The 288358-nt window shown below is 39.0% G+C and overlaps 1 protein-coding gene, 1 long non-coding RNA gene, 1 other non-coding gene and 3 pseudogenes across 6 annotated transcripts; 1 reads left to right on the forward strand and 5 right to left on the reverse strand.

Moving 5' to 3' along the window:
- Nucleotides 1-1670: 1670 nt before the first annotated feature.
- Nucleotides 1671-211337, reverse strand: ME1 (malic enzyme 1). Of its 3 annotated transcripts, none has more exons than XR_014065573.1 (14): nucleotides 211187-211337; nucleotides 179009-179142; nucleotides 171197-171346; nucleotides 119078-119153; nucleotides 115934-116095; nucleotides 97360-97463; nucleotides 43297-43406; nucleotides 32555-32652; nucleotides 30690-30803; nucleotides 19141-19246; nucleotides 17334-17476; nucleotides 13894-14072; nucleotides 7530-7621; nucleotides 1671-3310 (listed from the first exon to the last, which is right to left on the reverse strand). XR_014065573.1 is itself a non-coding variant. In XM_081530465.1 (14 exons), exons 1-14 carry the CDS (start codon nucleotides 211262-211264, stop codon nucleotides 3143-3145), a joined length of 1716 nt encoding a protein of 571 aa, XP_081386591.1. In that variant the 5' UTR covers nucleotides 211265-211337; the 3' UTR covers nucleotides 1671-3142. The 3 variants fall into 3 exon arrangements, 2 of the variants coding, with proteins under 2 accessions (XP_081386591.1, XP_081386592.1); XM_081530465.1 differs by having other exon boundaries at nucleotides 7530-7628; nucleotides 13899-14072; XM_081530466.1 differs by lacking the exon at nucleotides 211187-211337 and adding an exon at nucleotides 180375-180443 and having other exon boundaries at nucleotides 7530-7628; nucleotides 13899-14072.
- LOC145521672 (uncharacterized) lies at nucleotides 76662-82800 on the reverse strand. Its single transcript, XR_014065575.1, has 2 exons — nucleotides 81902-82800; nucleotides 76662-79252 (listed from the first exon to the last, which is right to left on the reverse strand). It is a non-coding gene; the product is annotated as an uncharacterized LOC145521672 (long non-coding RNA).
- Nucleotides 154286-161450, forward strand: LOC145521671 (ubiquitin-conjugating enzyme E2 E1 pseudogene; annotated as a pseudogene). The gene has a single exon (XR_014065574.1). The product of XR_014065574.1 is annotated as a ubiquitin-conjugating enzyme E2 E1 pseudogene (transcript).
- A 4485-nt stretch (nucleotides 211338-215822) lies between the features above and the next one.
- On the reverse strand, nucleotides 215823-216488 carry LOC145521892 (acyl-protein thioesterase 1-like; annotated as a pseudogene).
- Nucleotides 216489-238677: 22189 nt separating this feature from the next.
- LOC145521893 (nucleolar protein 56 pseudogene) lies at nucleotides 238678-239268 on the reverse strand (annotated as a pseudogene).
- Nucleotides 239269-250022: 10754 nt separating this feature from the next.
- Nucleotides 250023-250129, reverse strand: LOC145522079 (U6 spliceosomal RNA). The gene has a single exon (XR_014065898.1). It is a non-coding gene; the product is annotated as a U6 spliceosomal RNA (small nuclear RNA).
- Between the last annotated feature and the right edge of the window lie 38229 nt (nucleotides 250130-288358).

The following is a 288358-nucleotide window of genomic DNA, read 5'->3' on the forward strand; positions in this document are numbered from 1 at the left end:
AGTAACAGGGGCTCTGTATCAACCTAGAGGGGTGGGATGGGCAAGGAGATGGGACGGAGTTTCAAAAGGGAGGGGATATATGTATACCTACGGCTGATTCATGTTGAAGTTTGACAGACAACAGCAAAATACCCTTCAATAAAACTAAATTTAAAAAAAAAAAAGAGGCATTTTTTCTAGTGTTTATACAGTGACTAGAACTGAGAATTTAAGCCCCTGAGCCTAAATTATCTGTTTATGAGTCCATCTCTGTAAAAGCAACCAACCTATTCCACAGTCCTAGATTTGTTCACTTTATACTGTTAAATGGCAGCACCCAGTTATCAGCCAAAACCTTCCTATCCTTAGATAATGCAATCCATCCATTTTTCACTTCATGTTTGTGTTTGGCCGGCGGGAGGTGGGTGGGAATGGGGGAAGGGTCCCAAAAGATACATTGCTGCATCAATTTATATTAACTTACATTTTTTACCATTCGTATTTAGGTCTTTCATCCGTCTGAAGCCTTCATTTTGATATAGTGTGAGGCAGGGTTCCGGTTTCCATGTTCTCCTTGTAGTAGGTCAGCTGCCCCAATCCGGTTACTGAACACCATTCTTTATGTACTGATTTTTGTGCTACCTTTGTAACTAATATATTCAGGGGGTCTGTCTGTGAGCTGCTCTGTTACACTGTTCTATATGTTTCTCTTGACTTTAATGCATATACCTGGATGTTGGAGGCTTAGTGTGAACAAAATAATGCAAAAATACAGGGACTTCCTGGTGGCCCAGTGGCTAAGACAGCTTCCAATGGAGGTGGTCTAGGTTCCATCCCTGGTCAGAGAGCTAGATCCCACAGGCTGCAACTGGCAACACCCCACCCACAACTAAAAGATCTTGCATCCCTCGATGAAGATTCGAAGATTCTGAGTCCTGCAATCAACTCGGCACAGTAAATAAATAATAGAAATAAAAAAGAAATGTAAAAAAGTGTAACTGTATCTCAATTCTTTTTATAATATTCTGAATATGTTGGTTTCAATAAAATACATGAACATGAATTCCACCTGTTTCTTCTTTTTATTGGAGAAGGAAATGGCAACCCATTCTGGTACTCTTGCCTGGACAATCCCATGAACGGAGAAGCCTGGTAGGCTAAAGTCCAGGGGTCACAAAGAGTCGGACACGACTGAGCGACTTCACTTCACTTCTTTTTATAGGACCACAGAAATTATTCATGTGTCCCACTTTCTTTTTTTCTTTTTGACAGTACTGTTCTGACTGTACTCTGGCAAATACAGAACAGATGATGGAGAAAGGTAAACATGGATTCAGAGTTCCCCTCCTTCACTTATGAGCTCTGCGATGTGGCACATTCAAGTATCTACTTCCCATGGGAATGGTGAGGACTTCATTAAATAAGTTATACACACTACACAGTACCTGGCAAGCAATCGTCCAATGTTTGTTTCATTATCTTTCTCTGCAGATAAGGAAGTAGCTCACTCATAACAGTATACGGCAAACATGTATTCAATGACCACACACGAATTAAATGAATGAAGTTCAAAGTGAAATTAGCTTAGAATATTTTTAAAATTCAAAATTCTCTATTGTATGGCTGACAAGACCCAGCATTGTCATTTTTAAGTGTAACAATATTTTGAGAAAAAGACAATTACTTTCTCATTTTATTCATTTGCTTTTTCTAATGCTTTAATAAATCATTTGCATAGGTAAATACATTTAGATAGAGCTACAAGACAACATGAAAACTAGACAAGAAACGATGAAAACTAGAAAAGGCATTCCAGATGTTTTCAAAACAACTATGTTGAGGAAATTCTTGACTAAACATTACTTTCAGAAAAACCTCTACCTCTTCTACTATAACAACTTGTGTAACTTTCAATGAAATCGTTTATTACTACAGTTTATCCTGAACATTTTCTTATACTCCTTGAAATCCTTACTTCAAAAACAAAAAGTCTCCATATAATTCTGTAAATAAATAGTAAATGTTATTGTACCTGAGCTTAAGAATTTTAACTTGTCTCCATTGGCTTATTAATTTCTAAAGTAAAACCTGAAATTAACATTCATTTCTGGACTGTAACTACTGATAGTCATTAGAATATTTTAATATCTGATGTAAAGAGGGTTTCTGATATTGGGGAAGAGGTGACAAAATTTTCTCCAAACTCAGAGGAAAGTGAGTTTGCTGTAACACAATGAGCTCTTAATTACCTGAGCCACTCAAGGGGACACTTGGGCAGGTCACTCAGTTGGGAACCCCACTTGCCTTGACTCTGGAGATGTATGTCTGAAGATGTTGACCCCACAGGCAGCCCTTTCTCAAGATGCTCCCCACTCTCTCTGCTCTGCCCACTTCTCAGGCTGTGTTCAGCAGAAGGCAACAACCTCAGGGCAGGGCCATGGTCTGCAAGGGCCCAGCAGCAACGTGCAGGGCTGAAGGACAGGGCATTTGGTCAGGGAGAAAGAAAGGTGCTTTTATGAAGGGATTTCTGATGGAGGACCAAGATGATAAGGAGATGGAATAATGTCGAAAGAAGATTAAAATCTAAGGCTGCACAAGGCATTGTAAACAGCAGTGATCTTTCTTAGAAACATCAGAATTCAGTTGCATCAAAAGAGCACATATAATCTAGGACTGGAATAAAAACACCTGGAGTTATTTTTCTCTAGGCAACAAAGTAAGTGTTGTTTCTGTTTTTAGCAAAAGTTTGTCCATGCCTAAATTCATTTTAATCTTTAAGTCGATTTTTAATAAAGTGAGCAACAAAATAATTATGGATTTTAATACTGATCATATCAATTTATTACCAATTTTGGACTTCCCCTTAGTTACCTATATAAAAATGATGGGTTTCTCAGTGGTAGTTACAACAGCTTTTAAAGAGAACTTGGGCAAAATAATTAAAATGGAAACCATAAATAACCGGAAAGTAAATGAAGCAAATTGTTCAATGAGATAATCACACTAAAGTATGTTAATATTCTTCTGTAAATTTTTAGACTGTTAAAGTAAAATTATCTTAATCTAGCATATTACGAATCATTATAAAAGATTTCAATCTTTGAAAATTATGAAAGACTTCAAGACCTCATTAATGGAGTTAGAAATGTCAGCTATTATGCTACTAGTCAAGTTGGGTCTGTATTTTCTGGGCCTCTTCAGGCCAAGGATAACAATCAGGTAGGATCTGGTCATAGTCAGTGCTATACATCTGAGAGCGGACAAATGCTTCCTTGTTTGGGGGTTCAGGATAAACTGTGGCTGTCTTTTCTTGGTATGCATCTTTCACAATCTAGAAATAAAAAAAGAATATTAATTATTGTAATGAATAGAGGTGTTGATGGGCACATCAGAAATTTTTCATCTGATTTCATTGACAGATGAATGGATAAAGACATGGTAAATATACACAATGGAATACTACCCAGTTATTAAAAAGGACAAAATAATGCCATTTGCAGCAACATGGATGCAACTAGAGATTATCATACTATGTGAAATGTCAGAAAAAGACAAATACCATATGATATCAATTATATGTAGAATCTAAAACATGACACAAATGAACCTATCTATGAAAGAGAAACAGACTCATGTACACAGAGAACAGACTTGTGGTTGCCAAGGGGGAGGACTGCAGTAGGGCATTGAGGTTAGCAGATGTCAGGTATTATCAGTATATATAGGATAGATAAACAGCAAGGTCCTACGGTAAAGCACAGGGGATTATATTGAATATGATAAACCATAATAGAAAATAATATAAAAAAGAGTGTGTATATATATATATATATAAAACTGAATTGCTTTGCTGTACAGCAAAAATTAATACAACGTTGTAAATCAACTATACCTCCATAAAAAAAGAAATTTTATATCTGTTTCAAAAGATTAAAATAATTTACATCTTGCCTGTTTCCAAAAACTTCAGTGTATTATAATAAGAACACACGATCACAAAGATATAAAGTGAAAATGCAATCATGTAACAAGAGGAGACTATGATGTCAGCAACAAAGGAAAGTGTGGCTGCCAGAGATTTACTCATGGGCAATCTACCAGAGTTTCTCAGATGAGTCAGCCTTCAAAGCCTTGAAATTACCTGACTGATAATTAACTTGAACTCAATACCTTAAACACCCCACTGAGTTTGAACTCAGATATCCTGCATTTTCAGCAATCTTGATTCTGACCACAGCCTCCAACAGAATCTCTTTTTTCATCCCACAGTTAAGGCAACTCTTACCCAAATCTGTGGGGCTCCAGGGGCAGTCTCCGTGCTCCCTGCCTCACTGGCATCACAGAACCTTGTTTCCATGTCTTTCTGTCACAGTCCCCATTCTAGTCCCTGACCAGGGTGATCCTCAGTGCTGTCTCCTTTCATAGTTGTCGCTTGACATGTCACACTTTTCCTAACCTTACTTGGGCCCACGTGATTACACGTGATGCTTTTATTCTTTAAAACTCAAAAACAAACACACAAAAAACTTCCTCTCAAGTCGATTTCCCACAAGTCAATTTTAAACCTTCCCTTACCATCAAGTATCAATTTGATTCTCGTCACTTTGCTGAGAAAATTCCAACTAATCAGAGAAAACTATCTCAATTTCTCTTTTCATCATCTCAAACTATCTCCTCCATGTCTTGACATTCTCTCTTCCCCTGTGTTGAGAAAAACGGATTCCACTGTCAAAACTAATCACTTCTCATGTGCTCTTTAATTCACTCCAGTTTTTTAAGAACACAAGAGCTATTTGTATGAAAAACTTATTTGAATAAGTGCAATTTTGAAGAATATTAGAATGATTAACTACTCTTCACAATGTGAAATTATGCATTTCTGAAAAATTAAAGTTATAAAGACTGCTATATTATGAATAAATGCTTATAAAAAATAGAGATCAAAAGTATGTGGATACATGCGTATACCTTATTATAATGATGTTAGAAAAGAAAGCAACCCAATGAAAAAAGACTGCAAGCAAACACACCAAAATGATGACAATACTAGTTATAAAAGTAGAATATCAGGTATTTTCTGCTTTCCAGAGTGCCTATGAGATGGTGTTACTATGTTTTAACAGATATTCTTGAGTTACAATTCACTGACCACAAAATTCAACCATTTCAAGCATACAATCCAATTACCTCTGTAAATTCAGAATGTTAGGCAACTGTTAATACATCCAGTTTCAGAACATTTCCATCACCCCAAAAAGTCCCCCTGTGCCTGTTTTGCAATGGCTGTATCACTTTTATAATAAAATGTTCTGTTTCATTTCTGACACAGACTCTGTGCAAATCCATTCCTCTTTCTGCTCCCAGGACACACTGTATTGACAATGCTCTCCATCAGTGAAATATTCACTCTCTCCTCCTTGTCAATGCCAGACTCTCAGTAGAGTGGCTTATACATTGTTGCTTTCCTAATTCTCCCCAACTTCTCAACTTCTTGTGGGACTGTGATTGTGTTTGTAAAAGTTTCTGAAAGCTTCCTAAGTACTAAATAAATGTCCTCCTCTGTTCTTATCACTGGGATTTGGTTCCGTCACTCATAACTTCCACCCCTCATCCTGAAACGGTGTCTTCTCTAACTTCTGACGGGCGGCTCAGTTCTAAGTCTCTTCTTTTTAACTGGTTCCCTTTTTAAATGGTTTCTTTCGTCTCGCTCTGGTCAGAATAATGAAGTGTGTTCTAGCCTCAGTTTTCTTTCGTTTCCACTTGCTCTCTTGGTGACCTCAGCTACCTTGAGAGCTTCCCCTCTTACCACATATAAATGATCCCCCGTCTTTACATCCAGCCTCTCTTTAAGTTTCAGTCATCACCATCTACTTGTTAGAATGGTACATCTGAATGTACCATGGATACCGCAACCTTCAGTCCACTCTACCACCCTCCTCTCTGACGAAGATTCTTTGTCCTGGTTTCCCAACTTCTGTTCATGCACTCCGCTTTTTTTTTTCTCTTTGTAGGTATAATATCTGAGTACTACACTCTCTTGCTGTCCTTCATCATCTTACTTTCTCCTCTGATCATATGCTACTCCTTTTCATCAAAATCTTCAGAAGGAACTTAACATGACAATGTGATGTTCCATGTATTAATAATCCGAACTATTAAGAGTTTAAAAGTAGTAGAGACAAACCGGGAGAAACTATGAGCATACTGTTCCATAAATAGATAACCAAGCAGAATTATTTAAAGGTTTTTTTTTTTTTTTTGAAGGATTACTTGGTTTTTGAAGCACCTATTTTCAATCGACAAGATAAATAATGACATATGAATCCAAAGTGGGATTGTTTTGATAAATTTGCTAATAAATTTTTACTTTCAGCCAGGAGCAATTCTGCCTCCAAGTGGACATTTGGCAATGTCTGGAGACATTTTCAGTTGTCACACCTGTTGCAGAGGCTACTGGCATCTGGTGAATAAGGACCAGGGATGCTGCTAAACCATCCATAATTCCCGAGACAGCCCCCACAACAGAGTTACCGAGAGTCATGTGCACAGGGCTGAGGTTGAGAAATTCTAGTTTCAACATATGACTACCATTGTGGGCTGAAGTATGCTACCCCAAAATGTTGATGCCTTAACCTCCAGTACCTCAGAGTGGGACGTATTTGGAAACGGGGCCTTTAGAGAGATAATTAAGTTAAAATGAGACGGTTTGGGTGAGCCCTAACCCAAGCTGACTGGTGTTCTTATAAAAACGGGAAATATGGACACACAGAGAGACCCCATGGATGGGCACACACAGAAAAAGGCCACAAGAGGGCCCAGTGAGAAGGTGGCCATCAGCAAGCCAAGCAGAGGCCTCCAGAGAAACTGCACCTGCCAACCCCTTTCATCTTAGATTTCCGGCCTCCAGAACTGTGAGAAAGTAACTTTATGTTATTTAAGTCACCCAGCTGGTGGCAGTTTATTATGGCAGCCCTAGCAGATGAATACAACCACCCTACACAGAAGTCCATTTCTCTCTCATCTTAGTTATAGAAAATTAAGGTTCTTCTTGACTAGCTCCTTGAAGACTTCATCTGCCGCCTCAACAGCTTTGAGTTCTCTGTTCTCATTTTTTTACCTCCTGCCCAATTTAATCAACTGTGATTTTTAAGATGTCACATATCACAGAGACTTGGGTGGTTAAAGGCCTAACCGTCACTCTATCATATCTGCAATATTGTGGGGACTATCACCGTGTTATATGGAAAATACCAACCAAAAAAGGGTGAAGTTGGGGAAGCTTAGCTGAAATGAAACCCTGATGAATTACTTCAATTCTGGGAGAGAAAAAGAAGGGTAGGTGAATTAAAGATTCAACCCATACCGAAGGATCAAACACACTTCCTATGCTCTGTCAGGGCACCGAGCCTCATTTCTCTGACTTCTGACATAAGAAGTGGACACAAATATTTCAAGGAAGCGCATTTTTACTACCGTTTTACTGTCTAAGTATGCACACTTAGCCACAGAAGGAAGGAAAAACAATGAGACTTGAACCACAGTGGTTTTACCTTTTCTGCGATTTTCAGAGAAACATCTCTAATGGTGTCCAAAGGAGGATAAAGCCGGCCCTCTTCCAGGTGTTCATCTGATACTTGCTGAGCTATGACCTTAAAAACGAGAAAGACAAAAAAATACTTCATATCATACAACGTGGTAGTTGTGAGGAAAATGGTGAATATCATCACAGATAAAAGCAGATCACATGAATGCCATCACCCACTTGCATCTCTCCGTTTCTCAATGGAAAACTGAGCTCAGAGAGGCTTAGAGACTAGTGTGTGTATGCGAGTGTGTTTGGAGACTGGTGGGAGGAGATAATTAGTGAAAAAGATGGCAATGAGCATCTGGGTTTCCTCTTAACCCAGTTCCTCTTCTACTGTACCGTGAAATGCTGGCAGCTTTCTGACCCGATGCACTAGAGACCGGGGGAAGAGGAGTAAGGAATTCAGAGAAAGATGAGAGAAGTGATCCTGAAAGCAGAGGGGGAGAGGTTGGTCACGCCTTACTCCCAGCTCATATATTCTTACACAGGAGGTAGAACAGGAGGCTGAGAAAGCTATTTCTGAGTCACACTGCAAGTAGGATATTAATTTTACACAGATTTTGGATCATGTGAGCCATCTAACCAGCCTCAGCGTGGCTGTCCCCACACCACTCCCTATCTTTAAAGGAAACAGTGTAGACATAAAAATGTGCTACAAGGGTACACATTTTACGATAAATGCTCTTATCACACAGACACACACACACACATAATAAAGAAGGTGGGAAAAAACTTCTGGAGGTAATATATTTGTTTATGGTATGGATTGTGGTGATGGCTTCAAAGGTGTATACTTATCTCTAAACTCATCAAGTTGTAAGATATGTGGCTTTTTGTCAATCATACTTCAATAAAACTGTTTAAAAATGAGACCAATTGACATCATGAGCTTCTTGATGTGATGCACTGAGAAGGATATGATTATTGGGCCTACTAAACCAAACCCTATAACCACATAACTTGAATTAAATAATGAGGAACACTGCAAAAAACAACTGGCCTGTATTCTTCAAAATGCCATTGCCAGAAAAGACACAGAAAGGCTGAAATGTTCTTGCATATGACACGAGTACTCTCCAAGTTATAAAGGTCTTTTACAAATAACTGACAAAATTTGAATTTGGATTATACATTATATAGTATTACATGAAGATTAAAATTAGCTGGGTTTTCAGTTATCCAGTGACTTACATGAATCAAAGTCTCCTCCAGGTGCTTGTTGTCAGGGGGGTCCCCTCCCCATTCATCTGGCAGACATCAGAGAGGGTGGGGAAGGTGATTTAGGAGGAGGGGTGTGAGGGCAGGAGGGCCAGGTCTGCCTCCCAGATGTGAACCAGAGAGAGGAGACTGTTCCAGGCTGCTGTACAGGCTACCTGGGAGTCTGCATCGCTGACCCTGAACACTGTAAGTCCAGGAGACTATCTAGAGGACCAAGAAACCCAAAAATTTCTTTGTGATATAAAAATGGGCAGGAATAGTCTTTGGGATTGGTGCCAATCCATGGGGTTTCTAGTTCCACAGGAGAGCCAACTAGCATTTAGACAATAATCCTAACAGTTACTAGATTTGTGGTGGCTAAACAAAGCATTCACCTAGATCTCTTACCTGCTACTTTTGTCAACTACAAAATAGAGACAAGAGCGTTCTTCTTTTTGTGCACTCTAGAGGCTGTGGAACATTCTTAAAGAGATGGGACTACCAGACCATCTGACCTGCCTCCTGAGAAACCTGTATGCAGGTCAAGAAGCAACAGTTAGAACCGGACATGGAACAACAGACTGGTTCAAAACTGGGAAAGGAGTACGTCAAAGCTACATATTGTAACTGTGCTTATTTAACTTATGTGCAGAGTGCATCACGAGAAATGCTAGGCTGGATGAATCACAAGCTGGAATCAAGATTGCTGGAGAAATATCAACAACTTCACATATGCAGATGATACAACTTTAATGGCAGAAAGCAAAGAAGAACTGAAGAGTCTCTTGATGAGGGTGAAAGAGGACAGTGAAAAAGCTGGCTTAAAACTCAACATTCAGAAAGCCAAGATCATGGCATCTGGTCCCATCACTTCATGGCGAAAAAATGGAAACAGTGACAGACTATTTTCCTGGGCTCTGAAATCACTGCAGAGGGACTACAGCCATGCAATGAAAAGACGCTTGCTCCTTGGAAGAAAATCTATGACAAACCTAGATAGTGCATTCAAAAGCAGAGACATTACTTTACCAACAAGGGCCGTTTAGTCAAAGCGATGGTTTTTCCAGTAGTCATGTATGGATGTGAGAGTTGGACCACAAAGAAGGCTGAACACCAAAGAATTGATGTTTTTGAACCATGGTGCTAGAGAAGACTCTTGAAAATCCCTTGGACAGCAAGGAAATCAAAACAGTCAATCCTAAAGGAAATCAACCCTGAATATTCACTGGAAGGACTAAAGCTGAAGCTCCAATTCTTTGGCCACCTGATACGAAGAACCAACTCATTGGAAAAGACCCTGATGCTGGGAAAGATTGAAGGCAGGAGGAGAAAGGGACAACAGAGGATGAGATGGTTGGATGGCATCACCCACTCAATGGACATGAGTTTGAGTAAGCTTCGGGAGATGGTGAAGGACAGGAAAGCCTGGAGTGTTGCAGTCCATGGGGTTGCAAAGAGTCAGACAAGACTTAGCCACTGAACAAGAAGAGATGTGTCTGTGATATTGTATCCTCATTGATAAATACTATTGACTAGTTCTATTTAACTGAGTAAGTATTTACTAAGTTTCTGCTACGTGTTTTAGCATGGTGTTAGGTGCTACTGGTCTTCTGAAAGAGGTATATGGGAGACCTTCTGTTTGTATAGAAAATCACATACGATTTAATTATAAGGCTTGACTATTTGATATGTGAAACTCTTGAAAGCATAATACAACTAGGAATCAAATGAAATATAAACGTGTTTGCTAAAACAGTCATGGCTAAGAAGAAAGATAAAAATAATTCAGAGAAGTCACAGAAAGAGCCAAGGATGAGGTGGGACTTAAACCATGACCTGAAGATAGGCTTAGACCACTGGAGAAGGAATCATTTCAGGGCAAGATGATACACAGGGCAGTCCCATGGCTGTTCCTAGGGGTGGTGTATTTCAAGGCTTTAGGATTAGGGAGGATAAAAAGAAGGTCAGTCTTCCAAGCTTCAGAGCCTGCTTACAAAGTGGGTGTCACAAACAGAAATGTGGATATTGAGGGTGAGGGGAGACGAAAGATGGTTTTTCACATCTGTATTTAAGGAAACAGCAGGGCATTTTGGTGGAAATACCCATTGGGTCACAGGAGATGCGGTAAAAGATAAGAACAGAGATACACATATTTGGCCCCTTTCAGGATGACGACGGTGGAAACGAGAGAGTGAGATCTGGGAAACGAGAGAGTGAGATCTCTGAAAGCAGAAATTAAAAGAGAAAAATGAGGACAAAAGATAATGAATTTTGGGAAGAAGCTTAGTCAATATGTAACTACTGGATTGTACCGGGAATGCTCTGTGGTGACCTGAAAGGGAAGGAAATCCAAAAAAGAGAGGATATATGTATACATGTAGCTGATTCACTTTGCTGTACAGCAGAAACTAATACAACACTGTAAAGCAATAAAAGTTTTTTTAAAGGGACTTGAAAGGGACACAAAGAAAACACTGATGTGGCATAAAAAACAGAAGAAATATTGTGTGATGTCTAAGAAGAAACTGATGAAAAGGCCAAAAGATTCAGCCCGAGAGATCGTTGGCTAGAAATTTGTCACTAGAGGGTGCTGGAGTTATTCAGGAAAGAAATCACCGGCAACCATAAAAGATTCTCTTTCTTCTTCTGATGTGTCTGCTATAAGAGACAATGACTACATTTTCCTTAATGTAAGAACAACTTTGAGAGCTCTCAGTAAGCAGACATCTAACTTATGTTTAACAAGTCTTTTTGAGTCAGAGAAGCTCTGAAACCCTCGGCATCATGCAGTGAAGAAAAAGAAGCTGAGCAAGAGGGCTCCCGGACGTCTGCTCTCACGGAGGGACATCAAGCGCGGAACCCTGGGATCAGGCTCCTTGAGATCACGCCAAGGATGGAAACATCATTCACGGTGGATGGAAAAGCCTGTATGTGTGATGAAATCATGTGAACACTAATCAATTTGGATGTGGCTCGGTTCAGTTAGCATGCTGTGCAGTGGGTTAATTTTAAGAGAAGAAACTCGCTCGGATTTCTCCTTCATGAATTGTATCCTCCTCTAAAGTATGAATTGTATCCTCCTCTAAAGTATCACGGAGAAGGCAATGGCACCCCACTCCAGTACTCTTGCCTGGAAAATCCCATGGACGGAGGAGCCTGGTAGGCTATATATAGTCCATGGGGTCGCTAAGAGTCGGACACGACTGAGCGACTTCACTTTAACTTTTCCCTTTCATGCACTGGAGAAGGAAATGGCAACCCAATCCAGTATTCTTGCCTGGAGAATCCTAGGGACGGCGGAGCCTGGTGGGCTGCCGTCTATAGGGTCGCACAGAGTCGGACACGACTGAAGCGACTTAGCAGCAGCTAAAGTATCAAACAGAGGAACGCTCTGATTTCACAAATGAGGGCCCAACCACTGTGCCATCCTCCCAAACTTGGGAGGCAAGGGAAACTGAGGGGAGCCTGAGGTTCCCGTCATCTCTTGTGCCATGAGTAATAAATTCCTCTATCTCTGACCTAGGAGTTCTGTGTCCTTTGCCGGCAGCTGTGAATCTGCAACAGGCTGACTTGCTCGCCTGCAAGTAAGGTTAAATTTTTGGCTTCCCTGGTAGCTCAGTGGTAAAGAATCAACCTGCCAATGCAGGAGACGCAGGTTCGATCCCTGGGTCAGGAAGATCCCTTGGAGAAGGAAATGGCAACCCACTCCAAAATTCTTGCCTGGGAAATCCCATGCACAGAGGAGCCTGGCAGGCTACAGTCCATGGGGTTGCAAAAGAGTCAGACATGACTTAGCAACTACATAACAAAAGTGAAATTTCGGATCCTTCAGAGTGCCAAACAGCAGTGTAACACAGCATCCTTACTGGGTCTGCTGTGTGGTGTTCTGTGAATCTTTCCTGCAGGCCCACAGAAGAGCCCGCTTCTGTCCTTTTAATGACTTTACAAACATCGAACTTTCTGTTTTAATTTCTTTTAAGCTGAAATACTAGAGTGGTTGCTATATTCTGCACTGAACGCTGAATGATAAACATTTCTTCACTATACCAAATCAGACTTTCATTTCAAATCATCAAAATGTCATCATTTAGGAAGGTTCTCCACAGAGAAAATATTTACCACTTATTCCATGATTTGGAAACAAAAATTTTAATTGTCTCATTATTGTCACAGAACTTGATCAAAATTTGAAGATTTTTTTTTTTTTAAGTTCCTTCTCTTGAACTCTGTTAATGGGAATGCAAACTGGTACAGCCACTGTGGAAAACAGTACGGCAGTTTCTCAAACTAAAATTAGAACTACCATATGACCCAGAAATTCCACTCCAGAGTGTGTGTGTATATATATCCAGACAAAACTTTAATTTGAAAAAATACATGTGCCCCTATGTTCAGAGCAGCAGTATTTACAACTGCCAAGATACGGATGCAATATAATTGTCCATCAAGATGAATGGATAAAGACGATGTGGTATATACATATAATGGAATACTACTCAGCCATAAAAAATAGAGTGAAAATTTGCCATCTGCAGCAATGTAGATGGACTTGAAGGACATTATGCTATGTGAAATAAGTCAGGCAGAGAAAGATAAATGTTGTATGATGTCACTTATATATGGAACCTAAAAAATGCAACAAAATAGTGAATATGACAAAGAAGTAGCAGGCTCACAGATATAGACAACAAACCAGTGGTTACCAGTGGGGAGAGGGAAGGGGGAGTGGCAAGATGGAGGTAGAGGATTAAGAGGCACAAACTACTGTGTATAAAACAAGCTACAAGGAATACAGCCAATATTTTATAATAGGCACAGATGAAGTATAACCTTTGAACTGTGGATCACTACGTTGTACACCTGTAATTTATATAATATTGTACATTAATTTTAAAAAGGTCCCTTTTAAGGGATCAGAACACAGTCTTTCTGCTGGCTACAGAAGAACAATGCTTGCTAGAGACTCAGTGTGAACTTACTACCCACCCTTTACTGCCCTGGGGGAAAGATTTGACCTTCGGACTTTACACCTCCTAGGGAGCGAGCTGAGATACTAAATAAATAAAACAGCAGACGGCCTACAATGAGCTGATTTGAGATTTCACAGCCTTGACAGACAGACAGTAGTTCACAATACCTCAGCAGTGGTGAGAAAAGTCTTATCCGCGATATGCCTCAGTCCACACGCCACGACACCAAGAGCAACCCCAGGGAACACGTAGGAATTGTTGCCTTGGCCAGGGTAAAGAGTCTTTCCACTGGGAAGGGTAACGGGATCAAAAGGACTGCCGCTGGCAAAAATGGCCCGGCCCTGCAACACAGACACACAACGGTGAAAAGAGGCAGGGTGTCTTCAAACAGACGGAGCCTAAGAGAATAGCTCAAGTATTTCGTGTTTAGAAAGAGGTCTGATTTTTCGACTCCCTAGTAAGTGTGAATGAGCAAGCTCTCATGATGCCGGCGGTAAGTTCTGCAGTGGGTGCTTATTTCTTTTCTCTACCTTCCTCTCGACTCCTAGGAGAAGCGCACAAAGTTCAGGAGACCCCAAGACCACCGCCTGCTGTTGGCGGTGGCCCAACACACAGGGCCATCAGCCATCTCTAGCCTAGAGGCTTCCTCTTACAGGCTTCTGAAGACACAAGTGATGGGCTGGGGTTTCAGTCTTAGAAAGGCTGACATTGTAAGTTAGAGTTTAGGGGTCAGCACGCTTCCATGTAATCACTGGGACAAATTTTATATATTGTAAAGAATTATCTGGAAAGTCACATAGGAAAAAAAATCACTAGCACAAGTGGGATTAGCAAATAAGAATAAATTATCAATAACTGTAAAAAACTGTCTTTATATTTTTCCCCCTAGTCTTAATATTGGGTTGGCCAAAAAGTTCATATGGAAAAACTCAAACGAACTTTTTGACCAACCTAATATTTTCTCATGTTTTTGAGGAACCTCGTATTTACAAGTTTTAAGACAGCATGAACTCAGGGCCTGTCAGGGGCTAGATTCCAGACTGCCAGTCAAAGTGAGGGGGCATCTGTGTGATTTGGGAGGTGATATAGATGAAACTACTCAGTCCTCAAAAACAGGGATAGGAAACCCTCAACAAATAAAGCATCATTGGAAAAAAAAAAAAAATAAAGCATCATAGTCTAAGAAATGCCCTTGAAAAGCATAAACGGTACTAAATCCCCAAAGTACAGTTTAAATGGAAATAGACTGAATTATAAATTTAATCCCTCTTACACCTAGAGTCTAAATCCATTATGATATTGTATTAACTTGCTCAGATGGTAAAGCGTCTGCCTACAATGTGCGAGACCCGGGTTCAATCCCTGGGTCAGGAAGACCCCCTGGAGAAGGAAATGGCACCCCACTCCAGTATGCTTGCCTGGAAAATCCCATGGATGGAGGAGCCTGGGAGGCTACAGTCCATGGGGTCGCAAAGAGTCAGACATGACTGAGCGATTTCACTTCACTTCACTTTACCTTTTCTGTAAATTATAATACAAATCAACCTTATTCGGGATATAAAAAGAGGAAAATAGATGAGGAAAAAAATAGAAATTCTCATTCAGGTGTTTATCAGACACTTGTTATATTTTTCACAAAAGCAGGTTTTGTTTTCAGACAAGTCTGATACCTTCAGCTCTGATTAGCAGATAAAAGTTCTATTATAAGCAAATTTCTAATGTAACTAAATTATCATTTACATACATATTTGATATATATCCTTGAAAATTATATTTGAGAAACAGACCTGAAACATTATATACACACTTGTTTACCCTCCTGCAACATTATAGGCACACTTGTTTATTGCTCTCCTGTCCTTCACTCTTTCTCCTGCCTATCACTCTACAATCGTTGTAGTTTATGGATATTATGTATTTAATACAATACAATCATTGTGTTGTTTTAAATGTATGAGTGTACTCAGTCATGTCCAATTCTTTGTGATGCTATGGACTGTAGCCCACCGGCTCCTCTGTCCATGGGTTTCTCCAGGCAAGAACACTGGAGTGGGTTCCCATTTCCTTTTCCAGGGGATTTTCCCAACCCAGGGATCGAACCCGCCTCTCCTGCATTGTACGCGGTTCTTTACCACTGAGCCACCTAGGAAGCTCATGGTATTAAATAAATAATGGCTAAATATTTTCATCGATACAGACTGTCAATATGGAGAAAGAAACCTCTCCATACCATTTTGGTTTAATTATCATTTTTCGGCATTCAAGAATCTTTTTGTATTTTATATTTTTAACCTTTCCTAATAACTTTTCACCTGTGCCTGCAGGAGTAGAGACACACATCCAGCAACAGGTAGCCCCTTTCTTGTTCTGTAATCCTTTGGCTGAAACTGTTTTCAGCTTCAAAATGACTTCTAATTTTATGTATAGCAACAAAGAGCATTAGGCAAAATCATAAGAGTTTAGGTCATTTATACCAGACACATTCAAACTTAAAAACACAACTATATAAATTTGGCTAATTTTGTTTACATCTACTATCGTTGAATCTATCAACTTTTGAGGCCTACTGAAATATGCCAAAACAAAATAATTACTTAAGCACTTATTTATTACATGCCTATTATGTGTAATGCACCATGCTAAGATTTTGCTATTGGTTTTTTTTATTTCTTTAAGGATTTGAGGACTGAGTTATGTGAGGCAAATTCCCTAATCTAGAGATGGAATAAAAATTTAAATTATTTAGGGCACTGATGCCATCCCAAAGAAGAGAAATAAACAATGGAGTACCTCCTCTGAAAAATTTCATTAATTCTAGTAATAAACATTTAAGGATACAATATTAAAGAAGTAAGGCCATCCAGGTTTATTTATGCATCGAGTTTGACTTATGCAGAGTGCTACTGCTCTGTCTTGTTTATCTTTTCCAGTTCATTTTATATTTATTTCCAAATAAAAGTGTTAGATATGTGTGACTCAACCTCTATTTTGTCGCAATGACATTTTCAAGTCTTTGAAGGGGAAAAGGGGCTCTTGGCAATATACTTACTGGTCACGTACATATTAATAAACACAGAGGATGAAAGTCACATTTTTTGGAAACAGTTATGCATTGAAGCTTTAAGGATGTCTATACCAACCTGGCTGGATGTCAAAATAACTGCCCAAATGCTCCACCCACAGCATCAAAATCCAAACCCAGGAGCAGTCAGCAAAGTAAAAATAAGGCTGTGGTTTTATACTGTATGCTTCAGTGTTTAGGAATAGCTAGTTAAAAGTTATTTTAATAAACATCTAGGATCAAGCTTTTTCCTCTTTAACTTTTATGTTTAGATTTTAGATACTTTCAAAGCACTTAAGGAAAATTATCAATAAAACATTACAAAGTTTATTTTATTCTGTTTTATTGAAGAACAGGATTTATATGACATTCTAAAAAAGGATATGGTTCTTATCTTTCCCGACCTGTTCACTTCTCCTTCACTCTTGGTTGTAAAATGTTTAAAGGTTAACTGGCAGGCACCTTAGATACCCTGGGCTTCCCTATAAAGAATTACAATTTGGCTATTAAAATGTCAGTTACTTTTTTTTTTTTGCTTTACCTCGGTCAGTTTATAGCACTGCTCTGCAGTACATTCTGCTTTGCTAGTTGGATTACTCAAGGCAAAAATAATAGGCCGTTCATTGAAGGCTGCCATGTCTTTGATAATTTGTTCTGAGAACGCACCACCAATCGCAGCAACTCCTAACACAGAAACAAGAAACCAGTGAACAGGACCATCATTGATTATTTAATCCAATGCCCCCCCGCCCCCCAAACAATAAGACACGTCAGGTCACTTTGTAATATGCCCTAAGCAAAATATAGAATATTTGTATGAAAATGACAAAAAGAGATGCCTGTTAATGCCAATAGCCTTTAAGGTTATACATCTACAGGTATCTATGAAAAAAAAACAGTTTTAATATTCAGCTCATGAGTAGATTTAATGACCAATCAGTAGGAATTCTGACAACAGGCATTTTTATCAGAAAATAAATATATCCAATATATATTATCTCTCTGTAAACAATTCTAGAAGTGTATTTCAGTGTCTGAGGCTACCAAGTAATCATGTTTTATAATCCAGTGCTAACACTTAAGTCAATCATCCCATTCAATGACAGAACTGAAGGATGACTCATTGAAAGAATTTGAACAGATGAATAAAGCAATTAGCATCATGCAAATTTTAAACAGTAAGATTTCTGATAGAACACAATTTATAAAAAAACAACAATGAAGGTTTACTACAGTTCCTGTCATGGAGTAAATACTTGTTTTTATTAGGGTTCTCATCCTTATTCTCAATATCGTCATCTGTTGCACAGGAACTTCTAGAAATGGAATGTAAGATCAAGCAAGGCTTGACATTATATACACACAAAATAAAGGATATAAAGCTTCAAAACTTTGAGATTTTTTTCCAGCCACAACAAATTTTTCCACATTAAATATCTTTCTGTGCACATGCAGTATGTAAGCTACCATGTTGTCTGCTATTGGGAATATATAAAGACATGTAAAAGTATAGTCCCTGTTTTCAGTCTTTCTTAACCTTGGCCCCGTGAGCATTCTGGGCTGGACAGTTCCTTGTTGGGGGCGGGGGTGCTTTCCTGGGCACTGGAGGAGGTGGAACAGCGTCCCTTCGTCTCCACCCAGTGATGGCGGCAGCCCTGACCTTCTCCCTCCAGCTGTGACAATAAAAAAGTCTCTAGACATTGCCAAATGTTTCTTAACGGGGCAAAATCACCCCCATTAGAGAGTCACTGTCTATTTGGAATAACTGGCCTGGCAAAGAGCTGGATGTGCCAGGTATTGACAAGTTGACAGAGTTAGCAGAGGGAACCACCCCCCTCAGCTGGCATCATCAGTAACATTTGGTGGCACTGAATTTACAAATCTAGGTGTCTAGGGGGCACTGCTGCTTCAAGGGAAATAGGTAATTTTGTTTGTGGAATTCCAAAGGTCAGAATTTCAAAAAGCTAAAGAATATCTCAAAAACTAGCAGCAAGAGGACTTTCCTGGTGGTACAGTGGACAGGAATCCCGCCTGCCAGCGCAGGGATCACGGGTTTGATCCCTGGTCCGGGAGGATCCCCCACGCCGTGTGGCAAGTAAGCCTGTGGACCACAGCTACTGAAGGACCACATGGCCTACAGCCCGTGCTCCACAAGTAAAGCTACCTCCGTGAGAAGCCCACGCACTGCAGCTGGAGTAGCAACTGCTCACTGCGACTAGAGACAGCCCTCATGCAGCAACTAAGACCCAGTGCAGGCAAAAATAAGATAAACCAACTGTAAGGAAACAAATCAGGCCCACGTGGGGTGGGGGTTGGGTTTACAGGAGAGGGAAGAAGCCAAAGCTCACCAATGAGGGCAGTTGGTTTTATATCTTGAACGATGGCTTCGAGGTTCTTCATTTCTTCATGTTCATGGGCAAATTCCTCTTTCTCTTGTGTTAAGGCAGCACGTCCCTAAGTAGAGCAAATAAGAAGAAATGATAAATCTGCCAAGTGTATGAGAGTCAAGGAAGTTTCAGAGTATTACACATATTAGCAGAATTTATACTTAATAGGTTTATGTAGTATGTCTTCCAGCTGTTCTTAAAGTCTCCTCTCCAACTATCAGAGAATTATTTCATAGACTCTTGCCACAAAGATTTACATTTCAGACAATGCTCCAGGCAATGAGGGTATAACAGTGAACAAAATAAAGTCTTTCCCTTATTTACTATTACTTAATATTTAAAATCCTAACTCTACAGACACTTGCAAGAAACAAGCGTTAACAAATGGCAATGCAAAATATCATTTAAATAAAGATATTGTTTATTAGACATGATTTGTGTTAACAAAGCTGTGTTTTAGAGTGCAGAGAGGCCTTTAGTGGTTGCATGAATATTTTATGGGCCACTCACTAAGAATGGAACTTGATGCCATATTTATGTAATACTTTGATGTTCTGAACAAGCACTAGCTTCATGTGCTTTTATTTTGTAATGTTTTGATCATAGTTGTACCATGTATTATCTAAGAAACATCTAATTATAATATCCCAGCTATAAAAAGGAACTTAGGATGGGGGTAGGGAATGTTATCTAAAAATCCGCTTCCTTCATTTTTTCCCTGCTCTTTCAGTATTGTATCTTTCCACATAATTAGTAGATCTGAAGATGGAATTCTTATCTACACTTCTATGACCAGGAATAATATCTGCTCAAATTAGAATTCTCTTCATTTACCTATTATTCATTTTCCTTACTTCAGTGAAGGAGTTAGTCACTTATCATGTCAGACGCTTTGTGACTCTTGGACTGTAGCCCACCAGGCTTCTCTGTCGTTGAAATTCTCTAGGCAAGAATACTGGAGTGGGTAGCTGTTCCCTTCTCCAGGGGATCTTCCAACTCAGGGGTTGAATCCTGTTCTCCTGCATTGCAAGCAGATTCTTTACTGTCTGAGCCACCAGGGAAGCTTTCATCAAAGAATGAGTGATGGAATAGTTTTTTGTTCACAGGAAGAAATAGTTAAATTAAGCATGCTACTTACTAAAACTTGACTTTTAAATTGTAAAAACAAAAGGTGGCACTAGTGGTAAAGAACCCATCTGCCAATGTAGGAGACCTAAGAGACGTGGGTTCAACCCCTGGGTTGGGAATATCCCTCGGAAGAGGGCATGGCAATCCACTCTAGTATTCTTGCCTGGAGAATCCCATGGACATTGGAGCCTGGCGGGCTACAGTCCACAGGGTTGCACAGAGTCTGACAATACTGAAGTGACCAGGCACACACACACTTATTAAACTTGACTTTTAAATTATAATAATACTTAACCTATAAATTTTGAAGATTTTGACTACAGAATAAATCAGTACCTAACTTTATATGGTACTTTATAGCTTGTAAGTTATCTTCACATATTTCATTTAATCCCCTCAACAATTTGAAAAGTAGGGCAAATATAATTTAGGTTTTTGCATGAAGAAACAGAGGCTCCAAGACAGTATGCAGCTTGCCTGAGGCAGGTGCTAAAACTCAGTCTTTCCAATAATACAACACAGTCCAGTCCTGGAGAAAGCACTTTACAAATGGTATATGTCAGATTGTATGCAAATTGTTACTCTTGGTTCAATATTCTTGCTTTAAAAGGCTATTATCAACCTACATAGGAAAAGAATCTGAGAAAGAATAGATATATGTATAACTGAATCACTTTGCTATACACCAGAACTAACACAACATTGTACTGTGTTAGTTTAGCAAGTTAATATAAATCAAACTTCAGTCTGGTGCTTACTTCTTCAAAGGCTTAGAGATTTGCTTCTCAGGATACCTACTGTCAGAACCTCCGTTAGGTTCTCTAACAGAGAAAAAAAAATCTCAGGATAACTATTCACCTACTCCAAAACAACCGTAGTCATCTCAACCCAGTGTTATGTAATCTTGAGGGCTGTTGATAATAAGCATATCTCTTAGAGAAGATTGAATGAATCTCAGGGTTTTGCCTCTTGGCCTTTTGGTTTCCACCTGACAAAGTTTAAGCATTAAGAAAATATATTCCAACAAAGGAATAACCAATGCGGAATATGGTCAAAGGAATTACCATACATCCTAGATCTTTCCTTCCATGTTATATTAGTGCATTCTAGTATCACCTTTTCTTCTTTAATAACAGTAAAATATGATAATTAATCTTTTTCTGTGATTTACTTTGGAATAGAAAGCAGAACCCCCACCAAAAGGATTGTGAGGAAAAGGACATGTATAAGATGTTCAGGATTATTAACAGAATGCTATGCTAAGTCGCTTCAGTCGTGTCCGACTCTGTGCAACCCCATAGACGGCAGCCCACCAGGCTCCCCTGTCCCTGGGATTCTCCAGGCAAGAACACTGGAGTGGGTTGCCATTTCCTTCTCCAGTGCATAAAAGGGAAAAGCGAAAGTGAAGTCGCTAAGTTGTCCGACTCTTAGCGACCCTGTGGACTGTAACCTACCAGGCTCCTCCATCCATGGGATTTTCCAGGCAAGAGTACTGGAGTGGGGTGCCATTGCCTTCTCCGTATTAACAGAATAGGAAGTACTAAAAATAGTTTTTAGAGGAGAATGTGTCCCTGATTTGTTTATTCTAAAAAATGCTCACGCTTACAAAACAATAAGATTCCACACAATCCACGGTAAAACACCATGGCCCGCAGAGAGAAACATAAGAGTGAGGAGGCCACAGAGAGGGCTGACTGAAGCTTCTGAGTCAGGAAACAACCCATTCTTGACCATGTAGCTGCTGATAAACAACATGCCAGTGAGGACATATCCAAACTGCTTCTGGTATACAGCTTTAAATAAATTTGCATACGATCACATAAAAATGAAAACCTATTCATTTTCATAAAGAAACCTGAGTGTCGAAGAATTGATACTTGTGAACTGTGGTGTTGGAGAAGACTCTTGAGAGTCCCTTGGACTGTAACGAGATCAAACTAATCAATCTTCAAGAAAACCAATCCTAAATATTCATTGCAAGGATTGAGGCTGAAGCTGAAGCTCCAGTACTTTTGGCTACCTGATGTGAAGAGCCGACTCATTGGAAAAGATCCTGAAGCTGGGAAAGATTGGAGGCAGGAGGAGAAGGGGACAAAAGAGGATGAGATGGTGGATGGCCTCACCAACTCAATGGACATGAGTTTGAGCAAGCTCTGGGAAATGGTGAAGGACAGGGAAGCCTGGCGTGCTGCAGACCATAGAGCTGAAAAGAGTCAGACATGACTCAGCGACTGAACAATAATTCATTTTCACTGTGTTACCAAGCCAAGAAGTAGCCTTCTACATGAGAAAATAAAAGCAGCATGAGAGTAACAGTCTTAGAAATGATATTATGGGCAGCTGCAATACCTAAATTCAACCTTGTATAATATGAATGGTACCACTGCTACAAGTAAGCTATAAATAAAAGGAGAGGGTCTAGTCTGTTTATATTGAATGTGGACCTACAAATCCATAATATGAAATGAATTTAAAAGATGTTGAATAATCTGAGTGAGAGACATAATCCCCATTTTTTAGTTCAGTAATTCAAAATATTTTCCTCAGCATACTGTCCCAGATTATCCCAAACAGCAAATTAAAAATGCTTTAAATGTATTTTACAACATTGTTCTCACAGCTGTTAATTGTGGTCAAAATAAAGTGATATAAATTGTGATAAATTTTTGGCTTAGGGACATGAATAAATAACTAGCAGCAGAGTCCACTCTAACAGCTAAGAGCAAATACATTTATGTTACTTCTGAAAGCTTTAATAATACACAAAAAAATAAAGAAAGGCTCCCCAAAAAATGCCATCTACAAATGCTGGCGACAGAACATGGGACTCAGGCTCAGGGTAGTGGTGTCCTCCTTAGCCTCTTCCATTCACTGATGACCTTGGGCAAGGCCTTTGGTACGTCCATGGATGCTGGTTTCTCCTTCTAGAAAATGGTTTGTTTTGGTGATGATGACAGAGTAATGAAAATGAACCTGATCTGGGCTTTACAAAGCCAACTGAGTGCCAGACACACCTGAGGAAACTTAAGATTCCTGAGCCCTGATGCCAAATATTTTAATTCAAGTCCAGGATGAGGCCCTGGCATCTGTGTGTATTTTTTTTTTTTTCAAACTTCTCAGATGATTTGAGTGATTAGCCAGTTTTGAGCATCACTGCACTAAAGGGTTTATCAGATGTCTACCAGAAGCATTTTTAAAAAGATATTAATATGTGATCTGTTTTCAAAAAAGTAGAAAATGATGAGTTCTAATGAAGGAACGCTACAAAATAATGTAAAAGCACAGATTTCTAGTACTGCTCTTTTGGATATTTCATGAGATATCGTGAAAAGTATTTAATAAGGCTTAAACCCCCTAAGTTTCCTGGAACGAGAAACAAATCATGAAGAAGACTGATAAACATTATAGGAAAAGATGTATGCTTATGCTTTTATCGTGAACATCTTACTTTATTAATCATAGTAACAGCACTGGCAGCTCCGGGCCACTAAAACCAGAACTTGGCCAGGAGACATCTGTCTAGCAAGAAACATAAATTACCTACAGCCTCACCCCCAAAGACGTAATTCTTAGTGGGGACTTAGGAATGCAGAGAGAACACTGAAAGAAAGCCAGGAATCATGCATACTAGCATCACCAAAGGGCTCAACTTGCCAAGAACAGAAAAATCAAAAGACAAAAATAAAGGTCTCCCAAGTATTTTCTATACAGTTTTCAAAGTTGGTGTGCTGATCTGGTTTAGATTAAAAAACTATTGGAATGTGACCTTCTCTGGATCTGTAATATTCAGGCAAATGTCTTTACCTTTGGACTTCTGTTTTCTGTACCAATGGCTCACTTTTCTCCTCTTTTCAAAATGCAATTTGGAATATAACTTCTTTATGCCAACAGTTCAGCTGGAGGTAGATAAAGATTTTTTTTCTGTTCAGTCTCCCTTTTCAGGAACCCCTGCTGAAATGCTTTTTGCCTGCATTTGCCACTTTTTATCTCAAGTGCCCCAAATTCTATGGCGTTTCTTTTCTTCAGGAGTCTCTACTTACACCAAATGTACTATGAATATCTGGGAATTTCCTTCAAATATTATTATTTCTTTGGTCTCCGCCCACCCTCCTTGTTTTGTGCTGATTCTTAGTATATACAACCAGACTGAACAACTATCTTTTTCAAAAGCACCTATGTGCTGGTGGGGCTTGGGGGAGGAAGGTAGCAAACAGTGTCAAGATTTTGAGTTAGCATTTCATTTCCCAGGAGGTATAAAAAGTTAATTGTACACTGCCACTGATAAATATGTATTCCTTCCTATGCACAGGTACTAGAACTCTTGAATCCATGCCTGCTTAGACAACGTGCCCCATTTTACTGGCCTGATACTGTTGTCATTAGTTTTTCAGAGTTGAATCTGGCCCCTCTTTATCTGAAGACAGAACCTTCCCAGCACACTATCAGTAATATTTCAGCTGCAGTGTAAGTGTGTGCATTTGCTAAAGAGCTCAGAGCTGGGTTTCATCATCTCAGAACAGATTAAAACAAGATGAATGATGTGACAAAAGTATTTTCCATGTTAGAGCATAACAAAGGGGTGCAGAGTGATCATAACTGAAGATACTAAGTGGATAACTCCATCAATATTTAATTGAGTAATTTAAAAATATTTAATTGTGTATTGTTAAAAATCAATAATTGTTAAAAATCCATTTTCTTTCTGTCTGCAAGACTCATACATATAATCTTCTCCCTCTGCTCTGTTTAATACATACATATACATTGATCATACTCTACAAGACATGGAGAAGAGGGAGGGAGAAAAGCAAGCTGGATCCTTTTCACCAAGCTTCAACGTTTCTTAGGAGTTTAATTTTTTAAAACCACAATGTATGAAATATATTAACCATCATTCAAGGTGGTGACAGTATCACTGGCTAAAATTCTGATAAGATCACAAGGGAAAGGAAAGCTTTTCTAAACAACATGGAGTTTTAAATTCTAGACCTAAAAATTAAATTCTTAGGGAAGAATTAACTATATTGTCATAACTACCCTTGTAGCATATAAAATACTTTTATTCACTACCTCTTCCTTATAGGAACCAGACATTGAACTAAAAGAAATAACTATAAAGAAAAATTGTTTTAAAAATTGAAAATAGAATTATGTAAACTAGAGCAAAAGAAAATTGAAATAAAAACAAAATACTATAGTCCTATTCTGGGTTAGATGAAGTTTATCCTTCATGATATCTGTTAACACTCCACTTTTTATTTTTGAGATTTCTGCCTTAGCACTAATTTGGCTCATGAGTGAAAGTCAAATGTATTTATTTAAGGAAGAGGTTAAGTCTGGATTGGTTTGTTTTGTTTTGTGATTTCTTGTCCTCCCTAAAAAACGGTCCAAATTATCACTGTGAAACGCAACTCCTAGTCATGCTGGCAGTGCTCCCCTTTTATCCTTTCTTTACTGTATTTATTCTCCGTCTTATTTTGGAATGATTTATTTTAAACAAAATATTGGTTTGTTAATATTAAAATGTACTAAATGTACTAGTTGCCTAAATAGATATGTTAACTGTTTCTTGCTATAAGATACTAAAACTGAGTATTATCAGTGACTAAATAACTCATTTCAATCAACCTTACTGATACTGATGGATTATTTAAAATACTGATATTACTGAACATATGGATGTGAAACAGATGATAGAAAATACTATACATGTCATGCTGAAAATGAAAGCAGAAAACATGTTAGAATAATAATTATCTAGTCTGATGATGATAAACTCCATAAATGCACTAACTTCACAGTGATACTTTTAGTTTTTGGTTTTATGTCTTTAAAAACTGAAGGAGTTTGACTTATACAAATTTTTATTTAACACATTAAGATAATTTTTATATATTATAAACAATTGCATTATAAGTTACTGAAATTAATGAAATGATTATAGTTGGCTCTCAAGAGAGGTTGTAAAAATACTAAGGATAAAGGATAACAAGCACAGACAGATCATATAAAATTGAGAGCTAGATTATACTAATTTAGTAATTATTCTAAGATTTACTAGTTTCGCCACAAAAATCAACATAGTAATTTTGACTGTTTAAGAACATGAAAGAAAAAACAGTGGTGAATTGAAGCTTCATATGCTTCTCATATTAAATAGTGCAAAACTATTAAACATATAACAATCTTTTTAAACATAACTTTATTTATCTTGGCAAGGAGAATATATGCAGTTCTTTACTTTGGCAAGTAAAAAACATGAAGTAAGAGTGATGAATTAGGTCTAGGCAACAATTTCACAGTTATTCCAAATACTAGTCATGCTATAACCCCTGTTATTCTAAGTATTGTAATCCATGGAATCTGGAGTCTCAGTTCAGTAAGCCTATGTTAAAATTACTTGCGATGCTAAAATTTTACATATTTTTATGAAGATTTGTCATTAAAATGTCATTAGAAATCACAATCATGGGCTTTCACCTTTTTGATTCTTCAGTGAATGGCCCCCCGAAGTACAGCACAGTGTGTATAGCTTTCCCCACGGCTCCTACTATATATATGTGGATGATCCCCAAATCTCCATCTCTGGGAGTCCAAATCCTTTTTCTGAGCATCAGTCTTGTCTCTTCAATTGCCAAGGGGACATCTCTATCTGCGGTCTCCACAGACACCTTTAACTTGCTATGTCCAAAACTGATCTCATTATCCTTCCCTCAAACTGCCTATTCTTCATTCCTTTTTAAACAAACAAACAGCAAAGGCCACGTCACTTACACAGACACCCAAGGCGTCCTGCTCGAGTCCTTCCTCCACTCTAACCCTCCCTCCCTATTTACCTGGTTACTAAGTATGCCAATCCTATTTCCTACATACCTACCGAATAAAACATCTTTCACTCACCCCGTTAGTCAGCGCTTTATTTCAGGCCTCAATTACCTCTGATCTGTATTAACGCAACAGTTTTGTACCTAACTTCCTTTCCTCGGCCTTCACCTCATTTCAGTCCATCCTCCGTGATGCCATCAGCGGGACAAGAGCCTGAAAACTGCTCAAGTTCAGCATTTAGAAGAGCCTTCGCCACCTGTCACTCGATTCCGCTCAGTCTTGATCCTAAATGTCTCTTCTCTCAAAATAATTTCTTTTGCAAATGCTCTTATTCTGCCCGGAAGGCATTCAGTCATTAATTCATTTATTAATAATATACTTATTGCCAATAGCTCGACACTAGCAGGGCTCTGAAGATGTCAGAGAGGTGGAAGACACAGTTTGTAACTTCAATCAGGATCTCAGAGTGAATTTGCCATTCAACTTCCCTTGTTTCAGTTTTGCATGTAAGAATTCGAAGCTGTCCATGGAGACTCTAGATCAACTCCTAACTCTTCTTTCCAAACTTAGCTGGAGAGACACCTTGCTCAGAACCATCCTCAGCCTCCCTGTGATCCTCTTTGCTGTGCTGGGAGCACCATCTTCTGTGCACCCCTGGCACCAAGGACATGTTTCTGTAACACTGTCATGTGCAGTTGTAACCCTTGGCTTGTCTGAGTTTTTCCCATGAGGCAGGGAGCCTCCTGAGATGAACAGCCTTACAGTGTCCCCGCAAAAAGCACAAAGCGCGAGCCGCAGATGACTTCACTCAGCAAATGTTCTCATTTCATGACAGGATACGTCATATGCCCACAGTGTACAGTTTCTTACAGTTATGCTGATTTTTTTTAAAGCAATAGCAATTTTTAAGCCAATAAAAGTAAAACTTTGTTTCCTGTATACTATAAACAATTACACTGTCATTTATTGTTAATAAAATGATTATTATTTGGTCCTCAGGAGATGTTGTAAAGGTACTTTCTTATTTCACAGCTTTATAGATACTCATTTGCTACAAAAAGTTATGAACCAGATTTTTGTTTCATTTAAAACAAAATTTCTCTAAATCTTTTTAAAAATGAACATTTTTCTAGCTTTAAAGAAAAATAAGTACTCAGGAGAATTTGGAATATGTAGAAAAGCGCTAAAATAAATTTTAAAGTAGTATGTATTTGATCCATTTCTTTCTATGATTTTTATATGCAAATCAATTTTTAAAGCAAAATAGTTATACACAATGTAACATTTTCCTATTTTCACCTAATATTAAATAATGAATCCTTTAATGCTATTTATAGTTCTTTGAAAATAACTTTGGCAGTGGTGGTTTAGTCGCTAAGTTGTGTCCGACTCTTCCAACCCTACGGACTATGGCCCACCAGGCTCCTCTGTCCATGGATTTTCCAGGCAAGAATACTGGAGTGGGTTGCCTTTTCCTTCTCCAGGGGATCTTCTCGACCTTGGAATCAAACCCAGGTCTCCTGAATTGCAGGAAGATTCTTTACTGACTGCTGCTGCTGCTAAGTCGCTTCAGTCGTGTCCGACTCTGTGCGACCGCAGAGACGGCAGCCCACCAGGCTCCGCCGTCCTTGGGATTCTCCAGGCAAGAATACTGGAGTGGGTTGCCATTTCCTTCTCCAGGGGATCTTCTCAACCTTGGAATCGAACCCAGGTCTCCTGAATTGCAGGAAGATTCTTTATTGACTGCTGCTGCTGCTGCTAAGTCGCTTCAGTCGTGTCCGACTCTGTGCGACCCCATAAACGGCAGCCCACCAGGCTCCGCCATCCCTGGGATTCTCCAGGCAAGAATACTGGAGTGGGCTGCCATTTCCTTCTCCAATGCATGAAAGTGAAAAGTGAAAGTGAAGCCGCTTAGTCGTGTCCGACTCTTTGAGACCCCATGGACTGCAGCCCACCAGGCTCCTCCGTCCATGGGATTTTCCAGGCAAGAGTACGGAGTGGGGTGCCATTGCCTTCTCCTTATTGACTGAGCCATGAAAATAAACTTTAAGCCTGTATATTACACCTATGTGGCTACTATCCAATTCATGTCACAGTATCCTTTATTTAGGTAAGTATAACCTATCACTGTGGGCTTCCATGATGACTCAGGTGGTAAAGAATCCGCCTGCAATGCAGGAGACCTGGGTTCAATCCCTGGGTCGGGAAGATCCCCTGGAGATGGGAATGGCAACCAGTATTCTTTCTTGGAGAATCCCATGGACAGAGGAGCCTGGCAGTTGCAGTCCTTGGGGTAGCAAAGAGTTGGACATGACTGAGCAACTAAACACCAACCTATCACTATCTTAATTAATGTTTGATGAAACATCTCATAATTATAAATAATGCTAAGAAAACACCCTCACACATACACTGACACGTCTGTATCTCTATGGTAAAGAATCTTAGAAGGGAAGCTGTTGGATCAGAAGCATAAATTTTTAAAGATTCTGGATACACATAAAACAGCTTTCCAGAAAGGTTGCACATATTCACATGTTTCTGTATTTAGTGTCTGGAGACACTGCTTATCACTGTTTTTCTTTTTTTTAAATTCACCTTCATGAGGAAGGAGGATTTACAAGTATTTTCTCTAGCAGTTTAAGGAACAGTGAGTGATGTGCACAGATGACATGTGTAGTAATAACACCTTGTAACTGTGTCATTAGTTACTGTAACTGTAAGCTACGTAACTGTATTCTTACTTAGGTTCTCACAATAACCCTATGAAGTGGGTACTACTGTCTCTATTAAGGCTGGGAGACAACCTCAAGGAAGTTAACACTGAGCCACAGGCGTGCTCAGTCGTGTCCGACTCTCAGCGGTCCCACAGACTGCAGCCTGCCAGGCTCCTCTGACCATGGGATTTTCCAGGCAAGAATATGGAGCAGGTTGCCATCTCCTACTCCAGGGGATCTTCCTGGCCCAGAGACTGAACGCATGTGTCCTGCATTGGCACTGACCCACCTTGGAATCCAGGGCATTTATTAAAGCCCTTCTCAGGAACTACCATCCAAACCCTCCAAGACTCTGGGTGAGAGAAAGTAGCAGGTAGAACAGTAGCTATTTCATGTTTTTCCCTCCTTTTCCCCGCCTTTAGTGTGTAATCTGACAGACAGTCCTTAGTGAAAGGAGCTGGACCAGAGTGTTCCACCTGTTCAGCCTCAAACTGCCTCACCTGGAAACGAAGCTAATTCATGTGGACAGACCATGGAGCTGTCAGAAGTCTCCTCACATCACAGTCGGATACAAAAGCTGAGCCACAGTTGTCTCCTTTATTCAGCAGAATATCCACATTATTGTGTAACATGGTCATTTGTGTGTAGTTGTTGTTCAGTCACTCAGCCACGTCTGACTCTGCAACCCCATGGACTGCAGCAAGCCAGGCTTCCCTAGCCACTCTTTCAACACAGTGTTGGGGATGGGGTAGGTGGAAACAGTAGTTGTCTTAGAGATGGGCATCCAGAATGGCATACTGATTAAAATACTATACCTGGTTAAAAATGACAAACTCTTACCTTAACTATTAATCCTTTCGAGTCAACCAACCATATCTTCTTTATGGCTTGCTCCTTGGATAAACCTTCTTTCTCCATGGCCATGACAATCAGGTGTGCGATCCCTAAGGCTGCCTGAAAAACAAAAATGCTTCAAGTGGTTCTACAGAATCCCTTATCAAGAGTTATATTTTACCTCATTTCGTCAGCGTTAATAAGCAAGTACAAAATGGCTCTGTCTACCAATCCAAAGAGCTATATTCATTCAAAGCTCCTTTAAACTTCAATTTAAAGAAGTTTACTAGAGTACAGCATGTAACAATTCACAGAAACAAAACAGAACTCAGATCTTAATGAGCTGTCATTTGACCTTGGAGAGCAAAGTATTTTTGTCACATTTCAGTTCAGTTCAGTTCAGTCGCTCAGTCGTGTCCGATGCTTTGCGACCCCATGGCCTGCAGCACGCCAAGCCTCCCTGTCCACCACCAACTCCCAGAGTTTCCTATGCTTTTAAATGACAATTATTTACTCTTATTATAACAGAATCACTATTATGTGGCTTGATATTTAGCCACAGATAAACCAGTGATATCCTTGGTTTTCAGTATCTTTAATTCTGTTCATACAATTAAGATTTCCTCTGATAAGAAAATACTGAATTTAAAATAATGAACTGCTCACCCTGGCTTATCGGACTGTATTGCTTATTGTTCTGCTAATTGAATTTGAAGAATGAAGCCGGGTGATTTGGATGGGAACTTCACCAATTAGGCAACAAAACAGAACACATAAAATGTGTGTTCTCAAGCATTTATTTACTGTCTTAATTTGGACAAAGGAACTACTGTGAGACTTCTTATAAGATTAAAGGAATCAACTCCTTTGGTATATGATAAATTTGGTGATGATCTGTGAAATTTCCAAAACCTTTCAGGGACAAAGGCGGCCCAGTTTTGGATCATCCAACCATGAATACCTCTTTCCTGCTGAGTATCAAGACCTAGCCTGTGGCATTCAACAAAAACCCTTCGGAAATTTAAAGAAGTTTACCAAAATTAAGTACAGCATGTAACCATTCAAGAAAAACAAAAACCACCTCAAATCTTAATGAGCTGTAATTTAACCTTGGTTTTCATTCTGATGTGAAAATAAATTTGAGATTTACACTCTGAATACATTCACATGTTTATAACTTGGCATGCAAATTTTAGCTTCACATATTTTGCTTTAAGAACAAGTAAAATCAAACCCAACACAGTATACATAGTTTCTACCAGTGTAATACATTTATTCACAGTCATATTAAATTATAAAATCTAAGGCTTCTTAAATGGATATAGCATTATTTTATATTGCTGCCATCTCCTTCCAACAATTTAAAATGTTTTAGTTCTTTTGCATGTGAATTGTTATACTACTGCATGATGAATCTCCAATTCAAAATATTTTTTCTAAAAAATCCTGTATATAGTAATATATGTGCATACTGAATTGCGAGTCAAATTAGGAAATTTTTGGTATGTGACACTGGAGGATACTAAAAGTTAGCACTGGCTGTAATAGCTTAAAAGGTTTATATACATAATTAATCACACATTGGAAACATTTTTGGTTCATGCGTGGCACCTTAAATATGCCTAGCAAAAACCCATGGAAACATCTGACAATTTTACAAATTGATAGCTGCAAAAAATACCTCTATGCCTCTAAAGTCTCCTGTGAAAAATTAATCAGCCTCAAAACTTAAAGAATCTTTCAATAAAACCTGTAATTTCAATAAAATAAAAATTTCATGAACTACTTCAGACTTGAAATTCATGAGTTACTAGAATGAATGCTATATTCACTTAGTTTAGGAGAACATAAGCACTCCATAAGGCATGTACCTCTCCAGCTCCTTGGAATAGAACTGTTTGATCAGATAGCTTGTTCTTGGTTATTCGAAGGGCTGCAAGGATGCCGGCAACTGCAACAGATGCTGTTCCTGCAACAAGTAAGAGACACCCTGAGCAATCCTCACACGGGTGCTGCAGTACCCCGAATCCTAAGTCTCAAATCGATATTCACGTCTTGAAATCATCACACAACAGGTTAATTAATTCAGAAAGGGAACCTGCAGTTGTAGGATCCCATGCTTGCATCTGATGTGAAATTCTCAAGCTACTGACATCAGTCATTTAAGATAGCAGCTTACCACTGTTGAAAACTTTCCTAAAAAAGTTCTATGACTGAATTTGGTGATGTGATGACTAAGAACCTGGGCTTTGAAACGCGGGAGAGGATGTGGAAAAAAGGGAACCCCCCCCACATTGTTGGTAGGAATGTTAAGTTGGTGTTGCCACTGTAGAAAACAGAATGGAGGCTCCTAAGAAAACTAAAAACAGAATTACCATATGATCCAACAATCCCTCTCCCGGGCATATATCCAGACAAAACTATAATTCAAAGAGATACATGCACCTCTATGCTCCTAGCATCACTACTGACAACAGCCCAGACATGGAAACAACCTAAATGCTCATCAACAAATGAATGGATACAGAAGATATGGTGTGTGTGTATGTGCACGCATGCACACGCATGCACACACGTGCATGTGTAACAGAATACTACTCAGACATTAAAAAGAACAAGATAACGCCATCTGCAGCAACACGGATGCAACTAGAGATTATCATACTAAGTGAAGTAAGTCAGAAAGAGAAAGACAAATACCGTATGACATCATCATGGAATCTAAAATATGACACAAATGAACCTATCAATGAAACAGCAATGGACTCACAGACATAGAGAACAGACTGGTGGTTGTCAAGGGGGAGGAAGTTTGGGGAGGGCTGGAGTGGGAGGTTAGGGTTAGCAGATGTAATCTTTTATATACAGAATGGGCAAACAACAAGGTCCTACTGTATAGCACAGAGAACTACATTCAGTATCCTATGATAAGCTATAATGAAAAAGAATATTTAAAAAGAGAATATATATACATCAATATACAAATAACTGAATCACTTTGTTGTACAGCAGTAGTTAACACAATGCTGTAAATCAACTATACTTCAACTTAAAAATAAGTACATTAGTTAATTAAAAAGAACATGGGGTTTGGATTCTCTGGTAGATTTCCAGCTCAACCTGTTTACTAGCTGAATGAATTTACAAAAATCATTGTGTCCATCAGTTTCTTTAGCTATAAAATCATTCAATGTATGAGATAAAAAGAACTAGATGCCAATAGAAAATTTAAATGTTTTGATTTTCAACTGGAAAAATGAACACTTTATAGCAATGAAAATCTGAGGTTAGCGCAGTCTTTGATCAGCCTCCTAATTATGATAAATCATTGGTGAATCTCAAAGATACTAGACAAAATTAACGCAAAATTTATTTAGGATAAAAACTGAGCTTTCCTCATCATGCCTCATGATAGTAGAAACTTCACCCGCTCTAATTTTATTACTTTGCCTTTTAAACTTTCACAGATTACAGAGCAGTTCTTTTGCTTTGAACACAATTACATGGCTCAATTTCTTTATGCTTCACATCTTAAATAAAACTCTGCAGTTTCCTGCACTACTTCCCAGCTGTATCTACAATTTATTCCTCTAAAGTAACACTCTACCTATGATTCCTAGATCACTCAGATGGGTAGTAAAGCCCAGTGAAACTTTAAACCCCCTCATTTGGTTAAAAACAACAACAACAATGAAAATCAGATTAGAATAGATTTGATGGATGACACGATGAAGTGTTATGTATGCCAGCTACCAAAGATGCAGTAAACGTTTCACTGTCAGTAGACATGTTCTTTTCAATCTTTTGGTTGTTTCTTTCTTACAGAATTTGGTAGTTACAAATAAGATCACAATAAATGATAATTACTGAAGACCTGTGTGTCTCTTGCATGTTTTTTATTTAGGAACACAAAAATTAAAGGCTTGCAGTTTTGAGCTACTATGCAACAAATTATGAATTGTGAAAGTCACACATTACATAAAAGCCACTCTTCTAATGAAAGCCTGAGTAAAAGGAACATTGATCTACGTAGGAAAGATACCATGGCAGGATTAGAATGATATTTGTCTCACACATCAAGATAGATTTGGGACTTCCCTGGCGGTCCAGTGGCTCCAGTGGTTAGGACTGTGTGCTTCCACCGCAGGGGGCGCGGGTTCTATCCCTCATTAGGGAACTAACATCCCGCATGCCATGTGGCACAATTTTTTTTTATTTTTTAATTTTAAAAAGAGATTCACTAGAGTTGTTAAATAGGTGAAAATGGAATTTTAATGAGAGAGGTATAACTCTCCAGTCACTAGATGAACACTTACTCACAAATAGCAGCTCATGCTGTCTCTACACTGGCCAGAAGTTTGAATTTGAGGGACATTAAGCTCCCTTCCACCTCTCGGATTCTAAAAATTTAAGGGGCTCTACAGATTCTACCAGCACCCCAAGTTTTAACCAAGTGAACAGTCAAAGTTGATGTAACATCAGCAATCAATGTATTTGTATTCTTGTTTTGATTTTTAAATAGAACCGGGCATTTGAGGGTAGATAGAATGAAATATTTCAAAAGACACTAGCTAGAATGTGTGACTTATTTTTATATGGTCATGCTACACCATTCTTTACTAAAGATCAAAATGTTTTAAGTTCAACTATATTACCCCCAAATAAGGCAAAATAAGTCTCTATCTATACTGGATATCAGAGCCTTCCATTTACAAGTATATTCTATAATATTTCCTGAGGACATAATGAAACACCTAGGCTTCTCTTTACAAAATTAACAAAACTAGAAAGATATTTTTAGCACTCCAAAAGGTGAACTTGAACATGATTCTTACACATAATCTTGTCCTACCTCTTAGTGCTACTTTGATTAAATTTCACTGCGATCAAGGGAGTAAATGCGGCAACCCCATGTTATATAAAAATGTGAATCTCCACAATAAATTGTTTCAAAATAATTTTTGCTTAGAGCTTGAAAAATAAACTTTTAGTAAATCAAAGACAGGTTAAAGTTTATCTTTTGTACCATCACTTTTAAAGAGTATGTAATATTTGACACTGTTAGCAAGATACTAAAGACAGTCAACCTTAAAAGTGTAAAAACTTCTATTCATATCTGTATACAATGTTAACGTGAAAAGAAGTCACCAGTTATGCTGTCCTTCTGCTATGGTTATTAAACATCAGTCTTATCTTTTACGAAAGGAAGAATTACTTCTATTCATGCAATTCGCTTGTTAAATTGGATTAGAATTACTATATAAAACTAGCAGAGAAGACTTTGTTGTTGTTTTTGTTTAGTCGCTAAGTTATGTCTGACCTTTTTTGCGACCGCATGGACTGTAGCCTGCCAGGTTACTCTGTCCATAGGGTTTCCCAGGCAAGATCACTGGAGTGGATTGCCACTTCCTTCTCCAGGGGGGTCTTCCCAACCCAAGGATCAAACCTATGTCTCCTGCATTGGCAGGTGGATTCTATACCACTCAGCCACTAGGGAAGTCCAGGGAAGACTTCAGTTCAGTTCAGTCACTCAGTCGTGTCCGACTCTATGTGACCCCATGAACTGCAGCACGCCAGGCCTCTCTGTCCATCACCAACTCCCGGAGTCCACCCATACCCATGTCCATCGAGTCGGTGATGCTATCCAGCCATCTCATCCTCTGTCGTCCCCTTCTCCTCCTGCCCCCAATCCTTCCCAGTATTAGAGTCTTCACCAATGAGTCAACTCTTCGTATGAGGTGGCCAAAGTACTGGAGTTTCAGCTTCAACATCAGTCCTTCTAATGAACACCCAGGACTGATTTCCTTTAGAATGGACTGGTTGGATCCCCTTGCAGTCCAAGGGACTCTCAAGAGTCTTCTCCAACACCACAGTTCAAAAGCATCAATTCTTTGGTGCTCAGCTTTCTTCATAGTCCAATTCTCACATCCATACATGACCACTGGAAAAACCATAGCCTTGACTAGATGGACCTTTGTTGGCAAAGCCATATCTCTGCTTTTTAATATGCTATCTAGGTTGGTCATAACTTTCCTTCCAAGGAGTAAGCGTCTTTTAATTTCATGGCTGCAATCACCACCTGCAGTGATTTTGGAGCCCAAAAAACTAAAGTCTGACACTGTTTCCCCATCTATTTCCCATGAAGTGATGGGACCAGATGCCATGATCTTAGTTTTCTGAATGTTGAGCTTTAAGCCAACTTTTTCACTCTCCTCTTTTACTTTCATCAAGAGGCTTTTTAGTTCCTCTTCACTTTCTGCCATAAGTATGGTGTCATCTGCATATCTGAGGTTATTGATATTTCTCCCGCAGTCTTGATTCCGGCTTGTGCTTCACCCAGCCCAGCGTTTCTCATGATGTACTCTGCATATAAGTTAAATAAGCAGGGTGACAATATACAGCCTTGACGTACTCCTTTTCCTATTCGGAACCAGTCTGTTGTTCCATGTCCAGCTCTGACTGTTGCTTCCTGACCTGCATACAGGTTTCTCAAGAGGCAGGTCAGGTGGTCTGGTATGCCCGTCTCTTTCAGAATTTTCCACAGTTTATTGTGATCCACACAGTCAAAGGGTTTGGCATAGTCAATAAAGCAGAAATAGATGTTTTTCTGGACTCTCTTGCTTTTTGATGATCCAGCAGATGTTGGCAATTTGATCTCTGGTTCCTCTGCCTTTTCTAAAACCAGCTTTAACATCTGGAAGTTCATGGTTCACGTATTGCTGAGGCCTGGCTTGTAGAATTTTGAGCATTACTTTACTAGCGTGTGTGTAATCAAATAATTATAATGCTCATATGCTACTAAATACATAGATCAGGTGAAGTACAAGAACTAGAAGGCGGAGGAGGATGAGTCAATTACTCTAAGTGGGGATGTTTTGTGTACCTACCTCCTGAGCACAGAAGTGAAGGATGAATGTGAGAGGTACAGGACCCTGGGCAGAAGGATACACTATGCAGGAAAAGCAAGTGCAGAGACAGGGAGGCAGGGATAACAGTGCAAAATCAGGCACTGAACACACACTTTAGTTTTCCTTCCCATCTACAAGCTCTACTAAAATAATAGAAAGAAGACCTTTAAAAATCAGAGGCTAGCAGAAGAGAACACGAAGACAATTTTAGAAGCTAGAAGGCCGAAGGGCAAATGGTAACTGACTTAGTAGAGAAAGCTGAATTCTTGGCCAGCCATGAGGGCTGCTAAGAAGCAGTTGACACAGCAACACTCTCCAAAGGCCTGGGTGGAGGAGGCACCAAGTACCTCTGGAAGCGGGGAGAAAAAGAAAGACTACACACAGGAAGCAGCCCAAAAATTCGTTAAGAAGTAACTTGAACCCAGATCTATTTTCCTCTCCTAATGGCTCCCCCAACACACTGGAAGTTTAGAAAGCAACTAGAGGTTTAATCTCTAGAGAGTCCCCAGACTGTAAGACATCAGTCATTACTGCAAGGTACCAGGGAAACGAGTCCAGGGTACCATATGGGAAAGAAGAGTCAATGGATGTTTACTCTTCTGCTACTTAAAGAATACTGGCAGAAATAATAAATAATATTGGGTTACCAAAAAGTTTGCTCAGGTTTTTCCACAATATCTTACAGAAAAATCCAAGTGAACTTTTTGGCTAACCTAATATAATAATAAATAAGTCACCTATAATCCCATTGTCTAGGTATGATAATTTTCAACATTCTGATGTATAGTCTCACAAAATTTTTCTATACCTGATATATGGAAATGCAAGAAAAATTTAATTTATAAAAAATATTTCATGCCATGCTTATTATTTTAATATACTTTTTATCACAAAATATTGTGAATATCTTATCACATCAATAATATATTTTAAAATGTTATTTTGTATAGTTAAAATATTGCATAGTATGAACATGTGATAATTTATTTAACCAAATCTGTATTTTTTGATATTTAAAGGGTTTATGATTTTCACCATAAATATAACAGTGCAACAAACATCTTTACCTAAATAGACATTTTTCCAAAGCAGACATACAAATGGCCAATAGGTACATGAAATAGTGATCAACATCACTAACTATCAGGGAAATGCCATTCAAAACCAAAATGAGCTATTACCTCATACCTGATTGAATGGCTATTATCAAATAGACAAGGGACCTGCCTGTAGTTTGCTACAGCATGTGTTTCCCAAATTGCAATTCCTCTTCTATTCCTGAATAATCCTAATTTCTGGTATTTAAAAAAAGACAAAAAATAGCAAGTGTTGGCAGGGATGTGGGAAAAAGAGAATGCTGGTGTACCATTGGTGGGAATGAAAACTGTTGCAGTCACTATGGAAAATATGGTACTAATTCTAGTTTTAATTTTTTGAGGAACCTCCATACTATTTTCCATAGTGACTGCAACAGTTTTCATTCCCACCAACGGTACACCAGCAATTCCACTCCTGGGTATTTAGCTATAGGAAATGAAATCACTGTCGTGAAAAAATATATGCACTCCTATGATTGTGCTAAGTCACTTCAGTTGTGTCTGACTCTTTGTGATCCTATGGACTGTAGCCCACCAGGTTCCTCTGTCCATGAGATGCTCCAGGCAAAAAATACTGGAGTGGGTTGCCATGCCCTCCTCCAGGGCATCTTCCCAACCCAGGGATCGAGCCCAGGTCTCTTATGTCTCCTGCACTGGTAGATGAGTTCTTTACCCCTAGCGCCACCTGGGAGGCTCATATATGTTCATGGTAGCATTATTTACAATTGCCAAAACATGGAAACAACCCAAGTATCCACTGACAAATGAACTGATAGAGAAAATTTGAAGTAGATAGATATATAAATATTATTGAACCACTAAAAAAAGAGAAAGAAACTTATCATTTGTGTCAGTAAGGATAGACCTTGAGGGCATTATACTAAGTGAAATAAGTCAGACAGAGAAAGACTAATTCTGTATGATCTCATTTATGTGTGGAATCTAAAACAAAAACCAAAAACAAAAACCAAACTCATAGATACGAGAACAGATTGGTGGGGGCTGTGCAAAAAAAAAGTGTGAAGAAAGTCAAAAAGGCACAAACTTCCAGTTATAAGACAAATAAGTTCTAAGGATGTAACACTTCATAATGACCAAGTTAATAATATTCTATTGTACATTGAAAGTTGGCACAAGAATAGATCTTAAAAGTTCTGATCACAAGAAAGAAAGAATTTGTAACTATATGCTGTGATGGATGTTAAGTAAACTTATTGCAGTGATCATTTAGCAATATATACACGTGTCACATCATTATGTTGTATATATAAAACTAATACAATGTTATGTCAACTATATCTCAATTTTTAAAATAAACAAATATATAAACTAACTAAAAATCTTTGTACATTTGTTTCACACACCTTCATTTACTGAGGATAAATTTCTAAAAATAGAAATCTTGGATCAAAGATCTGCCTATGACTAAGGTTTTTGACACATATTGACTCAAGAATTGTACCAATTTATATTCTCACCATCGATGTACAAGGGTGTTCATTTTTTAAAGTATCATTAACAGTTGGGATTACAAGAAAAATCTTTGCCACCTTGACAGAGAAAATGAGTATCTCATTTGCCATTTATTATGCTTTTTAAAACCTAGTGTGGTTAAACTTTAAAACATGTTTTCAGGCCAATGGTATTCCTTCTTTTGCAAAATGTTCTACCATGTCTATCTTTGATCTTTACAATGATCGAAGTATTTGGTACAAGATTACCTTATTTTAAAAAAATCCTAACAATCAAACTAGTTTATCATGGCAAAAATTTCTATGCAAAATACTTAAAATGTCAAGTTAGAACATAGCCATTCCAGAGAGGGTATTATGGGAAGAAAAATCTCTTTTCTGTAGATGATTTTAAATGACCAGAGGATGAAACTTCATTCTTTTGATCTGAATTTGCTGATATCTGATGGTTTCCAGATTATATTATTAAATGTCCATTCCTTAATAGATTTAATTTGCACATTTTTTCTAGTTGGCAATAATTTACAACTGGAATGCATTAAGGTCTAAACATTTGAACCAAAATCTTTATCATTTAACATTATTTTAGATCACTAATATACTAGAATTTAAATATTTTTAAAAAATCAAATACTTTTCATAAAAAGCTAATACATTTCCATAACACATCTGTTAAGAAAAAAGTCCCCCCAAGGGTATAGTGTAAAAGCATTTATTTACATGGTAAGGCTGTAATAGTTACATAACTATTTTCATTGGCACTAGAATGCAATTTCTATGCCCACAGTGAGGAAAGTATTACATTTGTGGGCAAAATGGTAAAAACATAAGGTTAAAAAGGTAAAATAGAAACATATGGGGAAGATGTGTCACTAAGGACACTATTTTGGTATGAAGAAGAAAGCACAAAATAGTTTGGTCATGTCTAGTCAGAACCTCAATAACTTGCCAAAAGTTTTCTCGAGTCAGAGATTAGCCACGTAGTGCTCCCGGTCTTGGCCTGGCATCTGTCTCGTATTTCCTGTGCTCCTGACTTAAATTCTGAGGCAGCCCAAGGCTTGACTCCTAAATTCTTGACCACGGTTGACAGAAATGTTGAACCTAGTTCTTAATTGCTCATTTTGTTTGATGACTTGGATTTCACATTCTTTTCCTTAACCCAAACTCTGATATCTATTAATTCTGCAAAATGATTCAAGATTATGCAATCCTGGTTTTTAACTTCTACACAGACATTTCTGTGCGACCCACAAAATTGAAAGATAGAGAATATTAAAGAAAGGACAGGTTAGGTTTGTTCAACAGTTTAACTGGTGGCTACTTTAGAGGCAACTACGAAACGAATAGGTAAGTGACTTAGAGACACTGGTCTACAAAGCCTTTGACGATAAATTATGTAATTGGCATCACAAAGGATGTTAGGAAAAGAAAGATTAGACCAATCACGTTAGTGTCATTCAAAATGTAAAGAGACATTGTATTTACATAGCTATGTTATATTAAAGAACTTAAGCATAGCAAATTTTAAAAATTACATTTATACAGTGTATTTCAGTTGATAGGGTATTTTCACAAGTAACTATTTTGTCCACAATAAAAACTCTATATTACCCTCATTTTACATTTAAACTTTTCTTGGATCCCATCATTTCCAATGACATTCATCTTACTCCCCTTTGGCTGTCTTCCTCCCATCATAAGTTGTATCTTGGTTCTTACCATCACTCAGAACTAATTCTTCCTGGAAGAACTACATCAGAATAACTCACTCATCATGGTTTGTAACCTTCTCTTTTCAGTTCTTTATTCAATTATCTCCATTATACCTATTCTTTAACTTTATGGGAATCTAGATGCTTTCGCCCTATCTACTTGTCCTTACACCTTCACTTCCTTCTCTATCCAACTTAGTGCTAAAAATCAGGAGGATGAGTGATGGGCTATGTTTGGCAGAGAGGTGAAGAAAAGAGAGATATCAGGAACTCATGGAGACAGAGAACACTCAGAGAAGGTCAAGTTTGGTGGGGAAATAAGAGTTTGATGGTGGGGAGGCTGAGTATGAGATAACTTTGAGATATCCCTAGAGGAAGTTTAAAATAACCCAATGGGTATATGGACCTAGAATTCAAAGAAGTCTGGGCTAGAGATATAAATCTGCTAATGAAATGTGTGACCCTGGAGTATATACCCGACATATAACACAGAACAAAGAGGGAAGGGCCTGACACTGAGTGCTGAAGTGCTCTGTCATTTAATAGCCAGTCAGTAAAGGATGAGACTGGAGAGGGGCAGGGGGCGGGGGGAGGCAAAAATTCAAAAAGGTAGGAAGAAAGTCAGTGGGGGTCTTGACACAGAAGTTAACAGAAGAGAATATTTCAAGGAAGAGAGCGGGGTCCACAATGTTAAAAGCTGCTGAAAATCCAAGTAAGGTCAACACGGAAAAATGTTCATTATGATTAGTGAAATGGAAGTCTATGTGTGATCTTTTTAGTTGTCAGAACTCATCAGGTCTTTCTCCTTTGACTCTCTGCCTGTGCTTTTATTCTACCTGCCCTTCATGAAACAGGAAGAGTAAGATTCTCACTGGGAGGTTTTGGATTGGGGGAAGTAGTTTGGGAGAGGTGGATCTAGAGAAAGGAGCAAAACAAAGCTTAGAGAAAAAACAAGTAACTCAGACAAAAGCAGGTAGCCAAGTATCCACAATCAATCAAAGATAAACAGCAGAATCTGGTACACACTGTATACAAAGGCAGCTTCTGTTGTGGTGACGCTTAGAAACTGTGGCTGATTGAGATGAAGGTTGAAGAGAGAAGTGTATACACTCTTGGTTTTACACAATGAATAATATATTTTCATACATTTCATTCTTTGTTCAGCCATAATCACTGGGGATTTTATCGGATTCTAGGGCACTCCTTCTCCAGCTCATGCACAATCCAGTACATTCTAAAGTCAGAGTACTTTTCTCAAATATGTAGAATTCAATGAGAAATAATGTGTGAAACCATCAAACATAATTCCTGGCATTTCATAGGTGTCTAGTGCACATTTTTTATTGAATTTGAATGCTTAGAAAACTATGAACTAATATCAAGGCACATTGTTTTTGATCCATATGCAGTGAAAATCTGATTACCTTGGATATCATCATTGAATGTGCAATACTGGTTTTGATACTTTCTCAGGAGCCGAAATGCATTTATATTGGCAAAATCTTCAAATTGAATAAGGCAGTTCATGCCATACCTGTGGGACAAAACATTCATATTAGAAGAGGTTAATGAAATAACATTAAAAATAAACCTTTAAAACTAGCCTATCAGTTCAGTTCAGTTCACTAGCCTATAGAAAAGGCAAAACATTATTTTCTTTTAAAGGTCCCATCTTGCTACTTAGTACAAATGTGAAATACAATGTAAGTTCAGTAAATATTTACTACATGCTACTACAGAAAAAGCATTTCACTGGCACTGTGACAAACTACGAAGATGACAAAACTATGGCACTTGCAGTTAAGAAATTTAAAGGTTAGTAGAAACTAAGATATTTTGAAATATACGAAAGTATATGAAAAGTGATATAAAAGTGGTATACCAGATGGTGAGAAAACAGGCAACACTCTTCATTGGTCTTACAAACCAGGTAACAAATTGAGTTTTAATCACCTTATGATTTCAAAAGAGATGTAGGGTTCCACAAGCTGAGTAAATAGCAGAAGCAAAGTAACTGAAGTGAAATTTGGGAAACAAAAAAAATCTTTAAAAAAACAGCAAGAAGCCTTATTTGGCTAAAATGTCATATTTGGTACATGCAAGGGTGGAGGGAAAGACAGAGTCAGAATGTTAAGTTGGAAACCATAAAAATTCTAGCCTAGGATTCTGGGGTTTGTTCTATAGTTACAGTTAAAAACCTTTTGAGTTTCAAAGTATAGAAGTTTTTATTTCTGAAATTAACCTGTTCGAACCTTAATTTTTATGACCATCCATAGCCTAGCCATCCAAGGCAAGGGAAATTAACACCATTGATACCGCATGTATCTGAGAACTGCCAGGGAAAGCCTTATAGGCAGGAACCTCCTTGCTAGGTGATTTCGAGATGCTCGGTCTCCAGTCTCGGCTAGACTCCCACTGCCATTCCATTTGTGTGATTCCTTTTATTTGTCCTTGGTCAGCTTCCACTTCCACTGTACCCAAAGACTATTCCTAATCTTTGCCAATCCCTTAAAATCCTGACCTCTTTACTTTCTCCTACTTCCTGGCATAATGAGGGCATAATACATGATCTCCCTCAACTATTCTCCGCCCACATCCCTATCTTTAGCACTACCCTTCAGGCATCAGTCAACAAGGTGATCCTCTTCCTGCTCAAGGTAACTCACCACCAGTGCCCACATTTTCATCCCTTCTTTCTCAATTAGTTCCCTTTCTCCTATCTATTACAATGCATTCTTCTGGACCTCAGATAGGCAGGTGATACCACTCTAATGGCAAAAACTGAAGAGAAACCAAAGAACCTCTTGATGAAGGTGAAGGAGAAGAGTGAAAAAGCCGGCCTAAAACTCAATATTTAAAAAACTAACATCATGGCATCCAGTCCCATTATTTCATGGCAAATAGAAGGGGAAAAGGTGGACGCAGTGACAGACTTCCCCTTCTTGGGTTCTAACATCACTACGGATGGTGACTGCAGCCATGAAATCAGAAGACGATTGCTTCTTGGCACGAAGGCTATGACAAACCTAGACAGTGTGTTAAAAAGCAAAGACATCACTTTGCCCCCAAAGTCCACATAGTGAAGGCTTTGGTTTTTCCAACAGTCATGTACAGTCGTGAGAGCTGGACCATAAAGAAGGCAGGGTGTTGTAGAACTGAGGCTTTCGAACTATGGTGCTGGAGAAGGCTCTTGAGAGTCCCTTGGGCTGTAAGGAGATCAAATCAGTCAATCCTAAAGGAATATTCATTGGAGCGACTGATGCTGAAGCTGAAGTTCCAATACTCTGGCCACCTGATCGAATAGCTGACTTACTGGAAAAGAGCCTGATGCTGGAAAAGATTGATGGCAAAAGGAGAAGGGGGCAACAGAGGATGAGATGGTTGGATAGCATCACCAATTCAATGGACATGAACTTGGGCAAACTCTGGGAGATAGTAAGGGTCAGGGAAGCCTGGCATGTTGCAGTCCATGGGGTCACAAAGAGTCGGACACAACTTGGCAACTGAACAACAACAACAACATTCTTCTGGACAAGTTCCTTCCTCTTTATCAACAGCTGATTTTGAGTTTCTCATTAGAAGTAGAAATGAGATGTCTTGACCCCAAGTTTTTCCTATCCTTTCCTTTTAATGTACATGAAATAATAGTTTATAGTTTACATTGTTCTCCATCCTCTGTCATTTACCTTCTGCCCTCACAACTCTATTAAAATTGTGTGCTCTAAAATTAGAATACTTCTGAAATAAAAACCCAAGGAACATTGTTTTCAATCCTTAATTGACTAGAGCTCTTTGTTGCATTTCCACTAATTCTGTTTCTTTTTTCTTGAAACTCTATTCCCTAGGCTTCTGTGATATCATGCCTTTCTGTGTCTCCCCGCAAACTACTGATCATTTCTTCTTTCTCCCTGAGGGAATTCTTAGCATGCAAACATTGGTATCTCCCATGACTCTCTCCTTGGTCTACAGCATGGTGTGGGTGTGTGTGTGTGTCCTGACAGATACGATCCTACTCATAGTTTTAATCACTAACTATGTACAGTGACTCCCAAATGTATGTTTCTAGTCTAATCCTGTGAACTTCAAACTTATAAATCTCATGATCAGCTGGATAATTTCACTTGAACAAACCTCAAATTGAAAAATTCAAAATTAAACTCATTATATTCCTAAAGAACTTATTAAGTACTCAGCAAATATTTGTTGGATGAATGTAACTTACAAATACCTTTTCATTTAAGCTCAAGGTACAGTCTTATAGATAAGGAAAGCCTTGAGTTCCTGGCAAGCTGAGGAGGGGAGATTTGCATTCAGCTCTGCCTGACAATATGGAAGAGTCTGATGTTTAAAGTAAGCTTTAAGTTTATGATTGATTGTTTTCTGTTATACTGTAGGTCATTACATATACCTTTAAGTATGTATCTTTGAATAGTGCCAAGTTCTAAAACTAAGGAGACATACAACAGAAAAGTTTTATAAAATTTAATCCGAAAAATAAACTAGTGCAAAGACTGAATAGTGCAAAAGACTGAACAGGGGCTATGTTTCATTGCAAACCAACTGTTAATAGAAAGATGCTAAGAATAGGTCTGGCTTTTCAGTGTTCGTTATGGTCCTTCCTCTTCATGGTGAAATCTGTCTCCTCAAGACTGAAAGAAACACCTTCTTATAAATCATCTATTCTGTATTTCCAACCCAGATTGCTTACTGAAACTCAATCATCTTTATGGAACATTTCCAAAGCCAAGTAGACGCTTGACTCGCAACCTCAACATTTTTTTTTTTTTAATGAAAACACGTATTTCCCTGTCTCAGAGACCCAAAGATTAAAGCTATTGTCTTACTATCTTTTTTTTTTAACCCATTGTATTCATTTAATTACTATTTTCTATCATTTCCGGGGTTTCCCAGGTGGCACTAGTGGTAAAGAACCCACCTGCCAATGCAGGAGACTTAAGAGATAGATGCTGGTTCTATCACCTGAAGGTATGGCAACCCACTCCAGTATTCTTGCCTGGAGAATCCCATGGGCGGAGGAGCCTGGCGGGGTACAGTCCATAGAGTTGTACAGACTCAGACACGGCTAAAGCAACTTAGCATACATAATTTCTACTATTTAAATATTATTGTAGCCAAAGAAATTAGTCTTGCTCCTGCTAGGGCTGCAAAAAGTCTATTGGTCTCTCTGCTTCTCTCTGCTTCCCTCAAGCATGTGATACAGAGCTGCCAAACTGTTATAAACAGCAACTTCCTCCAGCTACTCCTGTGCTCAAAATTCAGAGTAGATTGCTTTGATGATGACACTCAAATTCCTTAAATTCAAGGGACTATAATCAAATATTATCTTTTCAATTGCTTAATCTCTCCCTGTATTCCAGGGTAAGTCCCTTCCCCACTGCACCACTTTTCTCCACTCTCAAACATGCCATGTCCTCCTTCCCACATCTTCATTTTTTTCCTTTAATTTTTATAGGGGTGTGGCTGCTTCACAATGTTGTCTTAGTTTCTGTTGTGTAGCAAAGTGAATCAGCTATATATATACATATTAACACATGCCCTCTTTTTTGGATTTCCTTCCCATTTACATCACCACAGAGTTCCCCCTATGTCTTCAGTAAGGCACTGCCATTGCTAATCACCATTACTCTTCAATTGGCAAATATTTTCTGTATTCACTACATTGGGTTTAAAATTGCTAGTGTGTAGACGTCTCATTAACTAGATTAAAAGTTCTTAAGAGACTTAAAACTCTATCCAGTAGTACTACTTCAATAGAGAAAAGGTCAAGCAAACACAAAATGTAAGCAAAAATTTACTTCATTCAATAAGAGTAACTGATTGCTTAGTAATCTGCACTGCTGAATACTATGACTATCAGTTGCTTTGAATGTTGCGTCAGAGTAGTGCTCAGTCATGCGATTGTGCTCAGTCCAGTCTGACTCCTTGTAACCTCAAGGACTGTAGCCCACCAGACTCCTCTGGACATGGACCTTTCCAGGCAAGAATACTGCATCAGAGTAGGTTTTTCCTTTATTTGCCCAAATTCCAGAAGTTTTAGCATTTAGCATTTTTCATACTAGTTCAAAAAAAGCATAATCTTTCTATTATTTAAATAGACATGACTCATTTCAGAATTTCTCTATTTAACAAGAAACTAAATCAAATTCACGTTACTTTTTTTTAAAGAATTGGCACTAAGTAGGCTATAGAAGTTTTCAATATCAATAGTTTCTGTTCATAGAAGTAAAAAGGTTAGTCTAGTCAAAACAAGATTTTTCAAAGAACTCATTTAGTATTATAAGATGTAAACACATTTTTCTCTTTTGGATAAATTCCCAAATACAAACAGGAATTTAAATCACATTAAATTATGTAAGTCACAATTACTCTTATAATTTTTCCTCATGTTTATTTGCCTCTCCTTTGAAACTACTTATTTTCTACAGTTACCTAAAAAAATAAATTCCTACAAAACTATTTTTTCCATCAGCATTTAAAAATTCTGTTCCTTATTCTTTTGTCTTTCTATCAAAGTCATTTTGGAAATATTAGTTATTTGATCAGAAGACTTTCTACAGTAGTCCTTTAGGTCATTAAAAGAAGTAATATTTCAGTCCAACTAAGCAGTATTAGAAAATTCCCATATGAGCAAAAAGACTAATGGGATATGAATTAACAAGAAGTTAATGGCCTAAAAGTTCTACTGCCAGATTCTTATTAATAAATTTTCCAATACTCTCCACTCTGCCCCTAGTCCTGTCTTCCCAGTCTTCCACCAACTCCTTCTCCAGTACACAATCTGTTCTTCATTTGGTCCTTTCTTTCCTTCAAGTTCATGCTTCCTAGTTTCACCTCTGTATGCTGAAGAAAGTTACTTGAGCTTTGCACTGACTGTCCCCCTAGTGAAACCAAGGAGGATCCCGTGGGATTCCTAGGCACAGAAGTCTTTCTGTCTCCTGTTTCTTGATTGTGAAGAATAGCCTTCAACCTCCATGAACTTCCCTGAGTTCCTAACGGCACATAAAAAACAGCTGCTAATCAGGGAAGGGAGGGGATGCAGAGACAAGAGAGAAGCCAATAAACAATAATGCAGCCTTGAGGCAGGGTCCCTCATTTTTCACTTCTTGTTAATATTAGGCCTAGAATTCTGAGACAGTCTCACGGCTTCCCTGGTGGCTCACTGGTAAAGAATCCATCTGCCAGTGCAGGAGACACAAGTTCGATCTCTGATCTGGGAGGATCCCACATGCCATGGAGCAGCTAAACCCATGCACCACAATGACTGAGCATGTCATCTAGATCCTGGGAGCTGCAACTACTGAAGCCCACGTGTGCTAGGGCCTGTGACCCACAACAAGAGACGCCACCACAACCAGAAGCCTGTGCACTGCAACTAGAGAGTCGCCCCCACTCACCACAGCTACAGAAAAGCCCGCGAAGCAAAGAAGACTCAGCACAATCAAAAATAAATAAATAAAATTATAAAAAAAAAAAAAAAAAAGAAGTTTCAAAGTACCAAATTCTGATACCATAATCCTATATAATGCCATTCTAGGAAACTGTTTAGCTATCCTGATTAAAAATTACTAAAATGTTAAGAATGGGTAAAAGCATCTCCATGGTTACAAATCATTACCCTTTTTTAAAAAAAAAACAACCTTAGCAGAGAAGCAATTTCTGTGGCAGCAACTGATCACCCCAAACATAAATATCAGTCAAGCATCATCTGGTGCTCATCATGGCTCCTTCCCCACTTCTCTGGTTCCTAGGCAGCCCTTCTTCATGTTTGCAGACAGTTTCCTCCTATGCTTTGCTCCTGCTGTGTCATGTACTGTGGTCCAGCAGCACCAGATGCTCCGTTATTATGTTCCAAAGCCCCAGAGCCTTGTGGTTACAGGACGTGAGGAGGAATCAGAGCCTTCTCAGTTCTATTCCCGGACCTACTACTTACTTGGTCCCATGGTTTGGGGCTGGTTCCAACTTCTCTGTGGTTAAAATGAAATCCCCACAATATGATTTGCCTTCAATGTTTAGGACACAATGTGGTCAGGCTATAAATTTATAATGTTTTCTAAGTGAAATTTGGGAATAGGCATAGGTAGTAAAGGCGTACACAAGAGACCTTATCATTTACAAAAGGGTATTTTAGAATCATTCCTTGGAGTTTTCATTTTCATGAATTTTCTCTACCTGGTAGTTAACTCTGATTTGAGTCCTAAAGATTTAGAGAGAGGCATCCTGAATTCATTTTGTGATACAAGCATCTTGCATCATATAATGAAAGAAAGCCATGGAAGGGATATTTTGTTCCAGATTGAACCAGCCTTGTCACTATGAAATTATAAGCAGTGGAACACAAGGATGTTAGCCAATTGAATTCTACATGCTATGAAAAGAACCTACTATTTCATGATCAAAATATCACATAAAACAGTGGGTATATAGTTTTAGAAGTTAACAGAAACACCACCCATAAAATTAATATGTAAAAACTGCAGAGAACTTTCTCTTGTGGCATTGTTAAATTAGACAAAACCCTTATTACAGTTGACGGTACTTACTAGTGCCAGACGTAGTGCTCCACAGTTTATGGGAATTATCTCATTTAACTCTCTCGGCAACTCAATGGGGAAGGCAGTTATTATCCATTTTACATATGAAGAAACTGAGCTCAGAGGGATTTAGGGCCATGGTTAGGTTCATGCTGCTAATAACTGGTAGAGTAGGGGCTGAACCACAGGGCCCATGGTTTTAACTACCTTATATACTGGCTTCCATAGAGCACCAATGCCAACATCAAAGAAGTGCTTTCTTTAGAAAGGGACTGTACTGAAAAAATAAAGGAGGTATAATTTTATCATAAAATTTTAACATAATGCATTTGTATGCCTTCAGTATACTAGGTTATTTTTGTGTTAGAAAGTATATGGGCAGATATTGATGAAAACACTAGTCTTTCTTTAATTAAAAACTATCAAGAAGTCACTGTAACTAGGTCGAACAAGCATATTTTGATTTAATAAATTTTTTTAGGATTTATTACCTGATGCAAAGAGCTGACTCATTCGAAAAGACCATGACACTGGGAAAGATCGAGAGCAGGTGGAGAAGGGGGCAACAGAGGATAAGATGATTGGATGGTATCACCAACTCAATGGACATGAGTTTGAGCAAATACCAGGAGATAGTGAAGGACTGGGGAGCCTGGCATGCTGAAGTTCACAGGGAAGCAAAGAATCAGACATGACTTGATGACTGAACAACAATGAACAATTATGTATGTTGTATTATTCAGCATTTAAGATCCAGAGCATTTTAGCTCTGATGGGTACCTTAATGACAAATTACTCATTTTCAATAATGTAACTGAGCAACTTGAGCAGCAAAAGATACAAGTATATAATTTAAAGAGGGTTCAAATTAAAAGCAAAATCAGTGGTATACAAAGAGATCACTATGGGATTTAGGGAAGACAACATGAATTAAGTTGAGGTTTAAACTAAGCCCTTAGGTAGGCTTCCAATGAGGAAGACTGAGGTGGGAAATAAAACCAGAGAGGTCTCAGAGTTTGTGCTTAAGGACAATAGTTTGAGGAACTTTAGAAGATCAATCGGAGAAGGCAATGGCACCCCACTCCAGTACTCTTGGCTGGAAAATCCCATGGACGGAGGAGCCTGGTAGGCTACAGTCCATGGGGTCGCTAAGAGTCAGACACGGCTGAGCGACTTCACTTTCACTTTTCCCTTTCGTGCACTGGAGAAGGAAATGGCAACCCACTCCAGTATTCTTGCCTGGAGAATCCCAGGGACGGCGGAGCCTGGTAGGCTGCCGTCTATGGGGTCGCACAGAGTCGGACACGACTGAAGCGACTGAGCAGCAGCAGCAGAAGATCAATACTGGCCACTGAGTTTCATGCTGGGATATGAGTTGAATGCTAGGATAAGTCATTTGAAGTTGACTGAAGTTCTCTTTGGTAAGAACCATTCAAGTTTAATTTTTCCTTGTCAGTAAAAATTAAGAACAGAAACACGCTTACTCCTTGCTATCCTACTGTGATATGGCTCCAATTCCTGCTACTTTGTTTCTATATTATTTCCTAACATTTGGACAATATCTTTCATTTTTCTTATTATTCTTTTTGTTATATTTCCTAACACTTAATTATTCTCTTTGACACTGGAAATTATAAACTCTTCTTTCCTCCTATAATCATTCCCTTATCAAATTCACCCATTCATGGGGATTCAGTAATCATCTTCATATGAATAACTTCTAAACTGATAATTTCTGTCACTAATCCTTCAAAGAAACTCCATGTTGCCAAAATGATAGTAAGAAAGGCATGGAGAAGTGTTATATTGTGAATCTTTTTTTAATGAGGAATAAATGCATATATGATAATACTTCAATATGTCGTCAACAATTCTTACTGTTATTTATAGTATCAGAAGTATATAGAGTATCAAAAAATTAACAACTTTTTAACATTAAGGACAAATAATGTATCATCAACAAAATGGAATTATTTTCTTTGGTTGTCATCTACTTCTCAAAAAAATAGCAGGATTTGTTAAAATTTAAGTTCCTTAAAAATCAACAAATTCTGAAGCTGCATTTAAACTAAAATTTATATTTAGTATATTTTACTCAAAAACATTGCAGAATTACATCTTGCCTCCCAAATCAATGAAATATTTTCTCTAACAATTCTAATTTAATATATATAAATATTAAACCTCTAGAAGTTCTGAACTTTTTTCCTTACAAAACGGATCCAAATTTTTCCTATTTCCACCAATATTAAAATACTAAAATTAATTTATATTTTACCTTCTACCTTATACTCTAGTGGTCAAGCTCTGTTATACTTTCTTCTGATACACTTTTCAAAGTAATTATTATGCTTTCTAGTCTAAGTGCCTCAATTCAAGTCTAGGTTGTTTGGACCACATCACTGCAATAGTACTACAATCTCCTGGTTAGTCTCCTTGCTTTTGTTTACTGCCCGATTGAAACCAGTTTACACCGTAAAAAAAAAAAAAAAAAAAAAACATATTTATCCTATTTTAAAGCAGGTCCTCTATAATGTGATCTCATCTAAACTTACATCCCCTTATTCTCAAAAAGAAACCTTATCCTTCCTTTCTTCCTTTATTTATTCATTTACCAAATAACATACTGAGCACCTACTAATGCTTGTGCTTAGTCATGTCCAACTCTTTGTGACCCCATGGACTGTAGCCCTCCAGGATCCTCTGTCCATAGGATTCTCCAGGCATGGGTACTGGAGTGGGTTGCCATTTCCTCCTTCAGGGGAGCACCTACTAGGGATGAGGACTTGTTCCAGATGCAGCTGACACATTTCTAACCTCACAGAGCTTGTACTGTTACGGTGGATACAGTAAGTAGGAGACTATAATGCAGTCTGGTAAGTACCGAAACAGAGGAAATTCAGGATTCCAAAACAGAGCAGGGTCACCAAGCAAGAATTAAGAGGATTAGCAAAGGCTTTCTAGAAGAAGCTAAAGCCTGAAGGACGAGTAGGAGTTTATCATGTTAAGAGGAAGAAGAATTTATGAGGAACAGGGAACATGCTCAAAGGCCCAAGGTAAAATAAATAAATGGCATATTTCAAGAACTGAAATAAATTATGATTAAGTCACAAGGCTTGATAGAAAAAAGATAAGAATTAAAGCTATAGAGGTAAGTAGGGCAAGATTATACAGGTCCTCTAAACCAGTGTTAAGGGGTTTGTATACCTGATCCTATAAATAGGACATTAAACAGGAGTATGACATGATCAATTTGCATTTTAGACTACCTAGCCTAGATCATACAAACATCCTATATGATCAGGATGAAGAAAAGTATAGAGAGGAGCAGGACCAGATGTAGGAAGCTTTCTTAAGAGGCTGCCACTAAATACCAAGCCTGCATCTGGAATGAGAGTGGGGATTGGGAGAAGTAGGTGGATTTGAGAAACATTCAGGAGACAGAAGGGACTATGTTAAGTGAAGAGGAGTAGATGATGAGTAGTAGGTGAGATTTTTTCTTTTTTAAAGAAAAAAGAAATCAAGGATGAATTCCAAGTTTCTAACCTGGGTCACTTGGCAGAGGATGGAGTATATTAAAAAAACAAGAAATTTCAGCAGAAGAAGCAGGTTTAGTAGGGAAGATCATAAGTTCTGCTTTGAAAACACTGCTTTAGAGCAACCTCAGAGATATGCAAGCAGAGGAAGTTGCGAAAAATTAAAGTGTGTGACTTCAGTATGTCAGAGTTTGAGCAGCTGCCCATGAAGATAAGGCCCATGATACAGCCATGAGTGAGTGTCTAAAGTGGTGTGGGATAAAGGACATCAGAAATGAGATCCTAAGAACAAGACAGCCTCCCAAACACATTATTCACATGAGAATGAAAGTCAGTGGAAAGAAAGGCTTTGAAAATGATTAAGAATTAGAGGTTAGTTAAGAAACTGGGAGAAGATAGAGATAAGATAAACCTAATTGACATAAACATCAGGGGAGGGCTTACATAAGGATGAAGAAAGAATAGTCTAAAAGGGACAGATGGGAGAAGGTGCTGATCTCACCTCCCAACCCTAAAACACTGTGTGGACCAACAAGCATGATTATTTGAAAGCACTGCAGGAATTTTCCTGGTGGTTGACTGGCTAAGACTCCACATGCCCAACCTAGGGGGCCTGGGTTTGATCCCTGTTCAGGGAACTAGATTCCACATGCCACAACTAGGAGCTGGCACAGCTAAATTAAATATATATATAAATATACATAATATAACTATATATTAGAGGAATTTATAATATATATATATATACATTTAAAAGAAAGAAAGCAGTTCAAGAAAAGTGGAGGTCTTAAATAAAAGTCATAATTCAGGAAAGCAGGAAGGCACAGGAACCATCCAGTGAGTAAGTTAGGGAGCCTTATTAAGGAACAGATTTCCAAAGGCAGAGTGGAAAGTTCTGAGACGGAAGGGAATGTTGGGAGTTTGGATTAGGGGAAAGGAAACCCCAAACCTGAAATATGAAAAAGCATGAAGAATGTGAAAGGGTACATGGGAATAGACAAATGACATGTTATTTTTACATTAAAATGATGTGAAGCAGAAAGTGAAGAGGAACTAAAGAGCTGCCTGATGAAGGTGAAAGAGGAGAGTGAAAGAGCTGGCTTAAAATTCAACACTCAAAAAGCTAAGATGACGATATCTGGTCCCATCACTTCATGGCAAATAGAAAAGGAAAAAATGGAAACAATGACAGAGTTTATCTTCTTGGGCTCCAAAATCACTGCAGACGATAACTGCAGCCATGAAATTAAAAGATGCTCGCTCCTTGGAAGGAAAGCTATGACAAACCTAGACGGTGAATTAAAAAGCCGAGACATCACTTGGCCCACAAATGTCTGTATAGTCAAAGCTATGGTTTTTCCAGTCATCACGTATGGATATGAGATTTGGACGATAAAGAAGGCTGAGTGCTGAAGAACTGATGCTTTCAAATTGTGGTGCTGGAGAAGACTCTTGAGAGTCCCTTGGACTGCAAGGAGATCAAAACAGTCAATCCTAAAGGAAATCAGTCCTAACTATTCATTGGAAGGACTGATGCTGAAGCTGAAGCTCCAATATTTTGGCCACCTGATGCAAAGAGCTGACTCATTGGAAAAGACCCTGATGCTGGGAAAGATTGAAGGCAAAAAGAGATGGAAGGGGCAGAGGATGAGATGGTTAGATAGCATCACTGACTCAATGAACATGAATTTGAGCAAACTTCGGGAGATAGTGAAGGACAGGGAAGCCTGGCACGCTGCAGTCCATGGGGTCACAAAGAGTTGGACATGACTTGGCAATTGAACAACAATGCTCAGAGGCCACATGATGGACTGCAAAGGTGGAGTGTGAAGAGGTGGGTTTATGGATGGGTGAAAGTTGCATCCTGGTGTCTATGAGTTGAGCAGCACCGGTACAGGCTCAAATCCTCAGGGCAGCTCTGAACCTAATGGACAGATCTCTGCTTCAATGTGCCACTGTGTTTTGATCTTTCATTTCTAGTATGCATGAATTCCCATACCCAGAATGCCTTCATATAAAATATGCAGAAATCTGGAAAACGCTTCTGTAAACTCCGTCTGCAAACCTACCATAGAGATTTAAAAGTCTCTATGCATGTTCCAGTAAATACCTTATCCCCAACCTCAATCATGTCATTTACTTCTGCAGTGTGAATCACTAAATCTGTCTGTGCTTCCTTCCCAATTTAGCCTAGATCAAACTGTTTATTTCTAAAAGCCAAGAACTTCCACAAAACACTAGGAATCAAGATTTGAACAGCAAAGAGAATTGTATGTGATTTTGCTGCAGATTATCAGAGCCATAAAATTTTCAAGCTAGAAAGGTCCTTGGAGGCCATTTAACAACAAGCAATGCCCAGGAAGGTTATTATTATTATTTATTTATTTTTAAAATAAATTTATTTATTTTAGTTGGGGGCTAATTACTTTACAATATTGTAGTAGTTTTTGCCATACATTGACATGAATCAGCCATGGGTTTATATGTGTTCCCCTTCCTGGACCCCCCTCCCACCTCCCTCCCCATCCCATCCCTCTGGGTCATCCCATTGCCCCAGCCCTGAGCATTTGTCTCATGCATCGAACATGGAACGGTGTTCTGCTTCACATATGATAATATACATGTTTCAATGCTATTCTCCCAGAACGTCCCACCCTCACCTTCTCCCTCAGAGTCCATAAGACTGTTCTATGCATCTGTGTCTCTTATTCTGTCTCACATATAGGGTTATCGTTACCATCTTTCAAATTCCATATATATGCATTAGTATACTGTATTGCTGTTTTTCTTTCTGGCTTACTTCACTCTGTATAATGGGCTCCAGTTTCATCCATCTCAATAGAACCGATTCAAATGTATTTTTTTTAATGGCTGAGTAATATTCCATTGTGTATATGTACCACAGCTTCCTTATCCATTCGTCTGATGATGGACATCTAGGTTGCTTCCATGTCCTGGCTATTGTAAACAGTGCTGCGAGGAACATTGGGGTACACGTGTCTCTTTCAATTCTGGTTTCCTCGGTGTGTATGCCCAGCAGTGGGATTGCTGGGTCATATGGCAGTTCTATTCCCAGTTTTTTAAGGAATCTACAGCCGCCACTTATGATACCAGACTTTTGTGATGTAGGAAAATATCGTATTTCAGACTATAAAAACACAGAATATTTATATTTTCACAGATACTTGTAAGAATTTATATATTCAAGTAAATATGAACACTACCCTCAGAGTGTCCACTTTCACACTATTTATTTATCCAATGATGCTGCAAATTATTCAACTATTTTCAAAGTGACTTTAAAATCAGTTCTATTACTCTTATCATTTGGAGAAGGAAATGGCAACCCATTCCAGTATTCTCGCCTGCAGAATCCCATGGTTAGAGAAGTCTGGCATGCTCCAGTCCATGGGGTCACAAGAATCGGACACAACTGAGTGACTACACCACCACCACTCTTATCATTCTATATTTTAGGTAATTTTATTCCTTCTTTGTTAACTAACAATAAAAAAAATCTGAAGAAATATTTGTGAACAAGAACTAGATCTAAATACTGACTTGGATCAATATTCTTGCTCTGACTGTTCTTAAGAATCACTATCAGTCTCAAAGGATTTTTCATTAAATCACATCATTCTGATATTTAAAAGAATTTCTAAAAGCTCTAAAGATAATATTCAAAGAAATGTTCCCAAAGTACTACAAATATTGGCAGTAATCATTATACAGACTTCTAGGGTATTACCTGAAAAGAGATGACACTCATTAGCATTTAACTTTGTTTTAAAAAGAATCAATCACACTATTTTATAGTGAAACCTTAAAATCAATTTAAAAATGAAAAAGGGCTTTGCATGTACCACTACTTACAAACTTGGAAAGATGATATCCATTCTTATGCCACTGTATAAGAGTAATCTATACATATTATTCAATAAAAATCTGAGAACTGTATGTTTGGAACTACATGAAGGCACAAATCCAACATAAATACAAATCCGGCCTCTCTGGCACAGTCGTCTGGACTAACGTCCAAGTTTGAACGCTAACCATTTTCCGTAACTAGAACCCATCTACCAATAATACCCCCTGAGGTTATATCTATTTATATTTCCATATTAATAGCATTTCTTATGGGAGTATTATTGTTTAATACTAATAAAAATGCCAAAAATATCATATTCCCCGCTTTCTTCATAAGGTCTTTTCTTCCCACATACTAGGGACTTCATGAACTAAGTCATCATGTGTTCCAGTGATCTTAAGTGAAGATCTTCCAGTGAAGGTCTTAAGCCCAAACTGCTTAAGATTGTTTCTACTGGCAACTGTGTGGGTACATTTACCTGCATGTCAATGACTTTTTTCCCCCTTAAAATAGCTCAATAATTAGTTTAAGTGATCTAAAATCTAACATACTACAATTAGAATCCTATTGCAGAGTCCTTACTTAATTATGAACAATCCTTGGGGACAAAATCTGACACAGTTCTAAGAATTGTTTTGACTTCCTTTTGCATTAAATCATTTTTAAATGACTGACCCTTTTTTGAAGTAACAGTGTGCTTAGTTGCTCAATAGTATCAGACTCTTTGCAACCCCATGGACTGTAGCCCACCAGGCTCCTCTGTCTATGGGATTCTCCAGGCAAGAATACTGGAATGAGTTGCCATTCCCTTCTCCAGGGGATCTTCCCAACCCAGGGATCAAACCCACATTTCTTATGTCTGCTGCATTGGCAGGCGGGTTCTTTACTGTCTGAGCCACCAGGGAAACCCTTTTGAATTAACAAGTACATGTATATTTCAGTCTAAGTCTTCAAGAATGCAACTCTTTCTCTGCCAAACTGACATATTTCCAAAACCTGATTTTGGACAGGGGTGTGCAGAAGTATGACAACTTGTCATATGTAAGCTAATAACTTTATTCTGGCATCACTGAGAAATATGAGCCAAGATAAAGTATTTCTATGCCTAAAACAGAACTTCCTGAAAAACAACACTTAAGAGGAAGCTAATATTCCAATAGGCTTAAAATTTAACTACCTATACTTGAGTTCTGCCTCTTTACTTACAAATTGAGTCTTTGGGGCCAAATTCTGTGTTTCCACTACCTTTCTAAGAACTCCTTTTACAATCCTAAATTAATAAAAAGAATTGAAAAAATATACTCAACAGAGGTCATTAACAACACAAACCACTATGCAAGGTATTCAAGTTTTGAAAAATCTGACTCTGTTACAAATCTGATTAGTGAAAGGTAAGGAAATAAAAATCTGATAATTTTGCTCTCCATGCAGTCCAAATGGAGAACAGAGGTAGCCTCTCTGATGAGAGATTTCTGAATAAAACTGTTACTACTGATGAGGTAGATATACATGGCAAGATGTCTAAATTTTGCATTGTCTAGGAGTATTTTGATACACCCATTTTTCATAGATGTGCAAGAAACATAAACAACTTCTGAAAAAAGGTGGTTAGAATTCACATCTGTAAGAATAATAGAATCCCATTCTTACTTCTGATCAACAGTAGACTGATGAAAGTCTAGAGAGGGCTTCCCAGGTGGCTCAGCGGTAAAGAATCCACCTGCCAACGCAGGAGATGCAGGTTCGATCCCTGAGTTGGGAAGAGCCCCTGGAGGAGGACACGGCAACCCACTCCATTATTCTTGCCTGGAGAATTCCATGGACAGAGGAGCCTGGTGGGCTACAGTCCATGGGGTCCTAAAGAGCCAGACATGACTGAGCAACTGAGCATGCACATGCAAAATCAAGAGAAATACTGACTCGATTTCTCATCTTTGTTTTATATATTTATGTATACACATAAATATTGTATATATGTGATCCACTTCATGATTGATAATTCACTGGAGACTATTTGGAGAATAGGAACACAGATCCATGATATCTGATAACCTGTTATAATAAACTAATAGGTTCAACATTCTCCTCATTCAGTCTTTTTTTTTTTTTTGGTAAAGATCATTTTTAATCTCTGGATCAATTAACTGATCAATTCAAATGATGATTTCTTTTTTGTTTTTCATACTCCGTTAGGTTTTCTCCTACACAATGAAACTGCCAAAAGGAGATTTTTCTTTAGACAGGAGAAAAGTACAGAAAGTGACTGGAAAACCTAAATACTGAAATAATAACAAAAATCCATAAAATCACCTTAATAAATGATACAGAACTGTAACCGTTTGTCAGATTAAGATTTTTCTGTGTCTTGCTGCCTTTAAAATCAACTCTAATGACACAGGATAATAAACAACCATTTTAGGTGTCCAATTTGATTACTTTTGACAAATGTACAGGTCAGTTGGTAAAGAATGCAGGAGATCCCAGTTCAATTCCTGGGATCCGGAAGATCCGCTGGAGAAAGGATAGGCTACCCACTCCAGTATTCTTGGGCTTCCCTTGTGGCTCAGCTGGTAAAGAATCTGCCTGCAATGTGGGAGACCTGGGTTCGATCCCTCAGTTGGGAAGATCCCCTGGAGAAGGGAAAGGCTACCCACTCCAGTATTCTGGCCTAGAGAATTCCAGGGACTATACAGTCCATGGGCTTACAAAGAGTCAGACACGACTGAGCAACTTTCACTCACTTCATTTCACTTCCTACCCATCGAACCACCTCTACAAGTAAGATACGGAATATTTGACAACATCCCAAAAAGCACTCATGTGTAGCCCATTCTAATCAACCCTCAGCCCAACAATGGTCCCAGACAACCACTGATCTACTTTCCATTGCTAAAGATTAGTTTTGCCTTTTCCAGATTTCATATAAATGGAAGGATAGTCATGAAATCTTTTGTATTTAGCTTCTATTGTTCAGCTTGGTTTTTGGAGATTCATCCATGTTATTGCATAAATTGGTAAGTTTCTTTTTATTGCTTAATACTTTCCCATTATATGGCTATACCACAATTTGAATATATTATGACATCTGGACATCTGGTTGATCACAGTTTGGGGATCTTACAAATAAAGCTGCCGTGGAAATTTTAAAGGTTTTCTTTTCTCTTTTGAAAATATTGGGTTGGCCAAAAAGTTAAATTTGGGTTTTTCCATATGATGTTACGGAAAAACACCAATGAACTTTTTGGCCAAACCAATACCAGGAAATGGAATTCCTTGGTAGTACTGTTTTTGTTGTTCAGTCACTAAGTTGCAAGTTTGTGACCCCACGAACTGCAGCACGCCAGGCTTCCCTGTCCTTTACTATATCCCTGCTGCTGCTGCTGCTGCTGCTGCTAAGTTGCTTCACTCATGTCCGACTCTGTGCGACCCCAGAGATGGCAGGCCACCAGGCTCCCCCGTCCCTGGGATTCTCTAGGAGAGAACACTGGAGTGGGTTGCCATTTCCTTCTCCAATGCATGAAAGTGAAAAGTGAAAGTGAAGTCACTCAGTCGTGTCCGACCCTTAGCGACCCAATGGACTGCAGCCTACCAGGATCTTCTGTCCATGGGATTTACCAGGCAAGAGTACTGGAGTGGGGTGCCATTGCCTTCTCCAACTATATCCCTGAGTTTGCTCAAATTCATGCCCATTGAGTCGGTGATGCCACCCAACCATCTCATGCTCTGCCACCCCATTCTCCTCTTGCCCTTAAATTTTCCCAGAAACAGGGTCTTTTCCAAGAAGTAGGCTCTTCACAATGAGTGGCCAAAGTACTGGAGCTTCAGCTTCAGCATCAGTCCTTCCAATGAATATTCAAGGTTGATTTCCTTTCAGTTCAGTTCAGCCACTCAGTCATGTCTGACTTTTTGCAACCCCATGGACTGCAGCACGCCAGGCTCCCCTGTCCATCACCAACACCCGGAGCTTGCTCAAACTCATGTCCATCGAGTCGGTGATGCCATCCAACCATCTCATCCTCCGTTGTCCACTTCTCCTGCCTTCAATCTTTCCCAGCATCAGGGTCTTTTCCAATGAGTCAGTTCTTTGCATCAAGTGGCCAAAGTATTGGAGTTTCAGATTCAGCATCAGTCCTTCCAGTGAATATTCAGGTCTGATTTCCTATAGGATTGACTGGTTGGATATCCTTGCTGCCCAAGGACTCTCAAGAGTCTTCTCCAACACCACAGCTCAAAAGCATCAATTCTTCAGTACTCAGTTTTCTTTATGGTCTAACTCACATCCATACCTGACTACTGGAAAAACCATAGCTTTGACTAGATGGACCTTTGTTGGCAAAGTAACGTCTTTGCTTTTTAATATGCTGTCTAGGTTGGTCATAGCTTTTCTTCCAAGGAGCAAGTGTCTTTTAATTTCATGGCTGCAGTCACCATCTGCAGTGATTTTGGAGCCCAAGAAAACAAAATCTGTTACTGTTTCCATTGTTTTCTCATCTATTTGCCATGAAGTTATCAGACCAGATGTCATGATCTTTGTTTTCTGAATGTTGAGTTTTAAGCCAAGTTTTTCACTCTCCTGTTTCACCTTCATCAAGAGGCTCTTTAGTTCTTCTTCACTTTCTGCCATAAGGATGGTGTCATCTGCATATCTGAGGTTATTGATATTTCTCCCGGCAATATTGATTGCAGCTTGTGCTTCATCCAAACTGGCATTTCACATGCTATACTCTGCATATAAGTTAAATAAGCAGGGTGACGATATACAGCCTTGACGTACTCCTTTCCCTATTTGGAACCAGTCTGTTGTTCCATGTCCAGTTCTAACTGTTGCTTCTTGACTTGCATACAGATTTTTCAGGAGGTAGGTCAGGTGGTCTAGTATTCCCATCTCTTGAAGAATTTTCCACAGTTTGATGTGATCCACATAGTGATTTCCTTTAGGATTGACTAGTTTGATCTCTTTGCTGTCCAAGGGACTCTCAAGAGTCTTGTCCAGCACCACTATTTGAAAGTATCAGTTTATTCAGAGCTCAGCCTTCTTTATGGTCCAATTCTCACTTCTGTACATGACTCCCGGAAAAAACCTTGGTAGTATGGTAGGTATATAAAAAACATAAATGCTAAACAGTTTTCCAGAGTGGTTCTGCCACTTTAGACTCCCACCAGCAATGTATAAGAGTGCCAGTTGTTGGAAAGCCTCACCAACACTTGCCGGCATCAGTCTTTTAAACCCTAGCCATCTTCTCATTTGACTTTAGTTTTCATTTCCCTGATAACTCATGAGCTTACAAGTGCTTAATTATCACTGTGAAGTCTTGCTTCAAATTGTCAGCCTATTTTAATAAATCAAATTCTTTATATTGAGCTGTAGGAGTTGTTGTTGTTGTCTTTTAAATACATTCTGGATGCTAGACATTCATCAGATGCATATATTATAAATCTTTTCCCCAGTCTGTGGCTACCTGGTCATTTCCCAAACAGTATCTTTTGAAGAGCTTTGCTTTTATTAATAATTTTAAGTTCAATGTAAAAACTTTTGCTTTTATGACTTGTGCTTTCTCTAAGAAATTTTGCCAAACCCAAAGGCACAAAGATTTTCTCCTATATTTTAAGTGTTTTATAGTTTTAGCCTCATGTTTAAGTCTACAATCCACTCAGTTCATTTTTGTGGGGTAAGAGATAAGAGTTGAGACTCTTGCTTTTCCTTATGAATATCTAATTGTTCCAAGACTATTTCTTGAAAGGACTATCCTAATCCCCCTGCATTACACTGATATGTCATCAAGAATCAATTAACCATCTTCACATGGGTCTCCCTGGATTTTTTTTTATTCTTTGATTTATTCTGTTCTCTTGCCTTATAATATCAGGCTATCTTGGTGTACTATACAGTCATAATGAAGGAATGTAAATTCTACAACTTTATTTTTTTTAATTCTTTTAGCTAGCCTAAGTCCTTTATATTTCCATAGACATTTTGAATGATTTTATTAACTTCTGTGAGGTTAACATCTTTTTTAAAAATAGATTTATGTTTTTACATCATAAAACTTTTTAACAAAGGATTTCAGTGAAGTGGCATTGATCTTCCTTGATTGGAGGATTTTATCTGGATCTGTAGACAGAACACCTTGCATGTGAAGGTAAATTTTAGACACACACCTATTGTTTCACTACTAAATATCCACAAATCTATTAACAAAATATTTTAACCATAGAGAAAAGCATTAGAGAAAATTCACTAACATCCACATGCTCCCCTGAACAATTTTGTGAAATATTAACACTATACCATACTTATTATATTTCAGACCACAAAAAAAGTCACACATGACTTGAAACTCCCTATGCCCCTCCTTGATCCTACTTCCCTCAGGCAACCACTCACCTAAACTTGATGTTGATCATCCTCATGCATGCTACACTTTTACTACAAGTGTATAATATTCAAAAGCAAATACGGCATTGCTTTTAAGCTTGGTATCCATTAATAACTGTATATGAACCTGATGGATACTGAACAGTATCTGATTCTTTTGAAATGACAGTAGGGTGCCATTATTAAGAACTCAAGGCTGAGTTAAAATTCTCCTTCTGGAATTTGTTCCTCAGTTCTCTGATATTCATGTGGACACATGAAGTACTATTTCATAATATTTCTATGTACTATATGATACTGCAGTTTCTGTGTGTGTGTGTGTATGTGTGTGTTAGTTGCTCAGTCGTGTCTGATTCTGACACCACATAGACTGTAGCCCGTCAGCCTCCTTTGTCCGTGGAATTCTCCAGGCAAGAATACTGGAGCGGGTTGCCATTCCCTTCTCCAGGGGATCTTTCCGACCCAGGGATGAAGCCCTGGTCTCCTGCATTGCAGGAGATTCTTTACCATCTGAGCTACCAAGGAAGCCCAAATACATACACACACACACACACACACACACACACACACACACAGCACAAATGATCAATTCTCTTGTTGATGGACATTTAGACTGCTTCTAATTTTTCACTACTACAAATAATGCTGCTGTGAAAATTTCTGTACATGTCTCCTTACCAAGGAGTTTCTCTGGGGTGCAAGAGCTGTGCAGTAGATCACGATAATCTTAACCACATTGCCAAAGTGTTTTATGAATTTACACTCCTGTAAGCAGCAGACATATTCATCCATGGCCTCCCAAACATTTGGCATTGTCAGATTCAATCACTGTTGCCCATCTGATGGATGTGAAATGGTATTTCTATCTATGAGATGGTAGGATGATGTTAGGCAGCCACAGAAACGTGCTGCTTGGACTACCCCTCCAGGAAAAAACTCGCCTAGGAGTGCATTTAGGTAACTGCCTCCAGCCACAACGCTGGAAGAGGGGTTGCAGCATTCCATCCAAGGCCATGCTCTTCCCGGGGAGCCCCCAGTGTCTGAGCAGAGCAGCGGTACTGGGGGCTGGCCGTTCCCACTCAATGTGGGAGTCATCTAACGAGCACTCTCTGCTCTATGCTCCTGATGAGTTGGCTGAGATGTTGGCAGATATATATTACAGTCTGGGGTGCTCTCTGCCCAGTTCTGCTTCCAGATGTGCTCCGGTCTGACGGCTTTCCCTGCCCAGTTCTTCTCCCTCCCAGTTTCACAGGCATTAACCCCAGGATACTCCTCCTACCTCAACTCCATCTCAGGAACTGCTTCATGAACAACTCAAGTTGATATCTTAATGGAGTAGATTAGAGCCCAGGCCTCTACTGAATTGAACTGCTTGAGTTAATATCCCAGTCTACTTCTTATTACTTCTTGACACTGGGTAGGTTATTTAATTTCCCTACACCTCAGTTTCCCCATGGCTAAAATGGGAATAATAATAGTACCCACTTCATAGGTGTGATTGAACTAATATAAGCCACTGGAACAACTGATGACACATAATAAGCATTCACTAAAGTATTCAGTTTTATTCACTCATTGTGATTTTCTTATCTATCACAAGAGCAGTGATTACGCCTGGGAATATAAGAAACCATGACTGAGTAAACAGTGATCCGGGAACATTTAGTCGTGTCCGACTCTTTGCGACCCCATGGACTGTAGCCCACCAGTGTCCTCTGCCCATGGGATTTCCCAGACAAGAATACTGGAGTGGATTGCCATTTTCTTCTTCAGGGGAGCTGCCCAACCCAGGGATCGAGCCCAGGTCTCCTGCCTTGCAGGTTGATTCATTACTGTCTGATCTACCAGGGAAGCCCAGGGTAAAGGTAGGGTCATCTCAAATAAAATATTCAGTGATGATAAATACCTCCAGTCTAATTCTCTGTCGATGACTAAGCTACATTCTAAAACTTGCTCCTCTACCATTTGTGTTTTGATTTTTTTTTTTTGCCTATAATAAAATACACAAACAAGTAACATTAAAGAAAACAAACTATAAAACTTGAGAAACATTCTTGGGAGGCTTTGAGTAAAATGTCTTCTCTCTCATAAAGACTATCATATATTTGGATTTCATAGTCCAAAAAGCTTGAGACTGTTGTATTAGTTTAGTATAGGGGAAATATTAAGATAAGTCAAACAATATAAATTATTTCCAAAATAATGCAGAAGTCAAAACATAGCTGATATTGTTTTTTAAAATTAGCTTTCCCCCTAAAATTATTTTTCCAGATATACACACCAGTTCCCCCTTTTTTCATCAATAATTTTCTGAAATTCACAATAATTAAAGGTCAGAATGAAACCTATCTATGAAGAAAGATCAGGAACGAAGTACAATAACTAAGGCATTCTTCCTGCATTTTTGTCCTCGGAGACCAGATGAATGAGACTTTGGAGGAACATTAAGTCTTTAAGAATGACCCAGTCAAATATTGATTGTAATGAGATCCTAATCCCTATCTTTGGTTTTAAAACTAGGAGTTTGGCCAAATGTAAACTTCTGGAATAAGTAGATGCTTGGAAAAGTAAAAGTCTCCATTAACTTTCTGAAATATGTTTTTCTGTCTCATTCCAAAACTCTGTATTTCTCCATAGCAAGAAAAATAACCTCTGTATTGTTCCAAAACCCTGGATAAAATATATACCCAGAAGTCCAAACCTACAGACCTCTGTAATGCATTTGTGCAAAAAGATCATATGTCCCATACTTTCTCCACCCAGTGGAACAAAAAAACAAGATAATGCATCAGAAAATAGTGCTGGGCTTCCCTGATGGCTCAGTGGTAAAGAATCCTCCTGTCAATGCAGGATACATGAGTTCAATCCCTGGTTTGGGAAGATCCCACATGCTGTGGAGTAACTAACCACGTGCAGCACACTACTGGCCTGTGCTCTAGAGCCCAGGAACTGCACCTCCGGGAATCTGCATGCCCTAGAAACCATGCTCTGAGCAAGAGCCACTGCAATGAGGAGCCCGCACGCCACAACTAGAGAGTAGCCCCTGCTTGCTGAGACTAGAGAAAAGCCAGTGCAGCAATGAAGACCCAGCACAGCCAAAAATACATAAATAAATCGTTAAAATAATAATATTTTAAAAAAATATTTAAAAACAGTGATGGAGCAAGTGGTAGAAAAAGATATGTACTATTTTGGCAGTAAAATGAGTGATATTACCATACTTTAATTGATCTGCATAATGAATTCTATTGAGTTTTCCAAGGCATGCTGCTGCTGCTGCTTAGTTGCTTCAGTCTTGTCTGAATCTGTGTGACCCTATGGACTGCCACCTGCCAGGCTCCTCTGCCCATGGGATTCTCTAGGCAAGAGTACTAGAGTGGGTTGCCATGCCCTCCTCCAGGGGATGTTCCCGACCCAGGGACTGATCCCAAGTCTCCTGCATTGCCAGCAGATTCTTTACCACTGAGTCACCAGGGAAGCCTGTTCTAAGGCACATATACTATTAAAATATACTCTTAACCAAGCTATATCCACTTTTACATACTATAACTTACCTTCTAAACTGTAATTCTTCATTTATTTTTGTACTTGTTAGCTAAATTCCAGCACAGACCAGGTTCCAGATTTATAGCTAAATGATCAAAATACCTCTTCTCCCTAAAATCCCCTCACATTTTAAAAAAGCTTGATCTTTATGCAGGACAAATCTCACTTAACTATTACATTTTCCTCTGCCAAAGTAATCACTACTGACAATTTTACAGACATAGTTTTATAAATGTACCAATTTCTCTCTTCCTAAGGCTGACTCTAGCAAATCATAAGAGAATTGCTATACAGTAGTTCAGTGGAAAAAGGAGACTATATACAAGAAAAATACTTCATATTCGTATCTCTAGGATAGTTACTCTGTCTGATGAGTTGGTTTAATGATGTCCATGTTTTTAAATGTTGTACTTACTGCCTATATTCTGCTTATGAAGTTGAATTTTTTACTTGAAGTTACAACCTCCTGTGGCTACAACTGAGTCACACGGAGGCTGAAACTGGTTTTCTGAAAGTTGGATGCTTAAATCATAAACATATGTGGAGTAAAGAAGCCCTTGCTCTTTTTGCTCATATGAGCTGGATTAGTCACTTTGTTTTCCCATGAACTGATAACAATAACATTTTGTGGATTCTGTGGTATCCGGTGAAAAGAGTAAGGTTTATATTTTTCAAATCCCAAATTAAGAGGAAAGAAATTTTTCAAGAAAAGAGAATACAGATTCAGAGTGGTGCTGTTTGTAAACAGAAAAAAAAAAAAAAATCTATAAAAGCAACCAATAGCCCCTCAAAATAAAGGCAAAAGATACAAAGCCCTAATATTTGTTTCTAAAATGAGTTTCAAATGATCTGGTTTAAGAAGATATAAAATAAGAAAGTTTTAATGTTTCTAATGAGCTAATCTTTTGAAAAACCACAGTTAAATATAAACAATGACTAAATATATACAAGTGTTTTTTTTTCTAGCTCGGATTCATGAGAACCTTGGTTTAAAGATTGCTCTTCAAGTTTTCCACCATTATCAATTTTTAACAAAATGTTTTAAAAGCCATAAAAAAAAAAAATCAACCATCTGCAGTCAAAACTCATGTTTTCAACAAAATCCCCAAAGTTGTGTTGTTCTACAATCAAAACCCTCATTCTATGATTGTAAAACAGTTTTCCTTCTACAATGAGGCATTTTTTTATCCTCAAAAAAGGTAGAGGTTAAAAAAAAAAAGCTTGATTTTGCCTTCTACTCAATTATCCTAAAATATTCAGATGATTGATTTTACAGTGCCAAATCAGGTAAAGTCACTACGATTTTTGGAAGAAGATTTTATGTCTGCTGACAAGAATCCATTTCATGTTCTGTGTCATGGAACGAAAGTGATATGATCCCATCTCTGCTGCTTCGGTTATGTCTTTTTCTGCCAAGGCTTTCTGAATGGACTCCCATGTGTGCCCCAGTGACCTTATTCGGTCAAGTGCCTCTTAACCCCTCATGTCAAGTATCTTATTTTTACAATGAAAAAAAGGGGGAATTTTCAATAGAAAAAAGTTAACCCTTGCCTTACTTGATTCACTTGTGTTTGGCCCTATCAACCCCTCTTTCCTGAAACTTTTATCCTGAGCCTCACTGCTACATTTCCAGCATCTGTCTCCTTACCTCAGCTGTGCTAATAATACTCCAATACTGGTTTCCCAATCCTGTACTAGCACTGGAACATGGAGAAGGAGAACATAAAGTTAGTTTACGCCTACTACCGACTTTTTAAAAAAAATTTTGGATGTAGACCACTTTTGCAGCCTTTATTAAATACGTTATAATATTGCTTCTGTTTTATTGTTTTTGGTCCCAAGGCATGTGGGAGCTCAGCTCCCTGACCAGGGATTGAATCTGCACCCCCTGCATTGAAAGGCGGAGTCTTTTTTTTACTTTAGTTGGGGGCTAATTACTTTACAATATTGTAGTGGTTTTTGCCATATATTGACATGAATCAGCCATGGGTTTACATGTGTTCCCCATCCTGAACCTCCCTCCCACCTCCCTCCCCATCCCATCCCTCTGGGTCATCCCATTGCCCCAGCCCTGAGCATTTGTCTCATGCATCGAACATGGAATGGTGTTCTGTTTCACATATGATAATATACATGTTTTAATGCTATTCTCTCAGAACGTCCCACCCTCACCTTCTCCCTCAGAGTCCATAAGACTGTTCTATGCATCTGTGTCTCTTATTCTGTCTCGCATATAGGGTTATCGTTACCATCTTTCAAATTCCATATATATGCATTAGTATACTGTATTGTTGTTTTTCTTTCTGGCTTACTTCACTCTGTATAATGGGCTCCAGTTTCATCCATCTCAATAGAACCGATTCAAATGTATTCTTTTTAATGGCTGAGTAATATTTCATTGTGTATATGTACCACAGCTTCCTTATCCATCCGTCTGATGATGGACATCTAGGTTGCTTCCATGTCCTGGCTATTGTAAACAGTGCTGCGAGGAACATTGGAGTACACGTGTCTCTTTCAATTCTGGTTTCCTTGGTGTGTATGCCCAGCAGTGGGATTGCTGGGTCATATGGCAGTTCTATTCCCAGTTTTTTAAGGAATCTCCACACTGTTCTCCATAGTGGCTGTACTAGTTTGCATTCCCACCAACAGTGTAAGAGGGTTCCCTTTTCTCCACACCCTCTGGAAGGTGGAGTCTTAACCACTGGACCACTTGGGAAGTTCCACTATCTGACTTTTTAAATTTCCATTTTGATTTCTCTTGCGATACTGTTAAGTGTTCATGTCCATGGTTAAATTAAAAGAAAGAAGGATGGAAAGTAGATTTTTACAAATCTATGAACTGCAAAAAGTTCTACGTTTTAATAGATATCTATTAACAAACTATCACAGCAAAGATATTAATTCTAAAAGCGACTAATTTATATGCTAACAATTCTTTAGCTTCACAACAAACAGTTAATAAAGATTTTTAGAATGAATTCTAGTGCATCAAGTCTCAGGACAGGGAATCATCTGTTTTTAAATGAACTGAATCCCACCTCAAAAAAATACTTGAGAAGATGAATTCCTTTAGAGGAAAACACAGCAATAAACATTCTCTCTAATATAACTTTTAATAGATTTTGTGAACTAAATAATTACAGTAAGTCTGTCCATTTACATTGTCTTTTGTAAACAGAATATTTATATTCTTAAATTCACTCACTGTAAGAGCCAAGATGTGTAACGCCTACCACTTAACTGCTACAGTTTTTTCAATAATGGGAGAAATCCAGTGTCTTTGGGGATCTGAGTATAAATCTTCCAACAGGCCAAACTCTCACACTTTAATCAGATCAACTAATAATTCTTCTTTAGCAGAAAACACATCTGAAAACCAATGCTCACGTGCCCACCACAGTATGTTAGCTCTGGGTCATGGAAGATCAAAGGCTTGGCTGGTCTGTGGCAGAACAGCTAGAAAACTATGAAATTTAAGGTAATACGAGGGGAAAAGATTCACATAGGACATGAAAAGGCAAGGTTGTTGTCTGGACTAACAAACTAAAATTGAAAACAAACATAAGATTTAGAATTTTAACTCAGCGTGCCTGAAAGCATCCTCTTCTTCTTGAACCTCCTGCCATCTGCATCCCAGACTTCTGAATCTAGGGGTCAAGGTTTCCAGTCTGACACGCAAACAGCCTGAAAGCTGGTGCTTCAGTCATTACAAGAAAAGAAGCTGAACAAACTCAAAGTTAATAATTCCTTTCTTAGACCAATGCTGCTGCCCTGAAAACTGGAGATGACCCAGCAAACACAGAGAATCCCAGTTTACCAGGAACAGAAGACCAGGAGCAACCCTCTGCCTGGAGCCCAAGTATCATATTCAGCTTTCAAGAAAAAATTACAAGGCATGATAAAAGTAAAAATGCAAAGTAAGCATCAGAATAAGATTCATATATGGTAGAGATTTTGGAATAATCAGACTAGAAACCTAAAATAACCACAGTTAATATGCTAAGGGGCCTACAGAAAATGTATACAACATGCAAGAACATATAGATAATGGAAGCAGAAAGATGGAAACTCTAAGAAACCGTCAAAAAGAGATGCTCAGAATCAAAATCATAGTAATAAAAATGAAGACTGCATTTGATAGGCTCATCAGTAAACGAGATACAGAGGAAAGAATTCACGGGCATGAAAAAGTGTCAATAGAAACTTCCAACACTGAAATGTAAACAGAGAAAAAGAAAAGAATAGTCAAGAAGTGTGGAACAATTTCAAAAGGTATAACATGCACCTACTGGATATATCAGAAGGAGAAAAAAGAATAAAGAGAGGAAATGTTTAAATTAATAACAGCTAAAAATTTTACAAAATTAATGACAGATACCAAACTACAGATCCAGGAAATTCAGTGAACCCCAAACAACACCCCCCAAAAAACACCTCAAACAAAAAACTATACTTAAGTATGCAAAATTCAAACTGAAGAAAATCAATAACAAAGAGAAAACTTTGAAAGAGGTTTTGAAGTATTGTAAAGTATTTAATATGTAGGTCAGGGGGAAGGGAATACCTTACCTACAGACAAAGAAGGATTACATCAGATTTCTCTCCAGAAACTACACAAGAATAAAGTAGGATGAAACATTTAAAATGTTGAAAGAAAAAAACATACCAACCCAGAAGCCTGTATCCAGAAAAATTATCTTTCAGAAGAGAAGGAGAAATAAAGACAAAACTTGAAGGAATTTATCACCAGTACACCTGCCTTCCCAGAGAAGGTGATGGCACCCCACTCCAGTACTCTTGCCTGGAAAATCCCATGGATAGAGGAGCCTGGTAGGCTTCAGTCCATGGGGTCACGAAGAGTCAGACACAACTGAGTAACTTCACTTTCACTTTTCACTTTCATGCATTGGAGAAGGAAATGGCAACCCACTCCAGGGTTGTTGCCTGGAGAATCCCAGGGACGGGGGAGCCTGGTGGGCTGCCATCTCTGGGATTACACAGAGTCGGACACGACTGAAGCGACTTAGCAGCAGCAGCAGCAGCAGCAGCAGCAGACCTGCTTTCAAAGAAATGTTAAATGAAGTTCTTCAGAGAGAAGGAAAATGATGTAGGTCAAGAACTTAGATCTACATAATGAAAGAAAGAGTGTCAGAGAAGAAATAAGTGGAAGTAAAAGAAAATCTTGTTTCTTTGTCTTAACTGATTTGGTAGATAACAGCTTTTTAAAAATAATGGGAGGAATGTATTAGATAATTATAGCTTATGGGTAAGTAAAATGAAAGACAGTAATGCAATAAGGGATGGCTGGAGAACTGGGAATACTCTGTTATAAGCTACCTACACTACCCATGATGTGATACAGGTATTTGAAAGGGGACTAGTATTAGTTTCAAATGTGTAACACAAATTCTGGGGGCAACCACTAAAATTTTTTAAAAGAAGTATAATTTATACACTAGTAGAGGAGAGAGAATGAATGTATGTCAGTACTCGCTTCTTTGTATACCAATTAACCTCGGTCTTCCTTTACTTGCGGTTTGTTGGGTGTGTCTATTAGAGCTCTCTGTAGTTCAGGTTTTGGTTCTTCCAACTCCTCTTTTAGATACTCATGTTGTGGCAAGATGATGAATAAGTTCAACAAACAGACAGAAAAGGCTGCCCACAACAGTGAAAGAATTGATCCAATAATCACACTGGCTAAAGACCTGAAAGTGTGACAGAAATTTTTGTAACTCTTGCCTTACCATGAACATATAAGTAGGCATTAGTTGATACAACAACTCTGGGCAGGTGAGTCTAATAATACTAGTAATCAAAATATATCTCCAGTACCTAGAACAATACCTGGCATATAGCAAATACACATTACTTACTGAATGAATAAACAAACTCATGCTAAAAGGAAGAATACTTGATACTTGTTGAAAAATAATATTTTTAAAATATTATTTGTCAACCTGCTTTAACAACCATCTCACAAATAAAATGAAGTCTCCTGTACTGGTGTGCGTTTCTGAAATCTAACTTTGCAGAAGTTTTTAAGAGTATGCCTGGGAAAGATCTTACATCTGGCACATTAAACGTGTCGAGGCCAGGTGTCTAAGGCTTTAAACACAAAACACTCACTTGTGAAAAAATACTTTGAAACCTTTCCAGATACATATGCAGATTTAGTCAGCCTTATTCCATGATTAAAGCCAATTTCATGGAAATTTAATATAACATTTCAAAATATCAAGGGATGATGGTGAATCAAAAGGAACATAGTAAGCAAATCTGCCCCTGATTTTAATTTCATATGGTTTGGCACTTGAAAAAAAAGAACAGTGAATACTAAACTGCCCTTTCTACAAAATCCAGAAGAGACAAGTGAGATAGGTCCTCTCTGACAACTCATCTTCCCCACATTACTTATTAGGTACACTATTTCCTATAGTCTCTTACAGTACTCAACTCATTTCTACTACAGGGCTTACTGAAAATGTCTGTTGATTTATTTCTCTATCCAAACTAGACTGAATTCTTTAATAGAAGTTAGCAAAATGAATGCCTGGAACATATAGGTGTTCACACATATGTGTTGTATCACACTGATGTGTTTACTGAATGAAAAGATAATTCAAGGTACTATAAATATTTTATTTGACTAAGTTTATAGAAATCATTAATATGATGAAGTATAGTTGCAGAAGACTGAGCTAATTTCTCTCACTGTATGAAAGTGAAAGTCACTCAGTCATGTCTGACTCTTTGCGACCCCACGGACTATGCAGTAGTCTATAGACTTCTCCAGGCCAGAATACTGGACTGGGTAGCCTTTCCCTTCTCCAGAGTATCTTCCCAACCTAGGGATCGAACCCAGGTCTACCCGCATTGCAGGTGGATTCTTTACCGGCTGAGCCACAAGGGAAGCCCCTCTCACTGTAGACCAGTCAACAATATTTGATTTTTGTTTTTGTTCTTTTATCCTCACTATCATTTATTCAGTTTTCAATATATCAGTATTGCTTACCTAGAAAAAAAGTTTAACTTACAAAACTATAAAAATATTGGTTTGACATTGAACCCACACTAAAGTTCACATAAAGTCCTATTTGGTATGGCATGCTTCTGCCTACATGCAGCATCACGTTGCTAAAACCAACCAAATTTAAATGGCTATCTTTCTATATGAAAGATGTCTGGGAACACTCTCTACCTTTCTAGGCTGGCATTCCACCATTTAGAATTCCAGACATCAATGATTTACTTGCTCACTGAATAATAGCACATAGCTGTAAATCAACATTTCATGGCAACCAATGCATAGTAGGGGTATGAAGTGATTTTAAAGAAAAATAAAATATGACTTCCATTCTTTTTCAGTTTTTACAAAAATAATTCAAGAATTTTATATTATAAAACTGACTAATACAACAACCTGAACCACCAAAGTAAAATATGTATTTAACTGTTACTGAAAACATCTTATGTTTTAGAGACTGTTCAGAACCCAAGTGGATAAATTTCCTCCATTTTATTCTTTCACCTGCAAAAAAAAGCATGAAAGATTTCATTCCTTTAAAGTGAAAGTGTTAGTCGCTCAGTTGTGTCTGACCCCGTGGACTATAGTCCGCCAGGCTTCTCTGTCCACGGGATTCTCCAGGCAAGAATACTGGAGTGGGTGGCCATGCCCTTCTCCAGGGAATCTTCTCGACCCAGGGATTGAACCTGGGTCTCCTGCATCACAGGCAGATTTTTTTTAGCATTTGAGCCACCAGGGAAGCCCTTCATTCTGTTAATTACCAGCTAAATCTTACTGTGAACTATTAAGAAACCACAGAGAGGTTGAATGCATTCAATAAACATTTACTGAGTGCTTCCTAGGAGTCAGGCTCTGGGGATACAACAGTGAACCAAATAGACAAAGTCCTTACCCTTTTATGGGAGACAGATAATAAATAAGTAAATTATATAACATGTTATAAGGTGACAAGCAGCTCTATAATAAAATATAGCAGAGGAAGGAGACAGAGAAAGCCAGCCAGTGTGAGGGGTGCAATTTATAACAGAATAATGCAGAGCACACTTCACTAAGAAGATGACAAGTGAGTAAAGACTAAAAGGAGGGGATGGAGAGGAAGAGACAAAGCCTATAGGAGCCAAGAACCCAGGTAGGAGTGTACGTGAAGTACACAAAACAGCAAGATTTGGAATTCCCATGGAAGAAAAATTCTATTGAATTCACACAGATTTCCCATCCATTTATCATTCAAATACCACAAAATATCATCGAACTATTTTGTTTGTTTAAGAAAGTTATAATGTTTAGGGGAAGAGGAAAATGCATAGTTTTCAAACAAAATCACCTAATCTTCTGTAACTGCTGAAATTTTCACAGTTGTTAGGGCACTGCTTATCTTTGTGGCTGTATGTTTAAAATTCAGTCTAGAGCTTAGAGTTACTATGATCCCTATTATTTTCATCATTATACCAAAAGTTGCATTTATAAGACATCTGAACTCAGAATGGACAATAGAGGCTATGTTATCTGCACTTGTCATATTTGGATGATATTCCTTTAAATCAGAGAGGAATGTAGCACATTGATTAAGAGCATGGGCTCTGGAGCCAGACGGCCTGGATTTGAATCTCCAGCCTGTTACTTTTCAGTTGGATAGCTACAGAAATTTACTTAATTTCTCTGTACCTCTGTTTTCTTATTTGAAAAATGGGGTCAAATAATTGTAAGGATGATACAGGCTTGTTTTGAGGATGAAAAGAAAGTAAAAGCAGTGAGAACAGAGGCTGGTACATACCCTAAAATTATATTAGCTGTCATTGTAGCTGTTACTATTATTATTAATAATGATGGAAGACATCTGATCTTTTTTTTATGTGTCATAACCAAAACAAGAAGGAATTACAATTTCTTCTTTTTTTTCCGCCACACTGTGTGGTATGTAGGATCTTAGTTCCCTGCCCAGGGATCAAACCCATGCATTGGGAGTATGGAGTCTTAACCACTGGACCGTCAGGGACATCCCAATGCTTCCTTAATTTTTAATCTGTTTTCTCTCTCAGTGGTAAAAGTCATCCCTGAACTTTTGAAGATTCAAATTCATGATACTATTTGAATGTATAAAATATTCATTCTTGTATTTAAATAGATAATTTTAAATATCAAGAAAACAAACAATGGATTCAAATCAAGTCACCTTCTGATAATTTCTAAGTTAGAAGAAAATATGCCTTTCAATAGTTAATATTTGTGAGTGTTCAGTAGTAAGCAAAAGGTATAGTTAAAAGCAAATTCTTTTGCATTTTATACCATTTAGGAAAAAATACAAACAAGTAATAAACATAAGGGCAACATAGCTACTCCATGGAAATTCACAAAGCATAAAATATACAGAAAAATGCATATTTATATTAAAATTTTCCTTTTAGCCTCAAGGTATTCTCTCTGTTTATAAAAGTAGCTCTTGTGAAATATATCAGATCACTTTGAGTTACAATGCCAGTATCCTGTCAGTAAAAGGAGTATAAAATGAATTAACATCAAATTGCATTGAAAGTGAAAGTTACTATATTCAGTAACAATATTATTAAGCTTTACTATTCCAAACACTTTACATGGACTGAATATTTCATGTAATCATAACAATAAGAAAGATTTTAGTCTCTAACACTAAATGATATTTTGCAAATCTTTAAAAGCTTTTTCAGTTAAGTTTTTCATCTATAAAAACTTTACTAACAATTTCTCCTTTTTATTGTGGCAAAAAAAGACACCTTGGACGGTGAAGAAAGGTGAGCGCCGAAGAATTGATGCTTTTGAACTGTGGTGTTGGAGAAGAACCTTGACAGTCCCTTGGACTGCAAGAAGATCCAACCAGTCCATCCTAAAGGAGAGCAGTCCTGGGTGTTCATTGGAAGGACTGATGTTGAAGCTGAAACTCCAATACTTTGGCCACCTCATGCGAAGAGTTGACTCATTGGAAAAGACCCTGATGCTGGGAAGGATTGAGGGCAGGAGGAGCAGGGGACGACAGAGGATGAGATGGTTGGATGGCATCACCAACTCAATGGACATGGGTTTGGGTAAACTCCGGGAGTTGGTGATGGACAGGGAGGCCTGGCGTGCTGCGATTCATGGGGTCGCAAAGAGTCGGACACGACTGAGCGACTGAACTGAACATTAAACTTACTATCTTAGCCATTTTTAAGTGCGTTTTCAGTAATTTAAGTATCTTTCCAGTGCTGGGCAACAGATCTCTGGAAACTTTTTAATCTTGCAAAGCTCAAACCCTTTAAACTCTAATTCCTCCTCTCCTCCCCCACCCTTTGGCAACCACGTTTCCACTTTCTGGTCCTATGACGTTGACTACTCCAGACACTTCATATGAAGAGACTCAAGCTCTAACAACTTCTTATGGGCAAAATTTTATTTAGGTATGTTTTACTGAAAGTGAAGATTTAGTGTCTAGCATTTTAACCTGAGCAAGAAACGTTCCCTAAAATAAACAGAACAGAAATGAATTTCACCTGGAAAATCAACCATGTATATAAATGTGAGGGGGGGCTAAGACAAGAGAGAGGACGGGACTATCGTACTGGGTCTGCTGCCGAGTCACTCCTTTCACTGCACTTGCCCTCATTCTAGGTATTTCCAAATACCATCTCTAGGGAATCCCCTGGAGGTCCAGTGGTTGGCACTCAGTGCTTTCACTGCCAGGGCCCAGGTTCAATACCTGGTCAGGGAATTATGATCCTGCAAGAGTACGGACAAAAAAATAAAGACCTGTCGTAGAAAATCTGGAGTCAGTGTGAAATCTTTCAAAGAAATTTTAAAAATAAATAAACAAAGGGCATAGCTACCATAGGGGCTTCCCTGCCGGCTCAGTTGGTAAAGAAGCTGCCTGCAATGAGAGAGACCCAGGTTTGATCCCTGGGTTGGGAAGATCCCCTGGAGAAGAAAGGGCAACCCACTCCAGTATTCTTTCCTGGAGTATTCTATGGACAGAGAAGCCTGGTGGGCTATAGTCCATGGGGTCACAAAGAGTTGGACACCATTGAGCGACTAACAATTTCACTTCACTTTCATAGCTACCATACAAATTCTCTGGTGTCAGTTTTTATTACAAATACCATTAAAATGAACTAAATATTCTAATTATTCTGTTGCATTAACTTATATCATCTCTTTACTTACTCCCTGTGTGCACATGTGATTTTCAACAGTTGAAACTCTACTGGGCAGAGACTATAGATGTGGAGTAACCTAAATGTTAGCATGATCCAGAGTCTAGTTAAACTAAAAAAGGTTCAAATTATTAGCTGTTTATATCCTTAACTATTTGTAACCAGCTTGTGTTTCTTCCAGCCCAGCGTTTCTCATGATGTACTCTGCATAGAAGTTAAATAAGCAGGGTGACAATATACAGCCTTGACGTACTCCTTTTCCTATTTGGAACCAGTCTGTTGTTCCATGTCCAGTTCTGACTGTTGCTTCCTGACCTGCATACAGGTTTCTCAAGAGACAGGTCAGATGGTCTGGTATTCCCATCTCTTTCAGAATTTTCCACAGTTTATTGTGATCCACACAGTCAAAGGCTTTGGCATAGTCAATAAAGCAGAAATAGATGTTTTTCTGGAACTCTCTTGCTTTTTTGATGATCCAGTGGATATTGGCAATTTGATCTCTGGTTCCTCTGCCTTTTCTAAAACCAGCTTGAACATCTGGAAGTTCACAGTTCACGTATTGCTGAAGCCTGGCTTGGAGAATTTTGAGCATTACTTTACTAGCGTGTGAGATGAGTGCAATTGTGCGGTAGTTTGAGCATTCTTTGGCATTGCCTTTCTTTGGGATTGGAACGAAGACTGACCTCTTTCAGTCCTGTGGCCACTGCTGAGTTTTCCAAATTTGCTGGCATATCGAGTGCAGCACTTTCACAGCATCACCTTTGAGGATTTGAAATAGCTCAACTGGAATTCCATCACCTCCACTAGCTTTGTTCGTAGTGATGCTTTCTAAGGCCCACTTGACTTCACATTCCAAGATGTCTGGCTCTAGGTGAGTGATCACACCATCGTGATTATCTGTGTCGTGAAGATCTTTTTTGTACAGTTCTTCTGTGTATTCTTGCCACTTCTTCTTAATATCTTCTGCTTCTGTTAGGTCCATACCATTTCTGTCCTTTATCGAGCCTATCTTTGCGTGAAATGTTCCCTTGGTATCTCTAATTTTCTTGAAGAGGTCTCTAGTCTTTCCCAATCTGTTGTTTTCCTCTATTTGTTTGCACTGATCGCTGAGGAAGGCTTTCTTATCTCTCCTTGCTATTCTTTGGAACTCTGCATTCAGATGAGAATATCTTTCCTTTTCTCCTTTGCTTTTCGCTTCTCTTCTCTTCCCAGCTATCTGTAAGGCCTCCTCAGACAGCCATTTTGCTTTTTTGCATTTCTTTTCCATGGGGATTTTCTTGATCCCTGTCTCCTGTACAATGTCACGAACCTCTGTCCATAGTTCATCAGGCATTCTGTCTATCAGGTCTAGTCCCTTAAATCTATTTTTCACTTCCACTGTATACTCATAAGGGATTTGATCTAGGTCATACCTGAATGGTCTAGTGGTTTTCCCTACTTTCTTCAATTTAAGTCTGAATTTTTGGGCTCCAGAATCACTGCTGATGGTGACTGCAGCCATGAAATTAAAAGACGCTTACTACTTGGAAGGAAGGTTATGGCCAACCTAGATAGCATGTTTAAAAGCAGAGACATTACTTTGCCAACAAAAGTCCGTCTAGTCAAGACTATGGTTTTTCCAGTGGTCATGTATGGATGTGAGAGTTGGACGGTGAAGAAAGCTGAGCGCCGCAGAATTGATGCTTTGAACTGTGGTGTTGGAGAAGACTCTTGAGAGTTTCTTGGACTTCAAGGAGATCCAATCAATCCATCCTAAAAGAGATCAATCCTGGGTGTTCATTGGAAGGTCTGATGTTGAAGCTAAAGCTCCAATACTTTGGCCACCTCATGCGAAGGGTTGACTCATTGGAAAAGACCCTAATGCTGGGTAGGATTGGGGGCGGGAGGAGAAGGGGACGAGATGGTTGAGATGAGATGGTTGGATGGCATCACCAACTCGATGAACATGGGTTTGGGTAGACTCCGGGAGTTGGTGATGGACAGAGAGGCCTGGCGTGCTGCAATTCATGGGGTCGCAGAGAGTCGGACATGACTGAGCGACTGAACTGAACTGATTTGTAACCAGAAAACAACATCAGTGCTTTTAGGTTGCTACCGGGTGCTTAGCTGCTCAGTCAGTCCGACTCTTTGTGACCCTTTGGACTGCAGCCTCCCAGGTTCCTCTGTCCATGGGATATTTCAGGTAAGAATACCGGAGTGGGTTGCCATTTCTTTCTCTGGGGGATCTTCTCGACCCAGGAAACAAATCCCGTGTGTGTCTCCTTTGTTTACTGCATTGCACGTGGATTCTTTACCTGTTGAGCCATCTGGGAAGCCTAATGCAGAGTTTAGTTAGTACACCCAGAGTTTAGTTAGTAAAACTAAAAAAGGTTAGAATTATTAGTTGTTTATATCCTTAACTATTTGCAACCAGAAAACAACATCAGTGCTTTTAGCTGAACAAACTCATAATAAATATGGGACATACATAAGGTTAAACTTCCACCACTCTGCTACCAAAGTGTTATACGCAATATGTCAGCAAATCTGGAAGACCCAGCAGTGGCCACAGGACTGGAAAAGGTCAGTCCTCATCTCAGTTCCCAAGAAGGGTAGTACTAAAGAGTGTTTAAACCATCAGATAAATGCACTCATCTCCCTTGCTAGTAAGGTTATATTTAAAATCTTGCATGCTAGGCTTCAGCATTTCACAAACCAAGAAATTCCAGGTGTCCAAGCTGGGTTTAGAAAAGGCAGATGGACCAGAGATCAAATTGCCAACATTTGCTGGATCATAGAGAAAGGAAGGGAATTCCAGAAAAACATCTACCTCTGTTTCCTTGATGACGCTAAAGGTTTGGACTGTGTGGACCATAACAAACTGTGGAAACTTCTTAAAAAGATGGGACTATCAGACCATTTTACCTGTCTCCTGAGAAACCTGTATGTGGGTCAAGAAGCAACAGTTAGAACCCTGTATGGAACAACTGATTGGTTTAGGATTGAGAAAGGAGTACGACAGGGCTGTCCGCTATTTATTTAACCTATATGCTGAGCACATCATGAGAAATGCTGGGCTGGATGAGTTACAAGCAGAAAACAAGATAAGCGGGAGAAATATCAACAACCTCAGATATGCGGATGATACCACTTTAATGGCAGAAAGCGAAGAGGAACTAAAGAGCCTCGTGATGAGAGTGAAGGAGGAGAGTGAGAGCCGGCTTAAAACTAAATATTTTAAAAACTAAGATCATGGCATCCGGCCCCATTATTTCATGGCAAATAGATGGGGAAAAGGTGGAAGTAGTGACAAACTTCCTCTTCTTGGGTTCTAAAATCACTGCGGATGGTGACTGCAGCCATGAAATCAGAAGATGATTGCTTCCTGGCAGGAAGGCTATGACAAACCTAGGCAGTGTGTTGAAAGGCAGAGACATCACTCTGATGACAAAGGTCTGTACAGCTAAGGCTATGGTCTTCCCAGTGGTCAAGTACAGTGGTGAGAGCAGGACCATAAAGAAGGCAGAGAGCCAAAGAATTGATGTTTTCAAACCGTGGTGCTGGAGAAGACTCCTGAGAGTCCCTTGGACAGCAAGATCAAACCAGTCAACCTTAAGGGAAAGCAACCCTGAATACTCATTGGTAAGACTGATGCTGAAGCTGAAGGTCCAGTAGTTTGGTCACTTGATGCAAACAGCTGACTCACTGGAAAAGTCCCTGATGCTGGGAAAGACTGAGGGCAGAAAGAGAAGAGGGCGTCAGAGGATGAGATGGCTGGATGGCATCACCGATGCAATGAACGTGAACTTGGGCAAACTTTGGGACATGGTGAGGGACAGGGAGGCATGGTGTGCTGCAGTCCAGAGGGTTGCAAAGAGTTGGACACAACTGGGCAACTGAATGACAATAAACTTTTACTTCCAATGCAAAAAATCCTTTTACCCTTGTAATGCACATAAAATACTAAAGTCTATCCAGAAACATGAATATAATGACTCTATGGATGTTTTGTTCATCTATAAAGAGTTGTTCATTTTATACTATAAAGCCACAGAGAGTGGAAACACTATTTCTTTATGCAATTCAGAACTAATTTCAAGTAATCATCCAATATACTTTCCCTTAAAGTCATACAGTCTTCAGATACTTATACTTCCAACACTCCAGAACTGTACAATTTCACCTCAGTCCTCATTCAACAACCATTTTTTGAGCACCTATTCTGTATTATGATAGGTATTATAAAGGAAAAGAAAAAAACAGACCCAGTCCTTGACCTCTAGTATTTCCAAGACTTAGTGCTAACTCAGATGAATAAACGTAGTTACAGTTCAGTGTGATGCATATTATTAGGGTGTATCCATGCTAAGGAACCATATGTGTGTGCTACGTGCTGAGTCGTTTCAGTTGTGTCCAACACTTTGTGACCCTATGGACTGTAGCGCTATGGTCCGTAGGCTCCTCTGTCCATGGGATTCTCCAGGCAACAAAGCTGGAATGGATTGCCAGGCCCTCCTCCAGGGGATCTTCCCGACCCAGGGTTCGAACCCACATCTCTTATGTCTCCTGCACTGGCAGAAAGGTTCTTTACCACTAGCATTACCAGAGAAGCCTCTATTACCTAGACAGGGATAGTCTACAAACTGCAACTGGTTTATAAAACACAAGCAATGATTAAAGAATCAAAAACAGTGAGGCAAGAAGGAGCAATATGTACGAAGGTGTGATAGACAAGTACATGTACAGGCAACTAAAACTAGATCTTCATGAATTGTACAAAGGATACATGTAGGGTGGAAGGTGGCAAGACAAGGAACAGATCAGAAAGGGGTTTATGTGTGGGAGGCAAAAAGGGTTTAAAAGGGATGAAGTTAAGTGTATGAAGGCTTATTACTATGATGCAAAACTTACTGAAGGGTTTTGTATGGTGATAAAGAATAGAAGTGGTCAAGGTCTAAGGAAGAAGGGTTATGATGACAGATATGGAGTCAGGGCATGGATCAAGGACATAACAGTAGAAATGTCAGATGGATTTAATAATGAACTTGTTCATGAGATATATGCACAAGAAAACTTTGAGGTGTCAAAGAAGATACTCAAGAAGAGGAAATTATTTGTCTCTGCTTTAGGATATAATCAGATAGGATATAACCAAATACTCAAGAAGAAATTATTTGTCTCTGCTTTAGGATATAATCAGATAGGATATAACCAAATACTCAAGAAGAAATTATTTGTCTCTGTTCCAGGATACAGATGTATTAAAAACACAGAGAGAGAGAAAGTCAAGAACTGGTCTAGGTGATTACCATAAATAGCTTCTGCAAGCCCAAGTCTCACTTTTCTTTGCACAGTTAATTCAACAACTTTTACTATCTTTGTATCATTTTTTAATTGTGGAAGTAATTTTTATCATGAACTTGTTTTGAAGCTGACTATACAATTAATATGTAGCACAGGGAAAGTAATGCAAGGCAAATAAAAAATCTTTTGTGAAATTTTTTTCTCTTGAATTGATCCCTTTGCCAACTGTCTCTTGAGCTCCTGCTAAAATAAACTTTGGGCAGCAAGGAAAAGTTAAAGTTTATGCAGAACAAAGTAGTTTAAAACATTGAGTGAGTTTATTCCTCTGGGTCAAGTATAATTAGATGATGTGACCAACATTTTCAACTGACTCATAATGATCAAAGATATTCTTGAATCACCATGTTTTATGAAACAGATCCAGCCCTGAATGTTGAGACAAAATACAGCTTCTTTAGTACTTTAATAATATCCTAAAATTGGAACACTTTTGAGAATCTTTAATTATAATCCACCCTCTCACTGAAGACAGAAATCTATATACTTAAGTGCATCTGGCCATGCACTTTTTAAAGCCCAGGTTTTACTTATCACATGCTCCTGAGATATGGGCTTTGCAGTCAGCTTTCTAAACTTTCTGAGCTGAGAGTCAGATCCCAAACTACTGTGAACTCACTGAAATCAGAAATGCCACTCTAGCAGGACTCCTAAGAAATGAACTTTGAACCTATCCCAGGCAACCCACTCCAACCTAGCCTCAAAATGACTGAGCCTTTTTTATATTAGAATTTCTATAATCCCAATCTCACCATACTAACAATACATTTAACAGCTACTTATTCTTCTTCCTATTTGCAAATGTGGCAGTCTTTACACGTACACTGTAGGATGTGGAATTGTTCTGACTAAAGATGTGAAAAAAAAAAAATGGGTCACCATCTGTGGACACCACAAAGAAAAACAGTCTAAAGAATTAACCACTACATCATGGGTAAATCAAAATCATGGCATGCTGTGTTAATTCTGGCTTGTTTTATAATTTGTGAAATAAAAATAACAGTCAAGTGATGGAAAACTGAATTAGCCAGAATGTAATCATCTTGGCAATATGAATAATTACTTTATTCTTGTGTCTTGATTATGACAAATTTTACACAAATTTTGTTACAGCTTTAAATAATAGAACTTGGAAATCTATCAGCTCAAAAAGATCTACTACCAGCTTGCATTAAATGTATAGTTTTTATTTTATGTAATACACCAACTTCAGTACTTATTTTTAGTCCCTCAAGAAACAGTCTACTCATGAGACCTGAGAAAATCAGGTATTCACCACTCACAACATCTTTATGATTCTCTTTCCAACGAAAATGATGCAAGTAACTCATCAAAAGGAAGGCATGTTTAAAATTTAATTTCCTAGTAATAGTTAAAGATTTGTACCAATTCACTCATATTCCCTTGTGTGGTCTTCCTCTGAGTATAGTTCAATTCAGTTCAACAAATGTTAATATATATCTCTTCTGTATCAGGCATTAACATAAGAACTTGCTCATAAAGTGAACAAACTAGATCTCTGTCCTTGGGGAACATATGTTCCAGTGGGTGAGACACACAGTAAGCAATAAATGTAATAAATAAATAAACTATATACAATGATGTACTATACAAATAATATAAAGTTATACCATAAGGGACTTCCCTAGGTGGTCCAGGGGTTAAGACTTCGTCTTCAGATACAGGGGGTACGGGTATGATCGCTAGTCAGGGAGCTGTGATCCTACATATCTTGTGGCCAAAAACCAAAACATAAAACAGAAGCAGTAATGCAACAAAATCAATAAAGACTTTAAAAATGGTCCACATCAACAAAATCTAAAAAAAAAAAAAAAGCTATCTTATAAGGAAAAAGTCACGTCAAGCAATAGTATCAGGAGAGCCAGCGGTGGCGAGAAGGTTGGGCTGATTTTAGTTATTATCTGGATGGGGGAATAAGGATAAGGCTCAGAAGAAGGTAAGATTTCAATAAAGACTGAAAAACCAAATTAACCAAGTAGATTTCAGGGAGGGAAGGTGGGAGGGGGGAGAGTGGAGGATATTTCAGAGAGCAGGACGAGAAAGTACAAATGTTCTGAGGCGGGAACACGCCCTGAGAGCCCAATGCCAGGGCAGGCAGGGCAGACAGTGACCTCTGCACAGAGTCACTTCTGCACAGGAGATCAGGATGGGCCAGCACAGGGGCTCTGACTTTTACTAGCTGAGACATGCTGACCAGCAGTAATAATGTTAAGTCAAGATACAACATTAATTGCAAATTAGATTTCAAACTTCCTAGAGAACAAGAGTCCCTTTCAATTTTGACCTTACCCCAACCACCTTTCTCACTTTGCTTAATTCTCCTTTTCCTTTCAACATCTTTAATTTCCAACAGTAAAATTCTATCTATCTCATTCAAGTATGGTAACACTATTTCCCCATCAAACCCAGCCATATAGATTAAGATTAGTCTTTGAAAATAAAAACTAAACTGCTTTCATATGTGCATAACTGCTCTATTTATAAAGACAGGTAAACTAAGGAGGGCAGGAAAGAAGATTACAAACCAAGGGAGGCAGGGAAAGATGATGATAACCTTATTGTGATGCACATGGCATTGTTACTTGTAGTGGGTTTTTTGGGTTTTGTTTTTAGGTTAATCGATGAATATGACTAAGGAAATCTACAGTGATTATTCTTTTTCAGTATCAGCAACTAGCAGATATATTCAAATTTTTCTAACTTATTACATATGGTCATATAGATGGGCAACAACAAGAAAGAAAAGTTTTAAGGAACCGGGCTGCACTTCCACAGTGGCTCAGTGGTAAAGGGTCCGCCTGCCAGTGCAGGAGACATGGGTTCGAGCCCTGGGTTGGGGTGTTGGGACCCCAGCATGTTGGGACCCTACATGCTGCAGAGCAACTGAGCCCATGCGTCACAACTACTGAGCCTGTGCTCTAGAGCCCAGGAGTTACAACTACTGAGCCCTTCTGCCCTAGAGCCTGCACTCCACGAGAGAGGCTACCACAGTGAGAAGCCGCTCACCATAACTAGAGAAGAGCCTGCGCAGCAAAGAAGACCCAGCACAGCCAAAAATAATAAATAAATAAAAGAAGTTAGGGTTCAGTTAACCAAATGAAAGTCAGAAGAAAGAAGAAAGAGAGAAGCATGGGATACAAACTGTCAAACCACAATGATTATCTTTAATAAATACAATACAGCTTTAATAAACTCAGATAAAAGATCAACGGATTCCTCTATATAGATCTCAATGCTTGTTGATTCAAAGAGAAAAAGACAAGTAATAATGGATACAACGGGCATTTATTAAGACACTTTTCTTCTTTAGAGAAAATTTCAACTCTACAACATAAATGTCTCTCTGTAATTAAAATTCAAACCTTTAGTTTACTACCGGCAGAGCCATTTTATTCATAAAACTGTACGATTCTCCAGTTTATGTTAGAAAATCACCTTTCCTTCAGATATATGTCACAGTAGTTTCATGACGGCTTCAACATTTAAGCAATGCTTTCAACAGGGTTATTTTATACTCACTAGTGGCACAGTAGGGCTTCCCTGGCAGCTCAGTTGGTAAAGAATCCACCGGCAATGCAGGAGACCCTGGTTTGGTTCCTGGGTTGGGAAGATTCACTGGAGAAGGCATACGCTACCCACCACAGTGTTCTTGGGCTTCCCTTGTGGCTCAGCCGGTAAAGAACCTGCCTGCAATGCTGGAGACCTGGGTTCAATCCCTGGGTTAGGAAGATCCCCTGGAGAAGGGAAAGGCTACCCACTCCAGTATTCTGGCCTGGAGAATTCCATGGACTGTATAGTCCATGGGATCGCAGAGTGGGACATGACTGACTGAGCGACTTTCACTTTCATATGGGACAGTGAGAAAAAAGCGATCCCTTGATAATAAAGTTTTTTTCTGACAGAATTCATATTCAAGTAAGGAAAACAGGGTACAATAAAGTAACATATGTAATACTCACACACATACAATAAAACCAGTGTAAAAAATTTACATCCATATTAAAGGAATGCTGGAATTAATGCAATTAGAATTAATGTTTAGAATAAAATACAATTAGAAAAGAAAAGCATCTGCAAGAAAAGAGTTGTAAACTATATTCAGAAAGAGATGATAAATTTGACTTGTTCCTCCAAGTCAAACTGGCTCCTCCAAGACTGGACTGGAATATGGGCAAAGATGCAAAACTTAACATTAAAATACTGAAGTATTGGACTGGCCAAAAAGTTTGTTCGGGCTTTTGTGAGATCTTATGGAAAAATCCAAACGAATTCTTTGGCCAACCCAATACACATCCATCTTAAATCTTTCAGGGAATAAAACTGTATATATATATATATATTTACACATATGTGTACATAAAGCACACCTATAGATTGCTAATACTTACATGGCCTATCTTTTTCATTTACTTGAAAAAAAAGTAGAGAGAAAGTTATAAATAGAAATACCTGGCATTTCAAGAAAAATATGGCTATAGTTAAAGTGTGAATCTGATTTTTCTTTGGATGGAAAAATGGAAAAAAAATCTGAGTCATAAATTTGATTTGAGTCATGTTCCTTAGTTACATGGTTGCTGATTTTCTTCATATTGACAGACATTCTTTCCACTTGATTTTTTTTTCAAATGGTTTACCTCACCTTTGGACCACAAGGAAGAATAGCAGGTGGTGTCCCATACAGTCATATGTTTTTATTAAATTTCTTATGAAAACCAAAGGAACTTATGCTGATCAAAGGGACAGGTGGAATCCAAAGGGCCTCAAAGATTTATAGATAAAATCATCTAAGCTATAAATATACCCATTCAGCTAAAAAAAGGATCAGAAATAAAAGGCAATGATTGGAACAGGTGGAAGAAGGCAGCACAGAAAGTCAGCCATGAAATTAACTGCAGCAGAAATGGGAGAAAGAAAGATAACAGGGAAGTTACAAGGCCCCTTCCCTAAGGAGCAACCAAAGATTCAGTGTAGAATGGTGTAGAAAGTGTTGAACTGCAGCCCTGAGTAATGATGAAGAGCACATTAACTTGGATATTTGATGACATCTTTAGGAAGAGAAAGTATTATAATAATTATAAAAATATATTTAGTAAATCTGGCCACGATAATCAGGGGCTATATGTCTTATTCCTTTGAAATCTAACATGTGACCTCTGAGAACTCTGACCAAATTAATAACTTCTCTGAATAGTCTGGTGTGTCTCAGGCAAACTGTCAAGGCTCTGGTTCGGTGTCAAATCAGTAGAGAAAGCATCGTTTTATGAAAACACCATTATCACACCCTGCAGAAGTGGCAGATGGTATCGCTTCAGTTTAAGATTACTTCCCTTAAGTGTTAAATGACAGAGCATAATAAAATCTGTGATGACAGCCAAGGATGAGGTCTAAATATAATAATCATCTCTGCTGCCATTCCTAGTGCTTCCAAGTGATTTTTTATTTTAATCATTTAAAAAGAAAAAGGGAAAAAGATTAAGTCACAGATGAATAGCTTCTATTACTTTCATTAAAAAATTCAATACTAGCTTTTTAAAGCTCTCTTGAGGTACTGTTTTTTTTTTTTTTCTCATTTAGTTAATAACTATCAATGAAATTCTGAAGGATTTTAGGCAATAGAGCTGAAGTTGTCACTAGGGTTCTTATTAACTTTCAGATGCAACTGATTTTGGAAAACAAAAGTTACTTCAAGAAGTACAACCACAAAATAGAAACAAACATTTAAGGAGTAACCTACAAGTAGTATTTTTAGTATGTATTTGGCAGTATGTAAGGAATATAAGAGGTTTAATATTTCCTGAAATTAAATTACCTGAAAATATTTACGTGACTTATTTAAAATACCAGAGTTCTTCCATTCATATCTATCATTTTAAGCTACATAAACAAAATAAATCAAATTCAATCATCCACCTGACAAATATTTACTGAGTACTTATCACATGCTAGATAATATCTTAAAGACCAGGGATATGGCAGTGAAAGAAAGAGAAAACTGCTCTCATGAAACTTACAGTGTAGGGATGTAGGCAGAACATAAATAATTAAATATAAATACATCAGATACTGATAAATGCAGGGAAGAAAAAAAATGAGAGGTAAAATAATAAAGAAGTTGGTCATGGAAGCCCTCACTGAGAAATAGTTGAGGAAATTATATTTTATTTTATATTATTACTTCTCTCTTTTTCTCCCCCATGCTACAGGAGCTTAGTACCCAATCAGGGATGGAACCTGAACTCTAGCAGTGAAAGCACCCAAGTTCTTACCACTGTACTGCCAAGGAAATCCCTTGGGCATTTCCCCCCCAAGGAGGGGAGGGGTGGGATTTTAAATATCTCTTTAAAGGAGGCAAGAGAGCTAGCCATGTGGAAAACTGGGTAAGGTGAGGGTGGGAAGGATTTCAAGAAGAAAAAATGACAAGCCTTGAGGCATCAGCATGCCTGGCTTTACTAAAAAAATAGCAAACAAGCAGTCAGTTGGTCTGGGGTCTTTTTCTGCTATTGCAAGGACTTACTTTTATTCTCTGCAGGGCTTCCCACTTGGCTCGGAAGGTAAAGAATCTGTCTTCACTGGGTTTGATCCTTTGGAGGAGGGACTGGCAACCCACTCCAGTATTCTTGCCCGGGAAATCCAGGGACAGAGGCGGGCTACAATCCATGGGGTCACAAAGAATCAGACATGACTGTTTGACTCGTGCTTTCACACTGTGACGTTTCATTTTAATTCTGCATGAGATGATAAGCCCTTGAGGATTTTGAGCAGAGAGATTACCTAACTTACAATCATTTTAGCCTCAGTGCTGAGAACAGACTAAGGAGGTACAAGGGAGGAAGCAGTCAAACTAGTTAGGAGACTATGCCAATAATCAGGGAGAAGATACAGGAAGTAATGACAGAGGCAATGAGGAGTGCCTAGATTCTGGATATACTCTCAAGTTAGAGCTAACAAGTTTTGTAGGTAGTATGGGTACGGAGTGATAACGCCAATGAGTTTCACCTCAGGAACAGGACAAATGGGGCTGTCATTTACTGAGATAGGAAATCCTACAGCGGGAGCAGGGGTCAGGAAGGCGGGAGGTCAGGAGTCCAATTCTGGACTTCTCCATATGCTCTGTCTATTACAGATCTATGTCAAGGAGGAGGCTGACTACGATTCTAGAGTTCCAAGAGATACAGACTCAAAACGTAGATTCAGGAGTCACAGATACGAAGAAGAAGACCCAGAGGAGGTCATCAAGGGAGTGAAGATAAATAGTACCTAGGAAAGCACCAAGCCCTGGAGTACCATAAGGTACAGAAGTCAAGGGGAGGGAAAGAAAGAAGCCACGAGAGGTGTGAAGGAGCAACCAGTGAGGTAGGAAGAAAGCAAGGAGGGTGCGCTACTCAGGAAACAGAGGGAAGAAAACCATGGGATAAAAGTGCTCAGTGAACATATGGGGGTGTAGAAACTATTTTCTACTCAGGATTATTTTCTTAATCGATATTCTCAAATATATAATTATAGGACCAACTGATAAAATCACTGAAAAGGCAAGTACTAGGGAAATGGACCTGTGGTATTACTCCACAGGAGATGCTACTTAGTATCTGTTCTAATCAATCAATACTTTCTAGATTCAGTTTTGCACTGTTCATGAATTTACCTAACTATAATCAAAGAGCTCATATCAACTTGCAACAAAAGTATCGTGCCTAAAAAAGTATCATGACTTTGACAACTGACTTCATAGAACATATCTAATAACTTACCTGACATATAAATTAAGTCATTTCCTATTATTCTCAGTACAATTTCCGTTTCTTTCATTGCAATTACCATAAATTGCATTGTTTCATTTCCTTATTTGCTTGTCTATTATCTGACTCTTCTAGCAAAGAAGCTATGTGAAAGGCAAAGATTATTTTTGTCTGATTCAGTCCTGTATTCCCAGCACCAAACACTGTGCCTGGCTTTCAATAAATGAACAAATGTGTCAAAACGGTGAGAAAGAAGAAATAGTTTGACGTGACACTTTTACTGGAGAGATCGAGCTTCTTTTAGCACACGGTTTCCTGAAGCAACTCAATGGTTTGCTCCAATGGCCAATGTTTCCAAAGCAAGAATACTATGCAGAGGCTCGCATTTGTCTGTCACGTGACTTAGAATATCAGAAATACGGTCCCTCCTAAGACTCTAGCACATGCCTTTATTACAAACCTCAATACTTTTTTCTGCTCAGTTTTTATCTTCATCTAAACATTACTGTGACATGGCTCTCAGATTCCCCATTGTTGTCCCAGGGACTGTCTCAGCTACAGGGGGCCCTAAACCATAGGTCATGCTCCTTCTCAGGGGGACCCACATCCAACGACTAACTGATGCAGGAACAGGAAGGCTTGCCCATCTCAGGCAATGGAAGACAACTCTGAAAAGCCGCTGTGGTTCCAGAGTTCTCCATGGGGCCAGAGGAAGGTGGCTTGTGCTGCATCCCAGCTCAATTCTGTCCCTGTGCCCATTTCTTCTCCCTCTGAACCCCTTCCATGGGAGCTGACATCTAGGGCACTTCTTACAAACCTCTTGAAGACCAAAGTTTGCTTCCGAATACGTCCCAGATAACCTAATCTGCGATCAATGGTACCAGGAGTGGTCCGAGAAAGCAGGTGATAGGATGGGGCTGTGGAGCTGGATCCCTGGTTGTGTGGCCGGCAATGAGGACCCCAACCCCAGCAGAACACAGAGAAGCCCCGGCACAGGGTGGCTGTCCAACAGTTAAAGCTCTCACCAGGGACAGCTTGGGCTGATGTATCAGCAGAAGGGAATGGTTTAGCTGGGATGATATTTGAGATACAGAAGAGAAGTAATAACTATAAGGACAATGGGCAAAGAAAATAAAAAGCTAAGGGAAACACGTGTATAACCGATTTACTTTGCTATATACCAGAAACTAATACAACACTGTAAATCAACTACACTCCAATAAAAATTTTAAAAAGAAAAAAAATGCATTTGGAAATTTGAAAGAAATAAAAAAGCTAAAGGCAAGTAAGCACGAACCTGAAAACCAAAGAGGAACTCTTTGGTAGATACGAAAATGTTCTCAGATTCTTTGTGCAGAGAAAGCTAATGACCAGGAACCGGGATTAATTGTCAGAGTCAAAAACTCCCAAACTTGCAGGCATGGGATATGTGCTAAATCAGCATCCTGACTGGAAAAGACCAGGATCCTGCCACATGGCATGAGATGTCTTGCTCGATACCTCCCGAAAATCTTGAATTCTCAAATTCCCCAGACCTTTCTGAAACAATATAAGTGGCCCCGCCCCTTCTTTCTTGGGGAGGATGTAGGCAGAGGCTTCTCCCCAGTAAGACAACCTGTCTCTTCCTAACCCCCCACCTGTCCATCCCCAGCTCCTCTCCAGACGCTCAGACCTATGTAACTGGGTTACATCACAACATAACCCACATAGGGTGATGAGGCCTGAAAAAGAAAGACACTATTTGAGGAAGGAACTGAAAGATCTAGCAAGTTTACATTAGCAAGGAGAGTACATGTAAGATTAAATTCTGAAGGTGTTTGATCAAAAGGTCTGGAATTTAAGATTAGGTAAGGGAGAGTTAATCCATGTGAGGGCGGGTTTCCCTCCTAGCTCAGTTGTGGTGAAGAATCTGCCTGCAATGCAGGAGACCCAGGTTTGATCCCTGGGTGGGGAAGATCCCCTGGAGAAGGAAATGGCAACCCACTCCAGTATTCTTGCCTGGAGAACTCCATGGACAGAGGAGCCCAGCAGGCTACAGTCCATGGAGTCACAAGAGTCAGACACGACTTAGTGACTAAACCATCACCACCACCACCATCCATGTGAGGGCACCGTCCTGAGAGGCAAGACTTACAACCAGTAAGAATCTCAGTAAATGTGCAAACTGGCTACTAGGATGGTACTGAAAAACAAGGACAAAGTAATAGCTCATGTTAAATATGGCTGAAATGCCAGAAACACTGTGGCAGGGGTCAGAAAAGGGGCACACGGGTTCAGAGAGTATATTCTGGGGTACACATGCTGCATAAGGCCTGAACCCCATCAGATGGAGATATTCCACAGAAAGGCCCAGAAAACACTCCACTAACCTAAGTTGTAAGGAAGATAATAGTGAGACGACATCTGCTTTACTAGGTTCTGAGTGGTGGTTCTCTTCTGAAGACCAGAAGTGACAGAGGGAAGGTACTTAGAGAATCAGGCTCATCAGTAGCAATGGGGATAATAGAACCAGGTGAAGATCAGAAGCCACCAGGAGCCAGGTGGGCACAATTATCCTGAGAGTGGCAAGGCTGGTGTGTGGGTGACCCACAGAGAGTTGTTGACATAATTAATAGAATATGGCATCCCAAAAAGGTGACTATTCAACATGTACATTCAAAATAAATCATAGATGAATGGCCACAAAGTGGAGAGTAGCTGCCCCAGTAATGTCCCAATCACTGACTCAGTTTCCAAATCTTAGCTAACTTTTGGACCCAGAAGTCACTGATTGAAGAAGTCTAGTCTCCAGAGGGAAGGACCATGTAACATTATAAGAAGAATACAAGGTAGTAATTCCCCCAACCTTCCCCCAAAGGGACCTACAGTTCTTTATTCCAGCAACTGTGCACTGGGGAGACAGACTATTCAGACATTCTGAAGGGCACAGAGCTGCCAGAGATACTAGGAGACCTGAAGCATCAATATGCTGTCACTCCCCGTTAGAAGGATATAGAGCCCAGTCATAAATGGAGCCCTGGCCAAGGTCTAGCTCGTAATGGGCCCTGGGACCACAGACCCACATGGTGGTGATTTCCTCAGTCCCCAATACAGAACCAGGACAGATACCTACTTGCTGACTGCCACAACACCCGTATCAAGTCTTTGGCCCATGAGCTAAGAAATACAATTGTGGAGAAAGCCAAAAGGAAGACATTACAACTGCCCCAACCCAATCCTGACAAGAAATACATTAGAAAACCAACATAATATTGGTTGGGGAGTGGGGAATGAAAATTAGTTTTCCCTAGGGGTCTAAATAGACAGCATGCAAGTGTGGTCCCAAGGGCTGCTGGCAGGTCGACACTGCAGTTCAATTTCGCCTTCACCCACTTCTTTTCCTGTCCTCTCCCCTAAAAGGGTGGATTCCAACTGCACTCCTTAATAACTCCATCTAGAATCTGATTCCTGGTTAAGCCAGCTCCTAACAGGCATTTTCCACCTTGAATGTAAGCTATAATTCCTTTTTAAATAATCTTGGGTTTATCTTCAGGATCACGTCCCAATTTAATTTGGTAGTGGTAGTAGGTCCCATTTCTAGAAAATTCTTCCCCAAGTAGATGTATGCTAGAAAGTATCTTTGAAAAGTCAGTGGGATTTTCCTCTGGGAAGAGCCCAGAAGTGTAATTCCTGATTTATAAGTGGTCTCTGCATTTGAAATTATTGTTGACTCTTGTCAATCCCCATTTTCTTATTACAGATCTTAGGTAACTTCTCAATTCACAATTAAAAACACACACACACACACACACACACACACACACACACACACAAAACACACACAGTTTTTCTGATTCTAGATCGACAAAGCTCATTCAAAATTAGCTTTTCATCCAGAAAGTTTTTCACTGGTTATGGAATTATTTCTCTTTTTATTTCTATGGAATTATTTCTCTTTTATTTCAACAGCACAAGTATATAGGCCATACATTTCTCTTTTTATTTCAATAGCATTTAAGTATATAGGCCATATATATGCTATATTCATGACTTAACAGTTTCTCGATAAGTATGTTGAAGTCACCCATATAAAGATAAATTTTATTTACACAAATGGACAAATAAAAACAAATATGTTGAGAATTTTTTTTTGTCACCTTGAAGTATTCTCTATACAATCTCTTGATTAATATTGCTACCTACAAAGTTACACATAATTGTAAAACTTTATATAAACTTGACAGGGTAAGAAATTTAAAATTAAATATGAAAAACTTCTAGCAATTAACTGTACCATGAAATCTTAGACTTTAGAGTTGCTCAACTATTTCTATGAGTAAGTAAAATTTAATTAAATAAAGTTAAATAATAATAATAAATAAATCAGGCAAGGGTTTTAAAAAAGTAGTCCATACTAACTGACAAATGTATTTTGCACTAAAACCTTGGGTAACAACAGATTCAAAATATTCTAAATATTTTGCAAGCTGATGAGAGCACTTTCTGCTATTGAATTCAACTTCTTCACATTAAACCTTATAATAAAAAGAAACCAGAAGTACGTCTATAGTTACAGTTGATGCCAGTGATGAGTTCATTTCTATGAAAAACCAAAGCAACATATATGTTTTTAAATAGTAGGTGGTTTCTGGGGCTATACGGAGACAAATGGGACCACTGTTAGTGTGACAAAATTCTCTCAGAATATGTTACTAAATTATGGCAGAAGTCTCTACTTTGAAGGAAAAAAAAAGAAAATTTTATAGTAGCCCTTAGTCCACAATTAAATGAAATATTCAGTGAAATACTGTATTGCATCTTAATCAAATACAGTAGACTTAATCAGAGATTCGTGGATGTTGCTTCATTCTGGACCCTGTGGATCGTACTATTTTATGCTCACTTCTCTGCCTCTCCTACCACAAAAGAGTCAGATTCACCCAGGAAGATGATGGAAGACCAGATTTTAGCAGCAGCCAGAAACAAAATACAGACCACCGATAATCATGAAAAGGCTTACTCAGGTAATTTAGTCACTGGCCACTGCCTCATTCACCATAATTATGAATCCCAAACCATAGAAGCTGAAGTTTCTTGTAAGAAAAAAGTATCTTTAGGGATAGCAACACAGACAACTTTTAGGGGGATATACACATGACATTATCATTTGATCAGCAATATTTATGAGGAGATATATATATATATATATATATTTTTTGCTCAAATCACTTACAATTATTAAACATATTATACAAAACTTGAACATTTTTATAGTTTATTATGTTAGATTATCTTTAAGTTTTTGAAATCCAACTTAAATATAGACAAAATAAAGATTATACGTACTTGAAAGAAACTGCCTCCATGAATTCATCCAAAAAATCGTCATATTCAGGACCTCTTACTCTTCTCTGCCGTAGTCCAATGTACAATGGATCTTTAAGTAACTCCTGTTTTAAAAAAAATTACCATAAATATAGAAACAACTAAAGGCAAATCATTACTTTTTCTGAGTGAGCCTCAGTTTTCTCATATGTATAAGCATAGGAATTTAAATAAAATCTAGCTATATTGATTCAGAATTAACCTACAGAGTTATTTAGTATTATATATATATCTACAGTTGTTAATAAGAACAGGAAATATAATTACTAAACATTAAAAGCATTCTTACATTTTCCTTGTTATTCTTAGGTCTTATTCTTGAGGAAAGAAAAGGGATTACAATCTCTCAGCTGTGCTAAATTTAGATTTTATAGGCAAAGTTTACCACCCAGAAAAATAACAAAGTTTTGAAGTATCATATTAGCTTAGTAAATGGAAATATAGCAATTCCTTTCTTAGATCTATTTTTTGTTTTTGAAAGAAAAATCTTAAATATTTTGATTATATCTTTAATATAATTGTTGACTAATGTTAAAAACTTTTTAGCCTTAAGTAAGATTTTTCTTAAACTTTTAAAAACACAGTGTAAGTTTTTCCAAAACTAATATATATCAGACAACACTACTCTGTTTATGCTTTAGAATGGGTAATTTTATTAAGTCAGTTATTGAGTTATAATTTATATACAGTAATAAGCACACATTTGTAACAAAGGCTCTCAGTAAACTAGGAATAGAAAAGAACTTCCTCAGCATGGGCTTGCCAGGTAACTCAGATGGCAAATATCTGCCTACAGTGTGGGAGACCTGAGTTCGATCCCTGGGTCAGGAAGATCCCCTAGAAAAGGGAACAGCAACCCACTCCAGTATTCTTGCCTGGAGAATCCCATGGACAGAAGAACCTGGAGGGCTACAGTCCGTGGGATTGAAAAGAATTGGACACAACGGAGCAACTGACATTTTCTTTCCCCAACCTAGTAAAGAGCATCTGTGCAAAACCCACAACTAACAACCCCTACGACTGGAAACAAGACAAAGATATTTACTCTCATTATTTCTATCAAACGCTATATATACTAGAGATCTTAGCCATTACAGTTAGGCAAGAAAAAGAAAAAATAGGAATAAAGATTGGAAAGGAAGAAGCAAATTGTTTTTATTTGTACACACATTATCATGTACATGGAAACAACTAAAGAATCTATGCAAGAAATCCACTAGAAAAAAAAATGTGAATTTAACATGAATGTAGGATATAAGGTCAATTTACATAAAGCAAATGTATATCTATATACTAGCAACAAATAGTTGAAAATGAAATAAAATACACGACTCCATTTACTATAGCACTCCAGAACACGAAATTCATAGGGACATATTTAACAAAATATGTGTAAGGCCTATATACTGGAAACCACAAAATATTGCTGAAAGAAATTACAAAGACAAACTTTTTACAGGTTGGGAAAAAATGGCAATCTGCGTGATAAAAAAAGAAACAATGTACAAAACTGCCACCTTCGGTAATCTAGAAAAGAGAAAAATGTACTTAATGAACTTACAAATCTGTCTAAAAAGATTTTCAGGAATCATGTTGAATGTGTAAATTGGCTGTATGCTAAGGCTAAAATGGATAAGAACTATAGAAGGAAATGTTCAATCTCTGAGAAAAATTTAAACAGAATATAGAGGACACAAAACTTGTTTGTAAAAGATTTCTAAAGTAAAATAAGGCCAGCAGTCAAAGATCAAATTAAGTGTGTGACTGTAACAACTCTTTTGAGAACCTCTGAATGATTTAAAGTGGAACCTAAGAGACTTAGGTTCCTAAGAGATTTCTGTCTAGTTCAGTGTGGCTGGTCCACAGCACTCTGATCTGTCAGCCAATATAGGGAGAAGGTCTGTTTTGAAAAGAACTGTGAGTAGGGCCTTCATCTAATGGAGGATACTATGATCTGATATGTAGGAAGCTTAAAAAAAAAAATGTAAGGGTACTACACTACTTGGATTAATTGACACAGAGACACTTCGAAATGAAAAGACTTCACTGGATCCTCAACTATCCACAGGTAAGAAGCATGCTGAGAAAGTTATTCAGGATGCGACACAGCTATTTCTTATGGAAAAGGAAGAATATCTCAGAGGATATAACCAAGAACCCAGACAGCAGAGCCAAAAGCCTAGGAGAACAATGAACTACAGAGCCACATTCTGAGGAAATGAAACTGGGCCCGATTCAAAGCACATTCCCTGTTCCTCAAGCAGATGGCCTGGCAACACGTCCAGTGCAAATTCAGAACTGCTATGAACCACTTAGTGCTATGTGATTCTTATTCCTACCATTCTGGGAGTGTTTATTGTGGTTGTTCTGCCTTGCCATCCACTGTATGTCTGGTATGTGGGAACAGATAAGACCAGTAACACACCACGGAGCAAAACACAAGAATATTTACTTGCATCTAGACCTGATTTAGATGATGGGATCCTGAACTTTGGGCCTGCTATTGTTACTGGGATGACATTTCTGGAAACCTAGGATGGAGACAAGCATATTTTACCTGCAGAGTGTGAGCAATGTGTGAAGAATGAGAATCTATAGGAGGGATGAGATTCATCAATATGTCCCAAGCATTCCAGCCTCCCTAGCCATCTCAGGGAATCATGATCATTAATAAAATAGTGATTATTTTAAGTCACTACCTTTAGATAGGTTTGTTATAGATAAACAATATGATTTTGCAGGTATACTTGTGTTGTTAACAAGGTTAAACCATGTGAATTACTTGAATTGGAATTTGCTTAAAGCCAACAGGAATTATAGTCCAGTTCACATCTGGTGTCTTAGTATAATTACTAATAGCATTTTCTCTCACTGTGAAACTGCCTTGGTTTGGCCAATACATTTTGTTGGTCATCCCATTATAATGAAGTGCACGACAATGAGTTAAGGCTTTCTGGCAAGCTGGAAGTTAACATATCAAATCATAAAAATGTATTTCACATGAAATGTAGAATCTGAAACTGAGTGCTGTTGTAAAGCTCAGCTGTTCCTTGAAGTCTAAAAACTTTAAACAATCTACTGGCAGGTCTTCTGAACAGCTGATGCTGAAGTGCCAATGAGCGATTAACGGCTGCCAGAATTAAAATACTTTCTCCATGTCTGGGATATATTTGGACCTCTAAAATGTGAATCAGAAAAAGAACACAATTGAGAAAAGATGTGACACGTTTCCCCTTCTTTGTTTTCTCATTCTTTCCCATGCTAATAATTAAAGTATATCATAAAGAAGTCTGGCTACAGTGAAGTGTCAATTATGAAGATCTATGAACAAGATAGCTTTTGAATTAAATCAGAAAGTTAAAAAATTCTTCTAGTCATAATGCATCTGTCAAAAATTACTATTTTTTTTTAAATTTTATGATAATTAAGGCTTCAATAGTGAGTGTATTCTTGGAAAGTTGGCTGTCAAAAAGTAACATCTACAAAAAGCAATGCCAAAGAATGCTCAAACTACCTCACAATTGCACTCATCTCACACGCTAGTAAAGTAATGCTCAAAATTCTCCAAGCCAGGCTTCAGCAATACGTGAACCGTGAACTTCCAGATGTTCAAGCTGGGTTTAGAAAAGGCAGAGGAACCAGAGATCAAATTGCCAACATCCGATGGATCATCGAAAAAGCAAGAGAGTTCCAGAAAAACTTCTACTTCTGCTTTATTGACCATGCCAAAGCCTTTGACTGTGTGGATCACAATAAACTGTGGAAAATTCTGAAAGAGATGGGAATACGAGACCACCTGACCTGTCTCTTGAGAAACCTGTATGCAGGTCAGGAAGCAACAGTTAGAACTGGACATGGAACAACAGACTGGTTCCAAATAGGAAAAGGAGTACGTCAAGGCTGTATATTGTCACCCTGCTTATTTAACTTCTATGCAGAGTACATCATGAGAAACGCTAGGCTGGAAGAAACACAAGCGGGAATCAAGATTGCCAGGAGAAATATCAATAACCTCAGATATGCAGATGACACCACCCTTATGGCAGAAAGTGAAGAAGAACTAAAGAGCCTCTTGATGAAGGTGAAAGAGGAGAGTGAAAAAGTTGGCTTAAAGCTCAACGTTCAGAAAACTAAGATCAAGGCATCTGGTCCCATCACTTCATGGCAAACAGATGGGGAAACAGTGGAAACAGTGGCTGACTTTATTTTTGGGGGCTCCAAAATCATGGCTGATGGTGATTGCAGCCATGAAATTAAAAGACGCTTACTCCTTGGAAGGAAAGTTATGACCAACCTAGATAGCATATTTAAAAGCAGAGACATGGCTTTGCCAACAAAGGTCCGTCTAGTCAAGGCTATGGTTTTTCCAGTGGTCATATATGGATGTGAGAGTTGGACAATGAAGAAAGCTGAGTGCCGAAGTATTGATGCTTTTGAACTATGGTGTTGGAGAAGGCTCTTGAGAGTCCCTTGGACTGCAAGGAGATCCAACCAGTCCATCCTAAAGGAGATCTGTCCTGGGTGTTCGTGGGAAGGACTGATGTTGAAGCTGAAACTCCAATACTTTGGCCACCTCATGCAAAGGGTTGACTCATTGGAAAAGACCCTAATGCTGGGAAGGATTGGGGGCAGCAGGAGAAGGGGACGACAGAGGATGAGATGGTTGGATGGCATCACCGACTCGATGGACATGGGTATGGGTAAACTCCAGGAGTTGGTGATGGACAGGGAGGCCTGGTGTGCTGTGATTCATGGGGTCGCAAAGAGTCAGACACAACTGAGCGACTGAACTGAATTGAACTGATCCCACTTTAATGATGGCTCCACAGACCACATAGCATGGCACAGAAGTGACATTAATTTGTTGGATTAAAAACTTCTCACAGCCAAGAGCAAACACTTAATAGATGTTTGCTGGAAAATAAATGAAAGACTTGGTATTAAGCAAACACTTTGAAAAAAAGATTAGACCGTCTTTAACAAGATGTGTCCACATGCAATGCATTTGTTGTCACTGAAGACTTACAAAGACTTAGAAGCATGTGGAAGGAAAAAAATTAGGAAGAGTAAAGAACAAAGCATATGGAAACACAAGAAGAGTACCAAAGAGGAGATATGGAGCATATATATTGGCAAAGTTAATTATTTTACTTCTTAGCACTGCCTTAATTCTGAAACCTTGGAAATTTTGATTTGAAGTTAATAGCAATCACTGTTAACCTTCACCTTGTTCATATCTCTCACATTTCTACCTTTCTCATCTGAAGTTTTTGAGAATTACAAAATATTTTCTTAATATTTTAAGGCTCTAAAAAAATCATTACAAAAAAGTAGTACTTCCTATCAGAAAATTTGAGAGCCTGAAATGTAAAATCAAAACCAAAGAAAACCAATAAGCTCTACCCATTCAGAACTACCCACCACTAGCACCTTGATGCATATTCTTCCAGCCCCTCTCTCTACATCTATGCACGTACAACATTATCTGTCCAAACTGGGGACAACATCATAGACTGTTTCATAATCCTTTTTCACATAAGAATATATTGTGAAAAGTCTTCATGTCACTCACTAGATGATTATTTTTAAAACTTGTGATCTGTATTGGAACTCTACCTTTCTAGAAAGGATGAACAAATTTACAATCCCCATACCTCACTGACATATATAGTAATAAATATATTAATTCTGTGGCAGCCAAAGGAAGATTTCTATCTTTCCACATATATATGTGTGTACATATATGAAATATAAATGTAAAATATATAACATATATTTTTGTAATGCTAAAGTAGTATGCACTTATATTTCTTTTCTAATATCATTAAACATTTTTCATAAGTTTATTGACGATTTTCATGTCTTCATTTTAAAATTACCTGTAACCATGTTTTCTTAGGCATTTGTATATTACACATTTAGCATTTTCTTATTAACTTAAGTTTTCTTTGAATACTAACAACATTTTAAATCTGTCTGCCATAAGTGTTATGAATATTTCCCTTTTCAGCATTTATTTTTAAATTATATTTATAATATATAGGTAATCATACTCTATGTTGGTATTTACTCATTCTTTTCAAATAAAATACCAAATTCTGCAAAGAAATTACGTAAAATTTTTGTTGTTTTGCTGGTTCATGCCATCAATATGATTAAGCAATCTAATTGCCAATGGTCATCAAGAGTCTAAAGCAATACTTAAAGTGTCAGCTGCATGCATATGAGCTGGCATGAAATGTTAAAAAGCTGTGGAAATAAAAATGACTAAAATTTGACTGTGATTCAGTAAGTCTGAATTAGAGCCCGGGACTTTGCATTCTTAACACATCCCCTCATTAATTCTGAACTGAATATTCAAGAGACGTACACTGAGAACCACTTAAATTATTAAGCTAAAATAAAAGGATTCTACTTCCCTAAAAGTGCCTGTCTCAGGTAAATTTTTTTCTATTTTAGTTTATATAACAGTCATTTTTTTTTTTTTTTTTTTTCATGCCATTTATTTCATTTATTTATAACTGAGTCTCTAATAAGCTATTTTTTTTTTTTTTTTTATTTTTTTTTATTTATAAATTTATTTATTTTACTTGGGGGCTAATTACTTTACAATATTGTAATAGTTTTTGCCATACATTGACAAGAATCATATAACAGTCATTTTTAAGATATATCCCAAACTTCAGGGAATTCCTGAGACTTATAGTGTATATAAAACCAAACTGAAATCCCCATTCTCTTTCCCAAGGCATTGGTGTTGTGCTTCAGAAAACAGATGAATAAATCTTTGATATAATCCATTGTCACCCTAATTTAGAGAGGGTGAGCTAAGAGGAGACTGTGAAAAAGTAACCATGTGACAATACAAACCAAGTTAGGCAGTGAGGGATTATCTTCTCTCCTCTGACTATAAGGATTAGGAGTCATTCAAATGCAGGATCACTGGTCTGAAGTGGCAAGCATAATAGGAAAGGACAAAGATAAAAAGTGAGGACGGTTGAGGGAGACATGCTGAGGACAATCTAGCTGGGACCATGTGGGAGACAGAGTGATGAAATGCTCCTCCCCACAAACCTGGAAACATGTTACCTTATGTGGCATAAGACATTGTAGATGTGATGAAGGGTGAGTCCTTAAAAGGGTAAAAACCTTTTCTGGCTGCAGTCAGAAGCAGAGTCAGGGCGAGACTACATTGCCCGTTTTGAAAACAGATAAAGGGGACCATGAACCAAGGAACAGATGCAGTCTCTAGGAGCTGGAGAAGACAAGGGTGTGGAACTCAGCCCTGCTGACCTCTTTAATGATTTTAGCCTTTTGAGATTTGTGCCTTCTAGCATTATAAGGTAATATATTTGTGCTGTTTTAGCCACTAAGTTTGTAATAATTTGTCATGGTAGCAATAGAAACCTAATACCGGCCACATTCTAATGTCAACACTGACTTCTGTGTATGAGCTGAAAAATACATGGCAGGTACATATAACAGAAAATCTATAAGGTTTTGATTTTGTTCAGTTTCTCTCCATCAAGCTGCTTCATGCCAAACATAGAGAGCTCTTTCCAGAACACAAGTAGGAACCTCCTCAGTGGAAAGAAACTTCAACTTTGTGACTTCAAGTTCCAGCAATGATTCTAGATCTTGATACATTGTACACATGATATGAAGGCCAGACTGAATATAAAGTCAGATCAGAAAAGCTGAGACCTGGAGCAAGGGTTTAATAAACAGAGACTGACTATGTAGAGACAACAATCTCCTATTCATACTGCCCAGGGCCTCTTGAGAACCTATCATGTGTTACAGGCTCAACTGGGTTTGCAACCTCCCCCAAATTCGTGGTTCAAGTCCAAATTCCAGTATCTCAGAATATGACTGCATTTGCAGACAAGGTCTTTAAAAAGATAATTAAGTTAAATGATGTCACTAGGATGGGCCCTAACCCAACATGACTGGTGCTCTTCTAAGAAAAAAAATTAAGACACAGTTACACAGAGGAAATAACCATGTATAGATACTGAAGGAAGACAAGCAAAGAGAGAGACCTTAGAGGAAACTGACCGCTGACACCCTGATCATGGATTTCTAGCCTTCAGAACTGTGAGAAATAAATGTTATTGGTTAAGCCACCCAGTTTATGGTGCTGCTACAGAAGCCCTAGCAAGCATACACCATGTGACACATGTAGCAGTGTTTAAGATCTAACAACCCATGGAAGGGCGTGGAGGGTCCACAGGATACATTTACTCACATTTTTAGTAAAATACCAAGCTTTAACATTGGTCACTTACTTAAAAGACAAATGATAAATACAACTTCCATGAAATGATTTGTCAACAACAGGGAAAAAAATAAAGTATGGATCCTCTTAAAAGATAAAAACAATTAACTTCAGGTAAAAGGTAAACTTATATATGTTTGTTTTTTTTTTTAAGTCGCTCAGTCGTGTACAACTTTTTGTGAACCCATGGATGGTAGCCTGCCAGGTGCCTCTGTCCATGGAATCCTCCAGGTCAGAATATGGAGTGGGGAGCCTTCCCTTCTCCAGGGGATCTCCCAACCCAGGGATCAAACCCAGGTCTCCCGCATTGCAGGCAGATTCTTTACCAGCTGAGCCACAAGGGAAGCCCATCTTCTTAAAAGACAAAAACAATTCACTTCAGGTAAAAGATAAACTTTATACAGCAACTGCTTTACAAGTAAATTAAAGAAAACGTGGACTATGAAATAACAGACAAAAGATAAGGTGGAAACACAATCATCCTACCTAAATAAATGCTTTGCATTATTTACTTAAAAAACAAGAGTATTTTTTAGTCAAGTGCTTCTGTAGCTCAGTTCCAGTGTCTTTGTTCTGTAATCTTCTTTGAGTTGTAAGCAGCAGAGATTTAAGAAATCAGCAAGTGAGAACTGTCTTATCAGTCAGCTGTTAATTCTTTTTCCACTTTCATTACTACTCAATATAGGTATTTATGATAAAAGAAGAAAACATTTGTAAAATAATTTATTAAAAAAGGGATCTAATCTTCAAGAAATTTTCTATATTATTCTGGAAAAGAAACTAAATGCTGTGATCAATTAATTTTGTCTTTTTATTATGAAGTATAAAACTGAACAGAGATCCATAAAAGGGATGAGATTAAAAATTGCTATTACAGATATTTTGACTACAAGTGGTTTTTCCACATGTGAAAGTGGAACACACAATGGCAACATAAAAACTACTTTACATTTTCCACAAACCCATAGACTCAGCCATATTTTAGTGAAGTAAATTTTTTGTCTTCTCAGCAAAGTAGTAGTATAAGAATAAAGAGAACAGTGTAAATATGTGTCCAAGATAGGGGAATAAGAAGATCCTAAGCTCACACCCACAGACACATCAAAATGACAACTCTTTACAGAACGAGTATCTAGAAGAAAGACCCGAAGACTAACAGAAAAGATTTTCTACAAGGAAAAAGACAGGAAGAAACGCACCAAGACGGGTGAGGGGCAGAGACAAGACAGTCAGGACCCATACCCCTGTGTCAGCTGCCAAAAATAGGAGGAATACCACATTCAGAGGTTCTTCCCAAGGAGCAAGGGGTCTGAGCCCCAGCCCAGGAGTTCTGCACTGCGAAGATGAGTCCCCAGAATGTCAGGCTTTGAAAACCAGTAGGTCTTCTATTTGGGAGAGCTGGAGGGCAGTAGGAAACAGACTTGGTTCTTAAAAAGTATAAGCAAAGTCTCACACACTCCAATTTCCAGTCCAGAGGCCGTAGTTTGAAAGGCGGGCTGGGTCCAACACACTGGCTAATCTTAGAGAGCGACCTAAATATGCAGGAAGCGACTGGAACTTCCCTCAGGGAAAGAAGTGCTGGCAACAGCCACTTGGCAGAGCTCCATTTTGGTCTCTTCCCACTAGCTTATTAACACCAAGGTCAAAGCCCCATACTCCAGCAGGCCAGCATTAGCCACAAGTTCCCCAGCTGCACAGCCAGCAATGTAGAGACCCAGCCTCACCCACCAGTAGGTGGGTAGCAGTCCAGTGCAACCCTGTGTCATGCAGCCAAATGCACAGGAAGCCTACTCTCCTGTCCAGTAGGCCCAGAGCCACCTCACGAGGCATAGCCTCACAGTCAACCAGCGCAGGAACCAGCCCTGACTACCAGCAGGCCCACGGGAGCTGACCCCGTCCAAAAAGCAAGATGGACCCAGTCCACACAGGGCATACCCCCCAACATACAGCTCTGGTCACCAGAGAGAAGCCTGCTGCTGGGTCCCCTAGGACATCGCTGACATAACTAGATATAAAAGTGCCAACATCTGCTGGATCATAGGGAAAGCAAAGGAATTCCAGAAAAACATCTCCTTCTGCTTCACTGACTACAATAAAGACTTTGACTGTGTGGATCACAACAAATTGTAGAAAACTCTTAAAGGGATGGGAATAACAGACGGCCTTATCTGCTTCCTAAGAAACCTGTATCAGGGTCAAGAGGCAACAGTTAGAACGAGACATGGAACAATAGACTGGTTCAAAATTGGGAAGGGAGTACAATAAGATTGTATATTGTCACCCGCTTATTTAACTTATATACAGAGTACATCAGGCAAAATGCTGGACTGGAGGAATCACAGGTTGGAATCAACACGGCCAGGAGAAATACCAACAACCACAGACATGTGGATGATATCACTCTAATGGCAGAAAGTGAAGAGGAACTAAAGAGGCTCTTGATGAGGGTGAAAGAGGGGCATGTAAAAGCTGACTTGAAACAACATTAAAAACCGAAGGTCATGGCATCCTGTCCCATTACTTCATGGCAAATAGAAGGGAGAAAAGTGGGAGTAGTGACAGATTTTCTTTTCTTGGGCCCCAAAATCACTGCAGACAGTGACTGCAGCCATGAAATTAAAAGATGCTTGTTCCTTGGAAGAAAAGCTATGACAAACCTAGACAGCATATTAAAAAGCAGAGACATCACTTTGCCAACAAACGTCCATATATAGTCAAAGCTATGATTTTTCCAGTAGTCATGTACGGATGTGAGAGTTGAACCATAAAGGAGACTGAGTACCAAAAAATTGATGCTTTTGAATTGTGGTGCTAAACAAGACTCTTGAGAGTCCCCTGGACTTACAAGGGGATGAAACCTGACAATCCTAAAGGAAATCAATCCTGAATATTCATTGGAAGAACTGATGCTAAAGCTGAAGCTCTAACAACAACTTCGGCCATCTGATGCAAAGAACCAACTCATTGGAAAAGATCCTGATGCTAGGAAAGATTAAAGGCAAAAGGAGAAGGGGATGGCAGTGGATGAGATGGTTAGATAGCATCACTGACTCAAGTACATGAATTTGAGCAAACTCTAGGAGATAGTGAAGAACAGGGAAGCCTGGTATGCTGCGGTCCATGGGGTTGCAAAGAGTTGGATATGACTTAGCAACTGAACAAGAACATGTGGTACTTAAATACATAAAACAAGTATTAACAACATAAAGGGAGAAAGCAACGGTAATAACAGTAAGGCACTTTAACATCCCACTTACACCAACAGACAGATCATCTACACAGAAAAGCAATAAGGAAATACTGCCCTTAAACAACACATTAGACCAGATGTACTTAATAGATTTATGAAACATTCCATCCAAAACCAGCATAATGCACATTTCTTTTCAAGTGCACATGGAACATTCTCAGGACAGATCACATGTTAGACCACAAAACAAGCCACAGTAAATTTAAGAAAACTGAAATCATATCAAGCATATTTTCTAACCACAATGCTATGAGACCAGAAATCAACTACAAGAAAAAATGCAAAAAAGAAAACACGTGGAGGCTAAAATATATGCTACCAAACAACTAATGGATCATTGAAGAAATGAAAGAAGACATCAAAAAATGCCTGGAGATAAATGAAAATAAAAACAAAATGATCCAAAATCTATGGGATGCAGCAAAAGCAGTTCTTAGATGGACATTTATACTGATACAAGCTTCCCTCAGGAGCTAAGACAACTCTCAAACAACCTATCCTTATGCCCAAATGAGCTAGAAAAAGGACAAAACATCCCAAAGTTAGTAGAAGGAAAAAATCATACAGGTCAGAGCAGAAATAAATAAAATAGAAACTTTAAAAAAAGATCTATGAAATTAAGAGCTGGGTCTCTGAAAAGGTAAACAAAATTGATAAACCTTTAGCCAGACTCATCAAGACAAAAAAATCCAGAAGGCCCAAGTCAATAAACTCAGAAATGAAAAAGAAGTTACGACAGACACCACAGAAATACAAAAGATCATAGAAGAATACAATAAACAAATAAAATGGACAACTAAGAAGTAATGAATAAATTTCTAGAAACGTACACTATCCCAAGACTGAATTTGGAAGAAATAGAAAATGTGAACAGATCTAATACCAGTAATGAAATTGAATGAGGAATTTTTAAAACTCTCAACAAACAATAGTCTAGGACCAGATGGCTTCAAAAGTAAATTCTACCAAACATTCAGAAAAGGTTTACACAATTTCTCTACAAACTATACCCAACAACTGCAGAGGAAGGAACACTTCGAACTCCTACAAAGGCCAGCTTCAGTTTAACACCAAAATCAGACAACGATATCACAAAATAAAGTAATTACAGGCCAATATCACTGATGAACACAGATGCAAAACTCCTCAACAAAATACTAGCAATCTGAATCCAACAATACATTAGAAGGATCATATACCATAATCAAGTGGGATTTATCCCAGGAATGCAAAAATTCTTCAATTTCTGCAAATCAATCAGTGTGATATACCACATTACCAAACTGCAGAATAAAAGCCATATAATAACGTCAATAGATGCAGAAAAAGCTTTTGACAGTATTGAATACTCATTTATGATAAAAATTCTCCAGAAATTGGCCATACAGGGGGCTTACCTGAATGTAATAAAGGCTATATGTGACAACTACTGCACAATTGCACTCATCTCATATGCTAGTAAAGTAATGCTCAAAATTCTCCAAGCCAGGCTTCAGCAATACGTGAACCGTGAACTTCCAGATGTTCAAGCTGGGTTTAGAAAAGGCAGAGGAACCAGAGATCAAATTGCCAACATCCGATGGATCATCGAAAAAGCAAGAGAGTTCCAGAAAAACATCTATTTCTGCTTTATTGACTATACCAAAGCCTTTGACTGTGTGGATCACAATAAACTATGGAAAATTCTGAAAGAGATGGGAATACCAGACCACCTGACTTGTCTCTTGAGAAACCTGTATGCAGGTCAGGAAGCAACAGTTAGAACTGGACATGGAACAACAGACTGGTTCCAAATAGGAAAAGGAGTATGTCAAGGCTGTATATTGTCACCCTGCTTATTTAACTTCTATGCAGAGTACATCATGAGAAACGCTGGGCTGGAAGAAACACAAGCTGGAATCAAGATTGCCGGGAGAAATATCAATAACCTCAGATATACAGATGACACCACCCTTAAGGCAGAAAGTGAAGAAGAACTAAAGAGCCTCTTGATGAAGGTGAAAGAGGAGAGTGAAAAAGTTGGCTTAAAGCTCAATGTTTAGAAAACTAAGATCATGGCATCTGGTCCCATCACGTCATGGGAAATAGATGGGGAAATAGTGGAAACAGTGTCAGACTTGACTTTATTTTTTTGGGCTCCAAAATCACAGCTGATGGTGATTGCAGCCATGAAATTAAAAGATACTTACTCCTTGGAAGGAAGGTTATGGCCAACCTAGATAGCATATTTAAAAGCAGAGACATTACTTTGCCAACAAACGTCCGTCTAGTCAAGGCTATGGTTTTTCCAGTGGTCATGTATGGATGTGAGAGTTGGACAGTGAAGAAAGCTGAGCGCCGAAGAATTGATGCTTTTGAACCGTGGTGTTGGAGAAGACTCTTGAGAGTCCCTTGGACTGCAAGGAGATCCAATCAATCCATCCTAAAGGAGATCTGTCCTGGGTGTTCATTGGAAGGACTGATGTTGAAGCTGAAACTCCAATACTTTGGCCACCTCATGCGAAGAGCTGACTCCTTGAAAAAGACCCTAATGCTGGGAAGGATTGGGGGCAGGAGGAGAAGGGGACGACAGAAGATGAGATGGTTGGATGGCATGACTGACTCAATGGACATGGGTTTGGGTAAACTCCAGGAGTTGGTTATGAAGAGGGAGTCCTGGCGTGCTGCAATTCATGGGGTCGCAAAGAGTCGGACACGACTGAGCGACTGAACTGAACTGATATGTGACAAACTCATAGCCAACATCACTCTCAATAGTGAAAAGCAGAAAACATTCCCTCTAAGATCAGGAACAAGACAAGGATATCCACTCTCACCACTTTTATTCAACATAGTTTTGCAAGTCCTAGCCATGGCAATTATACAAGAAATAAAAGGAATTCAAATTGGAAAGAAAATACAACTGTCACTGTTTGTAGATTAAATGATAATATGCATAGCAATGGGACTTCCTAGGTGGCACTAGTGGTAAAAAACCTGACTGCCAATGCAGGAGACATAAGAGGCACAAGTTCGATCCCTGGGTTGGGAAAATCCCCTGGAGAAAGGAATGGCAACCCATTCCAGTATTCTTCCCTGAAGAATCCCATGGACAGAGAAGCCTGGCAGGCCACAGTCCCTGGGGTCATAAAGAGCTGGACACACTGCACAACTTAGCACATACACAGAAAATTCCAAAAGTGCTATCAGAAAACTCCTAGGGCTCACCCACGAATTCAATCAAGTTGCAGGATACAAAATTAACACACAGAAATCTCTTGGATTCTTATATACTAACAACAAAAGATCAGAAAAAGAAATTAAGGAAACAGTCCCATTTACCATCACATCAAAAATAATAAACCAATCTAAGGAGGTAAAAGACAGAAAGCTGTAAGACACTGATGAAATAAATTGAAGATGACATAAACTGATGGAAATATATAACGTGTTCATGGACTAGAAAAATTAATGTTGTTAAAATGACCATTCTACCCAAGGCACTGAATAGATTCAGTGCAATCCCTATCAAAATACCATGGACATTTTTCACAGACCTAGAACAAATAATTTAAAATATTCTATGGAAACACAAAAGAACTCCAACAGCCAAAACAATCTTGAGAAAGAACAGAGCTAGAGGAATCAGGATCCCTGCCTTCAGACTATATTAAAAACTATAATAATCGAAACAGCATGATACTGGCACAAAAACAGATGCATAAATCAACTGAATAGAACAGAGAGCTCAGAAATAAACCCCACACATTTATGGTCAATTACTCTATAACAAAGGAGGCAAGAATATGAAATGGAAAAAAGAATCTATTCAATAAGCAGTGCTGGGAAAACTGAACAGCTACATATAAAAGAATGAGATTAGAACACTAACATCACACACAAAAATAAAATCAAACTGGATTCAAGACCTAAATGTAAGACCAGAAACTATAAAACTCCCAGAAGAAAACATAGCTGGAACACTCGGACCTTTTGCTTTTTATAACAACATGTATGGATTTGCAGGATATTATGCTAAAGTGAAAGTGAAATAAGTTTGACAGAGAAAGACAAATACTGTAAGATATCATTTATACGCAGAATCTCAAAATAAACTAGTGAACATAACGTAAAAGAAATAGGAAACAGGTACAGAGAACAAACTAGTGATTATCAGTACAGGAGAGAGATGGTGTAAAGGACAATAGAGGGATAGGAGATTAAGAGGTCAAAACCACTATGTAATAAATAAGTTACAAGGATATATTGTATATCACAGGGAATATAGCCAATATTTTATATAATAATAACTATAAATGGAATATAACCTTTAAAGATTGTAAAATTGTGAATTACTATGCTGTACACTTGAAACTTACATAATATATAGTAAATCAACTATACATCAATTAAAACAAAAATAAAAACAAAACCCTAAGGTACTCGGCAAAAGCATTTCTAAGAAGAAAGTGAAAGTGAAGTCGCTCAGTCATGTCCGACTCTTTGTGACCCCATGGACTGTAGCCCACCAGGCTCCTCCATCCATGGGATTTTCCAGGCAAGAATACTGGAGTGGGTTGCCATTTCCTTCTCCAGGAGATCTTCCTGACCCAGGGATTGAACCCGGGTCTCCCTCACTGTAGGCAGACGCTTTACCATCTGAGTCATTAAGTTGATAGCAATATATGTCTACCATAGGAAACAAGAAAAATCTAAAACCATCTAACCTTACACCTCAAGAAATACAAAAAGAAGACAAAGTAAAACTCAAAGAAGGAAAAAATCATAAAGATCAGAGCAAAAACAAATGAAATAGAGACTAAAAAAACGGAAAACACCAATGAAACTAAGAGCTGGTCCTTTGTGAAGATAAACAAAATTAATAAACCTTTAGTCAGACTTATCAAGGAAAAAAAAGAAACAGCCCAAATATATAAAATCAGAAATAAAAGATGAAAAGTTAAAAAAAGAGACACCACATAAACACTAAGGATCATAAAAGATTACTATGAACAATCATATGCCAATATAATGGACAAGCTATTAGAAATGAATAAATTCTCAGAAATTTACATCTCCCAAAAACTGAATCAGCAAAAAATACAAAATATGAATGACTTATTACAAGAAATGAAATTGAATCAGTGATAATAATAATAATAAATCTCAACAAATGAAAGTACAGAACCATGAGGCTTCACAGGAAAACTCTATAAGACATTTAAAGAAGAGTTAACACCTATCCATCTCAAACTATTCCAAAAACTAGAAGAGAAAGGAATCCTTCCAAGCTTATTCTAAAGGCCACTATCACCTTGATATGAAAAATAAGACAAGGATGTTCCACACAAAAAAGAAAATTAATAGCTAATGTCACTGATGAACATAGAAACAAAAATCCTAAACTAAATATTAGCAAAACAAATTCAACATTACATCAAAAGAATCAAACACCATAATCAAGTGGGATTTATCCCAAGAATGCAAGTATGGTTCAATATCAGCAAATTAATGTGATGCAACACGTCAACGTGAGATACCACATTAACCAATGAAACAATGAAAAAATCATAATCATCTCGACAGATGCCAAAAAGCCTTTTAACAAAATCTAACATCCATTCATGATAAAAACTGTCAACACAGTGGGTACAGAGAGAACACACCTTAACATGACAAAGATCTCATTTGATGATGACATTCTAGGCCTAGGTTTGATATTTGCATGCAACTTTTATTTATTTATTTTTTGCATGCAACTTTTAAAAAGTCTATCTTAATTGACCATTACTTTTCATCTCTATTTCTAGTATCTATCACCCATGTGTGTGTGCTCAGTTGCTTCAGTCGTGTCTGACTCTTTGTGACCCTATGGACCGTAGCCCGCCAGTCTCCTCTGTCCGTGGGATTCTCCAGGCAAGACTACTGGAGCAGGTTGCCATGCCCTCGTTCAGGGGCTCTTCCCGACCCTGGGAATGATCCCATATCTCTTATGTCCCCTGCACTGTCAGGTGGGTTCTTTACCACTAACACCACCTTGGAAGCTCATCTATCACCCATAACTAATCCAAGTATTACCAATTACAGATGAGCAAAATTCAGTTCAGTTCAGTCGCTCAGTCGTGTCCAACTCTTTGCAACCCCAAGAATCGTAGCACACCAGGCCTCTCTGTCCATCACCAACTCCCGGAGTCTACCCAAACCCATGTCCATCGAGTCGGTGATACCATCCAGCCATCTCATCCTCTGTCATCCCCTTCTCCTCCTGCCCCCAATCCCTCCCAGCATTAGGGTCTTTTCCAATGAGTCAACTCTTCGCATGCGGTGGCCAAAGTATTGGAGTTTCAGCTTTAACATCAGTCCTTCCAATGAACACCCAGGGCTGATCTCCTTTAGGATGGACTGGTTGGATCTCCTTGCAGTCCAAGGGACTCTCAAGAGTCTTCTCCAACACCACGATTCAAAAGCACCAATTCTTCGGTGCTCAGCTTTCTTCACCGTCCAACTCTCACATCCATACATGACTACTGGAAAAACCATAGCCTTGACTAGACAGACCTTTGTTGGCAAAATTAGGTACTACTTAATATATAACTTTAGGTTTCTATCGATGCAGTAAAGAGAAATGCTAAACTCCAAATAATCTACTGCAGACTTTTAGAACAAGATATCAGACTGACTATACTTAATAAATTTCTGCCTAGTATAAAAATAATAATTTTTAAAAAGTAACTATGATACCCTAAAGTAAATCATATACTCTATAGAATAATGGGGTGAGTGCTTACTAAAGGATAATAAAACACTAAAGAAGCTGGTAAAAGATTATTCACATTATAGAAAAGAAGAAAAGAAAAGGAAAAGAGAATGAATAATTTTTCTTATAAGAGTTGAGGGATGGGTTTGAGGAGAGAGAAAGAATCAAAGAGAAAAAAGATGAATTTCATGAGGTTCCTAAAATAATCTCAAAATGCAGGAATGGTACTACTTTCTAAGGTGTATAGCTGTTACAGACTTAAAATGTTTACCTCATTTTCCGTTCCCACGTCCAGCATGACAGGCAGACATTGTTGAGGGTTCATCCCTCCACAAGCTGTATACAGAGCCAGTTTACCCACGGGGATGCCCATTCCATTACAGCCAAGGTCTCCCAAGCCAAGAATACGTTCTCCATCAGTCACCACAACAGCCTCGAATAAAAAGAAAAATATATTACTAGATGTTTGCAAATCCTGGGGCATAGTTTCCTACTCTCTATTTCTGAAGTTAAACATTAATGCAATGAAATACTAAGCTGTCAGAAAACATAAATGATGGACATGATTTTATATGATCATAAATGATGGAAATGATTTTGTATGATCATAAATGATGGAAATGATTTTATATGATCATAAATGATGGAAATGATTTTGTATAATCATGAAGTATAGAAGAGTGGGGAGAATAAATTGGAAACATATTTTAAATGTATTTTTAAGATATATACATATGATTAATTTGATTGTTTAAAAATAAAAAGACAAGGTATGCCCATAGAGATTCAAACAACTCAAAGAACTCAGTCTTCAATCAGGAGGAGTACATGGGCAGAGTACAGGTAAATAAAAAGCTCAAACTGGGAAATAAAGTGAAATTTATGACAGCTTGGAAACTAATCACATCCATTTTGAGCACCATTAGAGGAGAGCCCATGATTATATAGCACATAATTGCTGAGTAGTCCCCAGTGCTCTGATCTTTAGTTTATGTATCCTCCTAATTTCACAACAATGCTAACTCATCCTCTTATTACACTGGGTACTGTTCTACCAAGCATGGTCTATTGCTACTCTTAACTGACAGGAGAGTATTGCTAGACAATGTATTTTTTTTTTTTTTTAGTTTATTTCTAATCATCTTGAATACCTAAAAAGCATGCATTTTAACCACATGGAGATTTTAATTCTAAGTAATTTGTTGTCTTTATTGAAATTAATGGATCTATCATCTTTATTCTATAATTCATGGCCATTATATGAATTTAAGCAAAACCAATTTTGTGAGACAAAACTTATTAGATTTTCTACAAACTACTATACCCGTCATATCCATTGAGCCTAGAATAAAATGTCAGCTATTTGACTTTGGATAAACTGATGAATTAAAGCTTCTGTTTCTTAAATATAAAAATGGGAATAAAAAAACGTACTTTTCAGAGTAGATGCATGAAATTAGGAACCAACTGTGTTTTGCTCACCACCGTACGCCAACACCTAGCACAGCACTTGGCACATAGAAAACAACCAACAAGCATTAGTCAATTGAATAAATCTATGATTTAATACTGAAGAAGGGAATGGCAAACCACTTCAGTATTCTTACTTGAGGACCCCATGAACAGTATGAAAAGACAAAAAGATAGGACACTGAAAGATGAACTCTCCAGGTTGGTAGGTGACCAATATGCTACTGGAGATCAGTGGAGAAATAACTCCAGAAAGAATGAAGCGACGAAGCCAAAGCAAAAACAACACCCAGTTGTGGATGTGACTGGTGATGGAAGGCCATGAAATTAAGACACTTAATCCTTGGAAGAAAAGTTATGACCAACCTAGACAGCATATTAAAAAGCAGAGACATTACTTTGCCAGGAAAGGTCTGTCTAAGTCAAGGCTATGGTTTTTCCAGTGGTCATGTATGGATGTGACAGTTGGACTGTGAAGAAAGCTGAGCGCCTAAGAATTATGCTTTTGAACTGTGGTGTTGCAGAAGACTCTTAAGAGACCCTTGGACTACAAGGAGATCCAATCAGTCCATCCTAAAAGAAATCAGTCCTGAATATTCATTGGAAGGACTGATGCTGAAGCTGAAACTCCAATACTTTGGCCACCTGATGTGAAGAACTGACTCATGTGAAAAGACCCTGATGTTGGGAAAGACTGATGGTGGGCGGAGAAGGGGATGACAAAGGATGAGATGGTTGGATGGCATCACTGACTCAATGGACATGAGTTTGATTCAACTCCAGGAGTTGGTGATATACAGGGAGGCCTGGCGTTCTGCAGTCCATGGGGTTGCAAAGAGTCGGACACGACTGAGAGACTGAACTGAACTGATGATTCAATACAATGAAATCATGATATACAAGAACTTACCACAGTACCTGACACATTACAAATTCTCAAAAAAAACTGTAGGTATTAATACTATTATTATCATAAGGACTAATGCACAGAATCATAGCATTTTAGAAGTAAGGGGGAATTTGGAGTATATTCAGTCTATCCCTCTTATTTTCTATCCCTCTTCTATCCCTCTGAAGATCAGAGAACTGAAATAATTTGCCTCAGGTGATTTATCTGGTTAATGTCAAAGAACCAAGACCAGAGTGTTTGCTTTTTCTATCACACAATAATGCAGAATATGTACAAAAATTTTTGAGATCTTTTCATTTAGTTTTCTATCCACCTATATTATGCAGCTCTTAAATAACTGCCTTAAAAGTAAATACATTGAAGAGGAGGGGGAAAATTATTTTTGCATATTCCATAAAGCTGATCTTTGTCAAATCTTCCACCTCTCATTACGAAGGGTCAATATGTTAGGCTGTTTTGGAGGAGGCAACTTGAGACACCAGCATTCAGTTCCCACCACCACCACTTACTACTGTGTAATCCACCTGGGCCTTCCTTTCCTCATGGAATTATCATGATACTAAATACATGAGTTAATCTAGGTAAACTGTCTCACTCAGAAAGCTACCAAATATCAGATACAACGTTATTCTGTTTTCATTAGCTTCCTCTCTCCCAGAGGAAGTCCCAGGAGATACTTGAGGTTACCATGATAAAGGCAATGAATTAACAGATGTTTTCTTGCCTACATTGCTTCTTCTAAGTAGATGATCAATTACAGAAGAATTAGGAGTTTGCTTAAAGAAATTCAGATACTACTTCAACATTTTTTCAACAAGTATCATCACTTACAATAAATAAAGAAGTACTAAGGGGAAACTTAGAATCTAAGTGGTATCAGGATAAATTTAATCCACTATGCAAAAATCAATGGGATATAAATTGAAAAGCTAGAGAATGCTACCACTACCTAGTATTGTGAAAAGGGTCAGTATGTTATGGGACAGGAAAAAGAACAAATGTGCCACAATGGGAAAAAAGTGGTAACTAACTTACCTTGATGACATCTTCTGGCCATGCATTAAGAACGGAAGAAATATGTCCTCGATCATGGATACTAATAAAGAGACCTCTGACAGGAAAGAAAAAAAAGAGTAATTTTAATTTACTTCAGACCTGTCAAAATCTCAGGAACATTTAAAAAAATTTTTAAATCCATTTACTATATCTCCAAATTCACCTATGATTTTTATCAAAGTCATTAAATACATTTCCATCTTTATCAATAATGTTTACCAAAATTACTTCTTTAAACAAATAAGGGACAGGAATCTTATAAGTAAAGTTATTACTTGCAATATTACTAGTTATCATATTAAATAATATATTGACATCTACAATAAAGGCAGGTTAATCCTTATAACACATATTCTTAAGTATTTTTAATTTAACATTTCCAATTTTTATACCTAGTTTAAATAGCATTATCGTTTCTCCCTTAGATTAATTTACAGTCTTCATTAAATAAGTTAATAGATATAAAAGCACTTTGAAAAACAGCATGAAGCGTCCACAGGCGTTTTCACTGTATATTCCATTATTACATATTCACAGTGTGAAGACAGGACTACCTATAGGAGTGGGCTGAAGTGACAAACACATGCTGAGCAGCCCTTTCATATGGAAATTACCTGTGAAACCCTGAAACTGAGTCCCCCCCAAACTGAGTTTATGATTAATCCCTCTATCCAAATCTTTATTCTTTCTTGTCCCCTCAATCCTCAACCAATTGGAGTCAGATGCTAAAATTAATGTTGTTAACATCATTAAGGCACTAAAATTGCTATTGTTGATATCATCATTGATGTATTAAAGATAACATCATTGCTATTATAGATAATATTATTAACACACAACCTTGGATTGTTTCTCTAAGGCAAGATGAGCTAACAGACCCCCAAGCCATGAACCACCTGGCCAGAGAATGCAAACCAGAAGCATCCTGACACTGGAAACCATGATTAAGGAATGTAGTTAAATGCAAGATGATTACTGACCCCAGCCTCTTTTTTCTTCCCCTTTAAAAACGCCCAACTCAAAGACCAAGCCTCTCCCCCACTCCTTTGTTTGGCTTCCTGCAATAAACCCTTTGCTGCAAACTCCTGCCACCAGAGCTCAGTTTCACTTGCTTCTTGGCTTTGTGGTCTCAGTTGTTTGCAACTCTGTTCTTCACTCCCAGTTTTAACTCTCAGTCTTTTAACAGTGCTCTCCTACGGCCTCCCAATTCCTATGAAAGCTTAACAAGGAACTTTAAAAATTAAAGCAAAAAATGTGCAGATGTCTTAATATTGCAGCAAAAACATAAATAAGTGAACGGTCTTTGGCACATACCAGTCAAACAGGCCTGCAAGAGTTAAATAATCTTGGTTATTCTTTAGCTGTTACTACTAACAAACACTTGTAGCTGGACTTGTCCTTCACAAAGCTATTAATAATTACTCTCTGACTCCATATAGATTACACTCTGCACCTGGCATTCTTCTCCCCCTTCACTCTGTTGTACCATTCTGATAGCATTTCAGAAAGAAGGTCACGGGCTGATAACTTCAGGGACACCAGACCCAGTTGCTGAGCTGCATGATCTCAGCTGCGGCCATTTTGAAACTTCGTAAAAGGAAAAACAAAATACAAGATCTTCACTGCTTTGAGCCTTATCACCTATCCACAGACTACAAGCCCCGGGATATAACCTCTCTCTATTCCCAGGAATGGGGAGCACAGTCCTTGAGGTGCTAGTCTGCTGTGCATTCTACTTTGCCAAGAAAAGATAAAGCCATTTTTCTATTTCCTCCAAACTCTGTTTCGGCATTTTCATTCGGCACTGGTGGACGGGGGATCAAGATTTTGGCAACATTAACTTCACTTACAAGTTTTGCTGTAGTATCGCTAAATCCGACTCAAAACGCAGAGAAGCGCACACAACAGATGCGCAGTCTAAACAACTGTTTAAGGCCGCCATCCTTCTACTCCGTCTCCTGCAGAGCAAACCCTCAAAGATGTGTGTTCCTACAGCCTTCACATCCTCACCACCCAGTCTCTTTTCATTGTTAATTAGGCTTTTCCTCCTCATTTCTCCACAACAGCAGCTCTTCCCAAAGTCACAGCTGACAGACATCTGATAAAGACAAAGGTCAGCTCTCAACTGTCACCCTCCTTGATATCCCAACTGTGACAGACCTGGCTTTCAGTGTTGTGTCCACAGTGAAGATTTCCAGATGTCTGTCTTCCACCGAGACCACTCCCTGGGGCTCCAAACTGCAAATCTAACTAGGCACCTAAGCCCTCTCCTCACTCAGGCCTCAACTCAAACTGGAGTTCCTCAGACAGGACTTTTCGAACAACAGCAGTCCAAGCACCTCCACTTGAATATTTTTACCACTGCCGTAAGGTATGGCAATGTCTTTTACGTAACTGAAGTCCCCTTACCTATTTTCTTATATGTTGGCTGTCTGTCTCCTCCCTGCCACTGCCCTCGCACCACCCACCCCCCAGGACACATATACACACAAAGCAGCAAGTTCCTTAAGTTCAGAGACTCTGTTTTGCTCATATTTATAAGCCCAATGTCTATAAGAGTGTTGGCACGTAGTACGTGTCCAACAATATGTGCTGACCTCATAGTGCTGAAAAAAATAAACCTTCCAAATTCAAAAAAAAAAGTTTTTAAGTTCAGAAAACATGAAGCAAACCCAGACATATACTTACTTAAGTAACCCAAAATTATATTATGATAGTAAGCACCACAGGCAGATTACTGATGATCGTCTGATTCAACAAAAATATTACTTTACCAAGTTGGCACTAAATTACATCCTTTCCTGTTTCTTTTTTGCTGTTTCATACGAAGTTATTTTCCTTCTCCAGAATGATTATAAGCTTATTATAAATTATATATTTCTTTTGGAACCCTGTCATATCCAAATACACAGTCAACAAGGTCTCAATAAATAACTGTCACATTTATAGGAAACATATTTGGACTTTTTAAAGAAAGCAATGCTATTGAATTATCTAAGATGTTCTTGGCAATGTACATTAAATAATGTTTCTTGGGAACTTGTTAGATAGCCAAGGTTTTCCAAGTAACACTCGTCTCAGGAAACAGCATCTTTGTTTTAAATGAGAGTGACAATGAATATATTAAAATTTGCATCAGTTAAACGTCCAAGTTTGTTGTACAAACATATGAGTGCTACTTCAGTGGAAGAGCCATCTGGACACTTGTAATCTCTTGCACTTAGCAGATTCATTTATGCAAAAGTGCTTACTCTTGGAGAAAGCTCAAAAAATGAAGAATCTGTAATGTCCCACCAAAGTCTAGCATTTTGATAGAATAATTTGTAAAACTTCCTGGAATGTCTCCTTGATGAGAAATTTAATAAGATATCCAAAAGTGTGTCAGCAAAGACTCATGCTTCCTGGTATAAAAACTGGACATGAAACATTAATCTCAACATACATAAATACATACATTCATAAAATGAAAAGTTGAGACAAGAAAATTATCTATCAATGATATTTTTAAATGAATGGGATTACAATAAACATATTTTCTTGGTCCAAGTTCTTAATTCATCAATTTGTTTAAAATACTTAATCTTGATTCAAAGCATATTAACCATGCCAATTAAAATATTCATACTATTGTGTCTATTTCATGTTAGAACTGAGACAATTTTAAAATGTGGATCATTTTCTAAGATATTCACTTCAAACTTTTCTCATAACCTCTGATATTGTATATATTCCACTGTCAGATTTGTTAGATAAGATTCTTACTTCATGTTGTCTCACATAACATCTCTAATGAAATTAATTTCATATCAAAATAGAGTTCATTTTCTAACATGCAACTTTCTGTGGTAACCACATATATATTTTCTTATGGAAATGAATTCATGACTGCTCCTGACCGAGAGGAGGAAGCAATCATTCTACAGTTTTCAATAATAATGCTCTCCTACAGAAGCTGGAGAAAATTAGACCCTGTAATTTTCACAAAATTTGAATATGCATTAGTGAGCCCCAGTAGCTAACTTAAAGTTGAGTTACTCCAGCAGGTCTGGGCTAATGAGAAAAAAATGTGCCCACAAAAGCTGTGTTGCACTGTGCTTAGTCGTGCCCGACTTTTCACAACTCTGTGAACTGTAGCCAGGCAGGCTCCTCTGTCCATGCGGATTCTCCAGACAAGAATATTGGAGGGGGTTGCCATGCCCTTCTCCAGGGGATCTTCCCAACCCAGGAACTGAACCCAGGTATCCCACATTGCAGGCAGATTCTTTATCATCTGAGTCACCAGGGAAGCCCCATAATACTGCAGTGGGTAGCCTATCCCTTCTCCAGGGGATCTTCCTGACCCAGGAGTCAAACCAGGGTCTCCTGCATTGCAAGCAGATTCTTTAGCAGCTAATTCAGGTAAAATGGAAGTCTCCAATCAGGAGAGACCAAGGATAAAGATACAGAGCTAAGAATCATATGCCTGGAGTTGAAAGGAATAAAAGAGAAAGAAGAGAAGGTCAAGGAGGAAATATTACAAATTAGTATCTCTCCTAGAAGATTAGGATGACTAAGAAGAATCCTTGAGAAAAAAAATCTAAGACAACCAGTGTTTCTGAAGCCACAGGAAGTCAAGGGAGGACAGTGTTAAGAAGTCTTGGAACAAGAAAATATACAGATGGCTAATAGGCACATGAAAAGATGTTCGTCATCATTAATTATTAGAGAAATGCAAATTAAAACTACAATGAGGTACTAACTCACACAGGTCAGAATGGCCATCATTATAAAGTCTACAAATAACAAATGTGGGAGAGGGCGTGGAGAAAAGGGAACCCTCCTATACTGTTGATGGGAATATAAATTTGTGCAGTCACTATGGAAAACAGTATAGAGGTTCCTCAGAAAAATAAAAATAAAAATATCATGTGGTCCAGCAGTTCAACTCCCAGGCATATATCAAAACAAAACTATAATTTGAAAAGATACAATGGCAACAGCACTAGTCACAATAGCCAGGATATGGAAACAACCTAAATGTCCATTGACAGATGAATACACACACACACACAGGGACTTCCCAGGTAATGCAGTGATAAAAATCTGTCTGCCAATGCAGGAGACACAAAAGACATAGGTTCAATCGCTGGATTGGGAAGATCCCCTGGAGGAGGAAACGGCAACCCACTCCCATATTCTTGCCTGGAAAATCCCATCGACAGAGGAGCCTGGTGGGCTACAGTCCAAGGGGTTGCAAAAAGTCAGACACAACTGAGCATATACACAATACACACACACACACACACAATGAAATATTACTCAGCCTTAAAAAAGAATGAAATAATGCCATTTGCACCATCCAATGGATGGACCTAGAGATTATCATACTAAACAAAATTAAGTCAGAAAGAGACAAGTACTATATGATATCACTTAATGTGGAACCTAAAATATGACACAAATGAAAATATCTACAAAACAGAACCAGACTCAAAGACAGAGAACAGATTTGAGGTTGTCAAGAGGGATGGGTTGGGGGAGGGAAAGATTGGGAGTCTGGGATTAGCAGATGCAAACTATTATATACAGAATGGATAAACCACAAGGTCCTACTGTATAGCACAGGAAACTATAGTCAGTAGTCCTTGATAAATCACAATGGAAAAGAATATGAAAAAGGATATGTGTACATATAACTGAATCACTTTGTTGTAAAGCAGAAATTAACACAATACTATAAACCAAATATACTTCAGTTAAAAAGTTTTTTAAAAGGCATGATCAATATTATCCTCTCCTTCAGAAAATGCTTAAAAGAAGTCTTCTAAATATATGACAAAAAATTGTTTTTTCCTAAAGTATTTGCAAGCTAAGTAGCCAACACGATCCCTCATCGTTACCAAATAATTGAGTGCATTACAAACAAAAATATTCTGCTACATAATTATAATTACAATCAGAAAATTAATACTGATACCTTGCTATCATGAAATCTTCAGACATCATTCACATTTCACTACACCTCCTTCATAACAGAAGAGTCCACTGTGTTTTAGTTGTCATGTTCCTCGGTCCTCTTCAGTCTGAAACATTTCCTCAGTCTTTCCTTGACTTCCCATGACCTTAATGCTTTTGAAGTTACAAGTGTTTCTGTAAACTGTTCTACGATGTAGGTTTGACTGGTGTTACCTCAAGATCCCATTCAGACTATCCATCTTGTACGAGAATACCCCAGAAGTGATTCGAGCTGCTTCTCCTTGCGTCCTTTCAGGTGGCGCCATTCCTGCTTTGTCCCATTATTGAAGATGTTCACTTTGATCATTTGATTAATGTGGGCTGTTTTTCCCTTTGTAATGAACAATTATTTAACGGGAGGAGACTCCTCAAAACTGAAAAAACCCTGTTCCTCCATTCAACTTTAAATTTATTCATATCACTGTGGACTTGTGTTTATCATTTCATTAAATAGGTTCTAATCCGTTGCAAACATTATTTATTTAACGCTTAAAATGTCCCAGAATTGGCCAGTGGGAGCCTCTTCAAGCTGGTTTCTATGTCCTTTCGACATATCCCCATCATCCTTTGAGTATTTCCTTATTTTGTGGGACAGGATGTTCAAAGCTCATCTTTTGCTAATCCTGGCCCAGCCCTGGAATTAGCAAGTTTTCTAAGGAGTTCTGATTCCTTTTCTGACAGAGAGCAGCATTTAGATCTGAGTGCTGGGCGCACTCCTTGTTACTGGGGTGTCGCTGCTGCCAAGCCAACTCAATAGACAGAGAATATATGTGTGTACATACATACTTCTTATATCCTCCCCAGGTGACACTAATGGTAAAGAACCTGCCTGCCAATGCAGGAGATGTAAGAGACACAGGTTCGATCCCTGCTTGGGGAAGATCTCCTGGAGAAGGGCATGGCAACCCACTCCAGTGTTCTTGCCTGGAGAATCCCATGGACAAGAATGGTGGGCTACAGTCCATAGGGTCACAAAGAGTCGGCCATGACTAAAGCAACTTAGCATGCAAGCACGCACACACACATACATATTATATATATTTCTGTAACTATACATTCCTCTATCTATACACTGAAAACCATAAATTCACACTAATATCTCCAATTCCAGCACCACCACAAGATTCATCCTTGTGTTCTCCCCCTTGGTTTTCCCATTTGTGACAACCTTCTCCTATAATGAGAAACCACACTCCCATAATGCTTCATACATTTCCTTACTTGATCAGCCTTCTTGTATGAAATCAATCCTGTCCCCTCCCTGAGTACACACCCCACTTTCTTTGCCAAGGCACCAGTCTCTGAAGTGGGCAGCCCTCTCTCACAGATGGCCCCACTGGGGCTCTGACCCCCGGTGCTGGACCATTCTCCCACCAGATCCTTCCTTCCACCTGCTTGGCTCACACCTGAGCCAGGCTGCCCTCCAACCGACCTAGGCTCCAAAACCCTTTGCTGGGCCCCCAGGCCTTTTAATCAGAGACAGGAGGAGCATGAAGCAGAGAGAGGATGCAGCCTGACTGCTGATCTAATTGTTGAGGAGCACAAAAAACTCGTGATGGATGTTCAAAAAGAAGTTACAATTATCCACAGCCACTGGGGAAATATCAACCTAGATCCCATCTTTACAGATGAAAGATTTTTATTCCTTTGCGTGTGTGTGTGCGTGCTTAGTTGCTTCAGTCGTATCCGGCTCTTTGAGACTCAATGGACTGTAGCTCACCAGGCTCCCCTGTCCATGGGATTCTCCAGGCAAGAATCCTGGAGTGGGTTGCCATGCCTTCCTCAAGGGGATCTGCCCAACCCAGCGATTGAAACCACGTCTCCCGAGTTGCAGGAAGACTCTTTACCATTTGAGCCACCAGGGAAGCTCTTTTATCCCTTTGCTTATCATAATTGCAGAAATTAGTTTCTTAATTTCTTATCTTTCACTTTTATCATTGTTTTTCATGTATTTATAGTAAAACAAGTTGATTTTTCTGGCAGATTTCGTACATTTAAGTATACAAAGTCTTCCCTCATCAATCATGTTCCTGTATTTTAATTTTTTGTTTGTTTGTTTGGTCCAGTTCTTTTTTTTTCCAGTTTATTTATTATTTTTTTTAAAATTTTACTATTAATTTTGGCTTTACTGAGTCTTTGTTGCTGTGTGGGCTTTTCTCCAGTTGCAGCAAACAGAGGCTACTTTCTACTTGCAATGTGTGGGCTTCTCACTATGACAGCTTCTCTTGTTGCAGAATCTGGGCTTTAGGGCACATGGGCTTCAGTAGTTGCAGCACATGAGTTTGCAGTTGTGGCTCTTGGGCTCTAGAGCACAGGTTCAGTATTTGTGATGCACGGGACAAGTTGCTCCACGGCATGTGGAATCCTCCCAGACCAGGGATCGAGCCGGTGTCTCCTGCACTGGCAGGCAGACTCTTTACCACTGAGCCACCAGGGAAGCCTGTTCCAGTTCTTTGAATCTATCTGAAATGTCAGTAGAGCCTGTGATATGAGGATCTAATAATCCGTGTCATAACTTTTCCAAATATTGCCTCTTCTGGTACAACTACCCTTTGACTTCATTTATATCTTTTGTCTTTTGGTCCCTACTTTTATTTTTTTCCTCTAAATTAGCAGTGTACGCCGATTGAAAGTCCTTCTTTATTCAGCTAGATTTTATCTGTTCTGCTAACCATTCTTAACTCCCTAGCCTTTTTGCTCTTTTCGTCACACCCTTGCAGAAAACTACCAAATCGAAATCAATCCATCTGCCTCCTCTTTCCCTCAAGCCGCAGAGTGCTGTCTGAGACAGGAGCTCAACCAAGCGTGTTAGATCCACTAAAAGCTCACAGCATCCCCATCGTCAGCCGGGTCCTCACAACTCAGCATGACACCCATGAGGACCTTCTATTGATTACTCTGAGGTTGACCACAAGAGCTATTTTCTCGTCCCCCATCCCCTATCCCCACCACTCTACACTCTCATCAGACTCACACATCATTTTTCACTCAGAAGACAAAATAGAGACTTTCAGCTGTAAGCTCTCCACCTACAAATCTTCTCCCATTCTCACCATCCGTCAGTGAGTAAGGCGCCAGTACTTCTGTCCTCAAGCCCAGTCTGTCCTCACGCCGTCACTCTCGGACCACTTCCTTGTCTCTTATACCACCTATTTCTGCTTATTTAGCCCTTAAATGCTGGCACTCTTCAGGCTAGAAACAGTTTTCTTTCTTACTCTCATGCCCGGTGAAGGTCTTGGGACTGTGCTTTGTTCCCATCCTTGGACTCATTTTCAAGGTTCAATTTGCTTCAGCTTCTGCAGAATATCTGATCTGTTAGCTTTATCTCCCATTTTTGGTCCCATCCTTTTCTCTTGGCATTTGCTCAACTAATTCAGCTTGAGGATGATCTCGTTTCCAACTCTGGATCATCTTTAAAGGATTCATTTAGGCCTCCCTCCAATGCCCCCAGCTCCTCTTCCCCACCAGGCCAGCTCTTAATTGCTTATCACAGACCATGCAAGTGTTACCTCCTCTTGGAAATATTTCCTGACCAACATTCAGGCTGAGCTGGAATGTCTCTAATCCACAGGCCCTTGCTGCTTTTCTGTAACATAATACTTATCATATTGTCATATAATTTTTCACTTTCCTATATGTTTGTCCTATTAGATTATAAATTCTTGAAGTCAGGAATTCTGCATTGCTCACAGAAAAAAAAAAAAAAAGAAGGAAACAGGGAGCTATAGCATGTAAGTAAAGAGAAAAAGGGAAGTTAGTTTAGACATGATTTGGCACTAGCCAACGCAATGTTGAGGAAAACATTATAGCAAAAAATCTGGGTCGGAGAAAACTCAGGTGCTATGTGATCGATGTATACAATTTTGGGGGTCTTCTAAAAATGACAAGGCCAAGGAACAGACAAAAGGAACCACAAATTATGGGGAAAGTCCCTGGAAAAGTACAGCACCAGAGCCAATGCCCAGTTCTCGGACTTGGAGTTCTTGCTGCTAACAGACCTGCCATTTGAATTCTTAGCAAAAGGTTTTTCTGCAACCTGGGGGCAAAAGGTTTTAATGATGGCAAAAGACTTAAGAAACAATGAAAGAACCAAGTGACAGCTTCAGAGCCAGTATGTCTGAGGAAGAATCACAAATTATTATAAGATCACATCAGCTAAATAAGGTGGTTTAATCACCTTGGGCTTCATTCTGGTTTAACTTAGAAATAAAACTAGGATGAGACAGAGTCTATAGGTTAGGAAGGACCCAGTGGGAAGTCAGGGGCCTTCTGATTGAACACCAATTTATGATTAAAGTAAAAAACTTTTTAATTGAGGTTAGAAGAGAAAGGTAGATTTCCAATTTCCTCTGGTCACCCACTTCCAAAAGAAAGAATTTTGAGCTGTTTGTTTTATATATAATATCCTATCATTGCTAACATGCAGGACACTTTTCATTGCATAACTATTTGATTTTGCTCTGCAATGATAATCTTGTGAGTTCATTTTGCTTACTGCAGACAATATTTAAAGCTCTATTTTTAGTCTCAGTCCTCCTGAGGAGTGAAAATTAGTGTGGTGGACAGATTTCTAAGATGGTCCCAAGATTTCCCACCTCCCTGATGTTCACATCCTGAATCAGCCCCAGGACTGCACATGGACTGTACTCTTAGTAAATGACACTGGAAAGTACGGCTGGCCTGCAGAGAGGAAGGTTATCCAGGTGGGTCCATACTCTTAAGAGTTCTTTAGAAAATTTCTCCAGCTGCTCACAGAAGGGGAAGTCAGAGGTTCAAGGAGTGAGAAGGACTCCAAGCACTACCGTGAATTTAGAGGACACCAAGTGGCAAGGAATAACAGTTACGTCCAGCAGCTGAGAGCAGTCTCCACCTGACAGCCAGCACAGAAACGGGGACCTCAGTCCTACAATCTCAAGGAACTGACTTCTGCCAACAAGAGTCACCTTGGGAGCAGATTCTTCTGTAGGTCCCCGGAGGAGTACTCAGTCTGGCTAATCCCATGATTTAGGCTTTCTGGTACCCTAAACATAGACCCAACCACACCATGCCAGAAATCTGACCTTCAGGACTGTGAGCTAATAAATGGATGTTGTCTTAATCAGTAATTTGTGACACAGTAATACAACCCTGAAACAAACAGTATGTATACTAAAAAGTAAAATTCAGATGCTCATTCCATATTTATCATTGATTCATATTTATTTTATGAAAGACATGACACAGTGCTTAATGCCAGGGAAAATATAAGAGGACTATCCACATACAGCTGAACAACTCTGTTGTCACTCTGTGACCTAATCGTCAATGCACAGCATTATTTAGCAGAGACGGCTACAGTTTCCAGAAATCAAAAGTGACTACTAAGATAGGTCATGTTCTTCCAAATGGCGGTACCTTGCTAGCTATTATAACTCGATTTTTAGAATTCCAAAAGGAAGCATTGGCAGTATTCTTTGAAAAAACACAGATATAGTGTAGTAATATTCTAAGATACTATGTGAGAAAACAGGAATATTTGGGCAGAAAAATGAACCATACATTTGAGGAATAAAGAATTCCTTTTTTTGAAGCTTAGTTTAGAAATAATAACAACTACCTCATTATAACTTACTTTTCATTTCATCTAATGCTGTATGATGGATATTTTTAGATATTTTATTTCAGGAAAATAACTGCCTTCAGGAAGGGGTGAGGGTAATGGGAGTAGGTTGGAGGCCAAAGGGAACTTCAATGTTATCCCTAATTTCTAAAAAATATCAAACAATGGGTACAGGTAATTAGTCTTTGCAATTTCCCTACATTTTGACTTTTTCCAAGAAATGATTTTATTTCACATCTTTAAGAGAAAAGTGAAGTGAAAAAGTAAATACATTTCTCTTTGAGTAGAAGAAGGATGATTTTTTTCAAGCTTGGACAGCTCCTTAAGTAGCAGAAGGAGGACAAAGACTGATTTTGTGACACTTAGAGCAGTCCCTTCCACATAACTGTGAGACGTAAACTCCCGCTGAACACCGGTATAAAGGGCTAACCTGTATTATAAACCATTTGCATCCACAGCCAGCTGACCAGCAAGAGAGGAGATGAGGTAGAGCCCGGGTGACCAGGTCATGTGCAGTCAGGGTTTCTTATTCACAGGAAAGAGGTCTGGGGCCAATCTAAACCCAAACAACTCAACATATGTCATGATGGAAGAGAAAAGCCATGAGCTAATGATGACGGTAGAGGAGTTGAGGACTGGGGAAGTAAATCAACTGCCTAACAAGAAGGTCTGAGACTTATGAGAGGGAGAAATAGAGTGGATGGGACAGTACAAAGATAAGAATTACCAGTCCTGAATATTCACTGGAAGGACTGATGCTGAAGCTGAAGCTCCAATTCTTTGGCCACCTGATGCAAAGAACTGACTTATTGGAAAAGACCCTGATGCTGGGAAAGATTGAAGGTGGGAGGAGAAGGGGACAACAGAGGATGAGATGGTTGGATGGCATCACTGACTTGATGGACATGGGTTTGAGTAAACTCCAGGAGTTGCTGGTAGACAGGGAAGCCTGGTGTGCTGCAGTCCATGGAGTTGCAAAGAGCTGGGACACGACTGAGCGACTGAACCGAACTGGGAACTAATGTTCCTTTTTGTGACATTCCTCTTGGCTTGACTCTCTCTTTGCCAGGAAACAAATCTTTAAAGTAGTAGAACTATAGCATAAAACCATGCTTTAATAATTTGTTCAAGCATATTAATAAGCTTGGTTCTCTCTTTCCACGTCCTTTGCATTAATAATATTTAATTATTAATTCTTACTTTTCTGGCCTCTACACATTTTCCATTTTTCTTGTAGTTAGTCCTCTGATTTCAAAGGAGTTACTTAAATATTATACTATGATGAATGAAAATACAATAAAGTTACATATGTTGACCTCACAGTTTAGGACACCAATTTATGTAACTGAAATACATAATCATTTAATGAGTAAACCATATCACACCTTTTGGCTCCATATTCTAGAAGGGTATTGTATAGGAACAGAAGTTTGAGTCATAGATAAAAAACGCTAAGTCAGGCAATTAACTTTTCTAGTTTCAGTAACTCACAAAGAAGAAAGAAGATTTGATCTAGAATGACAGTAAGCTGTGTCTCACTATTCTCCGTGTCTAGGATATTGTTTTTCCAATCCTGAGATTTCAAAAGAATTTTCCAATTACAGGAATGTGAATGGAGAAACTCTCTTTTCAGAGAGAAAAGACCTTAAAAAAATATATATATATACATACACATATATTTTATAGGGCCTTCCCTGGTGGTTCAGTGGTTAAGACTTCACCTTCCAAAGCAGACAGTGTGGGTTTGACCCCTGGTAAGGGAGCTAAATTCCCACATGCCTTGTGGACAAAATAACAAAACAGAAGCATAAAACAGAAACAATACTGTAACAAATTCAATAAAGACTTTTAAAATGGTCCCCATAAAAAACAAAAAAAAAAGATACGCTTTATATGCAGAATTTTCTCCTGTCAATTTTTTTGCCAGTTTTCCTGGAACTTTCAGGCACATATAGTTAAGAATCAGGTCATGTGGGTCATTACATAAAGAAAAATGAGGGATGACAAGTGGGCAGTCACAGACCTATCAGAGTGCTAGGAGACCATAGAGAACATGTCATTGGAACTTTCACTTCTATGTCTGACACCAAATCATGTCAAACACAGGCAAACTCATAGGCACTCTGAGTATCTGCTGAAATGAACTGAGATATGTTTGCGTCATGCTTTTAAAAATATCCTTTATTTAGAGAATTTTGGCTGGTGGGATTTTTTTTTTAAAGCATGTTCTTAGTTTTTCCGACAAGTCAGTGACCTCATTTTCCCCTTTTATATAAAAGCAAAGTCTACCATCATATAAACGTAATATTTTTGTTCCTAAGCCGGAAATAACATCTTCCATTTTGAATGATTGGTAGAAAAATGACCCTTCTATTTCCTAAGGTGAAAAATGTTGATTATTATTAATGTTACAACAATGTATTTTTACCACAGTTGATCATTTTTAACAATGTTTCATCAAGCATAACAATGAACTACTTTTCCTTTTGTTGAATCCATCAGTACAAACTGATAATATCGTGAGCATTACAAATTCATCGTAAATAAAAATATTTTTAAGATATGACAGGTTTTTCTACACTGGACACGCCAACTAATCTGAACCAGCAGCTCTCTTCATACAGATGGCTGGTGCCATTCCCATAAAGGATGCTGGTTTAGCCATTTCATAAACTGTAAGTTATCCATTTTCTATTATTATGGCAATGTACAAACTTTGGCCTTATATATAACTATCTATCACTTATAGGAACAAGACAAACATATCCTATGCTGAATGCTCGGTCAATGAAAAGGACAGTTCAATTCTTAACACCCTGGGAAAGGACATTCTCATTTATTCCAAAATGTCAAATCAGGAAACAGCAAGAATATCTACTACTTCTGGAAGTGAAAGCCATAGAAAACAATTTTTTTACAATAATTTGAGAGGAAGAAATGTGCTCTTTCTCAGATCAAAACCTGGCAGTCATTATATCAAAATTCCTACATATTTTCAGTCAAATTAATAAGATTTAAAGTGATCATAGAATTTTAAAGAATCTTAAAAGGACAGCAAAGATGACTCAATGTTTTAAAAGGAAACCTCTAAAGGAAAAGTTTTGAAAGGATGTAGTGGAGAAGACATAAAGAGGAAAAGATAACAGTTTTTAAACATCTTTAAAACTATTTAAGTTTTTAAATAGGATATTTACAAAGAGCATAAGAGTATTTATTTTTAAAATTTCAATCAAGAATAAAAACTTAGATAAAAGACAAGTGATTAAGGTTTGCATCTGTGAAAACTATTATTTTTGAGTTGGCCAAAAAGTTCGTAAAGTTGATTAACCCAACAAAATGGTTAGGTTTAAGAAAATCACAGAATATTTGTTTAAGGTTTTCTGTGATATTAAAAATTAAGGAAATAGAGTTGCTGACAAATCCAGGTCTTTCTCAGTCTGTACTATCATTATTCCAAAATACTAGACGGTGAAAAGAAAAGGTACAAGAAAGTCGACAATTTGGCTTTGCACAGAAAAAGGCAACCTTACCCATCTTGTGTTCAGTTCCTTACATGATATTTGCTTCTTCTAAACTCCCTTTTTACTAAGAAAGTAAGAGCAAAGACATCAAACATATCTGACAGAATAATCTAAAATTATTTAAATATGACATAAAATGAGGAAAATAAAAACATATCCAGAGATAAGAAGCAGAAGCTAAAATGAGAATAGATAAACAGGGAGAAATGGTTATAGAATGGTAGATTCCTATACACAAAAAACAATTGCATTAGTATCAATTGCTTGCCAAGTATCCATCTGATTCATTCTGTTTGAATCAGCAAATTCTATTAAATAGAATAATTGCTTAGTCTTACATCTAAGCTGATATCCCAGGTTTCCTTCCAAAATTACAAATAACAGCAATGAAGGGAAGTGGGGGGAAGCACTTTTGTTCTCACTGTTATGGGAAAATGCATATATCCTATCAAACATTTTATTGGCAATAGAAGGACAAAAATCCCTCAGTTACTTGATGTCTATGGAATGAGAGCTACATCCAAGGCCAATATAAACTGACTATGCAATGGCATTCAAGAGAGGAAATAATAGAGACACTTAATGATGGAAGTGCCCTAGAGACAATGATGGAAGTGCCCAAGAATAACGCCACTTCTTTCCCTGCAAGAAGTCAAAGGCACTAAGGATAAGAAACACTGATGAAAACAAGGATACAGAAGAATTCAATTACTTTTCTACATATAACACTTTCCTCAGACCATTATGATTTGTCCTAATATTTACATGAAATTTACCCACTCAGGCTCATGATCCCATGTCCAAAATCTTGAAGGAATCTCGACATGAATGTAACGACTTTCATTAATCATGCTGTTGTTGCTATAAACCAACTGAAGTTTATCCTAATGCCTTCATTCTCATTTCTCTGATACACCACATTTTGGATAGCAAGAGCTTCTTAGATGAAGCTCTGCTTTCAGGTTCCTTTCAAATGGCTAATAAAGTAAATCCAACAGCCTACACTCTGGGCCTTTATCCACAAGTCTTTCCTTTTGCTAATCTTTCCTTTGGAAGTCTGTATTCTTGCAGAGGAGTTTACATAAACCTAAAACTAGTGGTCAAACTATTCACTCAGTTAGTCCCACTTCCTTTTCTCATACTGAAGAAAACAGATTCATATGCATATGCAGCGAATCATAAGAACAGAACTTTATTAAGCTAAAAAAAATTGCTATGTACAGGTATTGTCCCTAGGTAGCCTTCCCCCCTCCCTTTTCAGAGAAAGAAAACTTATCAATAGAAAAATATAAGCCACATAGGCAGACTTGGTGTACTGCTAGATACAGTTCAACAAACATCTTTGATGTGAGGTCACTTTGACACCACACAAGAACCTGTGGGACTCCTGGGTATAAAGCCTTTCTGTGTCCCTCCATTTCTTTTATTACAGGAAATATGCTTCATTCTGTCTCTGTGACCTTCCCTGAGTTCCAACACGCAGATGCAAGCAATTGCTGATTAGGGAAGGGTGTAGATGTGAGACAAGGGAGGAACAGTCAAGAAACAACAGTGCAGCCTCAGGGCAGGGTCCTGGATACACACACCATCTCTGAGCTGTTTTGCAGATACTGAAACCCCCACTAGATAGGAGAAGTTACCAGTTAACAACAGTATGCTGCCCACAAGCACAAAGACCCCAGACTGATTGGAACCAGAAGATTGATAATGCTTACTCCCACTTACCTCACCAACAACTAGTCAGAAGATTGTCCACGAGCTGGTCACATCCTCTATGAACTGTCACTATAAAACTCCTCACTAACCCCTCCAGTTTGGGACACACAGTTTTGAGGGCATAAGACCACTGAGGCCCCCCAGAAAGTAATAGAGTGATTCTTTCCTACTTCACTCAAAACTCTTGCCTCTGAGATTTAACTTGGTGTCAGGGTACAGAGGCCAGATTTGGCTTCAACTTTTCCAAAGAATTTTCCAGGGGAGGTTGCCACTGCTGGGAGCTAAGAAACTGATTCTCCAATCCTACTTTATAAACCAAATAATGTCCATTTTCCCTTATATTAAGACCATCCCCCTCTAAAAATTCAAATTCATTCTATCACTGGAAATCTGTTACATTTCCATTAAGTCAAGTATAAGTGAGAAATGGACTAAAACAGACTGGAATGGGTGAATTTAACTCAGATGACCATTATATCTACTAATGTGGGCAAGAATTCCTTAGAAGAAATGGAGTAGCCCTCATAGTCAACAAAAGAGTCCAAAATGCAGTTCTTGGGTGCAATCTCAAAAATGACAGAAATACCTCGGTTCATTTCCAAGAAAAACCACTCAGTATCACAGTAATCCAAGTCTATGCCCCGACCATAATGCTGAAGAAACTGAAGTTCAATGGTTCTATTAAGACCTACAAGACTTTCTAGAACTAACACCAAAAAAAGATGTCTTTTTCATTATAGGAGACTGAAATGCAAAAGTAAGAAGTCAAAAGATACCTAGAGTAACAGGCAAATTTGGCCTTGGAATACAAAATGAAGCAGGGCAAAGGCTAATAGAGTTTTGAAAGAAAACGCACTGGTCATAGCAAATACCTTCTTCCAAAAACACAAGAGAAGACTCTACACATGGACATCACCAGATGGTCAATACTGAAATCAGATTGATTATATTCTTTGCAGCCAAAGATGGAGAAGCTCTATACAGTCAGCAAAAAAAAGACCAGGAGCGGACTGTGACTCAGATCATGAACTCCTTATTGCAAAATTCAGACTTAAATTGAAGAAAGTAAGGAAAACTACTAGATCATTCAGGTATGACTTAAATCAAATCCCTTACAATTATACAGCAGAAGGGACAAATAGATTCAAGGGATTAGATCTGATAGACAGAGTGCCTGAAGAACTATGGATGGAGGTTTGTGACACTGTACAGGAGTCAGTGATCAAGACCATCCCCAAGAAAAAGAAATGCAAAAAAGTAAAATGGTTGTCTGAGGAGGGCTTACAAATAGCTATGAAAAGAAGAGAAGGGAAAGCCAAAGGAAAAAAGGAAAGATATACCCATTTGAATGCAGAGTTCCAAAGAATAGCACAGAGAGATAAGAAAGCCTTCCTCAGTGATCAATGCAAAGAAATAGAGGAAGACAATAGAATGGGAAAGATGAGAGATCTCTTCAAGAAAATTAGAGATACCAAGGGAATATTTCATGCAAAGATGGGTACAATAAAAGACATAAATGGTATGCACCTAACAGAAGCAAAAGATATTAAGAAGAGGTGGCAAGAATACACAGAAGAACTGTACAGAAAAGATCTTCATGACCCAGATAACCATGATGGTGTGACCACTCACCTAGAGCCAGACACCCTGGAATGTGAAGTCAAGTGGATCTTAGGAAGCATCACTGTGAACAAAGCTAGAAGAAGTGATGGAATTCCAGTTGAGCTATTTCAAATGCTAAAAGGTGATGCTGTGAAAGTGTTGCACTCAATTTGCCAGCAAATTTGGAAAACTCAGCAGTGGCCACAGGACTGGAAGAGGTCAGTTTTCATTCCAATCCCCAAAAAAGGAAATGCCAAAGAATGCTCAAACTACGCACAATTGCACTCATCTCACACTCTAGCAAAGTAATGCTCAAAATTCTCCAAGCCAGGCTTCAAAAGTATGTGAACCATGAACTTCCAGATTTCAAGCTGGATTTAGAAAAGGCAGAGGAACCAGAGATCAAATTGCCAACATCTGTTGGATCATTGAAAAAGCAAGAGAGTTCCAGAAAAACATCTACTTCTCCTTTATTGACTACACCAAAGCCTTTGACTGTATGGATCACAACAAACTGTGGAAAATTCTTCAAGAAATGGGAATACCAGACCACCTAACCTCCCTCCTGAGAAACCTGTATGCAGGTCAAGAAGCAACAGTTAGAACTGGACATGGAACAACAGACTTGTTCCAAGTTGGGAAAGGAGTACGTCAAGGCTGTATGTTGTCACCCTGCTTATTTAACTTATATGCAGAGTACATCATGAGAAACGCTGGGCTGGAAGAAACACAAGCTGGAATCAAGATTGCCGGGAGAAATATCAATAACCTCAGATATGCAGAAGACACCACTCTCATGGCAGAAAGTGAAGAAGAACTAAAGAGCCTCTTGATGAAAGTGAAAGAGGAGAGTGAAAGTTTGAAAGTGAAAGTTTAGTTGTTCAGTCGTGTCCGACTCTTTGCGACCCCATGGATTGTAGACTACCAGGGTCCTCTGTCCATGGGATTTTCCAAGCAAGAGTACTGGAGTGGGTTGCCATTTCCTTCTCCAGAGGATCTTCCCGACCTGGGGATTGAACCCGGGTCTCCACACTGTAGGCAGACACTTTACCGTCTGAGCCACCAGGGAAGTACTCCACATTCAGAAGACAAAGATCGTGGCATCCAGTCCCATCACTTCATGGCAAATAGATGGGGAAACATTGGAAACAGTGAGAGACTTTATTTTGGGGGGCTCTAAAATCACTGCAGATGGTGACTGCAGCCATGAAATGAAAAGATGCTTGCTCCTTGGAAGAAAAGTTATGACAAACCTAGACAGCATATTAAAAAGCAGAGACATTACTTTGCCAACAAAGGTCCATCTAGTCAAAGCTATGATTTTTCCAGTAGTCAGGTATGGATGTGAGAGTTGGACCATAAAGAAGGCTAAGTGCTGAAGAAATGATGCTTTTGAACTGTGGTGTTGGAAAAGACTCTTGAGAGTCCTTTGGGCTGCAAGGAGATCAAACCAGTCAATACTAAAGGAAATCAACCTTGAATATTCACTGGAAGGACTGATGCTGAAGCTGAAGCTCCAATACTTTGTCCACCTAATGTGAAGACCTGACTCATTAGAAAAGACCTTAATGCTGGGAAAGACTGAAGGCAGGAGGAGAAGGGGATGACAGAGGACAAGATGGTTGGATGGCCTCACTGACTCAATGGACATGAGTTTGAGCAAGCTCCAGGAGATAGTGAAGGACAGGGAAGCCTGGCGTGCTGCAGTTCATGGGGTCTCAATAAGTCAGACACAACAACAACAACATATTCACAACTGGGAAAACAAAGGGATTGGTGCTCAGAAAATATTAGAACAAAACAAAGACTGAAATGATGGTTTTAGCTTCTGCCTGGGGGGCTTTATTCCTTTAAAACTAAAATAAAACTAGAATTGATAAACTGATAAATGTTTTCATTACATTAATAAAGGTTTAAGATAGTAACCAATACAAGTTTTACATTCAGGGATGAAATCATTCAAATCATAGGAAAATGACTGTAAACACAGGAACCTAGAAGACTGGCAGACTTTACTCTGTTTTTTTCTGGGATGCAGGAAGCCACCTTATGTGGAGAAGGTAGAAAGTGAAAAATTATAATAAGATGCTCCATCTTTTAAGATGACATGGGCTTTCCATTTATCCTAGAAAGAACTGCAGGGTTAATGACTATTTAAACCCAGGGTTTGCAAGACATTCTCATCAAAGAAAATACAGTTTTTAGGGAGAAGGGGAGATGGGAAAAAGATGATGATCTAAAGAGAACCACTGCCGTTGAGAGCTAAATACAGTCAAAGTCCAAGAGTGAACGTGGAATTAGTCTTGAAATCTAATATAAGGAAGCATACCAGTGTAACTGGGAAAGAAATAAAAGATACCCCTTCAAATCTGAGATAAATCTATCAAATGAGTAAAGGACACTGTTTCCAACAGAAGTTTTAATGCAAGATATAGAAGAATCTTCTCTATTTGGCATTTCTTTCTCATATGGACCCTAATAAAAATAGTAGATAATGTTAAATTATGAATGCTTACAAAACAGTTTGAATAAATCAAAACTAAATTTCATGGAGCATAGTTTGCTGTATTGTTAAAGTATCAAACTGGGAGGTATATTCTCTACTCAATAATTACTCCTCTATTAACTGGTGGTGTATGAGTGGAGGGAACATTTTATACAAAGTCAAGGTAGCAGTTAGCAGACACTTGCATGATAGAAAACCTTCATATGTGGAAGTTTTCTTACGCTGACTCAGCTAGCTTAATACATAAATGAGCCTTCGTGCAACTTATTCATCTGTTTTCCAACCACAAGGAATTCTTGCCATTATACTCATTTGCGGTTTTCTCTGGGTAAGGAATGACGATTGTCCTCTGAGATGGTTTCGCATTTTTTATTGGAGGCGGGGCATGCATCTCTTTCTAAGTAAAAGCAAGAAGAAGGCAGTTCCATACCTATATATTAAACCCTTTGGGATTACTCATGTTAGTGTTATAAACTTTAGTATACACAGTGCTCCAACTATTTTCTTATTTATATTACTAATAAAGTACATTTCATTAGTACAACTTTTCACATTATTGATGAACTCTGCGCTCTACCCTGTTATGAGAAATAATGAAGGGTATAAAGGAAAAAACCACATTACCATCTCCAAGACTTTAAGTCACATGTTAGGAATGTCTTATAAGTACAAGCTAATAAATTAAAAGCTAAATTTGGTATAAAAATAAACTCTGCAAAAAGGAGTATGCAATGTCAGTATCTCATTTGTCTTACTGGAAAAATTAATGAGCTCATCCTCTCATGTGAAAGAAAGAGAACTCCCTGCTACCACTGGATACTTTTTCTGGGTGAGTGCTTCCTTGAGAAACTTAACAGAGTTTAAATTATTACTTATACTTAACACTTTCCATCTGTTTTCAGAGATATTTGTACCAAATATACTGGTCATGAAGCAGAATAATATATAAACTTTCACTGTGTTTGATGAATACTTACAAACACATGTTTTCAGTAACTTTTTGCAGGTCTTAATTTGCTAGAAGTATCTTCATTAGTCATATTTGTAATACATAATTTATATTTGCATATAGTTTTTTGGGAAATCTTCTAATTGTGAAAATACAGTTTGACTTGATGATTCACGTGAAACTCATTTTTTCCCTCTCTTATATTTTACTAAGTACATGTTAAACCATCTTAACTAATTATGTGGTAGTTGTGACTACCATCCTTAAACTAAACTGCAATACTTAGAAAAAGAAATTTCCACTACATAAGTTAAGAATTTCATATTTGAGAAACATAACTATCTGAACTTGAGATAAACTAATTATTACTTTCTGCTGGTCATCTGTCAAAAGGTTTAGGAACGATCATCTTGGGACCTCCCTGGCAGTCTGGTGGTGAAGAATCCACACGTTCACTGCAGAGAGCAAAGGTTCAATCTCTAGTTGGGGAACTAAGGCCCTGCATGTTGTGTAGTGTGGCCAATAAATAAATACAAGATCTTACTTCAATATAATAACAATGTTCATTTTACAGAGGAGGAAATTACAGGTCAGGGAATTTATGTTACAGACCCAAGAAGCCACAGTTAATAAGAAGCAATAAAGAGATTCATACCAAGAAGCCTCTTCGGGTCCAAGGCACCTAATAGGATGGCAATATTTATTCAGGCCCTATTGCCCATTTATCCACTCAACAAAGACTGCTAGTTCTACTAGGTTCTGGGGTAAGAGGTGAAGGATACAGAGTTGCTACCCCAGAGGAAAAAAGATAGAAAAGAAACTCAGTTGGTGTATGTCAGTGTGATACAGCCTGTGAAAGCAGCGAGGGGTTGTGGGGACACTCAGGTTAGGGTGGAGAGGAGGACGTGCAGACGAGGGAAGGGGGAACCCCGAGGACAGAGAGGCAGCCAGTGCCACCAGATTACAGAGGTCCTTGAAGGCCATGCTAGGAAATTTGGACTCTTATGATGGGGGAAATGAGGAGTCATTGGATGATTTTAGTCACAAAAGCGACACAATCAGGCATCCCTTTTTGAAATCTCACTCTCTTTTGAAATGGGAAGGGCCTAATCTAAAAGAGTGGTGGTGGGATTGAATGTCAGCGAGAGAAGAGAGATCCAACAGATAATTAAGAGGGAAAATCGACCAGGTGCACAATGGGAAAGGAAAGGGGGTTAAAATCCTGAAAATCTCTGAGGCGTCTGGTCGAGGTGACTGAGTGGAAGGCGTTGCACTTTCCAAAGTTGAGAAGCTGGGGGGCGGGGCCTCCCTGGAGGTCCAGGGGTCAAGGCTCCACGCTCCCAGCGCAGGGCAGCAGGGTGCAACCCCTGGTCAGGCCACAACCAAGACTCGGCTCAGCCAGAGGAATTAACAAACAAACAGAAAGAAATGAAGCCTGGAGGACTGGAGTGGTAGGCTGGGGAGTAACAGAAGAGACAGAAGATAGGACCTAAATGAAAAGAGTGGGGCGCACTGACATTTTAGTGGATGGGGAGGACCACTGAACTCAGCTGTGTAGATTAAGAAGGAAGTACACTGAAGAGCAGAAATAGATTTGGTTTAGTTCATGGAAATAAAATGCTAAGCCAATGGGTTCCTAGGGGAAATGGAGAGGAATATATGAGATAAGGAGGATCAGGCAGAGTGTTTACATTCTCGCAACCACAAGGGTGAGATGAGCCAAGAACACAGCTGGAGTTCAACTCTGCAGAGCTGGAGATCCAGCTGAGACTGAGCCATGCAGGCAGAGTCATGGAGCTCCAACCCCGCATTAATAACATTTTAATTTAAAAAATACGTGCACAGAAAGGAAATAAATAGGATGTAATAGCAGTGTAAAACATGGCCTAGTTGGCTCTTCCTTTACGGGGAAGAAAGGGTTGGTTCTGGACGGATTTGTACAACGAACATACGATAAGACCACAGGAGAACTGACTTGGGTTATAAATAAAACCCGTACTAAATCTGCAAGCTTGAGAAATTCTTATGTACAGCAGATCTTATCTCTGCTAATGCTTTTAGGGTCAGTGTGAACACACTAGGGTGTCATATATCTGAGTCAGCTCACCCAGAGCCACCACTGCAGGCCTGAGAGACTGCGGAGTTACTCCCATGTGACTGGGTTACCGCTACTGGCAACTGAGTTAGCTTACAAAACAGCTTTGTTTGGTTTCCTCACGCCATAGCCTAAGGGGATCAAGTCCACTCAAAATGGTCTGGATTGATGGAGGCAAGCCAGTGACACAACAGCCATCTTACTGGTCCTCCCATTTCCATTCTAGCCCCTCAGTTCCAATCCTCAACCACATTAACGGGCAGAATAATCTCTCAAACCTTTAATGGAGGCTGTTAATTCTCTGCTTCAAATACCTCGGTGGCTCCACAAGTGGGTTAAAAATAACAATGAAACACTAGCATGTGACTCCTGACTGTCTCAAACCCTGTCTCAAGCTACCCTTCTCACTTCCACACCTTTTGAGCATGTTATTTCCTTCGCCTCAAAAAATTTTTTTTCCTGGTTTTCATAAGCTAACTCTTCATCCCTCAGGTGTCAGCTTAAATGTCATCTCCTCAGAGGCACATCCCTGGCTATACCATGAAAAGAAATCCCCTCGTTATTTTTCATCACTGTCTTCTGTTCATTTCCCTTCATAACCCAAGCTGTGCTCACGTGTTTCTTTGTCCACCTGAATATTATTGGCATATCTCATTTTATTGCACTTCACATGCTTTTTTTTTTTTTTTTTATAAATTTATTTATTTTAGTTGGGGGCTAATTACTTTACAATATTGTAGTAGTTTTTGCCATACATTGACATGAATCAGCCATGGGTTTACATGTGTTCCCCTTCCTGGACCCCCCACCCACCTCCCTCCCCATCCCATCCCTCTGGGTCATCCCGTTGCCCCAGCCCTGAGCCCTTGTCTCATGCATCGAACATGGAATGGTGTTCTGTTTCACATATGATAATATACATGTTTCAATGCTATTCTCCCAGAACGTCCCACCCTCACCTTCTCCCTCAGAGTCCATAAAATTGTTCTATGCATCTGTGTCTCTTATTCTGAGACACATGCTTTAAAAAACAAAAACAAATGGAAGGTTTGTGGCAACTTTTTGTTGAGCAAGTCTATCAGCACCATTTTTTCAACAGTATCTGCTCACTTCATGACTCTGGGTCATACAGTGGTAATTCTCCTAGTATCTCAAACCTTTCCATGTTTGTTTCAGTGTTCTGTTGTCTCTGATCTTGGATGTTACTCTTGCAAAAAGACTGCAACTGACTGAAGGCTCAGATGATGGTTAGAACTTTTAGCAATAAAGTATTTTTAAATTAAGGCATGTACATTGGTTTTTTAGACATAATATTGCACAACTTAACAGACTACAGTACAGTGTAAAGATAGTTTTCACGTGTGCTGGGGAACCAAAAATATTTGTGTGACTCAAGTTTATTGCAATATTCGCTTTACTGTGGCAAACTGTAAAACTGTAATATCTTCAAGGTATGCCTTCACTGGTAAATTCCACAAAGGCAGGAAATGTGTCTTTTATTTACCCATACCCAGTTAGTAAAATGCCTGGCATGCAGTGGACACAATATATTTCTGTTAAAGAAAGGTAGGCGAGAAGAAATCATGAACATAGAGAATCAGCAAAAAGGTTTTGACGAAGTGGCAGAGTTAGAAAGAAAACAAAGCAAAGCCCTTCTAGAAGCACTGAATGATCAACAGTGTTATTTGACCATGTCTAAAACTAGGTTTAAATGTTAAATTATTATCATCAGATCAATCAGTGTTAGAAACTTCTTAAAGTGAAACCACATTTGAACAATATTCCTATGGAATATCTATTAGAATTAAATCTTCTAGAAAGAAATACATGAAATTTTTTACATGTAAACACTCCATATCTGGGAGAAAAATCTTAGCAACACAATATATAAATTTAGCGTTTGAAAATCAGAACACATATTAGTCAATGAGGAAAAGCCCAAGAAGCTACATGTTAAGAGTGTAGCTTCTTTGAACAACTCAGATCCAAGATAGAACATACAACCAATGTAAAAAGAAGACTCAACATTAGTCTAGGAGGATGTGACAGTTAATATTATGTGTCAACTTGGCTAGGCAAGGTACCCAGACAGCTGGGCCAAACATTGCTCTAGATGTTTCTGGAAAGCTAATTTTTAGATGAGATTAACATTTAAATCAGCAGACTTGGAATAAAGCAGTTTACCTTCCATAATGTGGACAGGCCTCATCCAATCATTTGAAGACCTTACAAAAGACTTATATGACCTTCCCCAAGGGAAACGGAATTCTGCTAGCAAAGGATTTTTTAGAGTCAATTGCAGCATCCACTCTTCCCTGGTTCTCCAGCCTGGAGGCCTATCCTGAAGATTTTGGACTTGCCAGCTTCCACAACTACGTGAACCAATCCCTTAAAATAAATCTCTCTCTCCATACACACAACCACATATACATATACATAAAGATCAAATTTCCAAAATCCGTCGGATCATCGAAAAAGCAAGAGAGTTACAGAAAAACATCTACTCCAGCTTTACTGACTACGCCAAAGCCTTTGACTGTGTGGATCACAACAAACTGTGGAAAATTCTTCAAGAGATGGGAATACCACCTGACCTGCCTTCTAAGAAATCTGTATGCAGGTCAAGAAGCAACAGTTAGAACCAGACATGAAACAACAGACTGGTTCCAAATGGGGAAAGTAGTACATCAAGGTTGTATATTGTCACCCTGCTTATTTAACTTATATGCAGAGTACATCATGAGAAATGCCAGGTTGGATGAAGCACAAACTGGAATCAAGATTGCTGGGAGAAATATCAATAACCTCAGATATGCAGATGACACCAATCTTATGGCAGAAAGCGAAGAAGAACTAAAGAGTCTCTTGATAAAAGTGAAAGAGGAGAGTGAAAATGTTAGCTTAAAACTCAACATTCAGAAAACTAAAATCATGGTATCCGGTCCCATCACTTCATGGCAAATAGATGGGGAAACAATGGAAATAGTGAGAAACTTTATTTTTCTGGGCTCCAAAATCACTGCAGATGGTGACTGCAGCCATGAAATTAAGATGCTTGCTCCCTGGAAGAAAAGCTATGACCAACCTAGACAGCATATTAAAAAGCAGAGACATTACTTTGCCAACAAAGGTCTGTCTAGTCAAAGCTATGGTTTTTCCAGTAGTCATGTATGGATGTGAGAGTTGGACTATAAAGAAAGCTGAGCACCAAAGAATTGATGCTTTTGAGCTGTGGTGTTGAAGAAGACTCTTGAGAGTCCCTTGGACTGCAAGGAGATCCAACCAGTCCATCCTAAAGGAAATCAGTCCTGAATATTCATTGGAAGGACTGATGCTGAAACTGAAACTCCAATACTTGGGCCACCTGATGGGAAAAACTGACTCACTGGAAAAGACCCTGATGCTGGGAAAGATTGAAGACAGGAGGAGAAGGGGACGACAGAAGATGAGATGGTTGGATCGCCTCACCGACTCCATGGATATGAGTTTGAGCAAGCTCTGGGAGTTGGTGATGTACAGGGAAGTCTGGCGTGCTGCAGTCCATTGGGTCACAGAGTCAGACACAACTGAGCAACTGAACTGAACTGATACATACATATTACTGATTCTCTTTCTCTGCAGAACTCTATTACAGAGGACAACAATGTATAAAAACGAGTTCAAGCCCCAACTCTGGTACTTACAACTTGGTACTGAACTTCTTGTAATGACTGTTTTAAATTATTTATAAAATAAATAGATTTTTAAAGCCAACAGCTACCAAATGTTAATGACTCCATCTCCATATATTCCACAAACTTCACTCACCAACTATTTCCAAACAATTGTGAACTGTAAATGCTCACAAAATCAATTTGAGATAAGCTCTTCTTTATTCATTTTAAGATTGATATGAGCATTCCAATTAATTAAGCTAAAATTAATAGATGCTGTTCTGATAGTTAAAATCCAAAGTACTTTCCACGGTAGAAAACACTGGAAAGAATCCTAAGGTAACACTGAATCCATCAAACAGATGGCATTTATTTGGCACACTGACAGTGAAAATTAACTTCTTCCATTAGGGAAATAACATACTTACACATTTTCAGTTTTTAAAATATATTACCTCATTTCATAGTGAAAATGTTTTATTTCACAAAGCACCAGTAATTTTGTAAAATGTATAAAATACGACATCCTCCAAATTATTATAAATGTCATTCATTCAGTCACCAATCAATGTAAGAGTAGAGTTTATATTGATAAATGAAAATTTTCTCTGCTTAGAAAGAAATGAAATTCAGTAACTTTCATGATTTATTTTAAGTAGATAATTACATAATTCAGTTCAGTTCAGTTCAGTCACTCAGTTGTGTCTGACTCTGTGAGAGTCAGTTCAGTTCATAATTCAGGATTCTATCAAATATTGTATAAATTTTACTACAATGAATATAAAATATCATCATAAAATATATAGTAAGGCACTGAAACTGACAACTTCAATTATGATTTTACTTCAGAGAGTTGAAATTTAGAATATAAAATTACCTAGGTACAAAATATCCAATATTTTTTTAAAGGTATATAAAAGAATTCTTAGACGATACTAAATACAGATTATTTTGTCATGAAAATAGACCTTCAAACTTCCAGAAGCATACCTAAGAAGCATGTAGGAAATCTTGGAAAGAATAAAAGCAAACATCTAGGCTGGCTGTTTCTACTCAACTACTGAATGGAGGTGGGTGAGGAGGGGTTAAGGGGAGGGGCAAAGCATTACCTCCTGGAAAATTCTTCCTAATAACGCCCCTACTAGCTAAAATTAGTTAACTAAGTTAAAGACTAAGTTAAATTAAGTAACTAAGTTAAATAAAACATATAAAAATAAACAATAGTTTCAAAGCATATACAGAAAAACAAATAGTCTGAAAAAAAACTACAAAGAAATTAAAAATCAGATGAGAACATAATTACTTCAGATGAAAAAATGTCAACATTAAACATTTATCCATTCAAATTGGAGAAATTCTGAAAATGAACCAGCCTAAAACTAGGATGCTGCTGCTGCTGCTAAGTCGCTTCAGTCGTGTCCGACTCTTCGCGACCCCATGGACTGCAGCCCACCAGGCTCCTCAGTCCATGAGAATTTCCAGGCAAGAGTACTGGAGTGGGGTGCCATTGCCTTCTCCGTATAGGATACTGCTGTGTAAACTGACATGTGCTTATGTGTATTTTGAGGGAAAAGAATAGGAATTTTGATAAGCTATGTCATCAAATCACTTTAAACCTGTTTAAATTCCTTCTTATTTGAAAATCTACTTATTTTAATATGCCCTAAAATTGTGATTTAAAGTTGCTATTAAAAACTTTCTGAAGTAGAAAGCAGGGCTATTTGAAATGATGTGTGAATTAGTTGTGAGATGTTCCATTTCTACATTTTGAGGCTATTCCATGCAAGTATATTCTTTTTCTCACATGAAAATCTTCCGAATAACTTAAGACCTAACTACGTCCTGTTCAAGTCTTGTCTTTAAGGCTCCACATTTCTACCCCCCCAACTCTTTCTCATTATCCAGTTTTCAGTAACTCACTGCTTTGGTCACTCCTCTTTGGATATATCTGTTTGCTTATGTCCTTTCAAAAATATGAAATCCAGAACTAAACACAATATTCCAGATGTGATCTGGGAAGGATAACTTCTTGCCTCTCTTTTAAAAAAAGTCTTTATTTTTAGTAATAAAGACTGGCACATGTAATCCTTCTTAAAAACATACAATAACACCCAATTGGATTAATACACTTTCACAAATACTACTTGAGATAAAAATTGGTAATTTTTCTTAATTTTCCATATGCTATGTGTAAGCTTAAATCAAAACACCTGGGTGTACCACACAGATTGTAGCAAAGTTATTTTTGGATCCTAAACTTAAATTTCCATTCAAGTTTTCCACACATAAAGTCGCCAGCTGAATATGGAGATTCAATGAACTGTTACATTATAGTTTTTAAGGGTCTTTTACAGTAAAAGATAAGTTTCACTGCTGTGCAAAAGAGTTATATGTCTATGCATACATTTAGAAAATACTTAGATCCTGATGTGAAAAAATAATGTCTGAATCATGCCTACATTTTTTCCATTCTCCAGATATTTCCTAATTAAGGAATTTCTTAAGAAAGAAGATAGTTTAGTATTTCAAGCTACTTGTGGGCACACACTGAATTTCTAGTACTTAAGGTAACAGGCTCCTCTACCTCACTCCTATTAACACAAATCACATATTCATACACTTTCATAAATATGAGAGTCTGCTCAGAAAAAATAGTCAATTCGAATTAATTACTACATCCTCTAAATCTCAATAAATGACAATCAACTTTTTGCAAATAATTATCTGTAAAAAATCCAGAGGTAACAGTAACCAAGAGAGTAATTAAGAGACTTGAACTAGTCCAAATATTCCAAAAACTTTTTTCATGCTTTTGGAAAAAAAAATTTCACCATGTAGTGCTGTAGAAACAAAAGATGCAAATATTCAGCCTATGTCATGGGAAAAGAAATAAATGACAAAAGAATATTTTGGAATAAGTATAAATCCAAAACAAAGGTGTATTACCATAGGTAAAGAGTAAAAAAGCTTATTAATATCTAACATTTAAATGTTCACTTTTCTAGAAGCATTAAAAATTAGTTGTTCTCTTAAAACAAACCATTTCAATTTCTAGAGACTCTAAAACAAATAAAACTATAGAAATAGAAGCTTCCAATACAATAAAAAGTAAAAATTACAAACTGAACCAGAGCTATAAGCCAAAAATATTCCCTGAATCTCAAAACTCTTAAGTATTTCCAAAGATGCTAAAGTGGTTTAATAGAAAGAAGCTACTCTCTGTTGATAATAGTTCTGGTCCACCTGGGCCACTCTATATCCAGGACTACTTAAGAGATTTAGGACCTCCTCTGACCCCTTCCCAGAAACTCCCTTAGCTCTGGAAGTAAGATGACCTAGGAGATCAAGAGATGTCTATTAACCTCTGGCCACTGGATCACCAGGCAGTTTACATAACAATGGACCACTAACAATCAGATCACAAAAAATAAACTATTCAAAGCACCACAACCTTAGTGGTTAAACATTTAACTCATAGCTATTAAAATTGGCTGTGAAATCATATTTTCCATAAGCAATTACTGAGTTAATTAAAACACTAATAGCTTAATAAACTGCTATCACAAAACTGTGCAGTACCTCATAAAAAAATATTTGTTAGGAAAACCAGGTACATTTAAAATGAGAAAATTGATAAAACAGAATACATTATGAAAGTGTCCGTTCTATTAACTAAACATTTGATAGCTATTCTAATTATTAAATCTGTAGCATATGAGAATATGCTTGGGTTAAAGGAGTATTGGCTTTGGGAAGGTTTCTTTTTACATTTACCCGTTTTAAGCATTTTTTCTTACTGCTATTTCACAAAACAAATATCAATTCACCAACACCCTCACCCAATAACACTACAAAATTTGCTGACCTCTTGGCATACCTGCAGAAACTTTGTTTCCATTGGGATAACCATGGTCGAATAACAGTCATGTTTATGACCATTTCTGTACTACTAGGCAGACATCCTCATATGAAATTACACATAAGGTAACAAAGAAAGTTTAGTTCAATTTAAATAACAAATAATATACTTCAAGTCCTTTTTGGAATTCCTAAGGAATTATGTGGTTTAGTTGCTAAGTCATGTCTGACAACTGCGACTCCATGGACAGTAGCCAGCCAAGCTCCTCTCTGTCCATGGGATTCTGCAGGCAAGAATACTGGAGTAGGTTGCTATTTCCTTCTCCAAAAGGAAATATATTTACAAATAAACAATAAATACAGAAAAACTATCTTAGTATTTTGTTTTGGTTTGTCTTAGTATTTCCTTCTATGCACTTCTCTAATAATTTTCTGGGAAAAAAGAAAGCAAAAATCCCATATCTTATTGAGTCTCTTTGATAATTAGTCTTTTTAATCATCTTCATCATTGTCAAAATCAAAATATGTACTATTTATGTAGTATATATAATGTGTGAGCTAAAATACTAGGATCCTTAAGTACATTAAGTTCTAGGTCTATATATTTAACTGCCTTTTAGACAACTCCCTCAATTTGGAAGTCCCAAAGACATTTAAAACTCAGCATGTCTTGACAGATGTCCAAGAGGCACATGAAAAGATGCTCAACTTCATTAATTACTAGAGAAATGGAAATCAAAACTCTGTGTTGGCCCAGAAATTCATTTGGGTTTTTCAGTAACCTCTCGCAGAAAAACCAGAACGAACTTTTGGGCCACCACAAAGTGAGATTATCACCTCATGCCAGTCAGAATTAAAGGGTTTACAAATAATAAATGCTGCAGAGAGTGTGCAGAAAACAGAATCCTCCTATACTGTTGGTTGGAATGTAAACTGGTGCAGCCACTATGCAAACAGTATGGAGGTTCCTTAAAACAAAAACAGAAAATAGAGTTGCCATATGATCCAGCAGTCCAACTCCTGGGCACGTATGTAAACAAAACTGTAATTCAAAAAGATATATGCACCCCTATGTTCACAGGAGCACTATTTGCAATAGTCAAGACACAGGTCAACTCGGAGGACAAGAGTGCCCTGGCTAAGCTGGTGGAAGCCATCAGGACCAATTACAATGACAGATACGATGAGATCTGTCGTCACTGGGGAGGCAATGTCCTGGGGCTGAAGTCAGTGGCCCACATCGCCAAGCTGGAAAAGGCGAAGGCTAAAGAACTGGCCACCAAGCTGGGCTGAGTGTACACTATTGAGTTTTCTGTACATAAAAGTAATAAAAAAGATTCTTCTTCAAGACATGGAAGCAACCTGTGTTCATTGACAGATGAATGGATAAAAATAATGTGGTAAATATACACAATGGAATACTACTTGACCATAAAAAATAATGAAATAATGTCATTTGCAGCAATATGGGTGGACTTAGAGACTATCATACCAAGTTAACTCAGAAACAGAGAGACAAATATCATGTCACTTATATGTGGAATCTAAAAAACAATATAAGTGAAGTTACTTATAAAATAGAAACAGATTTATGGATATAGAAAACAAATTTTTGGTTACCAAAGGGGAAAAGGAATAAATTAAGAGTTTGGGATTAGCAGATACAAACTACTATATATAAAATAAACAACACATTCCTACTTATAGCACAGGGAACTATAATCAATAACCTGTAAGAAATCATAACAGAAAAGAATGTGAAATATATATATATAATATATATATACACTTATATACTTCAGTAAAAAATAAAATGCCCAGGAAAAAAAAACATTCAACCTGTCCCGAAAAGAACTTTCTACTTCCTTTACAAACATATTTGATTATTTCAAAACTCGGTGAGTGATACCATCATCCGTTTAGTCATCAAGAAATCCAGGAGTTATAGTAATACCAGTTGTAATAACCACCACTTGGGAAAAATTACTTTGTGTCAAGATTATGCTGAGTATATTATCTAGATTAACCTAATTCCACTCATTCAAAACACTTGCAAAATATATATTAGACTGAAAAATCCTACAATAAAGGGTCCTGTTGAATTTTACTTAAGTCCAGTTTCCTCTGATTAATTTGCTCACTGAATGCTTTTTCATCTCATTTTTGGCCAAGCAATTAATGATATCAGTTGGGTCAGACTATGGAAATGTTTTTTTAAAAAACCTATCACCAACAAACTGTTATATATTAGCTCATTTTTTTTTTTTGCCAAAATCATATCAGTGATGTTCAGTACAAAGATGAGTAGTTGAAAGGCATACAGTAGGTGCTTAAAGTTGTATGGTGGCTTAGTTGCTAAGTCTTGTCTGACTCTTGCGACCTCATGGACTGTAGCCCTCCAGGCTCCTCTGTCCATGGGATCTCCCAGGCAAGAATACTGGAGTGGGTTACCATTTCCTTCTCCAGGGGATCTTCCTGACCCAGGAACTGAACCCAGGTCTCCTGCATTGAAGGTGGATTCTTTACTGACTGAGCCATGAGGGAAACCCCTTTAAGGTTGTATGGTATCTATTTAATCAAAATATTATTCCTCACAGCCTGATTCCTTGGAATGAAGCTAATTTATTTCAGATCTATTATTTATGAGAATTTGCCTGTTAGAACAGTATGCTTAAAACAGTAGGAGAAATAAATAATCAATACTTTGTTTTCCTTTGTGAGTAGATGAACAGAGTAATATTAAGTATGAGGCTAATAGAGTTTTGCTAAGAGAATGCACTGGTCATAGCAAACACCCTCTTCCAACAACACAAGAGAAGGCTCTACACATGGACATCACCAGATGGTCAACACCGAAATCAGATTGATTATATTCTTTGCAGCCAAAGATGGAGAAGCTCTATACAGTCAGCAAAAACAAGACCAGGAGCAGACTGTGGCTCAGATCATGAACTCCTTATTGCCAAATTCAGACTTAACTTGAAGAAAGTAGGGAAAACCACTAGACCATTCAGGTATGACCTAAATCAAATCCCTTATGATTATATAGTGGAAGTGACAAATAGATTTAAGGGACTAGATCTGATAGACAGAGGACCTGATGAACTATGGACAGAGGTTCGTGACATTGTACAGGAGACAGGGATCAAGACCATTCCCATGGAAAAGAAATGGAAAAAAAGCAAAATGGCTGTCTGAGGAGGCCTTACAGATAGCTGGGAAAAGAAGAGAAGCGAAAAGCAAAGGAGAAAGGGAAAGATATAAGCACCTGAATGCAGAGTTCCAAAGAATAGCAAGGAGAGATAAGAAAGCCTTCCTCAGCGATCAATGCAAAGAAATAGAGGAAAACAACAGATTGGGAAAGACTAGAGATCTCTTCAAGAAAATTAGAGATACCAAGGGAACATTTCATGCAAAGATGGGCTCGATAAAGGACAGAAATGGTATGGACCTAACAGAAGCAGAAGATATTAAGAAGAGGTGGCAAGAATACACAGAAGAACTGTACAAAAAAGATCTTCACGACCCAGAGAATCACGATGGTGTGATCACTCACCTAGAGCCAGACATCCTGGAATGTGAAGTCAAGTGGGCTTTAGAAAGCATCACTACAAACAAAGCTAGTGGAGGTGATGGAATTCCAGCTGAGCTATTTCAAATACTAAAAGATGATGCTGTGAAAGTGTTGCACTCAATATGCCAGCAAATCTGGAAAACTCAGCAGTGGCCACAGGACTGGAAAAGGTCAGTTTTCATTCCAATTCCAAAGAAAGGCAATGCCAAAGAATGCTCACACTACCGCACAATTGCACTCATCTCACACGCTAGTAAAGTAATGCTCAAAATCCTCCAAGCCAGGCTTCAGCAATACATGAACCATGAACTTCCAGATGTTAAAGCTGGTTTTAGAAAAAGCAGAGGAACCAGAGATCAAATTGCCAATATCCACTGGATCATCGAAAAAGCAAGAGAGTTTCACAAAAAAACATCTATTTCTGCTTTATTGACTATGCCAAAGCCTTTGACTGTGTGGATCACAATAAACTGTGGAAAATTCTGAAAGAGACGGGAATACCAGACCATCTGACCTGTCTCTTGAGAAACCTGTATGCAGGTCAGGAAGCAACAGTTAGAACTGGACATGGAACAACAGACTGGTTCCAAATAGGAAAAGGAGTACGTCAAGGCTGTATATTGTCACAGAGTACATCGTGAGAAACGCTGGGCTGGAAGAAACACAAGCGGGAATCAAGATTGCCAGGAGAAATATCAATAACCTCAGATATGCAAACGACACCACCCTTATGGCAGAAAGTGAAGAGGAACTAAAGAGCCTCTTGATGAAAGTGAAAGAGGAGAGTGAAAAAGTTGGCTTAAAGCTCAACGTTCAGAAAACTAAGATCAAGGCATCTGGTCCCATCACTTCATGGGAAGTAGGTGGGGAAACAGTGGAAACAGTGTCAGACTTTATTTTTTTGGGTTCCAAAATCACTGCTGATGGTGATTGCAGCCATGAAATTGAAAGACGCTTACTCCTTGCAAGGAAGGTTATGACCAACCTAGATAGCATATTTAAAAGCAGAGACATTACTCTGCCAACAAAGGTCCATCTAGTCAAGGCTATGGTTTTTCCAGTAGTCATGTATGGATGCTGGACATGTATGGAGAGTTGGACAGTGAAGAAAGCTAAGCGCTGCAGAATTGATGCTTTTGAACTATGGTGTTGGAGAAGACTCTTGAGAGTCCCTTGGACTGCAAGCAGATCCAACCAGTCTATCCTAAAGGAGATCAGTCCTGGGTGTTCTTTGGAAGGACTGATGTTGAAGCTGAAACTCCAATACTTTGGCCACCTGATGCGAAGAGTTGACTCATTGGAAAAGACCCTGATGCTGGGAAGGATTGGGGGCAGGAGGAGACAGGGACAACAGAGGATGAGATGGTTGGATGGCATCACTGACTCAATGGACATGGGTTTGGTAAACTCCGGGAGTTGGGGATGGACAGGGAGGCCTGGCGTGTTGTGATTCACGGGGTCACAAAGAGTCAGACACGACTGAGCGACTGAACTAAACTGAAGAGAGTGTATCTTAATAGTTCTCATCATAAGAGAACAGTTTTTTTGTAACTATGTATGGTGATGGATGTTAACTAGACTTACTGTGTTGATAATTTCACAATATATACAAATACTGAATCATTACATTATATACCTGGGACTAATAGTATATGTCAACTTTACCTTAACTGAAAAACTGAAATGAATAAAATTAAAAAAGAAAGAGACCAAGTACCTTGATATAACATTCAAAATATCAAAAAATAGGAACAAGATTAAGTGCCAAAGGCATGGTAAAGTGATATGCAGCTAATAAAAACTCATAGGAAAGGGAGATGATTCTTGGAAAATGCAGTGTAAAATATAGCAGGTAGAAATATTTCCAGAGAAATTACGCAAAACTACTTTAACTGTTCTTAACATATACCTGCTTTATTAATTTCCACAAAACTTTTCTTTAAAAACAGTTTCACAGAATACAAGTAAGTTAAGTAATACAGTGGGATCAGCATTCTGCAAAAATATAAAAAAGAATTGTCTTTAGCTTCCAAAAGTGACACCTCTATCTACAAATTAGCCACAGTTAACTACACTGACATAAACAAACTGCATTACCAAATACTGAAAATTCTGCTTGAACTGAATGTTATGGGAACAAGATAATCTAAGCAAAGTCAACAACAGCCTTAAAAAATCATTATCCACAACACCTTGAAAAATCCACATAATATATCCATGCCAAAGAGAAAAGAAATTCTATACAGTACCAATAAATGAATATTCCAGTATCATACCTCAAGGAAAAATGTTAGAAGTAGAGTTATTCATATAAGAATTTATTTTTGGATGCCCAGCCAGATTTTAATGCCATATTCAAAATGAAAAATAAAAATCTAGCCACAGGAAAGTATCATGTCATTAAGATTAAAAACTATAAGATCAAAAGATATACCTGTTTGCAACTGTATTAAGCTCAGTACTTGCACTATGAATGCTTAACTTTCACTAATTATGTTCCTAATTGCTACCATCAAACTCACAAACTAAATATAATCAGGGGTATAATCCTTCTGTTTAGTTTCTAAATGTCTTAGAATACCTACTGCTGCAATAGGAAATGCTAAAAAGACATTTGTCAATTTTGACTTAAAAAAAAATAGTCTATATTGTGAAGCAACTATACTCCAATAAAAATTAATTAAAAAATAATATAGATGTTAAATGACACTTGAAAGATCCATCATTATTCAAACACAATCACAATTTCCTTCCTAATATAATATCTAAATACATGCCATGTAACACATTTCCAACAAGGTTGCTTTCCTCATAATCATAAAAGAAGACATGAGAATTATTCTACTACAGAATTGGTGGGGTGTGGGATCAAGATGGCAAAGTAGGATGGCCCTAAACTCACCTCCTCCATGAGCACACCAAAATCACAACTGCTTAAAGAGCAACACTCTATGTGCATGCATGCATGCTAAAGTTGCTTCAGTCCTGCTCAACTCTGTGCAACCCCAAGGACTGTAGCTCTCCAGGACTCTCTGTCCACGGGATTCTCCAAGCAAGACTACTGGAGTGGGTTGCCATGCCATTCTCTGGGGGATCTTCCCAACCCAGGGATCAAACTCATGTCTCTTACATCTCCTGCATTGGCAGGCAGGTTCTTTACCATTAGTGTCACCAAAACAACCTAAAGACTAGGGATTCCAATTCCAAAGAAGGGCATTGCCAAAGAAAGTTCAAACTACCTTAAAACTGCACTCATTTCATGTGCTAGCAAGGTAATTCTCAAAATCTTTCAAGATAGGCTTCAACAGTATGTGAACTGAGAACTACCCGATGTACAAGCTGGATTTAGAAAAGCCAGAGGAACCAGAGATCAAATTGCCAACATCCTCTGGATCATAGAAAAAGCAAGGGAATTCCAGAGAAACATCTACCTCTGCTTCATTAACTACACTAAAGCCTTTGACTGTGTGGATCACAAAAAACAGTGGAAAATTTTGAAAGAGATGGGAATATCAGACCACCGTACCTGCCTCCTGAGAAACCTGTGCTTAGTCACTCAGTTGTGTCCTACTCTTTGTGACCACATGAAGTGTAGCCCACCAGGCTCCTCTGTCCATAGGGATTCTCCAGGCAAGAATACTGGAGTGGGTTGCCATGCTCTCCTCCAGGGGATCTTTCCAACCCAAGGATCAAACCTAGGTCTCCTGCATTGCAGGCAAACCCGTATGCAGGTCAAGAAGCAACAGTTAGAACTGTACAGGAAATAACAGACTGGTTCAAAGTTGGGAAAGGAGTACATCAAGGCTGTATACTGTCACCCTGCTTATTTAACTTATATGCAACCCAATGTCAGGCTGAATGACACACAAGCTGGAATCGAGATTGCTAGGAGAAATATCAACAACTTCAGATATGCAGACGATACAACCCTAATGGCAGAAAATGAAGAGGAACTAAAGAGCCTCTTGATGAAGGTGAAAGAGGAGAGTGAAAAAGCTGGCTTAAAACTCAACATTCAAAAAACTAAGATCATCTGGTGCCATCACTTCATGGCAAATAGATGGGGAAAAATGAAAACAGTGACAGAATTTATTTTCTTGGGCTCCAAAATCACTATGGACGGTGACTAAAGCCATGAAATTAAAAGACACTTAAGAGGCTTCCCGTTCAAGATGGTGGAATAGAAGGACTTGTGCTCATCTCCTCCTGCAAGAACAACAAAATTGCAACTAGCTGCTGAGCAACTATCGATGAGAGGATACTGGAACCTACCAAAAAGAGATACCCCACGCCCAAACACAAAGAAGCCACAGCAAGATGGTAGGAGCTGCACAACATGATAAAATGAAATTCCATACCTGCAGGGTATGGAGAATATTGGCTGGAGAACAATAATACCAAATAAGTTCTCACACTGGTGTGAAGGTTCTGAAACCCACGACAGGCTTCCAAGCCTGGGTACCCAACAAAGACACTGGGAATCCCCAGGGAATCTGGCCTTGAGCCAGGAGGATTTAATTATACTACTTCCAGAGGTCGGGGGAAACAGACTACAGTCTTAGACCAAAATCTTGTGCACACCAAGACCCAGAGGAGAGGAGCAGTGACCCCAGAGGAGACTGAACCAAAACTACCTGATAGTGGTGGAGGGCCTCCTGTGGTGGTGTGGGTCGGCAGCGGCTCACCACAGGGACGGGGGCACTGGAAGGTCTCCTTTGGTGTAAACACTCTGGGAGTAACCCTGCCATAGAGCCCATAGACCACAGGGCTGGGTCACCTTGGACCAAACTACCAGGGAGGGAGTGCAAGCCCACTCATCAGCAGATAACTGGATTAAAGCTTTACTGAGTAAGGCCCTGCCCACCAGAGCAAGACCCAGTTTCTCCCATTGCCAGTCCCTCTCATCAAGAAGCTTAGCCTCAGCCATCAGAGGGCAGACAGAAGAAGTAAGAAGCACAGTCTCACAGCGGCTAAAACAAAAACATATTACGGAAGTTCATCACGATGAAAAACCAGAAAGTTATGTCACAGGTGAAGAGACAAGATAAAACCCCAGAAAAACAACTAAATGAAGTGGAGATAGGCAAGTTTCCAGAAAAATAATTCAGAATAATGAGAGTGAAGATGATCCAGGATCTCAGGAAAAGAATGGAGACAAAGATTGAGAAGACGCAAAAAATGTTTACCAAAGAATTAAAGAACAAACAGAGATGAAAAATGCACTAGAAGGAATCAACAGCAGGATAACTGAGGCAGAAGAACGGATAAATGACCTGGAGGACAGAATGGTGGAAATCACTACTGCAGAAAAGGTCCATCTAGTCAAGGCTATGGTTTTTCCAGTGGTCATGTATGGGTGTGCGAGTTGGACAGTGAAGAAAGCTGAGCACTGCAGAATTGATGCTTTTGAACTGTTGTGTTGGAGAAGACTCTTGAGAGTCCCTTGGACTGCAAGGAGATCCAATCAATCCATTCTAAAGGAGATCAATCCTGGGTGTTCATTGGAAGGACTGATGTTGAAGCTGAAACTCCAATACTTTGGCCACCTCATGCGAAGAGTTGACTCATTGGAAAAGACCCTGATGCTCGGTGGGATTGAGGGCAGGAGGAGAAGGGGACGACAGAGGATGGGATGGTTGGATGGCATCACCAACTCGATGGACATGGGTTTGGGTAGACTCCGGGAGTTGGTGATGGACAGGGAGTCCTGGTGTGCTGCAATTCATGGGGTCGCAAAGAGTCGCACACGACTGAGCAACTGAATTGAACTGAATAGGATCATATATATCAATAATTACCTTAAATGTAAATGGATTAAATGCACGAACCAAAAGACACAGACTGCCTAGGTGGATAAAAACATGTGCATGTGTCTCCCGGCGAGAGAGAGACACGAGTGGCCAGGCCCAGCCGCAGCCGCAGCAGCAGCCACCGCGGCGGCACGGAGCAGCCAGACACAAAGAGAGGGGCTGTTTGCGGGGTGGGGCGGGGGGTTCGCTATGTCGGATGACGATTCGAGGGCCAGCACCAGCTCCTCCTCGTCTTCGTCCTCCAACCAGCAAACCGAGAAAGAAGCAAATACCCCCAAGAAGAAGGAGAGCAAAGTCAGCATGAGCAAAAACTCCAAACTCCTCTCCACCAGCGCCAAGAGGATTCAGAAGGAGCTGGCGGACATCACTCTAGACCCTCCGCCCAACTGCAGCGCTGGTCCCAAAGGCGACAACATCTACGAGTGGAGGTCCACCATCCTCGGGCCCCCGGGCTCCGTGTACGAGGGCGGCGTGTTCTTCCTCGACATCACGTTCACCCCGGAGTACCCCTTCAAGCCTCCGAAGGTTACATTTCGAACAAGAATCTGTCACTGTAATATTAACAGTCAAGGAGTTATTTGCTTGGACATTTTGAAAGATAATTGGAGTCCAGCACTAACCATTTCTAAAGTCCTTCTTTCTATCTGCTCACTTCTTACAGACTGTAATCCTGCCGACCCCTTGGTGGGAAGTATTGCCACTCAGTATATGACCAACAGAGCAGAACATGACAGAATGGCCAGACAGTGGACCAAGAGATACGCTACATAACCTGGGCGTTCACAGCGCTTTCCATTGTTTGTCTGTCACAGAGAGAGCTGCTTACGATTTTGAAGGGGTGGGGGAGGGTGGGAGTTGGCAAAGAGTAGGGTATTTCTATAACAGATATTATTCAGTCTTATTTCCTAAGATTTTGTTGTAACTTAAGGTATCTTGCTACAGTAGACAGAATTGGTAATAGCAACTTTTAAAAACTGTCATTAGTTCTGCAATATTAGCTGAAATGCAGTACAGAGAAGAATAGACATTTGGGTTCAGTTGCTTGTAGACTGTAAGTTTAAAACAGCTTAATTTCGTAAAGGTTACACATGGCCATTTATGTAAAGTCCTTCCAAGACTACACACTTTTTGTTTTGAAAAATTGGAATTTGTTTTCCCTCCTTGAAAGGGAACATTGATATTTAACAGCTTTTAGAGACTGTCATCTCATATATAAAATGGACACGTGGCTATAAAACACCAGTATAGAAAATGACTAGTTGTGTATTTTATTTTATATGCCAATCTACTTTATTGTGAAGAGAGAGAGGTTTGAATCAGGACTTTTGAAAACCTGTAGTAAAATACCTTAAGCTGTTAACTGTCAGGCATGGAGTAGGAGTTGCTCAGTGGATTGGTTCTATGTTGTGGACTACTTAAGTCTGCATTTGTTACTGTGCTAATAAACAATATTAAAACAAACAAACAAAAAAAAACATGTGCATGTATGTACTTCCACTCACCACATCACTCTGCTTGACCCCCTCAAATTGTATGTAATTATTTTATATTGTTAAGTTAATCCATGCTCCCATTATGGCTTGCAATTTTAATTATCTTTTATTTTGTGTCTGGTTATTGCTTGTGAAAACTGATAAACATCTTTTATTACTGTGATTCCTTAACTATTACTCACTTAACACCACTGTATTATGATTGGGCAACAGAAAAATAACAGAATTCTAAATCACCAAAACTAGGATCAAATAGAAAAACATGTTACCACTTTTTAAAATCCAGGTGCATATCAAAATTATCTTGAAATTTTTTGAAAAATAGAAATGCTCAGGTATTGTTTTTTTTCTCCAGAGCTCCAGATATGTTTATAATGAGCAGTCATGTTTAAAAACGACTGAACTATGTGATGATTTTTTACTTTTATCTAGTTTGTTTCACGTTTTCTATTTCATATTCAGTGCTTCCATTTCATTTAGTTTATTTCTTCAATTTCTCCATCTCTTCTCTTTTTCTTTATGTTCTTTCTCAAGCCTTTATCAAGTGTAGTAGAAAAGCTTTTGTATATATATACATATGTATAATATATATTTTACAAAACTTATGAATTTTTGCCAAACTAAAAAAATTATGACATCTTGATTCTACTTGTTTGACTTAGTATGAATAGAATGATAGATTTCTAATTAAAACATCATATGCAACAAGCAACAAAGGTTTACTGTATAGAAATGGGAACTACAGTCAATATTTTGTAATAACCTATGATGGAAAACGGAGAAGGCAACGGCACCCCACTCCAGTACTCTTGCCTGGAAAATCCCATGGATGGAGGAGCCTGGTAGGCTACAGTCCGTGGGGTTGCTAGGAATCGGACACGACTGAGCAACTTCACTTTCACTTTTCCCTTTCATGCACTGGAGAAGGAAATGGCAACCCACTCCAGTATTCTTGCCTGGAGAATCCCAGGGACGGGGGAGCCTGGTGGGCTGCCATCTACGGGGTCGCACAGAGTTGGACACGACTGAAGTGACTTAGCAGCTTAGCATGATGGAAAATAATTTCAAAAAAATATATGTGTATTTCTATAACTGAATCACCTTGCTGTGTACCTGCAACACTGTAGGTCAACTATACTTCATAAAATATATATATTTTACAAATAAAAAAATAAAAGACACTTGATCCATGGAAGAAAAGCTATGAGCAACCTAGACAGCACATTAAAAAGCAGAGACATTATTTTGCTGACAAAGGTCCATATAGTCAAAGCTATGGCTTTTCCAGTAGTCATATATGAATGAGAGAGCTGGACTATAAGGAAGGCTGAGTGCCAAAGAACTGATGCTCTCGAACTGTGGTGCTAGAAAACTCTTCAGAGTCCCTTGGATGGCAAGGAAATCAAGCCAGTAAATCCTAAAGGAAATCAACCCTGAATATTCACTGGAAGAACTGATGCTGAAGCTGAAGCTCCAATACTTTGGCTACATTATGTGAAGAGCCAACTCATTGGAAAAGACCCTGATGCTGGGAAAGATTGAAGACAGAAGGAGAAGGAGGCGACAGAGGATGAGATGGTTGGATGGCCTCACTGACTCAATGGACACGAGTTTGAGCAAACTCAGGGAGATATTGAAGGACACGGAAGTCTGTTGTGCTGCAGTCCATGGGGTGGCAAACATTTGGACATGACTTAGCAACTGAACAATAACAACAAAAGACTAGCAGAGAAGATTTTTCACAACTAAAAATATATAACATTTTGCAATATATCATGTGAAATGCCAGGCTGCATGAAGCATAAGCTGGAATCAAGACTGCCAGGAGAAATATCTATAACCTCAGATACGCAGATGACACACTCTTATGGTAGAAAGCGAAGAAGACCTAAAGAGCCTCTTGATGAAAGGGAAAGAGGAGAGTGAAAAAGTTGGCTAAAAACTCAACATTCAAAAAACTAAGATCATGGCATCCAATCCCATCACTTCATGGCAAATAGATGGGCAAACAATGGAAACAGTGAGAGGCTATTTTTTGGGGGCTCCAAAATCACTGCAGATAGTGACTGCAGCCATGAAATTAAAAGACGCTTGCTCCTTGGAAGAAAAGCTATGACCAATCTAGACCACATATTAAAAAGTAGAGACATTACTTTGACAACAAAGGTCCATCTAGTCAAGGCTATGGTTTTATCCAGTAATCACACATGGATGTGAGTGTTGGAGTATAAAGAAAGCTGAGCACCAAAGAATTGATGCTTTTGAACTGTGGTGTTGGAGAAGACTCTTGAGAGTCCCTTGGGCTGCAAAGAGATCCAACCAGTCCATCCTAAAGGAGATCAGTCCTGAATATTCATTGGAAGGACTGATACTGAAGCTGAAACTCCGATACTTTGGCCACCTGATACGAAGAACTGACTTATTTGAAAAGACCCTGATGCTGGGAAAGATTGAGGGCAGGAGGAGAAGGGGACGACAGAGGATGTAATGGTTGGACGGCATCACTGACTCGATAGACATAAGTTTGAGTAAACTCCGGGAGTTGGTGACGGATAGGGAAGCCTGGTGTGATGCAGTCCATGGGGTCGAAAAGAGTTGGACACAACTGAGCAACTGAACTGAACTGAAATATACAGAGAGGAGTCTCAGTGAAATGGGTAGGTAGAAGAAGTAAAGACACAGCTTGCTCAGGACCAACATGTCCCTGCTGGTGACCCACAAACAGGAGGACTATCACCACCACAGTGGTCCTCCCCAAGGAACAAGAAGTCTGAGACCCATGCTGGTCTCCCCAGCCTGCGGATCCTTTACCAGAAGATGAGTCCCTAAAACATAAGGTCTGAAAACCAGTGGAGCTTACACTTGGGACAGCAGGAGAGATACAGGAACCAGAGACTCCCCCTTTAAAGGGTGAGAACAAAATCTCACAAGCTGAGTCCTAGCACAATGGTAGTAATTTGAGAGGTGCCTGTGTAAGACCCACCTGTTGATCTTGGAAAGCATTCCAGAGAGACAGGAGGCAGCTGGGACCCATCTGGGGTTGGGTCTCTCATTGTACCATGCTGATACAGGTGCTGGAAAGCACCATCTTAGAATCCTCCCTCCAGCCTATTAACTCTGGGGGCCTGCCCCACCCTCCACTATACCCACAGTAACCACACAGGGCTGGGCAGGGGGTAGTCAGCTCCAACTAACGGCACATGCACCCACAGAGGGAGCACCCCTGGAGCACACAGCTCTAGTGACCAGGGGGGAGTGCAATGCTGGGACTCACAGAATGTCTCCTGCATAAGACCGCTTTTCCAAGACTAGGAGACATAACAGACTTAAGTACTGCTGCTGCTAAGTCGCTTCAGTCGTGTCCGACTCTGTGCGACCCTATAGACAGCAGTCCACCAGACTCCGCTGTCCCTAGGATTCTCCAGGCAAGAATACTGGAGTGGGTTGCCATTTCCTTCTCCAGGGCATGAAAGGGAAAAGTGAAAGTGAAGTCGCTCAGTCGTGTCCGACTCTTAGCGACCCCATGGACTGTAGCCTACCAGGCTCCTCCGTCCAGGGATTTTCCAGGCAAGAGTACTGGAGTGGGGTGCCATTGCCTTCTCCAGACTTAAGTACTACACAGATTCAAAAAGAGAATTAGATAAAATGAGGAGACAGGACTATGTCCCAAATGAAAGAATAAAGACAAAATCTCAGAAAATGAACTAATGAAACAGAGGTAAGTAATACACTCAAAAAAGAATTCAAGGTAATGATCATAAAGATGATCACCAAAGTTGGGAGAAGAATGGATGAAAACAGTGAAAATTTCAACAAAGAGTTAAAAAATGTTAACAATGAACCAATCAGAGTTGAAGAATAACTGAAAGAAAAACACACTAGAAGGACTGGATTAGATGGTACAAAGACTTAGAAGTTGATTAGATGGTACAGAAGAATGAACCAGTGATCCAGGAGGTAGACAAAGCAAAACTCATCTAACATATAGCAAATATATCTCCAATAAGGGATTAATATCTAAAATAAATTAAGATGTATTAACATCACTAATCATCAGGGAAATGCAAATCCAAACCACCAATGAGATACCACTTAACACCTGTCAGAATGGCTATCAGCAAAAAGACAACAAATTAACAGGTGTTGGTGAGAATGTGGAAAAAAGTGAACATTGGTAAGATTGCACATTGCTGCAGCCACTATAGAAAATAGTATGTTCAGTTCAGTTCAGGCGCTCAGTCGTGTCCGACTCTGCAACCCCATGAACTGCAGCATGCCAGGCCTCCCTGTCCATAACCAACTCCCGGAGTCCACCCAAACCCATGTCCATCGAGTCGATGGTGCCATCCAGCCATCTCATCCTCTGTCTTCCCCTTCTCCTCCTGTCTTCGATCTTTCCCAGCATCAGGGTCTTTTCAAATGAGTCAGCTCTTCACATCAGGTGGCCAAAGTATTGGAGTTTCAGCTAGAGCATCAGTCCTTCCAACGAACACCCAGGACTGATCTCCTTTAGGATGGACTGGTTGGATCTCCTTGCAGTCCAAGGGACTCTCAAGAGTCTTCTCCAACACCACAGTTCAAAAGCATCAATTCTTCGGTGCTCAGCTTTCTTCACCATCCGACTCTCACATCCATACATGACCACTGGAAAAACCATAGCCTTGACTAGACGGACTTTTGTTGGCAAAGTAATGTCTCTGCTTTTAAATATGCTATCTAGGTTGGCCATAACCTTCCTTCCAAGGAGTAAGCATCTTTTAATTTCATGGCTGCAATCACCATCAGCAGTGATTTTGGAACCCAAAAAAAAAAGTCTCAGACTGGCTGAATGGATACAAAAACAAGACCCATATATATGACATCTACAAGAAACTGACTTCAGACCTCAAGACACATACAGACTGCAAGTGAGAGTATGGAAAAATATATTCCATGCAAATGGGAAGCAAAAGAAAGCTGGAGTAACAATACTCATATCAGACAAAATAGACCTTAAAAAAAGAGGATCACGAGAGATAAGGAAGGACACTACATAATGATCAAGGGATCAATCCAAGAGGAAGATGTAACAATTGTAAATATCTCTGCAACCAACATAGGAGCACCTCAACACATAAGACACACACTAACAGACATAAAAGGAGAAATTGACAGTAACACAATAATAGTAGGAGACTTTAATACCCCACTCACACCAATGGACAGATCATCAAAACAGAAAATTAATAAGGAAACACAAGTCTTAAATGATACATTAAATGAGATGGATCTCATTGATATCTTCAGGACATCCCATCCAAATGCAGAAGAATACACCTTATTCTCAAGTGTACATGGAACATTCTCCAGGACAGACCACATCTTGGGTCACAAATCAAATCTCAGTAAATGTAAGAAAGTTGAAATCATATCAAGCATCTTCTCTCACCACAAAGCTATGAGATTAGATATGAATTACAAGAAAAAAACTGTAGGAAACACAAATACATGGAGATTAAACAATATGTTTCTAAATAATCAACAGGTTACTGAAGAAATCAAAAGGGAAATCAAAAAATTTCTAGAAACAAATGACAATGAAAACATGACAACTCAAAACCTATGGGATGCAGCAAAAGCAGTCCTAAGAGGGAGGTTTATAGCAATACAATCCTATCTCAAGAAACAAGAAAAACATCAACTAGACAACCTAACTTTATACCTAAAACAAATGGAAAAAGAAGAACCAAAAACCCCCAAAATTAGTAGAAGGAAAGAAATCATAAAGAGCTGACCAGAAATAAATGAAAAATAAATGAAAGAAACAATAGTAAAGATTAATAAAACTAAAAGTTGTTTCTTTGAGAAGATAAACAAAATTGAAAAACCTTTAGCCAGACTTATTAAGAAAAAAAGAGAGAAGAATCAACTCAACAAAATTAGAAATGAAAAAGGAGAGGTTACAACAGACAATGCAGAAATACAAAGGATTATAAGAGACTATTATGAACAACTATATGGCAATAAAATGGATAACCTGGAAGAAGAAATGGACAGACTCTTAGAAAAGTTCAATCTTCCAAAAGTGAACCAGGAAGAAAAAGAAATTATGAACAACCCAATTATAAGCACTGAAATTGAAGCTCTGATCAAAAATCTCCCAAAAAACAAAAGCCCAGGACCAGATGGCTTCACAGGAGAACTCTATCAAACATTCAGAGAAGAGCTAATGCCTACCCTTCTAAAACTCTTTCAAAAAATTGCAGAGGAAAGAACACTTCCAAACTCATTCACAGTGTGGTACTGGCACAAAAACAGAAACACAGACCAATGGAACAACATAGAAAGCCCATGAATAAACCCATGCACCTATGGGAACCTTATATTTGACAAAGGAGTCAAGAAGATACAATCGAGCAAAGACAGCCTCTTCAATCAATGGTGCTGGGAAAACTGGACAGCTACATGCAAAAAATGAAATTGGAACATTTCCTAACACCATAAAAGATAAACTCAAAATGCATTAAAGACCTAAATGTAAGTCCAGAAACTATAAAACTCTTAGAGGAAAACATAGGCAGAACCCTCGAAGACATAAATCAAAGCAAGATCCTCTATGACCCACCTCCTAGAGTAATGGAAATAAAAACAAAAGTAAACAAGTGGGACCTGATTAAACTTAAAAGCTTTTGCACAGCAAAGGAAAATATAAACAAGGTGGAAAGACAACCCTCAGAATGGGAGAAAATAATAGCAAATGAAACAACTGACAAAGGATTAATTTCCAAAATATATAGGCAGCTCACACAACTCAATGCCAGAAAAACAAACAACCCAATCAAAAAGTGGGAAAAAGACCTAAACAGACACTTCTCCAAAGAAGACATACAGATGGCTAACAAACACATGAAAAGATGCTCAACATTGCTCATTATTAGAGACATGCAAATCAAAACTACAGTGAGATATCACCTCACATCAGTCAGAATGCTGCTGCTTCTGCTGCTAAGTCTCTTCAGTCGTGTCCAACTCTGTGCGACCCCATAGACGGCAACCTACCAGGCTCCCCCGTCCCTGGGATTCTCCAGGCAAGAACACTGAAGTGGGTTGCCATTTCCTTCTCCAATGCATGAAAGTGAAAAGTGAAAGTGAAGTCGCTCAGTCGTGTCCGACTCTTTGCGACCCCATGGACTGCAGCCTACCAGGCTCCTCCATCGGATGGCCATCATCAAAAACTCTATAAACAATATATGCTGGAGAGGGTGTGGAGAAAAGGGAACCCTCTTGCACTGTTGGTGGGAATGTAAATGGATACAGCCACTATGGAAGATGGTATGGAGATTCCTTAAAAAACTAGGAATAAAACCACCATATGACCCAGCAATCCCACTCCTAGGCATGTACCCTGAGGAAATCAAAATTGAAAAAGACACATGTATCCCATTGTTCATTGCAGCACTATTTACAATAGCTAGAACATGAAATCAACCTGGATCTCCATCGACAGATGAATGGATAAAGAAGCTGTGGTACATATATACAATGGAATATTACTCAGCCATAAAAAGGAACTCATTTGAGTCAGTTCTGATGAGGTGGATGAACCTAGAACCTATTATACAGAGTGAAGTAAGTCAGAAAGAGAAAAACATTGTATTCTAACGTATATATATGGAATCTAGAAAAACAGTACTGAAGAATTTACTTACAGGGCAGCAGTGGAGAAGAAGACATAGAGAATAGACTGTGGACATGGGGAGAGGGGAGGAGAGGGTAAATATATGGAAAGAGTAACATGGAAACTTACATTACCATATGTAAAATTGATAGGCAACGGGAATTTGTCTAAGAAATATGGCTAAGAAACTCAAACAGGGGCTCTGTATCAACCTATAGAGGTGGGGTGGGGAGGGTGATGGGGGGAGGTTCAAAAGGGAGGGGATGTATATATACCTATGGCTGATTCATGTTGAGGCTTGACAGAAAACAACAAAATTCTGTAAAGCAATTATTGTTCAGTAAAAAAATACATTAAAAACAGTTTCAAATACTGCAGAGAATTTGATAGAATACCATGAATATGTTACCTAAAATCAATGCGTGTGAGCATTTCGATACAAATGCTGTGCTTCGTCTCACCCCATCTCTGTCTCTCCCTCTTCCCTCCTACTTATTTGTCTATCTACTTACCTACCTATAACCTGATAGGTAAAGAACAGTTTATACAGTATGATCCCTTCTATAAGGAAAACAGTATTGTATCAATTTTTCTGTTATCATGACATTAGGTATTCTTAAAATACTTCTTCTTTTGTATATTTGCATTTTCTTATTTTTCAATAATGAACATGTATTGTTTGTTTAATTAAAAAAGAAAATATTTATATACTCAAAAAAGAATTATTCATAATACAGTTACCAGCTAAATTCTAACTCTTGTTTTTCTATGAAAAAAAATATTCTCTGTTAACATAGCCATTATATAAATGCAACATAGTTATGTGCTATTAAGGAAATTTAACAGACCATCTACAATTGATTATTCTCTTTATATAAGGGATAATTTGGCTAATTATTTTCTTTATACAAAAGGCAATTGGCACAAATGCGCAAAATATTATCACTACATCAACGCATCTTTGTGAAATCTACTAACTTACAGATCTTACCTCTGAAACATTCCTTTCAATGACAGAACTTACAGTAAGCTTTTGTATTTGTGATAGAAACTTATAAACATTTCTTTTTATTTTAAATTCAGAACTATAAGCAGCACATAAATATTCAACTTGCGCTTTTGTTGTTGCTGCTGTTAAAAGTATTAATATTTATCTCAATTGTTCCTTGCTGCAAAAGTATTTAAAGTAATATGATAAAGTAAAGCCATGGTCTTAAAAAACTACATTTTATATTTTACACATCTTTAAAGATGATTACAATTTCACTTAAAGGAAATCACCAAAAGAACCTGTTTAATGCCAACTCTGAATTTAGGAAATAATATACTCCTTGGGCTTCCATGGTGGCTCAGTGGTGAAGAACCCGCCTGCCAATTCAGGAGACTTAGGTTCAATCCCTGGGTCAGGAAGATCCCCTGGAAAAGGAAATGGCAACCCACTTCAGTATTCTTGCCCAAGAAATCCCAGGGATAGAGGAGTCTGGTGAGCTACAGTCCACAGCGTCACAGAAGTCAGACACAATTTAGCGACTAAACAACAACAATACTCCTTACTTTCAAGAAAATCTGAAATCTTTAATTTGCAAAATGTACATGTAATAGAGGCAATTACTATCCCAAAGACAAGCTTAATTATGATCGACTATCTTTTTTTACCCAAAAAATGTTCATTTAGTATCTGTAAAAGGAAACATAAATTGGCTTATAAAAAATAACTTCCCCATGATCTTAAATCTAGGAATGAAACACTATGTTTTAAAATGCCATATATACATTTATATTTAATGTTCTTTAGCCCACCACATTCCTCTACCCATGGGGATTCTCCAGGCAAGAATGCTGTAATGGGTTGTCATGGCCTCCTCCATGGAATCTTCTCAACTCAGGAATCAAACCCAGGTCTCCTGCATTGCAGGCAGATTCTTTACCGTCTGAGCCACCAGGGAAGCTCAAATGAAGTTTTAGATTTTTCCAAACTTCTATTTCATTACATGATATTTTTAATTATGGCAAAAACTTGACAAAAAATAAATGAAGACACAAGCTGTATTTAAAATAAAACTTTACATACCTTGGCTTCCGAAATGCTAAACTATATTGTTGGCAAGCGAGACCCACAGTGGGAGTATAAACGATAGGCATGAATTTCTCAATGTCAGACATCAGCACTTTATAAAAGAGCTTTTCGTTTCTATCTTGAAGATCCATTAAGAGAAGATACCTGTGGAAATTGGACATAATTAGATCTACATTCCAACACAGTCATAAAATAGCTGTTTATAAATCTAAATGTTTGCAACAATATATACACTGGTTCAAAACTGGAAAGAAGTACGTCAAAGCTGTAAATTGTCACCCTGCTTACTTAACTTACATGCAGAGTACATCATGTGAAATGCTGGGCTAAATTAATCACAAGCTAGAATCTAAATTGCCAGGAGAAATATCAACAACCTCTGATATGCAGATGATGCCACTCTAATGGCAGAAAGTGAGAAACTAAAGAGCCTCTTGATGAGGGTGAAAGAAGAGAGTGAAAAAGCTGACCTAAAACTCAACATTTAAAAAACAAAGATCATGGCATCTTGTCCCATCACTTCATGGCAAACAGAAGGGGAAAAAGTGGAAGCAATGACAGATTTTATTTTCTTAGGCTCCAAAATCACCGTGGGCAGTGACTGCAGCCATGAAATTAAAAGACGTTTACCCTTTGGAAGGAAAGCTATGGCAAACCTGGACAGAGTATTAAAAAGCAAAGACATCGCTTTGCCAACAAAGGCCCACATAGGCAAAGCTATGGTTTTTCCAATAGTCATGTACAAATGTGACAGTTGGACCATAAAGAAGGCTGAGCCCTGAAGAATTGATGCCTTTGAACTGTGGTGCTGGAGAAGATTCTAGAGTCTCCTGGACTGCAAGGAGATCAAACCAGTCAATGCTAAAGGAAATCAACCCTGAATATTCATTGGAAGGACTGATGCTGAAGCTCCAATATTTCGAGTACCTCATGTGAAGAGCCAACTCATTGGAAAAGACCCTGATGCTGGGAAAAATTGAAGGCAAAAGGAGAAGGGGGTGACAGAGGATGAGATAGTCAGGTAGCATCACTGACTCAATGGATATGAATCTGAGCAAGCTCCGGAAGATGGTGAAGGACAGGGAAGCCTGGCATGTTGCAGTCCATGGGGTAGCAAAGAACTGGACACAACGCAGCTACTGAATACATACAGTATTTTTCAGGTCACATAGAAAATATCTGATCAAAAAAGACTTTAGAAATATTCCTGGGACTTCCTCGGTGGTCCAGTAGTTAAGAATCCACATTTCAATGCAGAGGACATGGGTTTGATCCCTGGTCAGGGAACTAAGATCCCACATGCCATGAGCCAACTAAGCCCGCATGCTGCAACTAGAGGGCCCTCGGGCTCTAGAGCCCATGCTTCACTAGAGAAGCCTGCAGACCACAAGTAGAGAAAGCCCGTGAGCAACAGTGAAGAGCCCTAGCCCCACAGCAAAGACCCAGTGTAGCCAAAATAATAATAAAATAAAAACTGTATCAGGTTGCAGTTTAAAAAAATAAACAAATATTCCTAATCACCTCAAAAATTAAAGAACAATAAACCTGAGCTGGTGCCATTCAAACACTTAAAATCAGTGCTGAAATAGCACAGTTTTATTAATATTTAAACAAGACTTTATCTCTATTTAAAAATGAAAGACAAATGAAAAATACCACTATAGGTAAAGTTTAGACAGTAACTTAACTAACTAAATAAAAAGACTTCATCGTTTGATTTGCAGTACTGAAGAGCCAAGAAAAATGACAAGCAGAAAATGACTATGGAATGTTAACAATGACCCTAAAAATTACTAAGGTAAGAAAGTTTAAGGGACTTTTCTAATTATTTAGATCAAGAGGTCTTTTTCCTTCTAGAGGCATTTCTGAACCAGAATTATCTTTTAAAATATCAACCTTATCATATTACTTGTAATCTTCAGTGGTTTATACAATAAAACTCCAACTGTTTGGTACAACTTAGAACAATCTTGCAAAACTGTCCTTAATAGTCCTACCAGCCTTTTTGGATTGATTCTCATTCTCTGGAATAGTTGAAAATGCATAGAATTTGGAGTCCGAGACACAAGGATTCTAATGCTTGGCAAATAGATGTTATTTCAACTCGCAACACTAACTGGGAAGAAAATGATGACCTTTAGAAGATGATGCTAACAGTGACCTAGCCATGTGGAAATCATCATCGCTAAGTCAACACTTTTTAGGACACTTGACACAAGCGGTATTCCCTACAGCTCCATAAACTCTCTTTACCTGAATTCCAGGTCATCAGATTGTCTCGGTTTTCCTTTTTCATTGATCATTCCTTTTTTCTTTCTTTGCTGTTTTCTCCCGGGCTCTAGAGGCTCTCTAACACTCGTCTCTAATACAGTAGGAGGTTATCCTGGCTCTGCTTCAGTGCTAAGTTGCTTCAGTCATGTCCAACTCTTTGTGACCCCATGGACTGTGGCCCTCCAGGATCCTCTGTCCATGGGATTCTCCAGGCAAGAATACTGGAGTGGGCTGCCATGCCCTCCTCCACGGGATCTTCCCAACCCACGGATCGAACCTGCATCTTTTATGTCTCCTGCATCAGTTCAGTTCAGTTCAGTCACTCAGTCGTGTCCAACTCTTTGCCACTCCATGGACTGCAGCACACCAGGCTTCCCTGTCCATCCCCAACTCCTGGAGTTTACTCAAACTCATGCCCATTGAGTCGGTGATGCCATCCAACCTTCTCATCCTTTGTCATCCCCTTCTCCTCCCACCTTCAATCTTTCCCAGCATCAAGATCTTTTCAAATGGGTCAGCTTTTTTCATCAGGTGGCCAAAGTATTGTAGTTTCAGCTTCAACATCAGTCCTTCCAATGAATATTCAGGACTGGTTTCCTTCGGGAAGGACTGGTTGGATCTCCCTGCAGTCCAAGGGACTCTCAAGAGTCTTCTCCAACACCACAGCTCAAAAACCTCAATTCTTCGGCACTTAGCTTTCTTTATAGTCCAACTCTCACATCCACACAGACTACTGGAAAAACCATAGCCTTGACTAGACAGACCTTTGTTGGCAAAGTAATGTCTCTGCTTTTTAATATGCTGTCTAGGTTGGTCATAACTTTTCTTCCAAGGAGTAAGCATCTTTTAATTTCATGGCTGCAGTCACCATCTGCAGTGATTTTGTTTCAAGTTCTATCCAAATCTACACACGTTCATTGCTACCATCCAGGATCTAAATCATCATCATCTTTTGCCTGTAAGTCTCCTAATACTCTTATATTCTATTCTCAATATTGCAAAGTCTTCTAGAAATATAGCTCAGATCATGCTGACCTTCTGTTCAAAACCTTGAATGAGCCCCCCTTCCACTCAGAGGAACAGCAGAAGTCTTACAACTGTGGCCTCCATAATCCATCTGTCCTCCATGACCTCACTGACTCCCTCTATTGACTTACCGCTCTCCCGCTCACTCATCCTGTTCCAGACACATGACTCCCTGTTGGTCCCTGAATGTACCAGCTAAAAGAGCACTGCTCCTCAGTTTCCTCACGGCTAACAGTCTCCCTGCCTTTCATTACTCACTCATAACCCACCTTCTCACTGAGGTCCATCCTGACCACGGAACTAAACAACACAAAGTGATCCCACCCACCCCCCTCACATTCTCTGTCCCTCTTAACATACTCCACCTTCTCTTCCTTTCATGAGCATTTGTCACTTTGTAGCGTATTAAATAATTTATTCATTATTTTACCATTTACTACTTTTAAAAAATAATTTACCTAAGTTTCATGAGGGCAGAGATCATTGTCTCTAACCCCAGTATTGAAAAGAGCATCTGACACTAAGTTGATGCTCAGTAAGTATTTGAGGGACATTCTGCAATAAAAATATGAAAGTCACTAGCTCTGAGGAGGCAAGTGATAAAATGGCCCAGGAAAAGAATGTTAAGTAAAAACGGAAGACAATAAAGGAAGGACTTTAGAAACACATGGAAGGGATGGTAAAGTTTAAGAAGCAAATACACATGTTGAATAAACTGAGTCAGCCTTTCCTCAGCTGATCCATTACCACATGTGTGTGTGTGTGTGTGTGTGCATGCATGCGTGCGTGCGTGCTCTTCGGTCATGTCTGACTGCGACCACATGGACTATAGCCCAACCAACTCCTCCGTCAGTAGAATTCTCCAGGCCAAGAATACTGGAGTGGGTTGCCATTTCCTCCTCCAGGAGATCTTCCTGACCCCAGGGACCAAACCCACGTCTTCTGCTTGGCAGACCGATTCTTTACCACTGTGCCACCTGGGAAGCCCATTACCACCTACAGGCTCATAAAAGAAGTGGTCATGGCAGGGATGAAGGGTACCCATGAGCTCAGCAACATGTACTTCCACCCACCAAGGCCGACCTGGCCACAGACACTGCTGAGAGCCCAAACTGCCAGCAGCAGAGACTGACACTGAGCCCCTGATATGCCACCGTTCATGTGGTCATCAGCAAACTCTCTGGTGGCAAGCTGATTATACTGGACAGGCAATGTAATTGGTTCTTACTGGAATAGACCTTTACTCTGTATGAAGACTTGCCTTCCCTGCACACAATGCTTCTGTCAACACTACCCTCCGGGGGCTTACAAGATGCCTCATTCAACATCATGGTACTCCACCCAGCATGGCTTCAAGGAACCAAGGAACTCACTTCAGGGCAAATGAAGTGAGGCAATGGGCCCTGCTAATCGAACTCACTGTTCTTACATGTTCCCCAACATCCTAAAGCAGCTGGCTTGACAGAATGCTGGCATGGCCTTCTGAAGATTCAGTTACAGTACCAGCTAGGGGGCAACATGTTGCAAACCTGGGCAAGGTTCTCTGGGAGGCTATACCTGCTCTGAATCAGTGTCCAATATATGCTTCTATCTCTCCCACAGCCAGCATTCACAGGTCCCAGAATCAAGGGGGGTAGAAACAGAAGTTTCCATCACTGTCATTACCAAGTATGCATGCGTGCTTAGTCATTTCAGTCGTGTCTGACTCTTTGCAACACTATGGACTAGAGGGGGCTGTCATTCCCTCCTCCAGGAGATCTTCCTTACCCAGGGATCAAACCTACATCTCCAGCTTGGCAGGCAGATTCTTTACTACTGAGCCACCTGGGAAGCCCCAAGTGATCCACTATCAATTCCTGCTTCCTATCCCTGAGATCTTATGCTCCGCTGGCCCCGAAGTGTTCATTCCAAAGGGAAGAATGTCTTACTGGGGGACAATGATTCCAATGAACTGGAAGTTAAGACTGCCACTGGCCACTCTGGGTACCATATGTCTCTGAATTAACAGGCAAAGAAGGGAGTTACCGTGCTGGTGGGGTGACTCCAAGGGGAAACTGAACTGCCACTCCCTAATGGAGGTAAGGAAAAGGATGTCTGGAATACAGGAGATCCCTTAGGGGGTCCCCGTGATTAAAGTCAATGGAAAACTACAACACCCAGTTCTGACAGGACTACTAATGGCCCAGACCCTTCAGAATTAAAAATTTGGCTTCCTCTACCAGGGGAAGAATCAAGACTGGCTGAAATACTTGCTGAAAGCAAGGAAAATGTGAAATGGGTAGGGGAAGAAGATAGTTATAAATATCAGCTGTAATAACATGACCAGCTATAGACATGAGGAGTGTAATAATTATGAGTATTTCTTCCTTACTGTGTTATGAATATGTTTGTGTGTACATAAATACATATATATCTGTGCATATATAAATATGTATAATACATATGCAAAGATACATAAACAAATATAATTTTCCCCTCTTTTATCCCTTTATCATGTTACATAAGATATACTAACTATATATAATAGCATTTGAATACAGTGACTCTTGAACAATGTGGAGGTTAAGGGTGCCAACCCTAACACAGTCAAAACTCCAGGTATACCTTACAGTTGGCCCTCTACATGTGCAGTTCCCATCCAAGGATTCAATCAACTATGGATTGTGTAAGTACCGTAGTATGCATTTATTGAGAAAAATCCACATATAGGTGGACCCATATAATTCAAATCTATGTGATACAAGCGTCAAATGTATTGTTAACTTTACATCACAGTATTAAAGTTAAAAGACAACAAGGAGAAAAGCAAACATCACCCTAGGGCTTTACATTCTCTTTTAGGTTAAGTGTTAACATGTTTTCAGTTTTTCCTGGGCTAGTTCTATCATGTTAGGGTCAAGTAGGACCTTTTTGTTGTCTTTATGCAGAGATTAAGTTTAGTTTAAGGAGACAGACATAGATTCCAAGTTGAAAAGCAGAGGTTAATTTTATATGTCAATGTGGCTGGGACACAGTATCCAGATATTTGGTCCACTATTCTGGACTTTTCTGTGAAGAAAGTTTTTGGATGAGACTCACATCTAAATTGGCGTACTTTGAATAAAGCAGAGTACCCTCCATAATGATGGTGCGCCTCATCCAATCATTTAAAAACCTTAATGGAACAAAGACTGGCCTTCCCTCTAACTCCTCAGCAGAAAAATAGTTCATGCCTTTGAACTTGAATCAAATTCTTCCCTGGGGCTCCAGCTGGCCAGTCTACCTGCAGATTTAGGACTGACCAAGCCTCCACAATCACTTGAGCTCATTTTTTACAATCAAAATCAACCAATCAATCAATAAACCCCTCCTCCCTCTCATTATGTACATAATTACACACACACACACATCCTGTTGGTTCTATATCTCTGGAGAACCCTATTATGAAGACTTACTAGATAGTGGGTTAGCTCTCTCTTCTAACCTTCACAATAATATTTTCAAATAACTATCATTCTCTTCAACCCAGAGATGGAAAAACTGAGGTTTAGGTGGGTTTAACACCTTAAGGGGCTTCCCTAGTGGCTCAAGTGGTAAAGAATCTGCCTGTAATGCAGGAGCCACAGGAGATGCAGGTTCTATCCCTGAGTCGGGAAGATCCCCTGGAGGAGAAATGGCAACCCATTCCACTATTCTTGCCTGGAGAATCCCATGGACAGAGGAGCCTGGCAGTCTACAGTCCACAGTGTTGCAGAGTCGGACACAGCTGAAACCACTTAACATGCACGCATGCAACATTTTAATACAAAAAGAGTCCAAAGAAAATAGTGAGACACATACAGTGGTCATGGCAGTGGTTGTAATGGTTTACTCAAGGATCCAATGCTAGTGAGATACAGCTGGAATTTCAACTTCAGCTGGCTAATTCCAAAGGCAGGGAACAATGTTACCTTTACCCTTGTATAAACACAGAAACTGGATTGCAAACAAAGTAAGTGACCTAAACTCCCAACAGTGTTGGAGCCACACTTGGAAACTAAACAGTGCACTTTCACCTATAATGTACTTAAGGTCTGACTCAAAGCCACTTTCACCTACTCTGGAATGGCATTTCCCCATAACTGACCTTGAGAGCAACAACTCTGTCACAGGTGAAAAAAGTCATTTCTCTGTGGCTATAGTTTACAAAAGAAAATTTTACCTTCTTCAGATGTTCCTACACAGGGTAAATTTTTTACAAACATCATTGTATTTATAGGCAAATCTTCCTCAAAGCTGACTACTCTTTCCAAAGCACTAAATATTTAAACTTGCTCATCTAATAAGACATAAACTAGACAGCTGCCTCAGAGAAATCGGAGAAGGCGATGGCACTCCACTCCAGTACTCTTGCCTGGAGAATCCCAAGGATGGAGGAGCCTGGTGGGCTGCCGTCTATGGGGTCGCACAGAGTCGGACACAACTGAAGCGACAGGAGCAGCAGCAACAGCCTCAGAGAAATACAAAAAATCACCTTCGGGAACATGTTACCTGTCAAAATCAGAGTTCAGACGCTCGAAATTCTTAAGTACTCGAAGGACCTGGATATCCTGACTGATGAAGGAGGGTGGCAACAGGCCATGAATGTTCAGTTGCTGCCTCTCTTCCAGGGTAAAAGCCAAGTCCTATAGAGAAAAGGAAAATGCAATAATTCAAGGGGGAAAAGGACACAACGCATACCTACACACCAAGGAAATCAGTAAGTATATGGAATTGAAAATCAGAAGATCTGGCATCCATTCAAGCATAGCCATGCGACTGTGACAAAATCATGGGGTCTCTCCACACCTCAGTTTCCTTACCTTTCAATATTAGGATAGCATTTTCAGATTTGTGTCGCTTAGATATTGTTACGATAAAATCAGGCAATGGATAGGAGGAGATTATCTGAAGACACACAAGTGAAAGAAGATATAGTTGTCAGTATTGGAATCATTAAATAGAAAAATGATGTCGGAGCCTGTAAAGTCGTATCTGACTCTCTGAGACCCCATGGACTGTACCCCACCAGGCTCCTCTGTCCATGGGATTTCCCAGGCAAGAGTACGGGAGTGGGTTGCCATTTCCTTCTCCAGGGGCTCTTCCCCACCCAGGGATCGAACCCGGGTCTCCAGCATTGCAGGCAGATGCTTTACTGTCTGAGCCACCAGGGAAAAGCAGTTATTATAAGAGATTTTAAAATGAGGAACATGAGGAGGTCACCTATGACCTGCCGTGTTTCTATTGGGTTGGCCAAAAAGTTTGTTTGGGTTTTTCTGCTACATCACACACAAAAAGCTGAACCAACTTTTTGGCCAACCCAATACATACAAAATAGGTTGGAGACACTGTATCTGTGATTTCAAGGTACCTTTTCCAACACTCCTCTCCCAAACTATCTCCTGCTTCTTTTATACCCTTCTAGTTATACAAAATTTCTCCCTACTGCCTGGACACATCGCACTCCTGTACCCTTCGAGGATACCACGGTCAAGAAAATCTTTCTTCCCTGCTTCTCTCCTTCCAAGCCATACCTCGAATGCCACCTCCTCTAAAGCCTTTCCAGTCTCCAGTCTCACCCAGTAAGCCCACTGGAGCCTTACTATTATATCTACATTATCAGTTTACATGAACACTGACTGTACAAAACAATAGTATTACAGACTATGCGGCTCAAAAACAAGCAAACCAAATAGAACGGATACAAAAACGCAGAATGGACCTAAGAGACGGGCCAGGATATAATATGAGGGAAGTCAAGCAGAGAAACCCCAGTAGTCATGAACCTGGAAGGACTAGGATGAGCAGTTTCCCTGGGGAAGGTCTCTTGTTCCAGATACTGAAGCCCAAAAGGCTTGTTCGAGTAGACTGTGCCCACTCTGGGTCCAGCCCTGCCATGACCATGTGTGGCTTTGCTCCACGTGCTATCCACACAGCTGGTGCCCATTTCTAAGATGTTTTGCTCCACTAGCAGCCATTCCCTTCAGTGCAAAAGCCCCCAGTGATACGTGGCTGGTCATGCGTCCTTTAGAGTCTAATGCACATGGACAGTAGCAGGATGGTCCCCCTCTGAGAAGACACCCCTGCCCATCCAGTCTAGTGCCCCCCTTCCTGGATACCTGGCGCACAGCAGACCAGCACAGCCTCTCTGTCCTCTGTCTGGATCCCAGTCCGCACCAGGAGACCCCATGGTGTTGCTGGAATCTTTCTCTTTTTTTGCGTGCTTTGTGTTTCCACAAGAATGCAAACTCCATGAGGTCAGGGAATTTTATCTCTTTTTTTCCACTACTTTATCCCTAGTGCTCAGAAAATTAACTGACCTAATTAGACCTCAGTAAAGTGTTACATCAATCCCTGGGTCAGGAAGATCCCCTGGAGAAGGGAATGGCAACCCACTCCAGTATTCTTGCCTGGAGAATCCCATGGACAGAGGAGCCTGGTGAGCCACAATCCACAGGGTCGCAAAGAGTCAGACATGCCTAAAGCGACATGCACAATGTGCTTCATAAACAAAACAGAAAGTTTTAAAAATTTTAGAGACTTACATTAAAAATTAAAAAGCATTAAAACTGCTGCTCAGGACACTGATTAGCCTATTAAGCCTGGTAAAATTATATTTTAAATTTAAAGTAACCAGAAAGGGACGTTTTTGTGAAAAAGGAATCTACAGAATGGAAGGCATAGTTCACCTGCTAAAGATACAACTTTTAATAAAGATACAAAGTAAAATGTCAGGAAATAACTCCTAGAATTGAAGCAAAATTATACACAGTAATGTATTTGTAAAAGAAGCGTCAACAGACTTTTCTTGAGCTTGAAATAAAACTTGTAAGTTAAAAATGGGGAAAAAAAAGCTGGGCTGAAGTTGAAGTCTCAAAAACATATAAATGTATGTGAAGAAGCAGCAAACTTCTGAATGGTACGCCCTTGAAAATCTGCCTACAAAAACAGTAATCAAAATACTAATATTCTGAGAATAAGGCTCATTATTAGCAGTGCTGACATAGGCTTGTTCTTTCGCTTTTTTTTTTTTTTAATAAATTTATTTATTTTAGTTGGGGGCTAATTACTTTACAATATTGTAATAGTTTTTGCCATACATCGACATGAATCAGCCATGGGCTTACATGTGTTCCCCTTCCAGGACCCCCCACCCACCTCCCTCCCCATCCCATCCCTCTGGGTCATCCCATTGCCCCGGCCCTGAGCCCTTGTCTCATGCATCGAACATGGAATGGTGTTCTGTTTCACATATGATAATATACATGTTTCAATGCTATTCTCCCAGAACGTCCCACCCTCACCTTCTCCCTCAGAGTCCATAAAATTGTTCTATGCATCTGTGTCTCTTATTCTGTCTCGCATATAGGGTTATCGTTACCATCTTTCAAATTCCATATATATGCATTAGTATACTGTATTGGTGTTTTTCTTTCTGGCTTACTTCACTCTGTATAATGGGCTCCAGTTTCATCCATCTCAGTAGAACCGATTCAAATGTATTTTTTTTAATGGCTGAGTAATATTCCATTGTGTATATGTACCACAGCTTCCTTATCCATTCGTCTGCTGATGGACATCTAGGTTGCTTCCATGTCCTGGCTATTGTAAACAGTGCTGCGATGAACATTGGGGTACACGCGTCTCTTTCAATTCTGGTTTCTTCGGTGTGTATGCCCAGCAGTGGGATTGCTGGATCACATGGCAGTTCTATTCCCAGTTTTTTAAGGAATCTCCACACTGTTCTCCATAGTGGCTGTACTAGTTTGCATTCCCACCAATAGTGTAAGAGGGTTCCCTTTTCTCCACACCCTCTCCAGCATTTATTGCTTGTAGACTTTTGGATAGCAGCCATTCTGACTGGTGTGAAATGGTACCTCATTGTGGTTTTGATTTGCATTTCTCTAATAATGAGTGATGTTGAGCATCTTTCCATGTGTTTGTTAGCCATCTGTATGTCTTCTTTGGAGAAATATCTGTTTAGTTCTTTGGCCCATTTTTTGATTGGGTCATTTATTTTTCTGGAATTCAGCTGCAGAAGTTGCTTGTATATTTTTGAGATTAATTGTTTGTCTGTTGCTTCGTTTACTATTATTTTCTCCCATTCTGAAGGCTGTCTTTTCACCTTGCTTATAGTTTCGTTGTGCAAAAGCTTTTAATTTTAATTAGGTCCCATTTGTTTATTTTTGCTTTTATTTCCAATATTCTGGGAGGTGGATCATGGAGGATCCTGCTGTGATTTATGTCGGAGAGTGTTTTGCCTATGTTTTCCTCTAGGAGTTTTATAGTTTCTGGTCTTACGTTTAGATCTTTAATCCATTTTGAGTTTATTTTTGTGTATGGTGTTAGGAAGTGTTCTAGTTTCATTCTTTTACAAGTGGTTGACCAGTTTTCCCAGCACCACTTATTAAAGAAATTGTCTTTTCTCCATTGTATATTCTTGCCTCCTTTGTCAAAGATAAGGTGTCCATAGGTGCGTGGGTTTATCTCTGGGCTTTCTATTTTGTTCCATTGATCTATATTTCTATCTTTGTGCCAGTACCATACTGTCTTGATGACTGTGGCCTTGTAGTAGAGCCTGAAGTCAGGCAGGTTGATTTCTCCAGTTCCATTCTTCTTCCTCAAGATTGCTTTGGCTATTCGAGGTTTCTTATATTTCCATACAAATTGTGAGATGATTTGTTCTAGTTCTGTGAAAAATACCATTGGTAGCTTGATAGGGATTGCATTGAATCTATAGATTGCTTTGGGTAGTATACTCATTTTCACTATATTAATTCTTCCAATCCATGAACACGGTATATTTCTCCATCTGTTTGTGTCCTCTTTGATTTCTTTCATCAGTGTTTTATAGTTTTCTATATATAAGTCTTTTGTTTCTTTAGGTAGTTCTTTCGCTTTATAAGGCACTAACTCATGTATTGGTGTCATTAGCCAGTCTTTTTACATGAATTTTCCAATGTCTGGTCTGAAACAATACCTCAGTCTAACAGGCTTGCCATATCTTATGTCATGTAAACAAAAATGCCATCTGGGTATCTCTTGATATTCTTTGATGTTTAATAACTACAAACTTCCATACATTGTTAGCCAAATTTTCCAAGATACACTAAAGTGCCAATTCAACTCTTTAGAAAACAAAAACAAACATCAGGACTTAGGAATCTGGAACCCTGGGCTGAGTTCAAGCCCTATGACTGGGCTCATATTGTATTGCTGTGCTCCGTGCTTAGTCGCTCAGTCATGTCAGACTCTTGGCGATCCAGGCACCGTAGCCCCCCAGGCTCCTCTGTCCATGCGGATTCTCCAGGCAAGAATATTGGAGTGGGTTGCCATGCCCTTCGACAGGGGATCTTCCCAACCCAGGGGTCGAACCCAGGTCTCCTGCATTGCAGGTGGATTCTTCACCAGCTGAGCCACAGGGAAGCCCAAGAATACTGGAGTGGGTAGCCTATCCCATTTTGAGGGCAATCTTTCCCACCCAGGAATTGAATCAGGGTCTCCTGCATTGCAGGCAGATTCTTTACCAGCTGAGCTACCACTACTCGTTATGATTTTTTTTTTTTAATCAATGACTATTGGTACCTCCCTGGTGGTCCAGTGGTTAAGAATCTGCCTTCCAATGCAGGGACGTGAGTTCAATCCCTGGTCAAAGAATCAAGATTCCACACGCTGTGGGGCAACTAAGCCCACGTATGGCAACTGCTGAGCTCACACCACAACTAGAGAATTCGTGCTCTGCAATGAAAGATGCTGTATGATGCAATGAGGATTCCACATGCCACAACCAACACTCGACATAGCCAAATAATTTAAAAAGAAAAACAATGAATATGTAAACTTAAATCTTAAATCCCCTGAAAAATTTTAGATATATATGGCAGTTTTAAGAGTGACACATCAGTGTGATTCCTACCAACCAATAGCTTCCCAAAAAGTATTCAGAAAAACAGTTAAGTTGAATATTGAACAATGTAATAATCCCTGCTCTCTATTTCATTGTTTCAAACGATAATAGAGACATATTAATAGAGAGATATTTTGGAGAAATTTATACACAGGTCAGTTATGTCTAACACTTGACAGTGATACGCTAGCTTTAATATATTCTTATTAAAAAGATGAGATAACATATCTGCTTCAAAGAATTTTTACCTTAGGGTTCTCCTGCAGGGCCAAGAAAGGACAGTGTGTCCAAGGTATAAGTGCAGGTTCTAACTTTCAAATGACTTCTACTGAGTCTTTTTCGTGTAGTTCAAAAGCTTAGCTATACATATATTAGGTTTCCAGACCATTTATAATTCTAATTCCCTAAAAGCATTCTCATACACTGGAGGTTCAAGCCCGGTTTTCTTCTTTTCTATTACTTGCCTTACTTCTTAAAAAACCTTTTGGACTAAATCCCTAGACATCAGAATGGTATGTTGTTTCACTTCTGAGAGCAGCAAACAGCACAACTATTCTTCTGGACGCTAATAATTAATTTATGTATATCTTCTTGAGAAAACTGAGACTACCAAGCAGAAATGAAAACAAAATTCCTGGCAAAACAGGAGACATACTGGAAACCATGTTTGCACAGAGCAAACATAACTGAGAAAGAAACTTTGTCCTGAGTAATATATTAGAAACTATTACCACAGAACAGAACAAATAAGATCTACATTCCATGATAACAATCTTTATTGTTTCCAGTGAACTTCAGTAGTTTGCCTTCTTTTTTCTAGACAATGACTAAAAATAATCAAGCTGGATGGCAAAAAGGAAAACACTATCTAAATCAGAAATTTCTTGAAGACAATCTATGCACATGTGGGAATTCATTATGACAAGAGAATTCATTAACTTTAATGTTTGCAGCCATCATCATATTAAGGCAGAGATGTTTATACATTTTATTCAAACAGTAAATCCATAGTGTCCAGAATAATACCTGCCACTTTGTATGCAATCAACAAAAAATGTGTTGAATTAACATATTAATCATTAATAAATCACTAATTAATGATTTGCTCTAATTATACAATTGCTACTATATGTTTTGGAGAAGATAAAGCAGAAAAGTGAAGAAGGGAGGTTGAAACACATAGAAGAGTAAGTGGAAAGTGAAAGTGAAAGTCGCTCAGGTGCATCCAATTTTGCAATCCCATGAAATGTAGTCTGCCAGGCTCCTCTGTCCATGGAATTTTCCAGGCAAGAATACTGGAGTGGGTTTCCACTCCCTTCTCCAGGGTATCTTCCTCACCCAGGAATCAAACCCGGGTCTCCTGCAGGCAGATTCTTTACCATCTGAGCCACAGGTAGAAAATAATGATCACAAAAACAAAACTAAGCTACATCACTACACAAGACTATTATTCAGTAGTAAAAAAGAAAAGCTAATGAAACAAGAAACATAGATGAACCTCAAACACATTATGCTAATGAAAGAAACCAGACTCAAAAAGGCTACAAAACTGCATTTCATTTATTCGACATTCTGGAAGAGGAAAAATTATAAGGGTTAAAAAAAATCAGTAGTTCTCAGGACTGAGAGTGAAGAGTTGACTACAAAGGGGCAAGCAGCACAAGGGTATTTTTTTTGAGCTGGTGGAACTTTTCATGATTGTGGTGCTGGTTACACAACATCCTACACTCGTCAAAACCAACTGAAGTGTACACCAAAAAGAGTGAATGTCACTGCGCTAAATTAAGTTCCATAAAAAGTCAACTCAGCAGCTAATTTGCTCCTTATTTGAAAACATGATCAAAATGATTAAAAGTTTGCTTAGTATATTATGATATATTTTCCATTCCAAATTTTAAAATACTGTTATTTTAAATCTAATTTGGTTTTGAGTGCTTTACAAAATTTTCTTCATCATGTATTATTTCAATTGAATGACGTTCAGGTTTGATAAATGTAACATTACATATAATATGGCATATCTGTCCTAAAAGATATTATGAAAAAATGTTTTAGGGGAACTTCCCTTGTGGTCCAATGGCTAAGATCCCGTGCTCCCAATGCAGGCGGCCTGGGTTCGATCCCTGGGCAGGGAACTGGACCTCACATGCCACAACTAAGAGCTCACAAGCTGTAATAAAACATCTCACAAGTCACAACTAAAGAGCTTTGATTTTAAATATAACAAATTCAAATGAATTAACAGAGTTTACGTGAATACATCTTATCTACAGAATGATAAGTGATACTGGACATTTGCTGAGGACACATTCTACTGTATGTTTCTTTACCCCAAGTCTTCAGAGTGCCAAAAGTTGTTCTTTTTTAAAAATTCTAATTAACAACACAGATAATAACTTTTAGAATCGTCCTGGTGGTATACAATTTCATTTTTTCAAAAACACCATCAGCCAGATGGAATATACATTTCCAAAGTAAAGTTTATATCAGAAATATAATCATATGAAGATGATTATATTTAATGTATTCTGCTGTGCAATCAAATTCTCTGGCAATAGTCTTCTTTAAGAGGCAGAAAAATCAATTATTTAAAAGCAATAATAATTCTTCAGGAAAAGCGTTTTCCTTTATTACATAGCCATTCATTTATATATATATATATATATAGTATAGAGTAGATATATATTTTTTTACAGATATCTAGTATAGGTTGTCTCAGGAGGCCTTACAAATAGTTGTGAACAGAAGAGAAGTGAAAGGCAAAGGAGAAAAGGAAAGATACACCCATTTGAATGCAGAGTTCCAAAGAATAGCAAGGAGACATAAGAAAGCCTTCCTCAGCGATCAATGCAAAGAAATAGAGGAAAACAATAGAATGGGAAAGACTAGAGATCTCTTCAAGAAAATTAGAGATACTAAGGGAACATTTCATGCAAAGATGGGCTCGTTAAAGGACAGAAACGGAATGGACCCACCAGAAGCAGAAGATATTAAGAAGAGGTGGCAAGAATACACAGAAGAACTGTACAGAAAAGATCTCCATAACCCAGATAATCATGATGGTGTGATCACTCACCTAGAGCCAGACATCCTGGAATGTGAAGTCAAGTGGGCCTTAGGAAGCAACAATATGAACAAAGCTAGTAGAGGTGATGGAATTCTAGTTGAGCTCTTTCAAATCCTAAAAGATGATGCTCTGAAAGTGCTGCACTCAATATGCCAGCAAATTTGGAAAATTCAGCAGTGGCCACAGGACTGGAAAAGGTCACTTTTCATTCCAATCCCAACGAAAGGCAATGCCAAAGAATGCTCAAACTACCACACTATTAGGGGAATGAAATGGCAACCCCCTCGAGTACTCTTGCCTGGAAAATTCTATGGATGGAGGAGATTGGTAGGCTACAGTCCATGGGGTCGCAAAGAGGCGGACACGACTGAGCGACTTCACTTTCTTTCTTTCTATAGTTCCTTTTGGAGAAGGAAACCACAACCCACTCCAGTATTCTTGCCTGGAGAATCCCGTGGACAGAGGGGCCTGGTGGGCTACAGTCTATGGGGTTACAGATAGTCAGACACGACTAAGAAACTAACACACACACACTGCACAATTGCACTCATCTCACACGCTAGTAAAGTAATGCTCAAAATTCTCCAAGCCAGGCTTCAACAGTACGTGAACGGTGAACTTCCAGATGTTCAAGCTGGATTTAGAAAAGGCAGAGGAACCAGAGATCAAATTGCCAACATCCGCTGGATCATCAGAAAAGCAAGAGAGTTCCAGAAAATCATCTACTTCTGCTTTATTGAATACACCAAAGCCTTTGACTGTGTGGATAACGATAAACTGTGGAAAATTCTTCAAGAAATGGGAATATGAGACCACTTGGACTGCCTTCTGAGGAAGCAACAGTTAGAACTAGACATGGAACAACAGAATGGTTCCAAATCGGGAAAGGAGTAGGTCAAGGCTGTATACTGTCACCCTGCTTATTTAACTTATATGCAGAGTACATCATGTGAAATGCCAGGCTGGATGAAGCACGAGCTGGAATCAAGACTGCGGGAGAAATATCAATAACCTCAGATACGCAGATGACACCACCCTTATGGCAGAAAGCAAAGAGGAACTAAAGAGCCTCTTGATGAAAGGGAAAGAGGAGAGTGAAAAAGTTGGCTTAAAACTCAACATTCAGAAAACTAAGTTCATGGCATCTGGTCCCATCACTTCATGGCAAATAGATGGGGAAACAGTGGAAACAGTGACAGACTTTACTTTTGGGGGCTCCAAAATCATCACTGCAGATGGTGACTGCAGCCATGAAATTAAAAGACGCTTGTTCCTTGGAAGAAAAGTGATGACCAGCCTAGACAGCATATTAAAAAGCAGAGACATTACTTTACCAACAAAGGTCCATCTAGTCAAAGCTATGGTTTTTTCCAGCAGTTATGTATGGATGTAAGCGTTGGACTATAAAGAAAGCTGAAAGCTGAAGAAGTGACGCTTTTGAACTGTGGTGTTGGAGAAGACTCTTGAGAGGCCCTTGGACTGCGAGGAGATCAAACCAGTCCATCCTTAAGCAAATCAGTCCTGAATATTCAATGGAAGGACTGATGCTGAATCTCCATACTTTGGCCACCTGATGTGGAGAACTGACTCATTTGAAAAGACCCTGATGCTGGCAAACATTGAAGGCAGGAGGAGAAGGGGACGACAGAGGACAAGATGGTTGGATGGCATCACTGACTCAATGGACATGAGTTTGAGTAAACTCTGGGAATTGGTGATGGACAGGGAGGCCTGGTGTGCTGCAATCCATGAGGCTGCAAAGAGTCGGACATGACTGAGTGACTGAACGGAACTGAGTATAGAGTAATTTAGACTTCCCTGGGCTCAGACGGTAAGAATCTGCCTGCAATGCAGGAGACCCGGGTTGAATCCTTGAGTTGGGAAGATCCCCCAGAGAAGGGAATGGCAACCCACTCCAGTATTCTTGCCTGGAGAATTCCATGGACAATGGAACCTGATGGGCTACAGTCCATGGGGGTCACAAAGAGTCAGCTATGACTGAGCGACTAACACTTTCATTTTCAAACTTATATAGTAATGATTATAAAAATATACCTAAAATATACTTGACACTAGATACTCTAAAACTTATAAGAAAATATCATAATCATACAACACCCCAAACTTATTTCATCTAGGCAATACAGGATATAAGCAAGTAAACCATATTGTAGTTTAAGTGATGTTTGCTTAATTTTCAAAAAGAAAGAACACCTCTATTAAGAGAGCAAATGGATTTTGAAAATATAGACGAGAGGTTTAAGTAGTTTAAGCGTTTCTTACTTAAAAGTCAGAACTTTATAGATTCCTTATAAAGGCTGAGAAGTTGTTAACCATCAATGTCAACACTAACATTAATAAAGTTTCAAAATTCTTTTAGCAGGATAGAGTGTTGTTGTTCTCAAAGAAGTTTTAAGGTAAATTTCACATTTTTCAAAGTGGCAAAAAGTTCCTGTTAAGTAAGCAGACTGGTAATTCTTAGTAAACTGTTGAAACTACCAACACACTCAAAGGATAAAACTTAGTCTAAGATCCTGGATGAAAATGTATATGAATAATCCAAACCAAATGCGTAATACCTACCACCAGAAGAGTCTCTAGTGATCACATGGACATTTGCATTTCATTGAAAGGACTGTTGCTGAAGCTCCAATACTTTGACCACCTGATGCCAAGAGCTGACTCACTGGAAAAGACCCTGAAGCTGGGAGAGATTGAGGGCAGGAGGAGAAGGGGGCGACAGAGAATGCGATGGTTGGATGGCATCACTGACTCAATGGACATGAGTTTGAGCAAACTCAGGGAGACAGTGAAGGACACGGAAGCCTGGTGTGCTACAGTTCATGGGTTCGCAAAGAGTCAGGTATGACTTAGTGTCTGAACAACAACAACAACAAATATGTGTGTATATGTATGTGGTGTGTGTGTGTGTGTGTGTGTGTGTGTGTGTGTGTCTCAGACAAAACCCTCTAAGTATGCCTATGATAATATGTAAAGTGATTACTCAGATAGTGAACCAAAAGATCAGGATTACAAGATAATTGTCTATGGTGCCTTAATTTGATTTCTTAACTCTTTGAGGAAGCAGAACAATCTATAGAGTGGTGACCTATAGGGTAAATGGGAAGGAAATCTGAAAAAGAGGGAATATATGTATACACAAATGCTGGGCTGGAAGAAGCACAAGCTGGAATCAAGATTGCCGGGAAAAATATCAATAACCTCAGATATGCAGATGACACCACTCTTAATGGCAGAAAGTGAAGAGGAACTAAAAAGTCTCTTGATGAAAGTGAAAGAGGAGAGTGAAAAAGTTGGCTTAAAGCTCAACATTCAGGAAACTAAGATCATGGCATCCTGTCCCATTACTTCATGGCAGATAGATGGGGAAACAGTGGCTGACTTTTTTTTTTCTGGACTCCAAAGTCACTGCAGATGGTGACTGCAGCCATGAAATTAAAAGACGCTTACTCCTTGGAAGGAAAGTTATGACCAACCTAGATAGCATATTAAAAAGCAGAGACATTACTTTGCCAACAAAGGTCCGTCTAGTCAAGGCTATGGTTTTCCAGAGGTCATGTATGGATATGAGGGTTGGACTATAAAGAAATCTGAGTGCCAAAGAATCGATGCTTTTGAACAGTGGTGCTGGAGAAGACTCTTGAGAGTCCCTTGGACTGCAAGGCGATCCAACCAGTCCATCCTAAAGGAGATCAGTCCTGGGTGTTCATCGGAGGGACTGATGTTGAAGCTGAAACTCCAATACTTTGGCCACCTGGTGCGAAAAGCTGACTCATTGGAAAAGACCCTGATGCTGGGAAGGATTGGGGGCAGGAGGAGAAGGGGACGACAGAGAATGAGACGGTTGGATGGCATCATTGACTCGATGGACATGGGCTTGGGTGGACTCAGGGAGTTGGTGATGGACGGGGAAGCCTGGTGTGCTGCAGTTCATGGGGTCGCAAAGAGTCAGACATGACTGAGCGACTGAACTGAACTGATAGCTGATTCACTTAGCTGTACAGCAGAAATGAACACAACACTGTAAAGCAACTATACCCCAATTTATAAAAGAAGGAATCTTCAGAGTATAAAAATTAGACAGCAATTCAACACATTTAGCTACCAGTTAAATTACTCATGCATGTGTAAATGTCCCTTGCCTATAGCTAAACGGTGGTCCCCTTCAAGAAAGCTTTCCTCCTTCTCTCTGGGTTAGAAAGGTGTCCTCCAGTGTTCTCTCACATCATCATGGACTTCTATCATGGAACTTCCTATTCTTCATTACTTCTGTTTAACAGTTATTTTACCCAGAGATCTAGGTACTTCTGAAAGACAGGCACTATGTCACTCATATTTGTATGATAGCACCTAATTCAAAGTCAGGATGGAGTAGTGCCTCAATCAATTTTAGAAAAACAAATGGATAAATAAATATATGGATCTGAAACAACTTGTCAGTTTCATGGAGTTCAGTTCTATGTAGTTCTATTTTGAAAAACCAATGCACCCCCATTCAAACTAAAAACATTTTAATATACACAGCAATACAGAGAGCCGATGGTTTGAAATCTCTCAAGTAGCAAGTGAACTTTCCACACATACATTGGATTATTCAATTAAATTAATCCACTTGTGACAGCTTTTTAAATTGACTTTGACCAGGCATTCAAGATCAACTTGGTTGGACAAAACAACATTTCCACTTACCATCCTTAAGTGCCAGAGCTTGCGGGGATTTTCTTTAAGTTCAGTTCAGTTGCTCAGTCGTATCTGACTCTTTGTGACCCCATGAATCACAGCATGCCAGGCTTCCCTTCCATCGCCAATTCCCAGAGTTTACCCAAACCCATATCCATCGAGTCGGTGATGCCATCCAACCATCATCCTCTGTCGTCCCCTTCTCCTCCTGCCCCCAATCCTTCCCAGCATTAGGGTCTTTTCCAATGAGTCAACTCTTCCCATGAGGTGGCCAAAGTATTGGAGTTTTAGCTTCAACATCAGACCTTCCAATGAATACCCAGGACTGATCTCCTTTAGGATGGACTGGTTGGATCACCTTGCAGTCCAAGGGACTCTCAAGAGTCTTCTCCAACACCACAGTTCAAAAGCATCAATTCTTCAAAGCATCAATTCTTCGGCGCTCAGCTTTCTTCACCGTCCAACTCTCACATCCATACATGACCACTGGAAAAACCATAGCCTTGACTAGATGGACCTTTGTTGGCAAAGTAATGTCTCTGCTTTTAAATATGCTATCTAGGTTGGTCATAACCTTCCTTCCAAGGAGTAAGCATCTTTCAATTTCATGGCTGCAATCACCATCAGCAGTGATTCTGGAGCCCAAAAAAATAAAGTCTGGCATTGTTCCCACTGTTTCCCCATCTATTTCCCGTGAACTGATGGGACCAGATGCCATGATCTTAGTTTTCTGAACGTTGAGCTTTAAGTCAACTTTTTCACTCTCCTCTTTCACTTTCATCAAGAGGCTCTTTAGCTCTTCTTCACTTTCTGCCATAAGGGTGGTGTCGTCTGCATATCTGAGGTTATTGATATTTCTCCCAGCAATCTTGATTCCAGCTTGTGTTTCTTCCAGTCCAGCGTTTCTCATGATGTACTCTGCATAGAAGTTAAATAAGCAGGGTGACAATATACAGCCTTGACGTACTCCTTTTCCTATTTGGAACCAGTCTGTTGTTCCATGTCCAGTTCTAACTGTTGCTTCCTGACCTGCATACAGGTTTCTCAAGAGACAGGTCAGGTGGTCTGGTATTCCCATCTCTTTCAGAATTTTCCACAGTTTATTGTGATCCACACAGTCAAAGGCTTTGGCATGGTCAATAACGTAGAAATAGATGTTTTTCTGGAACTCTCTTGCTTTTTCGATGATCCAGCGGATGTTGGCAATTTGATCTCTGGTTCCCCTGTCTTTTCTAAAACCAGCTTGAACATCTGGAAGTTCACGGTTCACGTATTGCTGAAGCCTGGCTTGGAGAATTGTGAGCATTACTTTACTAGTGTGTGAGATGACTGCAATTGTGCGGTAGTACTTTAAGTACTTTCATCTAAAACAAGGGCTTCTCAACCTCAGCACTAGTGACATTTTGGACTAGATCAGTCTTTGTTGTAGGCAGCTGTCTAGTATATTCTGGGTATATTACAGATTCCATTGATTCATACACTTTAAGTTTACATGCATAATTCACCAGCAAATATGAATTCATGGCAACATAAATCTATTTGCATTGAGACCCAAGTCTGATTCACTAGTGGGCTTCCCAGGTGGCGCAGTTGTAAAGAATCTGTCTGCCAATGCAGGAGATGCAGGTTCGATCCCTGGGTGGGAAGATCCCCTAGAGGAGGAAAATGCAACCTACCTCAGTATTCTTGCCTGTGAAATCCATGGACAGAGGAGTCTGGTGGGGTACAGTCTATGGGGTCGCAAAGAGATGGACACAACTGAGCACACACACACTAATTCACAAGTAGATATTATTTAACACTGGGGTGTTGAGTAGGTACTTAAAGTGTTTGGGGTTAAACGGAGACTCTCGTCAACTTCTGCATCTACTAAACAGGAGTAGTCAAACATATGGAATACACAATCTGTGTGTATCTTATGTGTGTCTCACTCTGTTGTTGAGAGGATAAAGTGAGACCAGGTATTTTTGCATCCTATGTAAATTATAAAGCATTATAAAAATGCTTGTGTTACAAACTTTTAAAACAAAATCATGAATACACAAGAGGTATGTAAATATTGACTTTTATTCTTCATGGTCTTGGTACTGTCAGAAAGCTCCCAAATTTAAGAACCAGTTTTTTAGACACCCTGTCTGTACTTTTTGTGAAGATCCAATTTAGTTCCCTACCAAAGGTTGTGAACCTAAGGTCCATATACCTGATAATCACAGACCTTCAAGAAATGAGAAGGTGTAATTCAGGAGTCTTTAAGCACGGACATCTTTCCTCACTAATTCTATTAAACTAAGTATTTCCTTCCATTATAAAAAAAGGAAGGAAACAAAGGAAATACTAGTGGCTCCTGTGACTCTGTCATAAATAGAAATAACACATATTTTCATATCACATTAAATCTGTGGCATATATCTTGAAATATCATTTATGTTTATCATTACTTTGAAATTACAGCAGTTTTAGGACCAAAATATGGTTGTTTTAGAAATGAACAGACATGTGGTCTAGTCATGCTGATGACCTTCAACAATCTTTTTAAAAATGAAATTTTTTTTTAAATGTATTTGGCTGCGTCAGGTATTAGTCGCAGCATTCAGGCCCCTACATGGCAGCACATGGACTCTAGTTGCAGTGTGCAGGCTCAGTAATTGCAGCGGGTCAGCTTAGTTGTTCCTCGGCACATGGGATCCTGGTTTCCTGACTAGGAATCAAAGCCATGTTCCCTGTATTGCAAGGCAGATTCTTAACCACGGGACCAGGAGGAAAGTCCCTAAATTTTACTTTAAATTGTCCATATTTAAATATATTGTCTTGCTATTTAAGTCTTTAATAAAGAGAAATATATCTTGCAATATCCTACATTTATTTTTCCATGTTCGGATAGCTACGTTTTATTATAATTGGTTTCTTTTGTAACAGTATTTATTATTTAAAAAATTATTTACTTAAACCATTGATTTAAGGAGTCACACAGACTTCACCAAAATTCCAAAGGGCACTTTGTCAAAAAATATGTTAAAAACTGTTGCAAAGAATTATGCCTCAGTTGCCTAAGAGATATAGACTTCAACTGATATTCCCAGAAATACCACAAGATGGCTTTCTTACTTCAGATCCACAGTGGAGATTTTCAGAAATATTTTCTCTCTTCTCAGAGTTACTTTATAGAAGATTGTAAAGCCCACTGTATTGATCCAGGTTCTCTAAAGAAACTGAGCCAGCAGGGTATATGTGTATATATCATACACACGAAGCAATTTACCATAAGGAATTGGCTCATGCAATTATGGAAGCTGACAAGTCCCCTGGTCTGAAGTTGGTAGATTGGAGGGTCCAAGAGCCAAGAGTATAGGTTGAGTTCAAGTCCAAAGGCTGGAGAAAACAGGAGTGCTGATAGTATAGTTCTAGGGCAAAGGCCACGGGGTGTAAGATCCAGGAAGAGCCAAAGATTCAGCTCAAGTCCAAAGGTAGGAAAAAAAAAAAAAAACCTGATGTCCCAGCCTGTAAAGTAGTCGCTCGGTCGTGTCCAATTTTTTGCAACCCAATGCACTGTAGCCTACCAGGCTCCTCTGTCCATGGGATTTCCCAGGAAAGAGTACTGGAGTGGGTTGCCATTTCCTTCTCCAGGGGCTCTTCCTGACCCAGAGATCAAACCCGGGTCTCCAGTATTGCAGGCAGATGGTTTACCATCTGAGCCACCAGGGAAGCCCTGCCTATAGGCAGTCTAAGAAGAGGGGTTCCCTCCTACTTAGGGAGGGAAGTCTTGTTTACTCAGTCTACCCGTTCAAATGTTAAATCTCATCCAGAGACACCTTCCCAGACACACCCAGAATAATATTTGATTAAGCATAGTCATCTAGTGGCCCAGTCAAGTTGACACAAAATTAATCATCATACTCACCAAATATTTTTCACAAATTTATGTTGAGTGGATGCTTACAGTGATTGCAGGCACTAAACCAATGGAACAGTGACTGTTTATATTAATATATTAACATATGTAATGCAGTTCAAAGCTTCATGAAGTTTACACCCTAGACAGCTTAACAGGATATTATCTACATAGCTATACAAAAAGCTATAAAATAACAATGTGATAAGGAGAGAGGAAAGAAAAGGGGAAACTTGAGATCCAACTTCACTGAGAGGGTTAAAAAGGAAGAGCCCGCTGAGCAGTGAGGTTCAAATGAAATCTAAAGGGCAGGCAGAAGAGGAGGAGGTAACCAGGCGAAACTCTGGGGGTGGCACTGCCAGAAACAAGGCACAAACCCTGAGGCAGAAAAGCGTGGCTTCTTGGAGAAAGCAGAGGGAAGGAAACAGCAGCTGTGAGGAGAATGATAAAAGAGGCAAGTCCTCATTGACCAGGTAAGGTTCTATGCCTTAAACCTAGGTTGCTTTTGTTTCATCCTGATGAGTTATGCCATTGCATGAAAATGCTTAAGGCAGGAGCACTCGCCCCACAGTACTCGTGACTCCCACTCTGAGGAATCCCCGTATTCAAGCTTGCTCAGCGAGGAAAGAGAAAACAAAGCTTCAGGACAGGCTTCAGGGCACCGGGCAGCTGACAGAGGGACCGTCAGGCGGGGACCGTGACTCTCGGTCTGTTTTTTCACGTCCCATCTGATTCACACACATATTCCCAACTGCACCCCTTCTCTTTATAACACCAACTCGTCTCCATCACGCCACGGGATTCGTGCCCCACATCAATGTATTTTAATATATAAAATTAACTTCATACAACATTTACAATCACACTGTGTACAATATTTCTAACATATAATGGAAACCCTGGTCAATGGACACAGCAGTTGCCTCCAGAAAAGGAAACCAACTAGCATGGGGCACAGAAACGGGAGGGAAACAAACTTGTCACATTTTTATATTTTTATTTTTCTACAGTGAATCTGCAAGGATCTTGAAGCATATTAAGAACCATTTATCTCATTTTCTAAGAATACGATGCTCATATCTCTTATTTACATTGCTTCAATCTCTATCCTTTTGTTTCTGGCAGCTCTGGCTACAGTACAGACAGCTAACTGCCTACTGTAACATCTGTTCTCCCCTTCCTTCCCTGCAAGAAAATCCTAATATTATGTAGGGTGGTCATGCATCAGATAAAATACCACCCTGGAGGGCGATGTGGTCATGTGACAAAGTCCTGAACAATGATATGGAAGCAGAAGTGTTGTGTGGGTTGCGGGAGGGCTCCTCTGAGACAGCTGACTTCACCACATAGTGAAGCTTCTTGTGTTTCTGTCCTGCAGCCAGTTTGGAAAGAGTATATGATGCCTATAAACCATAGTCATTAGGACCACAAAGTGCTCCTAAAGACTGCAACATTCCTGATGACTCTGTGGACCCAACCAAAGACCCCCAGACCAGCTCTAATTTCCGTCATGCATGAAAGAGAAATAAGCTAGATCTTAACTGAGGCACTGCTGTTTTGCTGGGTTTTGTTTGTTCTATGTGTGTGTGGTGTTAGTCACTACGTTATGTTGGACTCTTTTGTGACCTAATAACTGTAGCCCGCCAGGCTCCTCTGTCCGTGGGACTCTCCAGACAAGAATACTGGAGTATGTTGCCATTCCCTTCTCCAGGGGATCTTTCCGACCCAGGGATAGAACCCGGGTATCCTGCATTGCAGGCAGATAGTTTACATCTGAGACACCAGGGAAGCCTCTGCTGTATGCAGCAAAGTCTAATGCTAAATGATTCATGGGCCATCCTTACACCCATTAAAGGAAAGAGATTTCTCTGCCACACACCTAATAGTATGAACGTCCTCCAAAGTGGTGTGTGATCTGTGGAGAGCTTATGGCCACATATGAAAGGCAGAACAGAGCTATCAGAATGACTTCAAGGATTATACTTCATTTATCTCTTCAATAAACTATTTTTTACAGAATGCTTACCTATATTCCAGGTCCTTTGAGCAACTGTGTTGAAAGTTGAAGCTATACTACAAACCAGCATAACACACTTCCACCAAGGAACTTTGAATCTTGTAATTTCTACAGTATTTTTGCTATCGCAACATGAATAACAGAAGTGAAGTACTACACAGATGTTAAAAAGACCAACCATCTTTTGAAATCCTTAGAATACATAAAAATTTCCATAGAACTCTACATAGAAATGGATGATTTTCCACAGAATAACCTTTACTACTAATATTTATCTGCTTGTAACAGATAAGTTTTCAGGAAAATGGGCAAAAATGTGAATACATGTTTGAGAGCTCATCTTCTGATTTTTTCCCCCTGAAACTTAAACATCAGGTAAGACTTAGTTTCACACATTCACATCTTTAAAAAGACAATCTGACAGTTCTGGTCCTGTGGGAGATGGAGAGATGATGCAAGCATACTTTTCCTTGTCTCTCCCACTGAATCCAACTATAGACCTTGCACAGAATGCAGTGAGCAACCACCTGAAGATTCTGAAAGATATGGTAGCAGAAGAACTGGGGAAAAGACCAGAATCCAAGGTATCACCAAACCATCACTGAGGTTCCCTAGAGTTCTGCTGTTCAGTATGACCTGGCTTTTTTTTTTTTTATCCCCCTCTCTAATCAACCAGCCTTCTCTCAAAAAGCAGCAGAAAGGCTGGACATACAACTGAGTGCAGACAAAGAGAGTACTCAGACAAGATTTCTCTTTCTAGTCAAAAATCAGAAATCAGTACACTTTTAAAGATCACAGAGCAGGTAAATTCACTATTATTTTCCATTCTCTCTAGTCCCAACCCCCAAGCAATTCTGTAGTGGATGTCAGGAGGATGGTCACTGCAGATAACTAAATCTCTGAGGGACGAAAATCCTTCTTTTTCACCAAAGGAGTGATGGTCCCAAATGGGTCATGGGTCAAATGTCTGGTTTGCATTTTTTTTCTCTCTTGGACCTGTATGCAAACGCATCTGGAGGAAGTACACAGCAGCGGGGAGACTAAAGGCCCAGTTTTCTGGCAAGTGGGCTGGAAAGTGTGGACCCCAAGAAGAGAAGAAATATCAGAAAGATCACAGGGGAAACAGAACTCAAAAAAAGCAATCTCATAAAGTTTTGTATGAACTCTGGGACTTACTTATGGGCTATTCATGTACAGACCTGATTTTAAACAGTGCAACAAAGGATTTGAAAACCAGAGTAAATCACTGTGTAGATCCTACACCAGCCACTGGGTGGTACACATGATGAACAGGTCCAAACAACAGTACAAAGTAGGCTTCGAAAATATAATTGATCCTGGAATCACAATCCACAGAAGGTGGGTCCAATTTTCAAACTGGTGGCGCTAGTGGTAAAGAACCTGCCTGCCAATGCAGGAGATGTAAGAGACACGAGTTTGATCCCTGGGTCAGGAAGATTCCCTGCACAAGGGCACGGCAACCCACTCCAATAATCTTGCCTGGAGAATTTCATGGAGAGAGGAGCCTGGCAGGCCACAGTCCATGTGATCCCAAAGAGTCAGATACGACCAAGCGACTAACCCTTTCACTTTCAACCAGGTTGAGTGACTCTAAAACACTAAAAAGAACATTATTCATCTGAGGATTTAACCAAAACCTAGAATCTCCTAATACTCAAATATCCAAAATAGATGGAAAAATTACTCAGCATACAAAGAAACAAAAAATGTTAACTCTCAAAGGAAAAAATAATCAACAAACACCAATCCCAAGATGACACATATAATGGAGTTATTAGATGAAGACTTAGAGCCAGTTATTGTACTATGCTGCAATCTGTAAGGACAAAACTTTGAAATAAAAGTAAAGATAAAGAGTCTGGCCAAGAAATAAAAGCTTTAAAAGCCAAATGGAAATTTCAGAACTGAAAAATACAATAACTGAAATAAAATATTTAACAGATGGGCTCAAGAATAGAACAGAGATATAAGAGCAAACAGTCAGTTAAAACATAGATAATTTTAGAAATTAACCACATGAAAAGAAAAACAAGACTAAAAAATAGTTAGAGCCTCAGGGACCTGTGGAACAATACCGAAAGGCCTAACATTTATTTCAACAGAATTCAAAAGAGGAAAATGAAAAAAAATCTGGAGAAACAGTGGCTAAAAAATTACCAATTTTGGTACAAGAAATAAACTGAAAAATTCAATAAGCTCAGCAAATGCCAAGAAGATACAAAAAGCCAAATCCAAAAAAATTTTAAGATGCTGAAAACTAAAAACAAAGAAAACATCTTTAAAGGACTCAGAGAAAAACAACACATTACATACACGGAATATTTCAAATGACTGCAGATTTCTCATCAGATGGAAGAGATGCCAAAGCGAAGAGAAATGGCATTTTTAAAGGGTTGAAGGAAAACAATTGTCAACCCAGAATTCTATAACTGGTGAAAATATCTTTCAGAAATGAAAATGAAATAAAGGCATCTCAGATGAAGGGGAAAAAAAAAAGACAACTGGTCTCCAGCAAAATGCTCTAGAAGAAATGCTAAAGGCCAAATTCTTTAGCTGGAAGGGAAATGATACCTAAGAAAAACCTGAAACATCAGAATGAAAGAAGAGTAAGAGAAATGGGAAATGTCTGGGTGACTATAACAGATTGTCCTTTCCCTCTTGAATTCTTTAAAATGAGTATGACAGTTAAAATGGAAAATTATGAACATTAAATTATTACATCAAAAATACTTTCCAGACAATAGCTAAAAAACAAAGAACACTATCTTTTAAAAAATGGGGTAAAGATCTGAATAGACATTTTTCTACAGAAGACATATAGATGGCCAAAAGGTACATTAAAAAGTCCTCGATATCACCAATCATCAGGGAAATGCAAATCCAAACCAAAGTGAGATATCATCTCACACCTGTTACAATAGCTATTGGCAAAAAGACAAGAAATAACATATTGACAAGGATGTGGAAAAGAGAGAACCTTCATGTACGGTTGGTACAAGTGAAACTGGGGCAGCCACTATGGAAAACAGTATGAAGTTCTTCCCCAAATTAAAAATACAGCTACCATATGCAGAAATTCCACATCTTGGTACTTATCTGTAGAACACAAAACACTAACTCAAAAGGATACGTGCACCCCATGTTCACTGAGGCATTATTTACAATAGTCAAGATAGGGACACAAACTAAGTGTCCATCAATGGACGAATTAAGTGTCCATCAATGGATGAATGGACAAAGAAAGTGTGGTGTAAATATATACAATGGGCATTACTCAGCCATAAAAAAAGAAATCTTGCCATTTGCAATAAGCTGGATGAACCCTGAGAGCATTATGCTAAAGTCAAGTCAGATGGAGAAAGACAAATACTGTTTGATCTCACTTATATGTGGAATTTTTTTTAAAATGACAGAAATGAGCTCACAGATATAGAAAATAGATCGGTGGTTGCCAGGGGTGGGGAATAAGAAATGGGCAAAATGGGTGATGGTGATGAAAAGGTACAAACTTCCAGTTATAAAATAAGTAAGTCCAGGGGATGAAATGTACAGCAAGGTGACTACAGTCGATAAAATCCTATTGCAAGTTAGGTGGCTAAGAGAGTACACTTGAAAAGGTCTTATCACAAGAAAAAACATTTTTGCAACCTTGTACGATGATGGATGTTAACTAGACTTACTGTGGTGGTCATTTCACAATATATACAATATTGAATAACTACACTGTATATCTGAAACTAGTATAACATCGTGTCAATTATTGTTGTTCAGTTGCTCAGTCATGTCTGACTCTTTGTGACCCCATGGACTGCAGCACATCAGGCTTCCCTGTCCTTCACCATCTCCCCAAGCTTGCTCAAACTCATGTCCATTGTGTCGATGATGCAGTCCAACCATCTCATCCTCTGTCACTCCCTTCTTCTCCTACCTTCAATCTTTTCTAGCATCAGGGTCTTTTCCAATGAGTTGGCTCTTTGCATCAGGTGGCTGAAGTATTGGAGCTTCAGCTTCAGCATCAGTCCTTCCAATGAATATTCAGGGTTGATTTCCTTTAGGATTGACTGGTTTGCTCTCCTTGCAGTCCAAGGGACTCTCAACAGTCTTCTCTAGCACCACAGTTGGAAAGCATCATTTCTTTGACGCTCCGCCTTCTTTAGGTCCAACTCTAATATCCGCACATGACTACTGGAAAAACCAGAACCTTGACTATGTGGACCTTTGTTAGCAAAGTGATGTCTCTTCTTTTTAATATGCTGTCTAGGTTTGTCATAGCTTTCTTCCAAGGAGCAAGCATCTTTTAATTTCATGGCTGCAGTCACTATCCACAGTGATTTTGGAGCTCAAGAAAATAAAGTCTGCTACTGTTTCCATGTTTCCCCATCTATTTTCCATGAAGTGATGGGACTGGATGTCATGATCTTAGTTTTTTGAATGCTGAGTTTTAGCCAGTATGTCAATTATATCTCAATTTGTAATACATAATAATCTCATTATGTAATACATGCCTAAAGATATAAATGGATATAATACATGTAACAACCGTAACATAAAGAGGAAAGCAGTGAGACCTATATGATGGTAAGATTTCTACATTCCAATTGAAGTGGTAAAATGTTGATTTTAAATAGATTATTAAAAGGTATGTATATCATAATTTCCATAGCAACTAATAAAGTATACACAAAGAGATATTGTCAAAAACAGAGAGATTAAAAGGGAATAATAAAAACATTCAAATAATACACAAGAAGGCAGGAAAGGAGAAACAGAAACAGAAGGATGAAAAGCAGAGGGGACAGACAGCTAATAATAAAATGCTGGACAGAAATTCAAGCATATTAATAACTGTTATTGTTCAGTCGCTAAGCTGTGTTCAACTGCATAGACTGCAGCCTGACAGGTTCCTCTATACATGGGATTTCCAAGGACAGAACACTGGAGTGCGTTGCCATTTCCTTCTCCAGGGGATCTTCCTGTCCCAGAATTCTAACCTGTGTAACCCACAACTCCTGCACTGCAGACGGATAGTTGACCACTGAGCCACCTAGGAGGTCCACATTAATAATCACCTAAATGTAAATGGTCTAAACAGAGAAATTAAAAGACAGATGTTGTCAGAATTTGGCTACAAGCAAAACTGACTGATTAAATTATTACTGCTGTGACGATCCTAGGGAATGTAAGCCTTAACTTACAAGTACCACTTCCAGCTCTTCCTTTTGACTTATGTCAATGGGTCTCCCAAATCAGTAATATTTCTACGTTATTTACTAAACTTTCTAATTTTCCCAATTCCTCAACTGAATTTTCCCGTGACTTGGAAAAACATAAATTTCCTGAGAAATTTGCGGAAAAAATTGCTGTGTGAAGATAACTTTTTCCCCGATGACGTGTACTGCACTGAGAGAGATTTGTTGAAGTTAGTGTTAGCGTTTCTTACATCTCTCTTTGCATGTCCTGTAGTGTCTTTTTTCATGAAGGTAGCTGCTGTGTTACTTGGTGCACAGACATTCATTACATTTATAACTTCACTCAGGATCATACCTTTCAACACGATAAAGTGTATTTTGTCTCATTTAATGCTTTTTGGCGTGAATTTTACAATGTCTGTTGTCAGGACAATCCTGTTTCTTGCTGTTTTCATTTTCTCACATCTTTATTTCTAGTCTTTCTGTAACATTTCTTTTTCAATATGCAGCATAGTCTGCTTGTACTTTGTGAAACAACCCAAAAATAATTTTATTAGTAGGTGAGTTAATCTTCATTCATATTTATTGATAATGACCAACTTGCTCTTAATTCTGTCATTATGTTATACTTAACATATATAAAAATTAAATATAACCAAGATTTTGAATAAGCAAAAAATTTAAAGGCCCATAAAAACACTAAGTTTCCATTTTTTTTGGCTCTTGGTACATAAGAAAGATCCTATCGTTTTGCTGACTGACCAGACATGCCACTATTAGCAACAACAATAAAAATCTCATAGTTTCTCATAGGCTTCTCTCCCTGACTTGTAGATGCCTATCTTCTCCCACTGAGTCCCAGTCTCCTCTTCTTTTAAGGACACCAGTCATATTGGATTAGGGTCCATCCTAACCAACTGATTTTACCTTAATTACCTCTTTCTAGACTTTATCTCCAAGTATGCTTAAATTCAGAGAAATGGGGGGGGTTAAAGCTTCAACATGTAATTTTGGGGAGGACACAATACAGCCCATAACAATATACTTATACATATATTATGTATGTACATATATAGTGAGTTACAAGTTTGAAAATATTTTAGAGGGCTCTGAATAGATGTTTTAAATGTATTTTAATATATTACAAGCGTTAGGGGCCAAACTCTAATATTATAATGGAGTCTTAGGCCTCCTTCAGTTTCCAGGTCTTAATGAGACAGTCTAGAATCAACTACTACAGTGATATAACTCACAGAATCATGTTCCTGTGAACATGTAAGTAATTTTGCTAATATCATTACTTAAGCATTTCCTGAATATTAAAAATATAATAGCTTGTTAGGTTTAGAGTTTGTTTATTTACATAGAAGCTCTGATAATTATATTTCCATGTTTTTAGAGAACATTATCAATTACTATTTTGACTTCCCAAACTACCTGGTTAAACTACAGAAGCTTAAAGGCATAGTGTCTCCCCTGTCTTTAATTTCAAAGGCCTCAAGCATCTGAAACCAGTTTAGTTGATGGCTAACTTAGATATATTTTCAGGGCCCGAGGAAAAATATTGATGTTTTAAATTCTCTAAATTCATTTACAGCAACAATAATTCTTTGTTTTAAAATGTACTATAAAGTGAAGTCACTCAGTCGTGTCCAACTCTTTGCGACCCCATGGACTGTAGCCCACCAGGCTCCTCTGTCCATGGAATTTTCCAGGCAAGAGTACTGGAGTGTGTTGCCATTTCCTTCTCCAGGGGACCTTCCCGATCCAGGGATCGAACCCCGGTCTCCTGCATTGTAGGCAGACGCTTTACCGTCTGAGCCACCAGGGAAGTCCAAAATGTACATACACTAAGTTAGATGGGTAAAAATTAGTATATAAGCCATAAAATACTTTAAATAGCTCTTTAAGTATATAAAAACCACACTGTATATTTAGGCCCCATGTCTAGAACAATCTCTTAATAATTTAGGGTACCAACAGTCCCAAATTAGTCCTGCTGAATTGCAACATGTCTGCTGATCAATTCCGGGTCCATACACTGTCAAAGTGTTTGTTGAGTTGGCTTAGTAACATAAAATAAATAATGATGTAATAAATAGACCAAATCAGGGCACCTGGAGTCTGTAACACTATTTGATCATGTCAGTTTTGAAAACCATTGGAAAATAGTCCAAACACTTGTCTTGTCTGAGTCCTGATTACTTCCAAAGTCAAATATATTAAAGGCTGGTTTCACTGGAATCTTTAAATCTTTTATCTTTGCATTTCACTGGACTCACCCCAAAAAGTTTAACTCCCCAGGGCGCACCTCTATCTCTCTCTCATACACTTCCAAGCCCTTATACACTTGGAGCAGAGTCCTGAGAAGCAAAAAGCTTTCCTTGTTCTTTTTCTCCACAGAGACATTCTTTAACCTCCACCTGGCATTCTGTGAAAATCTATGAAAGATTGCAAAGGTCATATGATGTCAGTCGAGTGCATTTACATGAATCTGAGACTAAAACATAAATCTGTTTCACCCAGAGCTAAATATAGGGTTTTTTTTTTTTACTATAAAATTCATAAATTTAATAGGTCACAGTATCATGTTCGATTTGCTAAATCAAAAATTCAAGAGAGAAGGGAGCAAAAAGTACACTAAAAAAATAAGTACTTCATAATCTTTTTAGCTCTGAGTTCTAACTCTACATATAAAAATATATCAATAATTAGTTTAATAAAAACCTGTTTTATAACATAGAATTCAAGGAAAACTAATATATACTCTTTAATAACTGAGCAAAGAAGCAAAACAGAAATCATATTACAATGGAAATGTAAGTACATTTAAAGTAAGAATCTTATTCATTGAATATCCCCTGTACCCAGAATATTACCTAGCCTATTGTGGATTCTGAATAAATATGTTAAAATGTAAAAGAAATAAATGATATCATCACTCTATATCATAAAGAAAATGAAGCCAGTTAAGAAAATCTCACTCAAATGAAAAGAATTGGTGGCTTCACTTCTTCTAGACACAAAGTTTTAGAGGCTTCATTCTATTATTTCATATTTTCCACACTTTTCCAAAAGTTTGAAGGACATCAGAACACAAAATGAAAAGCCTCAAAGCTATTCCTCTCTTCAACATTTTCTGTACTCCACATCAGTCAGTCATGTTCAGCTCTTTGCAACCCCATGGATTGTAGTCTGCCAGGGTCCTCTGTCCATGGGATTCTCCAGGCAAAAATTCTGGAGTGGGTTGCCACTCGCTTCTCCAGGGCATCTTCCTGACCTAGCGATCGAACCCAGATCCCCTGCACTGCAGGCAGATTCTTTACTGTCTCAACTACCAGGGAAGCCCATACTCCACATCACCAGTTCTCAAATCGAATTCCTCTTTCTATTCATTAGAACACAACATTTTTTTGTTTTGTGCTATCCTGTGTTACCAAGGCAACAGACAAATATGGTGGCATATGGCTGTACATCTTCATTATGATGGCCTTCACATCAGTGAGATTTCACATTAAATAATATGTCAGTTTCTCATACTGTTGAGGCAACTCCAGAGAACTGTGTGCTCAGTTGCTATCATGTCTGACTCTTTGGGACCCTATGGACTGTAGCCTGCCAGACTTCTCTGTCCATGGGATATTCCAGGTAAGAATACTGGAGTGGGTTGCCATTTCTTCCTCCAGAGGATCGGTCTGACACAGGGATCGAACTCATGTCTCCTGCATCTCTTGCATGAGTAGATGGATTGTTCACTACTGAGCCTCCTGGGAAGCCTATACTAGGTGAAAAATTTCTGAACGATTCATTCTGGTATAGTTTACACTGAAGAAAAAGAGAAGGTTTAAGGTAACTTTCCTTCATAGTCATCAGCCTTGTTTCTCTCTTTTTCCCCTACGACACATTCAACTAGGTCTTGGCATATCAAGACAAACATCTGCAAAAGCACATGCCCAGAAGCTCATTTCTCACATGTAAAATGTAACAGGCTCACCACAACTGACATAGATAAATCACCATCACTATCTTAGACTGGATCTAATTGCCAAAAATGTTGAAGAGCAGTATCTTTGAGAGATTTACTTATAAGTCACATTTATCATTTCATCTTAAAGATATAGAAGCCATGTAAACACAACTTAATTATAACAGACCTATCAACTAGTGTTTTCTACCACTGCACGAAGAAATACAGCAAAATAATAAGTTGGGAAATAAAAAAAATAAGTGTGATTAGTTTTGTATGTAGAATTTTAACTCCAAAGAGTGATTCATGAAACATTATTTTAATATTTATTATTGAAAATTCCTGAGAAAAAATTTGAAATACAACTGATCTAAATCAGAGGATATCCTTGAAGATTATAAACACTAAATGTTAAATCAGAGGACATATAACTCAGACAAAGATAAGCACCTCAAAAGTAATTTGGGCTATGAACAGAAAGATACTGAATTTCCTATGTGTGAGGCAGAAATGCTTCTCCACGTCCTACAAGGCAATCCTACCTGCAGTGATGTATATGTGAATATACAAACAGTGAGAACCAGACAGGAATTATTACCAATGAAGAAAGATTCTACTTCTCTAAGGTTTTTTAACTTCTTTCTTTCTTTCTTTCTTTACTGGCCGTGTTGCACAGCTTATATGTTCTTAGTTCCCTGACCAGCAATTGAACCTGAGTTCTCAGCAGTGAAAGGGTAGAATCCTAACCACTGGACTGCCAAGGAATTCCCTTAAATTCTTTATTTTTTAATTCTGATCACATCTACTGTTAACCTCAACTTATATAAGATTAAGCACCTCTCAAAGGTTATCCAGCAAATAAATAAGATTTTATGGCATGCCCAGGCTTAAACCAAATTCCATCGTTTCTGACTATATGCCATTACACAATACAATATAATGGTATATGAAGTCAACTGAGCTTTAGCTTTCAATGTGAGTTTACTTTCAAGAAATTACACTAAAAAGGGTAAATGTCTTAGAATAATGCTCAAACTACCACTTTAAAAGCTACCTGCTTTAAAAGTTGAGTTCTGCTTGGAAGACAAAAAAAAGTTTTTAAACATGGTTCATTTATTCATTATTTAGTGTACATTGAGCAAAATTCTGTACTAAGGATTACAATTCCTTCCCTATGACAACCAAACTCAAATAAAAAATACACTATAGTAAATACTAAATGACATGCTACACAGACTATATAAAAAACAAAGGTGTTAAATACGATAAGACTAACATAATTAGAGTATTCCCTGAAGAGATCACTATTAAATCAACTAACAACATTTTAATTGTAGGGATTACACACAGACAAAAGGTATTAAGTAAGAGATTCAGCAAATGTATTTTAAGTGGAAAGCCAAATTGAGGAACTAATGAGATAAATTTGGAGAAGATAGTAAACCTAATTGACAGATTGATTTTACACTCAACATAACAGGAAATAGATTAGAAGGGACATCCCAGGTGGCACAGTGGTGAAAAAAATTCTGCCTGCCAATACAGGAGACAGAAGAGATGCGGGTTCAATCCCTGGGTTGGGAAGATCCCCTAGAGGAGGAAATGGCAACCGACTCCAGTAATCTTGCCTGGAAAATTCCACGGACAGAGGAGCCTGGTGGGCTACAGTTCAAGGTTCGCAGAGTCGGACACGACTGAGAACACACACACACATAATGGGAAATAATATCATACTACAAATACTTGGACACAGAAGCAGAACATGAAGAACATGCTAACTGATGAAGATATTTCTTTCACATCTACATGTAGGACAGACTATAATACTGAAAATACAACCAGAAAAACTGTTTCAGTTACCCAAAGGTAAGGTGATGAAGGTCTGTGTGAGAGGCTGAAGGCTTAGTGTAACCAGGTGACTGGGCTAGGTAGGATGTTACAGGAGGAACATCTACTAGTGTTTCTTTGTAGCCAAAGTCACCACTAAAACCAACAAAAATTCCTGGGCTATGGGAAAACCTAAAGGCTCAGAGGTCTTCAGAGTAGAGTCCTTCAAGAAGATCCCACAGCTATATTTTCAATGGTTCATATGAAGATATTCTGTTACTTCCATGAGAACCACACAACTGTCTTAGGACTGTACAAGAGTAAAACTTATTCCATTAATCCCCTCAAAGCCAGTCACCTGGATTTTAAGTCCAAATTGATACTATGTAATAAAATTCAATTACAAATTCAAAAAAGGTGTTCCTAACACATTAATGCCCTGCACACCTTAATGCCTTTGGTGGAAGATCTCTGTGATACTATTATTCTTAAGTAGAAATTAATCCTTACTCATGAAGAACACTGAAAAGATGTCAAGATCATAAATTCTTGATGTAAACAGTAATGGCATAATGAGTCTTGCTCTGGGATTGCCTATTCCATCAACCCACTTGAAACAGGCACCCTCCTCAGCGACTCGAGGAAATTCAAACAGGTTATACCACTCATGTGATTCTTGTTAAGAGGCTACCCAGTACTTGGTCATGAATTATAGCAGGCAGGTACACAAGCAATAAATTGTTTTGTCACATCAAATTTTCCCTTTTTTTCTACCTAAAATAGGCCCCAAGCTTTACAAAAGAAAGGAAGAAAAAAATCAAGCTAGCAATTAAAATCACTGAGGAAAAAATAAGTGGGAAATATTTAAAACTTCATAATGCTTTATGATCAGAAATGCTACATAATCATGTATATGTAAAACTACCTGTCATCATAAACATCAAAGAACTCACAGGAGCTATAATTTATTAAATCAAAGAAATCACACGTCTTCATGCCATTAATAACGATGTACAAATTACCAGGCAACATAGTCGGGGAGAGGGGTGCTGAGTTCAGTTTTTGATGGAAAAAAGTGTCTAGTAAAGAGAATCCCAAAATGAACCAACAGGCCTCCGTGCTGACTGATGGCATTTTCCATGTACCAAATTCAAAGGCAATGTCAAAAAGCACACCCTTACACAAAAGGAACCATCCGCGGACAAACCTGACTATAAAAGAGGGTGACTGCTAAATAGCCAATAAGCAAATTTATACATGACAGGTGTTTTTTCATTTGAGAGAAATCTTGGGCGTTTAATTACCTGTGAAGAAAAAGGAAACGGATCTGAAAAGGGGTCTCTTGCACTGAATCGCCCTTTTAATGAAAATTAGAAAATTCATTTCCAGAAGCCCGATTCAAAAAAATCTGGCTCTCCCCACAGCCCCAAGTTTGGGACAGGATGGTGCACCAGGCCACGCAGTGCCCGCGGCTGAAGCCACCCACCAGGCACGCTCAGCCTGTTAACCGCGTCCCTCCAGAAACCAAGAGGCCTTGACTTTCAGGTTGCCCACGTGACCCGCCACTCACAACACGTTTGGTCCACTGGGCTGGACCAGTAGGGCCACCTCGCCCACACAGCAGCCTCCGGGGATCGACACCCCAGAGCGGACCTCGTCACGTGGGCTGGCACCCCGAGGCCCCGGCGGGCAGCCCACCTGCTACCCTCCCAGACAACAACAGTTCACGCCCTTCGCTGCCACTCCTTTCTCTGCCCTGGCTCTGGCTTTTGGAGAAGCCGAGAAGTATTTAAAACAAGTACATCTCCTGCGTTCTCCAAACGAGTTGCCGAGGCGCCGAGCCAAACTCCCCCCTCCCATCACTTTCCGGGGTGCCCGCACCCCCGCCCCCGGCGGCCCTTCTGTCAGGCCAGCGCCGAGCCCCGGGGTGGGGTGGGGGGCGCCCCGGAGGCCCCCCGCCTCCCGCCGGTCTGCCTGCCCCGGGGGCCGCGGGCGGAGGGCGAGGCGGCGTCCCCGGAGCCGCCGGGAGCCGCCGGGGGAGGGTCGGGTGCTGCTGCCCGTGAGCCGGACGGAGACGCGGACCGCAGAGGGGCGGGCGGGCTCACCTTGTTGAGGTGGGGGTTCCGGGTGACGGCGTAGCCGCGCTGGGGGGTGTGGCGGCGGCGAGGGGTCCGCGGCTCCATGGCTGGGGGCGAGCGTGCGCGGCGGGTCGGAGCGGGCCGGGCGGCGGATGCTGCCGGGACGCCGGCGCGGACTGCGGCGGCGGCGGCGGCGGCGCGGAGAAAGGGCCGGGGGGCGGGCGTGGGTGGCGAGAGGGGGTGGACGCGGCGGGAGGAGCCGGCGAGGAGCCGGTGTCCCCAGCCGGGCAGCCTGCGAGAAGCGCTGAGTCATGGCAGGCGATCGGGCGAGCGGCGAGCGAGGAGGAGGAGGAGGAAAGCGAGGCCCGGGTGGCGCCGCTCCCTTCCACACGCCCAGGGTCCCCCCGCTCGCCGTCGGTGTACAGTGGCAGCTGTCCCGGCCCATCCCTGCGTGCGGGACGTGCTTCTTGAGGAGCACCTAAAAGGCGGGGGCTAGGTCAGGCTCCCCCGTCCGGCCCGGGGGTACCATCACCCCTGGCCGAGGTGCCCCCCTCAGCCGCAGCCGCGGGGAGGTTGAGAAAGGATGGGAAACGGAGAGCCTCCGGCGGAGGACGGCTGCCCAGGCACAGAGGGAGACCCGGGGTGGAGGGGGGGGCTCTCTGCAAAAGACCTCAACTGACCGATGACAATTAGACTTCATCTCTAATTCATCTAAGCGTCTCCTATCAGACGCTTCCAAACGCTCTATTCACAATTCTGGATGCCTGCCAGGGCCGGAGGAAGCATCCAACCTTGACCCAGAAAGCCTCGGCCCCGGGGTAGAACTGGGAGAAAGGCCAGAGAGGACAGTGCCATCCCTGGGAATTTTATTTTAATGCTTTCATTAAAAGACAAGGTGCAAATGTTAGATCCCAACGAACAGTCACGTTTTTCTTGTGCACGTTGTTCCTAAAAGCTCTGGACACCAGGATGTTTAAGAACCTGCCTCTCTGAATGATAATAATAAAGCCCTCAATCTTTAAGGGGTTCAGTTTCTTCTTTGGTAAACCGAGAAAGTCAGAGTAAAAGATCTCCCAGCGCTGAAATTCTGTTATTGATATTTATACTTTAAGTTTCAAGGAATGTTGAAGTAGTTATATCACAGGCAAAAGGGGTGTCCAACACGGCACACACTAAAAGCTTTCTGTGCACGAGTTTCCTTTTTAGTTAATAGGATGGCTGGTTTCTGCCCGGTTCCTACCTAATGACTGTATAAAAAGGTGTGTTTGGGATTCAGTATTTGACTTTATATCCCACTTCAGTATTCTTGCCTGGGGAATCCCATGGATAGAGGAGCCTGGCAGGCTGCGGTCCATAGGGTTGCAAAGAGTCACACACAACTGAAGCGACTTAGCACAACACAGCAACACATTTGATTTTATATATCCATAAACTAGACATTTAACCAAAGGGTTTTATTTCTAATTATGTTACTTTTCCTTAACAGAAAGATTTGTTACAGTATTGTTTTTTGCCACACGTATATCCAGCAGTTTCTTAGTCCTGGTCTTTAAATTATCTAGAATCAGTTGCTTTTTAATAGAGAATATTTGTGTCACAGAATTCTTTCGATTCCTTGCACTTCGGTAACACTTTTCACTGTGAGTTCTATAATACATAAATAATTAACCCAGCAACATCTGAGAAGAAGGTATACTTTACAAAACTCACTCTCCTGAATTAACTCAGGCACATTACAATTAAAAATATTTCATGGAAGACAAAAACAGTTCAATGACAGGCCTGGAAACAAAACACAAGATGCTGAAAAAGAGACAAAAATATGAGTACAACAGAACCTTATTATAACACAGCTCTTAGTACATACATTTACACACATTATCTGTCTAGTCCTAGTTCTGTGATATATTTACAGATAGAAAAGCTAATGTAAATACAGAGTAGTCCCAAAGAGTGTGTGGGCTCGTCCCCCAAGCCATTATTACAGAGGGATTACACGATCCTGCCATTGCAGATAAAGTTCACATCTCTCTTCCATTACGCTTATTTCTCTCTTGAAAAGAGCTCCAACCCTCTAGGGATGAGGCCTAGCTGGGGAAGCCATTTTGTATATCCGTGTGCAGTACCAAAACTACTGGAAAGAACCTATTTTTCCATCTAAATGTCAACTAGGAAGGACACCAACTTTTTCAATCCTTTTTAAAGTTTGTAAGGTTAGGTTTTATTGCAAAAAAACATGTAAAAAAAACCCCAAACAACAGAAAAAAAAAAAACTGTTAGAATTTTCCTTGTGAGAAACTACAGTCACTCTATACACAGTTGATCAAAGAATGGGTGTGATTCACAAACGAGGGGCCAGAGTCTGCAGTTTCTGGTGCTCAGTGAGAATACTATGTCAAAAGCAGAGTTTTTGTTGCCCAAGTTTGATGCACAATGAACTGTAAATCATTCCTACCTAATGTTATTGAGGTTTCATGTAGAGAAAATTTAGGAACTACCTAACAGTACATGTAAAATTTCAAATGTAACTTTCAAGAGAATAAAAGATAATCTAATAGAAAAAAGATGTAGCTCTATGATAGCTTGTGGTATTAAGTAAATGATTTTGTATTTCTTCACACAAAAATACATTACTGCTATGTAAAATAAGTTCCTTTTTTTTTTTTTAGTTGAATATCTTAACATGCTTGACTGTTGGTTTGTTTCTGTATGAAGCAAACAACTTTGACCTTTTAGGGTTCTAATTTTGAGAATTCCAGTGTTCAATATATTAAGAAAAGGTCTACCAGAGTGGCTGACCCTAAAAGTTCAGAATCAAAAGTAGGCAGCTGGGGGGCTTCCCTGGTGGTTCAGTGGCTTAGACTCCGAATACAAGGAGACCCAGGTTCAATTCCTGATCAGAGAACTAGATCCCACATGTTGCAACTAAGAGTTCACATGCCAAAACAAAGATTGAAGATACCATGTGCTGCAAATAAGACATGGCGCAGCCAAGTAAATAAATATTTTTTTAAAAAACAGATAGCTGAATCAAACCCAGCCAGTCCCAGGGTAATTGGCAACCATGGTGAGAGTTGACCTTTTACCTACATACTGCAGTGAGAACAGGACTTGAATAACAGGACTTGCTAACATGGAGGTGCCACACTTGACCTCTACCCATCCTAGGTTGTCAGCTGGGACTCTAAGAAGACGACATATTAACAAAAGAAAAAGAGCTTATTAACTAACACACACAGCACACATTATCCAGGAGAAAACTGAAATGAAGAGTGGCTGAAGCAGTAGCCTAGAGATGCAGCCTATACATCATCTTCAACAAAGAACAATAAATTGGTAGAGAAATGACATGACAAAAGAAAGCTGTTTTAGGCTCCCAAGGGCAGCAAACTGTAGGAAGATAAATACATGAGAAGAAACTAATAGAATAAGATATTTGCAGATTCCTCTGGTCCTCATATTTTGGGGTGACAACCTGGCTTTAACTGACTCTAAGGAATCCCCGATGAACCAATCTTTTAGTTATTGGTATTTGAGTGTTATAGTAACAGGTGAAATGGGTACGTGAATCATTTCACTAGAATGTTTTAAAGAGATGTATGCTTATTTTGATGGCAGTTTAGTCACTAAGTCATGTTTGACTCTTGTGACCCCATGGACTGTAGCCCTCCAGGCTCCTCTGTCCATGGGATTTCCCAGGCAAGAATACTGGAGTGGGTTGACATTCCCTTCTCCAGGGGCTCTTCCTGACCCAGGGATCAAACCCCAGTCTCCTGCTTTGCAGGCAGATTCTTTACCAACAGCCACCGCAGAATCTCTGTACCCTTATTTTAATCTATTCAAAAACAAAAGTCTATGCAAAAGCCCCATCCTCTAAGGCAGTGGTCTCCAACCTTTTTGACATCAAGGACTGGTTTCATAGAACACAATTTTTCCACAGACCAGGATGGGGGGATGGTTTCAGTATGACTGAAGCACATTACATATATTGTGCACTTTATTTCTATTATTACATCAGCTCAGGCATTAGATCCTGGAGATTGGGAAACCCTGCTCTAGGGGGACACTACAGAATGTCTAGAGCTCCATAGAACACAGCTTTTTTTGAAGAAAGTAATATCTCTCTTTATTAACCCTTGAAAGCATTATCTCTACTCTTAGGAATAATGTAATACCACTTCATTCGTATTATATATTACAATCATTAAATATATATGAAAACATATACAAAAATACAGATACTACATGGTGACTTCATAATTTTGGAGTAAATCCATAGACTGAGTCAGAATATGCGTAAATCGTTTATAGCTTAACTGTTCATTTATACCTGAAAAAGTTTTCATTAAGCAAGCTAATAATTTTCAAATGATGTAATAAAAATATGCTTGCAGTATTTGGCTAAATTACATTTGGGAAAAAGAAGCTAGCTGTTTCACCTATTTCAATACTAGTATACTCTGGATCAATATTATACATGTACAGAAACTTAGAAGATCATAAATCTCCCAAGAGGAGACATTATTTAGTCTGTGTCACTGATATGTATCTGTAAAACATTTTAACACTGCAAACATCAGAAGTTTCAAGATGGGGCACTGGAAAAGGTATATACTCTACTACAATGATGCTGAATACTTCTTCACAATGCCTCTTCGTGATGTCAATCAACTGGAAGTGGGAGTTCATCAATGGGTTGCTTGATATCCATCACTTCTTGGTGACATGAACTGGGTTTTTCAGGTTACATTGGCTGGATTTACCAACGTTTTTAACTTTTCTGTAGTAAGAGAACTGACCATGAGGGCAATTTAAAGGAAGTAATCTCCATGACCCTGAAGATAGAAACATCTCTATTAGCACCACTGTTAGGACCCTTGTTGGAAGTCAGCAACTGAACACAGTGTTACCTGCCAGTTTCTGCTGAATGGTAACAGTGGTGGACAAAGATAAAGCTCCTATCTGAAAAAGGTCCACCCAAAATAATAATCTTAAAAGGAATAAAGGAATACTCTTCTTCACCTCTTGCTCTATCAAAGCTTTTACATTTTCTGCTGCCTGTTTAATTCCAGGTTTATCCTCCTGTGAATCAAGCCCAATAATATCAAACCAAGAAGGCACAGCCATGTTCACATTTACCGTAACAGATTAACAGACACATGCAGGTAGGTATATTTGATATGTGAACTTCTGATACCTGCAAAGGCTTCTTGCCCCACCCACACCCTGTATCTCCCCATCCACACAGGAAAATCACCACAGCAGTGGGCTTTCTGGGGTGAGCAGGGTGGGGAACTAAGCAGACACACCTAAGGCTGAAAGAAAGCATGGTCCGGCCTGCTGCAGCCCCAGTTTAAAAATCATGGATTTAGGCCAGTGGTTTTCAATATTTTTCCCATATTAGAATCCCCTGGGGAGATTTAAAAACACTCTTGACTGGACCCCAGGTTGTTGATTTCATTGGTCTGGGTGGTAACTTTATCACCAGGATTCTGTGCTCCAAGGTCCCCAGATGATTCTAATTTGCAGCCAAATTAGAATTCCAGACCCCTGGTTTAGAAGAATGTTTATCTTACTTTTGCTTGCATCAGAATCAGTTGCAAGGCTCCTTAAAGCAGGACCCCAACCCCCAGAGTCTCTGATTCATAAAGTGGGAGGTAGAGCTCCAAAATTTGCATTTCTAACAAGATCCCAGGTGATACGGAGAAGGCAATGGCACCCCACTCCAGTACTCTTGCCTGGAAAATCCCATGGACAGAGGAGCCTGGTAGGCTGCAATCCATGGGGTTGTGAAGAGTCGGACACAACTGAGCGACTTCACTTTCACGCATTGGACCGTCTATGGGGTCGCACAGAGTCGGACACGACTGAAGCGACTTAGCAGCAGCAGCAGCAGCCCAGGTGATGATATTGATGGTAGCCAAGGGACCACATTTTGAGAACCAGTGGCCTAGAGCAGCACTATCCAACAGAAATGTAATGTGAGCTGTATATATAAAGATTTCCAAGTAGCCAAGTTTTTAAAAAGTAAAAGAAGAAGTTGAATTTTACTTTCATCATATATTTTATTTAACCTAATACTATATCCAAAATATGAGTATGTCAATTTGTTATCAATGTAAAATTAATGACATGTTTTACATTTTTCTCTTGTACTGTCTTTGAAATCTAATGTGTATTTTATACATAAAGCACATCTCAATTTTGACACCAAATTTTTATCAGAAGTACTAGTTCTCTACTTAGATTTTTTAAAATTTACAGTTAAAATGGTAGGTGCATATACCCAAGTTGCTGCAAGCATACTTGAACTTTTTAAAAACTAATTGAGTTTTATATTTAAATTAAAATCTTCTTTTCCATACTTGAAAAATCTAAGACTAGTTGGTCTGCTGAAGGTTGACCATTAACATTTCCTGCCTGGGACTTCCCAAGTAGTCCAGGATTGGGACTTCGTCTTCGAGGGCCAGGGATGTAGTTTCAGACCCTGGTCAGGGAGTGAAGATCCCACTTGCCTTGCAGCCAAAAAAACCAAAATATCAAACAGAAGCAATACTGTAAAAAATTCAATGAAGACTTTAAAAATGGTTCACATAAAAATAATCTTAAAAATCAAAACAAAAAAACATTACTTATTTGTATAGGCAGTTTCCATATTGGTAATGGATTATGTTCCTAAAATTCATGTGGAAGTCAATGATTTAGAAACCATATTGCATTTTTTGTAGTCATAATACAAAAAATGCTTCCATGCTAGCTTTAAAAGCCCGTGCATTCATACTTAGACATTCAGTCATGTCCAACTCTTTGCTACCCTTTGGGTTGAAGCCTGCCAGCTCCTCTGTCCAGGCAAGAATACTGGAGTGGATTGCCATTGCCTTCTCCCCTTAAAAGTCCATTAACACATAATGTTGGACATATCATACAAATATTAAAAGAGTCTTCCTCAAGTTTTTTAAAAATAAAATGTTTCTGAATAAAATGTCTGACAAGTTCCAATTTAATATTCCATGAGTGGAGTTATCTTTCTATATACCCTGGGGTAATAGAAGAATAATATAAACATTTATTTCTCAGTAGATATGAACTATATCATTTGTTTTAAAAGGCAGAATCAACTCTAGCCACATCTGGTTTGAAATAATAATTATTCTATCTCATTGCATACATAAAGGGCATTCATACAACCTGGGCCTTAAAAAACCCCACAGGAATATTCCCTAGTGCAAAATATAGTTCAGGTTTTCTATCCTAAAATTAAAAATAAAGACTAGTTCTAAATTTAAATCCTCTTGCTCAAAATTCTCCAATGGCAACCACCTCACTCCTAGTAGAAGCCAAAGTCATTAGCTGACCTACAAGGCCCCATAGAAACTGTTCCAGTCCCTTTATCTCTGTGGCTTTATTACATTTATCTCCTCCCTCCTCTTTCCTGTTGTTCTAACTGACTGTGACTGTCTTACTTTTCCCCAAACAGAATAAGCACATCCCTACCTTGTGGCCTTTGCTCTTGCTGGTCCTTCTCTGGAGCACTTGTCCCCCAAATATCTACATGGTTTCCTCAGTCCCTTCAAGTCTTTGCCCAAATGTCATTTTTCAACTGAGGCCTTCACTAACCATGCCACAGAATGCAGGGATCACTATTCTTCCTTCACACATCTTCCTTACTCTCTGTGGGTCTTCCTTACTTAATTTTCCTCCACAGAACTTTTTATATTTAAATATAATATGCAATTCCAGAGAAGGCAATGGCACCCCACTCCAGTACTCTTGCCTGGAAAATCCCATGGATGGAGGAGCCTGGTAGGCTGCAGTCCATGGGGTCTCGAAGAGTCGGACACGACTGAGCGACTTCACTTTCACTTTTCACGTTCATGCATTGGAGAAGGAAATGGCAACCCACTCCAGTATTCTTGCCTGGGGAATCCCAGGGACGGCGGAGCCTGGTGGGCTGCCATCTATGAGGTCTCACAGAGTCGGACACGACTGAAGCGACTTAGCAGCAGCATAATATGCAATTCACTTATTAGTTTATCATCTCACTACTATGAATGCTCACATGTCAACTCCATGACAATGGTGATTTTACATCTTTTGGTCATTTCTGTGAAACCCATCACTTTGTTCCAGAACTCTGAATAAACAACTTTTCTAACTTATTTCATGATTTATTTATTCAAACACACTTTTCTTTCATGAGTATTTATTTGAATATCCTCTTTAAGTCTTCTGCATAAAAGGGATAGGCCCTTTCCTCCTTGGCAAAAAATTTATCTAGAAATAATTAATGAGCCACCAGAATTGGACATAGAAAATTCAACATTTCAAATAATCCTTGGTTTTCAAATTGTTCTTGAAAAATTTGCTTACTATATTCCTATAGAATGGCATAGATTTGATTGAGACTGTTCTCTGATGAATACTTATTTGGATTGTACCATTATATAATGTTTTGGCATCTTGTAAAATTATATCTACTGTCAATAAAATTTCCATGCATTAATAGCACGTATTGTATTATTTGGCTTCCCTGGTGGCTCAGTTGGTAGAGTCTGCCTGCAATGCAGGAGACGTGGGTTCAATCCCTGGGTTCGGAAAATCCCCTGGAGAAGGAAATGGCAACCCATTCCAATATTCTTGCCTGGAGAATTCCATGGACAGAGGAGCCTGGAGGGCTACAGTCTATGGGGTCACAAAGAGTCGGACATGACTGAGTGACTAACACACACACAAGTGACTCAAGTGGTAAAGAATCTGCCTGCCAATGCAGGAGATGCAGGAGACATGGGCTTCCCCTGGGGTGGGAAGATCCTCCTGGAGTAGGAAATGGCAACTCACTCCAGTGTTCTTGCCTGGGAAGTCCCATGGACAGAGGAGCCTGGTGGGCTAGAGTGCATGAAGTCACAAAGAGTCAGACATGACTGAGCACACACACACACTTACTGTATTATTTAAAACCTAAAGTTACATATATTATGAAAAAGACCCAGCTCAATATTTTTGCCATTCATTTTCATTGAATTAATATTTTACTACTTCCTTACATTTGCTTTTCTCAATCTAGATAAAAAAATACCTCCCATCATTGTCAAGAATAAGTCTATATCATTGCTTCCAGTGCAAAGGGGGTAGGTTAGAGTAGTTGACGGCTGTCGAGACACTTCTCTTTGTCTCTCTCTGTTCAAATACTCTCAGGATCTCTCCATGGGGTCTCTCATTCTGGGTTAATTTGGGTGCTCACAGCATGGCAGCCTCAGGGCAGTCAAACTGCTTATTTGGAGATTGAAGACTTCCAGAACAAGTATTCCAGGGTAGAAATAAAGCTCTTCCTTTTGATTATTTACCCTTGTCACTTCTCCATACTCGCTTGATATAGTCACAAAAACCCATCTCAATGGGAAGAGTGCCAAAGCCACACTGGAAGAAGAGCATGTATTACAGGAGATTTGCTGTAGCCATTTGGAAAATACAACCTGTCACATGGGAGTGCGAAGAAATCTATTAGACTGCTTGTTCCCATCACTTTTTTTAGGATACTAGATCATCTAAAATATGCAGTGGGTAGTACACTTGATACATACAAGTTATTGACACTGATTGAAAATGTGCATAAGGAAACAAGTTAAGAAAAATTTGTTCCAGAAAAGTAACGTAGAGGCTAAGCCATAGTTCAGTTTAGATACAGACCCCAACCCTTACTATATCTTCAGTATATCAGATGTTGGAGTCACCGATGATTATCGTGAATACAAGATTTCAAAGTGTTTTCTAAAATTGTTTTCAATGTGATTTAATGTGGTATATTTTCTTTTAATGTTTTGAAAAATGACAGTTTATAGAAAATATACATACTAGTGCCAGAATATTAAATTAGCTATAATACACTATTCTACAATACTTTAATTATCTTAAGTAGTTAGGAGGTTACTAAATGAGGCTCATTTCATAGACTGTTAACAAGGAGCAGTGAAAGAATTATATATTAGAAACCAAAGATATTGGGGCCTATTAGGAATCATGTATTGCTTTAACTGTAGTAAGAATAGCATATTAAAAGTAATACTGGGGATTGTCCCTGGTGGCCCAGTGGCTGGGACTTCACCTTCCAATGCAGGGTAGGGGGTTCAAACCCTGGTTGGAGAGCTGAGATCCCACATGACTCAGGGTTAAAGAACCAAAACATGAAGCAGAAGCAGTATTGTAACAAATTCAACAAAGACTTAAATCCTGACTTTAAAGAGTTGCAATTCAGCCTACCAAGGCCAGGGTCTATCTTTAAAACACAAAAAGTAATACTGAATACTAAATGGATAGAGGTTTTTTTTTTTCTTTTTTTTTTTAACTTGGAAAACTCTGCTCCCAAATTGTTGATGATTTGTTTTATAGTTCTGTAATGTATGAAGTTTGTATAAAGAGTACATATTACTTTTACATTCAGAAAAAAAAAAAAACTTTAAACTTTGGAACATACCCAGTGGGTATCTATAATTAAAACAATATACTGTAAAATTTTAGGAATCTCAACTTTCTTCTTTGTTCCAAAGGTAATTTGAGACAACAATTTGGCATTATACCACACTACAGTATGGATACCTTAAATCTCTGCTTGCCAGGAGGCACTAAAGCCAGCCACATAATGCGACTCTGAGACAGGGAGGATAAATTTCATAATACCCTCCTCTGCCAAACACCTGTGTGGATCCACCCTACTCGTCTAACTTTGAAAAAGCTGGACTAAAAACAAGCCAAAAAAATAAGGATTCAAATTTAAAGTTAAAAAGCTGTGTAGAAAGGTAACCATTTTTCATAACACTATATATTGAATTTACCAGTTAACCCTGACTCACCCAAATAACAGATTATCACAGAATTCAGTGAACAAATAATTGATTTTCAAATATAACATGATGTTCTATAAATGACAATATTATGTGACTTTTTCCTTTTCAGTCACAGAGTTGGACACAACTGAAAGCAACTTAGCATGCACACACACACATCTGCTTCATATTTGGAAAAACTTGATGCTACAGTTAGAGAAAATACATATCAAATATGATTTATTTTCAAGGAAAGTTTTTCAAGCACAAAAAAGAGTTCAAAAAACTACTTCAATTTTTCCTTTTAATGAACAGCTAGTAATTGCTTTAAAATTGCCATTCATCCCTGACAGTGTGTTAAATTATTTGTCTTTGTATCTCAAACAGATGTTAGAAAATAATGAATCAAAAGTCACACAAATAAAAGCTACTCTTATTTTGTTGCTTTATCCAACTTGAAGTTTAAAAGAATAGTCTGTGTTTTTGGAGATCAACTCAAAATACATTGACCTTGTTAATTTGGAGCCCATGGGCTGTATCTAGTAGTTAGCATCTAGTGATCTGGCAGAAATAAAACTAAGCCAGCATTAAGCACCAACTATTAATCTGTAATGGCACCAGAAACGTGGCATTTCAAGTCTAGTCTTAAGCTGAAGCTCTAATACCATGGCAGGGCTCCAGACCTCCTGGGTTATGGGAGAGGGAGAAAATGTGCATGAAAGGTCGTACTCAGGAGAGTTATACAAGAGATGCATTCATGACAGATGAAGAGGCTTGGGAGAAAGCACGTAGGCCAGGGTGGAAATGTGGAGTACTAAAATAAATTTCACTGTAGTGGCAATAGCAAGACTAAATCACTTTCCTAAAGACATGGTCTAGTTTCTATAGGGACATTGGGAATCTTTGGGCAGGAGAAAAAAATGTTGCATAGATTCAGTAGGAGAGTTATGAAGTCATTCTGGGGTTTTGAAAATAATCAGGCTTAAAGGGGGAAGGTGCAAGTGGGGGGATATATTAGGAGGTTTGGGATTTTTTCTATGTTCATTCCAACCTCCTAATATATACACACTACTATAAATAAAATAGATAATCAACAAGTACCTACTATGTGCTATGTGCTATATGCACAGGGAACTATACCCAATATTCTGTAATAACCTATATAGAAAACGAATCTGAAAAAGACTAAATATGGTAATATGTGTAACTGAATCATTTTATTGTACACCTGAAACTAACACAACATTGCAAATCAACTATACTCCAATGTAAAATAAAAATTTTGAATTAAAAAAGAGAAAAGAATCAGACTTTGGGTACTTGCCCACACGTATTCCTTGACTCATGCAAGATTTCCAAATTCAAGTAGAAGTTATATTGAAAGAGGAGCTTTAGATGTAATACTGTATTTCCAGCCCTGTACATATTCAGATTTGGAGATAGCTATTATTTGCCATGGACTTCCGCAGTGGCTCAGTGGTAAAGAATCCACCCATCAGTGCAGGGGACAAGGGTTTGATTCCTGGTGTGGGAGGGTTCCACATGCCAAGGCTGCAAATAAGCCCGGCTGCCACAACTATCGAGCCCGGGGTTTAGAGCCTGTGCTTCATAACAAGAGAAGTCCCCACAGTGAGAAACCTTCACACCACAACAAAGACCAGGGCAGCCAAAACTAAATAAATAATAAAAAAATTTTCTTAAAAAGTAGTATGCCAATATGTCTTCAAGCTCTTGGAATTAAGTTAGAAACAACTCTCCATTTGTCAGGGAATCAATGCTTGAAAGTTGTACAGGTCACATCCCAGAGCTGATTTATATTTATCTTTCCTGTCTGCAGGGAAACCAATACATAATCAGTATCAGTATCAGTATCAGTTCAGTCGCTCAGTCGTGTCTGAGTCTTTGTGACCCCATGGACTACAGCATGCCAGGACTCCCTGTCCACCACCAATACATAATAGAAAATGCAAATATTAAATCACCTGGACTCTGTTATATATAGTTTTGCTTGCAATTTTCCTGATAATATCTGCTGGAGAGATACTAAATCTATCTCATGAGAATTAATTGGTTTTTTTAATCACAATATTGTCCTCCAGTCTGTATATATTCTTTAGGATAGATCTGTACATAGGAAAAGTAAAAGTGTATAAGAACAAAGTCATATAAACTTGGAGCCTTATATATTTTCTGAACAATTAAAGAGCAGCAGAGAGGCATAGTGTTTTGATTTTCTTTTACCTCTTATACTTAAAGATTCCACCTTTTCATAAGCCCTTTTATCAGCCCCTATATCTCAAGGAAGATATTGCCTTACAATTTTTTTAAAAATTACTTGCTTTAAAATCTTTATCAGGGCAGTGGTCCAGTGGTTAAGAGTCCACCTGCCAATGCAGGAGACGTGGTTGGATCCTTGGTCCAGGAGGATCCCACAAGCATGGAGCTACTGGGCCTGTGTGCTCTAGAGTTTGTGCTCTAGAGTCTGTGCTCTGCAACAAGAGAGGCCACTACAGTGAGAAGCCCTGCACCACAGCCATAGAGTGGCCCCCTTCACTCACAGAAGCTGGAGGAGGCCCAGATGCAGCTGTGAAGACCCAGGTCGGCCAAAGATAAAAATAAATAAATAAATAAATCTTTTTTTTTTTTAATTACACATCAAAAAAAATGTTTCTAATTGTTATCAAACAGAGAAGAAACAGCTATTTTTTTCCTTCAATAATACATTTTTACTTGAATTTAAGTTCCTTCCATTTCCCAATTTCACTCCTGATAATCTTTGTCTGTGATATTCTTACAGGAAGAAGAGTACCAAATAAACCCAGACTAAAATTGAAATCTTCCTAGAGAGATTCCTTTTAGAAACTTAAAAAATGAATGTTTAGGTGGCACTAGTGGTAAAGGATCTGTCTGCTAATGCAGGAGATGCAAGGGACGTGGGTTCTATCCCTGGGTCAAGAAGATCCCCTGGAGAAGGAAATGGCAACCTGCTCCAGTGTTCTTGCCTATAAAATCCCATTGGACAGAAGTGCCTGGTGGGCTACAGTCCATGGGGTTGTAAAGAGTCAGATGCGACTGAGCACACACACATCCACGCCAAATATATAAAAATCATCAATAATTGTAAATTTATTTATAACCATAATAGTTAGGTGTTTCTTTTCAGGTATCTCCTTATTTCTATATAGTCATTTAATGAAAATATCAAATCTATTAGTTTTACAGTATGGAGGTTCCTCAAAAAACTAAAAATAGAATTCACAGGCCTGCGGTGCTAGAGGTTGTTGAATGGTGGTGGGTGTAGCTACGAGGCACAGTTTGCCAGCAGTCTGAACCAGCAAGGGCATTAGGAAATTTCCCTGGGTTTGTCCTTCCTCCACCTGCCTTCTGAATGGGATCCCAGTGGAGACCTGAGATCTTGAAGCATCCTGCCCAAAGGAGGCCTGAAACGAGCTTTGGGGAGGGACTGCCAGCATAGAGGTCAAACCCTGAGCCTTTGAAGTGGGAGCACGGACTCCAAGACCCTACACTACCAGAGAACTAACCCTAGAGTGTATCCAATAGTGAGAACTCACACAAAGGAAATCACTGGAATACAAGACCCAGAATCACCCAACCACCAGTAGCATCCTGTGTAGGATGCCTCATCCAAACAACAAACAAAACAAAAATACTAACCCAATCATCAGCAGACAGGATTACCACCTCACTCAGTCTTGCCCATCAGAGGAAAACAAACAAACAAAAACTCAGCACAAATCTCACCCTATACAAAGCTCACATAGACCACTGGACCAAACTTAAGAGGGCAGAAACCAAAAGGAAGAAAGAATTCAACCTTGAAGCCTGGGAAAAGGAGACCTCAGACACAGTAAGTTAAAAAAACAATGAAAAGGCAGAGAAATACTACACAAATGAAGAGACAAACGAGAAATACAGAAGTCCAAATAAATGAAAAGGAAATAGGCAAACTACCTGAAAAATAATTCAGAATAACGATAGTAAAGATGATCAAAAACCTTGAAAACAAAATGGGGAAAATGCAAAAATCATTTAACAAAGACCTAGAAGAATTAAAGAATAAACATGCAGAGACAAACAACAGAATTACTGAAATTAAAAATACCCTAGAAGAAATCAACAGCAGAATATCTGAAGCAGAAGAATGAATCAGTGAGCTGGAAGATAAAATGGTGGAAATAACTTCTGAAGAGCAGAATAAAGTAAAAAGAATGAAAAGAACTGAGGATAATCTCAGAGACCCTCTGGGACAATATCAAATTCACCAACATTTGAATTAAAGGGGTCCCAGAAGAAGAAGAGAAAAAGAAAGGGTATGAGAAAATTTTTGAAGAGATTATAGTTGAAAATGTCCCCAACATGGAAAACGAAATAGTCAATCAAGTCCAAAAGGCACAAAGAGTCCTGTACAGGATAAACCCAAGAAGAAACATGCCAAGACACATACTAATCAAACTAATAAAGACTAAACACAGAGAAAGAATATTAAAAGCAACAAGTAACATACAAGGAAACCCCATACACTTAAAAGCTCATCTTTCACCAGAAACTCTGCAGGCCAGAAGGGAATGGAAGGATATATTTAAAGTTCTGAAAGGGAAAAATCTACAACCAAGATTACTGTACTCAGCAAGGATCTCATTCAAAATTGATGGAGAAATAAAAAGCTTTTCCGAAAAGCAAAAGTTAAGAGAATTCAGTACCACAAAACCACCTTTACAACCAATGTTAAATGGACTTATATAGTCAAGAAATACAAGAGAAGAAAAAAGATCTACCCAAACAATTAAGAAAATGGCAATAGGAACATATATATCAATAATTCCTTTAAATGTAAATGGACTAAATGCTCCAGCCAAAAGACACAGGGTGGCTGAATGGATACAAAAACAAAACCCATATATATGCTGTCTACCAGAAGCCCACTTCAGACCTCAAGACACATATAGATTGAAAGTGAGAGGATGGAAAAATATATTCCATGCAAATGGGAAGCAAAAGAAAGCTGGAGTAGCAATCCTCATACCAGACAAAATAGACCTTAAAATAAAGAAGATTACAAGAGATAAGGAAGGACACTACATAATGATCAAGGGATCTATCCAAGGAAGACATAACAATTGTAAATATCGATGCACCCAATGTAGGAGCACCTCAATACATAAGACAAACACTAACAGACATAAAAGGAGAAATCGACAGTAACACAATAATAGTAGGAGACTTTAACACTTCACTCACACCAACGGACAGATCATCAAAACAGAAAATTAATAAGGAAACACAAGTCTTTAATGATACATTAGATGAGATGGATCTCATTGATAACTTCAGGACATTTCATCCAAATGCAGAATACACCTTCTTCTCAAGTGCACATGGAACATTCTCCAGAAGAGACCACATCTTGGGTCACAAATCAAACCTCAGTAAATTTAAGAAAATTGAAATCAAGTCAAGCATCTTCTCTGACCACAACACTATGAGACTAGATACCAATTACAAGAAAAAAAGTGAAAAAAAAGAAACACATGGAGAGTAAACAACACATTTCTAAATATCCAATAAGTTACTGAAGAAAACCAAAGGGAAAACAAAAAATTTCTAGAAACAAATGACAATGAAAACATGACAACTCAAAACCTATGGGATGAAGCAAAAGCAGTCCTAAGAGGGAAGTTTATAGCAATACAATCCTACCTCAAGAAATAAGAAAAACATCGAATAGACAATCTAACTTTACACCTAAAACAACTAGAAAAAGAAAAACAAAAAAACAAAAAACAAAAATTAGTAGAAGGAAAGAAATCATAAAGATCTGAGCAGAAATAAATGAAAAAGAAATGAAAGAAACAATAGTAAAGATTAATAAAACTAAAAGCTGGTTCTTTAAGAGGGTAAACAAAATTGAAAAACCTTTAGCCAGACTTATTAAGAAAAAAAGAGAAGAATCAAATCAACAAAATTAGAAATGAAAAAGGAGAGGTTACAACAGACAATGCAGAAATACAAAGGATTATAAGAGAATATTATGAACAACTATATGGCAATAAAATGGATAACCTGGAAGAAATGGACATATTCTTAGAAAACTTCAATCTCCCAAAACTGAACCAGGGAGAAACAGAAATTATGAACAACCCAATTACAAGCCCTGAAATTGAATCTGTGATCAAAAATTTCACAAAAAACAAAAGCCCAGGACCAGATGCCTTCACATGAGAATTCAATCACACATTTAGGGAAGAGCTAATGCCTATCCTTCTAAAACTCTTCCAAAAAATTGCAGAGGAAGGAACACTTCCAAACTCATTCTATGAGGCCACCATCACCCTGATACCAAAACCAGACAAAGACAATGCAAAAAAACAAAACTACAGGCCAATATCACTGGTGAACATAGATGCAAAACTCCTCAACAAAATTTTAGCAAACAGAATTCAGCAACACATCAAAAAGCTCATACACCATGATCAACTTGGGTTTCTTCAGGGATGCAAGGATTCTTCAATATATGCAAATCAATAAATGTGATACACCATATTAACAAATTGAAAGTTAAAAACCATATAATCATCTCAATAGATGAAGAAAAAGCTTTTGACAAAATTCAGCACCCATGTATGACTAACACTCTTGAAAAAATGGGCATAGAAGGAACCTACCTCAACATAGTAAAGGCCATATATGATAAGAAAGAAAGAAAGAAAGTGAAGTCACTCAGTCATGCCCAACTCTTTGCGACCCCATGGACAGTAGCCTGCACCAAGCTCCTCCATCCATGGGATTTTCTAGGCAAGAGTACTGGAGTGGGTTGCCATTTCCTTCTCCAGGGAATCTTCCCAACCCAGGGATCAAACACAGGTCTCCCACATTGTAGAAAGACGCTTTACCATCTGAGCCACCAGGGAAGTCCATATATGATAAGCCTACAGCAAACATTATTCTCAATGGTGAAAAACTGAAAGCATTCCCCCTAAGATCAGGAACAAGACAAGGGTGTCCACAATTATTCAACATAGTTCCAGGAGTCCTAGCTACAGGAATCAGAAAAGAAAAAGAAATAAAAGGAATCCAGATCAGAAAAGAAGTAGTAAAGCTCTCACTGTTTGCAGATGACATGATACTCTACATAGAAAACCCTAAAGATAGTATCAGAAAATTACTAGAGCTAATCAGTGAATTTAGCAAAGTTGCAGGACACAAAATGAATACACAGAAAGCACTTGCATTTCTATATACTAACAATGAAAAATCAGAAAGAGAAATTAAGGAATCAATCCCATTCACCATTGCAACAAAAAGAGTTAAATATCTGGGAATAAACTTACCTAAAGAGACAAAAGAACTATACACAGAAAATTATAAGACACTGATGAAAGAAATCAAAGATGACATGAACGGAGAGATACTCCATGTTCCTGGGTAAGAAGAATCAATATTGTGAAAATGACTATACTACCAAATGCAACCTACAGATTCAATGCAACCCCTACCATTTTCCAATGGCATTTTTCACAGAACTAGAATAAAAAATTTCACAATTCATATGGAAACACAAAAGACCCTGAATAGCCAAAGCAGTCTTGAGAAAGAAGAATGGAGCTGGAGGAATCAACCTTCCTGACTTCAGATTATACTACAAAGTTACAGTCATCAAAATAGTATGGTACTGGCACAAAAACAGGAACACAGACCAATAGAACAAGATAAAAAGCCTAGAAATAAACCAATGCACCTATGGGTAACTTATTTTTGACAAAGGAGGCAAGAATATACAATGGGGCAAAGACAGCCTCTTCAATCAATGGTGCTGGGAAAACTGGACAGCTACATGTAAAAGAATGAAATTAGAACACTTCCTAACACCACACACAAAGATAAACTCAAAATGGATTAAAGACCTAAATGTAAGACCAGAAACTATAAAACTCATAGAGGAAAACATAGGCAGAACCCTCGATGACATAAATCAAAGCAAGATCCTCTATGACCCACTTCCTAGAGAAACAGAAATAAAAATAGAAGTAAACAAGTGGGACCTGATTACACTTAAAAGCTTTTGCACAGCAAAGGAAATTAAAAGCAAGGTGAAAAGACAGCTCTCAGAATGGGAGAAAATAATAGCAAATGAAACAATTGACAAAGGATTAATTTCCAAAATATACAAGCAGCTCATACAACTCAATACCAGAAAAACAAACAACCCGATACAAAAGTGGGAAACAGACCTAAACAGACATTTCTCCAAAGAAGACGTACAGATGGCTAACAAACACAAGAAATGATGCTCAATATCGCTCAATGTTAGAGGAATGCAAATCAAAGCTACAATGAGATATCACCTCACACCGGTCAGAATGGCACTCATCAAAAAGTCTACAAACAATAAATGCTGGAGAGGGTGTGGAGAAAAGGGAACGCTCTTGCACTGTTGGTGGGAATGTAAATGGATACAGCCACTATGGAAGATGGTATGGAGATTCCTTAAAAAACTAGGAATAAAACCAACATATGACCCAGCAATCTCACTCCTAGGCATATACTCTGAGGAAACCAAAATTGAAAGAGACACATGTATCCCATTGTTCATTGCAGCACTATTTACAATAGCTAGAACATGGAAGCAACCTAGATACCCATCAACAGATGAATGGGTAAAGGAGCTGTGGTACATATTCACAATGCAATATTACTCAGCCATAAAAAGGAACTCATCTGAGTCAGTTCTGATGAGGTGGATGAACCTAGAACCTATTATACAGAGTGAAGTGAGTCAGAAAGAGAAAGATAAGTATTGTATTCTAATGTACATACACAGAATCTAGAAAAATGGTACTGAATAATTTATTTACAGGGCAGCAATGGAGAAACAGACATAGAGAACAGACTTATGGACATGGGGAGACGGGAGGAGCAGGTGAGATGTATGGAAAGAGTGACATGGAAACCTGCATTACTATATGTAAAATAGATAGCCAATGGGAATTTGCTGTATGACTCAGGAAACTCAAACAGGGGCTCTGTATCAACCTAGAGGGGTGGGGTGGGAGGGGAGGTTCAACAGGGAGGGCATATATGTATACCTATGGCTGATTCCAGTTGAGGTTTGACAGAAAACAACAAAATTCTGTAAAGCAATTATCTTTCAATAAAAAAAAAAATTTGCGGAAAAAAAAAAGAATTGCCATCTGATCCAGCAATCCCACTATAAGGTATATATCAGAGAAAACCACAATTTGAAAAGCATGCATCCCTATGTTCACAGCAATACAATTTACAGTATCAAGACATGGAAACAACCTAAATGTCCATCAACAGATGAATAGATAAAGAAGATGTGGTACATATATATGATGGACTGTTACTTAGCCATTAAGAAGGGTGAAAATAATGCCATTTGCAGCAACATGAATAGAACTAGAGATTATCATAGTAAGTGAAACAAGTCAGAGAAAGACAAATATAATTTGATATCACTTATGCATGGAATGTAAAATATGACACAAATGAACTTATCTATGAAACAGAAACAGAGTCACAGACCTAGAGAACAGATGTGGTTGTGGGTGGGGGAGAAATGAATTGGAAGTTTGGGATTAGCAGATGCAAACTGTTATATAGAGGATGTATAAACAGCAAGATCCTACCATGCAGCACAGGGAACTATATGGAAAAGAATATGAAAAAGGATATATATATCTGAATCACTTTGCTGTATACCAGAAACTAATACAACATTGTAAATCAACTATACTTCAATAAAGTAAGTTTAAAAAATCCTTCAAAAAATAAAATCTATTAGTTTTAACAAGACATTGTAAACATTTCTACCTATTCAACTTATTAAAATGAAACAGAAGTTAAATGCTACAAATAAAAACTTAAAGGGGGATAAAATGTTGTTGAAGAAATGTGAAATTAGATAATTTTTTAAAAATGAGTCAACTGAGATTTTAGAAAGGATAGTTCTGTGGGTAATATGCTACCCTTATTATGAAATACTACTGATTTATTGGCATTTATCCTAAAGGTCATTTTAACATTTTAATTACAACACTAGTGTCTTCCTGGCAGTAGATAAGGTAGTTCTTGAATATTTGCTGTCTGTTAATATGTAAGAAGTTACTGCAAAACTCAATGATCTAAAATAACATTTTTATCTCACAGTTTTTGTGGGAGAGGAATCTGGGGGCAGTTTAGCTTGATACCCTAGTTCAGGGTTTCTCTCAAGACTGCTTCAAGGTGACAGCTTGTGTCTCAAAACTCAACCAGGGAGGACCATACTCCAAGCTCACTGATGTGGATGTTGGCAGGATTCAGTTTCTAGTTGGCCTCACTGGCTACGTGGGGCTTCCCATGGGCACAGCAAGCATGGCAACTTGCTCTTTCAGAACAAGCAAGAAGAACCAGAGAGAGAGAATAGGGCATGACCTTCCAAATTTCAGAAGTGACATCCATAACTTTTGCCCTGTTCTTTAGAAGCAAGTCTCCAGGTTTGATCTACAATCAAGGAGAGGAGATTGTACAGAATGTGTGAATCCCAGGAGGTAACAGTCTTTGGGAGCCATGTTGGAGACTGCCTACCCCACCTGATATAGGAAATTCTTTATAATTCTGGAGATTTTCCAGATCTCAATCCTTTTGGACAACCATTTCCAAGGGTTACTGGTTTTAATTTTAATAAAATGTGGTCTATTTTATATTTTTAAAAATTTTAATGAGGGAAGGGAGCAATTTCTTATACATATTTTAAAACAACCGCCTGGTGTTCACTTATTAATGATGCATTGGAATATCTGATATATCAAAAACTCTTTTTGACTAACTAAAATTAAAAGGAGTCAAAAGGAGAAAAAAATGAAATGAATAATATATTTTTCCAAATTATGTTTCAGTATTGAGCCAGATAATGTCATGGAATATAGCTTGTTTGACACATATGTCATCCATAACTCCCATTTTGTAAATAAATTAAGAAAAAGGGCAGTGTTAGTAGACATTAAAATCATTTAAAAAAAATAAGACCACAAAACTAGTGTAGTCAATTCTTTTTAAAAACTTCCCCTTCTCACTAGGTCAAGAGTTCTCAACCAGATATTTCTGTATATTTATAGATGTTAAAACTTGATGTGTATATGCATTTCCTGTAGAAGGAATTAATAGCATTCATGAACTTCCCAAAAGAACAAGAACCATCGCCCTAGGCAACAGGAATTTAGGCACTGAATTCTCATATAGAGTCTCATGAATTTGCTTCATATACACAACAACAACAAAAAGTAATTAAAATTTATTGAATTTTCTTTTAAACTATCTGTTTCATCAATGTAACTCATGTTGAGTTCACTCAACAAATATTTATTGAATGTCACCAAATCCCAGCCAGTTCTAGGCAGTGGAAATATTAATACAAGTCCTGTCCTCACACTCTTGAGAGTGTGGGTGGAAGAAAGTAAACAGTATGTGTACAATATTGCATTGCAGAGAAAATAAGCAGGTTATTCCTGAATTATTTCAAGCTTTAATAAAAATACAAATTATTCCCCATAAATTTAGAATTAAACTTTGTTCACCATAAATCACAGTTTCACCATGAATCAGCCCTACTGATCTTTTGTAAAACTTTTTGACATCAGCAAGATACCCTCAGTTCAGTCCAGTGAATATTTATGTAGCACTTGCTATGGGCCAGGTATTGGGCTAGATGCTGGAGATGCAGAGATGAGCCTGCTGCTCTGAGAAGTTTATATTCTAGGCTTAGAGGGATCACTTCTTTTAGTAATCCCTCTAGGCTCTGTTAGTGGTCCCCCTGTGTGATCATACAGTTACCTGGGCATAACTTTATTGTGCTTACCTTCAAGTCAAATCTGTTTAAGTGTCTCTTTTTCTTGCTTGATCATGAGCTCTTTGAGAGCAAGACATACATTTCATTAATCCTTGAATTCCCAGCATTTGGGGCGTAGTAGTTCAAGAAATGTTTGTTGACCTGCACTTGGAGAGACAGTCTAACCATAGAGGGATTGCACATGCCCTGAGACTTTCTCTATTTTAAGTAGTAAGATGCAGAGTACAATTTTTCCTCTCACAGGTTTCAGTCAAAATCAAAGAATGTCATTAATATGAGATCTGTTATGACATAAGAAATGTCTTTATCAAGACCATATGCATTCTTTCTAGGGAAACTGGTTATAAACACATTGCTGTGTTTTATCAGCCAAAGAATGTTTTATCAACCAAAGAATGTTCTTCATCACAGTCCTTTCCCCCTTTCCTGACCTGAGCCAGTGGCAGAGCTCCACCCATCATGTCCCATCAGCTCTTGCCCCAAGATCAGCAAGTGACCTGGGACATGGGGAAAAGGGGACCGTGTCATTAAGGTGATGATCCCTGATCATGTCTACTTCACTGGCAAGTTTTCGGGGAAAGGCCAATATTCAATTTTACAAAAAAAAAAAAAAAAGAATCAGATTCAAGTGTCAGGTCTTTAGGGAAATAAAAGGCTAAATAAAAATTCAAATCAAACTGAAACTTCACAAGGTCAATGTGTCCTATGTGCACACTGTATCAAAACAATAATATCATGTAACAATTTCTCTCTGAATAAGGACAAATTCTCTGCCCACACCCAGCAAAAGACATTTTTATCCTAAATTTTTCTCAAAGGCAAATGCTTTCCCACACTCAGAAAAGCATTGCTGGTCCTCTGAGCATTCATTTTATGCCAAGTTTCAAAGTTTTAATTCTAAATTCTTTTGTTTAGTTTTTGAAGCATACACTGTAGCACATTATGGTATAAATATTTAAAGTACACACCAGCATACTTAACTAGTTTAAGTATACATTAAGTATACATTAACCAGTTTTAGCCTCATATAGTTTGTCATTAGCTGTTTTTTTGATCACTTATATGCCAGAAATGAGCTTCCCTGGTGGCTCAGTCAATAAATAATCTGCCTGCAATGCAAGAGACTTGGGTTCAATCCCCGGGTTGGGAAGATCCTCTGGAGAAGGAAATGGCAACCCACTCCAATATTCTTGCCTGGGAAAGTCCATGGACAGAGGAGCCGGGCGGGCTACAGTCCATGAGGTCTCAAGAGTTGGACACGAGGTAGCGACTAAATCACCACCAGCACATGCCAGAAATAGGCAAAGAAGACGAGGCTCAGAGAAGGTAAATAACTCTGCCCCACCTCAGGTTGCTAGAACAGGAGTTGTAAACTAGTCTTGTCAGTTTCCAAAATCAGTGGGCTTTACACTATACCACAAACAGAACAAGATTTTTATGATGAATTTCCCATCACAGGTGGGTTTCAAGCCAAAACTAGATGACCATCTATCAGAGTGCCAAGTTATACTAAATCATGGATTCTTTTTTTTTCTTTTTTTAATTTGGCTGGGCTGTCGGACTAGATCCAACTGTAAGTCTGTGATTCCATGATGGCAGGAGCCCATTCATGATGGGAGCCAATTCTGCAACAGGTTTTCTTCATTTTGGAAATAACAAAGAAGAAAGGGAACCTCTTCTGAAAGAGTTACTTGGAACACAAGAAGGTGAATTTATGCAATTACCAAGATATTATCCTTAATCCTAGCTGGGTGGTGTGGAAAGCGAACACAAGAATATATTTGTGTTTCAAATGGCAGTTCCTGTAGTCTACAAGTGAAAAAAAAAATCCAAAACTTTGAAACTGTAAGATAGAAAGTTTTCAATGAAGTAAGAAAATTGTATTGTGATCTCAGGATGAATGTCTAAGCAAAGCTTACATAAAACTCTGAAAAGAAGTCGAACAATGGAAAAAGGAAACAGACTTTGGCAATGTCCCAGGAGTCACTCTTGGACAGATTAGTCTACCCATTACAGTATTAGCATTAATAGGATTAACTAATACTGTTACCTTATACCTTGAATATATTCAGAATCATGTTTTGTTTTTTAAGTCAAGTACTGAAATTTTTTAAGGGTCAGTGATGAAAATTTCATTAATCAGTGACTTTCCTGGTGGTACAGTGGTTAAGACTCCACACTTCCATTGTGAGGGCATGGGTTCAATCACTGGTCAGGAAATTAAGATCCCACATGCCGTGTGGCCAAAGAAATAATAAAAATTAATTTTTTTTTCATAAATCAGAAATGTTTACTCCAGATGTTTGAAAGAAGTTACGTTTGGATTTGTAGACAAAAGACATTCTGCAAAGAGATTAGTCATAATGTAGAGATAAAAGCAATAAATCATGGCTTCTAGAAAGATTACAAGGGACTAACTTTGTAGATGATTTTTTAAGAAATCTTAAGCACTTCCTAACTTCCCAATTTTTTGCTAATCTTTTTTGGCTTAGCTTTTTATTGCTTATAAATAAGGATATTTCCAGTTATTTATTGAAAAAGATAGTTTTGAGTTAATATTCTTAAAAGTCTAAAATGAGTTCAGCAGCTATTCATGTGAAATGAATGTGCTTAACTGATCTAAAAATTGAGTGAAAGCAAATTATATTGTATTTGTAGAATATTAGCCTGTTTAGTCAATCATTACAACATAAAGGTGATTTGTGGTATCCAAAGGAATCATAAAGGCGAAAAAGGCAAGTGAATTCAAGGCAAGGTCGATGAAAACTAAAAGTGGGTTTACAAAACTGAATTTTAAAAGATCTTTTCATATGCATATCTGCACATAGAGCTGCCTGGCAAAAATGTTAGTGTCCTTCCTTGCTGTATGTTGTATGTTCAAATTCTGGGGAAGTAAAGAGTTTGAACAGTTGAATAGTGTCTTACATAACTATAGACATGACCCTAAAAATGTAGGTTGAAAGTTTATAAACTATCTTAACTGGATTATGGAATCTGCTTTAATAATATTTGTTAGCAAGCTATAACCTTATCATTTCTACATTGTGTCAATTTTTAGTTGTTTTAAGAAAATTTTGCTTAAAGGACACCTTTTTAGCTAATGAGAAATGGGTCATACCTACTTGGCATAAGATTCAGAATAAAAAGGCATTATATGACACCTCCATATTCAAACCAGTTATGAAATAAACTGCTACAATTCATTTATTCATAAGTGTCAGTGTGATGAGATCTAAGAGCAGGGGTTCCATTATTCTACTTTTCGTTGAATACAACACTCCAAACTCTTGAATCAGAAGAGGAAGTGTAGGTTATTCAAAATAATTACTTTTCATATAAACACCGTGGTGAACTTATCTCTTGGGGCCACTGATCACTATACAGTTCCCAAGAGAAAGCTGAGATGGAACTATGGAAAACAAGTGAAAATTTACATTATAGTAGTTAACAGTGGAGAAAAAGCCAGGTCCAACATAGGCAAGAACATAGTATGTGGGAGAAACCAGCTGTGTGACCACAACTTAATACTGTGCGTTCCTAATGGCAGTGGCTAGAGCGTTTTCACTTTGGACTAAGGCTAACTGCAGTACACCAAGATTTGCCAAAATCATTCTCTTTCCCCCTTTATACTTGTTCTTCCTTTCCTCCTCTGTGTATCCCACATTCTTAACGATATAACTAACTCTCCATAAAGAGGTGAGTTGTTTTACAGACATATAATATATAAAATCATGTTCTTACCCTAGAGGAATCTTCAGAGGATGGATGTTCTGATATAGTCTTTTTACAGCTTTTGTTTGAGTTCTTCAAAGAGTGCATCAATGACATTATGCAATAAGAGATAATTAGTATTAAATGTCTTGAGAGTAACTCAAATGCTTGCAATTTCTAATTTGAAAATTTGGCATTTTTATTGGAGGCAACACAAGGAAGGTGATTGTTTCCAAGATTAACTAACTTCCGGTAGCTCACAAAACAGCAAGAGCAACTGTGCCTTGTAACAATGAGGAACATTAGCACATCTGCTCCAGTAACACACAACCAAGGCTCTGTTGTTATGCTCCAAATGGTGTGAAGACCCTGCCATGATTCGTTACTTACCCCTTGAAGGAGACTGAAAAGGAAACTCACATTGTTGGATACCTATTTTGCACTAAGCACTTTGCTAAGTAGTTTCACACACAGTATCTGGCTCAGTTTTAGTGACATTCTGCAAAGTGAGTGTAAGTACGCCTAAACCCCATTGATAATTCTCCCTTGAAGAATGATACAGTCACGGATGTTACATTGATAGTCTTTTTTTCTACCGATAAAATGATGGTGAGATAGATTTGAAGGCCACATTTTCCAATATGGCAGCCACTAGCCATGTCTGATTATTTAAATTAAAATCTATTAAAATTAAAAATTCAGTTCCACAGTCACACTGGCCACATTTCAAGTGCTCAATAGCCACACATGGCTAGTGTCTACCGAGTTGGACAATGCAGACAATACTCCCACCATTGTAGACTGTTTTATTGGAAAGTGCTAACTGTAGATTTGCAACAATTAGGAGAGATGGCAATTTCTTTGGATAAAACAAAAGTGGATTTGATAGAAAAATTAATAATTAGATTGAGGAAAAATTATTTCAGTATCAAATGATCTTTTATCATGTGACCAGTGCCTATGGTGGCTTCAGCCTGACTGAACTTTAAGCAGGCTTCTTCCTCTGACCTTCTTTTTCCTTTTTTTTTTTTTTCTTGTGAATTTGTTTTTATTTTACTGGGTCTAGGGGATGGGATGGGGAATACCTCTGTAAGTTATGCCCCACTAGGAAGATATCCATTCTAACTTTCCTGGGATAGCTTTCGGAGCTTTTTCTTTTTCTTGGAGCCGCTGCTCTTGCTGGCAGCAGCCTCTTCAGGTCCACTGCTGAGTGGCTCCTCCTTGGAAGACAATTTCCGCTTTTTCTTGGGGACCCTCTTGTTTTGTGACTCATCAGGGTCAGTAACTGGTTCTTCCTTGGGAAAAGATTTCTTCCTCTTGGGAAGACTTCCAGTACCAGCTGTCTCTTCAAGATCACTACTAACTAGCTCTTCCTTGGAAAAAGATTTCTTTTTCTTGGGTTTGGAAAAAGAGACAGATGGGTCTTCCATTCCATTCTCCTGAAGGGCCTCCTGGGGCTTTTGCTTTTTCTTCTTTTTGGGTCTTTCACTTGTCTCCTCACACTCCTCCAGGGCACTGCTATTTTCTGAAGAAGCCAGGGCAATTGCAGCCAGCCTTTTCTTTTCTTTCTTCAAGCGTTTCTTCTCCTGTTTCTCGAGCTTCCTAGTAATCTCGGCAGCCGCTTCCTCTGCCTGAACCATTGCCTCCTTCATGACATCCAGATTCTTTCGGGGAATCTCTCCAGTCTCATAGAAGGACAGCCGCTCCTCAACTTGTTCTCAAAGCTTTTCCCCAAAAACACTGGTGGGCACCTCTGGATGTGTTTATATGAGTAAACAAAGCACATCACCCCAGAGAAGCAATCGATTCGTGAGGCAATACTGCATTTGCTTGCCAGGTATCGGGAGATGTGACCTTTGTTCTTGGCAGCTGCTCGGCCAATGAAGGTAGAGTGGAAAATGAGTCCGTATTTTGGGGTGTTACCCCTTGTCTTCAAGGCTCTGGAAACTTGGTCCCTTTGCTGGGCCCAGGGAATCACTTAGACACCAGGACTGGCCATTGACCTTCTTTTTCTTAGATCATTGCTTTTAGTTCGCAGTTTATCAAGTCATGTCCGACTCTTGTGACCCCATTGGCTGTACCCCACCAGGCTCCCCTGTCCATGGAATTCTCCAGGCAAGAATACTGGAGTGGGTAGCCATTTCTTCCTCTAGGGGATCTTCCTGACCCAGGGATTGAACTCAGGTCTCTTGCATTGCAAGCAGTCTCCCGCATTGCAGGTGGATTCTTTACTGACTAAGCCACCAGGGAAGCCAAGAAAACTTGCGAATTATTTCTCTGCCCCTTTGAGATGCCCTTTAAAAGCATCCTGTAAGTTTTACAACCCAAGAATATCTTTCTCCATGACCTGGGAGCTATCTCTTTAAAATGTAATCCTCAAAGCCAGTGCACTGGGACAACCCAGAGGAGTGGGATGGGGAGGAAGGTAGAAGGGGGGTTCGGGACGGGTGGAGGGGGACACATATACACCCATGGCTGATTCATGTCAATGTATGGAAAAAACCACCACAATATTGTAAAGTAATTAGTTTCCAATTAAAATAAATAAAATTTTTTAAAAATGTAATCCTCAAAGGAGATGGCACCTCTATCTCCCAGTTCCCTGGGAGGGAAGAGCCTAACTTCAGTGGGCACCTTATTCCAAGTTGCAAAACTACCTTATGTCATAAAAGTAAGAGGAGTTTATTTTTTTATTTGGTTGAAGCCAATTAGCAAACACAGAGGACCTATGACTTCCTCAAACATTCTCCCGCTTCCCCAACCCTTAAAAAACCTACCTACTCTCCAGCAAAGTTGAGTTCAGAGTCAGTTTTGACATTCAGAGTTAGTTCTCCCCTAATGCAATAGCCTTGAATAAAATCTTTCTTGCCTATTTAACTTGTACAATTTTTGCTTTGAAGGAAGTTTTCAGAAAGTGAAAATAGTCATTCAAACTACTGTCTCAGTTTATACCAAAAATACTTTCGAGGTTTTTTTTTTTTCCCCTAAGGCCAACCATCTGTTGAATGGTCTACATAGGTAATCAGACAGTTACGTGTGCAAAGTGAAATAGTTTGATTGCAAAGGTAAATACAATTCCAGGATTGAAGGATTCAGAATTGCAATTATGTGTAGCTAGGCATGATACCACTTCAATGGTACACAGACCTGTTACCCAGTTAAACTAGTTGATCATATAAACATGATGGTAAAGGAAGCCAAGCTTTTCAATCCATGAACACTTTTTTCTGGAACATGTTCTTCCTCAAGCTGAACATCAAAGTACACCTCACCTAGGCTTGGAAAGATGGAATTGGGTTCACTGGTGGTCATTCCAGTGATCTATTTCCATTAGGATTTGCAGGCTCAGCCAAGGCCACTTCTAGCCCAAATCTAGACTCCCAGTCCTTCCTCCATTTTATATTCTCTGCAAATTTCAGGGAATTAATCATCATGTCTGTGGGATGCTTCTCAGCATTTTGCCAAAGCTGAATCACTATTAATACAAAAACACTTGCCTCTCAGAGAGTAAATCAAATAGTTTGTAGAGAGAAGGCTCTTTGAAGGGATTTTCTTTTCTTTCTTTGAGATATCTCATGGCATTTCCTTCCACTTACCACCTGAGCACCAAAGGGGGTCAGCAAATGTTGACTCCACCCAGCTCTCATTCCTGGTTCACTACCACTTTTTTGAAAAAAACTAGATTTGAAAAACAGAGAAGGCAATGGCAACCCACTCCAGTACTCTTGCCCGGAAAATCCCATGGACAGAGGAGCCTGGTAGGCTGCAGTCCATGGGGTCGCGAAGAGTCGGACATGACTGAGCAGCTTCACTTTCACTTTTCACTTTCATGCATTGGAGAAGGAAATGGCAACCCACTCCAGTGTTCTTGCCTGGAGAATCCCAGGGACGGCGGAGCCTGGTGGGCTGCCGTCTATGGGGTCGCCCAGAGTTGGACACGACTGAAGTGACTTAGCAGCAGCAGATTTGAAAAAAGACAACTGGGCTTCTTTGGTAGTAAAGAATCTGCCTGCCAATGCAGGTGACAGGGGTTTGATCCCTGATCCAGGAAGATCCCACATGTCGTGGAGCCACAGAACCTGTGTACCACAACTATTGAGCCTGTGCTCTAGAACCCAGGAGCCACAGCTACTGAAACCCACATGCCCTAGAGCCTGTGCTCTGCAATAAGAGAAGCCACTGCAATGAGAAGCCCGTGTACCATGACCAGAGAGTCACACCTGCTGGCTGCAACTAGAGAAAACCCTGTGTAGCAACAAAGACCCATTCCAGCCAAAAATAAATACATATATATATATATATATATGTTTGTTTTTTTTTTTTTTAAAGAAAAGAGATGGCTTTGGGGGTGGAGCTGGAAGTGGAGGTGGGCATAGAGGAATCACACTTTCATTAGAACTAAAGCTACCTGATGGACATCCTAGGTGGTGCAGTGGTAAAGAATCCGCCTTCCAATGCAGGAGACACAAGAGACACAGATTCAATCCCTGGATCAGAAAGACCCTTGCAGTAGGAAATGGCAACCCACTCCAATATTCTTTCCTGGAAAATCCCATGTAAAGAGGAACCTGGTGGGCTAGAGTCCCTGGTGTTGCCAAGAGTCAGACACGCCTGAGCACGCGCACGTGCGCGCGCGCGCACACGCACACACACACACACACACAGATACCTGATAATACATGTATTTATACATTTCTGATGCTTTATAATTTTCAGAAACTTTTCATGTTAATTCTTTCAATCCTCTCAACAGTCCTGTGGGGTGGGTTTTAATATTCTACAAAAACAAAACAAAGCAAATTAGGAAGTTTAGAGATGCCAAGTGGCAGAGCTTACAGAAGAGATGTCCACTGCCTCTACTTCTCACCGCCCTTCTCTGTATCACATGGTAGTTTCTTCCTGGGCTCCTGCCACTGACTGAAACCACTCCCTCCAAGGTCTCTCACTACCTCTTTGTGGGAACCTCTTAGGTCTTATCTCCCAAGAGTATCCTCTGCACTTGACTTTGTGGGCCCACCCTCCTTGGTTTCTGGGGCACTATACTTTTTTGTTTCTTTCTTGCTTAACAAGTTGCTCTTTTAAGAATGTAACCTCTGCCTCAGAACTTCCGGACAGGCAGGAGGCAGAGAGATATTGATTGCTTTACCCAGAGTGTGCCTGGAAGTACAGAACCTCCTGGCTGATGGCTCTCGTTACAAGCACATTTATTTTGTGATTCAATGCCAAGCCGTGGGTTGCCAGTCCATGAGTTACATACCTCATGGGCTGTAGCCCACCAGGCTCGTCTGTCCATGGGATTTTCCAGGCAAGAATACTGGAGTGGGTTGCCATTTCTTTAAGGGCCACCTAAGAGAAGTGGGTCCTAAAGTATGCTTCTTTCCTCAGCAGCATATGGAACTCACTTCCAAGGCCAAGTTGCACATCAATTTTATCAGCTCAAAGAGGGGAGTGCATAGCTCAAGAGATAGCTGGTGGTGGTAAGGAAACCAGGAAGGAATTCCTTCCTATGGGAGCAGGAATCAGAGGACCAAATTCGCTCTCCAAGTATATTAGTGCCAACTCTACTTTTAGTAATCTCCAAGGTAGCTGCAGGATGACCATCCTAACAAGACAGACTTGGTCACCAAGTGAAAAATTTGTTTGGAAACCCCATTCTGGAGAAAAGTCATCGTTCAAAAAGATACATGCACCCCAATGTTCATTGCAGAACTGCTTGCAATAGCCAGGACACGGGAGCAACCGAAATATCCACCAACAGATGAATGAAGATGTGCTACATATAGACAATGGCATAATACTCAGCCATGAAACAGAATGAAAGAAGGCCATTTGCAGCAACATGGATAGGCCTCGAGTTTTTCAGACTAAGTGAAGTAAGTCAGACAGAGAAAGACAAATATCATGTGACATCACTTATATGGGGAATTGAAAAAAAAATGATACGAATGAACTTATTTACAAAACAGGAACAGACTCACAGACATAGAAAACAAATTTATGGTCACCAAAGAGGAAGGGTGGGAGAAGGGATAAATTAGGAATCTGGGAGATATATATATATATATATATTACTATTGCATATAAAATAAACTAGTACCTATAGTACAGGCAACGATACTCAATACTTTATAACAACCTAAAAGAGAAAAGAATCTGAGAAAAGTAGATATATGTGTATGTATAAATGAATCACTTTGCTCTACATGTAAAACTAAACATTGTAAATTAACATTATACTTATATTTCAAAAAAGATAATTTGGTTGAATTCAAAATCCATTTTCATCTTTGAAAAAAATTTACTGCTACATTTGTCATAAAATTTTTAAAAAGGAAGGGTTGCTAGATTCTTTATGTATAATTTTAACCTTCATAGACATTTGAGTGGTTATAAAAATTGTGTTATTACCTATATAAGTGAAAGGAAAAGGCCCCTTCCATCTCACTGATTCAATGAACATGAACTTGGGCAAACTCCAGGAGATGGTGAGGGACAGGGAGACCTGGCGTGCTGCAATCCACGGGGTCACAAAGAGTCAGACATGACTTGGCAACTGACCAACAACATTTGAGTGAAACATTTCTTACTGTTTATAACCACCTGACCTGCCTCTTGAGAAACCTGTATGCAGGTTAGGAAGCAATAGTTAGAACTGGACATGGAACAACAGACTGGTTCCAAATAGGTAAAGGAGTACATCAAGGCTGTATGTTGTCACCCTGCTTATTTAACTTATATGCAGAGTACATCATGAGAAACACTGGGCTGGATGAAGCACAAGCTAGAATCAAGATTGCCGGGAGAAATATCAATAACCTCAGATATGCAGATGACACCACCCTTATGGCAAAAAGTGAAGAAGAACTAAAGAGCCTCTTGATGAAAGTGAAAGAGGAGAGTGAGAAAGTTGGCTTAAAACTCAACATTCAGGAAACTAAGATCATGGCATCTAGTCCCATCACTTTATGGCAAATAGAGGGGGAAACAGTGGAAACAGTGTCAGACTTTATTTTTTTGGGCTCCAAAATCACTGCAGATGGTGATTGCAGCCATGAAATTAAAAGACGCTTACTCCTTGGAAGGAAAGTTATGACCAATCTAGATAGCATATTAAAAAGCAGAGACATTGCTTTGCCAACAAAGGTCCATCTAGTCAAGGCTATGGTTTTTCCAGTGGTCATGTATGGATGTGAGAGTTGGATGGTGAAGAAAGCTGAGTGCCGAAGAATTGATGCTTTTGAACTGTGGTGTTGGAGAAGACTCTTGAGAGTCCCTTGGACTGCAAGGAGTTTCAACCAGTCCATCCTAAAGGAGATCAGTCCTGGGTGTTCATTGGAAGGACTGATGTTGAAGCTGAAACTCCAATACTATGGCCACCTCATGTGAAGAGTTGACTCATTGGAAAAGACCCTGATGATGGGAAGGATTGAGGGAAGGAGGAGAAGGGGACGACAGAGGATGAGATGGCTGGATGGCATCACCGACTCGATGGACATGGGTTTGGGTAGATTCCGGGAGTTGGTGATGGACAGGGAGGCCTGGCATGCTGCAGCTCATGGGGTCGCAAAGAGTCCAACATGACTGAGCAACTGAACTGACTGACTGATAACGATCAAGAATATGAGAATCAAATTCCCTGAGCAAAAACACTTTGTCTGTTTTAAAACTAAATGGCAAGTGGATATTCAGAGCCCAGATCTTACCACATACCAGCCAAGAGACTGGAAGCCCAGCAACACCGCCATCTACCTTTTAACCAATTTTGATTCTCAAGCCAAAGAGCCATAAGCCATAGGGCCCACTGTGTCCAGCTCCACCAGAACTGTGCGGCACAGGAGGACCGTGGACTACAAGGGCACCACGGCCCTGGCCAGCTCAGAAATTCCCTGAGATGCCAAGTTGGTAAGAGAAAGGCTTTGCAACAGATGTTAACCCAAGCGTCTAAAACCTGTCCATGGTTGGGCTCCACATTCTCCTGCTGACAGTTTTAACCTGCCCGTGATGCCCTGGCTCTGATCCAGCTGAGGTCACCAAGATGGCAGATTCTGAGGGCCACCTGTGCCCTCCCTCATTTCTCGTCTCCTCCTCCTCTTTCCCTTCAAGCAAACTCTGTGCCCTCATGAAGGAAAAGCCTCCTTCCATCTCTCTGCCCTGCTTCTTCTTTCTTGAATTAATTATTTCGCTGCACCAGGTCTTAGTTGCGGCATGTGGGATCTAGCTTCCCAACCAGGGATCAAACACCGGCCCTCTGCTTTGGGAGTGTGGAGTCCCTGGACCACCAGGGAAGTCCCTCTTCCACCTCTCTGGCCCCACTGGCAAGGCTGTCAACTGGATCCTACTGGATATTTGTGATGGAGATGCTTAAGACCTGCCAAATGCTGCTGCCATCTGCTCTGTTCCTTCGTTTCTGCTCCTCACTCCCTGAAGTTTCCAGCAAAGGTGGGGGCTGCTGCAGCCCCTCCTGGCCTTGGAGAAATTCCCTTCCCCTCCCTGGAGGCTGTGTCCAATGGATGATGGCTCGCCAGTGGCATCTCTTGGGCTCTAGCTCCTGGAGAATGTTGTGAGTTTGTATTTTTAACACAGTGCTCATCAAGAGATACATATCATCTTTTCCTCAAGATGTGGGGAAAATTCTCTCATTATCCAGGCCCTGCTACGCTGTGTGTCTAAACCATGCTGTATATTCTGCTGCCTGTGGCTTCATTCAAAGGGATTTGCAAGAGGAAAAAGGAAATGGAAGAGATCACATATAATTAGAAAGAAATCCATTTCAAACAAAATTTGATATTAAAAAGTCAGCTTAAATATTTTATAAATTCAATATTTAGCATTCCTACTACTTTTATTTTATTATAGCTGTGCTATAAAAAGAAGTTATTATGGATTGAATGGTGTTTTCCCCATAAAAACGTATGTTGAAGTCATAACCACCAGTTCCTCAGAATATGACATCATTTGGAAAAAGAACCATTGCCGATATAATTGGTTAAGATGAGGTCATACTGGAGCAGGCTGAAACTCTAATCGAATATGACTGGTGTCTTTACAAAATAAGGTTTCCCCGGTGGCTCAGTACGTAAAGAATCCATCTGCAATGCTGGAGATACAGGAGATGTGGGTTTAGTTGCTGGGTTTGGAAAACACCCTGGAGGAGGAAATGGCAGCCCACTCCAGTATTCCTGTCTGAAAAATCCCATGGACAGAGGAGCCTGGCGGGCTATAGTCCATGTGGTTGCAAAGAGGCAGACACGACTCAGCACAGAGCACAAGGTACATGATACCTTAAAAAAACAATGGGTGTATGAAAACAGAGAGATACACAGGAAGAATATCATCAGATATCCGAGTTATGCAGTTTCAATACAAAAAAACCAAAAAAACCCAAGAGCCAAAGACTGCTGGCAAACCACCAGAGGCGAGGAAAGATTTCCTTCATAGATTTCAAAAGTACCATGGCTCTGCTGACACCGTTGATTTGGGACTTAACGCCTCCAGAATTGTGAGACAATAAATTTCTGCTCTTTTAAGCCACAGTTTGTGGTACTTTGTTATAGAAGCTCTAGGAAAACCAATACATAAAGTAATGAAAAATTTTACCACGTCCATATAGACACCCCTAAATCTCTCATAGCTTACCCGCAGCATGCAATGTCCTATATAAATGCTATTTTCTATGTGTATTCCTGTATGTTTAAAGTTGGGAAATACACTCCTTCACCTTTTCTGAAAGGATTCACATTTCCTAGGAGGTATCATCATTGGCCCTCCTCTCAGCCAATTCAGTCTTTAAAAAAAAAAAAAAATTGCCATGCCCCAAAGCATGTGGGCCCTTAGATTTCCAACCAGGGATCAAACCTGTGCCTCCTTCACTGGAAGAAGGAATCTTAACCACTGGACAACAAGGGGAGTCCCTCAGTCAACTCATTCTTGCTGAGTAGTCTTACCTACTCAATTTATGTCTGAAAATTTATTGCTTCAACTCTGTGTATCCAAGCCCAGATCTCTCTCCTGAGCCCTAGACCACATATCCACCATTTTGCAGAACTCAGAGTCTCCACAATTTCTCAAAACTTCAAGATCCAAGTGACATAACGCAAGGCATTCAGAGTGACTTGAGTTTAGACTTTTAAGAGAAATTTGGAGACAGTTGCCTGGGCATTGCTTCAGGGCGTAGCTCAATCATTTTCCCTTTTTTAGATGGAGATTCATCACTAGTTTCTCCCCTAAGTCCAGCTGCCATTCCAGTGAAGACAGTGTTAATAACCATTCCTGAGGATTAGCATCACCTTTAGGAGCCTGAAATGCTGGTGAGATGAAGTATACAATCTGTGAGAATTCATCCACACTAATATAGAGACCGATATGCCACACAGAATAAAGGGCCAGTTCATGATGTTAAAGAGAAATTATTCACCAGACTCTGGTTAAAAGTAGCAAGAGAGGTTTTACTTAAGCTACTGCAGTAGGGGCAAGAGACTGAACTAAAGAGAGCTGAACTAAACTTTGCAAAACAAAAGGCAGGAGGCTTTTAAAATGCTGGATGTCTGTGTCTCTATTCTTGCCCTGTAAAATGATCATCTGTACCATTTTTTTAGATTCTGCATGTATGCATTAATATATGATATTTTTCTCTTTCTGACTTACTTCACTCTATATGACAATCTCTAGATTCATCCACGTCTCTACAAATGACCCAATTTTGTTCCTTTTCATGGCTGAGTAGTATTACATTGTATATATGTACCACATCTTCTTCATTCATTCATATGTTGATGGGCGTTTAGGTTGCTCCCATGTCCTGGCTATTGTAAATAGTGCTGCAATGAGCATTGGGGTACCTGTGTCTTTTTGAATTTTGCTTTTCTCAGGGTATAGCCCCACTAGTCGAATTGCTGGGTCATTCGGTAGTTCTATTTTTAGTTTTTTGAAGAACTTCCATACTGTTCTCCGTAGTGGTTGTATCTCCATATGGTTGTATACATATATCCATAGTGGATATAGCCATATATCCATAGCTGATTCACTTTATTGTATAGCATAAACTAACATAACATTGTAAAGCAAATATACCACAATTAACAAACAAATAAATGCTGGGTGTGCTAAACGAGCATTACTAAAGGACACTAAGGTGGTTTGGTCAATGAGATTAGGCCATCTGTGTCTGCTAACTGGCACCTATGGAAGGTAGGCCCCTATTCTCCCAAAGGGACTAGGAGACAAGTGCCTGGCCTTGATGACTGCATTTTAAAGGGTTGGCTCCCAGATTCTTGAGAAAGACATTCTTGAGTTATAGAAAATATGATCTCAAAGAGACAGAGAAAAGATTAACAATGGCACATTTCCTAAAGTCAATGCTCTTTTCAAGAAAAGCGTGGTCAGGGGCCTGTAGTCAAATTTTTGCTAGAACAAACAATAAATTCTTTAGGCAGTATTGAGTTTTCCCAGGCCTGGCATTTTAAGGGAGCTGGGATTGTCATCCTAGAAACACAGCCTTAAGCTAATAGAAATTGTATTAGTGTTTGCTCAAGTCTTTTAGTGTGAAGTATGGATAAAACCATCTGTACTAAAAAGTACAGTTCTTAGGGGCAAAGTCTGAGGTCTAGTCAAGAAGAGGCCATAAAGAATAAAGTGAAAATGTTTAATTTTTCACATTTAATTTTCCAGACTTACGCTTTTTGTGAAAAGCAAGAGTCAGGCTCAATGAACTTGAGATGTCTATTATCACTAAATTCCGAGAGACAGAAATTTAACCCATAGTGGTGGACTATGATGCTGAGAAAGGAGTTTATTCAGAAAGCAAATGATGAAGCTTCTGCTATCTGTCTTTGGGTTGCATCTTTTATTGTAAGTAGGCAAATAGACTCTGCCCTCACCTAGGTATTTGACCTCAAGATACATTTTGTGCTCTAAGGAAATGCCAAAGCATTCAACAAAACATTGCTTGCCCACCATGTTCTAGGCACTATTCTAGTCTCTGAGGATACAGTAGTGAACAAGACAAATAGAACCCCTTTAAGTGGCTCACATTCCTTTTTAAAATTAATTTTTATTGGAGTATATTTGCTTTACAATGTTGTATTAGTTTCTACTGTACAGCAAAGTGACTCAGTCATACGTATACATATACCCCCTCTTTTTTGGATTTCCTTCCCATTTAGGTCACTACAGAATGCTGAGTCGAGTTTCCTGTGCTATACACTAAGTTCACATTAGTTATCTATTTTATATATGGTACCAACAGTATAGATACGTCAGTCCAAGTCTCCCAGCTCATCTCACCTCTTACTTCCTTGGTGTCCTTACATTTGTTCTCTATGTCTGTGTCTCTATTTCTGCTTTGCAAATAAGATGATCTATACCGTGTTTCCAGACTCCACATATATGTGTTAATATATGATATTTGTTTTTCTCTTTCTGCCGTACTTCACTCTGTATGACAGTCTCTAGGTCCATCCATGTCTCTAAAAATATGGAACACGTCATGAATCTGCATATCATCTTTGCTCAGAGGCCACGCTAATCTTCTCTGTATTGTTCAAATTTTAATATATGTGCTGCCAAAGCGAGGACTAGGGGGCTCACATTATCATGGTGGGAGATAGACAATATGTGAGTAAACAAGTAAGTTAGAACATTTTATAAAAAGTTACTGTAATTTAGGACTTTCTGGGTGGGCCAATGGTTGAGAATCTGCCTACCAATGCAGGGGGCACGGGCTTGATCCCTAGTCTGGGAAGACCCCACATGCCACAGAGCAGCTAAGCCCACAAGCTGCAACAACTGAGCCTGCATGCTACAACGACTGAAGCCCATGCACCTAGAGCCTGTGCACAAGAGAAGCCACCACAGTGAGAAGCCCGGGCACCTAAACTAAAGAGAGCTGGCGCACAACAGTGGAGACCCAGTGCTGCCATAAATACATACATTAATTAAATAACACACAAAATACTTTTAAAAATTGTTGTTTAGTCACTAAATCACGTCTGACTCTTTTGTGACCCTTTGGACTGTAGCCCATCAGGCTCCTCTGTCCACAGGATTGTCTAGGCAAGAGAACTGGAGTAGGTTGCCATTGGCTTTTTCAGGGGGTCTTCCTGACCCAGGGATCGAACCTGAGTCTCCTGCATTGCAGGCGGATTCTTTACCACCAAGCTACCCAATTACTGTAATTTAACCCAAACAGGATGATGTGATAAGTGTGAATCCCCAGGAGGGATCTGCTTTAAGTTTGACGCTCAGAAAACTTCTCTGAGCAGACATTTGAGCTGGAGTCTGAAAGATCCTGTGGTTATACAGAGATCTGAGGAAAGAGCATTCTGGACAGAGGGCACATGTGCACATGCCTTGATGGGGAAATAGTTTTTGTGAGTTTACAGAACAGAAAGGAGACACTAAAGCATAGTGAATGAGCAGAGATACGGTTGAAGGAGAGCCAGGTCACATGGGACCTTAGAAGCAGTGGTGAGGAGTAAGGATGTTATTCCAAGTGCATTGGAAACTTAGGAAGGATAGATCTATCTATTTATCTATCTATCTATCTATCTGTAATCATTTTGATTGCCTGTTTAAAAGAATGGTAGGGGATAAGAGTGGAAATAGGAGAGCAGATTTGAAGGTATTAGAAAATCTGGAGAAAATGTGATGGACTAGTGTTTTGTACTAGGGTAGTAGCAGCAGAGAGGGTAAGATTGATGAGATGAACCGATAGAGATGAAAATGAACAGAATCAGGATATATTTGAAAGGGGAACTGATTTGTGAATGGATTAGATAAAGGGAAAGGAAGCCACACTGCTTGATGGCTTAAGGAATATTTCCAGGGGAAAAATGAGTTAAGTTTAAAAGGAAATGTCAATCAGGCCCTACATGTATGAATCTAGAGTTCAGGAAAGGGTTCACGTTCAAGGTGTCCATTTGGGAGCCATCAACACATAGATGATATTTATGAACATTACCTGTAGGAGTCAAGGAACACAGAACACAACAGAACACAAAATGATGATATTTTAGACAAATGGGTGGATGAGGCAAATATAGCTGTTATTTATTACATTTAGCGGTAGTTGTTATTATGTATTGCATTATACGCATTTTATAGGCTATATTTTGGGCTTCCCATGTGGTGCTGGTGGTAAAGAACCTGCCTGCCATTGCAAGAAATATAAGAGATACTGGTTCAATCACTGGGTTGGAAAGACCCCCTGGAGAAGGGAATGGCAATCCATTCCAATATTCTTGCGTGGAGAATCCCACGGACAGAGGAGCCTGAAGGGCTACAGTCCATAGGGTTGTAAAAAGTCGAACACGACTGAAGAGACTTAACATGCATGCACACATGCTATATTTTAAAATGGCCCCTTGCACACACTTATAAATGTGATGGGAGAAGGTTGAGAGACCTTGCCATTATGCTTTATGTTTTAAGGTGTTGTAATATTCAATAATATTTGTCAGTTTCTCAAATCAATTAGTGTTCCATGTGCCAATAATGGAAACAGAACACTTACTGGTGTAAGTCATCTCCTGGTGCATTTCTGCCTTATTATGCAGCAAGTATAATAAATGCAATAACTCTTAGCTGTCACTCACTTCTGGATATAGGAGGGTGGAGCAGAATGTCTCCTCTAGCTCATCAGAGGCTATGGCCGTTTATGATTACTGTGTACTTGAAGCAAGTCTCTCATGGCACACCCCCAAAGAGAGTCAGGCTGGGCCTCTCACAACCAGTAGGGTGTTCAGCCCTGGTTTGCTTATGCCCAATCTCCATGGCTCAGATACTCTGAAAAATTCTCCTTTTTATGCGACTGACCCTGCAGCAGGTCAAGCAATTCTAAAATTCAGCCAACACTGCTCAGATCGTGGAGCTGTTTATTTGTAAAGGTGTCTTTCTTGTTGGCTTTATGCTCAGCCACAGTATAACCATGCCCAGTTGCTACAGTTTTAGCATTAGTGCAATTTCATAAATATTACTAGGCACTCAAAATCTAATAAGCATTTCATGGAATTAGAAGGGAAAATTATGCTTCTCATTCATGGGTGGTTGGATTAAATAATTATTTCCTTCCAAATTTAATGCTTTATTAATTTGAAATGAATGCTACAGATTACTGCCTAATAGAAACTGTCTTAGCCAAAAGGACTTCTTCTATTCTTGCCTAAATGTCTCTGGTGATCAAGAAAGTTCAATTCTTTGACACAGTCTGTTCTAAGGGAGCATAGTGGTTTGACTCTGATTTATTCCTAGTACATACAGCAGTGGTGGCACATAAAACTAAAAATATTAACTTACAAGCTTTAGATGAGGCAGCTATAGTTTCAGATCTCAGTTCTGCTTCTTTAAAGCTGTGATATAGAAAATATTAACCTTGTAAACTGATGCAGTAGAAGCATTTATCTATTATAGGTCAGTTATTCTTCAAAAACAAACTCATCGAAAAAGAGCTCAGATTTGGTCAAAAGGTACAAACTTCCAGTTTTAAGTACTAGCGATATGATGTATAACATGATAAAGATAATTTAACACTGCTGCACTGAAAGTTAAGAGAGTAAATTCTAAGAGCTGTCATCACAAGGAAAAATTTTTTTTCTATTTCTTTTATGTTGAATCTAAATGAGATGATGGGTGTTCACTAAACCTATTATAATCATTTCATGACATACATCAGTCCAACCATTTTGCTGTAAACTTTAAACCTATACAATGATATATGCCAATTATATCTCAATAAAACTGGAGGGAAAAAACTTTAAAAAAGTAAAAACGATTTTACTATGTTGCTTTTTTAAAGAAGGGGTGTTTTTGCTTTGTTTTACAAATTTATTTGTGTCTTTTCTTTTTTTTTGGCCAAGTTGTTCCTCAACCAAGGGATCAAACGCATGCCCCCTGCAGTGGAAGCATGGAGTCTTAACCAATGGACCACCAGAGAAACCCCTTTTGCCATGTTTCTATAGCTTAAAGAGACTTCCCTAGTGGCTCAGACGGCAAAGAATCTGCCTGCAATGTGGGAGACTGGGGTTCAATCCCCGGGTCAGGAAGATCTCCTGGAGAAGGGGATGGCTACCCACTCCAGTATTCTTGGCTGGAGAATTCCATGGGCAGAGGAGCCTGGCAGGCAAGGGGTCGAAAAGAAACATGACAAAGCGACTAACAGTGTCACTGCTTTCACTACAGGTTAAAACAAATTTGAAGATAAATTTTTTTAAAAAACAACAAATAAGCCCAGGACGAATGACCATATTAAAATCAGCATTTTGCAACCTTTAATATAATAATTTATTCAGAGATTATCATCAGCATAAGCTAAAAAATTTTAATCACCAAATGTCATATGGAAATTTAACTAGATGCTGGACTTTTATAAAATCTTATCAAATCACCTTTGGGGTAGTAGGGCACATTTTAATATGGGCTGTATGTTAGTGATGTTAGTAATGATGTTTGGTTTTGTTTTGATAATATTTTGATAGTGCTGTTATGCTATAAATCTGTTTACCTCACAGGGCTAAGTAGGGATAAAATGTGAGTGCCTAGAACAACAATTGGCAATACTGAGCATCCAATCCATAGTAGTCAGGGAAAACTTTATTGCTATTTATTGTGGGTTCCTTCCTCATACCTCTCACCCCAAGAATCTCATCCACTGGGGCCACTAGAAGAACAGTCTGAAGCTTCCATCACCTCAAATGGATGACTTCAAACAAAACGAGAATTCAAAATGTCAAGTGCTTCAAGAAGGATCTGAATGAATAAGTGACCCAATTCCTTTCTATCCTGCCTCCTCCCATTCCCTGAACCCATAAAGATTCTGTGAACTGAGGGGAGAGAGAGGCAGAGAAATAGAAAGAGCATAAGACTTAAAGTGTCCCTGGACCAAACCTACCTGAAACCACCACTGCCTGTGCCCCTCAGGACCCGTCATCTGTGGCTTGAGAATGGCCCGCTTGTGAATCCCTAACTAACCCCTGTGCCCTGCTGCACGCGTGGTGTATCTGTAGCAAGAAAAATGCTCCCTATTTGAGGAGTTTTGAACTGATCTAATTTGCCTTGAAATGACATTTTCCCTGCACTTGGAGACTTCAGATAAAATCTGACAGAAAAAACAAAATTACATTTTGTGTACCTTAGTATGTGACTTAAAAATTCCTACTAGTAACAGGAATTTTAACCTTTATAATAGCCAAAATATTTCTCTGGTCTAATTTCTATCCAGTAGCCATATTTCTACCATTGGTGTCACAGAAACAGAATTTATCTTTTACCCAATCACTCTTCAAATACTTTAACACGAACATTTGTCTCTCAAATTTTCTCTAACTTAGTGTTGCTAGGCTTATTAATCATTTAGCACATAAAATGATACTAGACCCTTCCACTGTAGTTACTGTTATCTGTACATACTCAGGTATATTTGTCTTCCTTAAAAACCAATGCTCAAAACTGGGTTTTACATTTAATATAAAAATTTTATCCTGCTGGGGGGAGGATGAACTGGGAGACTGGGATTGATGTATATATATACTATTAATACTATGTTATAAAATAGATAAACTATATCTATTTATAAATATATACTTTATATGTATAAACTAATGAGAACCTACTGTATAGCTCAGGGAACTCCACTCAGTGCTCTGTGGTTACCTAACTGGGAATGAAATCCAAAAAATAGGGGATATATGAATACAGATAGCTGATTCACTTTGCTGTACAGTAGAAACTAAATAGTGTATAGCAACTATATTTCAATAAAAATTAATTAAAAAATTTATCCTGCTAAATGGGACTAATCTTTCCTGACACTAAGGTCATAAAGAACTTTTAAAACAATAGGAATACTGTTTTAAGTAAAACCGAAAAAACATAACCACAAATTGAGTGTAGCAGGAACTCAAGTCTTAAATGATTTTCTCTTCCCTTCATTCTGAGCTTTGTCATCTCTTTTACATTCTTCACAAATGCTAACATTTATCGTGTTTATTATAAAATAATTTTAGCTGTCAGAAAAACTGCTCCTTATACCTATTTATAAAAATTGGTTAATTTAACAGTTAAAAATATGTAATTAAAGTGAATTACATACTATGTTATTTACATTTTTGGAGAAGATTACGAGCAAATGGCAGAGACATTGGCAAAATCCAAATGGAAAATCAGTCTATTCAAAATGTTAAAAAAAAAGAAAAAAGGAAGGATTTTATCTTCCCCACAGCCCTGCTGCTTTACACAGGCAATGACTCTGGTTTCTGGTGGCTGTCAAAGCTGATTGCATGTTAGGTAACATAATGTTAGTGTTAGACTTATGACTTAGTGCATTAACAACTACCACCAGTGTAACCATCTTTCCAGATTTTTCAATTTGCTTGAACGGCTTGCAAGCTGACATCTTCATGCTGTCCTCGTTACTAATTTAAGTACAGCTGGCAAAGCGCATTAGCCTCCTGCACCAGCAGTGCCCAGAAAGAGCTGTATAGATGGTGCAGCAGTAGTTGGGGTGGGGTGGGGTGGGGGCCCTGATCCCCTAGGGATGTTTATTTCCACTGCCCTTGTGGTATATGGCCTGATTCTAAGCACCAGTGCAGTGTGGCCTCATGAACAAAGGCTGGGGAAGAGATCAAGATTTACAGGGTTTGTTCCTGCCTTTGCAGCAGATTTCTTAACAGCTATTTTATATCAGCAAAATTCAGTAGTTTAAATCATCCCCATTTAGTAATGAAACAGGTTTATTGGAGCTTGAAAGTTTCCACTTGCTCATGTTCAGTTCATCCATTATCCAACTCCCCATCCACTTTCTTTTTAAAATTTTTAAGAAACTATGTTTATTTATTTGTTGGCTTTTCAGTTGCGGCCTGCAGGATTTTTGCTGCAGCATGTGAGCTCTTTCATTGTGGTGCGTGGCCTCTTTGTTGGGGCAAACAGTCTTCTCTCTAGTTGTGGCATGGGCCCAGGAGTTGCAACACACAAGGCTTAGTTGGCCCATGGCATGTGGGATCTTAGTTCCCCGACCAGGGATTGAACCTGCCTCCCCTGCATTGGAAAATGGATTATTAGCCCCTGGACCAGGGAAGTCCTTCCCCACCCATTTTCGATGACTTTCCTCCTCTGTTACCTCCATAGCTATTTTTGTTTATTTTGTTCTATCTACTTTCAATTTCAGCAAAATATATATAAAATAACGTTACCACCTTAAGCATTTTTAGAGCTTCCCCGGTAGCTCAGTGGTAAAGAATCCGCCTGCAATGCAAGAGCCGCAGGAGACATGGGTTCAGTCCCTGGGTCTGGAAGATCCCCTGGAGGAGAGCATGGCAACCCTCTCCAGCGTTCTTGCCTGGAGAATTCCATGGATAGAGGAGCCTGGCGGGTTACAGTCCATAGGATCGCAAAGGGTCAGACACGACTGAAGCGACTGAGCACACATGTACACACGCAAGCATTTTTAAGTATGCTGCTCAGTGGTGTTATGTACATTCATATTACTGTGCAACTAACCTCCAAAGTCTGTCAACTTGCATAACTAAAACTCTACACCCATTAATCAACAATTCTCCATTCATCCGCCTGCCCTCACATCCACCCCCACTCCTGGCATCCACCATTCTACTTTCTGTCTCTATGAAATTGACTGTGTCGTTTAAGTAGAATCATAAGTGTTTGTCCTTTTGTGACTGACTTATTTAGCATAATGTCCTCAAGATTCATCTATGTTGTAGTATGTGTCAGCGTTTCTTTCCTCTTTATGGTTGAATAATATTCATCTGCATGCATATACAACATTTTGTTTATCCATTCACCCCTTGATGGACACTTGGGTTATGTCTCCCTTTTAGTTATTGTAAATAATGCTGCTATGAATCTGTATACAAAAGTCTCTTCAAGACCCTGCTTTCAGTTTTGGGGGTACATACGCAAAAGCAGAATGGCTGGATCATAAGAAAATTTTATTTTTAATTTTTTAAAGACCACTCTACTGCTTTCCGCAGCAGCTGTACGACTTTACATTCCTACCAACAATACACAAGGGTTCCAATGTGTTCACATCCCTGCCAACACTTGTTACTTTCTCTTTTTTCTCATAGTTGCTGTTATGGACTGAACTAAGGCAATGGCAACCCACTCCAGTGCTCTTGCCTGGAGAATCCCAGGGACAGGGGAGCCTGGTGGGCTGCCGTCTATGGGGTCGCACAGAGTCGGACATGACTGAAGCGACTTAGCAACAGCAGCAGCATGCCCCTCAAATTTCATATGTTGAAGTCCCAGCCAGTATCTAAATGTAACCATATTTTGAGATAGGGCCTTTAAGAGGTAATTAAATGAAAATAGCCATTAAGGTGAGCCTCAAACCCATCTGACTAGAGTCCTTGTAAGAAAAGGGGATTTGGTCATCCAGGGAGAAACCAAGGATGTGCACACACAGGAAAGGCCGGGTGAGGACACAGGGAAAAGGCTGCCATCTGCAAGCCACAGAGAGAGGCCCTGGAAGAAACCAAAGCTGCCAACACCTTGGGACTTCCAGCCTCCAGAAATGTGAGAAAACAAAGTTCTACTATTAAGGCTCCCCAGCCTGTGGTATTTTCTTATGGCAGCCATAACAAACTAATACAGTAGCCACCCTAATGGGTATGAGGTGGCATCTCATTCTGGTTTTGATTTGCATTTCCCTAAAAATTTTAGTGAGCCTCTTTCTATGTGCTTTTTGTGTGTGTGGCTTCTTTTGAGATATATCTATTCAAGTCCTCTGCCCATTTTTAAATTGAGTCGTTGGTTTCTTTGTTGTTGAGTTGTAGGAGTTCTTTGCATATTCTAGATGCCAACTCCTTATCAGGTATAAGATTTATAAATATTTTCTTCCATTCCATGTTGAGGGTCCTTTGGTGCCTATAAATTTTTAATTTTGATGTCATCCAATTTACTTTTTTTGCCTGTTTTTGGTATTATGTCCAAGAAATAATTGCCAAACTCACTGTCAGGAAGTTTTCTCCCTTTATTGTCTTGAAAGAGTTTTACAGTTTAAGCTCTTATGCTTAGGTCTTTGAGGAGGTTTGACTTAAGTTTTGTATATGTTATAAGTAGTTCATTTGCATGTACATATCCAGTTTTCCAGAGAAGGGCGTGGCAACCCACTCCAGTATTCTTGCCTGGAGAATCCCATGGACAGAGAAGCCTGGCAGAATATGGTCCATAGTGTTACAAAGAGTCAGACACAGCTGAAGCGACTTAGCATGCACACACAAATGCACATCTAGTTTTCCAAAGTTGTTTTTATGGCCAGTCTTCCCAAACTCACAGTGAGAAATCAACCCTTGGGAAATGCTCTAAACTGAGTCTGTAATTCTCTAACAGCAAAGTTTCCAGACTTCCTGTTGGGGTCCTTGCCGTGACAATGCATGGTTATAAAATTCAGAGTGGAAATATGACTTTCAGAAAACACAGCTGCCACATAAAGACAAGAGCCAGTGCTTGGCCTGCCAAAGACAATTCGGGGGGTGGTGGGGGTGGCGGTTGTCTCCATCTCCCAGGATTCCTGGAGCTGTTTCCAGTATCCTCTATTGTCTCAAGGATTACTGACTCCCAGGCAACCCTTAACATTTCACTCAACCTCACCTTCTGCCCTAGGTTCCTTCAGGAACTCACCAGGCACTGATAGCTGCACAACCCGAAAGCTCAGGGAGTCAGCCCCCAGGGCCCGCTCTTGGAGTGAGAGGTGATTGGTAAGGCTTCTTCCTTTTGTCCTCTAGTTCAGGGGTCCCCAACCTCCCGGCCATGGACTGGTTCCTCCTGTCAGATCAGAGGCAACATTAGATTACAAATAAAGTACATAATAAATGCAACGCACTTGAATCATCCCCAAACCACCCCTTCACCCCCATCTGCGGAAAAACTGTTTTCCACAAAACTGATCCTTGGTACCAAAAAGCCTGGGGACTGCTGCTCTAGTTAGTTCTCAGGTCACTTCATAGAGTCCAGGAAGAATCTAGCACCATCACCTATCAAGGGGCCAACTTGACAATCATCCTTATTTTTCTTCTCCTCCCTCTCGATGTGACTCCCTCTGTCTGCCATGCTGCTTCATGGAATCTCCATTCTCAAATAATCTGCCATCACACGAACATTTGTCTCAGCCTCTGGTTTCAGGGGAACCCAGGTTAAGATGGACATTATAGAGTTTGAGAGAACATTGAAAGAGAGAGAGTGAAGTTGCTCAGTCGTGTCCGACTCTTTGCGACCCCATGGACTGTAGCCCACTAGGCTCCTCATTTTCAAGGCAAGAATACTGGAGTGGGTTGCCATTTCCTTCTCCAGGGGATCTTCCCGACCCAGGTATCAAACCCGGGTCTCCCGCACTGCAGGCAGACTCTTTATTGTCTGAGCCACCAGGGGCTCCCCATAAAATGTCTACCCACCCACATGGATGGCCTTCTGGCTTGTTTCTTTGGCTGAAAAGGAATAAACGGAACCAGAAAAGGTCATGGAGGATATAGAGATGATATTATGTGAATAGTGATTGAACTTCTTTGTATCTCAATTGTTTTATCACCACTGGAGATAAACCCAACTCAAAATCTTCCAAGCAACTGCTTCCAAATGCCAGGAATGGGGAAAAAAAAACAAACCATCAACAATGCCTGTGGGGACTCACTTCTCATTAGGCCATTTGTTCTACGTTGCAAGATTCTCAGTATTGCACTTCAACCAGGAAGCTGGTCCCTATGGACTTCTTGCTAAAGCAGAGTGGGTGGCAGTTCCCTGGTAAGTTAAACAGATGCACTGAGTGACACAGAGTTTCACTTGATGGTAGGAATAGAAGGGATGAGAACATGGGTCCCTGGAAAGGATCTCTGAGCAGGAAGCAGGAAACCCAGTGTCTATTCAGCTCTGTTATTGAGACAAACGACAGCTATTGGCTCTCCCAGAAGCTACCTGCCTCCACCAGCTCACCTAGGAAGCAGGTACCTTGGTTTTGGTCTCAGTTGGGTTTCCAGGAGCTGCAGCTGGATAGGTGAGGAAATGAGACGCCAAGAGAGGACCTTTCATAAAGTCAGGCTCTGGAAACAAATAAAAAAATAACCTTAAGCCTGCTGTGCACAGAGATAAAGGGAGAGACTGCCATCAGATCACCCAGGAGAAGAATCAAACTAAAGCAGAGTTCCCAAGACAAAGCTAGAGCCGATCTCCTGAGAAGTTTGTACAGAGGGCAGGTACCATTTGCGGAATTGCGCAGCCACAGCTCTGGGTGGGTAAGGACCTGGTAAGGACACCTAGGGACTTCAGACATCCTGTCATTTAGATCCTTGGACTCTTTTGTTACTGAAAGTGGAGTCTGCAAATTAACAGTCTTGGCATCACCTACAAGCTGGTTAGACCTCCCTAGTCAGAGTCTGCATTTTAAATAAGATTCCTCATTGATTCCCGCACATGTTAAAGTTTCAGAGGGGGTGTCAATGAGTCATTTGTGTTAGCATGGGTTTCCTGATTGTCTCTGACCCATGTGGCTCAAAGGTTTTCAACAGGGAGGGTATCACTCCCTTGGGGAGCGCCCACTGGGAAGTTGGTGGGGTAATGGTGGTTGTCATAATGACTGGCACCTCCTGGCATTCAGTGAACAGGTGCCAGAGATGCCAAACATCCTGCAATGTGTGGGATGGCCCTCAGAGCAAAGTATTGTCCCGCCCAAACACCAATGGTTTCCTGACGAGAAACATGTTGGCTATTACTTAATCCGTAAAATGAGCATTTAGACTAGATGAATTCCAATGTTCTTCCCAGCACTTTGAGTCTTTTATTCTACCACTGTTTTTTACACCAATTTAGGAAGTTCTCAGCACTGCCTTTCCCTCCTAATTATGGCTGTTCTAAGCCCAAGTCATTTTCATTTAGACAATCCCATGGAACCGGTCACAGAGAATAACCTTAATGAACATAATTCATAGCGCTCCTTGTTACAAAGAACATGTCCATTCTGGTTAGAGTTCAAAGAGTCCTTTTAGTCAATTGAATGAATTTGTCATTGTGATGCTGGTAATACAAAAGAGTCTGGAAACATTACAGTCAGCAAAGTTGTACTGGATAGCAGTGAGGGCGGTGAGATTTGTAGCTGAAGTGCCTCTCTCCCCCTTGTCACAACCTCTGCTCTGTTTGGATTAAGCAGGAAGGGGAACGTTGGAGGAGATGCAGTTACCAACAGCTGTTTAACATAGCCTCCAAACGGAGAGCAGCAGGCAGCAGACACATGGAGGGTCACAAGCAGGGTATGGCAAACCTGACTTCACTGAGAACTTTCTGAATACGTGTGCCTGGTGGAGGAGATGAAGTAAGATCAGATCTGGTAGAAGCATAGGAAAATCTTCTATGTAAATAAGTGGGCTTATTTACTCATAATAAGTGAGTAAATAAGTGGCCTCCTTTTGGGTGTGGTGTTCTGATATTTGAAAACAAAAACATGAATTAATTGCTATTTCTTCCACTGCAGTGCAGTCAGGACAAAGGAAAGAATCTAATGAAAAATGTGGGGAATCCCTTGGTGGTCCAGTGGTTAAGCCTCCACATTTTCAACACAGCAGGTGCTGGTTGGTCCCTGGTCAAGCAACCAGCTCCCACATGAAAGTGAAAAACGTTAGTCACTCAGTCATGTCTGATTCTTTGTGACCCCATGGACTGTAGCCGGCCAGGCTCCTCTGTCTATGGGATTTTCCAGGCAAGAAGACTGGAATGGGTTGCCAGTCCCTTCTCTGGGGGATCTTCCTCACCCAGGAATCGAACCCAGGTCTTCTGCATCACAGGCAGATTCTTGACCATCTGAGCCATCAGGGAAGCCCCACCCATACTATAATCAATACACACTGCAGGTGACTAGGTTAAGAAATGAAGGTCTAAAAAAAAAAAAAAAGAAAGAAATGAAGGTCTGTTCTGTCCTCGAGGAGATGACCTTTCCTAGGATTGTGTGTCCCAGGAATCTGTGTAGTAGTGTTTGCCAATGCACTCACATTGTCCTCTGACTTCAAAAATTAATGGCGTGGATGAAAGCACAGCCTTTTGATAATTGGTGCTTGCACAAAGCTCCTCTATACATGTGGGCGGCTGGCTGCTGAGCTAAGCAAACAAGAGAGACAATGTTGAAGACTGTGGAGTTTTATCTGAGGCTTAGACTTTGTGTCAATCAATAGGGTACTAATTATGACCCCATTGTAGCCCTGGTCAGCAATAGAATGCTTTTTTTGACGTGATTGGGAAAAGCAGATAGTCAATAAAGGCAGTTAAAAATATATTTTCAAAAGCATGCATTAACATTTTATGGTGAAATGTGTAAATGCACAGGATGTGAACATCCTGTGCTTAATAATGTCCATACTTTGAATTTGCTGACTTGGGAGATCCACAACCAGATCTTTCCATAAAAAATACATGTAACACATTTGCTATGATATCCAGTTTCAGTTTCTTTAAAGTGGAAGGAGAACTAAAGACATTCATGAAACAATCTTGGTGCAGATCCTAGATTTTCGCTTACTGTTTGCTAATCTCTTACAGGGGGCTTTTCTGGTGGCTCAGCGGTAAAGAATCCACCTGCAAAGCAGAAGATACAGGAGTCCTGGGTGCAATCCCTGGGTGGGGAAGATCCCCTGAAGAAGGGCATGGCAACCCACTTCAGTATTCTTGCCTGGAGAATGCCATGAACAGAGGAGCTTGGTGGGCTATAGTCCATGGGTTGCAAAGAGTTGAACACAGCTGAAGAGAATGAACATGCATGCATGTGATATCTTACAGTGGTCTTGTCAACTATTATTATACTTATGAAAACTATTGAATCGTTCCAAGAATTGCCAATTTAGTCTTCATAGAAACAATGACTCTTTTTCTTTTTGTTCATATCTATTAGTTTGCATGGCTGTGCATGCTAAGTCCCTTCAGTCATGTCCAACTCTTTGCAACCCTATGGACTGTAGCCTGCCAGGCTTCTCTGTCCAAGGGATTCTCTAGGCAAGAATACTGGAGTGAGTTGCCATGCCCTCCTGCAGGAGATCTTTTCAACCCAGGGATTGTACTTGAGTCACCTGTGTCTCCTGCAGTGCAGGCAGATTTTTTACCACGGAGCCACCAGTTTGTATGACATTAAATTATACAATTACAAGTTCAGTGGGGCATGAACAGGTTTGGAATCAACACAACTGACCATTCAAAATGTGGGAATATGATTTTGGAGCATACTAGTGAGTGGCCTTCCAGTCACAAGCATTTGTCGGGCCATTTAAGTATATATGCTTTTTAAAAGGGAATGAAGAGGACTACTTAACCTGGAAAATAAGTTAAATGAAGGTATTTATTAATAAATAGCTACCTGTTAAGGACTGAATCTTCGTATCTCTCTCAAATTCCTATGTTGAAGCCCCAACCCTGACTTGGCTCTATTTAGAATGAAGAAGTAATTAGAAGTTAAATTAAGCCTTAAGGGTAGGGAACTGATTTGACAGGATTAGTGTCCTTTTGAGAACAGACAACAGAGAGAGCATGCACTCTCCACCAAAAAAAGGTTGTGCTGACTATTTGGTGGTCTGCAGCAGGTCTCATCCACTATAGCTTTCTGAATCCCGGTGAAGCCATTATATCTGAGAAGTATGCTCAGCAAATTGATGAGATGCACAAACAATCACAATGCCTACAGCCAGCATTGGTCAACAGAAAGGGCCCAGTTCTTCTCTATGACAATGCTTGACCACATGTTGCACAACAGGTGCTTCAGAAGTTGAACGAGTTAGGCCACGAAGTTTCGCCTTATCTGCCCTATTCTCCTAACCTCTCACAAATCAACTAACGTTACTTCAAGCATCTTGACAACTTTTTTGCATGGAAAATGCTTCCACAACCAGCAGGATTCAGAAAATCCTTTCCAAGAGTGTGTCTAATCCCAAAGCACGGAGTTTTACATTACAGAAATAAACAAACTTATTTCTCATTGGCAAAAATATGTTGATTATAATGGTTCCTATTTGGATTAATAAAGGTGTGTTTGAGCCTAGTAATAATGATTTAAAATTCATGGTCTGAAACTGGAATTACTTTTGTACCAACCGAATAATACTATGTCTTTGGTTCTCAGAAACATTCTACAGCAAATTTGAATTGGGTCAGTACAAATTTATTACAATTTCTGGAAAATTGAGGAAGTGCAGGGCCTAAGTTAATGAATCCTGTTAAACAGCATATTCGACTTTATTTCAAGCAAATATTGAAATGTATTTACAGGTTTAATCCTAATAATAAATTATTGAATATAGCTACTTAAGCCAGCTCCTGGACTTACCACTAAAAATAATCATAGATAGCACTTTACAGGTTAGCTTTTCTTCTTATGGTGTCTATATATAATTATATATTTATAGTATATATATGCATAATTAGTATACTATTATATAACATTGCTGTAGCAATACCATATATATAGGTATCTTATATCATATATTGTGTATTATATATTAGCATTATGTGTACATGCTCAGTCATATCTGACTCTTTGTGACCCCATGGACTGTAGACCTCCAGGCTCCTTGGGATTTCCCAGGCAAGAATACTGGAGGTGGGTTGCCAATACTATATTATATAATATTATATACAGTAATATCACATACATATGGGGTTCCCAGGTGGCTCAGTGTTAGAAGATCCCCTTGCCAATGCAGGAGACACAGGAGCTGCAGGTTCAGTCCCTGGGTCAGGAAGATCTCCTGGAGGAAGAAACGGCAACCCATTCCAGTATGCTTGCCTAGAGAATCTCATGGACAGAGGAGCCTGGTGTGCTGCAGTCCATGGGGCTGCAAAGAATCAGACACAGCTGAGCAACAGATTATGCATGCACACACCACATATATATAGCTATTATATTACTAAGAGGAATATAAAGATTGGGAAAAAAGTCATGAAACTGTCGTTATTTTCAACATATATGCTTCTCTACATAAAATAGAGAAGTGCATATATATATATATATATATATATATATATATATATATATATATATACTAACAGATAAATGATTATGCAAACTGACTGCGTTCCCTAAACCAGCAACAAATAGTTTAACATATAACTTTTAAAGGTATCATTTGAAATATTAGGTTGGTGCAAACATAATTGTAGTTTCAGACCATGAATTTTATTTCCATCATTCTATCTCCTACCTCACTTATCCTATCTTCTGCCTCCGTTATTCTATTGTTGGTTCCCTCCAGAGTGTCTTTTATCTCCTTTATTTCATTATTCATTCTATATTGACTCCTTTTTATTTCTTCTAAGTCCTTGATAAACATTTCTTGCATCTTCTCAATCCTTGTCTCCAGGCTATTTATCTGTAACTCCATTTTGCTTTCAAGATTTTGGATCATTTTTATTATCATTATTCTAAATTCTTTTTCAGATAGATTTCCTATCTCCTCCTCTTTTGTTTGGTTTGGTGGGCATTTCTCATTTTCCTTTACTTGCTGAGTATTTCTCTGCCTTTTCATCTTGTTTAGATTGCTGTGTTAGGCGTGGCCCTTCTGTATTCTGGTAGTATGAAGTTCCTCTTTATTGTGGAGATTCCTCACTGTGGGTGGGGTTGGACAGGTGGCTTGTCAAGGCTTCCTGGTTGGGGGAGCTTGTGTCGGTGTTCTGGTGGGTGGAGCTGGATTTCTGCTCTCTAGAGTGCAATGGAGTGACCAGTATTAATTTTTGAGATGTCTACAGACCATGAATTTTAAATAATTATATTAACAGCAAAACAACATGTAAGTTATCTAGAAATAAATCTTTGACAAGTGTATAAGATGTTTATAGCAGAAAAAACTTTTTGAAAGCTATTAAAGAAATAAATATTCATGCATGGCATGGAATGTCTCAATAACATAAAGGTATCAGTTCTCCCAACAGAATTTTACTTGTGATGAAGTTAAACTGTATTACCCTGAAGTCCATGTAAATGATCAAAGGGCCAGGAATTGCCAACATAATTTTGAAGAACAACAAAAGGGACCCACTTTTTAAAATATCATGCCTTTTGTATATCAAGCGAAAACTCTAATTTGAAAGGATGCATGCATCCCAATGTTCACAGCAGCACCATCCACAATAGCCAAGACATGCATGCACTTTTCAAAGTCCATTGATGGATGAATGGTAAAAGAAAATGATACATATGTATATATGTAACATTATTGCATTATTTTTCATGGCTGAGTAGTATTCCAGAATACTGGAATAGTCGTATGGTTTAACTTTCATCAAAAGTAAAAGTCTGTTGAGAACTGATGTCTTTATGTTGTTGAGACTTCCCATGCATGAACATTTATTTCTTCAGTAGCTTTTAAAAAGGACTGGAATAGTATATATTTTATTACATATATATGTGTATATATATGTATGTATGACAGAATACTACTCAGTTATGAAAAATAATGAAATAATGCCATTTGCAGCAACATGGGTGAACCTAGAAATTATCATATTAAGTGAAGTCAGAAAGAGAAAGGCAAATACCATATGATATCACTTATATATGGAATCTAAAATATTGCTATAATACAAATGAACGTATTTACAGAACAGACTCACAGATATAGAAAACAAACTTATGATTACCAAAGGGGAAAGAGAGTAAGGAAGGGATAAATCAGGAGTTTGGGATTAGCAGATACACACTGCTGCTGCTGCTGCTGCTAAGTCGCTTCAGTCATGTCCGACTGTGTGCGACCCCATAGATGGCAGCCCACCAGGCTCCCCCGTCCTTGGGATTCTCCAGGCAAGAACACTGGAGTGACTTGTCATTTCCGTCTCCATTGCATGAAAGTGAAAAGTGAAAGTGAAGTCGCTCAGTTGTGTCCGACCCTTAGCGACCCCATGGACTACAGCCTACCAGGCTCCTCCATCCATGGGATTTTCCACGCAAGAGTACTGGAGTGGGGTGCCATCGCCTTCTCCACAGATACACACTACTATATATAAAATAGATAAACAGCAAGGTCCAACTCTGTAGCATAGGGAGTTATATTCAATATCCTATAGTAAACCATAATGAAAAGGGAAAAATATATGTATAACAGAGTCACTTTGCTGCACACTAGAAACTAACACAATGTTGTAAATCAACAAAAATATTTTAATTAAAAAATATATTGTATATCTTGTATATTAAAGCTATTACTTTTGTACTTAAAGCTTAAAGGACACTGTAGTTTATGACAGAGTAGGTTAGCACAGGGAGAGAACAGCTAGACTGATGAACAGCCTATAGACAGATCCACATATAAGGAAGCTTCTTATCTACCAGAAGAGCCACTGACTCCTGGGGACAGAATGCTGGAGGAGCTGGTTGTCCATACTGAAAATTTATATTTAAATCTTTAATTCATATCATTCCACAAAACAGATTTCAAATGAATAAAAGATGTAAATGTGAACAGAAAAACTTTAAAATTTTTAAAAGAAAATATAGGAAAATATCTTTATGATCTTGGATTAGGAAAGGATGATTTCAGGCATGATTTTAAAACTACATATCATAAAGGATAATATTCATAAACTAGGATAATTAAGATTTAAAACTTCTATACATCAAAAGATACCATAAATGAAACAAAGATAAACCTCAAACTGAAGGAATTTATTATAAGGCATATACTTGATAAAGAATTAGTGTTTAAAACATGTAAACAGTCCTACAAATCAATTCTTTTTAAAAGATAAATGTTTTAATAGAAGATCAAAGGGCAGGACAGAGGGTCATTTCATGGAATAAGAAACTTGAATGTAAAATAAATACAGGAAAAGACATTCAAGCTTATTGGCGATTGGGAAGTAAATGTAAATTTTAAAAATGAGATTCTGTCTTCTACCTACCACAGACTGAAACTGAAGAAAACATAGAAGGTCAACACCAGGGGAATTATTAAGTATTGGCCATACATATCCTAGATGTTTAATGTTAAAGACTAGCAAGTATATTTGAAATTCTGCATGCTTAACATTTAAGGAAAGAGAAAAAAGTTTATAGAAATCTCTATGATCTTGGCAGACTAAAGCTCAGAAAGGAATAGGTACTATAGGCAGGTGGTACTGATGAAAGGAGCCATGAGCAGGTCAATGGAAAACTATTTTGTTATTTGAACCAGCTTTCCAGTTAATGCCAATGTAAATGGTGTGTGTATGTGTGTGTGTGTGCGCGCACACACACACACTAAGTCACTTCAGTCGTGTCCGACTCTTTGTGACCCTATGGGCTCCTCTGTCCATGGCTCTGTCCACGGGATTCTCCAGGCAAGAATACTGGAGTGGGTTGCCATGTGCTCCTTCAGGGGATCTTCAAGACCCAGGGATCAAACCTGCATCTCTTATGTCTCCTGCTTTGACAGATGGGTTCTTTACCTCTGGCACCACCTGGGAAGCCTGTAAATGATAGTGAGTATAAATTTAATATGAATACAAAGTTATGTCTATACTTAACTAAATTTTTAATTAATTAATTTGGCTACACTGGGTCTTAGTTGCAGCATGTAGGACTGAATACCTCAACCAGGGATCAAACCTTGACCCCCTCTGCATTGGGAGTGCAGAGGCTTAACCACTAGATCACCAAGAAGTTCCATAACTAAATATTAATGTAAACAAGGCATTTTAAAAGACCAAAATATTTATAATGTTAAAAAGGGTGGAGACAATTTAAAATTGGAGGAACTGAACTATATTTTATTTCCTAGCCACATATAGACCATGTTTCCTTCTTCCATATGTCTACACAGCAGCTGGTCCTATTTTTAACACATAGTGAGGGGAGTAATAAAAAGTTAATTGTTTAATTAGTAATAATGGTAGCTTGGCATTTAACATTCTCCTCAGTATAGTCCACCTTATCTTTCCTGAATATCTATTACTGCTTTCTCTTGTACTTTGTATACCAACAAAACAGAATTGCTTCTTTCCCTCCAAATCCATCACTGTACCTTTGGCCATGTGTCTGCCCCTAAAAACACCATCCACTTCATCAGTGGCTATCAAATTTCTACTCATCCTCTAGGGCCCAACTCCAGTGTCTTCTCCTTCATGAGGCTTTCTTTGATCAATGCCAGCCTCTGCTGTGCAAATTTAAGGTGCACGTCACTTTCTACCTTCTCCTATAGTTATCTATGCTCATATTATAGCTCCCTCTACTAGACTGTGTCTTCCTTAAACAATAACCCAGACTTCTTCATGTCAGATTGCCCATGGTGCCTGGCAGAAAACCCAGGACTACAAGTATTTAAAAACTGTGAATTAATGTATTGAATGACAATGCTTTTTTTTTTTTTTGTCTTTATCACAGTACCAAAATCAAGGTAAAATAAATTAATATAATACTGCTAATAGAAAAGAACTTGGCCACATCAAAGAGACCTTAGTTATAATTATACCTCGCAGAATTATTTCTCAAAATTCCCCAGAGCTCAGTTTCAGTCCTTCACCGAGAAAACCCTTAGTTAAACATAATCTCTACACATGCACAGACTTGCATCATACCTGCATGCTGTAGGCCTGGATCAGATCAATCACTAAGGGAAGTAAGTTCTCCAGGCAGTCTGCTCCAGACCTGCCTTAAAACCTCCCTTCCCTTGAAGCTTTCCAAACAAAGTTCAAGCACATTACCAGAGGGAGAGGAAGGTATTTCCTTAAGAAATCAGTCAAAAAAAAAAAAAAGCTGACATGAAACCAAAACAGCGTATATTTCTCCTATGTTAGAAGTGGCTGAAATGATATCTTACTATGTTTTATGAATTTTGCTGTAAGATTTTATGGAAATACATACTGAATTAAATTAGGACATCATTCATATCTGCCCCTTGAGAGATTTTATGAATGCACAACTTTTTTCTTCAAATACTTGAGTTAAATTCTGGCTTACAAGTTAAAACAGTTTGACAGAACCATTTATTCTGAAAGACCAGTCTGCTGTCCTTTAATAAATTACCTCACTGTATTCAGAAATTAATAAAGTGATGTCATTAAATTATGAAATGTGCTCTTAAAATTCATCACCTAGTTATTTAGGAATTAAAGGCAGCACTCACTTGGCACACCATACATGCAGACACATGTGCAAGCATACATATTTGTATATACATGTACACATATGTATATATGCAATACATTCACATATACCGCACACATAGCCCCCCACGCATATACTCCTATACAATTATACCACCCATATATACCTTGTAATAGGAGACCAAATTATTTCACATAGAAAAATAATAACTACAATGCAAAAGTATAAAAGTAAGAACTGTGGCTATGTGAATTTTGGTATCCAAGGTTTCTGAGCTAGCAATTTATACCCTACATCATCAAAACATCTCAAGTTAATATAAAAATACAGATAAAACAGGAGGGAAATATTTGATTAATACAAAAAAATCCAGTAAAGGAAGAGCAAAGTATACAGAACAAGTAGAAAACAAATACTGAGATGATGGACTTAAAACCATGTCAGTAATCACATTAAATGTAAAAGGACCAAGCATTCCAACTAAAAGAAATCATTATCTAAAAACAGAGCCTCAAAATATGTATAGCAAAACTGAACAGAATTATAATGATAAAATGAGAAAGTTCACGTTGAAAGCGTCTGCAGTCTCTGTTGGTCTGGATCTTCCTCACGCATCTTGTTTCCTCGTGCACTCATTTTCCTCAGAAATGTGTCTCAAGGAATTATTCAAGGTCTTTTTTTTGAAAGTACTTCAATGCATATGCAATAAAAGGACTCAGAAGAGCAACTTCATGGTTCCACAGAGCCATGAACCCAGAGGAGTGCCCCAGGGACAGAATAAAACAAATGGTTTATGACAGAGGTCACTGTTACACTCTAATTACAAACTGATCATTGCGCCACAGGACTCCCAGGAGAGGCAATAGCCCTGAGACCTCTAGCCCCCGTTTCTTCTCTCTGCCTGGGTATGTCACACTTTCCCCACCTTTTCTCACCATACCCTAAGATTCAGATAGCGTCTCCGAGAGGAGAACAAGCAGAGGCCAAGGAATGACTATCAAGGAGAGGTAGCCACATGTTTAAAAGCAGTCTTGAAAGAAGATGACCAGATTTGCTATAAATAATACTTGGTTGTAGAGAAAATATATGGGAGTAAAAGTGAAAAAAGACACTTATTGAAGCAGGGCAATGGGACCATTGGTGCTTATTATACTTTATTTTTTGTAAATGTACATGTTTGGAGAATTTTGAAATTCTCTGAAATAAAGTTTAAGAAAACACCAATAGATGGTGTTAACAATACATGATATAAATTAAACTGGAAGATATATTGGAGAAAATGATATGGAATGTAGCAAAGGGAAGATAAAAGGAAGTTGAAAGATCAGAGCAGGACCATGGATAAAAACAGAGGAAGAGCTGGAGAGGAAGAAGGTGGTAAAAGGTGAGTGGTCCTGGGAATTGATTTAGAAGGGATAATGTGTGCTTTAAGTTTTGTAGACACTCAATATGAACAAATTCATAATCTTTCCTTAATGTCTCTGATGAAAGGGGAGTATGTGATTTGGGGCATATATGGTTACTGGGGACTTTCCTGGTGGCTCAGATGGTAAAGAATCTGCCTGCAATGCAGGAGACCTGGGTTTGATCCTTGAGTTTGGAAGATCCCCTGGAGGAGGGCATGGCAACCCACTCCAGTATTCTTCCCTGGAGAATCCCCATGGACAGAAGAGCCTGGCGGGCTACAGTCCATGGGACTGCAAAGAGTTGGACACCTCTGAGTGACCTAACACAGCACATCATGTGGTTCCTGGCAACCACCATCACCTCCAAGCAAGGTCCTAGTTGGCAGGCAGGCTTGCACCAGCGTGGTGAAGCACAACTACTTTCTAAGGGGATCTGGGTGCCTCTAACCTCTTTCCTTATTTTCAACCTCTTCACATGGAGACTCAGAGCAGAAGTGAAAATAGCTAAATATGCAGTGTTTTCAGATATTCAAGGTGAATGTTATTTTTCTTTAAAAAGTGGACCAAGGACTTTCCTGGTGGCCCATTTGTTAAGAATCTACCTGCCGATACAGTGGACACAGGTTCATTGCCTGGTCCGGGAACTAAGATCCCATAGGTGGGCAACTAAGCCCCTGCACCACAACTAGTGATCCCATCCTCTAGAGTCTGTGAGCCCCTACTTGCTCTTCGAGAGAAGCCACTGCAACGACAGAAGCATGTGCTCCACAACTAGAGAGTGGCCGTCGATCACCGCAACTGAGGAAGCCTCCACACAGCAAAGAAGACTGAAGACAGTCAAAAAATAAATTGATAAATCTATTTTTTTTAAAGTGGACCAAAGTTATCACCACTAGGCCACAAATACACTACATTTTTAGTTGACTTGGGCTAAGTCTTCTGTAAACAAACAAACAAAAAATCCTTAACTTTAAAATGTCAACAGCAAACCAGAAAAATATTTTCAAGAACATGATAAGCAACTGGATAACATGGGTATTATATTAAAGTATACATATTTGTGAAGAAAAAAAGGTAGTTGTATTTGATACTAATTTTAATATTAAGAACATTAATTTTTAATGTCTTAATAAATTTTATTTTTTAGGGTAGCTGTAGGTTTATAGAAAGGCTGCAGAGAAAGTAACTCTTGCGTAAAGTCTCACCTGAGATTAATATTGCATTAGTGTGATGCATTTGTTAATATTGGTGAACAAATATTGATACATTATTATTAACCTAAGTCCATAGTTTAAATTGGGGCTCATTCTCTATGTTGTCAGTTGCATGGGTTTTGACAAATGCATAAGCTCGTGAATCCATCATTATGGTATCATATAGAATAGTTTCATGGTCCCCAAAATGCCCTGGATGCCACTTTTTCAAATTTCCCTCCATTTGCCTGAACCTTTGGCAATCACTGCTCTTTTTATCATCTCTATTGTTGTTCAGTCACTGAGTCATGTCTGACTCTTTGTGACCCCATGGACTGCAGCACGCCAGGCTTCCCTGTCCTTCACTATCTCGCAAAGTTTTCTCAAACTCATGTCCATTGAGTCGGTGATGCCATCCAACTATCTCATCCTTTGTTCCCTCTTCTCCTCCTGCCCTCAATCTTTCCCAGCCTCAGGGTCTTTTCCAGTGAGTCAGCTCTTCTCATCAGTATTGATTCTCATCAGCCAAAGTATTGGAGCTTCAGCTTCAGCATCAGTCCTTCCAATGAAATCTTCAGGGTTGATTTCCTTTAGGATTACTGGTTTGATCTCCTTGCTGTCAAGGACTCTCAAGAATCTTCTTCAGCCTCACAGTTCGAAAGCATTGATTCTTCAGTGCTCAGCCTTCTCTATGGTCCAGCTCTCATATCCATACAAGGCTATTGGACTATATTGTCTCTATAGTCTCTCCTTTTTCAGATAGCTGATATTTGGAATCATATCATGTATTTCTCTGTTCAGGGCACCATAAGAAGATAACACCATCTAGGTGGCTTAAACAGCAGCAACTGTTTTTTTCTCACAGTTCTAGGGGCCAGAAGGCCAACATCAAGGTGCCAACAGTGTTGGAGTTTGGTGAGATCTCTCTTCCTGGGTTGTCGATGGTCGCCGTATTGCTGTGTCCTCACGTGGCCTCTTGTCTGGGCGTGTGTGGAGACAGAGAGAGCAAATGAGAGAGTGCTGGGGTCTTGTCCTCTCTTTTAAGGACACCAGTGATATCCAACTAGGGCCCATACTTACAACTTTGTTTAACCTTAATTACTCCTGCAAATATCTTATCACCAAATACAGTCAGCTTGGGGGCGAGAGCTTCAACATTTGAATTTTGGGGGAACACAACTCAGTTCATAACGTACCACATGTAGCCTTTTCAAACTGGTTTCCTTCACAAAGCAATACGCACTTAAGATTTTTCCATGTCTTTTCATGGCTTAATAGTTTATTTCTTTCTATTGTTGAATCATATTCTGTTGTTTGAATGTGTAACAGTTTGTGTGTTCACTCACCTTCTGATGGACTTCTTGATGGCTTCTAATTTTTGGCAATTGTGAATAAGGCTGTTACAAACATTCACGTAAAGATTTCTGTGTGGACATATGTTTCCAACTCATTTAGGTAAATACCTAGAAGTGCAATTACTAGACTTTATGGAGCCTATGTTTATCTTTGTAAAAACTGTTGACCTGTCTTCCAAAGTAACTAAACCAATTTTGCATTCCCACTACCAATGACTGAGAGTTCTGTTGTTCCACACCCTCACCAGTTTTTGGTGTTGTGTTTTGGTTTTAGCCATTCTAATAAGTGTTTCATTTTCATTTCATGAGTAACCAAAAAAAAACACCCAAGATGGAGCAAAATATCCTAATATTATAATATTAATATTTAATATTATAATTGTATTTTAATATAATTTAATATTGTAAATGTCTAATGATATATGATGTTGAGCATCTTCTCATATGCTTATTTGCCATCTGTATGTAACTTTTTGTGGGATGTCTATTCAAATTGTTTGCCCATGATTTGGTTTCTTATTATTGAGTTTTAAGAGTTCTTTGTATATTTTGGATACCAGCCCTTTATTAGATGTGCTTTGCAAACATTTTCTTCCAGTTGTGGTTTGTCATTTCATTCTCTTAACAGTGTCCTTCACAAAGGAAATGTTTTAAATTTTAATGAAAACCAACTTAATGAATTTTTTCTTTCATTGATCATGCTTTATCTAAAACTCATCACCAAATCTGTAGTCACCTATATTTTCTCCTATTTATCTTCTAGAAATTGTATAGCTTTGCATTTTTACATCTATAATCTATTTTAAATTAATTTTGTGAAAAGTGTCAAGTCTATAGCGAGATGATGGTGACTTACATGTGGATAACCAGTAGTTCCAGCATCACTTGTTGAAAAGACAATCCTTTCTCCACTGAATTAACTTTGTTCCTTTGTCAAAGATCAGTTGACTATAACGGTATGGGTCTATTTCTGAACTCTTTATTCAGTTCTGTTGACCTGTTTATTATGTCATCAGCACCTCACTGTCTTCATCACTGTAGCTTTTTTTTTTTTAATAAATTTATTTATTTTAGTTGGGGGCTAATTACTTTACAATATTGTAGTGGTTTTTGCCATACATTGACATGAATCAGCCATGGGCTTACATGTGTTCCCCATCCTGAAACCCCCTCCCACCTCCCTCCCCATCCCATCCCTCTGGGTCATCCCATTGCCCCAGCCCTGAGCCCTTGTCTCATGCATCGAACATGGAATGGTGTTCTGTTTCACATATGATAATATACATGTTTCAATGCTATTCTCTCAGAACGTCCCACCCTCACCTTCTCCCTCAGAGTCCATAAGACTGTTCTATGCATCTGTGTCTCTTATTCTGTCTCGCATATAGGGTTATCATTACCATCTTTCAAATTCCATATATATGCATTAGTATACTGTATTGGTGTTTTTCTTTCTGGCTTACTTCACTCTGTATAATGGGCTCCAGTTTCATCCATCTCAATAGAATGGATTCAAATGTATTCTTTTTAATGGCTGAGTAATATTCCATTGTGTATATGTACCACAGCTTCCTTATCCATTCGTCTGCTGATGGACATCTAGGTTACTTCCATGTCCTGACTATTGTAAACAGTGCTGCGAGGAACATTGGGGTACACGTGTCTCTTTCAATTCTGGTTTCCTCGGTGTGTATGCCCAGCAGTGGGATTGCTGGGTCATATGGCAGTTCTATTCCCAGTTTTTTAAGGAATCTCCACACTGTTCTCCATAGTGGCTGTACTAGTTTGCATTCCCACCCAACAGTGTAAGAGGGTTCCCTTTTCTCCACACCCTCTCCAGCATTTATTGCTTGTAGACTTTTGGATAGCAGCCATTCTGACGGGCGTGAAATGGTACCTCATTGTGGTTTTGATTTGCGTTTCTCTAATAATGAGTGATGTTGAGCATCTTTTCATGTGTTTGTTAGCCATCTGTATGTCTTCTTTGGAGAAATGTCTGTTTAGTTCTTTGGCCCATTTTTTGACTGGGTCGTTTATTTTTCTGGAATTCAGCTGCAGGAGTTGCTTGTATATTTTTGAGATTAATTGTTTGTCTGTTGCTTCGTTTGCTATTACTTTCTCCCATTCTGAAGGCTGTCTTTTCACCTTGCTTATAGTTTCCTTTGTTGTGCAAAAGCTTTTAATTTTAATTAGGTCCCATTTGTTTATTTTTGCTTTTATTTCCAATATTCTGGGAGGTGGGTCATGGAGGATCCTGCTGTGATTTATGTCCAAGAGTGTTTTGCCTATGTTTTCCTCTAGGAGTTTTATAGTTTCTGGTCTTACGTTTAGATCTTTAATCCATTTTGAGTTTATTTTTGTGTATGGTGTTAGAAAGTGTTCTAGTTTCATTCTTGTACAAGTGGTTGACCAGTTTTCCCAGCACCACTTGTTAAAGAGATTGCCTTTTCTCCATTGTATATTCTCGCCTCCTTTGTCGAAGATAAGTTGACTATAGGTGCGTGGATTTATCTCTGGGCTTTCTACTTTGTTCCATTGATCTATATTTCTATCTTTGTGCCAGTACCATACTGTCTTGATGACTGTGGCTTTGTAGTAGAGCCTGAAGTCAGGCAGGTTGATTCCACCAGTTCCATTTTTCTTTCTCAAGATTGCTTTGGCTATTCGAGGTTTCTTATATTTCCATACAAACTGTGAAATGATTTGTTCTAGTTCTGTGAAAAATACCGTTGGTAGCTTGATAGGGATTGCATTGAATCTATAGATTGCTTTGGGTAGTATAGTATACTCATTTTCACTATATTAATTCTTCCAATCCATGAACACGGTATATTTCTCCATCTGTTTGTGTCCTCTTTGATTTCTTTCATCAGTGTTTTATAGTTTTCTATATATAAGTCTTTTGTTTCTTTAGGTAGATACATTCCTAAGTATTTTATTCTTTTCGTTGTAATGGTGAATGGTATTGTTTCCTTAATTTCTCTTTCTGTTTTCTCATTATTGGTGTATAGGAATGCAAGGGATTTCTGTGTGTTAATTTTATATCCTGCAACTTTACTATATTCATTGATTAGCTCTATTAATTTTCTGGTAGAACCTTTAGGGTTTTCTATGTAGAGGATCATGTCATCTGCCAACAGCATCACTGTAGTTTTATAGTAAGTCTTGAAGTCAGGTAGTGTCAGTCCCCTAACTTTGTTCCTCTTCAGTGTTGTACTGGCTGAGATGGGTATCTCGCCTTTCCATAAAACTTTTGAATCAGTTCACTGATATTTACAAAATAATTTTCCAGGATTTTGTCTGAGGATGTGTAGGGTCCATAAATTGAGAAAAACTTACATCTTGATTATATTGAGGCTTCCTATCCATGAAGATGGATTCCATTTAGATATTCTTTTATTTCTATCTAAATAGTCTCAATTTATTTAGATTTCATTTATTTCTTTCACCAGGATTTGTAGTTTCTCTCAGATAGATCTTATACGTATTTTGTTAGATTTATACCTAAGTAGCAGCTATGGCACCCCACTCCAGTACTCTTGCCTGGAGAATCCCATGGACAGAGGAGCCTGGTAGGCTGCAGTCCATGGGGTTGCTAAGAGTCACACATGACTGAACAACTTCACTTTCACTTTTCACTTTCACGCATTGGAGAAGGAAATGGCAACCCACTCCAGTGTTCTTGCCTGGAGAATCCCAGGGACGGCGGAGCCTGGTGGGCTGCCGTCTATGGGGTCGCACAGAGTCGGACACGACGGAAGTGACTTAGCAGCTCTTAAAATTTTTTTGATGCCAGTGTAAGTAGTGTTATTTTTTAACTTCAAATTCCAATTGTTCCTTTGCTGGCATATAAGAAAGTAATTGACTTTTCATTTGCTGGCATATAGGAAAGTAACAATATTGATCTTGTATCCTGAAACTTTGCTGTAATTGCTTATTAGTGTCAGCAGTTTTTTGATTGAGTTTTAGGTATTTTCTACATAGACATTTATGCCATCTGGGAATAAAGACTGTTTCATTTCTTCCTTTCCATTCTGTATACTTTTATTTTCTTGTTTCAATGCATTAGCTAGGATTTCCTCTATGATGCTGACTAGGAAAAGAGACATCCTTGCTCTTAGTTTTAAGGGGAAGCATTTAGTTTCTCATCATTAAGTATAATCCTAGCTATAGGTTTTTAAAATAGATGTTCTTTATTAAGACAAGGAAGTTATTCTGCATTCCCAGTTTGCTGAGAGTTTTGATCATGAATGAATGTTGAAATTGTCAAATATTTTTTCACCATCTATTGATATGTGTATATGATTTTCTTCTTTAATCTGTTGATGTGATGTTTTACATTAGTTACTTTTTGAATGTTCAACTAGCCTCGCATATCTGGAACAAACCCCATTTGGTCACAGTAAAGTATACTGTTGTCTGCAACTTACTTTGAAATGTATTTAAAACAAAAATAAGATGGATACAGTGATTTATTTGAAAGATTTTATAATACATTGTTGGAAAAAATTATAAATTTATATAAATGGGCAAGGACTGTAGAAATTAAAAAAAATATAAAAGTGGAAGTGGTTTGATTTATGGTGTTTTTGCTATTGTGAGTAATTTTTTTTTCTCTTTTCAATTTAGAATGCTCTGAGTGTTGCTAAATTTTTATTTTAAAAACTCAGTGGTAAGTTCCCACTGAATTTTTTTAAAACCTCTTTCTTATTCCCTAAAATATGTTCCTGTTTTAAAACTCACTTTCTCATTTTCAGCCTAAAGGTCAAAATTCCAACCAACATAACTTTTTTCAATAACAGCAGTAATACTCCTTCTCTGACTGTGTTGCTTTTTTCTCCTTATTGACTTAAAAAAATCTAATTAAATACATAATTAACTCAAACTTTTCCTAATGTTCTAATTTTATAAGGGCATTCTAGGCATCATGGACAGAAACAAAGGAGTTAAAACTTATAGTAGTAAAATAGAAAAGTATCCATCAGCCACTCATCAGAAGTGGGGATTGATTTTTCTGATCCTGTTCTGCATTTGGGTCACTCTTTTATTGAACCTCTGAAAAACATTTTTTGAGAGAAAAGAGGACTAAATTGCCCAACAAGAATGTTTTTAATAAACAGAGTTCAAGTCAAACATCTAAGTCCAGAAATATCAAAGGAAATGTTTACTGTTGCATTTTTCTCAGTTGTTTTTCAGCCTTACTTAGGGAAAAGACTTGACATTTCAAATGAGTAAGCTCAAGTATCCACAACATTCAAGTTATTGTGCTAGACAGATTTTGGAAATGCAGTAATGAGTTAGATAAAGTCCTTGTTTCAGAAAGCAAAAAGCCCCAGCATTTCAAACATCTCCTTATGCAGACTACAAGAGCAGTCACCAGGAGGAGAGAGCATAGTAGTGCTGACTTTGTAGAGAGGAGGCATGTTAGCTGAGATGCAAGGCAGTTGCTAGTCTTTTTTTTTTTTTTTTAAGGAAAAGGAGTGTATTAGAGTTCTCCAGAGAATAGAGCAAATAGGATGTATACAGAGGGAGAAAGACATTGATGAGTTGGCTTATGTTGTTATGGAGGCTTGGTAAATCCAAAATCTTCAGGGTAGGCTGGCAGGCTGAAGAGCCAGACAAGAGCTGCAGTTCAGACTTCCCCAGTGGTACAGTGAATAAGAATCTGCCTACCAATGCAGGGGACACAAGTTCGATCCCTGGTCCAGGAAGATTCCACATGCTGTGGAGCAACTAATTCTATGTGCCAGAACTACTGAGACCACGTACCACAACTACTGAAGCCCATGCAACTAGAGCCTGTGTTCTGCAATGAGATGCTATTGCTATGAGAAGCCCACACATTGCAACTCGGAGCAGCCCCCACTCCCAGCAACCAAAGAAAGCCTGCGCACAGCAAGGAAGACCCGGCATGACCAAAAATAAATACATAATAAACATAAATAAAATTTAAAAAGCTCTCATCACAAGAAAAAAAAAAAAAAAGATAAAGAAACAAAAACAACAGTTGTAGTTTGAGTCCTAAGAATTTCTTCTTCTTCCAGAGAGGCCAACTTTTGACCAGTTGGACAAGGCCCACCCCTATTATGGAGTGTAATCTGTTCTACTCAAAGTCTACGGATTTCTAATCACATCTAAAAAGTACCTTCACAGCACTAACTAGAAGAATATTTGACCAAAGAACCGGGTACCAGATGTGGCCTACTCAGGTTGACACATAAAATTACAAAGAGAGAAGCATGTTCTCAGGCCTAGAGAAGAACTGAAGACTTGTCACAGGGACAATTTGTAGGGGTCATTCATGAAGCAAGGTTAGAGAGAAGGGTGGGGGTAAGATCTAGGCACAGGCAGAGGGGTTGGCCTTAGAAAGAAGGATGAGAAAGGATGGGTTAGGTGTCGGAAGACTTTGAAATGAAGAGAAAAAAGCTGGAAAAAACTCATGTTGGACAACTTTTATCTCTCAGGAAAAAATGACATATTTGTTGGGAGGGAGGTTTGGGGGTTGACTTTTCAGCTAAAAAAGCGCGTCCTAGGGACGATAATGAGGTTTGAAGATGTAGAAAGTATTGGGGATAGCATTCAGAATAATTTTTATGTTTTAAGAAATCTTGAACCTATTTCTTAAAACATAAAAGTTTAAAAACCTATTAATTTTTATGTTTTAAGAGATTTTTTTCTTTTCTTTTCTTCCCATCTCCCCTCACCTCCCAGCATGATCTCTAAAAGAGGACAAACTATGGAATTATACCAACTGGAATTTGAATCCCAGGAACCCACTCATTATGCCACTATGTAACCATGGAAAAATAATGTAAACTCTCATAGTCCCTGTTGTAATGAGTAAATAAAATGAAAAAGTGTCTGCAACAGTGGAGGATGCTTAACTGGGGTGATTTTGCCCTTCAAAGGACATTTGACAATGTCTAGAGATGCTTTTGGTTGTCACAACTGGTGGAGGGAGGATGGATGTGTGCTATTGGCATGCGGTAGGTAGAGGTCAAGGATGCTGTTAAACAGTATTCAAGGTACAGGATAGTCCCAAACAACAAAGAATCATCCAGTCCAAAATTTCCGTAGTGCTAGGGTTGAGGAAAGAACTCTGTTTAGAACAGTGCCTGAGGCATTATAAACAGCAAATGTTGGTTTCTGTTTTTTCTATTAATCATGGGAAATCAAATGGAATAGAATTTATACCCAGAAGTGGCCACATCTGAAGGTTTATTTTCTAAAATATTTAAAGTACTCTATTTGAAGGTTAAAGTATAAATTAGAGACAAAAAAGAGGTAACTGTATTCAGAATTCTTACACAAGTAAGAAAAAACAAAACACAAAACAGACCAAGAAATACTCAGAGTCTAACTCCTCATTATAAAAGAACTCCTGTGGTTCTTTATGAAAAGCTCTGGGCTAGGACAGTCCTATTCTAAGGTATTATGTACTATCAACCAAATTTTGAGGAAAGTTTTCAATTAATTGTAATTTACATTTTTAAACTTATATATTTTCCCTTTATCAATGACTTATTTTAGAGCTAAATAGACAATATGACAAATTGAATTTCTTTTCCAGACTTAAATGGAATTTCTTAGCTAAAAGTAAAACAGAAACACCTTAAGTAACTTCAACATGGACACAGTACAGCTTTACCTGAAATATCTCAGTACTTCTGGTTTCTGCAGCAGTGGAGACAGTAAAAAATTATGCAAATTAGAGTGATTTTAGTTCCTGTAAATCAATTTGACCCTATTTGTATCAAAACTCCAAATAATTTCTATTCTATTTTGATGGGGTTGGGAAGGAGGATGACTCTGTAAGTACATTAATTATTACCTAGCACTTAGTAATGCCATCACTCCTAAATCCCACCTTTGCTTCATCTTTTTCTTTACATTGTGAGCAAAAGGTGCAAAAATAAAACCTGCCAAACTAGAAAACACTTGTCCCCCGGCAAAGCTCCTACTTGTTAAATGTGACGAGGAGGCTTGAAAATGACTTTGAATTTGATGCTAAGTTTTGAACTAAGAAGTCTGATCAGCTAAAAATAGGATGAGAAAGAAACTGTGATGTTTGCTCACTGGCCAGTGGGCAGAATCCCTTCCTTGGCCTCAAGTGACTGATTAAAATCTAGAGAAAAGCCTGTTATCGTTGGAGCTGAACAGATAAGTTTCAGCGGAGGTCGGGGAGGAACAGAAGGTCATGGCTGAAATCATCCATCATGGTCACTCTTGTGAGCAGGGTAGGGGTAAAATGTTTTCTAAAAGTATTAAAAAATAGTAGCTCCCATCTGAAGAAAGCCTCCCAGGCACTTTATGGATATTCTTTTATTTGATCCTAACAACAACCTTTCAGGGTTAAGATGGTCTTTCCCCTTTCTCAATAAGAAAAATCAGGCTGAAAGAGAGAGAGAAAGTAAACTGGCCTGAGTTTACTCAGCTGGTAAACAACCATGGCAGGATTTAAACATAAAATGAGAGGAATGTTAAGATGACTGAAAAACATACCTTGATTTGTGCCTGTCTGCAATGAAAAGACGTCTATTGTGGGTTTTTACAAAATTAAAACACTTCATTTTTTCAGCCGTTTTAGGTTCACATATTGTGGGGGTCTTAAACCAATGTTATAATCTATAACTCTGAGAAGTTAAAATTGGTTGGGATCCCTCAAGTTCCATATAACTATTTCATGCACCTTTTCTACAGTTACACACACATATGCAATTTGACAGAAATAAAATATACATGCTTTAAAAATTCAAAGATCACATTTTCTAACTATAGTGGTTTCTTTCTTGCTTTTCAACTTTCTTCATCCTCCACTGACTCTCACATTTTATCAATATTTCTCATCCTTCTTCCTTTGTTCATATACTCATAATTAAATACACACACACATACATGCACACACACACACATTATATATATATATACACACACACACACACACACACACACACACATATATATATATATATATGAATGAATACATACCTATCTGCTGCTGCTGCTGCTAAGTCGCTTCAGTCGTGTCCGACTCTATGCGACCCCATAGACCGCAGCCCACCAGGCTCCGCCGCCCCTGGGATTCCTCGGGCAAGAACACTGGAGCAGGTCGCCATTTCCTTCTCCAATGCATGAAAGTGAAAAGTAAAAGTGAAGTCGCTCAGTCGTGTCTGACTCTTTGCAACCTCATGGACTGCAGCCTACCAGGTTCCTCCGTCCATGGGATTTTCCAGGCAAGAGTACTGGAGTGGATTGCCATTGCCTTCTCTGATACCTATCTGCATATACATACATATGTAGATTTGGGGGTTGTGTTTTTTGTTAATGGAATCATCTCATATATGTCCCTCACTGCATTTCACCTAAGTACACTCAGAGGGCTTCCCAGGTGGCGCTAGTGGTAAAGAATTTGCCTACCAGTGCAGGAGGTGTAAGGGACGTGGGTTCGATCCCTGGGTAGGGGAGATCCCCAGGAGGAAGGCATATTCTTGCCTGGAAAGTCTGGTGGACAGAGGAACCTGGCGTAATCCATAGGGTCACAAACAGTTGCATACGATAAAAACGACTTGGCACAAACACATACACGCACACTCAGAGGAAATCCCTCCATGGCACATAGTTTGGACCTGAAGTATTTCTGACAACGGCAGCATAATGTCCCAGAGTATGGACAAACCATGGTATATTCAACCATTTTCCACTGATGGGCACCCACTTGGTTTCTGTTTTTCTGCTACTAAACAAACATTGTTGTAATAATGATCCCCATGTATAGCTTTGATTTATTTTGAGCCCTGAATTTCTCTGTTTCTCCCTTTCCTTCATTTTCCCTCCACGTTCAGTCACCAATTCCCTCAATTTTACTCCCAGACTATCTCTGGAATCTGTCCTCTCCCCACTTCCAGGACTACTGCCCAGTTGGAATGTTTATAATGTTTAGTTTAAACTTTGCAGTCTCTAAGCTGATCTTTCTACTTTTGATCTTTCATCCTTCTTTTCTCTCTATCGCCCTGTCACAAATCCTTCAGCTTCCAAGATTATCTTTCTAACACTCAAACTGATCTTATCTTTTCTGGTACCTCCCTACTGTGTCAATAGTACAGTTGGCAAAGAGAAACAAGTAACACATGGAGATAAGAGATGGAAACCAGTATTCAGATGGGATACAGGGCAGATAAAAGGAGGGGAGGCAACTGTCAAGTTTGAGAAGGGCTGGGCTACCCCACCTCATTTGTTAGCTCCTACTTGGCTTCAACAGACTCTTGCCAGGAGGGAATGTGAATTGGACTTGCACAATCTGCTCATTTTTCACAGAAAAACCTTGGAAATCAGGATTTTCATGGTAATCTTCCAATGGATTGCAAAATCAATAATTCTGCAATCTGAGGCATGGATCCCAAGACCAGAGGTGACCAGGTCTGTGTGTTATTTCCATCTCTCACTGTTTCTCCTTCATGCCCTTCACCCTACCTTCTGGTGATCATTCCCTGTTTGTTCACCCTCTACCAGGTTACTTCAAAGTTATTACGGCTGTTTGATTTCACTGATGCACGGTCTCTGGATGCAGTCAGGGTCAGGGAACAATGAGAACAGATGGGAGGGGTGTGGGAGGGAGACTCAAGAAGGAGGTGGGTATATGTACACATATAGCTGATTCACTTTGTTGTACAGCAGAAACTAATACAACATTGTAAAGCAATTATACTCCAATTAAAAAAAAAAACACATTTAAATCAGAAGGAAAAAAAAAAGAACAGAAGGGAAAGCATAACAGAGAGAAGAAGCTGACATTAGAGGTCCCTGGGTCTCTTACCTGGGAGTCAAGTGCAGGCACAGAAATCAGCTTCCAGTTATATGTTAGTGAGGTAGTGACCTCTGCCATAAGTCACCCACTATATTCTGGGGGGCCACTTCTCTGACTCTCTGGAGTTGGAATCTATGTCCTGAGCACCTATCATGGACCAGGCCACAGCTAAGAAAATTCACATACATTTTCACATTTATGCTTCATAACCACTCTTTCAGACAAGTTTTTGTCATGTCAAATTTCAGATAGGAAACAGGGCCAAAGAGAGGGTGAATGATTGACAAAATCACATAGCTAATAAATGACAGTGTTTGGTTTCCATTTCCATTGAGGGTATTGTTGTTACAAGCTCAAGATGGACTCAGTGCCATGTTCAGAGAATAGCCTTTATTCTTCCTGATTGGACACATGATGGAAAGTGCACTTTTCCCAGGATCATTTTGACTGTGTTAAAGATCTTTATTAAAGGCTTGCTTGTGTCCTGTAGTTATTTATCACTAATTCCAGAACCTCCCACCCAAAAAAAAGTAGTAATAATAGACTAAAAGTTGTAATAATAGACAAAAAGTTATCATGAGCTTCCAAGCTTGGAATATGCATGGTTCTGCCCCATTAGCCTCCATTTACATTTCTATAAATTCAGCTTTACAAGGGTCTCTATTCTCTAGCAATGACCTATGAAATCCTGTCTCTGGGAGCCTTTCTAGTTGGGAATCAGTGTTTTCATCCCAGCTGCATTCCCTCGAGTCCAGGTCCTTCTCAGGTTTTTTATTTGTACTTATTTGTGATGGTTCTACATCAAAGTGATTTCTGTGGGAAATCTGGTTTCTTCTGATAATCCTCTCTGTTCTAATTCAAAGATGGCAGTGGGAGAGAATCTCTTAGTTGTGGTCCCTTTTTGGAGGCCTTTTCATCTTCACAATTAACACTGAATGTCTAAATTCCAGTTCCTGGGACTCCCTGGTCGTGCAGAGATTAGGGATACACCTTGCAGTGTAGGGGTGCAGGTTCAGTCCCTGGTTGGGGAACCAAGATCCAAAATGCCACACAGCGGCCGGGTGGATGCACCACGACTACTGAGGCTGTGCACCTCACCTAGAGTCTGCACACCGCAGCTAAGACCTGATGCAGCCAATAAATATTAAGAAGAAGAATAAATAAATTGCAAGTACTTCTTGGTGCTGGAGATAGAAAAGTTTTGATTCCCTTGGGTCTCTCACAGTCCACTCTGAAAAGCAGGCATGGAAACAATTCCAAAAAGAAATATGACAAGTATCCAGGTCCAGTGTAGGCACCCAGGAGGAAGGGATCAACATCACTTAACTGAAAGTATTAGTCTCTCAGTCATGTCCAACTCTTTGCAACCCCATGGCTGTAGCCTACCAGGCTCCCCTGTCCATGGAATTTTCCAGGCAAGAATGCTGGAGTGGGTTGCCATTCCCTTCTCCAGGGGATCTTCCCCACCAGGGATTGAACCTGGGTCTCCTGCATTGCGGGCGGATTCTTTATTGTCTGAGCCACCAGGAAAACTCCTGGTGAGTTTTCAGGTCCAATTGGAGGAGGGCTACACCAGCTGTCAGATTTCTTTTAGTAGTACATCATTGCTTCTCCTTGGATCACAGAGAAAGACTGAGAAAGTCAACGGTTCTGTAGGTCTGTGGAGAGCCAGAAACTGTTCTTCAAATTAGCTGATCACAGGTGGCTCCTATCTAGCTAAATCTTAATCTGAGGGCAAATGTCACCTTATCTTTTAATTTTTCTTATCATTACATTTGCTTCATTTTCTCCATCTGTGTTAGTCAAGAGGCTCTGGGGTTTTAAACACAAAGATCCATATGCATATTACCTAATAAGGTTTTGATCAAAACTTGGGTTTAAAAGTTAACAAGGAAGATTCCAGCCACAGTCAAGTCATGCCCCTTCTACAAGGTTGAGTCATCACTTAGACTTGACCATAGACCATGAAATATCTCCTTTTCCTGTCTTTCCTTGGCTAAAACATTCCAAGTACATTTCCATGACAAGTAAGATTTAGCCTTGGAAAGGGAGCTCTTCTATTTTGGTCTGAGTCTCTGGGAAATAACATTTAGGAGACAAAAAAAAGGTAAGTGATACAGCCTTAATCATGGCCAGGCCTGACACGGGTCATTACTTCTCCTGAGGTCACAATATCGCTAATGACCTGAAATGCATTGAGATGTATTCAAACCTCTTGGTCCATTTCCAGAGGGTATACAAATGAGCCCATTAAGGGCCCCACACAGGGCGGGTAATTATGAATTCTACTCTCCATTAATGGAGGGCTTAGGGTGTATTGAAAGTAATTGGATAAAATCTTTGATCCTGATAGTCACACTACTAGAAAAGTGAGCCTAGATGTGTTGGGGAAAGAAGCCTAGAAACTTCATTATTCATGTTTTATTGTACGGACAACATTCCCTACAATGTATTTATTAAAATGGTAAGAATCAGATTTGCAGCAACATGGATGGACCTAGAGTGTCATACTGAGTGACGTCAGACAGAGAAGGAGAAATACCATATGACATCCCTTATATGTGGAATCTAAAAAGAAACGATACAAATGAACTTACAAAACAGAACGAGACTCACCGACTTATAAAATGAACTTTTGGTTGCCTGGGGGGAAGAGATAGTTAGGGAGTTTGCGATAGTCATGTACACACTGCTTTATTTCAAATGGATAACCCACCAAGGCCTACTGTACAGCACATGGAACTCTGCTCGGTATTACATGGCAGCCTGGATGGGAGTGGAGTTTGGGGGAGAATGGATACATGTATATGTATGGCTGAGTCCCTTTGTTGTTCACCTGGAATTATCACAACATTGTTAATTGGCCATACCCCAATGCAAAACAAAAGTTCTAAAGGAAAAAAAAATGGCAGGAGTCAGTCATATTGTACAAAGTGTTCATTCTCACAGAGAAAAATGGTTGAGGAGCATTGGAAAATTGAAGGATTGTAACAGGACCAGA

This window comes from Giraffa tippelskirchi, chromosome 9, assembly GCF_054371585.1.
Source record: "Giraffa tippelskirchi isolate mGirTip1 chromosome 9, T2T-mGirTip1v1.2.pri, whole genome shotgun sequence".
Classification (NCBI taxonomy): domain Eukaryota; kingdom Metazoa; phylum Chordata; class Mammalia; order Artiodactyla; family Giraffidae; genus Giraffa; species Giraffa tippelskirchi.

Coding starts and splice junctions, on each gene's coding strand:
- ME1 (XM_081530465.1), bottom strand. CDS start 211,264: ATGGAGCCGCGGACCCCTCGCCGCCGCCACACCCCCCAGCGCGGCTAC. Junction 19,247..30,689: donor CGAAAGGATTAATAGTTAAG/GTAAGAGTTTGT, acceptor TGCTCTACTTAG/GGACGTGCTGCCTTAACACA. Junction 7,629..13,898: donor CTTTTCTCACCACTGCTGAG/GTATTGTGAACT, acceptor CTCGTTTTTAAG/GTCATAGCTCAGCAAGTATC.